Here is a 233,673-nt window from a genome sequence, read left to right on the forward strand (position 1 = left end):
ACCAAAAGCTTTTGTCTCTCCTGTGTCGGTGTTGGTTTGACCTATGCAGTAGTTTTGGTCCAGTTTCAAACTAAATTGTAACTAACATTCGTTTAATACCATCTTAATGTTTCGAAATAGGGAGCTTACAAATGAAAAAATGTAAGTGTCTAACTGTACTTTATGTAACCGTTATGTTGTAGATTTATTAATAATATATTACCTATCTAGTAGTTTTTAATTAGTCTTATTTAATGGATTTAAGATTTATTTTGGTTTAAATTCGGGTATTTCTTACATCTTCAGTATTTTAGATAGATCCAACCATTAAACGTGAAATTTAAAGAAGAGCCCGAGATGTAACAGAAAATATTTAGGAAACAACAATACAATTACGTATAAATAGTACCATTCTGTAACTTTCACGATGGTCGCCATTTTTTTATCTCTTCCGAAAAGCATGGGTGCAATCGTGTTACGCTGTACTACTCTATATCTTGCATATTAAAGTACACATTTAAACATTTTTATTCCTCCTGTAGATGAACATAATTGGCATATCATATTTAAAACCCAAACGTTATTTGTACCTCAAAGAAAAATCCATTACAATGCTCTCTCAATCATTATGTCCATTATGAACTATTTTTCAAAAACCGAAACATATTAAAAACCTAACAGTTAATTTTACTCAAAAGAAAAATTAATTATAACGCTTTCTAAATCAAACTGAACATTCACATAATTATCTCACAAAAAAATAACAATCTTATCTCAAAGAAAAATTCATAATCATAAATTTTAAAATTAGGTTCCATGGTAAAATATACAAAATTTAAAACACTAGTAAAAAGTACTGCTACTTCATAGATTTAAAATATTTGAGTTTATTAAAAACTTAAATTTAACTGGGAGCTTAATAAATTCATTACAACGTTTCTGAATCAGCAAGATTGTATTTAGTTCTACCATAAGTGTGACAAAAATGTAATAAAATATAAAAATCGCAAATTACACTTAGGGATGTTGTATAATCTAGGAGCAACAAACCGAGGGGCAGGTCACTTCCATTTTGGGTGCGTCTTAATCATAGTAAAATGATTAAATCAGGGTAATCGTGATTAAATCAGGGTAATCAAGATTAAAAAATCTAATCACGATTTAAACGAGATTTAATCATTCTAATCATGATCTAATCTTTTTACTCAGGATTTCATCATTTAAACGAGATTTAATCATTCTAATCATGATCTAATCTTTTTAATTAGATTTAATCATTTTAATTAGATTTAATCAATATAATCGGTCGAATCGAGAATTTATTATTAAAATCAAAACTAAAGTACGATTTAATCATACTAATCACGATATAATTTTTTTAATCAGGATTTAATCATTTAATCATGATTAAATAAGATTTAAACATTCTAATCATGATTAAACATGATTTAATCAACTTAATCGTGATTAAATTGAATTTTATCAAAATAATCACGATTTAATCGGATTTAATCTTTTCAGGGGTGCGTCGTTAATCAAGGAAGTGACCTGCCCCTCGCAACAAACGCAATCCGTCAAAAGTTGTGGATTTTCTTGTGTACATTTTTCATTGGCTAGACGCTTTAGCGCCTGCTGCTGTCGGAAGGGGAAAATTCGGAAATTGTCTTCCCCCCCGTCCGTAAAACGTTCAGCGTAAAGGCTTGTGACGCTCGTCCAATGAAATTCGTACACAACCCTTCGTTAGCGTGTTTAAAGGCTAGCTGCGTTCTCCTTGTGTTTGTTGCTCTTAGGTATAATTGACCTTTGATAATAAACCAAATGTAATTATTACTTCATCAGCCACTAAAGGTAGCTGAAGGAGTACTATAAAAAAATATAAAAAGGACCGGCTGACTATACGCGCTTCAATAAAACATCTTCAAGGAAATTGGCAAGAAGTACTATTCCCGAGAGCCAGGACCTACAAGCTACTGTGCATAGTGCTTGTTGAAATAATGTAAACTTTTCACATGTACGGTATTAAACAAACATGTTTCCTTTTCACCATATATTAAAGCTTAGTAAAACCACAACGTTCTCCAGTATTTAGACAAGCATTATATAAACAGTAACTTGAAGCAGTGGCGTAGCCAGAAATTCGCCAGGGGGGGGGGGGTCGAAGTATGTGAATGTTAAGAGGGGTTGAGAATGGGGTGTAAACTTAGTACAGTCAAAGGTAGTGGTCTGGACACAGAACCCCCCCCCCCCTCGTTTACGCCACTGACTTGAAAGTCCTGGCCCTCGGAAATATTACTTCTTGGCGATTTCATTGAAGATGTTTTATTTAAAAGCTTATTCTAAGCTTGTAAAATGACAGCATGCAAAGATTGTGTTATAAATTTATAATGAAGAACTATTTAAATAACTAAGCGAAGTTGCATTTTGGCTTTCTTGAGGTTGGTCGATAGCATAACACGATAAACCGACGTAGATGCTGTTTTTGGTAGATTTAAGTTGTATCTGCCTACTGCATTGGGCAAGTTGGTATTCTTCAAACACTTTCTCAGTCGACCCCAGAGAGTGTTTGTAGGTTATGAAACCGCTTTGAAGTAATTATATTTACTTGTACAAATTTTAACTTTTAACACTTGAATGCTTGGATTTTCCCTCAGGAATAATAATAATCAGCTAGGCTAATACCAAGGCACCACCTTAGGCCTAAGGTATCAATCGACCTTTAAAGCCATTAATTAAGGTGGCCGGGTTACAATGCGTAGGAGGGTAGTGACAAGTCCTTTATGTCATCAGAGCCAACAGCTCCCCACACTTACTCCTTACACCATAAGTAACATACTACCCCTAAGTATGACACTTGAAGCCTTGCTCACGCCTTTTTACTTACTATATCCTTTCTTCACCAAAGATAAATCAGTAAAACGAATAGCAACTCTGTAACCCGGAAGTTTAACACTCTTTGTGATTTGAATTTTTCTATTGGTCATCCAACAGGAGTCAGAGTTCAAATTCAGTTAATGATATAGTACTCCAAAAAATTACGTCTGTTGCGTAACCATAATAGGTGGTTTCTTTTCGCTCGTTCCTGGATTTCGGAGTAGAGTAAGAAGAGTAAGGTTATGACGTCATTTTACTTCGATTCTGTGGTGGCGAATAGTTTGAGTCGGAGTAAAAAGGTTGTCCAAAATGGCTGCCCACGGCCTTTTTAGCAGATTAATTCTGGCTAGCAGACGACAAAATCCGATTTACTCATGTACACCTACTTTTCAGAAGGAGTAAAAAGATCGAGTAGCCAGGGCCGGATTAACACTATTGGGGGCCCAGGCCTGTGCAAAGTAGAAATTGGGGGCCCTAAAAAATTCAGACATTAATTTTTAACTCTATTAACGCCAATGTGGTATTCAATTTATTTTTATTTTTAAAACATTTTTTTTCGGGACTTGGCCATTGCAAACGTGGTTACAATATCATCAAAATCTAGAGTACGAAGAAGATCAGTTTCTATTGACATTACAGAAAGCGAGTTTAAACGCGATTGCGTCATACACGATCTCATTTCCGATTTAATTCTTTTCATCTTTGAAAATGACCATTCACTTTCTCAATTGGAAATAGGCAATGTTAGGTAGATTCTCAAGGCGGTGTGAACATTTGTAAATGTTGATTCCAAACCAAGTGATTCCATCATCTTAAGCTGACCAATAAATGATGTGTCATTGTTCTTTTAATTTTCTTTTGAGAGCGCCACTGGGATATTTCCGCGGCATTATTGAGCGGAAAAATGTATTGGACTGTAATCGGGGATTTCCAAAACATGAAAAATCCGAAACCCATATTCAGTCAATGGTAATGTGGGAAGAAAAAATACTTCGTTCAAATTCTCTTACGTCTGTCTCAACTCTGGAGAATAAAAATGTATTGGAGAAGAATCGTTACTATATGAAATCTATAGTTGAAATAATTCAATTTTTGGCGGTAAATGAGCTCGCGTTTCGAGGCAGCTATTTAATTGATGAAAAAGCTGAAAGGGGTTTGTTCGTTAAACTTTTTGAATTTTCACTAAAAAAAGACAAACAACTTTTAGAGTATTCGGCCAATATTCCAAAAAATGCTACATATTTATCTCCCGAAATACAAAACAACATAATTGAATTAATGGCGGATGTAGTACGAGAAAGTGTAGCTTTAGATTATAAAAATGCTGACGTTCCATATTTTTCTCTTTTAGTTGATGGAACGCGTGATAAAAATAATAGAGAAAATATAGCTATAGCTATAAGATATGTAAAAGATGGCCAAGTAAAAGAATCCTTATTGGACATAACCACAACCAAAAACTTGGATGCTAACACGTTTACGGAGGCCACTTTAAAAACTCTAGATGAAAATGGAATTGATAAATCTAACCTTCTCAGTCAGTGTTATGATGGCGCAAGTGTAATGAGTGACAAGAAAGGCGGTGTATGTGCGTTAGTGCAGAAAAAATTAGGTTCATTGTTACAATCATCGGCTCCATTTGGTTGTGGTTAAAACCATATCAGAAATTGATGTTATAGGGCATTTCTTTGATCAGTGTGTCATGTTACACGAATTTTTTCAGCATGGTAAAGTAGCAGCTTTATATGAAGGAAAATCAATTGTGCGGGTCTTAGAACAACGATGGTCTGGACACTTGCATATAACTCGTGTTGCGTTATCGAACTATTGCGAAATATTAAGAGTGCTTGACGGCATAAAATCTGGTAAATTCAGTGGTGATGACATTGCTAAAAGCATAGGTATAAAGACAGTTATGGTTTCTTTGGAATTTCGTTTTCGTTTGGTTTTGTGTAAGAAGATTCTCGGATTACTAAAACCAGCAGATGAAATATTTCAACAGCGCAGGTCGAGTCTGAAAGATGCGATAGAAGTAATTAGGTCTCTTAATTGCCAAATTACTTCTATGAGAACGGATGAAGAATATGAGTCAGTACTGAAGGAAACTGAAAATCTTTTACCAAAGCACCACGATGACAATAGTTTAGGGCCTAACAAAAGAAAAATCAAAAGAACTTTTCATAAAGATTATATTTTTACTGAGAAGCTGCCCACAGACAACAGAGTCCAAAGTTGAAACCATAGATGTTGTAGTTTCCCAGTTAAATCAACGTTTTGATGAAATTGAAGAGCTTCTGATTGCGATTTCTAGCGTGGAAGAATTCGATATAACGAAACTACGTTGTCTAGGTAAATTAGGTAGATTACGATTTAATTAAATAAAGTAGGTTTTGTAATAATGTTTATATATAAAATATTATTTTTCAGGCATAAAACTCCCTTCAAAGGAAGAATTAGTGGTTGTGAAAGACTTTTTGTCAAAGCGTAAAGACCAAAAGACACTAGATGTGCTTTTTAAATTCAAAGAACCTTTTCGTGAAACTTAAGAACTAATGGCAGCGGTTCACACTTTTGGTTGTAGCACTGCAACATGCGAGTCTACATTTTCAACTCTAACTGCGATTAACCGTCCCCAAAGACTTTCCATGTCGCCTTTGAAAGAAATCGTACTGAAAAAATAGATGTCCCGTACTTATTAAAAAAATTTAACAACCAAAAAGATAGAAAACTACAACTATTTTAAAACAGCAGATGATCGGTTTGCATTTACAATCCTTGAAGACATTAAAAATGATTTGAAAACAATATCTTTTTTGCTTTGTTTTTACTTAGTTTTCTAATATCAACTCAGACTGAGGGTTGGGTCGACGAATAGCTTTGTAAAATGTTTTATTATTAAGTTACATTTACTACAATATACCATGTACCCTCGTGTTAGCACCACTGACGTCAGCGCTAGCGTATTGATTATAGGGGTTAAATATAAATCTATAAAAACGGCACTGAATACTAATCGAATGTTGCCTACGAGCACGCTGCGAAAACGAAATTAGTGCAGCTAAATACGCATTAAGCCTAAAAATGGCGGTATTCAAAATCACGAGCCAAATTCTCGGAAATTCGCGTTATCGGAAATTGGGTTAGATTATTTCATGGCGCCGCTAGAGAGTGACGTTATTTCGAAAAAAAATTAGCTTCACTGTTAAGAAAGTATGTAGTAAAAAAAATTCCCATTGCCATACTTTTGGGTATTATGTTACTTATGCTTACAACAATAATATATTAAATAAAACTATTTAAATTATTAATTCAATTATATTTTAGTTTCATCGTGGTTAGTTGCTATCAGGATTACCAGATATAAATTAACTTGGGTGAAAATTGAGTAGCTTCTCCTTCCTAACGGATCTCTATAATATTTCCAGCCCTATTTCCAAAGCTAGCGCGGGAACCTAGTAAAATTCAAAAGGCGATGTGGCCCTTTAAAAGCCACGGGGGAAAGATAAAGTTCGCCTCCCCCTCCCCATTGATTTATTACCGACATACCATATCAAATCAATATATAAATGGCTAACTTCGCCATCTATAGTTCATTAGTGGATTATTCAATGGGAGTACAGGGAGCAAGTGGCCCCCCAGAAATTTTAAATGAATAAGATGAAATTTTTCTTATTATACTTTATGTAAACTGAATTCCACTTTCGCGCCAAAATCATGGCTACGTCACAGTAGTTCATCCAATAGAGGTGAGAGGGGGTGGGGTGATGCGATAAATACGAAATCTGTTTTAGTCGGAACCTGAGAGTAGGGAGGGTGGAGAATAAACGCCTAGTATGAAAATACCGGGACTCGTGTTGTGCGGGGAAAAGTCGTTGACAATTCTGGAGGAATTTCTATACGGCAATCGGGCGGCGGGGGTGAAGCCTGGGTTCCTCTAATTATGCCATTCCGGTAAGAGGTTAACGGAGCTCCCCTGTCTTTTTAATGATATAATTTGTACTCCGACATTAACGGAAAAGCGACCGAAACCAGTTCTTAAAGTAAGCGCGTATTGCGAGCGAGTTGTTGGTGAAAGTTTTTGCGTCTTGGACCACGTGGAATCTGTTAGCAATGTCCCACGACTGACTATAACCTGCGACTTAAGTATGTGGATACTATATTTGATAAATTATACATCATTTTGGCAATAGTATAGTGGTTTTCTTATGGTGATTCAAAGCGGGGATCAACTTTTATCGGACTTATAATAGATAAGATTTTAGTAATATGCAATATAGACGCTTTTTATCTTAACAACTAGACGATAAAAATTACCTCTAACTGAAATAGTTAAGTAACAACTTATAAAGAATACAATTTATTAACCAGTTCTGCTTCGATGCTATGACTTTCTCTTTAAACTATAGATTTAATTCAACGCGTTTACAGAGTCTATTTTGTCGCAATATTTATGTCGTATGAAAAACGAGCGAGACTAGAAGTTTTAATCTTATCTTTGGCGCTCGCTTTTAGGTCGAGCCCGTCACGCAATGTTTTATTAAATAGAAGGTTTCTTAATTATAAATATTAACTATACTAGGGACTCTCCACCGCGTAACGCCGATCGAACTATAGCAGTCACTGTGATTTAGACAGTTGGAAATTCCCGATATCACTTTCTATGGCTTCGTATCAAAAGAAAAAGGTTCTCTATCAAGATCTTGAAGCGCGCTATCAAAAGTTTGATTCAATTAAAGAAACCTATACTCTATATTGATCTGTCACAAATTATTAGGTTCGTATCGGAGACCGATGTCTGAAGTTGCGGGAAGAGATGTTAGTTTCCTAATTATGAATCGATAGCTACTGATAATTTATTAAAAGCTGGTCTTCCGAGGAAGCCGCGAGGTGCCGAAGCGAAGTAGGAGGTACCACCGTCGAAAACTGACTTCCGTTGCATTGAATTTGCACCAATTATGCTAGCTTCGTCTATAGGCCCTATAGAAGTGGCTAAAAAAGGCACGTCCTTTTCCCTTTGTCGGGAAATTATGTCCAATTCGTCGTAGTTTAATAAAGCTTTCACGTAGACCACGCTTCCTTCCTTTCTGTGGAATGAAATCAATATATTTTCGGCCTCCAAACTTGTAATTTTTGGGAGGACATTGAGCACTTAGAATGGATGCTATTAATGTATCAATTCGTTTCCACCCGAATTCTTCCGTCTAATATTTAGGTTAGTTTCGAATGTTTTGGTTGTACAATCCTTTCGTTTTGTTTTTGTTTAGTCTCGTTTTGTTATCCGAAAAAGGACGTAAAAGCTCTTTGTAGGCATTCAAAGGTTCGTAGAGACACTTTTGCATTTACCCTTTTTATACGAAACCAAACTGGGAAACTGTAATTATTTTAATATTAAAGGGAGTGAAACGGTTTCCCGGATGCACCCTAGCGTACGAAAAAATATATACTTTTTATTTAATTACATTATTTATTTAGTAGGTTTGATAGGCGGGTTGACTGGAGGGCATTCTCTCGCGGGCGAGCGCCAAATCAATAAAATCGTTTTTTTCTCTATAGCTTATATTTTATTTAGATGGTGAAATATGTATTGACTCGTAACATATGATCCCGAAAGACGCTGTTGGTGGTAATGTTAACCACAGCTGAGCCTCAAGTCCAAGGAAAAAGCATTTTTTACGTCAGAAATGAGAACGGAAAAACGCCGGAAACTCCTTTTTACAGTATGGTTCTAGTTTTACTAAAATTGTAGACTGATTCTTCAGGTTTTACATGCACAATTTTTGTATAAATTGTTGAAAGTAAAACCAGAAGTTTCTAATCTTTTACAAGAGAAGTCTCTATGTAGGGCCACAGCATCGTTTAAACTCTTCTAATTTCCCGCGTTAATTTCCGGAAATGGGGGTGGAAAAATTTCAGAATATGATTGATCTTTTCATAAGTAACATAATAGCAAATAAGTATGACACTTCTTAGGGTTTTAATGCTAACCTCCTGACCGAACCTTTTACCGACACTGACATTCTCGCCAAGCTACGACTTGGACTTGCCCTCGAATTGATCAGTATCGTTCTTGGTAGTAGTACATTTCGCCTTGAGCATATTTAGACACTAGGGGGCTCTGTGCTGTCAATTTAACATTGATTGCGTAAAAGCTCTGAAAATCAGTTCGGTGATAATTTTTCCTAATTGACATCCTTATTGTTATTATGTTACTTATGATCTTACATATTACGGATTCTTTGGCCTTTTAAAGTGAAACATGTTACATATACCCTCGCAGGCCCGAGGATCGTTAGCGTAGGTGTAAAAATGTAAAAATTACTCTACGTAGGGATATTTACTTATAAATTATATTTTTCTTCAGTAGTTGTTTTAGAAAATCGCTATGTGATGCACTATTTTTTCTTTTGAAACGTGGTTTGAACCGACAGCCGGAGCCTGCGAAGGTCCATGTTTCCAGCGAATAATAATAGAGTAATAAGAGGAATACTTCCTTCGTAAGATACAGGGTCTTTCAAAAGTGTATGCAAAAATTTGAATTAGTTGAGAAGTATGCCTGTTTTTTCCCCATTTTCCAACGATGAGTTAAAAGAGCGCCAGAGAGCTTCAAAGTGTAGCTTACTAGCCCCTGGAAGTAGGCTGCAACCAGCGCAAAACCAAGTGGCAGGGAAATGAGAACATTAAGGTTTGCGTTCGTGTGATAGGTAAAAAAGGACTTTGTAAACCAATCGAGGTAACCAGCGTAAAAAAGTAAACTTAAACAGTATTTAAAGTCCCTGCTGCTTGGTTTGGCGCTTGTTGCCTACTTCCAGGGGCTAGTAGGCCACACTTTGAAGCTCTCTGGCGCACTTTTAACTCCTCGTAGGAAAATGAAAAAAAAAAACAGGCATACTTCTCAACTTACCCCCTAAAACTCCTTAAAAGATTTGCATAACCTTTTGAAACACCCTGTATAAATTTTATACTTCCGCTATTACACAGGTTAAGCCCGTATTAGAACACGTTTTCGAGGGCTGGCTTAACCAATTTATTATAAACTATTTTACACTCCTGGCAGAAATAAATGATAATTTTTCGTATGCCGAACAAAAGCTTTGGTTTCTTAGTCTACAAAACTATAACAATACCGCGAATAACCCAAAATAATTTTCAATGTTTCTAATGATAGTACTCGAAGCAGCCCAGATAGTAGAGATTTTGAACAAGAAACCGGCGTTCCTCTCAGGTAGGTTAATTTTTCACCTTTCAAAGATGACGAGCATTTTATGCTAATCTTTCCACCCTCATTCAAAATAAAGGAGGCTTGGACAAAAATGGAGCTCCAGTCATTTCGGTTGTTAATCACGAGAGCTGCTCCAAAGAAGACCTACGTGACCTGTTCTCCTACCTGGGATCGGTACCTAAGTAAGAACGCAATCTTTTCCTCCCCCCTCCAAGTACATTGGCCCGAAACAGTCTTTAACTTTAATTAGAGACAAATTAGGAGGGGATTTAATGAATTATTCAATTAAATACGATGAAGGCTAGCTTAGACTGTCATCCTTGCCAGACATCTTCCGTGGGCAAAGCTCAGGCCCTGAGTTCCGTTACACGCCCTTTCTGAAAAATTATAAAGCGAAAGAAAGGCTGAGCTTTCTTGCAGAGTAGGATATGTCGTGACTCGCCCTCATCAGGCTTCGCCAGCGTAGACGATAACTGGGGCTATTTTCAGAACGCGAAACTAGGGTGTGGAGCCCCCAATAAGCCGTTCTTCAACCGGACAGTTCGGCTCTAGGTAAAGAAGACACTTGGGGTTCTAGGCCGAGACGGTGGCCGATTTCCAGTACACCGAATCTAACGAGATAAAATTTTGATATCGGCGGCCTTCATGTACGGTTCTTTTTTTGCGTCCTATTTCGCTTATCGTAGCCTTAGAGGTCTAAAGGTATGTCAAAGAATTTGGACACCGCACCTGCTCCTCCGGGTCGATTGCTGATCTATTTCTTTTTGAGATCCTCTGGATAAATAATGCATGCGTCCCGGAAGGTCCTTCTTTTGGAAGCAATAGACCTGTAGATTTGAGGAAATAATTTGCGGAGAAAATACGGGGTGTTTCCTAGCGGCGTACCAACCTTTGGCTGGTAGAAAACGCCCCGGTGAAATTGTTAGGTACGGTTAACTCTGGGGATTACTTTAATCGAGTCTTTTGATGTTCTTGTACAAATTGACTCGCGTACGGATGAAATTTTTTTAATTTCAGTGAAGAGTTGAGATCCAAAGGCTTAACGTTCGTGGTTGATAAGAAAGCAAATGCGATTGAAGATATCAAGACAGTTTTTGATGCCCTTCAGGTATTTTAAGAGTTTTATTCGTATTTTTTTGTGCTTTTATAAACTTTTTTTTTAATTTCCAGGCTTCAACCGTATCAAAACGCGTTAAGATAGTTCTAATTCTCCGAAAAGACGGATTTAAAGAAAAACATAAAGTGTCCGAACTCAACAAGAACAGCCATTATGAATTTCCGGTAACAATAATTAGCAGAAAAGCCGAAAAGTAACATTAAGGAGACGTTGTTTTGCCTCTTTAGGTTCTTTACGTTACCCAACAGAAGTTATACAAATTCGTTCATCCCTTTCAACTTACTGAAGAATTTGGGGGTACATATCTCTATAGTCACGGACAATGGCTCACAAAGCAACTGGTATAGTGATTTACTATCGATTAACCATCGGTTTCATTGAGGTATTTTTATCGACTAGGCTTTGGAAAGGTATCTCAAAGAATGTTCCTGTATGTCCAAACACATCGAGTCCTGTTACAACATACTTTACCACCGTTCCTCCGAGTTTGAAAAGTCCACCGCTCGCAAGAAGTTGGTGGAAGTGAACGATTTTTACCAAACGAACGTCTCTTTACCGAATCAAGTACTGGAAAAAGGTACTTTAGTTTCTTCTAACATTAGCTCTTGATATTAGGTAATATAAGTTGGATTCCAGGAGAGGAGCTTCTGGTGATGTTAGGTACCGACTTGGACACCGGTTTCCGCAATCTTCCCGAAAAGTCGCATTTGGACGTGAACGGTCAGAGCCAAGACCAAGTGAAACAGACTATGAGTCACTTAAAGAATCAACAGAATCGGTTTCACGAGTTGTGGTTGGAAAAAGAACACAATCTCAAGGAGTTGTCCGAGTTATACGAATTGGAGTTAAAAATAGAACGGGTTATAAAGTGGATCAGAGAAGAAGGAGAACAGAAACTGGTTTTGAGAAATATTGGCAACACCCAGTCCATGGCGTTAGCTTACCTCAAAGAGCACGAAAACATGGAGGTGGACTGCACGGTAACTAAAATTTATCTATTTACCAACTGACCCCGGTTAACCCCTATATATTTTTACTTTGCTAGAACGTGTTTGGTCAATACGCGGAGATATGCCACGCGGTGGACACGATGTTGAAGGCTGATTTTTGTTATTCCTTGCAAGCTCGTCAGTGTAAGAATAAAATTGATTCCTTCTGTCAGCGGTTCGCGCAATGTATTGAGAAAAGACGCAATGTACTGAAGAATAACCTGTACTTGTATTCCAACTCCAATCAGGTGATTGTATTGTTATCTTATTTGCCTTTAGTACCCATTTGCTAACGTAATATATCTATTCTTTCGGGCAGTTATTCGAAAAGATTTCCAATTGCAAAATACAAGTGGAAGAGTTTAAGAGAATGGGCAGTCTACTAGAATGCGAATGCGCTTTAAAAATGTTCTCCCATTGGGTCGAATCTGTTAGTAAGTCTGATTTATGAATATTTACTTTGGTCACTCGGTAGAGTTAACCCTTTTTTATGGCGCAGACATGGCTTGGGACTCGACGCAAAAGTTCGGAAACGCGTTGATGGAACTGCTTCAGAATCCCGTCACCACGTCTTTCGGGGGTTGCGTGATCCAAGACTGCAAACGCCACGAGGCGAACGCCAAAGCCTTAGTCAGTCGTTGCGACACCGAACGGAGACACTTCATGGACATGATGGAGGTCGAGGAACTGAAGGTGCAGCAAGAACTACAGATGTACAAGTGCGAAAAGGACGCCAAGCAAGCGGTGGCGTGGCTGGAAGAAATCTGTCAGATTCTCGCCGTCAAGAATGTGAATATTGGGACCAACGAATCCGAAATTGAAAAAACGCGAGATGATCACCAGAAAACGGAGGAAACTGCGAAAGTACGTCATCGCGATTAAACTTATATTAAAGTAGAAAGAAATACCAACTAGAATTTGACGTAGGGCTGCTACGAATACGGCAAGAAACTCTTAGAAACCGGCCTCTTCTTACGCGACTCCTTCAAGTATAACTCGGCACCCAACGTCCGAATAACTCAACTGCTGGAGAGCGCCTGGAAAAAATTCGAAGGTGGCAGCCAAGAACGAACCATTCGACTTAGTTTAGTTCGAACACTCTATAAAACATACGAAAAGGTAAATACCACGGTAATCTTTATGTCATACCGAGATACGTATTACGTGTATTTCATACAGTTAAAATTACGCTTGGATGAACTGGAACAATCTTTGGAGGCTGATTTGAAAACGTTCGGATTGGTTCGGAGAAAATGGGTTTGCCGTAAACATCGGGGACGCTGGAATAAGATACATCTGGACGCTAGACATTCCAAAAGAGCCGGCGAATCTCTCGCGAATCGCATTTCCAAACCAGTCATCGACGGTTACGTCGGGTAAGTGACGCATTTTTATCTGGCCCAAGAACTTGGGAACTTTAGTTTAAAACTTACATCTTCTTGGGCGATCTGAAGCGTTTAAAGATTCGGAACTTTGGATAAATGCCAATAAACGGTTGTCACTTCTAAATGCGCGCTGGCTTTGGGGGTGTTTACCCGACTGTTTACATAAGCTCGAGTTTAATTTTTAGGGCTTCTAACGGAGGGCAATGTCGTTAGTTGGGTTCGTGGACCTCTTTACATATTTGAAACGTCAAAGGATTAGCTCCTTTTGACATCTCACCGGAAGTGACAATTCAAATTACTTTTCGAAAACGCGTCTTCTATTCTGCGGAAATCGGAATCTTAAGAAGCCATTTGCGAAGCGGTTTTTCATCTAAATTTATTTAGAGCTACGAAGCCTAGCTCGACCGCGCCACTATTTTGGGCGTCCGGGCGAAAAATAGAAATAAAGGACCTCAAGTCTACCATAATGAATCTTTCTCGGTTCTTGCCAAGAAAACTTTTGTCGTCGTTAGTTCTTTTTCTTTGTAGCGCTATCTTTGACGCGAACTTTCGGTTCTTTTGATTTAGGCTTATAATTGCAAGTTTAAATTGATAGATTCGCGAAATTCCCATTTCAAAGTTGCCGAAGTTTATAAGAATATTTATTCAATTTTAATTAAAACAAAATTATAAGCAGAAGTATGTGTCATATCTTTAACGGAGAAGGATTCAAATAGGCTATAAAAAATTAAACTTATACAGCTTTCAATTGAAGTTAGTTTTCCAGAAAAACCTCAAATTTTGCTTTATGGGAAATTTTCAGGATGCATACACTTGGGAGAGATGTTTGCAATTTTAAATTTCAGAAAATTCGTGCAATTTTTCTCGGTTTTGGAAAAAATAATTTTTTTTTTAAACTTTCAATGAACTGGTTTTTTGGCCGTGAAAAGTTGGCCTTTTTTGATCGAACTAACTTTATTTTAAGTTGGTAAGTACGCTCTACAACCTTTTAACAAAAAGTTTTCGTCTACCACCTAGCGGTAAAAAATATATATTTTTCAAAAACCGTGAAAAATTCCACGATTTTTCTGAAATTTACAAATAGGAAAGATCTCTTCCAAATGTATACATCCTGAAAATTTCACATTTACAAAATATATAGTTTTTGAGAAAAATGCCTGGGGTGATCAAATCAAAACTCCCTGTATATTTCTGGCTATATTTTATTTTATAAGACTACCTAGTCGAGTTTCTATAAAATCCATAATGGATATTGCTCAGCGCGGTAGACATAATGAATCAAGCGCTTGAAACTTTGTTTATAATTATTTTGAAACGCGTAAACATCCCAACACGCCATATTGTTCATCCCACTCCTTCATTCTCTCCATCTTTCAAAAACCCTTACAGTCACCTAACACTAAAGACGAGCGCGAAAACGGACCATCCTCGCCTTTAATCGAGCTTTTAGATTACGTAAAGAGATGAACTTTAGCATCTTCCTCGCAAAACCTCGTCTCGCTCCTCCTCGGGATCGGATAAAGGGGGGTCTTCCGTTTAGCCCGCGTCTGTTGACCCTGTCTCGCTGAAAGATTATACCATCAACCAGAAGCTTCCCCTTTACTGTAAACAGACAAACGTTCCGGGAATATATGAAATCTCTAAAAGTTGGCAGGTGTACCACGCGAGGTTTCTTTAACTTTTGGACCACGTGGAAGATGGGGATTTTGTCTTGGAAAAATATCCCAGTCTGTCTTCAGCTGTCTCGAAAACAGCCACGGAGTCTTCCCTATAATATTGTCCACTTTTTTATTTAATTTTATATATTATATACAACGATTTGTACCTTTTTTACCTTTTTACCCAGTTTTTTTTGTACGTTTCATACTTTTGGTACTTTATCGAAAACGAGTATTTTTTATACGATTCGCTGATGTTTCGTCATCTTTGCCGGACTGTTTAAATAGTAAGACGACTTCTATCTTTTCAATTACCTTAGTATTGTAAGAATCCTTAGAATTGTTCTAACCGCATTTTAGATCAAAGATTTATGGCATGCATTTCCAGGGCTTCGGGCCCGGCTTCCACCGCAATCTGAAAAATAACCATGAAAAACGGACTTCACATGAGATCAATTTAAAACAAACTAAAAATATATTTATTTGATCTAAAGTATCCTCCAAATTATTATTTATTTATTGAAACGCTTTGATCATTTGCGAAATGCCCTTCATCAGAATAAATTAATTTAAGCTGATGGTGCTTCATTGAAAAAAATACCGATTTCAGGCTAGTTTGGGAACCTTGAAAAAAATAGTGACTTTTAGCTATACTAAGGACTTGGTGAAAGTTCTGGCAGTTGTTTCAAATTGTTTTTGATTTTTTAAATAAGAAAGTTAAACATTTATTCGCACGCGATGCTCGGAATTCCAATTAGGAAGAAAAACTAAATTTAGTTAATTTTTATTTTATACGAAAATTGGGAGTTTGGCCAATGGTATAATGTTAGTTTTTCCCTACATTCTTCCTCGTGTAAAATTCACTTAATGACAATGAACAATAGTTATCTTTATTTTTTTTAAATTAGGCTTTCGAATCGTAGCCACAAAATCTAAATTTATCCAATGTCTTAGAAAGACAGCTATAGACGTTTTTCAACGAAATAACTCATCTTTATTAGGTTTGCCACAATATTTTAAGATTCAAATTCTCTGACTTTTCCCTGGCCATTTTTAGATATTTTCTCTGACGTTTTTTAAACAAATTTTAATATTAATAAAACAACCATTTTTTGCAACGTTCGAATAATTAAGTTTTAAAATGACCAGAATATTAAAGAAACTTGAAAATAATCTCAAAATGTATCACAGAACTATAGTAAAATTACCTTTATTAAATTTTCAATATAATTTAAAATTCCCTGGCTTAACGTAGACGTTTAACAAACTCTTGGAAATTCCCTACCTTTTTAGGCCTATTTCAAATTATGAATATGGTTGAAGAGGTAAAAAAGACCAACAACGTTTGGGGAAACTAAAATATATTTATTTATGGAATTAAACCGATACGCGGTACTTCGGCCGATAGGCCTTCAAGGCGAAGTTAGTCTATTTTCAAATTCCCCGATTTCCCTGACCTATGGCAGCACTGTAGATGTCAATGCAGATTTTTCTACAAAATAAGTAAACTGATTGCATGCTTAATCAAGGACCCTAATAAGCGGTCCCTAGCATTGCACAGGTCGTCAAAGGTTCAGAAAACGACCTAGTTTTCTGTTAGACAATTACGCAATTAAAGTTATTTTGTTTCTCTATTGTATTGCCATTATAACTAGTGCCCCACTTTCACGCTATCTGATAACCCTTTTTTGTATTTTAAGAAATTGGGTGCAGGAGAAAAAGTGCAGACAATACCGCATTTTTTTGGCCTTCTTAACCCTTTTGATTTCCGCATTCAGTTAATAGTTAGTTCCCCTCTTGTTCATTTCTTATCTCGTACTACTGTGTCCGTAAAGCAAAGGGTTGCCGAGCCAAAGAAAAATCGCAAGTTCATCAAACCCAAAAGTTTACCCGTAACAAGGGACTCCTTTGGCAACATTTATTGAAGAGCGTATCAAAACGGATAACTTTGGGGATAATAGCCTCGTCGCTTCTAAAGTTAGTGTTCCTACACTTTATATTTGTAAAACGCACCGTCTCGCCGATGGTACCGTTGGTACGGCGATTGCCGGGGAAGCATCACTCAGTTCGCACTAATATACAAACCTGTCTACTCATTTGCGTTCCCCCAACTACTCGCTTAGTGCGACGAAACGTTAGTGCGAATCTATCCTAAAAATAGTCAAGTGCGCCAACTCTATAATGAGTGTCTAAAAACAACTTCCCCACGCTTCTGGTGAATTTATAAATAAAATCTCGATCGTAGGAGAGTGGGGAGCGAGAAATATTTGAGGCCTTGGCGAAAAAGGAAAGGAAAAAATAGGCGTGTCAAAATATGTGCCTAGTAGGCGATATTCAACGCCAAAGGAATTATCGAAATTTAGAGAGGACGTTTAACTCTGAAAAACACGTTGGAAAAAGATAAGATCTAGGGGTTCGTTGACAGTTTGCGAAGCGGCCGTTGTTGTTTTGGGATCATATTTAGGGGTCGGAGTTTATTATTTCCATTGTCTAAAAAGGATCTGAGATAAATTTCACATGAACAAGGTCGATCTGAGATAAATTTCACATGAACAAGGTCGATCTGAGATAAATCTATCACGAACCAGGTCGATCTGAGATAAATCTATCACGAACCAGGTCGATCTGAGATAAATCTATCACGAACCAGGTCGATCTGAGATAAATCTATCACGAACCAGGTCGATCTGAGATAAATGTCACATGAACAAGGTGGATCCGAGATAAATTTGACATGAACGAGGTGAAACCGAGATAAATTTCTCATGAACAAGGTGGATCCGAGATAAATTTCACATGAACATTGTCGATCCGAGATAAATTTTACATGAACGAGGTGGATCTGAGATAAGTTTCACATGAACAATGTTCAAAAACGTATCTTAATCCTTAATAAAATTTATAAAAATGATGATCTAAAACAGATCACTATTGATATAAATGATGATCTAAAACAGATCACCATTGATATAGATGATGATCTAAAACAGATCACCATTGATAAAATGATAATTTAAAACAGATCACCATTGATATAGATGATGATCTAAAACAGATCACCATTGATAAAATGATAATTTAAAACAGATCATCATTGATATAGATGATGATCTAAAACAGATCACTATTGATATAAATGATGATCTAAAACAGATCACCATTGATATAGATGATGATCTAAAACAGATCACCATTGATAAAATAATAATTTAAAACAGATCACCATTGATATAGATGATGATCTAAAACAGATCACCATTGATAAAATGATAATTTAAAACAGATCACCATTGATATAGATGATGATCTAAAACAGATCACTATTGATATAAATGATGATCTAAAACAGATCACCATTGATATAGATGATGATCTAAAACAGATCACCATTGATAAAATGATAATTTAAAACAGATCACCATTGATATAGATGATGATCTAAAACAGATCACCATTGATAAAATGATAATTTAAAACAGATCACCATTGATATAGATGATGATCTAAAACAGATCACTATTGATATAAATGATGATCTAAAACAGATCACCATTGATATAGATGATGATCTAAAACAGATCACCATTGATAAAATGATAATTTAAAACAGATCACCATTGATATAGATGATGATCTAAAACAGATCACCATTGATATAAATGATGATTTAAAACAGATCACCATTGACATAAAATTGATCTAAGGATAAAGATTGGATTTTGATTCTTGTGCTTGTGAAATTATCTGAGATGTGATTTAGAACACTGCTAATGGCTATCATAACATGCACTACACCTAAAATTTCATGTCAATGAGGTTTTTGTAGTGTAGGTTAAAGCTAAAGCAAATTTATAGAGTTACCAAGCTTTCCTAGAAAAGAACCAAAAAGCAGATGACAATGCAGGCGACGTTAGCTATACCACGAAAACGCCCTCCTTTAAAAGCGTTTTCCATTTGACTCAGTGGCGTTGGAGGGGGGCACACCATTGAAAAAAAGTTACAAAATAAAATGATTTGTACGTACGGGGTCATGTGATTTGACTTCTCCAGATTCCCCGAATCCATCGCTGTCGTACTCACTCCGATGACAGGGGCGTAGGACGCGCGGGGAGGGGGGAGGGCAATGCCCCTCCAAAATAAACATTGTAGTCGGTTAAAAACTATAAACTGTCTAACTAAAAAGATTTACTGATCGGCAGGGGACTGGCCACAGGGCTTGAGCTGATTTGCCCCTTCCCACTTCTCAAACGTTCCTACGCCACTGCTCGGAGCAGAACCAAGCACGCAAATGGAACATGAACAGCTCAAGTCCGTGGCTCAACTACCAACTAATATAAAATCGGTGACCTGTATTTTTAATAAAATATTCTGTTTTCAACCAAGTCGAAATTCATAATTTAAAAAATATCAAAATAAAGCCAATTTCGTATTTACTAATTTCAGCAGTGGGAGTTAAAAATTACGATTTTTAGTATTGGAACCCCCCAAAAACATTTGAGCGCCTCTGAGTTTTGGAGGCTGGTTACGGGCCAATTTCCAGCACTCTAGATCTGTCAAATGGGCGTTAAGGAAATTGACATCGGGTAAAATCGATATCGATAGTATAATAGTAATAATCAGCTGGGCTAATACCCAAGGCACCACCTTTGGCCCAATTCACCTAGCGACTTTTAATGGCTTAAAATCGGGACAGGCAGAAGAAAACCTAGGCCTTTAAGTGGTAGCAAAAACCATGAATTCCGAAGAAAGTGAAGTTTTCGAGGTTACCAACAAATCGGATAAAAAGATATATATTCTGTCGGGGTATAATGATTTGGAAATTGTTAATTGAGAATGGACATAGGGCCAAGTGTGTGAGGCTATCGACAGAGATATTGTTAAATCGAAAATATCAACGTCAAACTCTCGTAAACTAACTCAGTTCTTCACTCCATAATAAATAAATTAAGCTAAGCTTAAAATCCTTGGTTCGTCGGTGTTGGGCTAAGAAAATCGAAAAATTCGCGAATGAGAGCGAAATTGCACCACGGGGCTACACCAAGGAGAATTAGGTTTCCGCGCGGTATAAAATCCTCCTTGGAAAACCAACTTACAACTTGTAGAAGAAAACATAGTTCCAAATCAAACGTTTCCCCTACATGGCCACTTGCGTTGCCCTTTAATAAATGGGTAGAATTTTTCAAAACGCATTTAAACGTTGTCTGAAATATCTCTTTGCAGAAATGAAGAAACAGCTCCGAAGGATGAGAACACATTAGAAGAGATATCGCGTCTCATCGCTTCCATGGCTGATAGGTTGGAAGCGATGGAGAACCGCTACTATAGCGACGAGGCCCTGTCCTGCAGCTCCGACGCCCAGTCTTTCGTCACGGCGCGGAGCACCCTGTCGACTTCGTCCTCTACGACCTTGACAGGTAAACGATTAACCGCCGCTCGACCCTCTAGTTTGACCTTGAAGAACCAACCCTCCCGACGAACTAACAATTCCGTTTTCGACGTTCTTAAAACGCTCATCATGTTAGACACCAGGAAACCTATCTTCGTCTGAAAACCACCGAAAAAGTGATCAATGTTCCTAGAATCCTATTAGCCGTGTCCGAATTATCAATGTCGCTCCAAAGTCAGCTTTGTAGGGTTCTTAACTCAAAAATAATCTTGTATAGTTCTTCGTTGGCTTCCGAAGAAAATGTAGTAGTCTATTAAAATTCGGACACGAATTATTAATATTTCCGTACATTAAAGGTAAAAATGTACAAGTGATGATCGATTTTCGCGGATGTTTCAACGTGAATTTGAATTGTAATGCACTGCACAAATTGGCACATACTATTATCACTGTATATTTTTACCATTATTGTATTTATGTGTTTATTAGGAAGATATTAAAAAGGTGTTTTTAAGCTATTGTCCGTCTCGTTTTCCGTGTCTATTTCGGTATGTCTGTCAAAAACAGCAATCTAAAAAAAAGAGTCTTGAATGGTAATGGGAATGGTTTAGGTGCTGCGTACAGAACCCCGAGCAGTGGCGGCAGCCTCACCTTCTACCCGGAGGATTTGGCCTCGGCATCGGGAGATGACGACTGGAAGACGGCCAGCGAGTGCGCCGCCGATGAGTGGCAATCCTTCGAGAGCTTTTCCGATGACACAGCTCTATCTTCTACCACGCCAAGGTCAGTAGTTCAATAGCGCAAAACACTTTAATTTATTGTAGTTTTGGGATAACTCGGTTTTATCTTAACGTTCCAGGTATGTGGTTCACAGTGGCGCCTCTTCCTTGGAGAGACAAGTGAAAGAGTTAAGAGTCCAGCACCCGGCCGCTCCAAGTGGTTGGCAGACCACTTCGGAAACGGTGGACGGCGTCAGGACTTGTTACTCGAAAGAAATGACCCAGAAAGCCACCGTCAAGAGGGTGACTTATTCCAGGGTGTTCGATACGCAACCGTTGGAAGCGTATCAACAGCCTCAACCTATTCCTCAGATCCCTGAGCCGCCTTCCTTGTCCTTGGAAGCGGCGCCACGGCCCAGTTTCTGGCCCAACAAACGTTCATCAGCGACCATTACGCCTTTGAGCGAATCCTTTTCCCCGCTGTCCACGGAATTCAGAAGTTCCGTCGAAATGATTCATCACACGCAGATGGAATCGACGTCTAGTAAAGGAGTTGTGGTACCTCTTCAGGAACCAGAAGAAACAGACGAATTGTTAGAAAATATGAAAGCGGTAAGTTTTTAAATTTTTTATCTTTACGCGTTAATAAGCCTATTTCAATAAGCACCAATTCGCCATTAAAAATAACTATAAAAATGGCACTTCGCGCGACCATAGAGGAATACTATTCCTACATGGCGCGACAAATGGTAAGCCTAATCTGACGTCTACATTTTCGCCAAATTGCGCATGCGTCAGACACGGACACTCGCTATTTAAAAAGACTATGAACTTCCACATTTATGGTGGGTCAACTTATTTCAATTTCTGCCACCAGGTTTAACCGAAGCTAAAAGTGATTGGCGCTAGCTACGTTAAAAAACCTGTCTTATATCGTGTTAGCAGACGACTTTTCGATGTAATTCATACTCCCTTTAAAAGACTACACCAGCGTCCAGCGTTTTAAACTTTAGTTTACTAATTTATCGCGCGCGAGATTCGCAAATAGGGCTGGCAAAATCGAAGAATGTGATGGTTCATCAGATCGGCTACCAGGATAGTAGTAACGACTGAAGAGCTACTACTCGATTTTCATCCATATTTTTGAATCGCTGGTGCGACCCTTAAGCAAATGCACCTACACATTCGAAAGAAATATAATAAGAAAAACGAATTCATAAGCACACTTATAAAAAAGAGCTTGAAAATGTTTAATCATAATTTTCAGCATTGACAATTAATTGTAATAAGGTAATTGTTTAGAACTTCGGGGGTGTGTAATGAAGAATCTCCTAGTATTTGAGTTCGGCTTCACAGTATTTTAGCGGCATGTGCTCTTAAAGTCGAGAGGCCTGGCAATGGTATTCCAAGTTCATTTTTTACAAATAAATAGGCCCCTTCACTAAAATTATGCAATGTAAAAGCTTTGGTGAGATCCGCAGCAGACCAGACAACCATTTGTTTTCCCATTAATTGATTCACTTGACTTTTGGTAAAAACCGAGTTTAGTATTTCAGAGCATTTATGGTTTAACGCTTCTTTTTTGTCTTTCTTGGTTTTCAAATGTATAAGTTCTTTTTTTAATTGTTTGTTAGAAACGTCCAGGATACGTTTTTCTGTTTTTAAAGCGTTTATTTCCTTGGTTTTCTTCAAATATTTCTTTTTCATATTAGAATATCTTGTTTTCCATATTTTAATTAATTTCCTTTGTTTTTCGGATGGATCCAAGCTATAACATTTTTGCTTTTTTATTAAACTCTCGTTACTTTCAACTGTAGGCATGTGAACTACATCTTTGATCGGCAATAACGTAGCCCCGTGAACTACAACTTTAATCGGCTGTAACGTAGACCCGTGAATTAAATCTTTGCTGGGCTGTAACTCCGAATTAATAGAGGTTAATTTTGAGTTTAAAATATCTTTCACTAATTTTCGTCTTTCCCTTTTTTGAGCTCGTGATTGCCTTTCGTTTCTTAAAGCAGTAGAGACTGAAGATACAATTCCTAAGTTTTGGGTGGGAACCGCAGTTTTCTTTAATTGCTTGGCATTTTTTTTTGGTTGATAGTTTAACAATTCCGCTTTGAGATTACGCTCGTAATCTTCATCAAGAAAATGAGTAGAGCAAATAACACTCGTATATGGATTGAAATCATCTTTTCTTCTACATTTGATGATCCAAATACGTTGTCTGTCAACATCATCTCTGGGGAATGTATGATAAACTATATGACATTTTAACGGATCTTTCTTCGTGGCAATTAAACTGTTGTTGCAAAAAGCTACCGCACATCTCGTTCCAGGCATTATGTAGTGTTAGAAAAGTTTTAAGAGAACCTATAAAAAAAGGGATTTTGTATTTAAATAACTTCGCAAATAGCAATAGACAATGCAGACAGTCTAGGCTTAAACAAGACATGGGCGAATTAAAGTAGGACATGACTGCTGCAAGCTTGTGCGTATAAACGGGTACGTCTCTTTAAAAACACGGTCAAAGGGGGATGAAATAGTGTGGGGGAATGAGATTTAGAACAAATTCTGACGCATTTTCCGGTTGACTTTAGAGCCATCTGTCGGCAGTCCTTGAAAGTTTGAAACTTTTTTGAATTTTATTTTTGATAACGGCGTTTGAAAAAGACGGTTAGGACATGGGCGAAATAAAGTCCATGGTTAGGATTCAGTAGTTTTCGTTAATGATTCGCCAATGGTTAACGATTCGCCTTTAATATGGTTACCTGTAAACATTGCGCATTTCCAAAATGCAATAGCGATAGTCGATATTTTAACAAACCTCACATGAAAGGCGTTACTTTTGTAGCTTTCCCTAAGTTGAAAACTAAACCTTTGTTATGTAAACAATGGGCGGACTGGTTGGCGGAATTTAAACCAGGTTTTAATGTCAATTGTGTTAAGTACCAAACTTACATTTGCTCCAAACACTTCGATCATCAATTTTTCCAAACCCAAGAATGGTTAAAATCCAAAATTACACCTCCAGGTATGTTTCATAACGCTTTTGATATTAATATAAGTTGTTATTGATCCCTAATGTGTTTCCCGAAAACAGTTCCCATTTTGACAATTGTGAAACCTCAAGTTTCAATTCTAAAGACGTCACTTGCTCCATTGACAACATTATCTACACCCGTGATTTTCAACTCTGCAACCGTGTCAAGCGACTCTGCAACCGTGTCAAGCGACTCTGCAACCGTGTCAAGCGACTCTGCAACCGTGTCAAGCGACTCTGCAACCGTGTCAAGCGACTCTGCAACCGTGTCAAGCGACTCTGCAACCGTGTCAAGCGACTCTGCAACCGTGTCAAGCGACTCTGCAACCGTGACAAACGACTCTGCAACCGTGACAAACGACTCTGGAACTGTGATAACTCTATCTACTTCAATGGTAACTGAATCTACATCTGGCAAATATGAAATTACTACAGAATCTACTCCAATTCCAAAAAAACGTTCTGCGATGATGACATCATTATTTATTCCTATCACACCGGTTTTAAAAGCGCAAAAAACAGGAAATATATCTCTATTTAGAAATTCTGTACAAAGTAACCCAGAGGAGGAATTTGAAATATCAAACTCAATCAATGCCTCCGATCTCAGGGTTGGCAAAATCCTTGTTTTTTTTAAAAAGAACAAAAACAATGTTTTTTATTGTTTTAAACAAGATTCATTGTTTTAAACTGTTTTTAAAGCGAACAATAAAAAACACATAATAAACAATAAAAAACTATGTTTAAAACACGTTTTAAACTAATCATTATTCTTATGAATCACGAGTAAACTCATTTAAAGAAATATTACGTATCATTAAACGTATTATCATAAGTGGCATAATTACCCTAAGTGTGTCAATAAGATGAATTTTTCCATGATACCTTGTTTAACGAAATTGACGTAAATGACGTCATTTTTCCAGTGACGAAATTTACGTAATGTGTTTGCGAAGCGGCGTCTGCGGCGCGAGCATTAAAAATACCATATAGAGTACTTGAACGGAATTCGCGAGTCCTACGGTTCTTTGGTCTGTTTAGAACAAGCTCAAATTGAAGATTTTCTGTGGGAAAGGCTCCTATTGGCACACTTAGGGTAATTATGCCACTTATGGTATTATAAATAAACTCACATTGAGAAGAACCAATGAGTACACGCTTATTTAAACGAGCCAAGAATTTCGCTAAGCGTTATTGACCAACCATTGACGGCCTTAGGGTTTTCGATGCCCCATGCAAATACTACCTAACCCGTAGTAGGGTTTTTAATATAGTTATCATCCTGAAATTTTTGGTCGCATAGAACTAAGAAAAGGGAAAATATCCACACATTGTTTTTAGTTTTGGTTTATTGAAATGTGCACGTTTGCAGTCATAAATCATCACAAATAAAGAATGTTACATAAAATAAGATTTTAGGTACCTCTATAATCTTAAAACTTCCATCACGTCATAAAATTTCTAAAAAATCGAGAAAGGGGACCGAAATCCCTTGATTTTTATCTTGGAGTGCCGCCTAGTCGGTTTTAGCCCGATCTGTCTAGACCGGCAGTGTTTCTTGTTACTTAAAACCCGGCACAACCCGACTAAACAGCAACCCTACTTTTATCTCGTGCATAGGTAGTGTCCCAAATAGATGTATATTGGCAGCTATATAAATTCTATTTAAACAAAAAGACAAAATTCAATGCGCTCGTAGGATTTTTGCACTGGTATGAAATTTATGAAATCATATCGAGCCTTTTCAGTCGCTCTTTTCAGAGAATCTTTAAATCAAACTACCGTTATAAATACAATTTACCTTTCTTAGAGCCTTGGAATGGTTTTTTCTACCTTTTCCCTCATATTGAATAACGAAAATCTTACAAAAAACAATGAAAATTTACCTTATAAAAAACATGTTTAAAACAGATAGTTTAAAACGTTTAAAACAAATTGGTGTTTGTTTAAAATAATTGTTTTAAACGTGTTTTAAACACTTGTTTTAAACCTTTTGTTTAAAACTTGCCAACCCTGTCCGATCTAGAACCTGTCATTGAAGTTAATGTAAATACTGTTGAAACGCCAGTTGGAAAATCTAATCCCACAAAAGCTACAAATTTCCTAAGTTTCCATTCAATTCATAAAAAAATTTTATACTCACACAACCTTCCAAAAGAGTGGGCAATTACTGAATTTGAAAAGGGTTTGAAAATTTGTAAAATTAACTATGAAACCGGAGGAGTGACCATTTCATTTACTATTACGTCAGAGCTAGATTTATCTTTACAAATACTTAATCAAAATGTCACAGAGCACACTTTACTTCCAAATTTTACAAACAAAATATTGTGTCAAGAAGATTTCGACAAATGTTTTGCTAAAGTTTCTTCCCTCCATGTATGTGAAGGTAATCGAGAAGAATTGTACAAAAATATTTTCAAAGAAAAGACTGTTCCAAATGCTAACTTTTGCTGGTTTACCAATGCCATTCGCCACAAGTCATGCTGCCTTCTTTCCCAAATGAAAAGATGCGGAAACTGCTCAAAGTTGAGAAGCTATTTTCGTGGCGAAATATTTAGAAGAAAGAAGAAAAAGCAAAAAACATCTTCTTTCAAAAGCCTTAGTCAGACCGAAATCATCCATGAACTCAGAAGTAGTAAATCTAAGGAAATAAAGCTAAAAAGAAAACTGGTCAGACGGGAGAAAAAAATTAGGAAATTAATAATGAAGATTGGAGAAACAGTCAGTCCGCAAGGGGAAGAATGGCTAAATGACGTTCTTGATAAAGGGTTAAACGAGCAAGTTGATTTCCCAAAACTTTTTCTTGGTACTCAGTTAAAAATGAGCCAACTCAATAGTAAAAAGGAAAGGAGGTGGCACCCTCTTGTGGTACAGTGGTGCCTTTTCATGTACCACAAATCACCAGGTTTATACAAATCTTTGGAATCTTCCGGTATTCTGCATTTACCCAACTATAGAACTTTGTTAAGGCATACGAGTGAAGAAGGTAAAAGACCAAGTTTTCAACCAAATATGTTTAATAAACTGGCGGAAGAAACCAATATTAGTTCTCTCGAAGACCATCAAAAATATTTCTCATTAGTTATTGATGAGATGAAAATCAAGGAAGATTTAATCTATAGTAAAAAAAACGGAGATTTGATTGGATATATCAATGTCCGTGATCCTTTTGATAGATTGTCAGCAATCGAAAAAGATTTATTTGAAAACATAAATTCACCAGTTGCATCTCATGCGCTAGTATTCATGGTACGGGGCTGTACAACCAATATAAAATTTTCCCTAGCCCATTTCCCTACTAACGCCTTGTCAGGTGATGAACTCCATTATTTAGTTTGGAGGTGCATTGCACTTTTAGAGGTAAAAGGCTTCAGAATTTTAACAGTTATTGGCGATGGGGCATCGACTAACAGGAAAGTGTTTACAAAAAATCACGGCGATGAAGAAAATTGCTATCGTTGTAAAAATGTTCACGCATTCGACGAAGAAAGATATATATACTTCCTTTTTGACCCGCCTCACTTGATAAAAACAACACGAAACTGCCTTCTTAACAGTCGCGATGGTTGTCGCTTTAGGTGGATGTTTAAAAATGGTCAATATTTAGTTTGGCAAACTATCATTACATTGTACAACAATGAACGGAGTAGGGCTACCTTAAGGAAAGCCTACAAGTTAACAGATGACCACGTGTTTCCGGCAGTACAAGCTAAAATGAAAGTTAAACTGGCTACTCAGGTCCTCAGCGCAACAGTTGCGAATGCAATCGAAGAAGAACTTGGGGAAGCAGTTTCAGAAACCACTCTATTCCTACGAACTTTCAACAGGTGGTTTGATTGCATGAATGTCAGCAATCTCAAGGAAGGGTACCAGAACCGAAATATATGGATGAACCCATACCAATCATCGAATGACCATAGGTTAAAGGTAAATCTACAAATCGGAATGTGAAATTAATTATAAATGACTGAGTGTTTGAATTTCTTACAGTGGCTAAAAGATGACTTCTTAAAATACTTAAGTGATTGGGAAAATGACGTAAGTCAAAGACTGAAAAGTAATGGTGAACCATACAAGAATGAAGAGCGAAAGAAAATGTTACTCAGTTTTGAAACTCTTTCAGGGCTTAAACAAACGAGTGAGAACTTTTACCTAAAACAGAGTAGAATAATAGAATTGAAGAAATTAAAAAAACCTTTCTTTTTATAGCCAAGGGCATGGTTGAGATAATACCATTCTTACTATCAAAGGGGGCTAAGTTTGTCTTGTCTGCTAACTTTAACCAGGATCCATTAGAGAATGAATTTAGCAGACACCGACAAGCTTGTGGTTCCAGTCAGCATCCAACATACCAACAGGTTTGCAACAATGGTCCAAAATTAACAGCTATCAAGCGAGGCAATATTAAAATTAGGGCAATTGGAAGAAATTGTCAGTAGAATAATGAAATCTATCTATAAATAAAAGGAAAATTCGTTTATTAAAAATTTGTACTTTAAATTGGAATCATCGGTTTATGGGATACAGTTGGATATTTCGCTTAGTTGTTTTCTCAAAGCTTTTTTCGCCTTAGATTTCTTGTTCTTCAAACGTTGCTCTTCTTTCAAAACATCTTTTTCATGTCTCACATGGCCATTTGCTACTGTGTTTATGAATTGGCTTATGACTTTTGCCAACAACCTGTTTCTCTCTTCATTTGCTATGTTACACGAATCGCAAACTTGGGTCCAAAATGTTTGTATATCAGTGTCCTTTTGTATTGCACTTTTGACAGTTTCTTTTCGATCTAATTCCTGTTTTTTTGCTTGACAAAATGAATTGCTAATGATACGGTGAATGTTAGTAAAAAAATGATAAGTAATCTTTTTTGGATATAGGAGGGCTCCACGATCTTGTATCACAGTCCAGTTTTTAATTGCAATTTCTACACATTCATCATCATTCTTATCACAAGTAATTTCTTTTACAATTAAAGCCCCCATGGGTGACTTTTGAAGTGACCTTAATAGGGTCCCTATAACATAAAAAAGGGCACCTTCGTTACCTTTTTCATCATTTGGTAGAAGTTTGTTTGGTGATTCATTGATATATTTTAGACTCATTTCGAAAATATGCAACAGCAAAAAAGTTACAGCTCTAGTCTTTAGGAACTTTGATATTTGAGGTTCCTATTTGTATAAACAAATTGAGGGAAAAAAATAAGTTCTCTATAAACAATAATTTCCATGAATAAAATGAACTTACAGAAATACTTGACATAGTGTCCAAAATAGTGTTGATAAAGCTTTCATTTGCTTTCATTGCTTCTGTGACGGCAACATATTTCTCTTCAGGGGTATTAGTTAAAGCTTCTCTTAAGAGAACTTTCAAAGTAGAGATAGTTCCGCTATTGTTAAGTAGCAATGCCCATTTCAAGACCCTTGCATTTGGCTCCGGCAGTTCCATCTCATTTAAAGTAGTTTCTATTGCACCAATTGCATAATTGAAAACACATGAAAACATTCTTTCATAGTTTTCTTGGCTGACAATGCGATCTCTTCTACCTTTGATTTTCTTCTTTTTCTTCGGTGGGGTATTCTCACTGATAAATTAAAAGAAACATTGACTACACACTCTAAAACTAAAAAAAAAACTAATTACACATACCACTGAAAAGTTAATTCGCTGGCATCTGCAACTTCATCAACATCTGAATCTGAAATTAAAAGTAATTTGGTTGCTTAGAAAGTTAGGGTTAAATGTAACATTTGATTTACCTGATAAAATTACAAGGGGAGGCGGTTCTATTCCTAAAGTCAGATAGGTTTGTAGCTTAAACATTCTAAAAAGAACATAATATTTGTTATTAAATGTTATTACCAATTTTTATTATATTATAATATTATATACTTACATGGACCTACATAATAACCACACCACGACATGTGCTCGGGAATTCAAATAAAAATCCCCCCCCCCTACAAGAGTCACGTGGTTTGATCTAAAACGGTTATACTTCCTGTTTAATTAAAAGTGACCGATAGATCACGCCACTAGAAGGTGTTTTTCTAGCCGTACGCTTTTTTGGGAAAAGTCATGTCCTACTTTAATTCGCCCATGAACAAGACTACTTTACCCTAAACAAGTAATCTGTGACCTTTTTTACACATGAATCTTATCGTATGAAATTTAATATTGTACAAATTGTAGTAAAGTTATTCTCACCATGCAAATTATTATCCACAAAAGGTTGTAAAGACATCCCAAAGTACCAACAAAGTTCACTAAAATCTCTAAAACCTCACGGAGCTCTCTCTTGATCTTGTTTTTAACATTATCGCATAGATGTCGCTAGTGCTCCGTGAGCGAAGATTTGCTCCCTCTCTCAGAGGAAATAACAAAATGGAATAGAAACTACAGAACATAGCGGTGTTTAAAATTTCTCTACTTATTAAAGCTATCACTTTACGTAAACATTTCAGAATTAGTAATATTACAATAAATAAGGCTCACGTTATAACATTTTCCGGATGTCAATAGTCCTAACAAATTTCAAAATGAATTTTCTATTCCTTTTTCAATTTTCTTTGCGATATTATACTCTAAAGGCGGATGCACACATAGCCTTCGCGCGCGAAAATTCGAAGGCGAAATCGCTTGCGAACCGTATGTGTGTTTGGGCCTTTATCTCTCTCTGCAGCAGTGTAATAATTTTTCATTTTTGCTAACTACCACTCTACAGCTGTGATGATTTTACAAAGCAGTGAGGTCATACCAGGGGCGTAGGAACGTTCTAGAAGTTGGAGGGGGCAAATAGAAACCAAAATGGGTCTGAAGAATGGTTTTGAATTTTTAATGGAGTGTAGCTTCTCCGAATGCACGTGTACATTTTACTACTATGTAAATTGGCGGGAAAAGACTGAAATTTAAACACAGTTGAGGTTCTACAAGCTTTATATGCTTTTAAAATTTGAGCCTTTTGAAGATTTCAACTGATCAAAAAGTTGAAGGGGGCAATAACATTAGTTGCCCCTCCCAGCAAAACTCTAGAGAGGGGCATTGCCCCCTTGCCCCCCTGGTGCCTACGCCGCTGGGTCATACCAATAGCTTAAACAGTGGTTTCGTAAAACTGGGAAGTTTTTTCTCAACAGAGAAATGCCATGAGTTATTTAGGAGATATATACTCTACACAATAAAGGCGCCTAAAAAGAGTGTGTAATCATAGACTAAAGTGTATACTTTCTTAGTCTATGGTGTAATATACTTTTTCCAGATCTATTTATCATAAGTAACATAATAGTGAAAAATAATAAAAATTAGCAAATATTATCACGGCACTGATTTTTCAGTGTTATTGCGCAATCAAGGTTTAGTTCAGCACAGGGCCCCTAGCGTCTAAATATCCACTAACAAGGACGATAATACACAACTCTGGGAGAGAGTGTCAGTGTCCAAAAAAGGTTCGGTCAGAAAATTAGCATTAAACATTAGGCAGTGTCATCCTTTTTTATTATGTTACTTATGATTGTACGACATTTTTGTGAACATGGCGGCGCATTATAACGTGCAAAATGAATAGTAAGATCCACCGATACGTGCTCTTTGCCTCGTCATCATAGTGAGAGCGTTATCATTTGTTTTTTAAGTTTCGTATTTTCTCACTAGAGGCCCTTTTCAGCAATTATTTCGACTAACTGACGCAAACTTATGGAACTAATTATACTTTCCAGTGGACTTTCCGTGTCCAAAGCCCCCCCCCCCCCCTGGGTGTATCAATGACTGTACTAAAAGTTAACCTCCTTCTCGACCCCTCTTAGGTATTTTAGTTTTTACATAGTTTGAACCCCTCCCTTAAAGCAAGTGTCGGCTCCTATCTTAAGGTTAGTATCATTGGCGAACGAGAGATGGCACTAACGTAGAGTTTAGTCGAAATTGAAACAAGTTGAGCGAGCAAATTATTCCCTCAAAAGTAGGTGACTCGACGTACCCCTTCCTTTGATTGGCTTTGCGTAATCACGTGCGCAGTCAACTTAGCTTGGATTGGCTTTTCTGCAATCACGTGTTTCAATCACGTAATCGTTGACTTTCAAATAAATGACAATACGTTTTTGAAAGTCGATAATAGATGGAAGCACCTTCCCGGCGATCTAAGCAATCATAACCATCTTCGTTACATAGACCCTATCAAAAATACAGAGGGCAACGATGGAGCCGACACTTGCTTTAAAGGGGCTGGAAAGTGGGGTTTTGAAAAACGTCATCCGTGACGTCATTAACGAAATTTGGCGCGTAGAACTACTTTTTCTTAAGTTCGCGAATACGCAAACAGGCACCGCTGTGTTAAGATTTTTGTATGACGAAATCCAGCGTGGTCTTGGTTAGTGTTATAGCTGAGCTCGTAGGAAGTTTTCAAATTTCATTAATCTTTATTGAGATTTAGTTTAGTGAACAACAAATGTTTAACGAAAAATTCATTTGAGTGATAAGGTCTTTTGGTAGTAGTGTGTTCGTAATTTTTTTAATTATTATTTACGAGTTTCATCGAATTTTGTAAAAAAACGCTAGATGAATCGAAGCCAATTTCTTAGGACCTTGGTTTCACTGGAGCATTTTGATAAACCTTAGTACTACACCACAGTTTTTTGCCTTTTCCCACTTATCTAACTCGCCAACAAGAGATATTTTCGTATCATCACGTTTCCGTTTTTTATTTGAATTAAACTCGTTCATTAACATCATTATAATTAAATAAATATTAAAATACTAGAACCAAAACCACGTCCACGAAGGCCCGAATATCTTAGTTCGCGTATGAATACCTGTCACTATAGTCTCTCGGGTCGCTCCTCACTATTTTCAAAACATCTCCGTCAGAGCCAAATTCCTCAAGCGGGGAAAAAAGGAAATAAAGCAGGGTCCGGATTTTTTTGGAGATACCACGTCACTAGACGATTTCAAAACCCCACTTTCCAGTCCCTTTAAGCCTTACGGAAGTTACAGTAAAAGTGCTTGAATTTTGATCACAAGTATCGCCGCCTAACGGTAGAGTTAGAAACTCAAATATGGTAAAACTGTCTGCTCATTAAAAATTATCTGTTTACAGCAGCGAGGAGGTTTCAGCTTAGAAACAATAAAAATCTTAAAGTCGTCTGCTATTTCCTAATGCACTTAGTTAGCAGGTATAAAAGCAGATGGCGCTATATTTTTCTAAGCTCGAAACTATTATGACAATCAATTGAAAAGAAAATGAAATCTTTTCAAAATATACTTTCTTAAGGACACAGAATGTCGGGGCGTTTCTCAGTTTTTTTCTAGAATTTCCTCGCCTACTACCTTTCTAGTAGAGTTACAAGTTATTGGGAAGGATGATTAACCTTTTGACCTCTTCTTAGAGGGGGGAGCGTTATATTTATGGCGCACGTGGGCTTACATGCATCGAAATTAGAATATTAAGAAATACAGTAATACATTTGGCATATCTTCTGGAAATTTCAGATGTCTAAAGAAATATATAAAACTCTACCTCTCTCTTGTATTTTTGTCGTAAATTCGGGCTTAGATAAGCCGTTTAAAACATTGTCATGCAAATTACAATCTTCTAGGTGGGCGGTTTTTTGGCTTTTATAAAATCGATAAACTGAACATATTTCATCCGTGACCTAAGTCCCATGTAATAGAACAAGCTTAGTAGTTTTTGTTGGCCTTGAAAGCGTAGCTCCTCCTATCGTCTGCTACTCTACAGTGCAGAATTATCCAATTCGCTTGTTCTGGAACAAACAGGTGTACACCTATTACTCTACATGAAACTCTTGTTTTGTTGGAGATAATTACTCTACACCGTTAACTATTTGTCAAGGTCAGCGCGAGGTACAGGTCACTTCCATTTTGGGTGCGTTTTAATCATAGTAAAATGATTAATTCAGGGTAATCGTATTTATATCAGGGTAATCAAGGTTAAAAAATCTAATCACGATTTAATCAATCAAATCAAGATTTAAACGAGATTTAATAATTCTAATCATGATCTAATCTTTTTAAAGATGATTTAATAATTTTAAACAGATTTAATAATTTTAAACAGATTTAATCATTTTAATCAGATTTAATCATTTTAATCACGATTTAATCATTTTAATCACGATTTAATCATTTTAATCACGATTTAATCATTTTAATCACGATTTAATCATTTTAATCACGATTTAATCATTTTAATCACGATTTAATCATTTTAATCGGTCGGATCGAGATTTTATAATTAAAATCAAAACTAAAGTACGATAATTTAATATTAGTTATTAATATTGATAGTTCTATCGCAATTGTGTTTGATTCTCGTTCTAATTTCCACGGCCAACTTTGATCACGCGCTGTTCACGCTACAGCGGCCAACACATTCGTCGAAATTCCGCGAGCAAGGATTTTCCCCCTATAAACTGTACTATAACGTGTAGAGTTCAGCGCCACGCTCGGTTGTTATATTGACTTCAATGTAAAAACTATTCTAAAAATAATAATCCGCTAGGGGTGCTCACGTCATACACATCTTTTGCTCATAAGTTAACACAGAAACGTCAACGAATGAGATGGCCGCTGTAGCACGAGAGATCAAAGTTGGCCGTGTAATTTCTAATCGCGATTTATTCATACTAATCACGATTTAATCGTTTCAATCAGGATTTAATCATTTTAATCAGATTTAATCATTTAATCATGATTAAATCAGATTTAAACATTCTAATCATGATTAAACGTGATTTAATCAACATTATCATGATTAAATTGAATATAATCAAATTAATCACGATTAAATCGGATTTAATCTTTCGAGGGGTGCGTCGTTAATCAAGGAAGTGACCTGCCCCTCGGGTCAGCGTATTGGGGCTACACTTTGTACTCCTCAAAAGCAGAGGTAAACTGATATAATCATTTGTTTATCTAGAATTTTATTAGGTAAAATTAAAAAAATAATAATATATTCTATACAAAAAGAGTCGTTCTGGAAGCGCAGGCTACTACGTTCAATAATTAGATAATTTGTGATACTCGCTCAGCCTCGCCAGGGCCGTGCAGAGGGGGGTGGGGTGCACAATCCCCGGGGCCCGGGTGAAAAGGGCCCACGCATGAGGGGGGCCCGTAGCTGTAGGGCCCATCGAAGAAGCTCAAAGGGGGGGAGGTGCAAATCAAGATATCTTGGGAGAAGTTTTCAGGGCTCAAGGGGGGGGGGGCGAGTATGTTTGTCCCCGGACCCCAGGGACAAACTGCACGGCCCTGAGCCTCGCTGCCATTTTAGCCTGTTCGATCTAAATCATCTAACTTTGGCGCATACCCAGTTCGATGACTGGTTCTTAAAAAAATAGTCGAGTTAAGAATCAATAAGAGCCATATAACTTTTGCTTACCTTAATTTGGCTTCTAATTTCGTTCCTGATCTTCCTTTTATGCGCTAATTGCAGTTTAGCTTCAGATACATTGATACTATTGGGTAAATTTAAAGTAGGAATCCAATCAGGGTCACTGGGTTCCCAGCCTGGAAATCCCGAAACCAAATGTTCGCTGCACACTCGCGAGTTGACACTTGACAGTGGGAGCAAAGTTTTTTCTATTCAATATTCTTGACCATAGTTTAAGTCTGGCGGACCAGGGACGTCATTTGGGTAGGGCAAGGGGGGGCATTGCCCCCCCTGGATTTCTATGATCTTAAAATGTTCATGCATATCTTGGGAAATTTTTGGTTCTCGCTATTATCCTGAAAATCAATAGCAAATATGCAATAACTATTTCGATTAAAAATCCCAAAAATATGAAATTTGATGGGTTTTTGTCCTTTTAAAAAACTGGTTTTCCGGAGCTCTATAGTTCTGCCCCCTCCTGTAAAATCCTGAAATGACGTTCCTGTGGCGGACGGAAATCGATGGAATCTAATATTTGGAATACCAAACCTACTTTTACAACCGACGACACTACACGTAACCATTTCTTAATTTTACTAATTTCAATTTAAAATGACACAATACAAACTACCATAGGAATAACCTTATGAAAAGTCTATCATAGCGCCCGTTTGGAACCAGTTGTACTATCTGCGCAAGCGCGATTCCAACCGGGGCGATCCATATAGTTTCAACTAGGCATGCAACCCAGGTTCTCGGAATCTAACGAAATTTTTGGGTCAATATAAGAATAATTGAATTTTTTAGATAATTTTTGCCGAAACACTCGGATTCTGAAAGTGATATCTCGGAAAACGGTACCCCTGGACATAAGCGCTAATAACTCTTGAACCATTTGCGTTATCAACTTGAAACGTTAAGGGTTTATAGATTTGTAAGTCAGGAATCCAAAATTGGCCTTGAATAAAAATTGCCGTTTTTTGTTTTGTGTGTACATTTGCACAAATTTTAAAATAAATTTGAGGTGGGGTATATTATATATGATATCTGGTCAGGATGTCCAACTTTTAAAATTAAATCAAACCCAATTTCTAATGCCCCGTTAGGTTTCGTTTTCAACTGACGGACTAAAAACTAAAACCTGATTTTTTTAATAATTTTTCTTTTTGTTTTCAACTTATGTTCTGCGTCTTCGCACAAAACTATCATACCGCCGTCCGCTTCAACGTCTACATGTTATCAAGGATTCTTTATTTTTAGAGAATACTTGATTTTATCGACGTAGCGTTCGTGCTTAATTTTTCTTCGGGATGGAAGAGTTTGAAATCACAGATGAAACCGTTTTACCCAAATGTTCTATTGGAGAAAGTGAAAATGAAGATTGTCGTAAAGTAACTCACAAGGAGACTACCCGAGGTGTAACACACCGATTTTGTTCAAACTCGGGGGTTAGTCATGAAAATCCCAAAAGGAAAAGTTTCAACGGGCATTAGTTTTTCCATGGCAACCGAAAATGTTTTTGACAACGCAAAATGGAAAATTCCTTACCGAAAATAACATGGGATTTTGAAAATTTAAAAATTTCCAAAACATTAAAATTTTAAAATGCAAAAAATCAGAAACTATTGATCAAAATTGACGGAAAAAAAATAAAATTGATCAAAATTTTATCTATTTTTTCAATGGGTAACAATGCAAATGATTTGATACAAAATTAATAAACATGGATTTTATTGATAAAATAATTTTAAATGTGATAAAAATTGATAGAATTAGAAAAATTTTACCAAATTTTTAAATAGTCATTAATTTTGATAAAATTTCATAAAATTAATAAAAATATGCATTAACTTTGATAAAATTTCATAAAATTAATAGGCCTAAGTCCTCAAGAGACTTTTAAATTAATAGATTTATAGAACAAACTGAATAAATATACCATTTGACTCAACTATCTAATGTTATTTGCACAATATTTTGCCAATGGAATTATATTTATTATTATATTTATCTTTATTCATTTTAACCCATTTTGATCAAATTGACAAAAATTGATCCAAAAGTGTTCTAATATATGGATTTTATCAAAATTTATCTCATAAATTATTAAATATATAAATTTTTATTAATTTTATGAAATTTTATCAAAATTAATGACTATTTAAAAATTTGGTAAATTTTATCTCATTCTTTCAATTTGATAAACACATTTATGATTTTTATCACATTTAAGATTATTTTATCAATAAAACCCATTTTTATTAATTTTCTATCAAATCATTTGCATTTTTACCCATTGAAAATTTTTAAATTTTCAAAATCCCATGTTATTTTCGGTAAGGAATTTTCCATTTTGTGTTGTCAAAAACCTTTTCGGTTGCCATGGCAAAACTAATGCCCGTTGAAACTTTTCCTTTTGGGAATTTTCATGATTCATTAAGGCCTACTTAACCCACGAGTTTGAACAAAATCGATGTGTTACACCTCGGGTAATTTCCTTGTGAGTTACTTTATGACACTCTTCATTTTCACTTTCTCCATAGAACATTTGGGTAAAACGGTTTCATCTGTGATTTCAAACTCTTCCATCCCGAAGAAAAACAAAACACTAACGCTACGTCGATAAAATCAAGGATTCTCTAAAAATATAGAATCCTTAATAAAATGAACTCAAAAACATAACATGTAGACGATGAAGCGGACGGCGGTATGATAGTTTTGTGCGAAGACGCAGAACATAAGTTGAAAACAAAAAGAAAAATTATTAAAAAATCAGGTTTTAGTTTTTAGTCCGTCAGTTAAAAACGAAACGTATACCACAAACTAAACATATATCATTAGAAAGATGTGCCTTCGGGGCATAATAAATGGGGTTTGATTTAATTTTAAAAGTTGGACATCCTGACCAGATATCGTAAATAATATACCCCACCCCAAATTTATTTTAAAATTTGTGCAAAAGTACACACAAAACTAAAAACGGCAATTGTTTTTCAAGGCCAATTTTGGATTCCTGACCTACAAATCTATAACCCCTCAACGTGTCAAGTAGATAACGCAAATGGTTCAAGAGTTATTAGCGCTTATGTCCAGGGGTACCGTTTTCCGAGATATCACTTTCAGAATCCGAGTGTTTCGGCAAAAATTCTCTAAAAAATTCAATTATTCTTATATTGACCCAAAAATTGACAAACATTCATATATTTGACTTATGAACACGTACACAAAATTTCGTTAGATTCCGAGAACCTTGGTTGCATGCCTAGGTGAAACTATATGGATCGTCCCACCCCCTTTCCACCCCCAGAGTTAGATCGAACAGGCTTTATTTTTATCTACGAACGTTGGCCGTCAGCGTTGCCAGATTTTTCTGAACGAATTATTGTACAAAGGGTACAAAATTATAGTATAACAATAGAAATTAAGGTACCAATATAAAATAGTATTAATTATTTTTAATTTAAAGTGTTTGTGGCAAAACATGCAGAAAACTGTTCTCGTGTGTCGTTTCTTTATGGGGAGTGGATTAATTAGCTAGGCTAATACCCTAGGCACCACCACAGGCCCAAGTCAGCTTTCGACTTTTAATGCCTTATTTACCGGTGGCCGAGTTACAATGCGTAGGAGGGTGGTGGTAAGTCCTTCATGCCACGCGAGCTAGTCGACAGATCCCTACACTGCTATTACCGTTAACATCAGCAAGTTTTCATGGAAAGGGGAAACCGAAGACGTCAGTATCGACCATAGAAATCGGAATAACTAACTAGAAATTTTGCGAATAGAAATTCCGATTTCTATGGTATAGACTATCGAGTGATCTGGCAACACTTGAACGTGGGCTTAATATTTCGTCACCTGAATGCTAAAACTACGTAACTTTAACTATACATTTAATTAGTATAAAGTTACGTAGTTTTTGCTTTCGGGCGACGATTATATGTTTAGTTAATAAGAAATTCTTATTATTTTAGTAGTAGCATATGTAACATAATTACTCATAAGTATGCCACTAGCTCTATTTCTTCACTAACGGTTTGTTTCACAGATATTGCGTCATCCGTACCCTACGTAATATTTGACGTCATCGAATCTCAAATGCCGATAATGCCGTCGCCCAATTAGCTCTACGTCTGATAAACCGACGGCCATTATTTTAGTAAACAAACCGGTTTGAACAACCAAGGCTTAGGAGCTAAAATGAACTACAATATAGTGTCAAGTGCTGTTAATGTAATTAATTTGCAAATTAATGAAGTTCTCGGAGACTCACGTTCTAAAATAAATTTGCATTGTCCAATAAAAGAAGCAGGTTTATTGGAAAAAAATAGTTGAAATTCAGGTTGAGCTTTTCTGGGGCATCTACAACATTCTTTTGAGCCTAGGCCTAACTCTTCTAGGCTTGATATGGGTTTTAATTTTTTTTAATAACGCTGGTGGAATATCCCACTTCGACGACTTGTTCCATTTTCGGAAAGCGATCACTTATTGGTCATTTCCCCCAACCTTTTATTTTTCTAAATTACTCATAATTTAACTTCATCCGCACAAACCGAGCGAGTTTATAAATTTCAATAAAGCTTCATTGGGCTGACGAAAATTCCGACGGAAAAAAACTCCTTTTCAATTTAGAGGTTTTCCATTGGCTTAAATAAATATGTTACTAGCCAATAGTGTGACTCCCAAAATTACTAGGATGAATAAAAAGGTTAAAATCTAACGTAGTCCACCTTTTTACTGGTTCGTGGTGCAATAAACCGTTAGTGAAGATTTTTGAATGGAATAAAGGTACGGTGGCATACTTATATGTAATTATGTTACATATGGTAGTAGAAATAATGCAAATATAAAAATAGTACCATTATAATACAATAGCTTAGGATGATAAAATTAGCGAATAAGTAGATTAGTCTATTAAGAAAAGGGATAAGCTAAACCCTAATGCTTTGCAATGCAGTCCATAGGTGGTTCCTTTTTACTTAGGGATAATTTTGAGTTAAATTAATGGTAATTCATTTTAAAACTTAAGCGACGTTCCCCACAGGGTTTCGAGGGAAGGCTTAACCATTTAATGGTTCAAAATCTTGTAGTGTGACATAAAAATAATTTCACTTAAAAATAGCTATTTCAAAAGTTAATTTATAATTTAAAATATTGAGATTTCATTTAGAATTAGTAAAAAATTTCGGTTTAGTTTTGATTTAGTTCCGAATCTCAAGGTTTGATTTGGAATCAGTTCAATATCTCAAGGTTTATTTTGGAACTAGTTCAAAATATCAATATTAATTTTGGAATTAGTTCAAAATATCAAAATTAATTTTGGAATTAGTTCAAAATATCAATATTAATTTTTGAATTAGTTCAAAATATCAATATTAATTTTTGAATTAGTTCAAAATATCAATATTAATTTTGGAATTAGTTCAAAATATTAATATTAATTTTGGAATTAGTTCAAAATATCAATATTAATTTTGGAATTAGTTCAAAATATGAATATTAATTTTTGAATTAGTTCAAAATATCAATATTAATTTTTGAATTAGTTCAAAATATCAATATTAATTTTGGAAATAGTTCAAAATATTAATATTAATTTTGGAATTATTTCAAAATATCAATATTAATTTTTGAATTAGTTCAAAATATCAATATTAATTTTGGAATTAGTTCAAAACATCAATATTAATTTTCGAATTAGTTCAAAATATCAATATTAATTTGTAATTAGTTCAAACTATCAATATTAATTTGGAATTAGTTCAAAATGTCAATGTTAATTTTGGAATTAGTCCAAAATGTCAATATTATTTTTGGAATTAGTTTAAAATGTCAATATTAATTTTGGAATTAGTTTAAAATATCAATATTAATTTGTAATTAGTTCAAACTATCAATATTAATTTGGAATTAGTTCAAAATGTCAATATTAATTTTGGAATTAGTTTAAAATGTCAATATTAATTTTGGAATTAGTTTAAAATATCAATATTAATTTTGGAGGTTTAATTTAGGAGTAGTCCAATATCTCAAGATTTAATTTAGGAGTAGTTCAATATCTCAAGGTTTAATTTAGGGTTAGTTCAATATCTCAAGGTTTAATTTAGGGTTAGTTCAATATCTCAAAGTTTAATTTAGGGTTAGTTCAATATCTCAAAGTTTAATTTAGAATTATTTCAAAATATCAAGATTTGATTCGGAATTAATTCAATATCTCAAGGTTTAATACAGAATTAATTCAATGTCTCAAGGCTTAATACAGAATTAATTCAATATCTCAAGGTTTAATACAGAATTAATTCAATATCTCAAGGTTTAATCCGGAATTAGTATAAAATCTCGAGGCTTAATTTGAAATCAGTTCAATGTCTCGGGAGAGAGAGTTAACAACGAATAAATACTCCTCGTAGTTAATTGTAAATGCCCTCAACGTCGATATTTTTCGCCACCATGACTGTTCCCGTGAAAGAACAATATATTACGACACACGCGGCAGTTTTGTATTTAGAATAGAACGCTACAGTTTATATTTTTTGTGTTTTGCCGAAGTCACAGCATCGGTAGTTTCGGTACCCACAGACGTGTGAGTAAGTTCCCTTCTCAATTTCACTGGCTCTTGTCTCAGAGCGTCAGTCCACGCTATAAATAGCCGGCTCAGGGAGCCTCTTTTTCTGGTGTTCCTCGTGTGTATGTTATGGCCGCAACAGGCCCCCGTGTCACGTCAAAGATACGGTCCCGGCAAACGCGTATGTCGTCGCATTGGTACACCTTGTATAGCGAACTATATTTGATTTCATGATCCCTGGGTCCTCCTTCTCTTAAGGATAACAGTCGCTTGAAGCGCTCTACAGATGTCTCGGCAGTTACAACTGAAGCTTGTTTACTTTACTTAACCATTGGGTAGTTCATAAAATATACCACTCGCGATTTTAGAACACATCTCTAAGCAAGAATGAATAGAATCGATGTTTCCATAAAATCCCCATTCAAGTCAAATTCAGAGTTTGTGCTATCTAGGAGTAACAAACACAGCACCCCACACAAGGAGAACGCCACCTGTCAAAGGTTGTGCATTTTCTTGTGTACATTTTTCATTGGTTAGATGCTTTAGCGCCTGCTGCCGTCGGAAGGGGAAAATTCGGAAATTGTCTTCCCCCCGCCCGTAAAACGTTCAGCGTAAAGCCTCGTCCAATGAAATTTGTACACTACACTGCGTTAGCGTGTTTAAAGGTTAGCTGCGTTATCCTTCTGTTTGTTGCTCCTAGCTTAATTACAGTCATTATAAAACATGTATTTGTATGGTTTCTTACTCGCGTACGTGAAACTAAAATGTATGTAGTATTAAAACAAATTAGTATGACCAATTACTAGAAATAGAATTACAACGGAGTAGTCCTTATACTGTCAAAGCTGTTGCTAAAGTTTTGGCAGAAATGTTCTAAAGGTGGCCAGAAAGATGCGGAGGATTTTATTACAAGGAGTATATCTGGGTAGCACTCCTGGTCACCTCAAGATTCCCCGAAGAGAAACCACGCCCTTCCGCCTTTTCTAGGGTAATCATTCCACCTTTCCACTGGTAGAGGGAATACTCTTTCGTTCCGTGTAGGCGAAGAATATCTTCTGACAATAATGAAAACAGAGGTTATTCGCGACCGAAACGAGTCTAGGTGGCGTAACGGCGCTAGCTTCTCCGAGGTAGCGCCTATAATCTAACGTCTGCTACAAACCAATTAAAAAGTCATCAGAACGTTTTTTCTTAAATAAATTTATCAAAAATATAAGCAAATGATGCAAAGATTATATTAAAATTCTAGTATAATTATTTATAAAGTTAAATTTACGAATAACGTTGAGGAAAAACTAATAGCGTCTGCTTTAGCCGTTACCTATCTAGCTTTCAGTGGCGAACCAAAGGGGGCGTAGGGATAGTTTTTGGTTGCATAATTCTTGCTCTACCTTAGATTATCACGGCTCAATATTGAAAAAACTACACTTATATTAAAAAATCCCGATGTAAAAGCTTTAGGTAGTTTATGACGTATTTGGAGTTGCTATAATTATTCTTCTGCAACGTATTTTGAAATGATTGTCTAAACTTCATATTTAACTCCTACATAACCAGTTTTCTTTTGGACACTGATCTAGAGCGCTCGAGATTAACGTTTGATCCAATAGTTCTTTTTATAAAATAACCTTGGCTATCTTGTTGAAATGTTGCCTCCCCGCTTCAGCTGTGGATCCGTTTTGTCTCCCACTAAAGAGCTTATGAACTCATTCTTAGGCATTGGCTGAACTATTCCAGGGCAACATTTCAACAAGTTGGGCAAGCGTAAAGACATTTTATAAAATCAACTATTGAGCGCTCTCAAGTACTCCGAGAAATCCACGCATTTCGAGATAGGGCCTAAAAACATTTGCTCCTGATCTAAAGTAGCTGCGAACTATTCGCTTGCCCTAAGTCGAACCGAAATTTAACAGCCTAGGCCCCAATCATTGAGTTGGGAATATTAATCTAGAGATCCAATCAAATCTGCTCCACGCGAAACAAGTTTTTGAAAAATACGAATGTGCCGTCTGCTCTAAAATGGCGATCAAACGTTATCATATGACCCGTGGCGCCATCCATTATTTTGAACAAAAAAAATCTTTTTGCTTGAAAACGCGTCTTATTTGAAGGAACCATTGAGAGCTAGACGGCGCCACGGGTAGAATGATAACGTTTTCTCGTTATTTGGGACGCCGATGGGAGCAGACGACAGTATTCTTATTTTTAAAAACTTGTTTCGCGAAATACTGAAATCCGACGTTTTGATTGGACCTCTAGATTAATATTCCCAACTCAATGGCCCCAATCGTGCGATTATTAAACACGAAGCCACAGACGTGATAATGAAAGAACTACATTTGGGTTAAAGCTGCAAAGAGACTGATATCAACGGGAAATCTGGTAGCCCTGTATAAATATTATATATAAGCCGTCGGCGGCGCGCCGTTCAAAATTATTCGGCGGTGGCGCAAAAACAATATCGGCGACGGCGGCGCACCGGCGCCAACATCGGCGGCGTCGGAGTCTAAAGGAGAGAAACGCTATTGATTGGTCTGAATTTTAGTCTGCTCTATAAATTAGTTGCTGGTTCAAATTTTGTAGGCTAATGCAACAAAAGCACTTTCACGAATTATTCGTCAGAGCATTAGTTTGTACTTTGACGTCATCTTTGCGCTTCAGCAGAAGTTCATTAGAAATGCCCTTCTAAGATCATTATGACGCGACCATAAAATAGTGCGTCCATAAATTCGCCTTTTCCGTTTTTACAATGAGTGGCTGATGATTCGTGATAAACAAATCAACTAGAATATCGAGAATATTTATAAGAATCCCTGTAATTCAGTTACTACTACAGAATAGCAGACGACGTTTTCAAGGTCAACCAAGACTAAATAGGGAGTTAGATATTTACCATACACCAAAAGAGGTTTATTACAAACATCTAAAATCTAGCAATAGAGACTTGGCACTCCGTAGCCTTGGCCATGGCCGCCTTTGTGGTCATATTTTTCTCCCCACGATAAAAACTATTGAAAAAAAACTGTGACGTAGCACTGCCAAGTCCCTATACCAAATGCCTCTTCCACCCCCCCCCCCGGATAAGCGAATAATTTCCGCCACGACCGTCTAGATGGCGCCACGCTCTCCATCCTGAAATTAAAATAGAGTCGCAAGTAGAGCATCTTATTCAGTTAAAAATAATGAATATCCTTATTTCTCCCTAAAATAACGCCTAAGGAAGAAAAACATTATTAAACACTATTGCCTAATTAGGAAATATTTCTGGAATTGAAATCGTCAGAATATCCCAGTAATAAATTAAATTGTGAATACAAAATAGTAAAGTATCATTGTTTTTCAAGTGAAACTAATCCGAGGGCATCTATGGACGGCTGAAGCGTAGGTTTGGGATTAACACCTATAATTGTATCATTAAAAACTCATCAATCACCTACCAACGCTTTTGGAACCAAAATCCCACTTAAGGAATTAGCATCAACGTACATACGGTGTATCAGCACTCAGATAAATAAATAATTAATACAGGACCGAAGTTATTTGCGTAAGATCAACATTTGCAGCAAAACCATATTTAGATATAATTTACCCCGCGGTGAACTGCTAATTACAATTTCATTACAATTAGAAAAAGACCAATTAAGTTTCATTATCGACCAACTAATATATTTGTAGAGTAATTACAAGTACTTAGAAAGATCGAAAATGATGTTATAAACAAGATGTCACGGACATTTAAGTACACACAATCCCCCCGATGTATTAAATATTAAATTTAAATTTGAACAAATTTTCAATTATCTTGTACATTAATAAACCCAAGAATTTTTCGAGTTACCTAGTTTTACAAATAAGGTAGCGAAACCCGAACTCTTTAATTTAAATTACATTTTTTGAGAAAACGGAACGCGTTAATTCAAAATAAGTAAAAAAAATTAATTTTTCGAGTTACCTGGTTTTGGAAATAGGGTAGCGAAACGCGAAAGAGTTAGATGGCGCCTGTATCAATTGGGACGAAATTCAAATATCACAATAGTGCTTTCACGGGTTGTGGCTTGTGGGGTCCCGCGAATTGGCCAGAAATCTCACTTAAAATTAAAATTTTTGAATGCAACCAAAGATAATTTAAACTCGTACCCTAGATTCGAATACTGAGAGCTTTCCCATTGACGGTTTTGTTACGAAGCGTTTACCCTTTTCCGGCACGTGACCTCAGAAAAATCGGGCTCCATCGGTTGCGGTAAGACGCAAACCATGGAGCGAATTATTTCTGAGTTCCGGCGGGAAGTGGGTAAACGCTATCGGCAACGCGCGAGAGTGTGATTTCGAATCTAGGGTACGAGTTTAAAATATCTTTGATGCAACCGAAAACGTAGTTCAGAAAGAATCAGTACTAACTAAAAAATATAATTTTAAACCAAGTCGGTCTTATTTTAAAAGCCTACTATCTCCAAAATTCATAACGGGCTATTTACGATGGAGATATCCCTAGCCCTTCTAAACCTAATTCTTGGAGAGTTATGTGGAATACGGCGGCATTGGCATCGGCTACACTGTACGTGGTCGCAGTACACACAAATCCCTCAGGGAGTGTGTGTAAAAAACGGAAAGGGAGTATGCGCAGTGTTGGTAATTTCTAGATAATTTAAAAATAAAAATAAAACGGAAGGGGAGTATAGGCAGTATTAGTAATTTCTAACTAAATTTTGGATTCACTAGAAAGATTTTTTTAAACCCAAAGTCAAAGACTGAGCTTTCGGCTATAAGTTTTAACGGCAATTTTGTTCACTTCCCAATTAAGTCATCTTTTAATTACACTACATATATAATAATTAGTAGTAATTAAGGAATGAATGAATCTTGAAAATCTCGTTCGGTAAGCGAGGAATCCGGTGAAATCCTTATATAGGGGGCTCTGCTCGCAAATTGTCGTCTCATTAATCAAAGTCACCTCGCCAACTTAACTACCAGATTTTTTATTCCCCAAATTATTATAATTAGAAGTCTCGCGTTTTTGCTACCTATAACACGCATATATAATTAAATATCCCGATAGACCTTGTAGGCTAGATTATGCGATGAAAAAGTGGCTAAACTTGAATGCAGCACCGCTACTCTTAACTACTAATGTAATAGTCATTAAATTCATTCTTTCTTTTATTAAAAGAAAGGGAAATTAGAAATGTGTGGCCACTAAGAGAAACTCTTGAATTATTTGCTTAGATTTAATATGGTCGGATATTTTGGAAATATTTATCAGAAATCAATGAGGTTAAGGTCGTTTTATCGTTAGTTTCTGCTCCGCCTCGAAGTACCGCGTTATTTCAAATTAAAACTCTGTCACTTAAGCCTTGTCCATTTTCTTATTGTATGAAAACATGATACAATAAGTGGAAAAAATCTTGATGGAAATAGCTTGATGAAAATAAGTTAATGGAGATAACTCGATGAAGATAACTCGATGAAGATAACTCGATCAAGATAACTCGATGAAGATATCTCGATGAAGATATCTCGATGAAGATAACTCGATGAAGATATCTCGATGAAGATATCTCGATGAAGATAACTCGATGAAGATAAGTTAATGAAAAAACTTGATGAAAAAAACTTGATGAAGATAACTCGATGAAAATAAGTTAATGAAGATGGAGGAAACCGGTGGAGGTAACTCGGTGGAGGTAACTCGATGGAGGTAACTCGATGGAGGTAACTTGGTGGAGGTAACTCGGTGAAGATAACTCGATGAAGATAACTCAATGGGGATAACTCGATGGGGATAACTCGATGGAGATAACTCGATGGAGGTAACTCGATGGAGGTAGCTCGGTGGAGGTAACTCGGTGGAGGTAACTCGGTGGAGGTAACTCGGTGAAGATAACTTGATGGAGATAACTCGATGGAGATAACTCAATGGGGATAACTCGATGGGGATAACTCGATGGAGATAACTCGATGGAGATAACTCGATGAAGATAACTTGATGGAGATAACTCGATGGAGATAACTCAATGGGGATAACTCAATGGGGATAACTCGATGGGGATAACTCGATGGAGATAACTCGATGGAGGTAACTCGATGGAGATAACTCGATGGAGGTAACTTGATGGAGGTAACTCGGTGGAGGTAACTCGATGGAAATAACTCGATGAAGATAACTTGATAGAAATAACTGTATGGAAATTGCTTGATGAAGATAACATGGTGAAGATAACTTGGTGAAAATAACTTGATGAAGATAACTTGGTGAAGATAACTTGGTGAAGATCACTTGGTGAAGATAACTTGGTGAAGATAACTTGGTGAAGATAACTTGATGAAATTAAATTGATGAAAATTACTTTATCAAATAACTTTATGAAAAAAACGTGATGCAATAACTTTGCAAAAGAGTGTTAAAAAACTAGATGCAAAACTTGGCGCGATATTTCTTTTTCATATTTAAGGCGAAATTATTCGATGCGGAAAGCTTATTGTATTACAAGTTGGACCTCCGTTCAAGCAACTGCCCCCACATTAGTTGTAAAAATCGCCGCCTCCCATTTCGGTAAATTTCTGGTCCTCAAAAACTGGTTTTATTTGTTTCAGCGGGTCTATTTTTTTCCTTAACTCGGTATTTTTTTTAAAGAGGCTCTGTTAAGTATTTTAACAAGAGTTCTTTATGTGTCCTATTACGGAGACGCGTGTCATCGAATACTAGTGTTAAAGATAAATATCTGGGTGAAGTTTACGCCCAAACGCGCGGAAGTTACGTATCAAGTAGCTTTCGAAATCGTCGGCTCGACTTTAGAAACGGTTTCGCTTTCAACACCCTCCGAGAATGCTATTTATAAAGAAATAACATGTATTGTCTTATTTATAAAAGTCCAGTTGGATATTAAAGTTCTACTCCTTTTGAATCTCGTCATTTCGTATTACAACAGTACATATAAATGTAATCTTTAAATTATTTCTTTAACAAAAGAGAACTGCTTTAGGTTAAAACCTGTTTTATAAATCAAACATTTAAGAACACAGATATCGAGACAATGGTTTCGTAGAAATTCTTTTCATTCTCTAAATCGTAAAAAAAAAATATCGAAATATTAAGTTTGAAATAATCTTCTTCATCTCGTAGTTTAACTTTAATAATGCCAGTACTCACTTGTCAGTAGCGAAAACATTTCGTAATAAAACAGACAATTCAGGGCGGTGACTTTTTTTTTAAAAAAATTACAGGTTATTACGGGTCGTGTTCCGACGTAATGAAATTAAGCCACGTGTTCCCGTAGAACGTGGACGTCTAACGTGTTGATTTGCTTACATTTAATATAATCGGATATTTTTAGTTTTTTTGAATTGACATCAAGGGTTTAATTCGGCTTAGTGCGAGGAGTAGGTCACTCCTTTGATTATTAGGACACCCTTGTATGATTAAATCAATATTAAATCATTATTAAATTATAAAATGTAACTTAAATCATGATTAAATTATAAAATGTAATTTAAATCATGATTAAATTATAAAATGTAACATAAAGCATATGATTAAATTATAAAACGTAACTTAAATCATGATTAAATTATAAAACGTAACTTAAATCATGATTAAATTATAAAATGTAACTTAAAGCATATGATTAAATTATAAAATGTAACTTAAATCATGATTAAATTATAAAATGTAACTTAAATCATGATTAAATTATAAAATGTAACTTAAAGCATATGATTAAATTATAAAATGTAACTTAAATCATGATTAAATTGTAAAATGTAACTAAAATCATGATTAAATTATAAAATGTAACTTAAATCACGATTAAATTTTAAAATGTAACTTAAATCATGATTAAATTATAAAATGTAACTTAAATCATGATTAAATTATAAAACGTAACTTAAATCATGATTAAATTATAAAACGTAACTTAAACCATGATTAAATTATAAAATGTAACTTAAATCAAGATTAAATTATAAAACGTAACTTAAAGCATGATTAAATTATAAAATGTAACTATTAAATCATAATTAAATTATAAAATGTAACTTAAATCATGATTAAATTATAAAACGTAACTTAAACCATGATTAAATTATAAAATGTAACTTAAACCATGATTAAATTATAAAATGTAACTTAAATCATGATTAAATTATAAAACGTAACTTAAATCATGATTAAATTATAAAATGTAATTTAAGTCATGATTAAATTATAAAATGTAACTTAAATAATGATTAAATTATAAAATGTAACTAAAATCATGATTAAATTATAAAATGTAACTTAAATCACGATTAAATTTTAAAATGTAACTTAAATCATGATTAAATTATAAAATGTAACTAAAATCATGATTAAATTATAAAATGTAACTTAAATCACGATTAAATTTTAAAATGTAACTTAAATCATGATTAAATTATAAAATGTAACTTAAACCATGATTAAATTATAAAATGTAACTTAAATCATGATTAAATTATAAAACGTAACTTAAACCATGATTAAATTATAAAATGTAACTTAAACCATGATTAAATTATAAAATGTAACTTAAATCATGATTAAATTATAAAACGTAACTTAAATCATGATTAAATTATAAAATGTAACTTAAAGGATATGATTAAATTATAAAATGTAACTTAAATCATGATTAAATTATAAAATGTAATTTAAGTCATGATTAAATTATAAAATGTAACTTAAATAATGATTAAATTATAAAATGTAACTAAAATCATGATTAAATTATAAAATGTAACTTAAAGCATATGATTAAATTATAAAATGTAACTTAAATCATGATTAAATTATAAAATGTAACTAAAATCATGATTAAATTATAAAATGTAACTTAAATCACGATTAAATTTTAAAATGTAACTTAAATCATGATTAAATTATAAAATGTAACTTAAATCATGATTAAATTATAAAACGTAACTTAAACCATGATTAAATTATAAAATGTAACTTAAATCAAGATTAAATTATAAAACGTAACTTAAAGCATGATTAAATTATAAAATGTAACTATTAAATCATGATTAAATTATAAAATGTAACTTAAATCATGATTAAATTATAAAACGTAACTTAAAGCATGATTAAATTATAAAATGTAACTATTAAATCATGATTAAATTATAAAATGTAACTATTAAATCATGATTAAATTATAAAATGTAACTATTAAATCATGATTAAATTATAAAATGTAACTATTAAATCATGATTAAATTATAAAATGTAACTTAAATCATGATTAAATTATAAAACGTAACTTAAATCATGATTAAATTATAAAACGTAACTTAAACCATGATTAAATTATAAAATGTAACTTAAATCAAGATTAAATTATAAAACGTAACTTAAAGCATGATTAAATTATAAAATGTAACTATTAAATCATAATTAAATTATAAAATGTAACTTAAATCATGATTAAATTATAAAACGTAACTTAAACCATGATTAAATTATAAAATGTAACTTAAACCATGATTAAATTATAAAATGTAACTTAAATCATGATTAAATTATAAAACGTAACTTAAATCATGATTAAATTATAAAATGTAATTTAAGTCATGATTAAATTATAAAATGTAACTTAAATAATGATTAAATTATAAAATGTAACTAAAATCATGATTAAATTATAAAATGTAACTTAAATCACGATTAAATTTTAAAATGTAACTTAAATCATGATTAAATTATAAAATGTAACTAAAATCATGATTAAATTATAAAATGTAACTTAAATCACGATTAAATTTTAAAATGTAACTTAAATCATGATTAAATTATAAAATGTAACTTAAACCATGATTAAATTATAAAATGTAACTTAAATCATGATTAAATTATAAAACGTAACTTAAACCATGATTAAATTATAAAATGTAACTTAAACCATGATTAAATTATAAAATGTAACTTAAATCATGATTAAATTATAAAACGTAACTTAAATCATGATTAAATTATAAAATGTAACTTAAAGCATATGATTAAATTGTAAAATGTAACTTAAATCATGATTAAATTATAAAATGTAATTTAAGTCATGATTAAATTATAAAATGTAACTTAAATAATGATTAAATTATAAAATGTAACTAAAATCATGATTAAATTATAAAATGTAACTTAAAGCATATGATTAAATTATAAAATGTAACTTAAATCATGATTAAATTATAAAATGTAACTAAAATCATGATTAAATTATAAAATGTAACTTAAATCACGATTAAATTTTAAAATGTAACTTAAATCATGATTAAATTATAAAATGTAACTTAAATCATGATTAAATTATAAAACGTAACTTAAACCATGATTAAATTATAAAATGTAACTTAAATCAAGATTAAATTATAAAACGTAACTTAAAGCATGATTAAATTATAAAATGTAACTATTAAATCATGATTAAATTATAAAATGTAACTTAAATCATGATTAAATTATAAAACGTAACTTAAAGCATGATTAAATTATAAAATGTAACTATTAAATCATGATTAAATTATAAAATGTAACTATTAAATCATGATTAAATTATAAAATGTAACTATTAAATCATGATTAAATTATAAAATGTAACTATTAAATCATGATTAAATTATAAAATGTAACTTATATCATGATAAATTTTTAATCTTGAATATTAGGACACTGTTCTGACGACTTAAATTAAGCAACGTGTCCCCCACGTAAAACGTGAACGTCAAACGTGTAGATAATTTCAATTACTGATATTTAATTAGTCTGATGTTAAAGGTCGCGTCTTTGCAGTAAAAATCTACCCGTCCCTATAGCGATAATCATAAACATAGCCGCGTCTTCCAAATTACGCGTTATATTCTTATCGCGTTTTATTTTAGATTTAGTACGACTTTTCGGTAAATATTTTCGCCCCTTTCCAAATACTCGCCCTTATTAGTTTGCATTGAAATCGAAGGTGGGGAGGGGTAAAGTCTTCCCGCTAGGAACGGCGGTTTAGCGGAGGACATGGGCGGCGGATAGTAGCGGCAGTCCTCGGGCGCGCGCTTTGGAGTGGGTGTACTAGACAACTTTTCCCCGAGCCGCATCTGAGCCGAAAAGAGAATCTAAAATAGAGTTTAGTCCTTTTCGGGCCATGAGCCAGGGACGTACCCCAACAACGTACGTCGTCTTTTCTTCCAGAGTCGTTTTCCCCAATTCCCCCCGTTTTGCACCTCTCCCTTCGGAGCCGCTGCCACGGAGTTTCTCGCGCCAAGATTTCGTTTCTGCCGGAGACTTCGTTTTTTGTTGGATTACCGAATGACAGCTTGTACACGATGATTTGTCCGCGTTGACCCCCTTCGCCATGTCGTCCAGCGACCGGGAAACGGCGGCCTCGCCGGCCACCCTCAAGGTCGACGGGGTCATGACCCAACGCCTCGAGGACGTGAAATTCGTCACGGGCGGGACACGTAGTTTGAGTGAAGTTCTGGTCAGGGATTCCTCCAGTCAAGGGAGGATGTCCGCCGCGGAGGTCACTGCTCTCAGCAGTGAAGAGAATGACCCTTTGAAACCCTTGACCACCACCATTAGCACCATCGCGGTACAGTCGGGTAGGACGCGCATTGTCATCGCCTTGTTACAGGTATAGTTCTCATTTTGTAGATTTTTTATTTAGTAGATGAGTTTTTGGTATTTTGATCGTGGTACTTTAGTGTGATATAGTCATGGATAATTGCAGGCCCGTGAGTCATTTTGGGGCCAACCACCGTAATTCTTTAGTTTTACCTCGTATTTCAGATAGCATCCTTTTGATGAGAAAAATGTACCATTATTTTAATTTCATAGTCGTGTTGTAAGTCGGAAAATTTTCCGGAAAATTTTGCGTATTTTTCGAAAAAAAATAAAAAAAGTTTTCATTCCATGAATAGTCTAATATATTGTTTGCAATTTTAAATAAAGCGGTATTTTCGCCTCATTTTTTCGTATCTAAAAGTAAAACTAAACCTCTAGAGTAGTTTAAACTGATTAACAATGTAACACTATTAATGTTTTGTAGTATGTTTAGTTGTTTACTGATAAAAACATTAAAAACCCTTAAAAAGTAATTTGTTTCAATTTTTTATTTTTACGATTTCCGGAAAATTTTATGGAAAATTTTCCGCATTTTATTTTTTCCGGAAAATTAACAACACTATTTCATAGTCATTTGGTTTAGTATAGTCTACAATAATATCTCGTTAGTCGCGTGTCCCAATTAATCTAAAAAGTCATTTTCTAAAATGATTCGTCAGAATCGATTATTTTTGTTTCCCTGTAATTGGTTGAAGATGAAGAAAGCGTTCGGCTCTAAATTTGCCCCAAACTAAACTCGGTATTTAAAAATTTAGTCTTTAACAAAAGGGTCTCATGTATGTGAAATTATCCATAAGACTTTTGTTGAAGACTCAATTTTTAAATATTTTTATACACCATGGATTTAAAAAAAATTTAAAATTATTAAACTCGGTATGTCTTGATTTTTCATTGACAGGGAATCACAATTTTTTTATATTAAACTAATTATATATAATTTAAGAAAAATTACGATTTAGTTGGTATAATGGAAAAGTAGCGTACCTAGGTCAAAGAGAACAAATATAATAACAACCTACTGACTAGTTGAGGAGTTTCTAACGTCTTCATTAGTTGGGTGCGGTGTCGTTTGGCTGGCTGCAGGTTGAAAGGTGTCATCTATATAAAAAGACCGAAGCTGTCGTTCAGAATTAATTTAGTCACGGCTTATCTAGTCGCCTTTTTTCTTCTCGTACCCCGAGAATTTTCCCAAAAATTCTTTTCCCAAATTGGCCTCATCTAGTTGTATTTAATGAATGGAAATTGGAATGCCCTCCTTAATCCCCGTCTCTTTGTATTCCGAACTAAGGCCGTTGAATTATTTTACTGCAATTATAAAAACGCTTCTTCCTTATTCGATGTCGGATGTTGATAAGTTCCATTTAGTCATTCATTATACGGAATTATAGCTCGAACTGAGGGAGGGTGGTTAGTTAACGTAGAACTTAAGACGTTATCAACGGAAATTACTAGACTTTCACGGTATCGCGGATGTTTGTGAAAGCTCTGTTCTACATCTTCTAAAGCCACGGTCACCCTAGAGCTTCAATCCCAGTTTAAGGCGGTTTGAATGCCCGTTTTGACCACCGACGGCAGTGGCGTAACTAGACCAATGCACCCAATGCGACGCATCGGGGCCCGTCTAATTTATAGGGGCCCCCAAGCTAAGCCGTCCAACACGAACTGTCACTGGCGTAAATATAGCCGGACCCATTTTGCATTGGGCCCAATTTTTCTAGTTACGCCACTGGTCGACGGTAATTATTAGTTCACACGTGCGAAATCGCTTCACCCCGGTTCGCTTATAGCCAAGGCTTAATGTCACTTTAAATTATGACCAGAATTTTGAAAATACTAAAATGTATCCCAAAAAAATTAGATAATCATGTTTACTATCACTGCCTACCTTAAAATTTTGAGGGGCCCAAAATCATCCTATAAGGGGCCCCAAATTGATCTAGAAAGGGTCTCAAAATTGCCCCAAGAGAAAAAATTATTTATAAATAACAATGAAACAATTGTCGATAATGTATTTAGAAATTTTTGAGGTATCTCCTAGTAAATAAAACCAGTTCTGTTATATTTGGACTCGTTTTACTGTTGTTAGAACTTTTTTGTTCGTCATGTACATCACTACTTTATTTTATTGAAGCATTTCGTTGAGAAAAGGGGGGTCCCGGGTCGGGGGCCCATTTATTTGGTTTGCCTACCCTCGCGAAAATTCCTGGCGCCGCCACTGTTTACTATACATACAGTAATATTATTTGACATTATTTAGAATTTTATTCCCATTATTTTGGAAAATACGAGCAATTTGACTTCCCCGCCTTGACGTGTTGAAAGCGATTCTAAGCGAACCGACTTGGACGAGGTGCTTCCCGAACCCACACGAAGCGATTTCTCACGCTGATTAAGAAAACTAGTTAAACGAAGCGATTGTAGGGGGTAAGTGTGAACCTGGCTTAAGTGTCTTTGCTTAACACCAAACGCGAATACTTCTTACGTGACTATAGGAACTCTAGTTGAAATATCCAATGAAAATTAAATATAGCTTTTTCCTTATTTTATTCAATTTGCATTTCTTCGTTCACGGATTGTAAAAAGTGTTTTTTTCATTGTTTCGTCCTTGACTCCGCCCTAGTATTATCTTAGTTATTTTAGTAACGGTTAATTTATTAAATTATTATTATTATTTAAAGATAGGATAGGTTGAGGTATTTTTTAAGCAATAGAGTAACGGATTTATTAATTACACGGTGGTTCAAAAATTAAAATTTGTTCCTTACATATAACTACTTTTATAAATTACTAATAAATATTATATCATCTTCTTACTTACTTTACCTTTGAATATTTGATTAAATTTGATTCAAATCAAATCTGTATCTTTGACTGCAAGAAGATTAAAAATAATTAAATAATGATTAAATTTTAAATTTGGACTATTAGGACATACTGTAATAGAGTGATATGCCTCTCGTTTAAGCTTCCACAATTTTAAAATAATTGGTATTTATAAGGTTCCAATTACTTAGGTGTATATGAGGTCATCGTAAAACCATTATTCATATTTCGTGTTGGTTTAATTTAGAATAATTCAGTCTCGAGCAACGGTGAAAGTTTAATGGACTAATCGTGAACTTATTCTATTCAGATCCGGAAATTTTAAACCGAAAGTATTTTTTTTCTTTACTTTTACTTAATACCATATAAGGGATTTTCTCATACTTGTACTTTCGTTTTATTTTACGATAAAATCGTGATTTGGTTTATTGCTTTTTGATCTTTAGCCCGCGTTCGTCGCGTTGCTTTCGCCAGGAAATGATCGAGGTTTCACGTCGTCATTAAAAATCCGCTAGTACCGGATAGCGAGATAAAAAAAATCTAAAAGTCCCCCGGGTAATTTGTTTAAAAAAATTAATTATGATAGATAAAGGGCTTTTTTATTAATAATATTCTGGAGATTTATTCTGTACTCCAAGAATGTATTTATTTATATTTAGGGAGAATGGCTATGTTGATAGAATGCACGGGTATGAAGGATGAAATTGGTATGTTCCCATTTGACCCAAACCCATTTCTCCCAATTCCAACTTTACCCAAAAGATAAGAGTTGTACCGTTTGACCCAAAGCCACTTCTCCCAATTCCCACTTCACCCAAAATTCATAAAGTTATTTATTTATGGCATTAAATTAATTTTGAAAACATTTGTGGAATTGGAGAAACGCTAAAAATAATCTCGACATGTTCATTCTCCCTGAATATAAATAAATACATTCTTGGTTTAATCTTTAAAAAACAAGTCAAAATAGATTAAAAATTAAATTAAATTTGAATACATTTCTATCGTATGTTTAATCTTTAAAAAAACAGGTTAAAATAGATTAAAAATTAAATTAAATTTGAATAGATTTGTAGAGGTCGGGGATGGTTAACTTTTATTCAATAGATAAAGCTCTCAAAATTTTCCGAATAATACATGTTTTTTAATCATTTTCCGAAATATTAACCGGTAAATTTCTTTGTTTACATTTTCCCCCCGAAATAAATAAATACATTTGTATAGCATGTTTAATCTTTAAAAAAAAACAAGTTTTATTAAGTTTCATAATTTTAGATGTTCAAGTAGTAGGTTTATCGCAGTTGGTGTTTTGGTTAACATGAAATGGGTTAGAAGTTCGAAGAATCGTATGATGTCGTTTTTATATCTTTTTGGGATAAATAGATTTGGGTGAAATGGACTTGGGAGAAATGGGTTTGGGTCAAATGGGATTGGGTGAAAAGTAGTTTGGGAGAAATGACTTTGGGTGAAATGGGACTAAATCATGAAATTACCTCAGAACGAGAGGGGGGAAGGAAATTCGTCACACGCGTGCTCTTCAAGACGTCAGTTTTAGGAACCAATGAAATACCGGGCTGATATCAGCATAGTTATTCTCCCGAAATCTAAATAAATAAATTCTTGGTACACAATGACATTCAATTTAGTTGTATAGAGGAATTTAATAAAATTACGGAATACACATGACGTCATGAGTATTCCGTAATTTTAGTACGTTCCTCTATACATTTATTATCACTATGACCAAAATTAGCTCCAGTATTCAATTTAGTTGTATCAGAACTTCAGAAGTACATAACCCTTATCATTCTATGCTGCTAATATCATAAATTTATAATAAGTTCCTCACAATTAATTCGGATTAGTTTTGGTTTTAAACGACCCATATGAAATGATCTGATTATATCAGAGTGTAAATGTCAATAATCTGATATCTGATTTATCACAATTATTTTATCGGCTCAGATAATGCAAAGTTCTGGTATCTGGGAATCAGAAACACTTCTTAGCGTAGTTGAGCTTTTTCTTCAAAGTAATTTTGATATTAGAAAATAAGGTTTAAAATTCTATATTTTCAGACTTCTTTTCATTTCATAATTTCAAAAGGGCTACGAATTATTGTTTCTGACTTACCCCTGATCTTTATGAAATCCTAAGAATATAACTTTGAGATGAATTTGGTAATCTTAATTTTAATAAAAATCAGCTAAGCTAATAGCATAAATTGTTTTGGTCTGAGCTAACTTGTTAAAATGTTCCCGGAAATTCGTCATAGCACTGGCAGCTTCTATAACGCACTTACGCGATACGGGGTTGGCCGTGGTCGAAACATAGGGGCTGCTTCACTAACAAGGAGGCGACCCGAGGTGTTATACACCGATTTCGTTCAAACTCGGGGGATTGGTAGACCTTCGTGTAACTTGAAAACTCCTAAAGGGAATTTATTCAATGGGTAACGGTTTTGCCATGGCAACGAAAAATGTTTTTGACAACATAAAATTGAAATTTTTCCTATTTAAGCCATATCGGTTCATTTTCACCCATTTGGTTCAAATTGATCAAAATGTGATCAATTTTGGTATTTTAAAACTTTTCAATTTTTTAAAATCTTTCACATTTTTCGTTGCCATAGTAAAACCGTTGCCCATTGAATAAATTCCCTTTAGGATTTTTCAAGTTACATGAAGGTCTACCAATCCCCCGAGTTTGAACAAAATCGGTGTGTAACACCTCGGGTCGTCTCCTTGTAAGCGTAGATTAAAAACCAGTTCTATTATAAGTCTTTAATTTTTTATCAATTTTCTAGCCAAGGACTTAACATTACTATCACAATAATAATACTTATGCCCGAGTCATCGTTAAATTAAGTTAAACAAATTAATATTTTTTCTATATAAATAGTATAAATATTTAAAAACTTACCACAAAATTTTAAGTATGACTTTCTTTAAAAGTTAAACTTTTAAAGATTTATTTAATGAAACAGGAAGTCTCTGTTCAACGGTAAACTTTAAAGTAATTTTATAACCACGTGACTATTTTTAAAGGCTTCTACCGTTTGATGGCGCTCAAATGTTTCCCGAAAGAAATTTTACCCAGTATACCTTGCAGTTTATGCTATCGTCTATTTAGTTGGATATCAAACGACCTATAGGAAGGGAAACGTCAGGAATATCATACGCTGCCTGGTGGCCTAAATTGCTACTATGATTTAAAATATATTTTCCCGCGAAGACTGCACGCAGAGGCTCATGGTGGAAATATAATAATCGACGGTAATAGTTAGTGTAGGGAGCTGTTGGGCTTGCAGGGCTTGCCACCACCATCCTCCCTAGGAGGATTCAAGTAAACCGAGTTTTCATATTCCTAGCTCCTACGCATTGAAACCCGGCCACCTGAATTAAAAGGCTTTAAAAGTCGCTCGATGACTTAGGCCTAAGGTGTTGCCAAGGGTATTAGCCTAGCTGATTATTGTTATTTTTGATTAAAATCTTTATGCGCATGCCTTAGAAGCGTTAGATGAAATGGATGTGGGAGATATTTAACCAAATTAAACTTATATTTAGAAGAAAATTTAGTTAAAGAAATTCACATAGGGTTTTTATTGATTTCTTGTTAGTATAACTAACTTGAGGTACATTGAAATTTAGAGACATAATAAAAGAAAACTGAACACAGTGACCAAAAAACAGGCTGCCCCTAGCATCCGGTAAAAAAAATATTTTTCCAGCAGTAAACAACTGAAGATGGCACTCACATCGTAACCACGAAAATTTTAAAAATTTAGACTTAGAGGAACCTTATTATAAACTTATGCTATTATTAATATCTTGAAATTTATGTACCTATGAAAGGACAGAAAATAGTGCGCGGCAGGTTACATAAAATACTGATTTCACGTAGCTGTTATATCATTAATCAGTAAATATCCCTATGCAAAAGTAACATAATTACCAAAAGTGTGACAATCCCTGTACTTTCGTATGCTAAAGGTTTAATGAATGCTCGACTCGAGATCGACCACATAAAAGACTATTTATTGTCGCCTTTCTGGATCTTTTTTTAGTCTATGGTATTATATCGTAGGTAGATAGCGATAGCATCTCCACAGAACGACGAAAAATCAAAAAATACACTAACTTTGACCAGTGCTACTTAGTTCCCCCGTTCCTCAATACGAGGCGTTATTTGTTGGTTTTAACTTCCTTCCCTCCCCAAGGCATACTTTCCCTTCTCCCCTCCCAACTTGTATTTCGCTCGTAACATTCATTAAGAAATAGGTCCGATTGACACACTTTTGCTAATTATGTCACTTTTGGTACGAGGAAATGTTAATCCGTGATAATGTGTCATAATTTATTATTTATAGCCCGGTGTACCGGTAAGATTAAAACCACACCACCACTATCATCATAGTGCCCTACGCCAGCGTCCACAGCCCGGACAGGTGACAACGTGAGACGGTGTACACATAAACGATAGAATTACGCCCATATTTAATTTTAATAACCCGGAGTTATAGTTCTCTTCTATGAGATGTGATTTACTTCTGCCCGTATCAATGTGTGAATGTAGTTTTTAGTTTTTTTACCTCTCCGAGGGGACTTTGTACCCTAGGAGGGGTTATACAACCACCGTGTCTGTCTGTCTGTCTGTGGGTGGGTGGGTCTGTCTGTCTGTCTGTGGGTCTGTCTGTCTGTCAGGCCTGCGAACGCGTTCGCATTTTCGGGGCGTACCCAGTTTCTTAGAATCAGGGAAAAGGTTTTTCCAAAAGCGCCCTCTTTTTGTCATTGGGTGTAGTATAATTTTTTAATCGGCCGGGATTCGAACCCGAGCCCTCTTGCCCGACAGGTGAGCGTTCTACCGCAGAACCACGGATACAGTTACGCTTCATTGAAAATTAAAAACTCTTCCGAGGAGAGGTATATTTTGGCTTGCCAACTTGTTATCATAACAATAAGTTCGTATTTGGGGAAAGACCAATGTATATTTGTTTGTGAACGTAGGTGTTTTAAACAAATTACCAGTACCCACAAAATTTGCATAAGATTACAAACGTATAAATTTCACCACAATCGTACAAACAAAACGGCTGGATTTGTCGTATTGTAAAAAATCAACAAGGAAAACCGCGCCCCTCGCGGCTAAAGCGCGCATTATCGGTTACATCAAACCTGACCCTCGATGAACCCTCGGTGTGCTCAGAGAAAATTCACGAGGAAAAGGCTTCCGAAGAAATATATTAACTTTTCTAAGAACTTTAAAATTTGCATTTATATTTACCGCGAAAACATTTCTTGTTGATATTTTGTTAGCTAAGCTAACTGCGAGGGTAACTGTGTGGGCCCAATACCGCGTCCAACGCGTCTGAAGAGGGTGATATTACGCAAAATAGACGAAAGCCGAAGTTTAAGAGAGTGTGTCTGACGGTTCTGACCCCGGAATAAACGCTGTTTTCCCAAAAAAGAAATCGCTCGAGCCTACACACCTTCCAACTCTTTTTAGCTCTAGGATTTCCGACGCCTCTTCGTTGACGCAATTCGACCAAAAAGAAGCTACTCTTCGTACGTTGAGTATTGAATGATAGTAACGCGTGGGAGATTCCTTACGCGGCCGAATTGATTCGCGGTAAAACATTTAACGGGGGTACCTTTTATCGCGCCGCGATTGCGGGGATGTGTCGCAAACAACATTTCGATGCTTTTATTTGACAAACCATCACCGAAATTGTCCGATTTCGACATTTATGGTCATGACACAAATTAAATTAACAAAAATGACAAAGTTATGCATTTTATGAAAAGTGTAGAGCTCTCTACAATGCTTGATCGAAAAGTGCGTGTTTATTAAATAATGTTTTTAATTTTATAAATTAAGGTTTTAATTTTATAAATTAAGGTTTTAATTTTATAAATTAAGGTTTTAATTTTCTAAATTAAGGTTTTAATTTTCTAAATTAAGGTTTTAATTTTCTAAATTAAGGTTTTAATTTTATAAATTAAGGTTTTAATTTTATAAATTTAGGTTTTAATTTTATAAATTAAGGTTTTAATTTTATAAATAATTGTTTTAACTTTATTAGTGTGGTAATTTAATTAATTAGGATGGTATTTTAATTATTTGTTATTATTAAGTTTCATTAATCAAGGTTGTAATTTCATTAATTAAAGTTAATGAAATTTCACTAATCAACGTTTTAATTTCATTAATCAACGTTGTAGTTTCATTATTCCACGTTGTAATTTGAATAATCAACGTTGTAGTTTCATTATTCAACCTTGTAATTTGAATAATCAACGTTGTACTTTCAATAATCAACTTTGTAGTTTCATTAATCAACGTTATAATTACATTATTTAACGTTGTTATTTCATTAATTAAGGTTGTTAATGTTATTATTTTTTTATTAATTATTTTTAATATCACTGTCCAAACGTTCATTTTAAACTGCTATTTTATGTATTGAATTTATCGTACAGAATAAATCGTAGCGACAGTTGGATAGCGTTTGTAACCCATTTTCAAGTTTACATTTAACGGAATTCCGAAACCCTTGCCAAAGTAAACAAAAATTGGAAAGTAGGCTGTAGAGTGCGCGAGCCAAAAGATCCCAACCATTAGTAAACCAAATTGACTTCGGACGGTGCAGACTTCACCCCCGTTTACACTCTCCGATGATCCTCGCGAAGATTACCTAATATTACCAACATTTGGCCCGTCGTTATCCGAGGAATAAAAACGCTCGAGAAATCCGGGGGTCCGGGGAAGTGAGCCTCAGCGATCTTGAAGCTTTATTTCAATTCAATACGACTAAGATTTTATAATTTTATTAACATACTCTAATTGAAAACGACAGACCAGACGACGTTATGACGTAGGGGAAGTGAGTCTTCACAACAGGCTGAGAAATAAGGAATTTTTTTAAACTGGACCTGTGGCCAGTAGAGCCTAGGTAGTTTAATTAAAAAACTGGCCACTGGCCACTTACCATTTTTAACCTTCAAAATCACGCTTTCATAATTTATTTTCAAATTATCTATTCTTGACAATATGTGCTAGGGCATAGGCTTAGAAGTTAGTAGGTTAGTTATTATGGGTATTTCAAAATTTTGGAGTGTTAAATAAACAATTTTAGGGATTAATATAGAATATTTTTTTAATGAACTAAAATCTTGAAGGGAAAAAACTTTGAATTAATTAAGTGGTCACCAGGGCCACTAACACCCCAAGCATTTAATTTTTAAACTGGCCCAGCTAATTTTTAAACTGGCGATTGGCCTGTGATAGTGCCTTATTTATCACACTGCTTCACAAGTTAGAGAACGGTATTTTCACCCAATGAAATACCTATACTATACAATAATACAGTATAAAATATTATCATTTAAATAATAATAATAAATAAATAATAATAATTATCTAGGCTAATACCCTTGGCACCGCCATAGGCCTAAGTCATCAAGCGACTTTTACATTAATTAAGGTCGCTGGGTTACAAAATCAGATTTAATCTTAGATCATCAAATTACGTGAATTATTGCTTCGTCAAACATTTTATATATTGAATGTTGTAAACCTACCAACAATTTGAAGGGTCAATTACGCCTCCCCCCCACCCTCGTAAAATATTTGGCTGTGATATTGCCCCTTCGGTTCTCCTTCTTCGCTATCTATATATCGTTAGTTACATTGGCCAACGCTTGTTTTAACTCGTGACGTCATAGAAATAAACTTTTAAAATTCGCGTGTACAATTTAAAAAAAAACGATTCGATTCGGTCCCTAAATCTTGTTCCATTTCGCGTTCCGCCACATTTAAAATCATCGTTTGAGAACACATATCCATTAATCACCAGCGCGAGTTGTAGAATATTTGGCCGTACGCGAATCTCAGGAAGGGATAAAAAAACTCTCAATCAAAATCCGTTCTCAGTCATTTTTGCGATCCCCCGCTACGCGTCGCGCATAGCCAAGAAAGGCAATGGGTCACACGGTGGCTGGATGACGTCACCGTTACTCCACCCAATCGGCTTTCGCTTCCCACGCGACGCGAAAATCGTGCCTCGTAAAGTTTTGACGACGCGAGAACACGGGTTTTCTCTTTTTCGTTATTCGACTTTATTATCTATTTTGCACGCTGTTCCTCTTTCGGGAAAGGAATTAGGGGCGCTACAATAGCGCAAATTATCGAAAAAAGCGTTTGCCGTAATAGCTCTATTTTGCTATAAATGCTCAAACAGAAAAATAAGTGAGGATGTCCTTTTATTTTCACAGTTGTGTCGAACTCGGTTTGTTTGTACAACTAGGCGAAGTGTGAGTAAGGGCTAGTTTTCACTACCCCCAAAACGTCGCGATTGTGAACGTGAACTTAAAAAACCCCTTTGGCCTAATAATTGTATCTTTGCGTTGAAAAAAAATCACGTTAGGCCTAATAATTATTTTGTGTTGACGTAAAAAAACCCGTTAGGCCTAATAATTATTTTTTGAGTTGAAAAAAAAACATTTGGCCTAATAATGGTTTTTTTTTGCGTTAAAAAACCACGTCAGGCCTAATAATAATTTTTTGCGTTAAAAAAAAAACACGTTAGGCTTAATAATTATTTTGCGTCGACTTAAAAAACCCCGTTAGGCTTAATAATTATTTTTTGCGTTGAAAATAAAACACGTTAGGCCTATTTTTTTGAGTTGACAAAAAAACACGTTAGGTTTAATAATAATTTTGCGTCGACGTAAAAAACCCCGTTAGGCCTAGTAATTGTTTTTTTTTGCGTTGAAAAAAACACACATTAGGCCTAATAATTGTTTTTTGCGTTGAAAAATAAATACGTTAGGCCTAATAATTATTTTTTTTGTTGAAAAAAAAAACCCCGTTAGGCCTAAAAATTTTTTTTACGTTGAAAAAAAAAACAAGTTAAGCCTATATTTACGCGTCGAGACCTACTTCGAATTCTTTTCGTTAATAAAATCGCTCTATAATTGTGAAAATGCAATTTAAATTGAACCCCTAGTGAACCTCTTCCCTGTTTGGCGAAGATCTTTTCCATTACGTCACTGATAAATTCTGCGTTAGTTTTTGTTGATTTTATTTTTATTTGATTCATTAAACCTAACAACTGACGAACTGTTCATTCAAGACCATGAGAGGAAATCGTCACGTTCATTTATATAAAAAAATCAAGCATTTCGTTATTATTTACGCATTGGCAATCCGCACTTCAATTGCAACGACTTTCGATACTTGACCAAAAACATGTTAATTAACGGGGTAATTTTTGTGAATGGTACGTTAAGTGTGGGGTTTAAACAAAAATGTAAATGGTCTGCTTAGGTATTTATCTCTTACGTATTCAAACGTATAAATGGTAATTTTAACATAATTTTCTATACATGAGTGTTTTTTGAGAGATAGAATATTACAAACCAAAGGAATAATAATATTTACTAATTTATAAAATTTTAAACATTGGTATAATTTCTAGGTCAGTTATGGTAATCCCCCCCTTTGTTTTGGTGTTACCCCTGAACCCAATAAAAAGTTACCGTCCTATTCTTATGAAAAATCCAATTAAACCGAACGTGGAAAAAAATTAGCAACGTATCCTTGGCTAGGTTTGAAAAAAAAAAACGCATCTTTAAAGCAACACCCTTCGAATTAATCGTAGCGCAGCTTGGCAATTAACAACCGTAAAGCACCTTAATTAGAGGACCAAATTAAGACCCGTAATTAACCCATTTAACGTCGGCAAAGATGGAAGTTGAAAATTCAATTAGAGTTGTCTTTTAAAATAATACTCGATTGAAAGTGGTATTAAAGCAAGCCCTCGGGTAGCGCACTCGCAGAATTTCTGTAGATTGTTTTATTGCCATTGAGAAAATAGTTTTGCTATATATGGTAATTGCTTTTTCGTACACGACTTTCTTACAACCGTTATTTTATAAGTATTATTACAGAATTATATAGCGTTGTACTATACCATTCAGACTTTAGAACATTATATTTTAGTTCTAAATCTTAGGTGTTGTAGAAGGACTTTTGAAGTATTTGATACGGAGCTAATAGTGAGTCATATTTTAAATTTACGCTCGGCAAAGGCCTCGACAAAGTCCTAATTGAAAATTAATTTGATATTTTGATATTTCTTTAATCGAATGTGTAATTTAACAAATTACACGTCGCCTCTGGCTGCTTATAAAACACGTTTTAAAATTTGTTCGAAGTAGATATTTATTTATTTTTGTTTAGCAGGTAATAAACATTAATAAGCTGTTTTTGCGATAGCCAATTAGAATAAATATTGACTTAGTACCTTTTTACATTTTTATATTAATGATATTTTTAATTGGTTCAGATATTTTAAATCAGGAAACTATACGTACTTATTCACTTGGAATGTCTAAATATGAGGATTATCATTAAAAGTCGCTCGATGACTAGGGCCTAAGGTGGTGCCTTGTGTGTTAGCCTAGCCTAACTGATTATTAAACGGGTGTGGTTTAAAGCCGATATTTTCAATGATTTTGAAAATTACATTTGACGCATTCAAAGCATTGTGCCAAAGAATCCTAAGACAATCCAAGTGTATGTATAATTGTAGGCTTTATTTCGCATTGTAATAATGGACCAGATCGTATTTACCACTTTAATCTTCAAGAATGTATTTATTATATTTCGGTGATTTTTAGCAACGCATCTAACCAGAGCCGTACCTAGCCCAAATGGCGCCCTGGGCAAAAAAACAAAATGGCGCCCCCAGAACCTTAGGTAGAAATTTTTAATTTTTCAATATCCAATTTAAATGAAAATCTTTGATTTTGCGCCCCTAAAACTTTGGCGCCCTGCGCCACTGCCCCGCTCGCCCTACTCAAGGGAGGTTCTGCATCTAACCACCCAAATGTTCTAACCATAAGCTTCCCCCAAAGAAAAATCAAATCAGCCCTAAACCCTAAAGCACACGCCGGTGATGACTACGATCGTTCTAACATAGTATTTTTCCCTAAGTATAAAGAAATAACATTCTTGATGTCTTTTATGTAAAATAGTTGGACAGCTGTCGCGAGAATCGGCCAATCTAGGCTTAGAAAGCGAGAAATTAATGGTGAAAAAATAACACAAGGAACTCTGACAATCGTTCGTTTAGGAATTAAATGGCTCTTGAAAAGTTTTGGCCCCGCACTCGCTACGACTCATCAAACCTATCACCTATAAACACGAGCGTGTTTCGCTGGCCCCAAACTGCAGTATCTGTATAATAAGCGTTTTTTTAGGAGATAGTACTTTTTGGCTGTCTCGACACGCTTAAGTGGAGTGGACGGTGATTAGACAGCTCCGACTAGGGCAGGGATTGAGTACGGGTCTGCGCGTTAATGCGCTTTATTTGAATATCTAGTCGAGTCTGTAGGAAATTTAACGAAGGAAAAAAAATCTCAAACTGGGGCTGTAAAAATAGCACCGAGCGGTTATCTCGCACTTCCGATGAAATGGTTGGGACGCGTATGCGCGGAAAAAATAAAGTTAGAGCTCGCTGACTAGTCAGTCCGAAAGGGGGCGCTTTTTTGCCTTTATTCTTCTTGGCAATGGGCCAAATGACGAAGAAACTGTCTCGGATTTAGTGCCGTTTTGCATCTTAAAGTTAGAGCGGGTCTTTAAACGTTTTGTCCGCGAATTCTACCAAATTTCTCGTTGCTAGAGTAGAGGTGAAATCTCCACTACAGAGTTGGGATGAGAAGCAAACAGCTTGGGACCTTCTGGGAATACGAGCCTCTTTGAGTTTAATTTTAGTAGGCCAGGATGGGTACTCTTAGCTTCGCGAGAACGCTACTCCATAAAACCTAGAACAAATCTGTCAAAAACAAAGTCATTTTAGACGACTTATTAGCCAGAATAAGTTAGGGTTAATAGTATCGTAACCCCGCATTAAAATAATTACAGTCTGACGAACTCTTAAAGGGAATAACAGTTTGGATTTCTGTCACCAGGTCTAACCAAGTCGTAGCGCGTGTTAGAAGACTTGGTTCCTACTCCCTTTATATTCCGAAACTGCACTGCAAATACTAAAATGTCAAGTGCTTCCAATAAACCAAGTACCCGTTGCACGAGGAAGTTATTTTTATACTATATTCTATAATCATAAGTAAAATAATAGACAAAAGTATGACACTTAACGATTTTGGTTTATGATATTCGGTCGTGGGTGGATTGAGTAATCGGAAGATTTAAAACGCATTTAGGTTTAAAAATCGAAAATAACTACCTTCATAAACGAACTGAATGTTTATAATAGCGAATTGTATATCTCGATTCAATCATTTATCTTCATTTGCTAAAGTAAACCATATTATTACCGTTGAAAGCGTTGCGATTTTCAATAAGCTATGGCTGAACCTTGTCCGTTTCCTTACAGTCTCATCGACGAGAGCTCTCGGCATTTAACTACTTTAATTTGATATTTCAGACTATCATTAAAAAAATTAGCGTTAGGAAAATGCGAAGTTCCATACTCATGTTACTTATGATACAATTATAATTTTTTCGAAGAAATTACAATGATACCAAGTTTGTGCGGGTAATCTAAAGTGGAGATTTATGAGGGTATTATTAACCTGTTTTATTCATATAGAAGGATTAAGAAATAGGTCGAAATCGGGGCAAATTTACGCTAAAATCTGGGATGGGCTTGCGGATGCATTGGCGGAGAGAAATCCGCTTGTAATATAGAGGTCATTGAAATTCTAAGGCCAATTACGTGACGCCCACTCTCTTGACCTTCGTTACTTAATAGTTAGTAAGAATGCGCGCGCTGAGAACCAGCCCATTCTCACGCCGAACGCGCCGGTCACTTCAGCTACTATAGACCAAACTACGTCCGCTTGTCCAAAACTAACGAATTACACGACGCAGTCTTTACCCTTCTTCCGTCCTTTGAGCGAGCTATCGGTTGAGATACGACTTAGAGCGTGCAGATAGGGTTTCTCTAACTCTTTGGTGCTGGTATATCGTCCCACACTGTAACTCGTTCGCTCTAAGCCCACGCCGTCGCATACCAACTGATCCGAAGAGGGGCGACATTTTTATTTACCAATCTCTCGAATTCCATTAAGTTTTCCCACCAAAATCTTTACTCTAAATCCCTTTCTTTCTACCCCTCGAGGCTCGTTTCTAAACTTTATTCCGTAATTCTTTAGATTGGCGCCCATAATCAATTTAAATCTGAAAAGAAATAAAATCTGTCTGTAATTATTTCTAACATTAAACGTTATTAGTTCATTATCAAGGCTGAGGATATTATTAAGGAATGACACCGTCGTTTCAATCGCAAATGTACGATTGAAAATATTAAATATTAAACGTTTTATCGGCAATTTTATCTTGTCATTATTTTAGGGGTATATTTTTTCGGTTATTAAAAATTCGATTAGTGTTATTAAGTTTTTTTTTTAATATAGTGGTTGTTGTAAGCCTTTCTATGTATCTTGAGTAAGGGTACCATTTCTATTTGTAGAGCAAAGACTGGTTGCAGTTAAAAATACAAGAAATGCAACCAGCCATGACGGAGATTGGGGCGAACCTCGAGGAGGCTTTGCAACTGCAGCAACAACATCAGGAAGCTCTAGAAAAATTACAGGTATAGAATCGATTGTATACCATTGGACCGAAATCCCATTCGTCCGAATGTACCATTCAACCGAATTCCAATCGACCGAAAACCGCGTTTTGCGCGGTTTTCATTCAATATACCGTTAGTGATACATATTTATATATCGTAGGTTACGTGACGATAGTATATCTAATTTGGACTAAACTATGTCTTAAATATTTATTATTTCGTACCGACGTGTATTTTTAGACCTTTTTCCCTTGAAATTTGATATTTTCCGGGTTTAATTTTGGAAAATAACCTTGATAAGACCCGACGTGAAATAGTTGCCTACCATATCTAACCTAACCTAACCTAACCGAACCTAACCTAACCTAACCTAACCTAACCCAACCCAACCCAACGTGAACTAACCTAACCTAACCTAGCCCAACCTGAACTAACCTAACTTAACCTAACCCAACTCAACCTAACCTAACCTAACCTAACCTAACCCAACCCAACCCAACATGAACTAACCTAACCTAACCCAACCTGAACTAACCTACCCGAAGTGAAAACGAACCAGATTTAAATTTCCCATTCAACTGAATCCCGCCATGTTGGGCTATAAACGAAAATACTTTTCGGTTCAATGGGATTCGGTCAAACGGGATTCGTTCCAATAGTATACAACCATAGAATCACTTCGCGGACACCGTGTTTCATAGAGATTAACCATCTCGGTTTTGATTATCCGCAGACGAAACAAAGTCCAGTTGAGGAGCTCCTGAATCAAGCGGACGAGCTTATTTCAAACCAGAAACCCAGAGCCGAAGTGTATTCGGCCATGGCTGAGAATCTCGGCCTGGCGTGGAAGGACCTCAACGCTCAGCTAGATCAGAGGAGACTTATCCTAGACCAGGCAGTTGTCTTTCACACTAGGGCGAAAGATGTAAGACCTTCTATCACTTTAACTTCTAGAAGATGGAGTTTCGATAACCTTTCTTTTGATGCTCTTAGTTTTCGGAACGAATGGACCAAGCTCATAGAGAGTTTAGTGATACTTATTTACCTGAAAATGCGGACGCGTGTAGATCCCTTTTGGAAAGGATACACGATGTGAAGAAAGGTACTTATTAACCCGACATCTGGGGTGTGTTATTGTCTGGGTTTCCACTTCTATTAACGAGGTTGTTGAACGACTCGTAGGTATTCTGGAGGGTTCTATGAGGACCCTCAGCGAAGGCCAATCATTGCTGGAACGTCTTTGCGAAGTGGCTACTCACAGTATGGGGGATTCCAGGCCAGCCCACATGCGACACGTAGCTCAGCAGACGTGCCAGTTCGTAGAACAATACATGGAAAATTTGCACGACAGACGGAGACATTTGGAAGCTATGTTCTTGCAACGCAAAATTAAATTAGAACAGTGTTTACAAATGTGTCTCATTTACCACGATATTAACGAAGTAAGAATTCAATATTTTAAATCCGACAACTAAGCTACTGGAAGCGAATTTAGATTGCGCCCTTCTTTCCACCTAAAATCTTTAGCTAACTTTTTACACATGTGCTTGGTATTTCGGAGGAAATATTTAGCGATTCTCTCGGTAGGAGCGCTCTAGGTGAAGCAATTTGGAGGAAGGAGTTTTTGCTTATGATTCCGATCCATTAGTTTATTGGTCCAAGGTTTTACTTCACGTAATTTACACCTAATTCCATTGGTACTATAGATAAAACAGTGGCTCCGAACTAAAGGCGCCGATTCCTTAAACAATAAAGCACTGGGAGACTCCGCGGCTACGGCTGAGATTCTTCAACATGAACATGTCAAGTTTCAAGCTGAAGCGAAGGTACTCCGGTAGTTGTACAACGCCCGTTGAAACCCTCCTTAAATCTAAATTTTCGTCTTGTAGGAAGTTCAAGACCGAGCTATTAGGCTGTTAAGTACTTCCGAGCAGTTGTCTGCGGGTGGACACTACGCGGGGGAAGAGATTCGAAACAGGGCATACGAGACTCTGGAAGAATGCTCCGACTTGCTTTCCTCGTTGGAGAACAGACACGATCTATTATCTATGGCTGTTTCCTTCTTCAACGCGGCCCAAACGGTAACTTCAACTCCTACTCACTTTCGTCTAAGACAATTTTTTAAAACCTTCATCTACACAGGCACTAAACAAACTCGATCAAATGGAAGTACAAGTAACGACCGACGCATCTCGAATTTCTACGAATTTGACCCAAACAATCGACGACATAACCGGTCCAGCACTGCAAGAAGGCTACGCTTTACTGGACTCGGCTGGAAGGCACGAACCAGGTTCCCAGGGAGTGGCGAGAAAAGTACTTATTTAGAGAGTTTGTTTCGAAGTCTTTTACTAAATCTAATCGTACCAGGTTGCCGAGCTTGAAAACAGACGTATTAAATTAAGCAACTTATGTACCGTTAACGAATCCGAAAACCAGGAGAGACAGTTAGCCTTCAAGAAATTTATGGATAATTATACTATTGTACGTCATGGATATTTATCAATCTCATTAAATACGATTTAACGAGAGCTTTATTATAGTTAAAAAATTGGCTTGTCAACGTTGGACAAGCTTGTCTTCAAGGTCATCAGGACATGGGAAGTGTCTTAACGATGGCCAAAGATTTCTTAGAAAGGCATGAGAGATTACAGAATGATCTCAGGGTTCGTTTATTTATAGCGCAAACATTCTTCGACGTAAATTTAAATACGCTTTTTTGACTTTCCAGATGAAAGGAATTGAAGTAGACGCGCTATTAACTACGGTCCCAGCTTTGATACGAAACGGCGGCGAAGAATCCGAGACGATTCACCAGAAGGCCGACGAATTGAGACAGGGCTGGGATCAGCTTCGCATGCTATTAGAAACTAGAATATTATTAGCCCAACGGTATCTTGGCTTCCATAAATTAGCCGTCCAGTTGGGCAAAGAAATGGACGGTATCGAAGACGCCATGAAGGGCGAAAAGTCTCAGTTCACTGAGTCGACCTTCAGGCAGCACGAAGAACGTTGGGTATCCGTGCAACAGATGATTTTGCAGTTCAATAACACGGGAAAGAACTTTATCGCGGATGCCAAGAAGGTACAGGACCCTTACTTGGATACGCAAAGGGCTATAGTTTGCGTAGAACATTTGCTGGAACACGTGAAACAACGCAAAGACGCCTTCAACACCCTTTGGGGCCATTGGAAGGTGGAAATGGCCGAGGGTAAGGAGCAAAGAAATCAATGGGAAAAGTTTACGAAGGAAGCTCAAAGGGTAAGATAAGATTATTTTTCGATATGGTTTGGAAATTTACGAATTAACGCTTCCTAGACGTTGGAAGAAGTTCACACTTTTGAACTCCAGCTATTCCCTATAATTCCGTCCGAACTTCACAACGCTGATTCCATAAGAGATCATCTAGAACGAACTGAGAATATTCTTGATTCGAAAATCACAGTACTATTCTTTGTTTAATTTGAAAATCATTGTGATAATACGCTAATTTTATTAATTTCAAAAACAGCACGTTTTCACCGAGCTTGACGTCAAACGGAAAACGGCGGAGTTATTCACCGTCAAAGAGATCCAACCACAAAAGGACCGATTACAAACGGAATTGAGCTCGAAACTACAGAGCCTTCAAATGAAAGTCACCGAATACCATGTCCTATTGTCCATGATGATCGCCTTTTTTAAGAATTTTAAAGAGGTTAGTTTATGACAAAGTCATAGCTGTAGTGGTGATTCGAGTCTTGTTTAATTTCGGGAATTTTCCCTCTCAAGTTGGAAAATATCCTAAGTAAGCAAGAGGTTCAGTACAAGACTGCCATGCTGACTTCCGAATTAGAGAGAGCCGAAGCTACGGTTAGGGAACACGAGGTTAACAAGCACGCGGCTCTTGACTTAATTCGCTTCACCAGAAACGAAGCCGATCAAGTGATCAATAAAATAGAAGCGGTGGTAAGATTTTCATAGCTATGAACGTTTTGGATACATTTTAAATGCTTAACAATTTAAAGGAACCACCGATGGCCGCCGTTAAGGATAAAGACAAAATTAACACCTTGATAGAATCCAGAGAAAAGGGAATGGAAGCCATGTGGGAAGAGCATAAGAAAAGGCTCGAACAGAACCTCCAATATTGCCACTTCACCCGAGATTTACAAGAAGTGAGTTCGGTGTACCAAGAACGAATTCAGGCTCCTAAGAATATGTGGTAGTCTCTAGTACTACACTTGGATAATTCGTAGAGAACGTCCGTCTGCTTTTAATTCATAAAAAGGAACATAGATGACTATAGTCTGTGTGAAAGAGTGTTACGAAAAATCGAAAGCAGACGAACTTTCGCTACAATGAATGTCAGCTAGGAGCAACAGCTCGGGGAAACGTATAAATTAACCGCCAAAATTTTAATTAATCATAAAAAATTCGATTAACTGTTTATTTATGGATATTATTCGCGACTATTATACGATTTGATATGCAACAAATAAGTTTTTATTCGGATAATTTTTGGATATGGATATAAAAGAAATTAACGGAACATTTCTTATCCGAACGCCGAGCACTAAACACACCAGCCTCACACAAGGAGGACGCAGATAGCCTTTAAATACACTAAGGCAGTGTTGTGTACAACTTTCATTGGACGAGCCTTTACGCTGAATGTTTCACGGAAAAGGGGAAGATAATTTCCTAATTTTCCGTTTCCGACCAATGAAAAATGACGGGTTGCGTTCTTCTTGTGTGGGGTGCTGTGTTTGCTGCTCCTAGATGCCAGGATGAAGTTTGGAAGCTCTGCAGTTCCATATTCTTAGGAACACGAGTTAAATTTTCTACTCTATACTTTACGCAAGGGGATAAATAATAAATTTGGCGCTTATAACGCAGATTAACCACCATCTTGACACGCTTCAAGCCCAACTGAACAGCATGAGAGGCAATTATGGCGATTCTCTCCCAGCGGCTAAAGTTACGTCAGTCGCGTTCGTTCAATTTGAAAAGACACTCGAGCTACTTGAAATTAGAATACGCCAGTTTGTCAGTACGGCGGAAAGGATGTTGAAGGACCAACATGTTGAGTCCAGGAGCATCCACAACGAGCTGCAAATGGTACAGACGAAATGGAGTACTTTCCACACCCAAGTGGGCGAGAGCAGGAAGTTTATCGACATAGCCATCGATTACTTCAGTTTGGTCCACGAGGCCGAGGATTGGTTCCGAGAAGGAAGTCAAGTTTTGATTTCCATCGCCAGGAAATCGACCAACTGTCGAACGCCGCAGGAGGCGAATAATCTGCTCAATGAGGTTGAGCAGTTCTTAAAACCGGGTGAACGGAGGCAACAGGAAAGGATTGATAAAATATCAGCTCTGGCTATCCAATTATACGGAGATCCAACACATACAAGTACTATACTAGTATCGGGCAAGAACCGCGATATGCTAGATTCATTCGCGGTCATCAATGATGAGCTATCGACCTTAGCGCTGAACTTGAAAGTAGCCGAGGAAGACCGCGCCAAAGAAATAAAGGAAAAGGTAAGGTTCGCAATTATGGTAGATCGGAAAGGTACAAAAGTTAACTGTTTAATTCGAAGGAGGACGCCGAATACGCCCTGAAAGCTGCTCAAGCGGAGGCGGCGGCGGCAAAAGCAGCCGCAGCCGCCGCCCAAGAAGCTGCTAGAGCTTCTGAACTTATGGCCAAGTCGAAACCTATGGTGCGAGAAGCCTTCCAACAAACTATCATATTCAAACAAGAAGCTATTCCCTTGCCTCCCAAACAAGACCCACCACCCGCGCCTCCACCACTGCCAGAGGTACCCCCTCAGAAAATTCAGCTACCTAGTCCCCCCATCTTTGTAGTGCCTCTTTCGAACGTAACTATTATGGAGGGTACCAAGGTCACCTTCGAATGCAAAGTGGAGGGTTTTCCTACTCCTTACGTAAGTTCTACAGAAAATAAATAAATTTTCTTCAAAAGATGACATTTCGAATTATTTCACTTTATAAAAAGGTTCAATGGTTGAAGGATGGTATCCTAATTCAAAATAATCCCGACTACGTAACGTCGTTCGAAGATGGCGTTTGTAAGTTGTCCATTGAAGAGACATTTGCGGAAGACAGTGCTAAATTTTTTTGCAAGGCAACGAACGCGGCTGGCGTAGCTGAAACTCAAGGGTCTCTTACCGTCAAAGGTAAACAACACGTCAAATAATTCATTTTATACTTCAGTACGCCATAAAACTTTTTTTGTTCAGAATCGCGTCCTCACGAGGAACTAATAGCGCCTCGGTTCGCGAAAGATATGGTGTCGGGTAGCGTAGAAGAAGGAAAAACGCACCAGTTTGACTGTACCGTGACTGGTCACCCTTTGCCATTGGTTTCGTGGTTCAAGAACGACGTTTGTATCGACAATTCGCCAGATTATGTCTCAAGTGCCAATAACGGCGAATGTACGCTCTTGGTTAAGGAGTCCACTCTCGAAGACGATGCTCGATTCACATGCAGAGCGACTAATCCCGTCGGAGAAGCCGTCTGCAGTGCCAAGCTATCCGTGATTCGTAAGTTAAAATCCAACACGTTATATTTTTATAATACGCGTAGGAGTTGAACTTTTTTATATCGAACATTTTAAAAATAAATTATCGCAGCTCTCGCCACCATCTCAGCTCCAGTTGTGTTAACTCCGCTATCGAATGTGATGGCCAGAGCGGGCCAAAAATTGAGACTGGAATGTCGAGTTAAAGGAGAGCCTCTGCCTACCATAACTTGGCTGCATAATAATAAGGTCATTAAGGATAACCGGGACGCCAAAGTAAGTTTTTTTTCCGATTTCAAGTATAACGCGAAAGAAAAAGAGTAGTGAAAGATGTCTTGGATTCGAACCAATTTTTGACGATGCAGTTACAGTACGACGGTGACAGAGCGGTCCTAGTCATTACGGAAGCATTCCCCAAAGACGCGGGCACTTACCAAGTACTCGCGAAGAACGACGCAGGGGACGCCGCCTCGTCTTGTACAGTACTGGTCAAGGGAAGGCTACCATTGGAGACATCGTACGTTGTATCCTACACTAAGAAATGTTTGGTTTTCTTTAATAATGTCTAATTTAACATCTCCCAGGGATTCCGAGTTAGCTTCGGATATGGAACCCATAAAACCTCAAGTTATGAAACACTTGACAGACCAAACGGTAATCGAGGGAAGCCGGACCAGAATGGACTGCGTAATAGTTGGACAACCAGAACCGGAAGTCATATGGTATCATAATGGAAAACCCGTCAAAGAAAGCGACGATTTCCAACTGCTCTTTGAAGGTGACGCTTGTACTTTAATTATCAAAGAAGCCTATTTGGAAGATTCTGGATCCTATAAGTGCGTTGCCATTAACTCGGGAGGCGAGGCGTCCACCCATTGTACATTATCCGTTGACCGTAAGTTCTCTTAAGAAAAATATTGATGGTATTAAATATTAATTACGCAATGTATACCTTAGCACTGAGTGAAATGAGCGATGTGGAACGAAGCCAACGTGATGTCCTTATCTCCGTGGAAAAGGCAATACCACCTAGGTTTACTAAGTTGCTAAATGACGTAGCTATCAGTGAGGGCAACCAAATAGCCTTGGATTGTCAAGTCGCTGGTGATCCCGAACCTTCTGTTACTTGGTTCAAGAATGAACAGTCTTTAGTAGCGTCCAACCGCTGTCAAGTAGGTTTAGATAATCCTATAATTCATCAAATTTGAGCACAATCTAATAAGTGTATACACGACTAGATAAATCAACTTAACGATGGACAATCGTTCTTCACGATACCGGAAGCTAAATTAGACGATAGTGGTTTTTACTCTGTTAAAGCCTCTAATAAATGTGGTCAAGCTAAGTGTTTTTGTACCGTTACCGTCACCCCAAAGAAGATCGCTCCCATTTCGCCGCAGAAACCAACCGGGGAGAAAACTCCGACTTTCACCAAACACATCCAAGACACTCACGTTCTCCAGGGCAGCGAAGCTCAGTTTGAATGCGCCGTTGCGGGAGTACCCAAACCAGACGTCAAATGGTCGTTCAGAGGATGGCCGATTCAAACTGACGCTCAGCATAAAATCGAGGAGCTAGACAACAGCCATAAACTAACGTTGCCACAAGTTAGACTCCAAGACACTGGTCGTTATAGCGTGACGGCCGAAAACAATCTGGGCATTTCGACCTCTTCGGCGATGTTAACCGTCGAAGAGCCTTTCCAAGAACACAAATTCATGGACGGTTTCACGGAGCAGAAGGTGCATTCCTCGGTTATGACTAAGAAGACGTCCATTATGCAGCAAAGTAGAATAAGCAGCGTGACGCAGCAATTTGAGAGTGGCAGTACTGTACAAGTACACCAGTCTTCCTCCATAGAACAGCAGGGTATGAGCATAGTCAGCGGCCAATCACCGCAGTCGTACCATAACCTCGAAAAGTCGGAATATCACCAGGTATTTTATTGTCATTTATCGCTCTTCAAAGCTCGATTCAAATCTTCCGTTTTCCCGCTAAAAACTACAGAACCTTAGCCACGGAATTCCTGAATTTAAACCGCTTTCGCTTCCTGGTGTTCTGTCTGGCTCCATGGAGAGATCCGAGGTTGTCTCACAGCCCACGATTACTATGGAAGTTGCGCAGTTACCCCGAGCGGTGGCGCCACGATTCAGTAGGCCAGTTACGAGTGCGTTAGTCAATGAAGGAGATAAAATAAACCTGGAGGGCCATATTGAAGGTATTTTTGTTTCTCACTAACAGGGACGTCATTTCAAGATTTTTCAGGAGGGGGCAGAACTTGAATGTCCGGGGGTCTGGGAAAACCGGCTTTTTAAAGGGGAAAGGCGCGTCAAATTTAATATTTTTCGGATTTTAAATCGAAATAGTTGTTGCATAATTTAGGATAATAGACAGAACAAAACTTTTTCTCAAGATACATCTGGCAAAATGTTTTGTTACACACAATCCTAGAGGATTTATGTGTATTAGTTTCACAAATGGTGTCCGCCGCCGCCGCCGCCGCCGCCGCCGCCGATGTTCGCACGATTTCTCGCGGCACGTTAGAGGTACAATGACACATGATACGTCAATCAATTGGAAAAATAATTTCTTCACCGGCATTTCTAACATTTGTGAGATGAGGGCCCCGGAAGTGGGGGCATTTGCCCATTTTAGTAATTGTTGGCGATTTAATTTCGGGCGAATTTCGACTTAAAATGTACATAACCTTTTAAATTAGTACTGATTATTTGTGAACTACGTTTTAACAAATTTTAATTTTAAGTGAGATTTCTGGCCAATTCTCGAGACCCAACCGACACTCGTACGCGCTATTGTGATATTTGAATTTCGTACCAATTGATACAGGCGCCATCTAACTCCCAAAAAATTCGTTCGCGTGTCGCTACCTCATTTCCAAAACCCAGTAACTCGAAAAATTCGTTTTCTCTAAAAATTAATCTAAATTAACGTGTTCCTCTTGGCTTTGTTAAGTAAATGTATCAGCTGATTGTAAATTTGTTTTAATTTAAATTTAATATTGAAAATATAGTTAATACATCGAGGGATTGTGTACTTAAATGTTCTTGACATCTTGTTCTGTACGTCTATTTGTGAACTTTCTTACATCATACAAATTCAGGGGGGGGGGTAGTATCCCCCTTGCCCCACCCAAATGACGTCCCTGTTCACTAACCTTTTTCGAAATGCTAGGTCTTAACGTTTGTTTTTAAATTCACCGTAGGTCACCCCGAACCAGTCGTTAAATGGTTTAAAAATGGAATTGAGCTTTTCAGTAAGGCAGGTCTCGACGTAACCTACGCTAATGGTAAGGCAACTTTGACTGTTGCAAAATCTTGCGAAAACGACACTGCTAGGTATTCTTGTACGGCTACAAACGAGGGTGGAAGTGCTACGAGCAGTGCCGATGTTGTCGTTAAACGTATGTTCAATTTTATTGCTTTTGTCCTTCATTTTTGCTTGCTTTAACTAATTATTGCGCTTCGAAAAACTTATTTCAATAAAACTACAACGCTAATATAAACACTAGCTTTAACGAGGCTTTAAATGTATCACTGGGTTCTAAAGCGGGAGGTTTGAGCGGGGTTAATATATATTATATACATGTATAGTGCATAGGCCTAAAGTACCACGAGCCGAATAATATATTTTGTACATTCGCTTTTACAAATATAAAGTATGAACTTTTACACAGCGGCTGCGGAATAGGGGGGTACAGGGGTACATTATACCCCCACAAATTGCAATGTACCCCTCAAATTAATATTAATTATATTTAAAAATATGAAGTATGAACTTTTACAAATATTAAGTTTGAAAATTAAAAATATGAAGTATGAAATTTACAAACATAAAGTATGAACTTTTACAAGTATAAAGTTTGAAATTTACAAATATGTATAGTATGAAATTTACAAATATAAAGTATAAACTTTTACAAATATAAAGTATGAACTTTTACAAATATAAAGTATGAAATTTACAAATATAAAGTATGACGCTCTACGTCTCTCCGTCCAAACTTTATATTAGTAAAGTTCATAATCTATATATTTGTAAAAGTTCATAATCTATATATTTGTAAAATTTCATAATCTATATATTTGTAAAAGTTCATAATCTATATATTTGTAAAAAATCATAATCTATATATTTGTAAAAGTTCATAATCTATATATTGGTAAAAGTTCACAATCTATATATTTGTAAAAAATCATAATCTATATATTGGTAAAAGTTCATAAGCTATATATTTGTAAAAGTTCATATTCTATATATTTGTTTATATTATATTTTATAAGTTCATAATGTATATTTTAAAACGTCATAATCTATATATTTTTTATATTTTATTATATTTTTCATTTACGTAACACAAAAAATACGAATAAGTATAAATTTCTTAACGCCAAATTAAACAGTTATCTCTGGGATATACCGGTGGTCAGTTATCTTTATGATACATGTATTTGAGTGGTCAGTGGCTAGCTAGTTTTGCAGCAAGTTTCTTTACATCAAGTTCGTAACTTTTAAAAATCAAATGTACAGCTCATCGAGTCCCACCTAAGTTCATTCAACGCCTCAGTCCGGCCGTGGTCAAGTCGGGCGACCGAGTGACCTTGGAAGTACAAGTTGACGGCCATCCCGCTCCCGAAGTGACGTGGTACAAGAACGAAGTTCAACTTCGAAACACTCCGGACACCCGAATCAAGAGCGAGGGACAACATCACTCACTGGTCATCCCCGAAGTCTTTCCCGACGACGCCGGCAAGCTGATGGTCAAGGCGGTCAATGCCGCCGGGGAAGCCCAAAGCATAGCCAATTTAATAGTCGAAGAGGACGTGTCTCCCAACGGATACCGAGAATATTCGGTCGTTGAGCAGAAACACGAGGTGAGCTATCCATATATTTGCCGATGGGACTCCAAGTAAGGCTGCCGTTGGACGCCAATGGATGGGGAAGTTTCATGTTTTATATTGTACAAGGCAGGCGACCTGGTATTACGAGAAAGCTTACTATTCAGTCCCACTTAACTTTGGGACTAAAGGTAATGGGAACGGTGATATATACAATGTGGTACAATATGTGTTAGACATTGTGGTATTTATAAAACACCACGGTACTTTACACATTCCGATTTTATTATTATAGTATTATAATACGTGGATTCTTAGGCCTAATGGTTAAAATAGTTGCGGTGATAGTTCTCAAACATTAAAACGAGGGTTTTCTCTCGTTCCGCGTTGAAGAGGACGAGCTGATGAATAACCCTTCTAGGTCTTATAATTTTCAAAATATATTTATTCTAGTTCTAACTCGTTAAAAATAATATATATATTTTAGCTACGTGTAATACATATTTTTTAATGACCAATTCGTGGGTAAGCTTTTCTAAAAGCGAAAGCCTATCTTTACGATTAAAATTTTTCCATTTAAAATGCGGATTTTATAAGTAGTAGACGCTAGGCCCTGTCTTGTACATAAAAACATACGTATATGTAATTGCGCAACTATAAGGTTTTTGCTAGCTAAAGCTTGCTGCTGGGCATTTTTGTGTAAAGAAATATATAGTCTTGGTTTGATTATGACCCACTATATGCACTATGTTCCTTTTAAAATAAAATTGAAAATTGTGTTTAATGTATTAGAAAAAATAAAAATCTAAATAAAATATGCACCGTAGTTTTCGAAAATACACCGTAGCATGGTTTTTCACTTATTGTTGATTGTGTCGATTTACGCGATGATTGAAAATATATGTAAACATTAAAAAACACCTGTCTCTTTCTTAACAACCTGTTTCCAATTTGTTACTACTTTTACTACGACAATCACAAGCACTGTACTAACTAATAATAAAACTCTGTACTAACTGGATTTGCTATTTGGTAGTTGCTAACTTCTAACACGATTTGAACTAATTGGATTTCTTGTATTTGGTGTTGGTACTGTTGAACTTTTCTAAGAGCGCACTAAAAGTCTCTCCCCCAAAATCGCTTGTCTACCATTTCAGTTTCAGTCCAAAATGGCATCCACTAAAACAGAAAACCTGACGCAATTACGTTTCCAAGAAGTGAGGGACGACAGGGTGATGTCACCTAAACCACCTCCGCCCGAACCACCACCGAAACCGGTGGCTCCAGTTGAGTCCAAACTATGGAAACCCTCCAAGGTTGTGGGGTCTGCCAAGATTGGGCCGGTTGTGGAAGATTCTTGCGACGAAGATGAAATTTATACTCTGGCGCCTTTAGAAGTAATTGTGCCGTCACCCGAACCGCCACTAACGTCGTCTTTGGGTTTGTTGAAACAAGCATCCCCCATTCAGCCAATTACCATAAATACCATGGATTATCAAGAGACTGTAACTCGACAAGAAAGCATTAGGACTTCGGTGCAGTCAACGCCCAAATCTTCTCCTAGGCCTATTATAAAGAAGGAGAGCGATTCTGCCCACAGCAGTCCCAGACCCAAGAAGGAAGTGGTCATTGAAGAACAACCGATTATGGGCACCGAAGTACGGGCTCCCATATTCTCTGTGGTTAGTATTTTTGATACGCGTACATTCTGTGTGTTCATAACTGTGAGGGTGTGAAATTTAGGATTTACGCAGGTAGTAAATTCAATAATTATTACATTATTATCAATATTTTCACAAAGTCGTAGATCAACATAATTTCTGTGGGGTGTATAGGAGACTTAACGTAATCTAACTATAGACTTTGCTTCGTTCCACAATGTGGGCGCAGCCATTTTGAATAATCCATGAGCGATTTCTTGCTTGTTTGTTAGTAAGTAGTATATTTCCATTGCACCTACTTCCAGTAAGAAAAGTACCATTTGTCATTTTCTAAATGGCCAGCCAGAAAGTTGATTATTTTATATACACTCTTTTTAGAAACGTGTACTGGGCGCCGCCATTATCGTACAGACAACCAACGAGCAAGCCCTCTACCGCAGAAATTTCATCCCCCCAAAACCGTTTTTTCCATCACCCTACCCGTAGACTGTAAGGTAATGGCGGTCGATTGGGAAGGCGCGTTTAAGAGTCTATAGCTAACGTAACCTTCGTAAGTCTATTCAAGTTAATCAACATTTTTAGCATAGGGCGGATTCGCCAAGGGAATTTTTGGTACTAGATAATATTACGAAGTAGCTAGAAAAGATGTCTGGTACTATTAACTAGGGAAAATAAAGTGGTCAGGAACAAGTGGGAGGAACTTAACATTTATCGGCAATACCACCGGAGACTGGCGGATTAACCACCACCCAAGCCCCTTGAACTCTAGTAAGCCTACTTCTGACCTTTCTCTGGCTTTGTCTCCCCCCACGTTTTGGTAAGCTCCTAGCCCTAGGCTTAAGACTACTCAGCTTGTTGGTTAATTCACCATTTTTGGATTGCCTAAATTCGTTTTTAACGTGAATATCTCCTTTATGATTTAAAAAAGCCGAGAGATCAAACTAAAGTTGCGATCAAGTTACAACATTCTAGACAGATATTTCTTCAGCTTTTAAAGATAAATCTGTCGATAATTTGGCAAATGGGTCACATCTTTAGTTCGCTCTTTGGCTGTTTTGGCGTTGTGAACGTGGTATCCATGCAGAAAGAACCTCTGCTGCAGGTATCAGCAGAGTAGCCAGAAATTCGTCACAGAGTGTTGGGGGAAGACTGTGTTAAATTTCAGAGTCGGTGAATTTTACATTTAAAGCTACGGCAAAGATTGGAGGTGGTAACACGGAAAGCCACCTGTGTCTAAGCCACTCGCAGTCATGCTACAAATAGTGTCGGCCCCTTTACCGAAGTTTATATTAAATATTGATTAAAGTAAATGTGATCATCCATTTTCCTTTGGAACTCGGACCACTTATATCCGACGGGACTCGTAATGTTATTATACGCCATCAAAGAGATTTTATACGCGTAGAAAGACGAATAGTTTTTTTTAATAAGTCGAGTGACGTGACATCTGTTGTCAGTTGCTGTAAGCTTTAAAGGTGTTTCCTAAATTAGTATTTAGCTAAAATATTACATATTTTGCGAATTATTACGAATAAGAGCAGATAAGGACTTATTAAATTAATATACAGTTAATATATTAAATATGTTATGAATTATTATGAATAATTAGATTTAAAGGGTACCTTAAAAGTTAACATTAACGACAAATGATGGGACCTCGAAAGCTAACCCACTATTTATAGTGTGGCGTTACGAGTAGCATTGGATATATAAACTTGTAGAGGTTAACGGTTATAGTAAGTGTAGGGAACTGTAGGCTCGCGTGTCATGAACGGCTTGTCAGCACCTTCCTACGCATTGTAACCCGGCAACCTGTTTAAAGGCATTAGAAGTCGCAAGATGACTTGGACCTAAGGCGGTGCCTGGTTATTATATAAAAAAAGTGGTACGAGTTTGGATATTCCAGGTAGGCAATACCCTACCACTAGCGCCGATACATGGTCAAAAGAAGTTGTTTCGCGTATTATTTAAATTGTATATTGTCTGCAAGGGCAGATTTAGGCATAGTCTTTATGCCTAAAAATCAAAAACAATTTAAATTAAAAATTAAAAAAAAAATCCATTATGCATCTGATACACCCAAACTTGGTTTATTTGGATAGGCCGCAAACAGTTTTAGTCCAAGGACCCAATTTTAGCGGTCCGCCCCTGATCGTCTGGATAGTTATTGAAGGCCTGTTTCTTGAGGGATAATTGTATCCAATCAAAGAGGTGTTTTACGATTCGAATGTGTTTTTTTCGCTATCGGTGGCACCAATCTTATTAAATTGAGGCGATTTTAGGGCGTTAACCGTTTAGCTTTCCCAATTCAGGTTAAATAACTATCGTGTCAAGACCTAACTTACAAGGAGAGTACCCGAGGTGTTTATTTCCGATTTCGTTCAAAGTCGGGCGTAATGTAGGCCTATATGAGATATGAAATTTCTCAAAAGGAGACGTTGCACTACCCATTCGATTTGCCATAGCAACCGAAAATGTTTTTGACCACTTACAACGAAAATAAGATTTTTTCCTTATTTTACCCAAAATTTGTTACAAATTTACCCCAAAAATGTTACAATTTACCCAAACTTTATGAAATTTACCTAAATATGATCCAAATTACACATTTCGTGATTTTCAAAATTTTTATACATTTTCGTAGCTAGGACCCTGTGAAACCGAGAATATCCCATGCTTTTTTAAATGGAGATTTTTTGGTTTTAAGTGATCAAAAACATTTTCGGTTGCCATGGCAAATCGAATGGGTAGTACAACTTCTCCTTTTGGGAAATTTCATATCTCATATAGGTCTACATTACGCCTGACTTTGAACAAAATCGGCAATAAACACCTCGGGTACTCTCCTTGTTAGTACCTACAGACAAAGAGCAAAACCACTGCTTTGAGTCTAAGGTGCTGGATGCGTTCGGCCTCTCACCCCATGTTCGCGCTAGGCCGAAAACCAGCAGAAAAGGTTCACTTTAAACTAAGACCATTTACACCTGGACTACAATGTCAACGTTATAACTCCGATTTCAGAGTGTCCGCTACAAAACACCACCAAGTGGAGAAAATCCGCGAAAGTAATCCACAAACATGCAGCAACCCCCCCTTTTTGATCCCCCTTCTTTAAGAGGCGAACGGTTCGCGCTCTCTTCCGCTGTTTTTCTCGGCCTCGCCCCTTGGGGAGTCGGGGTTCGTCTTCATTTCTAGCGGGGGTCTAAATAAATTTTCGGTGGTCTGCAACTTCTCGGCCGTTAAGTGGTTAAGCCTAGGGCCCTACGCAACAATAATGCCGGCTATTCGGTGCTCTTATGGTGCATGCAAAAACGATAATCGGTATATTCAAGACAATATTAAGTTAATTACGTTTCCCAGTGTAAAACTGGAACGTGCCAAATGTGATAAGTGGGTCAAGGCTTGTTGTAGGTAAGACCTTACAATGAAAGATTTGAAGAGTCGATACTCGAACCACCAGCCTATACTATTTTACGTGTGCTTGTCGCATTAATATTTAATTAAACATACCTTCAACAAGTTCCCAAAACGTTTTAGGTGCAATTTCAATAAACTTTGCCATGTAAATAACGGGCGAAAATTGGTCACGACTCGCGGGGCGACCGAGTAAAATGTCGGGAGAGGAGGGTGACGCTATGAACGAAAGGAGCACGAAGGGAACGCGGTTTTTCAGCCCGAATTCCCTTGTGGACGATAGTTGCCTCTAAATAACGATGGTGGCGTTGGGGTAGCGGCGACACTAGCCTAACAACAACGCCTATCTTCATTGCAGTCCAGGTGTAAATGGTCTTAGCTTTAAAGCAGCGGTTCCAAATTCTTTTTGCTACGGAACCTTAAATTATACACCTTATTCTGCCGGAACCCCAACTGATTTTTTTTACTTATCTTAAAAGACTCTTGGCACAAACAAAGATGGCCGCGCTGCGAATTCTTGGAATCCCTGTCACCCTTCCACGGAACCCCGGGGTTCCGCGGAACACCTTTTGGGAACCGCTGCTTTAAGGAATAGAGTTGAGTGTTTAAGACTAGTTTACAAGATCTTTTGGCGTTATTTTTATCAAACAGCCCTTGAGGGACTTGCTATTACACGCGGGACAGAGCGTGACACTCGAATGCCAAGTGGATGCCCATCCAAGTCCAACGTTTCGTTGGTTTCGCGACAAGCAGCCTATCATGTCCTCTTCCGACCACAACATTGTCAGCTGCGAGAACTCCAGCATGTTGACCATCTCTTCCATACAACCGGAAGACAACGCTACCTTCACCTGCGCCGCCGTCAACGCCGGAGGAAATAAAAGCACCTCCTGCCAGATTACCGTCCAGTCTTTTAGTAAGTACAAGCTTCGTCCTCCTCAAAAATTTGTCTTGTGGTAGAGGCGAGTCTTAGCCACTGTTTCCCGCGTACCACCTCAAGCTGCGTCGCCAATGTTTCATAAACTATTTACGCGTTTAACCCCCAAAACGGGACATAACAGAGTATAATAAATAATTTGGAAATGCCAAGCTAGGGATAATCGAGCTTTTCCGGCACTTTTGACGCACCCTCAATTCCTCTACCGTCTTTCTTCCTTTTATCACTTTCTTCGAACTTTGCTGTGTTACTCATTGATATAATAAAAACAAATCTTTCTCTGTTTATTTTTATTCGTTGCCTTGAACCGTCATGTGTGTCTTTAGTATCCTACACCAGTCTACAATTAATGTTAGAATATCGTACATCTTACATTTTAAACTATATCAGCTAGAGATTACTATGGGCTTTTTCTTTTTTTTTCACCTATTGCAAGAACACGAACACCTTAGGTAAACATAAACGCATTAAACGCCTATTCACCCGAGCTAACATTTTTGGCCAACTTTGGTGGTTAACACAGTTTTCTACTCCAGTTCACAATACACGTTGCGAAAGTGAAATTTTGCGTGTTAACCGGCAAATACCATTACCGATTCTACTGCAAATTTTGTCAATGTACATAAATAAATAAATTAATTAAAAATAAAATTTCAAATAAATATAATTATTTATTTTTGTGCAATCAAAAAGATGTGTACAATTTTTTAATGTTTAAATATTAGGAGCTAGGCCTCGGTAAAAAACCCGGTTGTTCCTTAAAACGAGTCCAACAATCTGCATTTCAGTGGCCAACACGTTGTCGAAATCCATTCCCACGGAACAAATCGGTTTGCGACCCGCGTTGACCAACAATGTTTTGCAAAAATGTTGGTTTATGGAATAGGTCTTGAGACTTAGCCAACACAACCATAACTAAACAGAACATAAAAAGCCACTGATCTAATTATAAAAAATATAAGAACAAGGCCATACTTTTAATACAATACAAGACCATACTTTTAATAGAATACTAGACCATACTTTTAATAGAATACAAGACCATACTTTTAATAGAATACTAGACCATACTTTTAATACAATACAAGACCATACTTTTAATAGAATACTAGACCATACTTTTAATAGAATACAAGACCATACTTTTAATACAATACAAGACCATACTTTTAATACAATACTAGACCATACTTTTAATAGAATACAAGACCATACTTTTAATAGAATACAAGACCATACTTTTAATAGAATACAAGACCATACTTTTAATAGAATACAAGACCATACTTATAATAAAACACAAAACCATACTTTTAATACAATACAAGACCATACTTTTAATAGAATACAAGACCATACTTTTAATAGAATACAAGACCATACTTTTCATAGAATACAAGACCATACTTTTAATAGAATACAAGACCATACTTTTAATAGAATACAAGACCATACTTTTAATAGAATACAAGACCATACTTTTAATAGAATACAAGACCATACTTTTAATACAATACTAGACCATACTTTTAATAGAATACAAGACCATACTTTTAATACAATACAAGACCATACTTTTAATACAATACTAGACCATACTTTTAATAGAATACAAGACCATACTTTTAATACAATACAAGACCATACTTTTAATAGAATACTAGACCATACTTTTAATAGAATACAAGACCATACTTTTAATACAATACAAGACCATACTTTTAATACAATACTAGACCATACTTTTAATAGAATACAAAACCATACTTTTAATACAATACAAGACCATACTTTTAATAGAATACTAGACCATACTTTTAATAGAATACAAGACCATACTTTTAATACAATACAAGACCATACTTTTAATACAATACTAGACCATACTTTTAATAGAATACAAGACCATACTTTTAATAGAATACAAGACCATACTTTTCATAGAATACAAGACCATACTTTTAATAGAATACAAGACCATACTTTTAATAGAATACAAGACCATACTTTTAATAGAATACAAGACCATACTTTTAATAGAATACAAGACCATACTTTTAATAGAATACAAGACCATACTTTTAATAGAATACAAGACCATACTTATAATAAAACACAAAACCATACTTTTAATAGAATACAAGACCATACTTTTAATAGAATACAAGACCATACTTTTAATAGAATACAAGACCATACTTTTAATAGAATACAAATCACAGTACTTGGGGCAAGATATGCACAAATTATCTTATACTGTCATGAAGGCATATCTTACCGAAGAGCTGCACTTTGTGTTCTTTTATAAGTTGGGTCTTAACTAAACAGTCCAGCCTGGATATTATAAGGTTAGGGTTAAAGTTGACAAATGATAAATATTCCCTTAAGCTTGGTAGAGTGGGAGATAGGGCTACGGAGCAGGCGACGTTATGACGTTAGGAAATGGGTCATCATAAGATGGGGTAACAAAATTTTCACCTACTGATATTGGGTATCGACATATTGTAACAATAGCAAATTTCTTTAATCACGGATACACTACAGGATATAAAGAACCTGCATTAAAATACTAGCTTTCTTCACGGTTGACGTTGGGGTAAATGTAACCCGCCGAAAATAATCGAACCCGATCGAGTCCTTCAAAAATTTAATGTCTAATGGAAGTGATGACGTTGGGACGGTAACAAAAAGGTCGCCGATTCCGTTACTGCTCGGGGTGAGCTGATTTTCTCAGCCACTCTGGTAAGGAAGCTTCTGCAGTGTATCCTTGATAAAGTAATTTGCTATTAACACTTTCACGTTTCCAGGCCAAAGATTTCATACGAACAGAGAGGCCCGAGCGAAATTGTAGTTGGAGAAACTTATGTTTAAATCACTATACGCGGGATATGAAGGTGTAGAACTGAAAAAGTCTAATGAAACTCCAAAAATGGCAGACGGAAATTAATATTTTAATTGTCTAGAATGTCTAAACTCAAAACTGAAATACTATGTAATTAATTTCTAAAAATGACAGTTCTAACACAGCAGACGTGTTACTTTATATATAGAACCTTGATTTGAAATGAAAACATTATGTAAACATCTCCCACTGAAATCGTTGATCTATTTTTGGGTCACTTCTGGAACAGCGATTAGTCAGTCGATTCCTGGGGTGTTGCCCACGGGTGGTTAGTCAGAGCATATTTCTTAGCTTCTTCATCATCGTCACCTGTGTCTTAGGGGCTATAATTTGTTAAGCGTCTTCATTTTGGTAGAATCGGCGTTCGGAGCTTGTTCTAGCAATTTAAGACGAATCTTTCGAGGCAAGTAGACTTAGGCTATATAGTCCCTTAACTTCTAATTTCAACATTACCGCTTCAAAGGCTTTTAACTTACCTCCGATAATCCCCCGGGTGTCTTCTGTCTTGTACTATCTGTTTTGCCTGGCCTGTGCGTGTTAAATGAATTTTTGATAGGGTAGAAATTCTTTATTACTCGTTTGATTTCTTGTACGTTACAATTCAATTCAACTGCTCGATCTTTACAATGTTAGTTTCCCTACCATAACCTAAAGTTCTGTTTTGAATACAGTCTTGAAATCAGACGGAATTTTAATTTTTGATGAAAAATTATCAGGTATATTTAAAAGTGAAGTATCCACATTGGAAATAAAATTTAAATCTATATTTATTGAATCGTAATAATGATAACGTGGATTTCAAGAATGTAGTTCTATTATAGATCGCGGAATTCTAAAGATGTCCCAACGTTTTGTATTTTTTCATTCTTTATCCATGAAACCTGTAATAGAAATTGAACTCCAGCACTGTTATGAGTAATTAACTTACGATAATATCCGTTTGCCACTATATAGTCAGTGTTTAATCTTCGCTGACCGTAACAATATGATAATTAGGGCACTAGGTTAATCCGTCAACATGCCACACCTGAAATTATTAACACTCGCAACTAAATTATCATGAAATCAAACTTACGTAACAAAATTTGTTCGTTTCTGACGTGCCTTCTTGTTTGTTTCGCATTAGCTGGGCTCCCGAAATATTTGAGGAAAAAATGAAAAATCCACCCACACCGGAGGAACAAAAAGTCAAAATTAAAACTTTTGTGACTTCGGAGAACCCGCGGGTTATGTGAAAAATGTCTCAATTTTTGAATCCTGCCACCTGATGACGCTGGGGATTATGTCCTCGGCCGCGATTGGTAGAAGAGCGAAGCAGAAACTGAAAGGGGTTCGCAAAGACGGCGGGGTTCCAAAAATGGGCTCTGAAAAGCGATCCCACCAAGCCTACGCCGTGCTCCGAAGGGGTGGGTTTCTAAATTTAGCGTCTCCTTGTCGTCCTCCGGGATGCGGAGATGATGCTGGGAAGAGTCATCTTTTACCGGCTTTTTTCTTCCGTTCCCGCCCCGCGCATGCGTCTTTTCTCCACCAAAAATCAACTCTGTAATTAGTTACCAAATTTTTTTAGACCGGCGACGCTAGCTTAGGAAAGGTTGGCCGGGCCATTTCACTTCGAATTCTCCAGGCCTATGCGAAAAGATACGGTACGCTTGATTTGAATATTTTGGGCGGTAATCGCTGGGGCTATTATTATTATTACTTAATGATTTACTAACGGTAATTGTCCGTCGAGTGTGTTAATTGCGCGTTCGAATTCGACTATTTGATTGATTGATTATTGATAACGAGATGACTGTTCACGCGGCGTGGTATCGGACGGTAGGGGGCTTGAAGGGTTACCCAATACGTTTCCGCGTCATTGGGTGTGATTGAACCGTGCCCAAAAGGTGCTTTGCTTGGATACCGAACTCGCCTTCCGCCGCTTTCTCTGTTAAATTCACTTTATTTCTCAGTAGTTGCTTTTATGTAACAAGTACTTTTCACACTTTTTCTTTCAGATAAGGGAATGGTGATCCAGCCACCCCCCTTGTAAGTACAACCCTTTCTAAAATTTTGTTCAAATAGTCGCGTCTAATTGATAGTTTTTGTGAAGAATTTACGAGATTTTAATAATTTTAGTGTTAAGAAGCCCGCCTTAATTGATACGTTTCGTGTACTTTTTTACGGGAATTTGGTAACTGTACCGCGGAAATTTCTCAAGTAGATTATGATTATTCCGATATGAGTAGTTTTAAAATACCGCGCCGTTTGATAACTGGTGGGTTTCAATTTGATTGTTTCGACGCGAGTGATCGTCTTTGACTGATTTTGATTTGACTTGCAAAGTGGGCAGTGACCCTTTGTGGTTATACAATGTCACGCTAAACTTAACGAAAGTTTTATAAATTCGTGCATTCTCATTATTTCCATTATTAGAATTTTAAAATCCCATTGATCAAAACCAATTACATCTATCAAAATGATAAAATGAATTCGCCATTTTTAAATATATTCGCTTAACTAAAGTAATATTAAATTAAGAAAAACAGCCGTCTATTTGTGATAAACCGATTCACGGGGAAACTATTATTTTGAGGGAAGACATTAGTGGTTCTATTTTAACGCTTTTATTAATACTAGAGGGCGCCAAAGTAAACGTTCTGTTGGTTTATTACAAAAACAATTTATAACTTTTTAAGGAACGTTTAATGTTAAACTAAAGATCAACTTGGGAAAAATAATCCATTAAATTATAATTTTTTGCTGTTTGTAGATAATTTTAAATTTCTACATCTGTTTTTTTTAAATCTAACTCTAATGGTTTTACCCCTGTAAAAGACTCATCCATGATCCATCTTGTCTATTGGATTACTTCAAAGAATGTTTTATCATTAACTTCTAAAACCCGCGAAAGGTATAAAAGTCCTTAATAAAAAGGGGGCAACAAATTTAAAGTAATTACAAAAAGTACGAATTACTCGTAGCAATAGGTCTTTCAGAATTAAGTTCGTTTAACCAACTTAACCTAACGCTTTGACTCACCAAGATAGTTTCGGTCCTTTCTTCGCGAATATCATAAAACCAAAATGAGATGTGGGTTATTTTTAAACTTTTACTTTCAACTAATATTAATAGTTTTAATTTTTTTTAAATCTTCTCTGAAACGAAGTTATTTCCCTTAGTTTATTTATGTTTTCGCGATATAAGCAACGAATTAGCAAAATTTATTTTGTTGACTCGGAGCCAAAATTAAATCGAAGTTTTTCGATGTCTAGTCTAATTTTTTTTTACCTAGCTCAAATTTCCTTAAATTGAAACAGCGACTCAACCCTTCGAAATTTAAGCTACGCCACTAATTTCAATAATTTGACTTAACCAATGTTTCCATCAAGTGTCTCGAACCACCATACATTTGTAACTTGAACTTGGGAAGTTGTTATTCTTTTGGGTGCAACAAGGGCCTCATTGTCGAAAAATAGGTTTGAGGGTTCGCTTAGACGCGGTTTTGGGGTTGACGAAAAACTTCCAACCGACGGAGGCCCCTTGGCCTACCTGGCATTAAACGATTTCTCGAATTCTCAAAAATCAGAGTTCTTTCTCTCTATTGCTACATTGCTGAGACAGATGTATTCGTGGCAGATAAAGTTAGCACCAGAAAAGAGTCGCCAGAGAGAAAAGCGTAAAGGGAAGGCTCAAACATTTCTTGAGCAAAGTTCTATTTTCGTGAATGGGCTGACTCGGATGAGACAAGACAGTAGGCACATGTAATTCGGTAGATCAGCAAAAGTCGAGTATCTCTGGCGGAAATTGCATTGTTCCGCTTAATGGAATCGACGTCAGCGAATATTTCGGGTCACAAATTGTGCCATTTTAATCGGGCGGAAATTTTAGATTATTTTAATGGGTCCTGTCTCTCCTGGATTGATAGCTACCATTTTTCAATCATGCTAAGAACACGCTAGCTTTTTTGAAAAAGTACTGTCCTCCTAGCAGATTGAAGATAGCTTTTCTGCCGCTTGGAAGTGATGGTGCTCCTCCTAACTGATTCAGAAGCCCCAAAATCGTTTAGCTTGGCTTTTGATTTTATGATATGGCCTCAAATATATAGGGCTTTCTTTATTTCCATCTTAAGAGTACTGTTTAAGAAAATTAACGTAGGTCATAGTACTCATTATATGTCAGTCGAAAACATATCTTCATTGTGAAGGTGCTAAAAGTATCTCATTAGTATCTGACAAATAGGTATCTTAGGATTCTCGCCTTCAATCACTCGAAACTCTTACGTTTAAAGCAATAATAATATTTTGATAGGCCCCCTCTGCTGGGGTTTATTTATCGGCACTCTTTAAAACAAATATTCGAGCACCAAATTACTTGGACTATAACGTACGTCTTAGTTCTTCGTTTTTTGTTATTAATCGAGAAGAAAAAGTCTTTGTCACTCGTTGCTTCGCTTCTACCGTTTCATTTTGGGAGAGTTCTATTTTGAGTGAATCTCAGAGTGGCACGAGCGCCACTATAAATAGGTCAAGCCAACATTCCCCGAAACACCCTCTCTTTTTATTATAATCTCCGCGAAAAATAAGCCGCAACGCCAAGGCACATAGCGGAATGTTATTAAAGAGGAGCGTACTTGGCGAATACGACCATTTTTCTTTTGGGCTTCCCATTTGATCTCTAAAATTGTAAATAACACTAAATCTAGTGTGATCCGCTAAGGTAGGCTTATCATTTTAAAGGGATTCTAGGAGCTACATGTAGTTTTGTCATAATGACTTTAGTATAAATCAGGAAATCTTTATGATTCATTCTGAGAATCGAGAACTGCATTAATCTACCTATTCCAAGAAAACACACCGTCCAGACGATAGGTCGTAACTAGTATCTATTTAGGAACTATCGATTATTTATTTTTCTAGACAGTAGAAAGTTCAGAAACCTTGAAAAAACCCAATGACAATTTTTCACGCCTTTTGGTCGGGCACCAACTTATTTTTTCTTCATTTTCGCAAACATTTTTTCTCGCTTTCTTTCGCGTGTTCACCCACAATTCCTTCAAGATGAAGCATTCGCTGGCTTTGTGCCCGATTAGAAAAATAGCTGTATGAATCTTTGTGGCTTGTTTTGTTTATACGTCAATCTTAGGCGCGCAGTCACACACAGCGCGAGTTTGACTTGGCTCCAAATCCGAGATAAAGTTACTGGGCAAAAAGGAAACGTTAAAATATAAATCCGACGACCAATATGTCTCCCTTCTCTGAAATATTCCGGGAGTATTTTTAAAAACGACATACAGGCCTTAAGCCAAAGCATACTGTCAGTCAAAAACATGCTATTCCCACACAACGTTTTCCATATTAGCCATCATTGAAATTTGTTCCCTTCGGTGTTAATAAGAATTCGTAGAACCAGAATCCTCTCTACTCGCGGGCTTACTCAACTTTTGAGACTTAGCCACGAAGTTTACCTTTGGCATTGAACTTCAAACGATTTTAGGGATTCTGGCAAAATAAATTAAAGGGCTTTTGGGAAGAATAAACAATTAAAAGATCCAGTTTTTCTTTAAATATTGAGGGCAGCTGGTTTTTTTTGTTGGCAAACCTTTAGCGTCGAGTACACCATTTACTCTGCAGGGAAAGTAAATGGAAACAGGAAATTAGAAGGGGCTATTTTAGACTTTGAACATTCTGGAAGGTATCCATCTGTGCTCCTTTCTTTGGCCCTGAGCCATTAAATTAGTCTATTTTTCTCGGCGTAGTTTTACTTCGGAATTTTTACATTAAATTAGGCCTAATATTTGAAAAATTAATCGTTGGTAACCCTCCCATTTGTTGGTGACATTGAAATATGAAGTAGGTTTCATTTGGTTGCATTTGCTTTAACTATTTCGTAGGTCGCTTTCGAGCCGCAGGCCTCCAAATGCGTCCCCGCCAGTCTTCGAGAAGCCACCTGTGGGAGGTCGCTTCGTCGAAGGTGGCGATGCGCATTTCGAGTGCAAATTGCGGGGCAATCCACCACCTGAGGTCGTTTGGTCTCGTAGAGGAATGCCAATCAGAAATGATCACAGGTAATTCGAACTGCTCATCGTCGTTTAAGACCTATCATTAACACTATTCGTTATTTCACAGACGTCAAGTATCATACGACCCCCTGACTGGATTTTGTACATTACACATAACAAATTTAACCGCGGAGGACGATGGTGATTATTCGTGTACCGCGGTCAACTGTGCAGGAGAGGCTTCTCTCATTGCCACAATCCAAAGAGGACAAACAGGTACTTGACCAATAGCCTCTGAGTTATTGAAACCTCCGTCCTCACGTACCATTCTTATTCCCGAGCAGATCGAGCGCATACCCAAACTCGCCAAGCCTACAGCACCCACACGACTCAGATGTGGGATTCGAATAATATTAGCCAGCAAAATATGTTCACTCAGCAGCGATTCGAACGCAGGATTGATACGTCTCTTCACCGGACCCAGTCCAACGAATATAACGGGGAACCAGGCAGCCCCTTATATTTCAGCGGCGTGGAAGAAGGTTTCCGGGTGGACACCTTCGAGTACCGCCTTCTGCGAGAGATTGAGTTCCGGGAAGCGGTGACTCGAAGGCAATTAGGAGAGCCCGAGCCCACCCCGGAAAACCCGCTGAATCAGTCCGCGGCACCGAGTGCACCGCAGATTTTGCAGAGGCCACGAAACAGCAAATTGCTGGAAGGCTCTGATGCCACATTCCAAGCTCGTATTAATGGCAATCCTCAACCCAAAGTACGACGTATACTAGTTTAATTTTTTTTTAGAAAATTAACCGACTGTTCCATACTCTTAGATTACATGGTTTAAAAATGGCCAAAAACTCGTAGAATCCCAGAGAATTAAACTGACTTACGCCGAAGGGGTAGCTACCCTTAGCATTCACATGGCTCTACCAGAAGACGCTGGCTATTACACTCTGCTGTCCGAAAATAGTAACGGCCGAGTAGCTTGCTCCGCTCATCTGGTCATCGAAGCCCTGGGTTCAACTAGCGATACTAGATTCACTAGCCTGCACAGACTGGACAGCACAGGATCTCAGAAAATGTAAGACTCGTGGCCTCTTCTATAACTTAAGTCGTTAATTAGAAGTAACGGAATGTTTTTTTATTTCCCCCAGTGATATGTCCGCAGCGACCAAAGTAACACAGGTGGTAGATAACGAAACGGACTCCGCCGCGAGCCGGAGTCTGAAACCGAACTTTGTAAAAGTACCGAGCGACAAAGAAGTAACCGAGGGGAAATGGATTCGCTTCGATTGCCGAGTGACGGGCCGACCGTTCCCGGACGTGATCTGGTACCATGATAACAAACAAGTCGTGGATGACGCCACGCACAAGGTCTTGGTCAACGAGGGCGGAGTGCACTCTTTGATGATCACGGTGGCTAGCCTAGCGGACCACGGTCGATACGTCTGCGTGGCGAAAAACAAGAGCGGCGAAGTCTCCTTCTCCGTTAACCTTACTGTGATAGAAAAGGAACAAGTCGTAGCGCCAAAATTTGTCGAGCGATTTCAAAGCACTCATGCCCGGATCAACGAACCGGTCACGCTGCACTGCCGCGCCGTCGGAACGCCCATTCCCAGAATGACGTGGCAAAAGGACGGAATTCAGATCCATTCAATTCCACCCAACATGATTATTGGTAATTGTCTTTCGATCCTCGAAATCTACCCAGTTTGCTTCGCCATATTTCAATGACCCATTTTTTCTTAATAGAAACGCAAGATGGCGTTTCAACATTGTACTTCAACAATGTTAGCGTTCACGACGCGGCTTGGTATCAGTGTACCGCCCAAAACTCGGCAGGAAGCACAGCTACTAGAGCTAGGCTACATGTAGAAAGTAAGTTTCACTATCGTTGAAACTACAATAATCGAATAATTACATTAATATTCCCTACCAACAGCCGAAAAGAAGCCTTTACCGGAACCCTGGAGGTTATATTTACCAAAACCGCATACAGTTATTGAACCAAAGTAGGTCCATTCTAAATCTTTATCATATGATCCATTTTACGTTAATATAACGCTATTTTTGACAGTAAATCTCCCCCTCGCGAAACAATTTGGTTGCGTCACGTGGAGCGCTCGGCGCCCCATATTCCTCAACAAGAGGAGGCACCTCCAATACAGAAACCAGCTTTCACGACCCATCTTCAGGATTTGCAAGTACACGAAGGAGATAGGGCCCACTTCGATGCCAGGCTGGTCCCCATCGGAGATGCCACCATGACCGTGGAATGGTTCGTTAATGGCAAACCCCTCGTTGCTGGTAAGTTTCATCTTACCGAAATTGGTGATAAAAATAATGATTGCTTAACTGGATTCTTTGTGCACTCAGGATCGAGGGTGATGACCACTTACCGATTTGGCTACGTCGCCTTAACATTATTGCACGTGTACTCCGAGGATTCGGGCGTGTACACCTGTAGAGCCGTTAACGAAGCTGGCGAGGCTGTTACAACGGCCACGTTGAAATGTTCACGTAAGTGATCTAAATCTTCGTAAAATATTATCAACCTTTGTTAATAATAAATTATGTTTTAATAGCACGACCAATTATCGACAAATCACCGCAACACCCTGAAAGTATGCAGGCTATTCAACACCTTGAAGACTGGGAAAAATACAAAAGACAAGAGTCGGTCGACGAAACCGTCTCTCTGACGAAACCGAATTTCATTCGTCCTTTGAATAATCTTGAGAATATGCAAGAAGGCGGGTTCGCACACTTCGAAGCCCAAATTACTCCCGTCAACGACCCAACCATGAAAATTGAATGGTTCTTCAATGGCCAGGTGTTGACCGCCGGCTCCAGAATCAGCACCACCTTCAGCTTCGGCTATCTCGCCTTGAATATTTCGGCCCTGAGATCAGAAGATTCCGGCGTCTACATGTGTAAGGCTACCAACATTAAGGGAGAGGCATTTTCTACAGCCACTCTTAAAGTCAGAGGTAATTTCCAAACTTAGCCTACAACCGCTACCAATTCGAGTTTGCCAACTTTTCATTTATTGCATACAGTAACGAGTCAAATTGTTACCGATTTGGGATTCCCCGAGCAACAACAACACATCGATAAAATTCAACAGTTGGAGGCTTACCAACAGCATCAGAAGCGTGAAGTTGTTGAAACTGAAGTCATTACTACTGAGAAGCCAACCTTCAAAAGCCAACTTCGGGATTTAACTAATTTACAAGAAGGGCGAACTGCCCATTTCGAAGCTAGACTAGAACCTACTGGAGATTCTACCATGAGAATTGAATGGTATAAAGATGGTCGAGTTCTGGAAGCTAGTAAGTACACTTCTATAACTGTGCTATAAAATTCGATTGGATTTATCTAGTGCAGCGATAATAAAAATTATTTTTCATACAGGTTCTAGAATTACAACTTTCTTTAACTTTGGCTACGTTTCTCTGACGATAAGAGGTATTGATGGTCGCGACCAAGGTGTCTATACCGTAGTCGCTGCTAACGCTGTTGGAAAAGCTCAGTCCTCTGCCAAAATGACTATCCAAAGTACGTAATAAATTTATCTGCTAACCATCGAGAGCTAACTTCTTATTATCCATGTAGTTCGTAAAGACGTTGATCTTACTAGCCAGTATGAAAGCTTGGAGAAAATCCAACATTTGGAAGATTCTTCCCGATACCAACGGGAAGTGAGAGAAGAAACTTCAATTCGTCAATTACCTAAATTCACTCAGCCTCTTATTGGCCAAGAAGAGCTCGTGGAAGGTCGCAGCGCTCATTTTGAGACTCGGCTTGAACCAATGGGTGATCCAGATATGCACATCGATTGGTTTCTTAACGGACACCCTCTTACAACTGGCCACAGGTTTAAGACGTACTTTGATTTTGGTTACGTCGCCTTGGATATTCTGTATACCTTCCCACAAGACACGGGAACTTTCACCGTTCGCGCTAAGAATCAACTAGGCGAAGCTACGTTATCTAAGAATATAAGGGTCACTAGTAAAACGAATGTTGACTACTCGTCAATTCACGATATATCTATTGAACAAATGAATAGGCTCGAGCATCATCATATCGAACCTCATTACTTTATCGAGGAAGTCACGAAATGCAAGCCCAATTTCACCGTTCCGTTGAAGGACCCACGCCCGCTCAGAGAAGGCGAGAGCGTCCATCTTGAATGCCGTGTGGAACCCTTAAGTGACCCAACAATGAAGATTGAATGGTTCTTTAATGGAAAGCCGTTGACCACAGGTCATAGATACCGCACTTACTTTGAATTTGGCTATGTCGCCTTGGACTTGCTATCAGCTTATCCCGAGGACTCGGGAGAATATACAGTGAGAGCTACCAATCATCTTGGATCATCTCACACCAGCTCTTGCGTTAAAGTTTTCGGTGAGTATTTTAAATTAGTTTATTATTATTTTGAAAAGGAACTAGAGATTAACTTAAGCCAATTACAGAGAAAAGTGCCATAATCACCGAAACCCTTCATCAAGAAGGTTTGGAGCAAATAAGACACCTCGAAGACCACAGTCGCTACAAGCGAGAGACGTACGAAGAAACTATAATTACCCAAGTACCCAATTTTACGAAAGCCCTTCACAATATCGAGACAATGGAAGGAAGTAACATTCACTTGGAATGCCGTTTAGTACCCGTTGGCGATGACTCGATGACAGTAGAATGGTACCATAATGGGCAACCAATCAGGGTGGGCCATAAATTCAGACCAGCTCACGAGTTCGATTACGTTGCCTTGGATATCTTAAGTATTTATCCCGAAGATAGTGGCGTATATACTTGTAAGGCCAAGAGCAGGAATGGCGAAGCGGTGACGTCTTGTTCTGTGAAATGCTTAGCCAAGAGTCAAATTATTTTGGAATCCCAGCATCCCGAAGGTCTACAGAAAATTCAATACCTGGAGGATAGTAGCAGATACAAGAAAGAAACTTTCATTGACGAATGTGTAAAAATTCGACCACGCTTCTTGAGCAATTTCAAGAAGGTCGTTATAAAAGAAGGACAAACGGCCCATTTCGAAAGCCGCTTGGAACCTATTAATGACGCCACGCTCAAGGTCGAATGGTTCAGAAATGGAATAATATTGCCAGTCGGACATCGTTTCAGACCTTTCCATGATTTTGGTTACGTCGCGTTGAATATCATTTCCGCCGTTCCTGAAGACAATGGTACCTACACTTGCCGCGCCACCAACGTCTTGGGTACTCACGAAACAAGCGCAACATTGGAAGTTCAGGGTAAATCTTCGGTTATCTTTGAGACCCAACATCCAGAAGGGTTGCAAAAGATCCAACGTCTCGAGCAACATAAGTATGCTATTGTTTTCGACTGTTTTAAGTTAATATGAAACTATAACATAACCTGTATGTATTTAATTACGTTTGCAGACAAACAAGAGAATCTTACGAAGAAGAGGTTATAACGCAAGCCCCAGTTTTCACAACTGTCCCCAAAAACGTTGAAGTCCGAGAAGGCGAATCAGTACACTTTGAATGTCGCTTAATACCGGTTGGAGATGCCAAACTCAAAGTTGAATGGTTCCATAACGAGAAACCAATTATAACTGGTAGTCGTTTCATGGAAACCAATTCCTTCGGTTTTGTGGCCCTCGATATTAAACAGTCAATCTTCGAGGACTCAGGAGTATACACTTGCAAGGCTACAAATTCTCTGGGTGAAGCGGTGACCAGATGCACTTTAAAATGCATAAGTATGTTTTATAATAACTTACTAAATGTTTGGACATTTCTCATAATTTTTATATATATTTAGGCAGGAAAGATATTATTATTGAATCTCAACAACCAGACGCCTTGGCCAAAATTCAGCGACTCGAAGACTACAGTCGTCATCAACGCCGTATGTCGCTCGAGGACACTACGACGCAAGCACCAATGTTCACTCAACCAATGAAGAACTTGAACCTTATTGAAAACCAAACCGCTCATTTCGAATGTCGTCTTATACCAGTTGGCGATCCGAAGCTGAAAGTCGAATGGTTCTTTAATGGATTACCGCTTCAAAGCGCGTCCCGAGTGATGACGATGCACGATTTCGGTTTCGTTGCCTTAGACTTGAAGAATATCAAACCGGAAGACAGTGGAACATACACTTGTAAAGCTGTCAATGAACTTGGACAAGCTTTATGCTCCGCCACGTTAAACGTTAGAGGTAGGTTTATTTTTTAATACATCAATTAGCGTGTAAGAAGTTGACTTAATTTATTATTAAATTTAAGGTACTCGCTCTTTGCTGTTGGACGCTCAGAACCAAGAAGCTCTGCAAAAAATTCAGTATTTGGAAGATTCTAGTCGTTACCAGCGTGAAGAGATTCGTGAAACCATTACAACCGAAAAGCCAGTTTTCATTACTTCATTGAGGGGACAAACCAAACTTTCCGAAAGTGACAGCTGCCATATGGAATGCCGTATCGCTCCATACCCCGATTCTACCATGAAAGTCGAATGGTTCCGAAACGGAGTCGAAATTAAAACAGGGCACCGCTTCAAGACAATGTACGACTTTGGCATCGCTGCTTTGGATATTTTGACCATGTATGGGGAAGATTCGGGAGAATACATGTGCAGAGCGACCAACCACCTCGGCACAGCCTCATCCACTCTTGTAGTCAACTGCACTGGAAAGAGTAACCTGATTTTAGAACCTCAACAACCGGACAGTATTCCAAGGATTCGGGAGCTAGAGGACCTCGGTCGTTTCAGAAGACCGGAGGAGCCCGAACCAGTTTACAACCAGAAACCAAACTTTGTTCGGCCGTTGTACAATCTCGAAAATCTCGTTGAAGGACAGAAGGCGCATTTAGAAGCCACTATGACTCCCATCAACGATCCGAATATGAAAGTTGAATGGTTCCTCAACGGAAGAGCCATTGGAGAAGGTAGCCGGTACAAGCTCACAAACGACTTCGGTTACGTTGCTTTAGATATCACCTTCGTCAAAGCTGAAGATTCCGGTACCTACATGTGCAAGGCTATCAATAAGGTGGGCGAAGCAGTTACGACTAGCTCGGTTAGAGTTCAAGGTCGCAGTGGAGTGCAGTACGAAACTCTTCACGAAGAAAGTTTGGAGAAGATCAAGGAATTGGAATCTCACTACGTTCCCGCTTACGAAGAACCCCCTATTCAGGTTACTCGCCCAGTGTTCTTGAAGCCTTTGGTCAGTCAAGAAAACTTGGTTGAAGGCCTTCCTGTTCATTTGGAAACTCGTTTAGAGCCAATAAACGATCCAAAGTTGAGAGTAGAGTGGTACGTCAACGGTATCGAGATCAAAACTGGTCACAGGTTCAGAACTACACACGATTTTGGGTACGTTGCTTTGGACATACTTTACTCTTACCCCGAAGACAGCGGTACTTACATGTGCAAGGCCGTTAACGAACTTGGAGAAGCGGTAACCACTTGCTCCATCAAGATTCAAGGCAAAAAGAGCATTTACTACGACACGCAGCACCCCGAAGGCTTGGAAAAGATTCGGGAGCTGGAAAGTCAGACGAAATTCACTTCCTACGAAATCGAAGAAAAACCAATTTCGAGGCCGGTTTTCATTTCCGAACTTCGTGGAAAACAAGACTTGGACGAAAGTCAGAAAGCTCATTTCGAATGTCGCGTCGAACCTTCGCATGATCCTAATTTGAAAATCGAGTTCTTTCATAATGGCAAGCCCATTTCGGCTGGATCAAGAATTCATATTACGTTCGATTTCGGCTATGTCGCTATAGATGTCGCTCACGTATTACCCGAAGACAGTGGCTTATACATGGCCAAAGCTTCTAACCAATTAGGCGAAGCCACCTCTTCCATTACGCTTCAAGTACACGGAAAGACCAACATCATTTTGGACTCCCACAACCCCGATGCCTTACCTAAAATTGAGGCCTTTGAAGACGACAGTCGTTACAGAAGGGAAGAGTTCATCGAACCCAGAACATTTCAGCGACCAGTCTTCACCGTACCACTCTCTAATATTGACAACTTGGTTGAAGGTCAAAGTGCGCATATGGAATGTCGTCTTATTCCCGTTGGCGATCCAACCCTCAAGGTTGAATGGTACTTCAACGAAAAACATGTACAAGTTGGATCTCGTTTCAAACTCACTCACGATTTTGGTTACGTTGCTATGGACATTCAATACGTTCAACCTGAAGATGCCGGTGTTTACATGTGCCGCGCTTCCAACGAACTTGGAGAGGCAGTAACTACAGCTTCTATTAAAATAAAATGTAAGTAGCCCGCAATTTAATTTGTTAATTTCAGGTATTAGTAAGCAAATCGAGTTAAATTAAATATATCCAATTGCGTTTAACAGCTAAGGCAGCTTTAATACTGGAAAGCCAACATCCGGAAGGACTCGAAAAGATCCGGGTGTTAGAAGACTCCAAAGGCAGAAGGCGCCCTGATGAACCGGAGAAGGTGTTCGAGCGCCCCGTGTTCACTATGCCTCTTACTGGACCGAGAGAACTGGTTGAAAGTCAGGCTGCCCATTTCGAATGCCGGGCTATCCCAGTTGGTGACCCTAACTTGAGGTTCGAATGGTACGTTAATGGAGTCGAGTTGAAGACTGGATCCCGTTTCCGAGTCACGCACGATTTCGGATTCGTAAGCATCGATATCGCATCCACGATTCCCGAAGATTCGGGTCTTTACATGTGCAAAGCCGTAAATTTAGTCGGCGAAGCCGTAACTACTACAGCCTTGAAAGTTCTTAGTCGAAGCGGCGTTCTCTCCGAGAGTCAACATCCCGAGTCGCACTTGAAAACGCAAAAGTTCGAATACGACTCCAGTAGAATTCCCGAATACATTCAGGATGCTCCAGGTCAACCGCCAGTATTCACTCAAAACTTGACAAGCATTGATAATCTAGTCGAAGGCCATCCCATTCATTTGGAAGCTAGAGTTGAGCCGGCTAATGACGAAAAATTAAAAGTTGAATGGTTTAAGAACGGTAAAACTTTAGTCCTCGGTTCCCGTATCAGGACCGCGTTAGACTTTGGCCTGGTAACCTTAGATATCGCCGGCGTTCGTCCAGATGATTCTGGTATGTACACCTGTCGAGCTTTCAATAAGCTAGGTGAAGCTATATCTACCTGCACGCTGAAAGTCCAAGGCGTGGAAAACGTTGCTCTGGGAGCAATCCACCCGGGAGTTCTGCCAAAATTGGCCCAGTTGGAAAGCCAACCACCCCAAGCCGAGATTTACGAGCCTGAATTCCAACCACCAATTTTCATATCTCACTTGAATAACTTGGAACTATACGAAAATGAACCCGCTCGCTTGCAATGTAAAGTGGAACCTGCCAAAGATCCTTCGCTCACTATTGAGTTTTTGCAAAATGGAAAGTCAGTTATCAAGGGAACCAGAATCAGCGTCAACAACGATTTTGGCTTTGTTTACTTGGATATTTCGCACGTCGGACTTCAAGATAGTGGAGTATATTCTTGCATTGCCAGAAATAAATCTGGTGAAGCCGTAACTACCGGTTCTATTAAAGTTTTGGGTAAGTTCTTTTGCACTTTATTTATTTATTTGGAAATATAATAAGCAACTTAGGGGCTTTTTTGTACAGAATTAAAAGAGAAACAGATACCCACTCTCCACCCAAGAGGCTTAAAAGGATTAGAAAGACTTCAGCAAACCGAACAAGCTATCTTGTCAAGAAATTTGGTGAGTAATTTTTTTAAAAAAGTCGTAAAAATAGCGATACTCATTTAAATTATATTGCTTATAGCCTCCTGGAGAAGAGCAAGAACCTGTTTATCCAAAACCATTCTTCATTCGACCATTGCAACCAAAGTTTACCGTTAATGAAGGCTATGGAACACGCTTGGAATGTCAAGTAGAACCAGCCGCTGACCCTAGATTGACCATTGAATGGTTCATCAACGGGAAACCATTATTCCCAGGTATTTTTCAAACTATTGTTTATTTTGAAAATTATAGAGGTAAATAATTTATATTTTTCTTATAGGCACGCGGTACGCGATAACCAACGATTTTGGAAACGTCGTGCTCGAAGTGACCGATCTCTGGCCGAGGGATAACGGCGTGTACACTTGTAGGGCCCACAATGACTACGGAGAAGCATTCACCACAACTACTATTGAAATTATCAGCAAGAGTACGATTTTAGAAGGAACTCTTCATCCAGCTGGCGAAAGGGGTGTGGAAAGTATTCAAGTGCTAGAAGACTCTTTGATAAAACAACCTGGTGAAGGTCCACCAGATTTCCAGGGTCATCCACCCATCTTTACATCTCAATTTGAGAACTTGGCTAACCTGAATCCAGACGACATTGCCCATTTCGAAGCCACATTAACACCAGTCGGTGACCAGACCATGGTCGTAGAATGGTTCTTCAATAATAAACCACTTCCAACTCGTAAGTGTGTATAGGTTTTCATCCAAATCCCTGGTGTTTTATCTTTTTTAATCGTTTTACAGGTCACAACATCAGAACTGTCCATGCCTTCGGTATGGTTGTACTTGAAATCTTGGGCGTATACCCCGCAGATTCTGGTCAATATACTTGTAGAGCGACAAATAAATGGGGTCGAGCTGAAATAACGGTAACCCTTGAGTGCCACGAAAGAGAAGCTGGTCAAAAACCAAAATTCACTACCCATCTGAAGAGTTTAATTGGCTTGAAGGAAGGCCAAAGCGCTCATTTTGAATGTCACTTGATTCCAGTTGGAGACCCCAAAATGAGAGTAGAATGGTTCCATAATGGAGTTCCAATGAGAGACAGCTCCAGGATAAAAACATTGAGTGACTTCGGGTTCGTAGTTATGGATATATCTTTCGTCCACGAAGAAGATTCGGGAGAATACGTTTGCGTCGCTACCAATAACTATGGATCAGACACAACCAGGTGTACTGTCCAATGCACAGGTCACGGAAAGATCTTCCGCGAGACTCTGCAACCTCAAAGTTTGGACAAGATTGCCGAATTGGAAGGCTCCAACGTGGTTTATCGTAGCCAATACACAACCGAATACGTCGCTCAGGCACCTAAATTTGAAACCCAAATTCAATCTCTTACAACTCTGGTTGAAACTCAGAGCGCCCACTTCGAAGCTCGACTCACACCAGTCAACGATCCTACCTTGGTTGTTGAATGGTACTTCAATGGACAACTACTCAAAACCGGTCACAGGTTCCGAACCTTCCACGATTTTGGAATCGTTATCCTCGATATTCTTTACTGCTACGGCGAAGATACTGGTGAATATGTTTGTAAAGCGACTAATCGTTTGGGAACAGACGTAACCAGAGCGAAAATTGTATGCAAATGTAAGTTGAAGCTTAAACCGCAAATTTTCTTTGTGGAATTTTTAGGTATTAACAATCTTACGTTATAAATTTAGCCAAAGCGTCCGTTATATTGGAACCTCAACTTCCGGCGGAAATGGCTGGTGGAAATGAGCGCATTATGCAGCTGGAAGACGCCTTGCATAGATCTCGATCGGACATTTCTTTAGCTCCAAGAAAAGAAGCCCCCCGATTTACCGTGCCTCTGGAGAACCTGCCTAGTTTACGAGAGGGAGAGAACGCTCACTTCGAAGCTAAGTTAACTCCAACCGACGACCCGGAATTGGTTGTGGAATGGTTCAAGAACGGAAAACCGATGAGAGCTGGTACTAGGATTAGAACGATTCACGACTTTGGTTTTGTGGTTTTGGAAATTAGCCCTGTCTACCCCGAGGATAGCGCTGTCTATTCCTGTCGAGCGACAAACCGGGTTGGAGAGGCTGTTACGAGCTGTTCTATGAAATGCGAAAGTAAGCTATACCGGGAGTATTATTTAAGTGGGATTTTAGTTAATTATCACGATTATTATAGGTAAGAGAAGCATTATTCTGGAAACGCAATTGCCAAAGGGAATGGAATCGGGCATCGAAAAGATTGCCAAGTTCGAAGAAATTTCCGATCTCAAGATTTCCGAGGAATGGGTTGATGTTGATACCACTCAACCACCTGTTTTCCTCACTCAACCCAAGGATTTGGCACTCCAAGAAAACGCTTTGGCCCACTGGGAATGCCGTTTGGCCCCGGTTGGTGACCCATCGATGAAGGTTGAATGGTTCCATAACGGAAAACCACTGGTTACCGGCTCAAGAGTTAAGACCATTAGCGATTTTGGATTCGTAATTTTAGAAGTTGCCGGTGTGTATCCTCGTGACAATGGTGTCTACAGCTGCAAAGCAACAAACAAAAATGGAGAGGCGACAGTCTCAACTCGCCTTACAGTTAAAAGTAAATATCGTGTGTTTTTTCAATGCTTTGAGGGTTAACTAACTTAATTTTCATTTAATTTCTTAACAGGCAGACAGTCTGTCGTTCTTGAGCCTCAACTTCCCAAGGAATGGCAAACGGGCACCCAATCTTTGCAAAAATTGGAAGAAACTCTTTACCACGTGGAAGAAGTTATTTTGGACGAAGATAAGAAACAACCGCCAAAGTTTATCACGCAAATAGCCGATCTTCCAAACAAAGTTGAAGGAGACAGCGCTCACTTTGAGTGCAGGCTGACTCCTGTAGGTGACCCTCACATGAAAGTCGAATGGTTCCACAACGGGAAACCATTGATAACCGGCAGCCGTGTCCACACAGTCGATGACTTCGGATTCGTTGTACTGGAAGTCGATTGGTTATTCCCCAGGGACAGTGGCGAGTATTTATGTCGTGCAACAAACAAACACGGTAGCGACACCACCAAAGCTACCCTCAAGATCAAAGGAAAGAAAGACATTATTATGGACAGTCAGTTACCACCAGGAATGTCCTCGGAGAGCTTGAGAAACTTGGAATACGCGCCCGTCCACGAAACCCCGATGGAAGAAGCGCCACCGCAACCACCCAAATTTATTACTCAAATCCAACCATTGGAAAATCTTACCGAAGGTGATAGCGCCCATTTCGAGTGCCGTTTAGAACCAGTTAACGATCCCAATTTACGAGTTGAATGGTACCATAATGGAAAGCCACTTCGATCTGGTACGATTACATTTATTATTAATTAAAATACGAATTACCTCTAATTAACTCTTATTTACGAATATAGGTCACAGATACAAGACAACTCACGATTTTGGCTTTGTGGCTCTGGACATCTTGTACGTTTACCCCGAAGACTCTGGAGAGTATGTCGCCAGAGCTGCTAATAAACTTGGGGAGGATATGACAAAGGCCACCATCAAATGCAAAGGAAAACCATCTTTGGAATACCGAACCCAATTGCCGACTCCATTGAAGGATGGCGTTCGCAAGATTGCCGAGATGGAATCTTCCAGACAAAGGGTGGTGAACGAGGAGGAACCGGAACAAGAGAAATCACCTCCCCAGTTTATTATGAAGCCAGAGCCTCAAGTAGTCACCGAAGGAGAATGGGCCAAATTCTGGGCCAGAGTATCCGGCTATCCCCGACCTCGAATTATGTGGATTCTGAATGGAAACACCGTCATTTCTGTAAGTTGAGATAACCGCTGTTCCATTCTATGCGCGCTCAATTTTAATACAAATGGTTATTTCATCCAAAAAGGGATCGCGTTACAAGTTATCATTCGATGGCATTTATCATCTGGATGTTCCCAAAACTCGTCAATATGATCAAGGAAAAGTGGAACTTTACGCTCGTAACATGTTAGGCGAGGCGTACTGCTGGACGACCTTAGAAGTTAGACCTAAATACGAGGATTACAGAGCTGTGCTCAAGAATTCACCTAAACGTAAGTTAGGATATAACTCGCATCAGCTCAATTGGTATAATTTTTTTTATCTTTTAGCTTGGTACGACACCCAAGTGAAAAGATATCAAACTTATTTACACGAAACCGAGCTGGATCGACGGTTCGACGAGAAATTGACTCCCGGTGGTACCGAAGTCGATATCTGGAAAGCGGTCGACGAACGAGGTCAACACGTCAAGGTCAAGGAACATTTGACAGAGGAAGACACTAAGGCGATGATTCCCGAAGTGAAACGCTACAAGAGCGATACCTACTATGTAAGTTTTTAATAGTAATAAACACGCTGTACGGTAGATTTTAACTTCAGTTTCACGTCTTGAAATAGGTTGACGAAACCACCGGAGAACAAACAGTTGAACAATCATCCCAAGTTAATTGGATGGCCAAAACATACGAAGATCATCTGTAAGCGTCATTAAATAGAACTATTTATACCATCATATAAATCCGGTGGCACTTAAGTCTTATTTACTAACAGGGAAAAGACACAACCCGAGAGTCTGGTTCATGGCCGCGAAGTTATTTCGCAAACCCAAAAACAAACTCAAAAGGAAGTCCAAGGTGACTTGGAGTACACTAGAAATATTGCCGTAAAAGAAACTTTGGAACAGGAACATAAAGCGCACACCAAAGAACGCAAAGTTGCTGGTCCACCAGTAAGTGTTTTTACTATGAAATTATCCTAAAAGAAAGTTTGACATAACTTAAAACCACTGTTGTTTTAAGGTTGAATCGAAACCTCCAGTATTCACCAAGAAGACCCAACCTTGTCGCGTGTACGAAGGTGAGGCCGCTAAATTCGACTGCAAATTCACGGGAAAACCAGCTCCCACCGTCACCTGGTTCAGAGAGAACTTCCCAATCACGAGTTCTCAAGATTTCCAAATCGTGACGACAGAAAGTACTTCAACGCTCACTATTAAGGAAGTTTACTTAGAAGATAGTGGCGTTTTCAGCGTGGTCGCGGAGAACAGAGGTGGTTCAGCGAAGACATCAGCAAACTTGGTTGTCGAAGGTCAGTACTTTAATTAAAAGATAAAATAGTTTTAGATTAAACTTGATAAAATGGTTTTTGTAGAGCGTCGCGAACAGTCAAAGAGTGGAGTAATCCCACCTAGTTTCACGCGCACTGTTCAAGATGCGAGTGCCAAGGTTGGACAATTGGTTCGTCTAGATTCTAAAATCACCGGATCCAAACCATTAGATGTCTACTGGTACAAGGTAAGATATTATTCACACTCACCATAATGGTAATGATCAATACTGACCTTGTGAAAAATGCAATGTTCAGAACGGCAAGAAAATGCAACCCGACATAACTCACAAAATGTTTGAAGAGGATGACCAGAATACTTTGCTAATCCTAGAAGCCACACCTGAAGATAGTGGCACCTACGAATGTGTCGCTATCAACCAAGCCGGTGAAGCGAGGTGCCAAGCGGTCGTTTCTATTAATGGTACGCGTCATTCGATTCACAAACGTTTCCTACGTGAGTTCGATCGTATGCATTTAACATTTATTTCAATAAACAGCTCCAGTTGGTCAAGCCAAAGCGACCACCCCAACCAAAACTGATAAAAGTACAAAGACTCCGACTGTAGTCGAACCACTAAAGGATATTACCGTCAAGGAGGGACAACCGGCTAATTTCAAGTGTAAAATTGCCGGAGTTCCCACTCCCCAGATTAAATGGTTTCGAGGGGATACCGTGGTCAAGCAGTCCAGGTATTTCAGAATGACCGTGGAGAAGGACGTTTATTCGTTGAAAATCTCCGAAGCCTTCCCAGAGGACGAAGGCACTTACAAATGTGTCGCATCCAACCCCGGTGGAACCATCACCACCACTGGGAAATTAAAAGTTTTAGGTAGGCATTTCTCCGAAAATAAATCGTTATTTTTGAAGCGAAACAATTAAATATTTTTTGTCCGTATATTCCAATTTTAGTTCCTGATGTGAACGAAGTTCCTCCAACGCTCAGTCCTTTAGCGGACCTTACTGTACCTCAGGGCTCTCCAGCTCGCTTTGTGACCTCTGTGACCGGAACCCCAACTCCGAAAATTACCTGGTTCAAAGAGGGGAAACAAATCAAGTCTTCTCGAGATTTCCAGGTTTGCTTACAAATTGTTTTTCTCTATTATGAAGTTTTTAAATAAAGCTGAATTGATTAAGTAGCCTACGATTAAAATTAGGGGTACGCCATAAAACATAATCAGAATAATCATATACCATTTGAATTTTTTTTTAACTTGGACGTTTTGATAATAATAAAAAATTATCAAGTTAACGCTTATCTTAAAAGGCCGGATATTAATACTAGCTTAAAAGCGTTGCTCTTTTCGGTACTTTAGTAGTGGAGCTAAGAATCCCCATTCTTGATTTAGATTAACAAGACAACGATAATAGTCAATCTAGAAAAAAATTGATTGCGTTTTCGTAGTTAAAAAAGTGCTTCTTAATTGCCTTTATTAAATTAAGCCTTAATAACGGAACTTTTTGAAGTCCTACACGGTTTTCCAAATGAAAATCTTTCTCAAAATTAAAAGTCAGCGGGGGGAAAATAGTGATTCCCCATCTTACGAAGAGTCATTTCCTCTACGTCATAATGTCGTCTGTTCCGATGTCTTCTGTGGCACTCACCCAAGCCAAGGGAAGACGTCGCTATGACGTGGGGCAAGTGACTCTTGACATTCGCCATCGATATATTACACGAAATGTGGTATACTGCAAATATACGAAGCTTAACAGTAGCCAGAAATTCCTCAAGGGGGGGGGGGTCGAAATATGTGAATGTTAAGAGGGGATCGAGAAGGGGGTGGAAATTTAGTACAGTCAAAGGTAGGCCCAAGGGGGGTCTGGACCCGGAAACCCCCCTTGTCTACGCCACTGAAGCTTAAAACAAACAAATATCTGACGAGACTGTCGTTGCAGATGGCTCAGGATGGTGGTTCAACCTCGTTGGTCATCCGCAAAACATATCCCGAAGACGAGGGCGTGTACACGTGCCGGGCGACCAACAACAGTGGACAAGCAGAGACCTCGGCGCGACTCAAAGTTGAAAGTAAGAAATGATCAAATTAGCTGTCCGAATAGAATCGAATATTCTTAATTTATTAGATTAATATTTAAATTATGTTAAAAAATGAAATCAAAGAAAAATATTTAAAAAAGTTATAAATTATAAATGAAAAACGCTGCGTGTTAAACTGAAAAATCCCAAAATTATTCAAAATGAACTTTGTGCGTTTTTAACATGCCATTTGTGTTCGTCGATATCGAAAAACAACACACTAACATCCATTTTGTTAACCTCCCACCTCACTCTCTTTACCGGGTGTCATTTGTTTCAAACTGTTCCTCTGGGAGAAAAATGTAAACTCCAGATTCCTCTTCCCGTTTAAAAATACGATTCAAAGCATTGTGAACTCGGAAAAAAAAAGTTTTTTCTTTATTAAATTTTCTTACGTATAAATTACGCAAAACTGAACAATGCTTTAAATCGAATTAATTATATTGCGAAAAATCTATCTCTACTCACTAAAAGTGCCTTGGGTAACTAATATTTTTTACACGATTTTAACAGATAACTTAATTAAAAAAATTTAAGTGAATCTAGTCTTTTTAAAATATATCAAAGCTTTATCGAATGTTGTTAAGGAAATACGGCTTGTTTTTTTTATATATTTAAAAAATTAGACTTTATACGTCACCAATGCGCTTTTGGAACGATAGTTCGTAATATAAACGTCAACCTTGTGTTAGTACCGAATTTGGCACGAGTGTAAAAGACGTGTCCGCGGCTTTTTGTGTTTTTACTATGAAACATTTGAAGTATAAAATGTTGCTTTCATACCGCTTTTTAAAAAAATGGAACTTGACAGTGACGAATTCGGTTGAATATAAACCGTTTCTCTCGGCCGACACCAGATGGAGGTAACTAGAAATTATAGGATACGTACAGTCCGGGTAGGGTTGTATCGTCCTATAGTGCTAAAAATAGCTACCGTTTCTGACGGTGTCTTTATATGGCTACCAGCAGCGATTGCGGGAAGTCGCGAGTGATCCCACCACTCCTCTTCCGCTCTCTCGCCTCTTTGGAAGAAGCCTGTTAGATTTTAATCTAGCCAGTTTCGAGTTCTTTAAATACGCCGTAACAAATTTTGTCTAAATCTTCAGAGACATTTCCACTCATGCCCCGAGATAAATTAAAACTTCTGGTTTTTTTTTGAAAAATGAACTGATTCGCACTGTCAATGTTTTCTCTATATAATTCCGAATTACAATTGTATTTGTAAAATCTGACAATAAAAGTGTGTAGCGAGATTTAAAATTTATACTGTTCCTTATGAATTTAGACTTATTTTTATGTTATATCTTAAGCCTATTTGATACGCGTTTGTTTAAAATGGTACTTAGATTCTGATGGCGTAGAAGTCCACGTAACAATCACGATTAATCGATTTGATTTGATTAAATTAAATTAAATTAAATTAGTTCTTTCAGTTGGTTGATAGCTAATTTTGCTTAAGTTGTTATATAACGTAGTAAATATTAACTAAATTTTCTTCATCAAATAAACTAATCTGATACGACCGACCTAAAGATTATCTCCGTTACCGAAACTGAGAAGCGTACGCCTCGTGATCACCACCATATTTAGCGATGGTACACTACTTTGAACACTGGCCAGTTGGTCTTATTTACCGTTCTTGCGTTTGGCACAGGCGTAGGTGGTTGGTTCCATATACCATATACTTACGTTCGTCCTAAATGACCTTGTAATATATACCCAACATTTCAGTATTCAAAGTAACAACTAAAGTTAAAAGTTCTAAATATACTCCTCCGGAGAAGGTGAGACGTCAATCTTAAGTACCATTTTAATTGCCGGTGATAAAAAGAGAAACCAGTACAAGTCTCGCTGATTTTAATACTTTTTATTAACCACGTTAACTCCTTTAAACTGCTTACAATGTCTTTCGGTGGATATTTTATGATAAGAACATTACCGCGTAACGGTGAAGATGGCATTAATCCAACGTGAGATAACTCGCAGAGAAGAAAAAGGTCGCTGGTAGTTACGACAGCGGCGGGTCATCAAATGAAAAGATCCTAAAATTAGCCGTATGTTCCGCAAGGACGCGCGACTCATCTGACGAGCTGCAATAAAACACACGCGAGAAATGAAAGTACTCCCCCTTCCGGCGGACGACGCGAAGAAGGGGTGATTCACAGCGTAAACAATTCCCGAGAAATCACTCGAGACCCTAATTTTAAACACAGATGAATCCCGGCGGCCGCGAGCTCTTTTCAACCTCGCGAATATCATCTCCCAAAAAGTACCTCGGTTCCCGACTTTGCGAGATGCGCCCCCGAATTTCACCGAAACGAAAACCTTCGAATTAAAACGTGATTTTAACAATGACCTAGATCTAACCCCGGAATCTAGAAGTTTAAACGAATTTGAGCCGCTTTAAATGTATTCGACCGGTAGATATATTTTTTCCTTTATCAGGCGTTTTTAATTTTTAATCGCTTAAAATAAAACAGCAAACTAACCTTTTCTCTCTCTGTCTCTTCTCATCCCGTAGGCAAGACTGAAACTCCTCTGGCCAGTCGAGTTGACGATAAAGGCCGAGACATAGGTCCTTCCCCGAAAAAGCCCCCCGAAGGAGGTCCAGTCAAACCTCGGGATCAGAAGAACCTGCCAATGGGCGAAAAATACTTGCCGCCTAAATTCGTGCAAGAGCTCTTACCCGCGACTGCCTTCGATGGCGAAAGCGTTACGCTTACCTGCAAAGTCGAGGGCTATCCGCCGCCCGAACTCACCTGGTATTTCCGCGAGAGACCAATCGAGTCGTCCAGGGACTTCAAAATCACCCAGCAGAAGGATGGCACGGCCACGATGGAAATCACCAGGGTCTACGTGGATGATTCGGGACTCTACTACTGCACCGCCGTGAACCAGGCCGGAGAAGCCACCACCGTCACTAACGTGACGATCAAGGGTGAGTAGAATTTTCCTCGTTTCTCGCCCGACGGTAGTCTCTCGATCTTAACTCCGAGGACGCTCGTCGAAAGCGTGTCTGACACGTTGGAAGATGAGTTTAAAACTTCCCGCACAAATTGGTACAGACTTCCGAATTGAAGCTCTGATGGTGGGGGGAGAGTTTTCTCGACGCAAACCCTAAGGGTGACTAATCGCGCGACCAGAACCATGATCTAATCCGCGGTTGACGTAAAAAATAAGGTTGGGATTCTTCGGAAATGACTATGAAGTTTTTGGCGCGCAAAAAGAAAGGAAAATAAAAATACAGGGTGGCACATCATTCGCTCGTCGCGACCCGAGAGTGAGTGATTCCTTGGCCCTGGTAGTGATGGGACGGAGAAGATCCCCGGAGAGGTTGGAAGGGTTCCCGAAATAGCCCGCTCCCTTCTTTCGCTAGCCAACGTCTAAACATAGATGACTGACTAAAGCCCCCGTTGACTCTTGATTGTTGAAATAGGGCGTCTTTTATAAATTTTTCCCTGTCGAAGAGGTGGTCCTTTGAGAAGACTGAGCCTTCTTTAAGATATTAATGGGACCGCCTACCAATCGTATTCGGAGATGATGGTAACCCAAGCGGGTGTGTTTACTCAAGCTTAGTACTACGAACGAGGCAGCCGAGACGCAGCCTGGATGAAAAATGTGTTCAACGCCACTCGGGCTTCCGACACGCCTAAAGATAAACTCAGAATCTCTTTACACCCAGTTGCAGTTGGTTTCCATCAACCTCGTTTATCTCACTTTCGCGCGTTGGCTACTTTGTGACACTCGTCTTCAAATTAAGTTACGCTTTCTCGCGATCGGATGACACTATCTTCGGAATGAATTAGCCAATTTCTAGAATAACTTTTTTGTTAATCCTTAGGCGTAATTTCGAAATTATTGCTCATTAAAGCAACTGGGAATAAAATTTATAGATAAAATAAATGTTAGCTTAAACAAAAAAAATGAAGGATGTTTGCCAAAGACATTGTTGATGTAGCCTAGATTTCTTAAGTAAAACATTTTCAGAATTAATGGGTGGTGAGAGAAAATATCTTTATTTTTTGAATTTTTTCTCAAACCCCTTCTTTATTTTCAAGCGATGCGATTCTGGAGACTGGGGAATGCCGCGAGTTCTTTGTTGCGAAATCTTTTCTACTTCTAAATATAATTTCCCTCTTTTGTAAATTAATAAATTTCCTGTCGCTGAAATTCGATATATCCCCTTTGCGTTCCTAACTGCTATCTAGGAGCAACAAACACAAGGAGAACGCAGCTAGCCTTTAAACGCGCCAACGAAGGGTTGTGTCCGAATTTCATTGGACGAGCGTCACGAGCCTTTACGCCCAACGTTTTACGGGCGGGGGGAAGACCATTTTCGAATTTTCCCCTTCCTAAGGCAGCAGGCGCTAAAGCGTCTAGCCAATGAAAAATGTACACAAGAAAATCCACGACTTTTGACGCGTTGCGTTCTCCTTGTGTGGGGTGTTGTGTTTGTTGTTCCTAGCTGCTATGATGATAGTTTTATTAAAAGGTTTAAAGATATTTGAAATATTGCCGGTGGTCAACTTGTATTATTTCAATCGACTCCATTATGACATAAGATTATGACACCTCTAAGTGGTCAAATGGCTATGCTGCCTATGGCGGATATGCTTGTCCAAATATACCTATACTTTCTCCACAATGTGTGTCAACGTATAGCCTTAATATAAACCGAACGTTTCTCTAATCCAGTTTGGTGCAAGGCTAGCTTGAACTGTGTCAAAAGAAAGAAATTTCGATATTCCCTCTGAAAATACGTTTCCCCTGCGTAGAAAAATACTTTTTTCTATTGGTTTATTTTTCTCGCGTGACTCAACTAAAAAGTCATGGTTATTGGCTAATGAAAATAGCCGACAGTTTTAACGAGCGAATGAGAGCGATGTTTATATTTGATGTGTTGGAAGTTAAAATAATTATAACTTGATAAATTTAATTATGGCTAATTTGTGTGTAACACAAACTTAGTGCAATCTTGCAGCTCGAGGGGTAAGACACTCTGTGAACTCGGTGTACACTGCCGTACCTTTGACAGTGCTAAATGCACGAACTCGGTGTAGAGATTATCTAAGACTGTCTTACCCCTCGTTGCAGCTGAAAGAGCTATTATATTGAGTGGGAAGCGTTGGGAAAAATTATCCTAAGTCGATTTGAAAGTAAAAACTTTAAAGAAAGGCACTCAAACGGGGTAGGTACATTTGTTCGAATTTCAATCGTCCGAGCGGTGGAACAAATGTTCGAATTTCATTCGTCCGAACCGCCGAAATAACAAATGTTTCAATTGTTCGAATTTTACAACTCGTTTGTTTCATTCGTCCGAATCGGTAGCATCACTTGTCCGAATTCTGTCGCTAAATTAGTATTTCTTATTGTTGATATTTTAGGTTAGGTTAGGTTAGGTTCACGTTTATGTTACTATTTTCTTATATTAACAATATTTAAAAAAAAAACAACCAATTCCTAATGTTCGAAAAAACGGACAAACGATTATTCGAACAAATGAAATTCGCCAGTAAAGTTAACATAAATTGAACGACTAAATCACCAACAAAAGTTGTGATAAATTTTTCGGGCAAATGAAATACGTTTTCGGACATAAGATCCTGTTTTCCGGCATTCGGACAAATGATCATTCGGACATTTGTACCACCGTTCGGACGAATGAAATTCGAACAAATGTATCCAAATCACTCAAACGCTAGCGGTAAAGTTTTTAGAACCAAGGATTGTAACTGGTAAGTAAACTTTCCATAAAGATATATAGAATTAAAAACTTTCTTTAATCCCTCATTAATTAAATGCGGTATTTTATCCATACTTTTGGCTCTCTAATTCCCTTTCAATATAACTTCCTTATTCCATTCTTGCCCGCTAGATGAAGAGAAAAGGCGGTTCTTAAGGTCTATTCACACGAGCCAACTTTTTGATCCAACTAGATGAGTCAACTTTGAGTTGAGTAAACTAGTTGGTTCGTGTGAATAAAATTTCGATGAGTTGATCCACCAAAAAAGTACGCGAGAAAAAAATGGATCACTGATCCATTTTTGCTGACTCAGCATTTTGATTTGAAAAGTTGGCTCGTGTGAAAAGGTCTTAACTCCACGCGAGCAGACGACTCTAACATTATCGTAAAGAACCCTCTCTCCCCTTCCACCCCACTAAGCTCCGCCTAGTCATATTAGCCCCTCCCAATTCTCGACCGCACAATTTTTTTTTTAATTTTTCATTTTCGCGGGAATCGGAAAGATAAGTTTGGATTCCACCCTGAAAGGGCTTATTTGACTACTTACAATGTTAGAGGTATCATAAACTTATGATTATGGTAATAGGCGATAACATAAATGCAAGGTATATTGGCCTGGGTAAAATTACTCGGGGAACATTTGAGCGCCATCAAACGGTAGAAGCCTTTAAAAATAGTCACGTGGTTATAAAATTACTTTAAAGTTTACCGTTAAACAGAGACTTCAAGCTTCATTAAATAAATTTTAAAAAGTTTAACTTTTAAAGAGAGTCCCATACTTAAAATTTTGTGGTAAGTTATGTTTTTAAATATTTATACTTTTTTTATTAGAAAAGAAAGATTAATTTGTTAAACTTAATTTAACGATGACTCGGATATTAGTATTATTATTGTGATAGTGATGTTAAGTCTCTGACTAGAAAATTGTAAAAAAAATGAAAGACTTAGACTAGAACACATTATTAACCCAGGCTTAGTGAAGCAGCCCTATGTTTGGAGGATGTCCAACCCCGATCGCGGAAGCGCGTTATATAAGTTGGCCGTGCTATGACGAATTCCCGGGAACATTTTAATAAGTTAGCTGAGACCAAAACAATTTATGCTATCGCTTATTGACTTTCGTGATCTCTAGGCTAGAATTGGTTATTTTTTAAGCTAGAAACCCTCAACAACGTTTATTTTGAAAATTAACTTTAGTATTAAATGTGCGCATTCAGGAATCATTTTGTGGATTAAAATTATTATAGACAATAAGTTAAGCGAAATTTGAAATTTACTCACGTAGAACCTGGCGAGCCACCAAAATTCACTCAGCGTTTGCAACCCGTCAATGTGAACGACGGAGCTCGAGCCGTCGTGAGATGCCGAGTAAAGGGCGTTCCCACTCCTGACATCAGATGGTTTTTGAACGGTCACGAAGTCAGACCCAGCCACGATTTCCAATCGTACTTGAACCCCGAAACGGGAGACTTGACCTTAACCATTAAAGAGGTATTTCCAGACGACCAAGGGCTTTATTGTTGTCGCGCGACCAATTCGTTGGGCCAAGACGAGACATCGGCTCCGTTGGTCGTTGTTGGAGCGGGTGCGTTCAGATCAAATAAAAATAAAGCGTATTTAAACTCAGGGGTTGTTTTATTAAATGTTATTGAATATGTACAGATGACTTTGAAATTATTGACATGACTGAGTTGGAACCACCGATGATTCCACCCACGTTCTTGAAACCGTTGAAGCCCGTTACCGCTCCGGAGGGTGAACCACTTACCATGACGGTAGAGGCTACTGGCTTACCAGAGCCAGCTTTACACTGGTCGGTTTTCTTCACCCAAAACTATGACGTAAAAGACATTCGTGTTTAAAATAACGATTTCCCAATTCAGGTACCACAATGGAAACGAACTAACGCCATCCAGAGACTTTCAAATTAAAAACGATGGGGTTAAATCGACCTTATTTATTTTGGAATTATTTCCCGAAGATGGCGGTATATACGAAGTCAGGGCTTATAATGACGCCGGGCAGGCCATCAGCAGCGCGAACTTGAGGGTTAAGTGCGAAGAAGATTCGCCGAAGCCCGAGAAAGCGCCACCCAAAATCATCAAACCTTTGATCCCCCAATTGGTACCAGAAGGGGAGGCTACCGTTATGGAGGTTAAAGTGGCCGCTTATCCGGAAGCCACTTTCACTTGGTTCATTAACAATCGTCCAATCAAGTCAACGCGTGACGTTCAGATAACCAGCGCCCAGAATCACTCGACTCTTCTGATCCGAGAAGTCTTTCAAGATGACGGGGGCGAGTATACCGTTAAAGCCGAGAATGAGGTAGGTTCTGTAGAGACTACGGCCGCTATGGTGGTCGAAAGTGAACCCGATGAGGACATGGAGGCGCCTGCCTTCACCTTGCAACTACAGCCCGTCAAAGTTATGGATGGTGGAGAGGTCAAACTATTTACCTATATTCTGGGTCAACCTAGACCAACCATTACTTGGTATCATAACGACCGCGAGGTTCGACCCAACGAGGACGTATGGACCACGTACAGGAACGATGGCTACTGCGAACTCTTCATTTCCGAAGTCTTTCCCGAAGACAGCGGCGAATATATATGTCGCGCGGTCAATAAAGCCGGAGAATCTATCACCAGGACCGAAATTTCCGTTGATTGTACGTTATTTTGTTTTATAGGTTTTGCTTTTTTGATACTTAGTCTTAAGCTCTACTTGATTCCATTAGCTTTTGAGTACATACCAGACTCGGAAATAGCAACGGTGAGCGGTGATAAGTCTACGTCGACGTTGCTCGATACAGATACACTGAAAAGCGAAACGGACGAGTCCACGTTCGAAGACTTGGGAGCGGACACTGACGAAGACATTTTGCCCAAAAAGCCCGGTAAAATGCCCGATGTTGGAAGGGCACCTAAATTTGAAAAGAAATTACCCGAAGAAATAAATATGCCTCCATCTCAGACGGCCAAGTAAGAATTCAGAGTTTATCTATATAGGTAGAGTTAGGACTTAATAGAAGCTTTTCCCTCCAGACTGCAGTGCAAGGTTGTTGGTAATCCACGACCCAAGGTAACTTGGTACCGCCAAGGCCAAGTTGTTAAAAACAGTCTTCAATTCAAAATATGGTACGATACGGATGGTACAACTACCTTGCTTATCAACAAACCCAAGCCCGAAGATTCGGGTCCCTACTTATGTCAAGCGCAGAATAATAACGGTGTTGATACAACCACTACCAAAGTGTTCGTACCCGGTAAGTCATAATATTTATAAATAATTTTAATTATTTATATTTAATACTTTTTTAATAATTTGATTTTCAGAACTTCCCGAACCTCCAACCATAGTCAGCCGACTAACAGACGTTTTTGTGAAAGAACCAAACCAAAAGACAACGATGGAGGTGGTAATTAGGGGCAAGCCGAAACCGAAGGTCACCTGGTTTCATAAATCTAAGGAAGTTACCATCGAGTCCCAGACCCACAAAGTAGTTCATCTTGTCGATAGATCGCTGCTTCATATTTTGAAGGCTAATGATGACACCAAAGGACCTTACACTGCTAAAGTCGAGAATGATTTGGGTGTGGAGACATCAACCGCAGTTCTTCATGTAGGAGGTAGGTTTTAAGTACTTTCAGTCATTCTTTATATCATATTAGTAATATTTAGCCCCTGGCTAACTTGTTTAGCTAATAAATCCATGCGCATCGGCTTCACATAAACATACATTTGCTAAATTTAATAATTTATGTATTGCGTTTAGGCAATAACCGTATATTCAAATCAAAGTAAACAATATTCGTTTTATTTAGTTACCAAAGAGGAACACGAAGCCAAGAAAAAGAAATTAAGACCACGTGACGAAACCGTGAGCCCATTCGACACTGAGGAACCAATTCCGGAATGGGCCGAGCCGTCCGAGTCTCCCTTCGAGCCGTACACGCTTTCTGAGGTTGAGCCTCGAGGCGTAACTCCAGAGTACGGTACGTCTACAGTCCGAAAAGCGCAGATTTCCACGCAAAAAGTTGCCCGATCTTCGAAGACTGTTACGACAATGTCCACCAGTGATTTGCGTCCAGACATCCCAGACTCTCAACAGCCGGGATATTCCACAACAGAATTCACGCAAATGCAGTCCGTATCGGCTTCGCGTACAAAAACGGTTCAACAACCGAAACCGACTAAACCACAGCATATTTCATGGGTGGAACAGCCAGAAGTCATCCCGTTAGAACCGTTCCAGAGCCCTACGTCACCTACATACGATATGGGACCCTTTGGAATGACAATTAGTACCACAATGCAAGAATTCCAACAACAACAGGCATCGACTTCCGTTTTGCGAATCACAAAGCAGCCGTCATCTCAAACTCCCGTCACAACGCAACAGGTAAAGCCAGATAAACCTAAACGTATTATAAAAAAGAAACCGTCTCTGGAAAAACCAGAGGATGTACCCAAACTAGGTCCGACTAGGCCTACATTGCAGCCGGTAACTCCTATTTCCGAAGGTATTAAACCCGAGGACGTTAGTCCTTATAGTCCAGATACGATGGAAGAAGCGAGGCAAACGGTTATTGAGACTTTAAAACCTAAAATGCCCAAACCTATTCTTAAGCACGGTAAGCCTAGTTCGCTAGATACGGACGACACCACGGTAGATCAGTTTTCGTCCCTCGTGATGCCGCTAGTACCGCGAGAGGCTCCCGAACAACCGCAACCGTTCGAAGCCTTCCCGCAACAAACTACCACCAGTTTTAGACAGGTAACTCAAGAACAAGTATCAGTAGTTAGTACAATGCGAAAAACTACTCAAGAAACGCAACACACAGCCGATACATTAAGAATTGACTTCTCTTTGGAGCACCCCGATGTCACGCGTGATATAACGACTGATTCCAGAGCCATACCTCAGCCAGTTTCGGAGACGCAACAAATGAAGGTTAAAGTTTCACCAAAGGACAAAGCCGAAGAACAAAAACCATTCCCTGTTACGCTAAAACCGGTGGAGCGTAAACCTTACGAACCGGAGGAAACTACTCAACTTCCATACAGTCTTAAGCCTTTTGATAAAACTAAACTGGTTCCCGAGGAAACAAAACCAGAGGGTAGTCAACCCACTGTACAGAAAACCACGCCAGTAGCCCCTAAACCTTTCCCAGTGACCCTGAAGCCTACTGAACGTAAGCCTTATCAACCAGACCAAGTGTCACCGCTAGAGTTCACTTTGAAACCAATTGAAAAACCAATACAGCAGTCTCCTGAACAGCCGAAACCAGAAGACTCGCAGTTATCACCCATCGAGTACGGACCAGATTCTGTTACCATTCATTCCACCGTACGAAAAACAGTCGAAGAAGATGTTACTGAGGAAAATGAAGTGACACGTAGAACCATTATTAAGAGACCCAAAAAGCCGGACACAGCAGAGTCTTTGAAAATAGACTTTAGCCTGGAACAACCCGACGTACCTCGTGATATTACCACCGAGTCTATAGCTGTTCCTGGGCCTATTCCAGAAACGCAACAGATTAAGGTGAAAGTATCTCCTAAAGACAAGCCAGAGGAATCTTCACCCTTCCCTGTGACTTTGAAACCAACTGAACGTAAACCATACCAACCAGATCAAGTATCTCCGCTTGAATACACTCTGAAATCGGTGGAAAAACCAACTAAACCATCACCTGATCAGCCAAAACCGGAAGATTCGCAGCTCTCACCCGTTGAGTTCGGACCTGAAACCGTTACAATTCATTCAACAATGCGAAAAACAGTTGAGGAAGATGTTACGGAAGAAAAAGAAGTGTCTCGTAGGACCATTATTAAGAGACCCAAAAAGCCAGAAACTCCAGAGACTTTGAAAATAGACTTTTCCCTGGAACAACCCGACGTGCCTCGTGATATTACCACCGAGTCGACAGCTATCCCTCAACCTGTTCCAGAATCGCAACAAATTCAAGTTAAGGTTCAACCTAAAGAGAAACCAGAGGAATTCAGACCGTTTCCTGTGACTTTGAAACCAACTGAACGTAAACCATACCAACCAGATCAAGTATCACCACTTGAATACACACTGAAACCGGTGGAAAAACCAACTAAACCATCACCAGATCAGCCAAAACCGGACGATTCGCAGCTCTCACCCGTTGAGTTCGGACCTGAATCCGTTACAATTCATTCAACAATGCGAAAAACAGTTGAGGAAGATGTTACGGAAGAAAAAGAAGTGTCTCGTAGGACCATTATTAAGAGACCCAAAAAGCCAGAAACTCCAGAGACTTTGAAAATAGACTTTTCCCTGGAACAACCCGACGTACCTCGTGATATTACCACCGAGTCTACAGCTGTTCCTGGGCCAGTTCCAGAAACGCAACAGATTAAGGTGAAAGTATCTCCTAAAGACAAGCCAGAGGAATCTTCACCATTCCCTGTGACTTTGAAACCAACTGAACGTAAACCATACAAACCAGATCAAGTATCTCCGCTTGAATACACTCTGAAACCGGTGGAAAAACCCACTAAACCATCACCAGATCAGCCAAAACCGGAAGATTCTCAGCTCTCACCCGTTGAGTTCGGACCTGATTCCGTTACAATTCATTCAACAATGCGAAAAACCGTTGAGGAAGATGTTACGGAAGAAAAAGAAGTGTCTCGTAGGACCATTATTAAGAGACCCAAAAAGCCAGAAACTCCAGAGACTTTGAAAATAGACTTTTCCCTGGAACAACCCGACGTACCTCGTGATATTACCACCGAGTCTACAGCTGTTCCTGGGCCAGTTCCAGAAACGCAACAGATTAAGGTGAAAGTATCTCCTAAAGACAAGCCAGAGGAATCTTCACCCTTCCCTGTGACTTTGAAACCAACTGAACGTAAACCATACAAACCAGATCAAGTATCTCCGCTTGAATACACTCTGAAATCGGTGGAAAAACCCACTAAACCATCACCAGATCAGCCAAAACCGGAAGATTCTCAGCTCTCACCCGTTGAGTTCGGACCTGATTCCGTTACAATTCATTCAACAATGCGAAAAACCGTTGAGGAAGATGTTACGGAAGAAAAAGAAGTGTCTCGTAGGACCATTATTAAGAGACCCAAAAAGCCAGAAACTCCAGAGACTTTGAAAATAGACTTTTCCCTGGAACAACCCGACGTGCCTCGTGATATTACCACCGAGTCGACAGCTATCCCTCAACCTGTTCCAGAATCGCAACAAATTCAAGTTAATGTTCAACCTAAAGAGAAACCGGAGGAATTCAGACCGTTTCCTGTGACTTTGAAACCAACTGAACGTAAACCATATCAACCAGATCAAGTCTCTCCTTTGGAATACACTTTAAAACCAGTTGAAAGACCTACAAAACCATTACCGGAACAACCACAACCGAGTACAACTCAACCTAAGCCGAGAGAGTTTGGACCGGACTCGGTTACAATTCTATCCACCATCCGAAAGACTGTAGAAGAAGAGGTAACCGACGAAGAGAAGGAAATTGCACGACGTAATATAATTGAAAAGTTACCGAAACATCAAGAAGCCCCGGAACCGTTAAAGATAGATTTTAGCTTGGTACATCCGGACTTCCCACGCGATGTTACTACCGAATCTAGAGCAATCCCTCAGCCTGTAACAGAAACGCAACAAATGAAGTTTAGAGTACAACCGAAAGACAAGCCAGAACCACAAAAACCATTCCCAGTGACTTTGAAACCAGTAGAACGCTTTCCTTACAAACCGGATGAAGTATCACCTTTGGAGTTCACGTTGAAACCTGTAGAACAGCCTACGCAACAAGCACCAGGTCAACCTAAGCCAATACCTCTACAACCAACAACTCGCGAGTTTGGTCTTGACAAAGTCTCGATTCATACAACGGTTAGAAAAACAATCGAGGATGATATCACTCAAGAGGATAAAGAAAGGGCCAGAAGGACAATTATCGAAACCTTGCGGCCATTAACTCCTGATACTTTACGACTTGATTTCACCATCGAACATCCCGACTTCACTCGCAATATAACTACCGATAGTAGAGCCATTCCACAAACAATTCTAGAAACGCAACAAATGAAAATATTAGTGAAACCTAAACCTCAAAAACCAGATGAGCTAAAACCACAGCAACCGCAACTCAAGCCGACTCAAATTCAGCCGTACAAGCCGGAATCGACTTCTCTCTTTCCCGTGTCGTTGAAACCAGTAGAAAGGACGCAGATGATGTCGGTTCAAGAATTTTCGAGCACTGAACAATCGAGTTTTACGCAAGTCAGTCAAGAAACACACGAAAGGTCTATGACAATTCAAAGTACTCGTCGAATGCAAAAAGCCGACGTAACCACGTTAGAAGACGACAAAACCGAAGCTAGGCAAAATATCATCGATGTCTTAAAACCACACGTTCAAGAACCTCTTAGAATCGATTTCTCGTTAGTTAAACCCGAAGACACAACTGATCGACCAATTACTCTCGAAAGCACCACGATACCAGGCCCTACGCAAGAGACGCAAAGCTTCGAATTACCAGTGAAGCCGAAAACACCATGGGAAAAACCGGCACCTAAGCCCGAAGAAAAACCATTCCAAGTTAAACTAAAACCAGTAGAAAGGAAACCTTTCCAACCAGATCAAATTTCACCTTACGAAATTGATTTAAAACCTGTTGAAAAACCAACTAAACCACTTTCGGAACAACCAGAACAACCAGAACATCCAGATACGACAGTCACAAAAGAATCAAGGCAAACGTACGAGATAACCGTTAAGACAACTAGCAGAGCCAAACCACAGCCAGAAGAGCCTTTACCGGAAGATTTGAAAGAGGAAGCCAGGCGTACCATTATCAAGAGATTACCAAAGCAACCGAGGCAAGAAACTTTGGAGATAGATTTCTCTGTTCTGAAACCGGAAGACACTATAGATATTACCACCAGCAGTACCGCTATACCTCAACCCATACCTGAAACAACAAGTTTAATAATGACTCGTCAACCTCAACCGAAAGAATTGCCTTTCAGTCAACCAATAATTGAGGAAATGTCCGACGAAGAAGTGAAAGAGATAGCTCGAAAGAAAATAAGTACGACATTAGCTCCTCTTGTAGAGGAATTGGGCAGGGTAACACCGATACCACAACCGGAATCGTTTGTCCAAGAACAACCAAGCACCTTCTCTTTCACTCAAATGCAACAAATATCGAAATCCTTCGTTAGCGTTACGCAAAAGAAGCCTGAAGAACAACCTCAACCTACTACTACGTTCGAGCAACAATTTACTCAACATACGTCTCACACGGCCTTTATGCAACAACAAACGACGATTATAAGCAGAGCCAAACAGACCCCAGAAACGGGACCCATCATTACCGAAATCACCGAAGAAAAACCCGAGAAACCCAAACGAACAATTACAAGGAGGACGAAACCGGAAGAAAAATTAACGATAGATTTCACCGTAGAGCATCCTGAAGAAACTCTAGATATCACCGTTGATAGTCGTGCCATACCGCAGGACATCATTGAAAGACAAGAGCTAGTAATTAGCAAACAGACAAAGCCAACGGAAAAGGAGGAAGCTAAACAAATTATAGTCGAAGCTTTGAAACCTGTAATAACCGAGGAGACGACTCAATTCTCGACCGCTGTGCTTCCGTTTGAACAATTGAGACCCCTACGAACGTCCGTAGTTGAGGAACGCACCCAAGAAAGCTTTACGGAAGTAAGGACTCACGAAGAAAGAAAAATATCGGTCGTTACCAAGACCAAAGTGACACCAATGCCAATAGAGGAAGTGGAGGATGTCACGGAGGTTACCGAACAACGTAGAATTATCAGAAAGCCAAAGAAGCCGGAAGAAGAACAATTGGTGGTTGACTTTGAGGTAATTAAGCCAGAGGAGGTGAGAGAAATTACCATCGATAGCAAGGCCATCCCTCAACCAGTTCCAGAGAAACAACAATTGGAGGTTAAAACTAAACCTAAGAAGATACCGGAACAGAAACCTAAACCGGACGAAAAAACTAAAATTGAGTTCAGTTTGAAAAGGGTTGAGCGACCTTTCAAAGGTCCCGAACAACCCGAAGCACCCGTGCAAGAGGAGGTGCCCAAATTTGTACAAGAGGTGCAGGAAAGAAAGATATCAGTGACTACAACGGCTAAGTCAAAACCGAAACCGGAAGAAGTTACCGTACAAGAGGAAGAAACGGTCGAAGAAGTGGAGACCACAAAGAGAAGGATAGTACGAAAACCAAAGCCGAAAGAAGAAGAAAAGTTCGAGATTGATTTCGAAATCATTAAACCTGAAGATGTCATTGATATTTCAGTTGAGAGTAAGGCCATACCGCAAGATATTCCGGAAACGCAAAAGCTAGAAATTAAAGTTAAACCAAAGCCCGAGGAAAAACCAAAACCGGTAGAAGAGAAACCCAAACCAGAATCAGTTTCCAAGTTCGACGTACAATTAAAGAAGGTTGAACGCCCACTAAGACCTGAGGTTCCAAAAGAAGTGGTTGAAGAAACCCCAAAATTCGTGCAAGAGGTTCAAGAACGTAAAATATCGGTCACGACCAAGGTGAAAGAAAAGCCTATAGAAGAAGAAGTCACCGAAGAAATTGTCGAAGAGACCACAACCAGAAAGGTTAGAGAACCCAAACCCAAGGAAGTTGAACAAATCGAGGTTGATTTCGAGATTATTAAGCCGGATGAGGCAAGAGAAATTACTGTCAAAAGTACGGCTATTCCGCAACCAGTACCTGAAACGCAACAGTTGAAGGTCACTTGGAAACCAAAGCCTAAACAAGAACAAACGTCGCCTTTCCCCGTCACCTTAAAAAAGGTAGAGCGACCTTTACGAATGCCGGAAGAAGTAAAACAGGTTATAGAATTGAAACCGATACCCAAGCCCGAAGAAGTACCGAAACCGGTCGAAGAAGAACGTAAAATATCTATCACTACTAAAGGTAGACCCAAAGAGGAGGTCGAGGAGGAAACGATTGAGGAAACGGAAGTTAAAAAGAAACGAATTATTAAGAAACCCAAACCGGAAAAAATGGAAGAGACTACAGAAATGCCTATAACGGTTGAGAGTAAAGCTATACCGCAGCCCATACCAGAAACTCAAACTATAGAGATGAAACCAAAGGAAGAAAAACCAAAACCGGAAGAGAAACCAAAGCCAGAAGAAAAATCTTTGTTCGCAGTTACTTTGAAACGAGTAGAAAGACCCTTCAAGGCTCCAGAGGATAAAAAACCGGAACAGGAAGTCACGACTACAACGGCCATTCAGGAATTCCAGGAAAGGAAAATTTCTGTTATCACGAAGACTAAACCGAAACCTAAGCCAGAGGAACGCGTAGAGGAGACGGAAGAAGTTGTCGAAGAAACTACGCGAAAGATAATTAGGCGACCTAAGATGCCTCAACAGGAAAAGATTGCTATTGACTTTTCTGTGGAGAAACCAGAGGTGGTTGAAGAACGGGAGATTACCATTGAAAGTAGAGCGATACCTCAACCAGTTCCCGAGACTCAGAAATTGGAGGTCAGTTGGAAACCCAAACCCAAGGAAGTCAAACCGGAAAAGTCCGTGTTTGACGTGACTCTTAAAAAGGTTGAAAGACCTTTCAAAGTCGAAAAGCCTCAAGAAACGGAGGTCATTGAACTTAAGCCGGTTGTCAGGGAGACTGAAGAGAGAAAGGTTGAGATAACTACCAAAAAGAGACCCCAAGAAGCAAAACATGTCGAGGAGGTGGTGCAAAAAACGGAGGTTACTCAGAAAGTGGTCCGAAGGAAGATCTTTGGAAGAGAGACGGAAGAGATTGAGGTTGAGTTAGAACTTACCAAACCTGCCGAAGAAAGAACTATAACGGTAGAAAGTAAGGCGCTCCCCCAACCAATGACTGAATCGCAAGAGCTTAAGGTGCAAACTAAACCTAAGGCAGAAGTGAAACCCAAAAAGTTTATAAAGAAAATAAAGAAAAAGCCTACGGAGGAGATCGAGGAATATGAAGAAATTATCGAAATCCTACCTCAAAAGGTACCTCAAGTACAGAAAATGGCCGTGCAAGTGATACACAAACCAAAAATTAAACAACTCGCAGAGATACCTTTATTCGCCACCGTTGTCCTCAAACCCATTCCCAGACCAGAAAGGAAATCGGAAGATAGGTCTAAAATTGATATCGACCTCAAACCCGTTGATTATCCAAAGAAAGAAAGTCCAGAAAAGAAGCCCGAAGACGAGTTGGATAGGATTAAATTAACTGATGTTCGTGAACAAACTATCAGTGTTATTAGCAGAGGTAAGCCGCGTCCCAGAGAAACTGAAGAAATCGAAGAAGAGGAGGAGATTACTACCACCAGAAAGATACGTCGTCCTAAGCCAAAGCCAGAAGAATCTATTGACATCACTGTTGAATCAACTGAAAAACGGGTTATTGAGCTGGAGAGCAAAGAAATTCCTAAGCCAAAGGTCGAACGGGAACAAATTGTCATCACCAAACCGGAAAAGATCGAGGAGGACACTAAAGAGTCCACCTCCAAAATAGTCTTGAAAAAGAAAAAGATTATTGCAAAGCCGGAAGAAGCTAAGAAGGAAGAGGTGAAACTGCGACCCGTCAAGGTTACAACTACTAAGAAAGTCAAATCTGGTTTGGAGATTACGGCAGAGGACCAAATTAATATCGAGTTTCAACCAACTGATGAAAGTCACGTTTCTATGGAGAAGTTCCTCATTCCAGGACAGGAGAAACAGAGCTTTGACGTAAAACCGGATGAAACGGTGGAGGAACTTGCACCATTCACTACCAAACCGGTCAAAGCTAAGAAAGAAATCACTCGTAAGGAACACATTGATGTGTCCATCGTCAGACCGGAGGAACGAGCCAAAGAATTCGCTCCGGGTGAAACGCCTGGACAAGTGGTTGCCAAATCCAAAATATCGTCGAAAGAATCCATCGTCGTATCCGAAGTTACTTCGGAAATGAAAGCTCCGGAGTTTAAAGCCGGTGAAGTACCTGGAACCGTGCAGGCTAAGTTGGGTTACCTGACAAAGGAGTCATTCACCGTAGAAGAAATTGTGACGCAAGGAAAAACTAAAGAACTTGGTGAACTTATTAAACCTAAGGAAAAACGCGCCGATGTAGATCTAACTTCTCAGGAATCTATCAGTATATCCGAGGTTACTGGTGAGGTGCAACCGGGTGAATTTGCTCCTGGTGAAACACCGTTCCAGGACAAGGCAAAGATGACTATTACTCAGAAAGAATCTATCGCGGTCTCAGAGACAAGGACTGAAATGATACCGGAAGAGTTTAGAGCAGGGGAGTTACCGGGACAGATTAGTGCTAAGTTTGGGTACACTACTCGCGAGACGGTTTCGGTTGAGGAGGTGACGGCTCACGAAAAGACCAAGACGTTGGAAAAAGACATTAGACCAGAGGGCAAGAAGGCTCTCGTGGATATCACACCTCAGCAATCTTTGAGCATTTCCGAAGTTACGGGAGAGGACCTGCCGGGAGAATTTGCTAAGGGTGAGTGGGCTTTTATTCTACACATAAATGTTTTATTTAATTTTAATTTTATTATTCCCAAATCAATTTTTACTTAAACTTATTTTGGAGATAATTAAAGTACTTGTTTTAATTTTAGTGTATTCTTTAAGTTTATTAATTTTTAATTTCTTAAATTTGATGTCCGTGAGATGAATATTTAATTTTTCAGGAGAAATTCCATTCCAAGGACAAGCCGCAATTAGCGTCACTTCGAGAGAGACCGTAGCCGTCTCCGAGACTACAACCGAACAGATGGCTCCAGAGTTTAAAGCCGGTGAACTTCCAGGCACAACTAAAGCCAAATCTAGTTATCTTCCCAGAGAGACAATCTCGGTTGAAGAAGTTAACACTGAGGAAAAATTCAAAGAGCTTCGCACCAAACCGAAACCGGAAAAGAAGCAAGCTGGTGTCGACTTCACAACTCAGAAATATATAAGCGTTTCTCAAGTCACCAGCGAAGATAAACCGGGCGAATTTGCTGCCGGTGAAATACCATTTAGTGGAAAAGCTGATGTCACAGTTACGTCGCGTCAATCCGTATCAGTTCAGGAAGTTACCACCGAAATGAGCGCTTACGAATTTAAGGCTGGAGAACTTCCGAACCAAACTCAGGCAAAGTTGGCTTTCACACCCCAGGAGGGTTTCACGATCGAGGAAGTGACCACCGAAGAGGAAATCAAAAAGTTAGAGACCAAACCAAAACCGGAAACGAAGAAAGCCGGCGTCGACGTAACTATCCAACAATCGTTGACCATTTCCGAGGTAACATCAGAGGACAAACCCGGCGAATTCGCTAAGGGTGAAGTTCCATTCCAAGGTCAAGCCGCTATAAGCCTACTTTCGAATGAACCCGTATCTGTTTCCGAGACCATGCCCGAAGAAGGAGCTCCCGATTTGCCAGCTCAGGAGAAACCAAAGAGCAAGAAAGTTAAGTTCGGTTTTCTGCCCCGAGAGACTTTTTCCATTGAAGAGGTAACGGTGGAAGAAAAAACCAAAGAATTGATGAAGGACGTCAAACCAGAAACTAAACGAGTTGCGGTAGAACTTATGCCTCAACAGTCTGTACACGTATCGGAGGTGAGTGGCGAAGACAAGCCTGGCGAATTCTTGCCGGGTGAAACTCCGTTCAAAGTTCGAGCCGATATGGGTATTACGTCACTGGAAACAATCGCCGTATCGGAGGTGACTTCGAACCTCAAAGAAAGCGAGCTGATACCCACAGAGCTTCCCGCTACCATACAAGCCAAGTACGGATATTCGCCTCAGCAAACCTTGTCTGTCGAAGAAATTATGCCTGAAGAGAAGTTGAAAGAACTCGAAGACGTTAAAAAGCCGAAAGAAAAGAAGGCTGGAATCAGTCTTAACCTTCTCGAGCATATCGACGTTGAGGAAGTTATTGAAAGTGACGTTCCAACTGGCTTCCAAACACAGAAGACCACGGGTCACACCACCGCCAAGGTCAAGATGACTTCCATCGAACACATTGCTGTGTCCGAAGTAAACACCATAACGAAAGAAACCGAATTGGTATTGGAGGAAGCGCCCAAGCCATTCGAGGCTAATGTGGGTATAACTCCTCAAGAAGGCTTATCAATCGTTGAAGTTACCTCTCAAGAAAAGAGCGACGATTTACCGGAACAAGAAAAGCCCAAACCTCGAAAGGCAGGATTCGAATTTACTTGGCAAGACTACATCAACGTCGAAGAGGTGAAATCGCAGTTGAAACCGGAAGAACTGATTCCTGGTGACAAACCTTTGGAAAGCAAAGCTAACGTCGGCATCGGCACCGCAGAATCTTACATCGTGTCAGAAATAACGAGCGAAATCAAACCGGACGATTTCGAAACTGAAAAGGCTCCGTCGAAGGTAGCTCGATCCGAGTATCTACCGCGAGAAACAGTCAACGTGGAAGAAACTGTTTCCCACGACAACATCAAGGACTTGGAACACAAAACGAAGCCTGAAACGCAACTGGCCGAACTTGGATTCACACCCCAAGAATCGGTGTCCGTAATGGAAACCATGGGTGAACATAAACCAACGGATTTGACGACCGTCAAGGTGACCGAGGGACAGGCGACTCTTAGCTTCATGTCGAAGGAAACCGTCTCGATATCCGAAGTAACTACAGCTCTAAAAGAAACAGAGTTCTTGCCAGGTGAAACCCCAAGTTCGAAGAAGGCCAAGATAGGATACTTACCAAGAGAAACATTCAGTATCGAAGAGACCGTAACGCAAGAGGCGCCGAAGGATTTGGCGGAGGAGAAGAAACCAAAGACGCACTTGGCCAAATTGGGATTCACCCAACAGGAATCCGTTTCCGTATCGGAAGTTACAAGCGAAGATAAGCCGCACGAGTTCGCACCTGGTGAATCGCCCTTGCAAGATCAGGCTAAATTGTCGGTGACATCCACGCAATCGGTGTCTATATCGGAAGTGACGACTGAATTGAAACCGGAAGAGATGCTTCCTCACGTGACGCCCAAAGAAAGGAAAGTTAACGTATCTGTGATGCCTCAAGAATCGGTGGCTGTATCGGAAGTAACGGCCGAAACGGCGCCATCCGAGTTTAAGAAAGGAGAAGTACCTCAAAGCGTAACCGCCAAATTCGAGGTTCTCACTCAAGAACACGTAGCTGTGTCCGATGTCACAGCCCACGACACACCCGGTGATTTTGTACCCACGAAAGCGCCTGACACAACCAAGGTAAAATTCGACAAATAATTTCGTTATTTCTGTCAAGTTTTAATAACGGTTTCGTCATTTCAGGCCGATTTCACGTTGACGTCTCAAAAGATGCTCAGCGTCTCCGAAATTGTACCGGAAGAGAAACCAGAAACGTTCAAAGCGGACGAGGTACCGGGCTCCAGAAAGGTGACCGTTTCAGTTCCATCCGAGACAGCCATGGAGGTATCAGAAATTATCACAGATTTTGGACTGAAGGAGTTGAAACCAGGAGAAGTTCCTGGAGGGCAAGTGGCAGCTGTAAGCGTGTCTGAAACACTCTCCGTTCAGGTACGTACCTCATTTACGATAAAAAAAAGCTTGAAATTGTACCGTCTGACGCGTGGTTGCCGATTCTAGGTATCACAAGTGGCACCCGAGCATGGACTGGGTGACATGAAAGAGACGAAACCTCTGGAATCCAGGGCGAAAGAAATTCCAGATACTGAACTGCCAAGGGCACACAAATCGGAGGTGGCCGAGGTCTTAGGTACGTTATTTCTAAAACACCCATTACCCTATTACAAACTAGGTTTAGTTCTTGTTAATTATGATAAATTAACGTTAAATATTTAAAAAATAAATTTGATCTGTCACTTCTTCGAGCCTCTAAACAAATTGAACATTTAAGTATATAAATGACATATAACGACAATGAAAATCCCCCTGTATGTTTACGAGACCACTAAATACTCTTTCTTACTTCGAGCAACTGGGACTCTAAAACGGTGTTGTCAGTATCGTGGTAAAGGTAAGGATCGTAGTCGGTACAAATCATAGGCGTGGGCAATGCTAATCGGAAAAGAAAATATGATAATAAAATCGTAAATAAAATCAAAGAAATTACTTGTACTAATTATAATTAATTTCGACACCAAGCGCACGCCTATGACGAAGACCTTAACAAACGTTCTAATTTAAATAACTTCGTGTCATTTTCACGCATAAAATCGTACTTAGATTTGTAAAATAATCTTAATCTTTCTGTAAATGAATCTTTATCTTTCTGTAAATTAATAATATTTTTCTGAACGTCGTAAAGCGTTGCATTTTGAAATGAGATGCATCTGTACCAGTTTTCTGGTTAATGAGACTTCATTGCAATACTTGGGGTAGTGGACACCCCGTCTACTCTGAAATATTCAATATTAGACCGCTTAAATTGATCCAGTTACTTTACTAATTATGAAAACGCATAGACCCTCGAGTAAATATTTGGCTCGTGTAAACGTAGAAATACTAATTCGCATTTTCTAAAGCATGACTATTTTAACTCTTTAGTGTTTTAAAGTCGTAACGTAACTAGATTCTTAAAAATAATTGACGATAAAATACGCTTAGCTAGAATTAGATTAGATGCTTAACTAATGTATTTTTCATATACTAATCAATGACTGGCACTAATTTGCATTTTTGATCGCTTTGGAAATTTCACAGTTGCACCGCAAATAACGAAAAGTGAAGAGGCCTCTGTAGAAGTCAAAGAAACACAAACAATTCTTAAGAAAAAAGGTTTGAAATTAATATGCACGATCGATTTTTGTCATTCCAATATACAACTTTTTATTTTTATTACGTATTTATTTTTATACAATGACGAAAAATTCACTCCGCCCACGCTGAAGATGGCACTACACAGCACTATGAGGCTTTCCAATTTCTATTTAATACGGCGCATGCTCAATGGCTCGTTCCACTTCACACATGCCACCGAGAACGCGCCGCGCGCCGTTATGAAATAGAAGCGTGAGAACCCCCAAGTGTTGTGTAGCGCCATTCTCAGCAGCGTCTGAGTAAAAATCTTTATTGGTTTTACACTAACATTGCTATCATCACGTAAACTCGGATAATTGTTTTTTAATACCTGGTTGGAGAGTGCGTATCCTTACAATAAAGTAACATTGGCTTTCTTGTATTGACGGGTGACGTACCGATGAGGTTTTACTGCGAAAAGACCTGGACATGAAGAGTAAAATCGACGAAGCACCCTGTTTTTAAGCATAAACTGAACTAAACTTCTACGTATTTCGTGACGAATCAGCTATATAAAAAGAAGTTTCGCAAGCGTAGCTTATTTTGTAGAAAAGCCTATTTGGCTAGACTCACTCCCAGTTGAGGCGAAGTCTTAGCCTGTATCTGTTCGTAATCTGTATTAGCATGATTGTGGGCGTTCGTTGTTAATTGTATTTGGTCGAGACTCCATGATGGCTGGACTTTTCTTCGTTCAAGGTAGGTGTATTGAAACATACAGGGGGACTGTCCGGAATCCGAACAAATTTCAGTTGATAGTTGATATTAATTGAGTTTTACATTCGTGTAGAAGCCCCTAAAGGAAAGAAGCCTAAAAAAGTCATTCAGGACGAGACAGGTTTGAATCTTTTTGCTTACAGTCTTTCGCGTTCTAGAAGCTTCAGCTTTATGCAAATTTGCTTAAAAAACAGCTTCGCTTATGCCAATTCCTCTGTTACGTGCTTTACGCGTTCGAATAACACGAAAATCAGTGGTAGATCGAAAATTCGGTTGGATTATAAATTTAGTCTTCTTTTAGCCTAATTTTAACGTACGATCTACCACTGCTGAGCTTAACAATGTAAACACTCAAGCTCTAATTTTATAAAATTTAAAATGATATATATTTACTAAAGATGCTTAAAAATTGACAAAAACCGCGCTAATGTACTGGCTAACACCGCCGCTTAATTTCAATAAATTACGCTTGAAAACGCATAAATAAATTTGCGCGTTACTAAACTTGCTTTACTAATTTATAATTTAAACACGAATCTAAATTAGCGCTGGTTGCCTGACGTCTGGGCTTAACAAAAAGCCTAATATTTTTCTAAATAATGCATTTTCTAAAACGTTCATTTAAATTATTTTAAATCTGATGGGTTTTGTAAAGCGACCCGATTAATACAGACGCTTAACAAAACCACGGTTTAAAGTCTTAAAAACTAAACGGTATCGGTGAAAACTAAACTGTGCTTCGTAAACTGTTTGCTAATTACAGAGAAGATAACCGAAGCCGAAGTGTCTTTGAAAAAATTAAGAAGACCCAGTGTGCGCGACGCTGTGACGTCGACAGATGAGGTTAAAGAGACTGAAACTCGGGGTGTTCAGTGGGATTTGTTAGAGAGGGTAGTTACGATAAGCTCACAGAAAAGGCCTACCAAACATGACCAAGAAACCATTACTGACGAAAGTGTGCCCCTTGTCCTGTTCGAATTGTTGCCCCAAAAACCGGGTGAGATCACTATCACCACCGAATCCGTAGAAACGGGAATTACCGATATTAGCGTTACCCAAGACGTGAAACAGCCTATAGAATTCGATTCTAAAGCTACAAAACCAGATCGCGAAACTTTATTGATCAGTGTTGCCGATAAAAAACCTCAAAAACGCGAAGACAAACCCGAACAACCAGAGAGTGTCGAAGACAAACCCGAACAACCTATAACGTTTGACGAGAAACCCGAACAACCGGAGATTGTCGAAGAGAAACCCGATCAAATCGATGGCGAAAAGCCCAAATCAAAAAAAATACGAATCAAGAAAAAGCCCAAAACAGAACAAGATACCGTTACCAAAGAAGACACTCAAATCACGGATGAGAAAACTAAAACAACGATCGTCTTGAAAAAGAAGGAAGTTATTCGAGACCAGGAGGTTGTTGAGGAGGCTGAGGAGGTTGAACGTAAGACATTTAAAGAAATGGATGTCTCCGTCACATCTACCGAAAGGCCAAAACGCATTGACGTGGAAATTGTTGAAAAACCTAAGACCAAAGACAGGGATATTACCGTCAAATCCACCGTTGTCGAAGAAATTGACTATGACGTCACTCAGAAGATTACCAAACCAGTCACGACCGAATCAAAGGAGATTAAGCCCGAAGACACTAAAACGACGCAAACGATTAAAATTAAAAAGAAGACGAAGCCGGAAAAGAAAGAAGAAACAGATGTCTCCGATGAGATGGCTAAAATTATAATCGATTTGAGAAAGAAAATGAACCGAAAGACAGAGCGAAAGGAGACGGAGGTGGTAGAGGAGTTGGAAGACATTACGATGCCTAGAGAGCAACCAAAAGACTTGAATATTACTGTCAAAACTACCAAGAAGAAAATCGTCGGTGATATTGGTCCCGATGAAAAACCCAAGGTTGAAGACCGCGATATAACGGTTGACTCTACGGTGGTCGAGGAAACTGATTTTGACGTGACGCAAAAGCTTAATCAACCATTTGCGTCCGAATCGATAGTGACCAAACCGGACAAACCAGAAAGAGAACAATTGGTTATTACGGTTCCTGACAAAAAACCCGAAGAGGCGGATAAACCGGAGGATCTTGGTGACAAGACCAAAATTATAAAGACCGTAAAACTTAAAAAGAAAACCAAAACAACGAAGTTGGGAGAACAGCCGAAATCGGAAGTAGCTGAACTTTCAGAGATTCCAGAGAAGCCTGAGTTAAAGGAAGAGGTACCACAGAAGCCCGAGACGAAAACCGAAACGCCGGAGAAACAGGAACTGAAAGAAGTACTTGAAAAACCAGAAACTCCAATAGACGAAACTAAACCAAAGAAGTCTATCAAAATAAAAATTAAAAAGCCAGAGAAACCAGATGAAATACAACCGCAACCAGCATTATCTGAAGTTACAGAAATCAAAGAAGAGGTTCAAGAAACAATAGAAGAAACGAAACCCGAAGAGATAAAGAAGACCAAAGACGCTAAAAAAATAGTGCGTTTGAAAAAGAAACCTAAACAGCTACCGGATACAAAAGATGAAACTTACGAAAAGGATGAATCGGAAGTGACTGTAACTACCATTAAGTTGAAAAAACCAACCAAAGAAAAAAGAACCACGCAAGAGGTCACTGAAGAAGACGAAACCGTAGTTACTAAGATCACAGATATGAGTGTTACCGTCGAATCAAAGAAAAAGCCGAAAGAGGTCAAAGAAATTACTTTAGAAATTCAAGAGCGGCCCGAAGAACAGCGCGATATAACGGTAGAATCAACAGTTGTCGAAGAAGTAGATTACGACGTCAGTGAAAAACAGCCAGTAACTTTAGAGTCAAAGAGTACAAAACCCGATAGAGAAAGACTAATTATTAGCGTCCCTGGTAAAACGCCGGAGCAAGTTGATGACGTTACGGTGACTACGATACAACTAAAAAAGCCCAAGACTGATGAGAAGGTTACCGAAGAGGTTGCTGAAGAGGAAACTACCGTAACCAAATCGAAAGACATGAGCGTAACGGTTGAATCGAAAAAGAAAAAACCTAAAAAGATTGTTCTTAAGGTTTTGGAAAAGCCCAAGGAAGAAAGGGACATCACGGTGGAATCTACCCTAGTGGAGGAAGTTGATTTTGATTTGTCTCAAACGCGCACTCAACCGGTTTCTTTGGAATCTATATCTACTAAACCAGAAAGAGAGCAATTAGTTGTCAGTGTACCTGATAAGCTGCCAAAAGATATTGTAGAAAAATCGCGAGAGGAAATAACTATAAAGACAATAAAGATCAAAAAGAAAACCAAACCAAAGCCGGAAGTAGATGAAGCACCGGAACAGGTACCTACTCCTGAGGTTATAACTGTCAAAATGAAGCCTAAAAAGAAACCAAAGGCTGATGACAAACCCGATGAGACCGTTGAAGTAGATGACTCAGAAATTGGAGTCACGCAAGTAGTAGAAAAACCAGTTACTGTCGAATCCAAAGAAATTGAACCCGAAAAAGAAGAGCTTGTTGTTGAAAAGGCAACCATCGAAATGATTAAGAAAAAAGACACGGTTGTAGATGAAACGAAAGAGATACCTGACGAATCTAAAGAGATTACAGTCAGGTTGAAACCCAAAAAGAAACCAAAATCCAAAGATGGCAAACCGGTTGAAGAGACGGAAATCGAAGTTAGCCAAGTCATTGAAAAACCCGTTACGGTTCAGTCCAAAGTAACCAAACCAGAAAAGGAGGAACTGGTTGTTGAAAAACTTGATGATAAACCACAAGAAGTCCCAGAAGAAGAACAGCCTACTGATAAAGCGACGGAAAAGATGATCAAACTTAGAAAGAAGCCCAAGACTAAAAATGACCAGCCTGAGGATAAACCAGTAGAGGAATTACCGACAGACACCAAACCGGAAGAAATTAGCGTCGTATTAAAACCATTTAAAAAGTCAAAACCAGAAGAAAAGCCTACTGAGGTGGAAACTACAGAAAAACCGAAGTCTGAAGAAAAAGAAATAACTGTTGATTCTAAAGTTATTGAGCAACCTGAATTGGACGTTATTCAGAAAATGTTTAAACCCATCAAAACTGAATCGAAAGAAGTTCAACCCGAGGACACGAAATCCACAGAAACTCTTGAAGTTTCAAAAAAGCTTAAGCCAGTAGTTAAAGACGAAACTGATGTGTCGGACGATATGGCTCAAATTTTGGTCGAAATGATGAAAAAACTAGATAAAAAAGTAAAGCCAAGGAAAACCAAGTTGTATGACGAAGAAATCGAAGAAGAAATTTTTATTCCTAAAATACCAGAAGAGGTTACGTATGAGACTAAGCCCAAAAAGGCCGTTAAAACTAAACCGAAAACGAAACCAACCAAAGCGGAGGCCCCGGATGTAATTGACGTGACTCAAGAGACAGGGGTGATCGATAAGACTAAACCCGAGGCAAAGGAAGAGGTACCAGAGAAGGTCATTGTTGAAGATGAGGTAATAGAAACGCCCGATAGTCCTATAGACGAAACAAAACCTAAAAAGATCGTTGAGCTTAAAAAGAAAACTAAAATCACCAAGGTAGAGGAACAATCCAAACCGGAAGTTGCTGAAATTTTGGACTTAACCAAAGCTAAGGTGGTTCCCGAAAAATCCGAATTGAAAGAAAAACCAGAGTTAAAGGAAACGCAACTTGATAAACCACAGGATGTTCCCGAAGATAAAGAGACTAAAAAGGTTATTAAACTTAAGAAAAAGCCTAAGACCATTGAGGATAAACCTGAAGATAAATCCGTCGAAGAAGTTGAAACTAAACCGGAAGATATTATCATCAAATTAAAAGCAATTGAAAAGCCAAAACCAGAGGAAATGCCTACTGAGGTTGAAACTATTGAAAAACCCAAGTCCGAAGAAAGAGAAATAACTGTTGATTCTAAAGCTATAGAGCACACTGAATTGGACATTATTCAGAAAATATTTAAACCCATCAAAACTGAATCGAAAGAAGTTCAACCAGAGGACACGAAATCTACAGAAACCCTTGAAGTTACAAAGAAGCCTAAGCCGGTAGTTAAAGACGAAACTGATGTTTCGGATGATATGGCTCAAATTTTGATCGAAATGATGAAAAAAGTCGAGAAAAAGGTCAAGCCAAGGAAAACCAAATTGTATGAGGAAGAAATTGAAGAAGAAATATTTGTTCCTGTAATGCCAGAGGAGCTTGAAGAAGGCACCAAACCTAAAAAAGCCGTTAAGACCAAAAAGAAACCCAAAACAACAAAAACGGAGGAACAACCCAAACCGGAGTTTTCTGAAATTTCGGATGTCGCGGAACAATTGGATGAAGTGTTTCCGAAGAAAGCCCAACCAGAAACTCTGGCCACTCTCACGTTGAAAGCTTTAGAAACAACCGAGATTCCTGAAACTGCTGAAATAGAACAACCTAAAAAGACGAAAATTATCAAAAAGATCGTTAAAGTTAAAGGTAAAAGGATACCGGAAGATTCCAGCTTGGTCTTTGAGGGCTATCCCGACGATACCGAGTCCGTCGAGGAGGTAATTACCTCCGAAACAATTACGGAAATTATTGAAGTAGAAGAAACAACTCCCAAGCAAACGAAATTGAAACCTAAAACGAAGCCCGAAATTTACGAAGTACCCGATGACACTAAACCATCAGAGGATACCTCAGCGCCAGTCATCGAAGAAATCCAAGAAGCAAAACCAAAACCCAAGAAAGTGATCAAACTGAAGCCTAAAAAGAAACAGGAAACTGAACAACCTCAAGAAGAAAAGCCTGAAAAACCAACAACGTTGACCATTGAGGAAATTGAGGTACCAAAAGACGATATGGTTGAAGACACGCCCGAAGAAAGTCAACCGATTGTAGAACAACCCGATGAAGTAGACGACGAAAAACCAACTGTCACTAAGAAAACTGTTATCACAAAAATGAAAACCATCACCCCGAAAAAGAAGCCAAAACAACTGTATGAAAAAGAGGAGACAGTCGAACGAGTCTTTGAAGAAATCTCCACCACCGAATTTGTACTTAAGCCCAGAAAGATTGTTGAGCGGAAGATCACTCGAATAACCGAAGACCAGGAAGAAGTCGAAGAGAGCGTCATCACTGAGACCGAGCAGAAAGAAATGGTTGTTCGGGTGTCGTCGGTGTCTAAACCGAAACCGGTTGTTGTTCGAGACGTTGAAATACTTCCCCTACCGGTCAGACAAGAACTTACGATTACTACATCATCGCGAGAAACGGGTGTGATTGATTACGATGTCAGTCAGACTATCCCAAAAGACATTAAATTCGAAACGATAGAAATCCCCAAACCCCAAAAACAAACGATGCAAATTCATGTAAAAGAAAAGCCCAAACCGGTTCAAGAATTGCCCCAAGAAACGTCTCTAGCCGAGGTTACGTTAAAAAAATCCGAATCGATATTAAAACCAATTAAAACAACTACAATTGAGGAAACTGTAGTTGAAGAAACGTTTATTCAACAAGTTAAGCCTAAAGATATTCCGGTTACAATTACCTCTAAGGGTAGACCCGTTGTAGTTCACGAAGTCGCGGATTTTGAGGTGCTACCGTTGCCCAGAAAACAAGATATTACTATCACGGTTGTGTCTAAGCAGTCCGGTATCATAGAGTACGACGTATCGCAAAAGATACCCCAGGAAATCCAATTTGAAACCATCGAAAAGATGCCCGAAAAACCAGAGAAAGAAACTTTGGAAATTAAAGTACAAGAGCGTCCTAAACCAAAACCCCTTGAGGAGATTTCTAATGAAGTAACCACAACAGAGTTGAAACTTAAGAAACCCAAAAAGATCAAGAAAAAGAAGGTAGTTGAGGAGGTGACCGAGGAGGAGGAAGAGATAATACCAGCACCAAAGCCAAAAGAATTACCAGTTACAATTACATCTAAAGGTAGACCAGTTGTGGTTCATGAAGTTGTAGATTTTGAGGTACTGCCTATGCCCAAAAAACATGATATTACAATCACTGTGGTATCTAAACAAACTGGTATCGTAGAGTATGATGTATCGCAAAATATACCTCAGGAAATCAAATTCGAAACCATCGAGAAGAAATCTAAAATACCCGAAAAGGAAACCTTGGAAATTAAGGTACAAGAACGTCAAAAGCCAAAGCCTGTTGAGGAAATCACTGAGGAGGTGACGACAACTACAGAGCTTACACTTAAAAAACCAAAAAAGATCAAGAAAAAGAAAATAGTTGAAGAGGTGACGGAGGAGGAAGAAGAAATTATACCAGCACCTAAGCCCAAAGAAATACCAGTTACGATAACGTCAAAAGGTAGACCGGTTGTGGTTCACGAAGTTGCAGACTTTGAGGTACTACCGATGCCCAAAAAACAAGATATTACTATCACAGTGGTATCTAAACAAACTGGTATCGTAGAGTACGACGTATCGCAAAAGATACCTCAGGAAATCAAATTCGAAACCATCGAGAAGAAACCTAAAATACCCGAGAAGGAAACCTTGGAAATTAAGGTTCAAGAACGTCCTACGCCAAAACCTGTTGAGGAAACAACTGAGGAGGTGACGACCACAACAGAGCTAACTCTTAAAAAACCAAAAAAGATCAAGAAAAAGAAAATTGTTGAAGAGGTGACGGAGGAGGAAGAAGAGATTATACCAGCACCTAAGCCCAAAGAAATACCAGTTACGATTACGTCAAAAGGTAGACCGGTTGTAGTTCATGAAGTTGCAGACTTTGAGATACTACCAATTCCCAAAAAACAAGATATTACTATATCAGTAGTATCTAAACAAACTGGTATCGTAGAGTACGACGTATCGCAAAAGATACCGCAGGAAATCAAATTCGAAACCATCGAGAAGAAACCTAAAATACCCGAGAAGGAAACCTTGGAAATTAAGGTTCAAGAACGTCCTACGCCAAAACCTGTTGAGGAAATCTCTGAGGAGGTGACGACAACTACTGAACTAACACTTAAAAAGCCCAAGAAAATCAAGAAAAAGATAATCGTAACTGAGGAAGTTACGGAAGAAGAAGAGGTCATACCTGAAGTCAAACCTATTGAAGTACCTGTTATAATTACGTCTAAGGGTAGACCCGTTACTGTTAAAGACGTTGAAATACTTCCTTTACCTGAAAAAGACGAAATAACCATTACTACAATTTCTAGAGAAACTGGTGTTGTCGACTTCGATGTTAAACAAGAAATAAAACCCGAAATTGTAGTGGAGTCGAAAGAAAAGAAACCTTCTAAAACTACAAAGATCATTACCAAAAAGAAGCCTAAGCCAGTTGAAGAGACTGAAGTAGCTGAGACAACTGAAATTGAACTTAAGAAAGTTCCTAAAGACACGACTAATGAAACGGAAGAAATTGTCGAAGAAACGACGGAAGAAAGGGATGTAACGAGAAAAGTTACTATAGACTCCAAAGGTAAACCGAAAAAGAAGGGCAAACCTAAGCCTAAAGTTGACGTGGTTGAAGAAGAGGAAATTATCACTATCACCACAAAGTCTACTGAGTTACCGGAAGTGGAAGTTAAACAGGCCATCAAACCCGAAATAACAACGGAGTCGATTGAGAAAAAACCCAAACCAGTTGATGAAAAACTGGAGCAGGAGGATGTGAGCAAAACCGATATAACCTTAAAACCGAAACCTGATGAAAAGGTTAAAATTGAGGAGGTAATCGTTGAAGAAATAGAGACGAAGAAAAAACCAAAACCAAAGACTACCAAGAAAAAGAAAATCACCGAAATTGAAGAAATTGAAGAAGAAGAGAAGGTTGAAAAACCAGAAAAACCTTTGGATATTGTGGTTGAATCGAAAGAAAAACCAGAGATCAAAGTAAAGTCAATTGAGAAAAAACCAGAGGAAACCAAACTGGTTATCACCAAAAAACCAAAGAAAAAACCAGAGGAGAAGGTAAAGGAAGATATCAAAACAGAGACTGAGCTAGAATTGAGAAAACGCCAATTGAAAAAGAAGCCCACGGTCGAAACGAAAGAAATTGTGGAAGAGGAAACGACCCATTTAGTAGGCCTAGATATTGAAAAACAACGGCCGGTTGAACTGGAACTAGAAGAGCAACCCGAGCGATCGGAAATTTCGTTTGAAACCGAAGGCAAAGCCACCGAAGAGATCACTTTGAAGAAGAAGCCTAGAGATAAAAAGAAACCCAAAGAAAAAATCACAACTGAGTCTGAAAAAGAAACCGAAGAAGTTCGAGAGCTACAGGTACAAATGAAGGGTAAAGTCATTAAGAAGCTCATTCTGGAACAAAAAGACGACAAAGACGAAGAATCCAGAATTGAGATCGAATTTAAATCCGTGAAACCGGAATTACAAGAGACGCCGTATTCATCCATACCTCTCTTCATCGAAGATGTGCTCGAAGAACTGATACCGTTAGCTAAACCATCCGAAAGTAAAGCGAAAGAAATTCTAGTACCCCAAGTTCCATTATCCATTGAGCACGCGAAACCAGACGAGAAGCTGGAAGAATTAAAAAAGGTTGAGCACAAAAGCAACAAGATAACTTCGACTTACTTACCTCAGGAAGCCGTTCAAATAACCGAAGCTGACATAAAAGACACGGAGGAAAAGATTGTTGATGGCAAAATGCCTTCTCGCAAGGCCACAATAACTTTACTGCAACAAGAGGCCGCCGTTGTCTCCGAAGTTCTATCTTCGTCTAAAGAATCTGAGCTGGTGACTGAGGACCAACCTCAGCATAAAGCCAAAGCTATATTAGCCCAACAGAGATCTTTGGTAGTTGAGCAAATTGAAGCGCCCGAAACGCTGGAAGAAAGTAAGCCTGATAAGAAACCCGAGAGCAAAGCCGGCGTTGTGTTTATGGAACAATTTCCCACATCCGTATCGGAAGTTACGGTGGAAGGACGCGAAAAGATTTTAATCGAGGAATTGCCTGCTCAAGCTACGGCCGATACGCTAATAACAGGTGAAAAATACTTGGAAGTCACCGAACACGATTTCCAACTTCCACTAGACGAATTAAAAATTAAACCAGTGTCAGAAAAACGAGCCAAAGTAGACGTTCTAAAACAAAAAGCTCTGACGGTTGAGGAAGTCGAAGACAGCTTAAAAGAAGAACACTTTGATACGCTACCGGTTCTGACCAAGGAGGCCATTACCAAAATCGATACTGAGGAAACCTTGATCGTCAGCCACGTTTTCCCCGAATACAAAGAGGAGGGTTTCGAATCCGCACCCACTCCAGACGAAAGAAAAGCTAAAGCGATATTGGCTCCTCAGAGATCTCTGGTAATTGAACAAATAGAAGCGCCCGAATTGTTGGAAGAAAATAAACCCGAAGAGAAACCCGAAAGCAAAGCTGGCGTTGTGTTTATGGAACAATTTCCCACATCCGTATCGGAAGTTACGGCGGAAGGACGCGAAAAGACCTTAGTTGAAGAATTACCTACCCAAGTAACCGCCGATACGCTAATAACAGGCGAGAAATACTTGGAAGTTACGGAACACGATTTCCAACTACCCCTCGACGAATTGAATATTAAACCCGTTACGGAAAGAAGAGCTAAAGTCGATGTTCTGAAACAGAAAGCGCTTACGGTTGAGGAAGTCGAAGACAACCTTAAGGAAGAACATTTTGAAACCTTACCAGCTCCAACTAAAGAGGCCATTACCAAAATTGACACCGAACAAACATTGATCGTCAGCCATGTTTTCCCTGAATACAAGGAAGTTGGTTTCGATTCCGCACCCATTCCGGATGAAAGAAAGGCAGAAGCCATATTAGCCCCTCAGAGATCTCTGGTAATTGAACAAATAGACGCGCCCGAAATGTTGGAAGAAAGTAAACTCGATAAGAAGCCAGAAAGCAAAGCCGGTGTTGTGTTTATGGAACAATATCCCACATCCGTATCGGAAGTTACGGTGGAAGGACGCGAAAAGACCTTAGTTGAAGAATTACCAACCCAAGTAACAGCCGATACGCTAATAACCGGCGAAAAATACTTGGAAGTTACGGAACATGATTTCCAACTTCCACTGGACGAATTAAAAATTACACCCGTATCTGAAAAACGAGCTAAAGTAGACGTTCTGAAACAGAAGGCTCTGACGATTGAGGAAGTTGAAGACAGTTTAAAAGAAGAACATTTTGATACACTGCCAGCTCCGACCAAGGAAGCCATTACCAAAATTGACACCGAACAAACTTTGATCGTCAGCCACGTATTTCCCGAATACAAGGAAGAGGGTTTCGAATCCTCTCCCATTCCAGCCGAAAGAAAGGCCACCGAAATACTTGGCGAAGGATACCCGATGGAAGTTAGTGAAGCCACTGTTTATGGTAAAGCTCAGGAAATAACCGACGAGGCTGCCCCAGAAGTTTATGGTGAAATGGATGTGATTAAACAATACCCAGTTGAGATATTGGTAGTAACTGATCACGAACGAGAATATGAAAGTAAGGTCGAAGAGCACCCCGTTGAAAGACACCTCAGCGTCGAATACACTCCCGAACAGGCTTTAACCCGTTTTGAAGTTGAAACTACCGACAAGGAAGACGTTTTTGAAAAACCCTTACAGCCTCTCACCCACAAAGCTAAGCCGAACTTCGTGGAAATACAGTCGGTGAACGTAACATTAACTCAATCCGTCGATTCCGAGAGAGAAATGACGGCGGGCGACAAACCCGATTCCAAAAAGGCAACGGCCGTCATATCGGAAAGCGAGGCTATTATGGTCACCGAGCAAAGCCCTATAAAGAGTGAGGAAGAATTGGAAGTGACGGCCCTGCCAACTTTGGTAACAGCCCTCACCACGCATCCGACAAATATAGCGGTTGAGGTTATGACAACTGAAATGAATACCAAAGAAGGGACTTTACCCGAAGATATATTACCCACAACCTCCGTTTCACCCGTCTTCATACCGGAAGAAGCTCTGATAGTTGAATCGTCGGAGATTATCGACTCTGAGAAAAAATACCAACCTAAGCCGATCCCGGAAGGCGAAATCGCCACGACTAGCCTCCTACCGGAACAAGCGTTAGTCGTGAAATTGGAAGAAGGCAATATTAAGGAAGGTGAGTTAGAGATTCCCAAGGCTCCAACTCAAACTCTCGCCGCCAAGTTTGAACTCGCGACGGATGTCGTCGTTGTGAGCGAACAAAGACCGGAGAGCCAAGAAAAGGAATTGCCTCAAACTGTAATACCCGAATCCCATTCTGTGTCGGCAGATTTTGTGCCCCAAGTTGCCGTCGAAGTCATAGAAACGCAATCTAATCTTCGCGAAGGAACTCACGATTCGGAACAAGTTATATTAGCTTCGAGCAAAGTAATTTTGCCCGAGTTACGCGACTCTAAACAAATTTTGGAAATTGCCGCCATCGATACCGAAGGTCTTTTGGAAGCCGATATTTTCCCCGAAAGCAAGAAAGCGGCCACTCTATTAGACGAGGAGAAGGCTGTCAGCGTGATGGACTCTCATCCAGGTGTCGTTGAAGGCGAACTACTTCCCGATGAAAAACCCAAACTCAAAACTGCCGAGTTGGGTATCAAAACATCGAGGGCCATTGAAGTTGAGGAAGCCACTATCGGTCTTAATGAAACGGATTTAAGAACCGCGCCTATACCAGTTGGTAGGAAACTAACGACCATTCTACCACAAGAAGAGGCGTGTCAAGTATTTGAGAACGTACCCGCCGTAAAAGAAGGCGATTTTATAACCGAAGCTACACCTGACATGACAACCGTCGTTAGTGACACTCAGAAAAGGCCCGACATAGCTCTACAAATTACCGAAATGGAGACGGGTATCAAGGAAGATGTCTTGGAAGATTTCTTACAAGCCCCGGCTAAGAAAGCCGATGTAGGTTTTTCTGAAAATTTGGCTTTGGAAGTGGAACAAGTGACTGAAAATCAAAAAGAAAGTTCACTCGCCAAACCCAAAGCTCCAAACGAATTGACTTTAGCTTCTAGCGTTGAAACCTCCGACGCTTTGGTCGTTTCCAAAGCCGAAGCCACCGAGCAAGAAATCGCGATGGAAGACTTCGAAAGTGTCACCGCGTTGGCCCTGCCCAACGTTGTACCTCAACAGGCACTACTGGTTTCGGAAACGCAGTCCACCGAGATAGAGTCAAACTTGACAGCCGACAAGAAACCCGAAACTAAAAACGTGGACGTCGAATTCGTATTGGAAGAAGCGCTCAGCGTTGGACAGAATGAAGCCCTTCCGAGCGAAGCCGAATTTGAATCCACCAAAACGCCCAGTATTAATATTCAATCTAAATTTACAACGCAGTCTGCCTTGGAAGTAACTGAAATTAAACCGGACGATACCAGTATATCTTTAGACGTTCAAGCCACTCCTAAACCTCATACTGCTGAGGCGACTTTACCGGAACAAGAAGGCATAACGGTACAAGAAATTAACGTCGGAGAATCTGGTAAAGAAGGCGTAGAACTTCTCAAGATGGTAACTGAAGAAGCCGAAGCGTCGTATCTCGAGCTTAAGCCAGTAACTGTGGAAGAAATCGTGCCTCATTCCAAAGAAAAAGAACTAACCGAGTTTGTGAAACCCGAAATGCGTTCCGCCGACGATTCACTAGTTAGCTCTAGCGCTCTCGAGGTTTTGTCAGTAACGTCACAGGATAAGGAGACTCCGTTGAAAGACTTTAGCGCCCCTGGCAGTCAAAACCTCAGTCCTGACTTAATACCTGAAGAGGCGATTTCGGTTATAGAAACTACACCTCACAGTAGTTTCTCGGAATTAAAACCGGACGCGAAACCAAACACTGATAAATCCGATATATCATTTGTCTTAAGCGAATCGTTGACCGTTACAGAAACGAGCCCGGTTGGGAAAGAAAACGTCCTTGAGGTAGATAAACTTAAGCCCTCATCAACCGCATCCGAAACGCTACTTTTGGAGCAATCATTAGAAGTTTACAACGCCGTAATCCACGACAAAGAGAACGAGCTAAAAACCGACCAGCCAAGACTGGAAGGCGCGCGCTTAGACCTTCCTATAGACGATCACTTAGAAATTACCGAAGTTAATATCGCGGATACCCTTAAAGACACTAAAAAACCAGTAGCTCCGCAAACAGATGAGGCAAATATATTATTCGTCAAACAACATTCTAGATTCACGACGGAAATAGAAAGTGGGGAAAAGGAGGGGGATTTAACCGAGGATATTAAGCCTAGTGAAAGGGTAGCTGATAAAACTTTCGACTTAGTCGAAACGGTACAGGTATCTGAACAAGTACCTCAAATTAAAGAGGGTGAGTTTCAGTCTCAAGAGCAACCAAAGTCGCACACGGCGTCCAAGACGATTCCTGAAGACCAGCCCTTGACAGTCGCATTCGCTACAGTACTTTCCGATACTACCGAACTTCCGGACCAGCCGGAAGTGAAAACGCACGAAGCGGAAGTATTTTTGTTATGCCACGAGCCCATTGAAGTTTCTGAAGTATCACCGAGCGAGTCCGAAACTAAAACTGAAGCACTTGTTGCTCCAGTAGAACGAGAGGCGTTCACAACGATTCTCACCACTCAGTCCGTAGAAGTCGTTCAGGTACAGACAGAAGACAGAGAAAGCGATATTCCCGATACTACCAAACCGGCCTCCAAAACAGCCGTATGTACCATACCGGAATCCGAAGCATTACAGTTAGAGGAACAAGTTGCTGGATCTTCGTATAAAGAACTCGAAACAATTCCGGCGGACAGCAAGATAGCAAAACCAGACATATCACCTTTGGAGAGCGTTAACGTGTCGACTGTTGAGACCGATGATAAGGAGGAAGAGCTTCAACCAGACGATTTTCCTGCAGGAAAGGTGGCCCAGTTCGAACTCACCACTCAAGACGTTGCTCAAGTATCCGAGGTACTCGCGGCCGATACTGAAAAAGAACTAATGCCCGACATTAAACCGGAATCTAAATCCGCCAGAGTGTTAATATCTTCGGAAAAATCGGTCCAAGTACAAGTAATAACCCTCGGTTCTAAAGAGGAGGAATTGGCAAAAGACGAGCCCGTTTTCCCGCGAAAAGGCGCGTTAGCTTTTATACCGCAACAACCTATCGCTTCGAATACTCTAGTCGAAATTAACGAGACAGAAGGCGGTTACGTTCCTGGTCAACTACCAGATTCCAGAAAGCTTCAACCTGTTCTCTCCGATGAAAGACCCATTACTGTTTCAGAAACGGTGCCCATAGAGAGCGAAGGTAGTTTAGAGTTGACCCAAATGCCCGAAACGCGTAAACCGTTCGAGGACGTTACCGTGACCGAAGCGTTACGTGTCGAAGAAGTGACAGCCGAAAGCGCACCAACCTTTTTGGAAGTGGCCGATTCGAAGCCGCTGGAAAAGTCCTTGGCGACGTCACTCGTGCCTAACGAGTCAGTGTCTGTTTCAGAAACGGCAGCCGAATTGAAAGAACAAGAATTGCACTTGACAGGAAAGCCTGACGAAAAACAAGCCAAAGTCCTTCTTATGGAGGTTCAGTCCGTAGTCGTGGAAGATTTGACAGTCGGCGGTAGCTCTGCCGATCTGAAGAAAGACATTTTACCGGAAACGCAGCGAGCGACTACCGATCTCGTAGCCCAACAGTCAATTGTGGTGGCCGAAGCCGAAACCAATATCAGAGAAGAAGAACTCGCTGAAGACAAAATAATTTCTCAGACGATTAAGCCGACTATGCCTTTGGAACAAGCTTTGTCCATTACTGAAGTTGCGCCATCCCAGAAAGAAGGAGAGCTCAAGCCAGACGCCCAACCGGAAGATCATAAACTCGATTTCACCGTTTCCGGCGATACTGCTCTAGTGGTGAGCGAAATCAGAACCGAAGACAAACCCGACGATCTTGAAGTCAAAACAATGCCCGCCGGCAGTGAGGCTGTCATCTCCTTCACTACCAAAGAAACAGTTGAAATCACTGAACTGAAAACGGGTGAAAAAGAAGAAGAATTTAAGGCGAAAGAAGTACCATTCCAGAGAAAGGCTACGACGATATTACCACACGAAAAGTCACTGCAAGTATCAGAAGTGACTACGTCTCTTAGTCACGAAGAACTTGTGCCGGAAGAAATACCGTCTGGCAAAAATATAGAAGCAGAAATAACGCCGCAAGAAGGCTTAATCGTCTCGGAAGTTACATCCGGTTCCACTGAAAGCGAATTCGTACCAGCTCTGGGACCCAAAGAACAACACGTTACGCCAGTACTTTCCGATATGGAAGCCATTAGCGTTAGTCAAACCGTCACCGAACAAAAGGAAGAAGTACTTCCCGATGAAAAAGCTCCCAAGGAAGCGTCCGCCACGGTATCGATACCAGCCGAAGATCACGTTGTCGTGTTTGAAACGCAAGCGGTGCAAAAAGAAGGCGAATTTGTAGCCGAAAAAGTGGTGGAATTTCAAGCTCCATTCTCAGTTCCAACAGCGGAACATATCATAGTAACATCCGCCGAAGCTTCGCTTAACGAGACGGAACTAGCGCCGGATAAGAAACCGAGCACATCCGAAGCCAGCGTTTCAATACCAACCGAGGAACACGTACTTGTGTCGGAAACCGTGACTCAACAGAAGGAGGGTGATTTGGCCCAGATGAAACTACCAGCTGACGCTTCCGCCCATGTGATCTTCGACACCTCTAAACATCTGACTGTGGCCGAAACCGCTTCTATGCAAATGGAAGACGAGTTAATGCCCGAAAAAGCACCCAGGGAATTATTAGCCGACCTGAGTGTGCCTACCGAAGAACACATGGTGGTGACAGAAATTTTGACGACCCAGAAAGAGGAGGAATTTGTGCCTGAAAAACTTAAAGAATCCGAAGCCCAAATGGGTGTAAACGTAGCGGAGCATCTGATCGTCTCGGAAATGGAAACAGCGACGAAGGAGAGCGAATTCATACCGGAAAAGAAACCCAAAGAACAAGCGCTTCCATTTTCAATTCCAACCGAAGAGCATTTGCTTGTTTCGGAAGTGGTGTCCGATACCAAAGAGGACGTACTAGAACAACCAAAGGCCCCGGAAATGATTAATTTGGACTTCAGCGTTCCAACAGAGACTCATTTGGTTGTCTCTGAAATTGACAAACACGAAATGGAGGATGAATTCACGCCTTCCAGTAAACCGAGAGAGCTTAAAGCTGACGTTACCATACCGTTCTTAGAGCACATTATCGTTGGCGAAAACGAATCGTTGCAGGAAGAAGGTATTTTACCCGAGGAAGCCAAACCCAAAGAGTTGGAACTCGATTTTACTATTCCTACTGAGGAACATTTGGTGGTTACCGAGGTAAAGGAAGGAACGTACGAAAGCGAATTACTTCCCGATAAGATTCCGGAAGGTTTCAAAACGGGGGTCAGCATTCAAACAACAGAAGGACTCGAAATCACGGAAATTGAAACGACCCAGAAGGAAGAGGTCTTACCAGCTGATAGGAAACCAGTTGAAACAACTCTTGGATTCAGTATTGACACTGAAAGACATATCAGCGTGTCTCAAGTGGTAACAGACGCCAAGGAAGAAGAATTGGGTCCTGATAAAGTGCCAATTACGATGAATATCGACTTTAACGTTCCCTCTCAAGAGCATATTGCAGTTTACGAAGTCGTCACCGAAACCAAAGAAGGAGAATTTCAGCCTGATAAAGCACCATCAACATTTACCGCTGACGTATCTGTTCCCGGAGAACAACCGATACAGGTAATTGAAATTGAAACCAGTCAGAAAGAGGGACCCCTGGAATTGGAGAGAGCTCCGAAGGAAGCCGAAGCCGAAATGTTCTTGCTTCTCGAAGAGCACATCACCGTGGATCAACTCGAATCGGCCCTTAAAGAGGGTAGTTTCGTGCCAAAAGACCTTCCTTCGACAATAACCGCCGGTTTTTCAGTTCCTAGCGAGGAGCACATTATCGTTTCTGAAGTTGAATTGGGTCAATCCGAAGATGTTCTACCCGAAGATAAGGCGCCTGTTACAGCTCAAGCTGGAATGGACGTAACAACCCGAGAACATCTCCTGACTACCGAGTTACAAATTCAAAATATGGAATCCGAACTCGTCTTGGAAAAGACGCCGGCTACTTTGAAAGCCGACGTTGCCATTCCTTCGGAAGAGCATTTGGTAATTATGTCAACCGTAACGGAAGTGAGGGAGGACGAGCTCCAACCGGATAAGAAACCCAAAGAGGCCACGGCGCACGTCGAAATACCCGCCGAAAAATTTATTTTGGTCGAAGAAGCGTCCGTTCATACTATGGAGGAAAAACTGAAGCTCGACAAAATACCGCCCGCTATTAAAGCAGGCCAATCTATTAATGCTAAAGAACATATAATCGTTTCTACTACCGAGGCTGAAGGCAAGGAGGGGCCTTACGTACCAGGACAACTACCACCAACCAGTTCCGCCGAAGTGACTGTCAAATCGGAAGAACACGTCGTGGTATCAGAAGTGGTATCTAACGTTATGGAAGAGCAACTTCAACCTGATAAGAAACCAGTAGAAGCTTCACTCGGTTTCACCATACCAACGGAAGAACATTTAGTAATATCAGAAGTGGCAACTTCCACGCAAGAAGAGGATTTGGAAGTTGCAATGTTACCCAAAACCACGTCTGCGAGCGTTACAATTTCAGCTATCGATCATTTGATAGTAACGGAAGCGGAACTGAACCTAAAGGAGGAAGACCTGAAACCCGATAAGGTCATGCCAACAACAAACGCTAACTTATCCGTGTTAACGGAGGAACACGTTACTGTAACTGAAGTATCTTCCAACCAGAAGGAGGACGAGTTTACCACCCCGACTTTGCCAAGTACGGTTCAAGCTGGATTCAGCGTACCTACTCTGGAACACGTTGTTATTGACCAAATCGAAACCGAACAGAAAGAGGGTGATCTCAAACCCGATAAACTTCCAGCCACAATCAACTTGGACTTCACCGTTCCCACAGAAAGACATCTTGTGATTTCCGAAGCGGAATATAATCTGAAAGAAGACGAGTTCATTCAACCCGTGAAAATACAGGAAAGCAGCGCCGAGGTATCCATATCAACGACGGAACATATCGTTGTGACTCAAACGGAGAGTGGTACCCGGGAAACTGAAATTACAGTTGAGAAAATTCCCCAGAGCAAGACAGCCGAAGTTGATATTTCTACCACCGAACATATAACGGTTATTGAAACCGAAACCAGCGTCATGGAAGAATCGATGGCACCCCTGGTCATTCCACCCCAGGTAGCCCCTAAATTTTCCATTCCTTACGACGAGCACGTTGTTATTACCGAAGTTGAGGTTGACAGTAAGGAAGGCGACTACGTCCCGGGTATGTTACCCAACACCTGGACTGCCGATGTGTCGGTTCCAACTGAACAACACGTCACCGTAACGGAAGTAACGTCGGAAGTGAAAGAAGATGTACTTCCGGAAGAAAAGACGCCTCAAACAACTACCGCCAAATTCTCGGTGCCGGCTGAGGATCATTTAATGGTAACTGAAGCCGAGGTTCATACCAAGGAAGGCGAATTTCAGGCCGGACAATTGCCCAATGAGTCCCAAGCCACCGTTTCCATTCCATCTGAAGAGCACGTTGTGGTTTATCAAACGGAGACGGAACAGAAAGAAGGTGACCTGGCACCCCTCAAAACCCCGGTTACTATTTCCATTGATTTTACCGTACCAACCGAAGAACACGTAGTCGTAGCTGAAGTAACAACGGAGGACCAGGAAGGGGAATTTGTTCCGGGTCAATTGCCCAAAACTACAACAGCCAGTTTCACAGTTCCGGCTGAAGAATACTTAGTCGTTTCCGAAACTGATGTACACAACAAGGAAGAAGAACTAGCTCCCATAAAACTTCCGCCGGAAGTAACGGCTGGCTCCAGCTTATTAACGACGGAACACATAGTGGTATCGGAAGTTGAAACGGCCTCCCAAGAGTCCGAACTGGTGGTTGACCAATTTCCATCCAGTGTCGAACCTAACGTATCCGTGCGACTCGAGGAACATATAGTCGTGCTGTCAACGGAGAGTGAACAAAGAGAAGGTGAGCTGCCGGAGGATAAAGCGCCTGTTACGACAAAAGCGGGCTTTACCATTCCCGTTGAACAACACATCGAAGTTACGGAAATTCTGCCCGACTCCAAAGAAGGGGAATTTTTACCAGGTAAATTACCAGGCGAAGTTCAACCGGAATCGTCTATACCGTTGGAAGAACATATTGTAGTTTCTGAAACGGAAACTGCCCAAAAAGAAGAAGAGCTTTCGGAGCTCAAAATACCACCAACGGCCACCGCTGGTATGAGCGTATCCACCAAAGAGCACATCATTGTCGAAGAGGTCGAAATCGACTCCAAGGAAGGTGAATTTGCGCCCGGTAAACTTCCAAACGAAGTTCAACCTAGCGTTTCTATCCCTCTTGAAGAACACATTGTGGTATCGTCGACCGAAACTGGTATCAAGGAGGACGTGTACCAGCCGGACAAACTACCAGCGACGATTTCTCTCGATTTCACCGTACCATTCGAACAACACGTTTTTGTCTCGGAGGTTGACAGTCACACCAAAGAAGGCGAATTTTTACCTGGAAGATTACCTGGTGAACAATATTCCGAAATTACGATGTCAACCCAAAAACACATTGTGGTATCGAGCACCGAAACGGTGCAAACGGAAGAACATTTAACTGTGGAATCCATTCCGCGTCAAGTTACCGCTGACTTTTCCGTACCGGCTGAGGAACATATCGTAATACAAGAAGTTGAAACCAGTACCAAAGAAGGAGAGTTTTTACCGGGTAAATTGCCAGGAGAGGTCCAACCTCAATTTACGGTTCCTATCGAAGAGCATATCGTGGTTGAGTCGACTGAAATTGAACTCAAGGAAGGCGAGCTCATTCCTGACAAGAAGCCTTTAACGGTTACGTTAGATTTCACCGTTCCTACGGAGGAACATGTCGTAGTTAGTGAGATTGAAACAGCGACTAAAGAAACGGAATTTGAGGCTGGTAAATTGCCCAATGAGGTTCAACCTGGTGTTTCGTTCTCGTTGGAAGAACACGTTAGCGTCATCGAAACTGAAACGTCGCTGAAGGAGGGCGAATTCGTACCCGAAAAAACACCAGCCTCGACGCAAGCTGGATTTACCGTTCCGACTGAAGAGCACGTGGTTATAAGCGAAGTTGAAACTGCTTCCAGGGAAGGAGAATTCTTGCCCGGTAAATTACCCAATGAGGTGTATCCTAAAGTATCCATTCCATTCGAAGAGCCTCTTATGGTTTCCGAAACTGAGACCGAAATGAAACCCACCGACATCGAAACTGAGGCCATTCCAGCCGGTTCCCAAATAGATTTCACCGTACCGACAGAAACACACCTCGAAGTAACGGTAATGGAAACCGCAGCTAAAGAGGGTGAATTTGTACCCGGCAAAATACCTCAAGCCATAACTGCCCCTTTCACCGTAAACACGGAAGATCACGTCACGGTGGGAGAGGTTCAACCAGAAGTCAAAGAAGGCGAGTTCAAACCCGAAAAACTCCCAGAAATGGTGTCCGCTACGTTTGACGTTCCAACGGAACGTCACGTAACGGTATCCGAGGTTGGCCTACAAGACACGGAAGAAGAATTAGTAACGCCAAAAGCCCCTTCTAGCCAGCAAGTTGGTGTGACGATTCCAGCGGAGGAACACGTTGTGATATCGGAAATAGAAGACTATACCAAAGAAGGTGAATTTAAGGCTGGTAAACTACCGGGCGAAATTACGGCACCATTCACGGTTCCAACCGAGGAGCACATCGTCGTCTCTGGCGTTGAGATCAACGTGAAAGAAGAAGAATTAGCGCCGGATGAAAAGCCATTTACAGCCACAGCCGGTGTTTCGGTCGACAGCGAGCAGCACTTAATAATTTCCTCCGTAGATACCGAACAAAAAGAGGGAGAATTGACCACCGAAAAGATGCCAAAGACAGCCTCAGCGGAAACTTCCATCAGGATGGAAGAACACGTCGTAGTATTAGAAACCGAAACCACGATTAAAGAAGGTACTTTTGTCCCCGGTCAGTTACCGGGAGAAGTGACTGCTAAATTAACAGTACCAACTACGGATCATGTCGTGATCAGTGAAGTTGAGACGGCGGTTAAAGAAGACACTTTCGCGCCCGATAAACCGGTTGCCACGGTAACGGCTCAATTCACAGTTCCCAGTGAAGAGTCCATCGAAGTAATTCAAGTCGTTTCCCAAGACCGGGAAACGACTTTCGAGGCGGGTAAGGCCCCCGGTGAAGTTCAAGCTACGGTTAGCATCCCCACCGACAAACATATTTCGGTTATCGAAACTACTACCCAACAAGAAGGGGCCGAATTTACTTTGCAAATGCCAAAAGAAGAGGGCGCGACCTTTAGCCTACCATCCGCGGAACATGTCCTGGTAAGCGAAACCGTAATTCAAGTCAAAGAGGAAGAATTCGTCTCTGGTAAGTTGCCCGCCGAGGTTACGGCGGACTTTAGTGTTGGTTCCATAGAGCATGTAATAGTATCAGAGGTGGAAACTAGTCAAAAAGAAACTGAATTTAAAACTAAACCTAAACCGGCCGAGATCACTGCTCCCTTTTCCCTTCCTACCGAAAAGCACATTACCGTTAGTGAGCTCGTAATCGACCAAAAGGAAGATTATTTCGAAGAGGTGCTTCCCAAAGAATCGAAAGCTAAGCCCCAAGTGAGTCCCGAAGAGCATTTGGTAATTACCGAAGTCCAAACAGGTGACACGCCCGAGGAGTTCAAACCCGAATCAGTCGTTACTACTCAAGCCAAGCCGTCTTTGGCACCCGAGCAACCGTTGGTCGTCGAGGAAGCCGTCACTGAAATCAACGTGGAAGAACTCATTACGAAGAAGCCCAAAGAATCAGTCGCTCGTCCCAACACACCCGTCCAAGAATCAATTCTGGTATCTTCAATCGAAGCGGAGACATCGGTTGAGGACATGAAACCCAAGAAAGTTCACTTCAAAGAAACGGCCACCGTATCCTTCTTCGAAAAAGAAAGTTTCTCTTTCGACGAAACGTTCAAAGACGAATTTGCCGAAGAGTTCTTCGATCAGACTAAAACGGCTAGTGCTAAGATTACCGAAGTCATCGAGCAGTTACTGAAACCAATCGAGACTGAGACCACATTTGACGTAAAACAAAAACGAAAGGAGAGCGTCAAGGAAACGTCCGAGTTCATTGTCACGGAGCCGGAAGAAGAAACCGAAATACCCAAGGCGACGGAGGAAGTCGAGAAAACTCACACGGCTAAAACTATTCGTTTCGCCAGAGAAGGTGATAAAATCGTCGAATACACTGAAATCTCCGAAGTCTATACTACGGGTGAAGTCAAACCCAGCCGTCCCACAATCGAAGACGTTACAGACCAAGAAGTCGAGAGTACGACCGTGGGCTTAACAAGACCGATTATCGAAGAACAAGACGAGGCTCCTGAAGTTAAATTAGAAGAAAAGATTAAACACATCAAGCGAGATTCGCTGCAGCTTCAAGAGATGCCCATCATCACCGAGAGTATTGTGCAAGAAGACACTGTAACTGAAACCGTCGGTCTTAAACTTAAGAAGAAGCCGGATGATCAAGAGATAGTCGAGATAACTGTCGAAGAAGAAGAGCTACAACCAGAATTCCAAGCCAAGTCTATCAAAATAACTTCCAAGAAAAAGCCGCGAGAGTTTAAAGCGGAAGGTGTCATGATATTTGAGGATGAGGAACAACCCGAATTCAGCGAAGAGATCCAAATAACCCGACCAGAGGACGAGGTCACCGAAATTTCAGTGGGGCTTAAGAGGCCCAAAAAGGTTACTGAAGAAGAGGAAGAAGTAATTGAAGAAATTACCGAGAAAGCTGATGTGACCCTGAAAAAGAAAAAGCCGAAAGAGAAACCCAAACGCAAAGAGTCTAAAGAGAAGATCGAGGAGATTGAAGAAGTGGACATTACTATCAAGTCGAAAAAGAAGCCTAAAGAAGTGAGCGAGGTTGAAATTACCAAGAAAGACATTTCAAAAATCAATATACCATTCGAAAACGTCGACTATATCGACTGGGAAATGGTGGACGAATTCGAGTTCCATATTATCAATGAAGAAACATTCGCGTCGGAGATCACTGAAGAGAAAACGATTGTTCGGGTGTCGAGTTTGGACTCTTTCGAAGGCGAACAGCCCGAGACCTCCGAAGATACTTCCACGATCATTCAACTCAAGAAGAAGGAAAAACCGAAGAAGAAGACCATCGAAAAAGTAACCGTTACGGAGGAAGTAGAAGAGAAGCCGGTTGAGTTGAAGGTCACGATGAAACCGAAAAAGAAGGATGATGTTACGGTTGAGGAAACGGAGACGACTGAAACAACGATCACCCGAGAAGGTTTGACGGTAACTAAGAAGACAAAGACTAGAAAAACGCGGACGGAAGAGACAGTGGACGAGTCGGTGCCGGAAGAATTTGTTGAAGCGCTAGAAATGCTGAAAATCACGGAAGAAAAACCAACCGAAACAAGCACGGATAAGTTATTGACAATCGCAAAGATCACTCAGGCGCCTGGTGAGGTAACGGAAATGGTAACAGTCAAAACGACGCGCAGACCTTCGACCGAGCAGGTTACTGAAGTGGAGACTACGACCTTCAAAATGTCGAAAGTGAGCGAAAGCGTCGTCACAACCCAAGAGGACGAAGTTATAGAGGAAATTAAAGGTAATATAGTGACATTCGAAAAGGGCGGGGATAAACCCTTAGAATTAACATTTACGGTGCCGGAGAAACCCCAATTAGCCGAAACGATCGAGGAAACATCCGAAACGGTAGAATTTAAGTCCCTCAAGAAACTTGAACCCAAACCCGCGGACGAAGAGCAACCCGAAATTATTCAGGAACAGGAAACCAAAATCACCATCAAAAAGAAGAAAAAGTCCAAAACGGAAGAAGAACTAAAACCGGACACTGAGGTTGTTAAGCTTAAAAAGAAGAAGCCGAAACCGGAAATTGTCGAAGAAAGTATGGTTATTGAGGAAATAATCCAGGACGAAGAAACGGTCGATGAGGTGACTACTAGCGAGATAGTTACGGTAAAAACGGAGCGAATCACGAAACACCTCGAAGTAACCACTCCGGTACAGCCGCAAAGAGCCGATCTCGAGGAAGAAACAACCGAAACGATTACGTTTAAGCCCAAAGATAAACCTGTCGAACAGGAAGTTGTTGAGGATAAACCGGAAGAAGACAAGGAAAGCGAAGTGAAAATTACCATGAAAAAGAAAAAGAAGTCTATTACCGAGATCGAAACGGCTCCTGAACAGGAAACAGTAATCCTGAAAAAGAAAAAGAAACCTAAGAAGGAGGAGATCAGCGAGGAGAAAATAGAATTAACCGTACCGGATGAGGTAATCGATGAGGCGACCGGCGCTCCGATTAAGGAATTGGAGCAAGATGAAAAGACTCACGAAATTAAAGTTTCGCTTCCCGAGAAACCTCAGTCGGCCGAAATAACCGAAGAAACAGCCGAGACTATTACTCTTAAGACGAAGAAAGATAAACCGGTTGAACAGGAAGTACTAGAGGAGAGACCGTCTGAAGACAGGGAAGTTGAAACTAAAGTTACCATCAAAAAGAAAAAGAAGAAATCCCTCACTGACGACTCCACTCCTGAATCCGTCACTCTTAAAAAGAAAAAGAAGCCCAAACCAGAAGTCGCTGAAGAGAAAATGGAGATCACTCAACCGGAGGAAGTACTTGAGGCCGTGTCTGCCGTACCTACCAAAGAAATCGAACAAGATGAAAAATCACGCGATATAAAAGTAACTCTTCCCGAGAAACCTCAAGCCGCCGAGTTGTCTGAAGAGACAGCTGAGACTTTAACTCTTAAACCCAAGCCTGAAGAAAAACCAGAGGTGATTGTAGAAGAAAAACCAGAGGAGAAAGAACTTGAAACGAAAGTAACCATTAAAAAGAAAAAGAAGTCAATTTCGGAGGAAAAACCAACTCCGGAAACGACTGAGGAAACGGTCACTCTTAAAAAGAAAAAGAAGCCCAAAACAGAGGTCAAGGACAGTGAGGCCGAAGAATCAATTGAAGAAGTGACCGCCACGTCTACAGAGCCGGTTACTCAGGACGAGAAACCGCAAGATCTCAAGGTATCCCTCCCTGAAAAACCGCAAGCGGCTGAGCTTACGGAAGAATCGGTGGAAACCGTCACTTTAAAACCAAAGGGCGAAATTCAGCCCGACGCTGTTGACGAGAAAGAAGAAGGCGAAGTGATTGAAGTTGAGACCAAAGTTACCATTAAAAAGAAAAAGAAGTCAATACCCGAAGACAAATCCGAAGAAACTGTGACTCTTAAGAAAAAGAAAAAGAAACCAGAAGACGTAAGCGAGGCGAAGCTCGAAATCACCGAACTGGTTGAAAAGGACGAGGTTGTTGATGAGGCGATACCGTCTGAGGTAGTTACTCTGAAAGAGGACCAAGTTCCCTCAGAGATAATGGTTACCGTTCAAGAAAAACCCCAACAAGCTGAAATTACGGAAGAAACCCAAGACGTTATTACGTTGACTAAACCGGACGTGAAAGAACAACCGGAAGTCATCGAAAAGCCGGAAGTCCCTGATGTAACTGAAACCAAAGTCACCATCAAAAAGAAAAAGAAGAAATCTATCTCGGAGGATACGCCAACTCCGGAAACCACGGAGGGAACGGTTACTTTGAAAAAGAAAAAGAAACCAAAGACGATCGAGATTAAGACCGCCGAGGTGGTCAGTGAGGAAGTACCTACGGACTCGGTTACTTTAACGGTTAAAGAGGAAGCACCCGAAGAACGGGTTACCGAAATTAAATCCGAAGAGTTACTTAAAGTTCCGGGTGTTAGTGAATTAACGGAAGAGTTCCCCGAAGAGCTCAAACCTGATAAGATCGATTCTAAATCTGCCCAAGAAATATCTACGGAACAATTATTAAAAATACCTAAAGTGTCTAGCGTCACTGAGGAAACTACCGAAACGTTCGCCGAAGAAACGATTGAAAGTAAATCGGTTACTACCATTAAAATGGACGCGCTGCTAAAAATATCTAAAGAGACACAGCTAACGGAATCCCCTGAAACAACTGAAACCATTAAACTTGACGAAAAACAACCGGAAGTTGCTAAAGAGGTAAAGAGCGAAGAGTTATTAAAGATATCTAAAGAAACACAGTTAATAGAAACTCCCGAGATAACCGAAACGATTAAACCCGAACAAGTCCAAGCCGAAGTGGCCGACGAGGTTAAAAGCCAACAGCTATTAAACATATCTAAAGAAAGTCAAATTGTTGAAACTCCCGAAATAACGGAAACCATTAAACCGGATAAAAAGAAACCGGAAGTGGCTAAAAAGGTTAAGGGTGAAGACCTCTTAAAAATATCTAAAGAAAGTCAGTTAGTAGAAACTCCCGAGGTGACGGAAACGATCACGCCGGAAGATAAAAAACCGGAAGTGGCTAAAGAAGTCAAAAGCGAAGACCTCTTAAAAATATCTAAACAAACGCAATTAGTCGAAACTCCCGAGGTAACGGAAACAATCGCGCCGGAAGAAAAGAAACCCGAGGTAGCCAAAAAGGTGAAGAGTGAAGATCTATTGAAAATATCGAAAGAAACGCAGCTAGCCGAGACTCCCGAGACGACGGAAAGTATCACGCCGGTAGAACAAAAACCGGAAGTAGCTAAGGAAAGTAAAACCGACCAGCTCCTGAAAATATCCAAAGAGACTCAACTTACGGAAACCCCCGAAGTGACGGAAACCATCTTACCCGATGAAGAAGTGCAGGAAACTGCCAAAGAAATCAAGAGCGAGGCTCTTCTAAGAATTCCAAAGGTGTCAGAGTCTACGGAAGAAACTGCTGAGACGTTGTCCATCGATAGAGTGAAACCAGACGAGGCCGTCACTAAAAAAGAAGACGAACTTCTTAGGGTACCGAAAGAAAGCGTAACTGAGTTGTCTGAAGAAACTACCGAATCCTTTACGATAAGAAAGACCGAAACGGATGAAGCCAAACCTCTGAAAGAAGACGAACTTCTTAAGGTCCCAAAAGTATCCGAAGTGTCCGAAGAAATGACAGTTGAGCTGAAACCCAAAAAGGCAAAAGACAAAGAAAAGGCAGAAGAGATAAAAACCGAAGCTTTACTGAAACTCGGAAAAGTGTCGGTCACCTCGGACCAAACCGATGAAATGACCGAGCTCGAGGTCGTTCAAACAACCGAGGACAAGGCTAAAGAGATAAAAGGCGAATCGCTCATTAAAGTTCCTGGCGTCTCCGAGGTTACGGAGGAGGTGACCCTTGAGTTGAAACCTAAGAAGCCAGAGGACACGGAGAAGGCCACCGAGGAGCAAACCGACGCCTTGTTAAAACTTGGCAAAGTTACCATGGCTCCCGATAAAGAGTACGAGACTACGGAACTTGAAATCTTAGAGACAACAAAAGATAAAGCGAAAGAGATTAGAGGTGAGGCTCTTCTCAAAGTTCCAGGTGTATCAGAGGTCGTTCTCGAAACCACCGATAAAATTGAAATGGTACCCCAAGATACAGAACAAGCGGATGTCACCAAAGACGAGGAACTAGTCCAACCAACTACGGACGTCGAGAAGGTGGAAGACTCGATCCAAACAGTTAAATTAAAGAAACCAGAGAAAGTCGATGAAACTCCCGAAGCTCCTCAAGAGGTTTCAGAAACAATTCAACTTAAAAAGCCTAAAAAGAAAGAGCAGAAGACCGAGGATGTTACAGAGGAATTGGAAGTACCAAAGCCTTCTGAGGAAGAAACGGAGGAAATTTCTGTAAAAATAACCAAAAAACCGTCCCTGGAAAAACCGGAAGATGTTGCCGAGGTACAAATATCCCTGCCAGAAAAGGCACCTGAACAGCAAGTGGTTGAAAAACCGGAAGAAGTAACGGAAGTTATTGAACTTAAGAAACCTAAAAAGAAGGTTAAGAAACCTGATGACGTTGCCGAAGAGTTGGAGGTACCTAAGCCAGTCGAAGAAAAGGCTGAAGAGGTCTCGGTAAAACTTGCAAAGAGACCTTCTTTGAAAAAACCAGATGAAGCTACCCAAGCTGAAATATCTTTGCCTGAGAAGGCTTCGGAGGATGTACAGGAAGAAGTGACCGAAGTAATTGAGCTTAAAAAACCTAAAAAGAAGGTCAAGAAACCCGAAGAAGTTTCTGAAGAAATTGAGGTACCCAAGCCCGTTGACGAAAAGGTTGAAGAAATTTCAGTTAAAATTACTAGAAAACCTTCTTTGAAAAAGCCTGAAGAGATAGAGGAAGTGAAAGTAACACTTCCGGATGAGGTGCCCGAAGAAAAACCCGATGAGGTCACGGAAACCATCAAACTTAAAAAGCCCAAAAAGCCTAAAGACGAGACTACGGAAATCAAAGTTAAGAAAGTTAAAAAGCCTAAGGTCATCAAAGACGAAGTTGCCGAAGCCGAAGTGGTCATTCCAAAGCCCCAAGAAGTGAAAGAAGAAGAAACGGAAGTTAAATTAACCCTAAAGCCTAAAGTCGAGGCTCCGGAAGAGACACCGGAGGCGACAGTTAAACTGCTTACCGAAAATAAACCCGATGAAAGTAAACCGGAAGACGTGGCTGAAACGATTCAGTTAAAGAGACCTAAGAAACCTAAGACGGAAGAAGTGGCTGAAACATCGGAAATAATCACGCCTAAAACTGAACCGGTTAGAGAAGATGCTAAAACTGAAATAATTCTTAAACCCGACGTTAAACCCGAGGAAATTATAACAGAAGAGAGTAAGCCCGAAGAATTAGGTAAGAACACTCCATTTTGTCTAAATCTAAACCATGGCTTTAAACGCTTTAACAAATCGCTTTTTGAAAACAATGCTTTAAAAATTAGTCTAAATAAATTAAACCGCTTCCTATATAGTTAAACTAAAAACAATGCTTAAAAATCTAAATAATTTAAACTTAAAAACCAATAAATAAATTAAACAAAATGCGAGGGTAAGTATAATGCTTTTAAAAACGAGCATGGCTTATTAAGTCATTCTATTTCAAATTAACCAGCTTTAATCAGCTTTTTACAGGGTTTCGTTTACCGGTACGATTTAACTAATATAAGTGCCCTGTATTTGTAACCGCACAGTTGAAGAAAAGAAACCGAAGGAGAAAAAGCCTGAAGAAAAGCTCGAAGAAATGCCGAAACTGGTTCCAGTGAAAAAGAAGACCCCCAAGCAGCTTCCACTCGAAGAAAAGCCCAAAGAAGAACAAATTCTGGGTGCCGCCATGAAAAAATTAAAACTTACCAAACTTCCCGAACCAAAGAAGGTTCAAGTCGTGGAGGAGGTAGTTGAAGTTGAGGAAGAGTACCAGGAATGTATTCCCATTGAGCCTAAACCAGTACCCGAAAGCAAACCAGTTGAAGAAAGCTTCAGTATTCAACTTAAGAAACCAGAACCGAAAGAGCCAACCGAGCCAGAAGACACGGAAGAAACTTTCGCCGTCATGATACCCAAGAAAAAGAAAAAATCGATTCACGAAATGGAGGCCGATTTGAAGATATCGTCCGATGTCGTTGAGTTGGAGGAGGTGGAAGAGTACACATTCCACGAGGCACTAGAAGAACAACCTCAAACCGCCGACGAGAAAGTGGTCGAAGAAGGTGAATACGCGCCCGAACGGGTCATCGCCGTAAAGCCGGAAGAACAACAAGCGATAGTCGTCGAAGAACCTTTGGACGAAGCTGTCTCCGATAAACCGGATGTTCAAGAAGCGCCGGAAGAAGTTGAGACTAAATTTACCCTCAAACCAAAGCCCGTCGTCGAAGAGGTCGTGGAAGAAGAAATAAAATTAGTAAAACCAAAAGAAGAAATTGTTGAGATTGTAGAAGAAAAGATTGTTATTAAAAAGAAGCCTAAGAAACCTGTTGAAGATGAAGTAGTTGAAACCGAAATTAAGCTCGAAAAACCAAAGGAGGAGAAGGTAGAAGAAGTGGAAGAAAAGATCACCCTCAAAAAGAAGCCGAAGATTAAGCCGGTCGTTGAGGAAGACGTTGAGGCGGAATTTAAGCTGGAAAAGCCGAAGGAGGAGGATAAGCCTGATGAAGAAGTAGAGGAAAAATTCACCCTCAAAAAGAAAGCCAAAAAGCCTATCGTAGAAGAAGTAGCCGAAGCGGAATTCAAGCTCCAAACACCTCAAGAAGAGGAAGTTAAGCCTGTTGAGGACGTAGAAGAGAAAATCACTCTCAAAAAGAAGCCGAAGATTAAGCCGGTCGTTGAGGAAGACGTTGAGGCGGAATTTAAGCTGGAAAAGCCGAAGGAGGAGGATAAGCCTGTTGAAGAAGTAGAGGAAAAATTCACCCTCAAGAAGAAAGCCAAAAAGCCTATCGTAGAAGAAGTAGCCGAAGCGGAATTCAAGCTCCAAACACCTCAAGAAGAGGAAGTTAAGCCTGTTGAGGACGTAGAAGAGAAAATCACTCTCAAAAAGAAGCCGAAAATTAAACCAGTCGTAGAAGAAGAAGCCGAGGCGGAATTTAAGCTTGGAAAACCAAAGGAAGAACAAGTTGAAGAAGTTGAAGAAAAATTCACGTTGAAGAAAAAACCTAAAAAGAAAGACAAACCGCAAGACGTGGAAGCGGAGATTACGCTGGGTAAAAAGCCGGAAAAACCGAAAGAAATTACGGAAATAGAAGAATCTTATAAGGTGACTTTGCCTGATAAACCGAAAGAGGAAAAACCGGTAGAGACTGTCGAAGAAAGTATCGACATAAAGATCGTCGAAGAGAAGCGGGAATACAAAATAACAGAAGAGGAAGCCGAAGTCACCGTCAAGAAAGAGATTATCATTGAGGAAGTAGAGCAACCCGAAGAGCTCAAACCTACAATTACTAAAGCAAAGAAAAAGAAAGCTTCTATTACCGAAGACACGGAGGAGAAAGTTAGCCTCAAAATTAAAAAAGATGAGACTGTCGAATCTGAGGTCACGTTGAAAAAGCCCGATGAGGAAAAACCGGTTGAAGAAAGCTTTAAAGTACCGTTGAAACTTAAGAAGCCAAAGCCAACCGAATCTGTCGACGAGGAAGCCACATTCGAAATACCTACCAAACCTAAAGAGCCAGTGAAAGAAGAGTCTGCTGTCGAAGAGACATTCGTCGTGAAACCCAAGCCGAAGCCGGTACTCGAAGACGAATCAACGACCGAAGAAACTACGGATACTACCATTATCCTCAAATCGGAGAGAGAAGAGTACAAGGTCGTCGAAGAAGCGTCGGAAGTGACAATTAAGAAAGAGGTCATCATCGAAGAACAATCCGAAGAAGAGTCGGAGGAGGTGGTGAAATTATCTCGCAAGAAGAAGATCGTGGAAGAAGACGAAGTGTCTACTGAATTCAAACTCAAACCAAAGAAGCCTGATGAGACGCCTGAAGGACCCGAGGCCGAGTTTACGCTACCAACTAAGAAAAAGAAGAAGCCGAAGGACGAGCCGGTTGAAGAAACGTTCGAGGTGAAAATGAAGCCGAAAGAAAAGCCACAAAAGCCTTTGGACACGGAGGAGTCCTTCGCCCTTACCCTTCCCTCAAAGCCGAAACCAAAACCAGTTGTGGAAGAGGTAGAGGAGGCTGACTTAACCATCGTTAAAGAAGAAGAGAAGAAACCTTACGTTACCACCGAAGAAGCGGCCGAGGTTACGATAAAGAAGGAAGTTATCATTGAGAAAGACGTGTTCATTGAAGAAGATGACGAACGTCGGGACGAAATTGAAGAAATCGAAAAGACAGTTTCGTTCAAACGACGAACAACCGTCGAGGACATCTCGGAACAGGTTACCATCCGCAAAAGGCAATCAATCGTCGAGGAAACGTCGGAAGTGTCAGTTTCATTCCCCAAAGATAAACCGGAAGACGGAGGGCCGGTTGAAGAGACATTTAATCTTAAGCCCAAAACGAAAAAGAAGCCCAAAGACAAACCGGAAGACGTTGACGAAGAGTTTACGATTAAACCGGAAAAGAAAAAGAAGCCCAAAGATACCGATGAATCCTTCGACGTTACGTTAAAAGAAAAACCCAAAGAAGAAAAGCCAACGGAAACGGTTGAGGAGACAGCTAAAATCGTCGTTAAAGAAAAGGTAAAGAAAGTAAAGTTTGAGACCACTGAAGACTCCGCGGAACTTTCTATTAAGAAAGAGGTTGAGGTTATTAAAGACGTGGATGTGTACGAAGACGAGGAGACCTACGACGAGACAACCACGGTGCAAGAAGGCGAAGAAGACGAGACGACAGAGTTCGTGTCCATCAGGAGGGTACGTAAAAAGGAACAACATATCTCCGAAGACTTCAAAGCCACTCTCAAAACGACCGAGGAGACTACGGAGCGCGTAGAAAGTCGAGAGGATACTGAATTCGCGGTTAAACTTCCGAGAAAGAAAAAACCAAAAGAAACTGGACCAGTCGAGGAGTCCTTCGCGGTGAAATTAAAACCAGAAGAGCAGCCTGAACCGGAGAAACCGGAAGACGTCGAGGAAACATTCCAAATTCCGCAGAAAAAGAAAATCAAACCTAAAGTCAAACCTCAACCAGAAGACGCTGAAGAGTCTTTGAGTGTGGAACTTCCATCCGAGAAACCCGAACCAAAATATGAAGAAGCTGCGGATGAAACTAAGATTATTATACAACAAAAAGAAGTTACAGAAGGTAAAGCTTATTTTATTAGCGTGAAAATGTACATTTGTATTTTGATATTAATATTTTTTATTGCTTATTATAGAAGATTTGGAAAGCCTCATGGTAGGTATCAAACATTTTAGTCTCATTTTATTTTCATTACATTAATATATTTATATCGATATTTAGGACGTCGAACAGTTTGTGGCTGTCACTTCATACACGGCAGTAAGACACGATTCCATTTCCATAGTGGAAGGCGAAAGGGTTTACGTCATTGAAAGAACGAGAGGAGACTACTGGTTCGTCAAGAAGTACTTGACTCAGGAGACAGGCTGGGTACCTTCGGATCTTCTGCAGGACGTCGTTACCTACACCCATTACATGAAAGAAAAGATTGACGAAAAGATTAAAAAGCTACCCGTGTTTGACGGTAAGGTTATTTTTAATAGTTAAAGCGCGAGGACGAAGATTCAATTTATCATTCTTTATTTCGCAGTTCCAAAGCCGGGAGAGAAAATGGCCGCCCCCAAATTCGTCAAGAAATTGAAACCTGTGAAAGTGCAAGACGGTCAAACGGCTCAATTAGAATGTCAAGTTTCCGGTAATCCACGGCCTACTGTCATCTGGTTCAAACAGACCGCTATTATTAAGCCATCTCAAGAGTTCCAGGTAAGATATTTTGGGAAATTATATCTACTGCAGTACGTTTATAATCGTGATTATCTTATACTAGATTTTCTACGATGAAGACAACGTCACCACTTTAATTATAAGAGAGGTTTTCCCCGAAGACGCGGGAACTTACACGGTGGTGGCTAAAAACACGGCTGGTTTCACTTCCTGTTCGGCCGAGTTCATCGTCGAAGCCCCGTTATCAGACCATGGCAGTGATATGTCAACTCCGTTGTCCAGGAGAAGTTTGTCCCGGGAATCCTCGCTGGCTGATATTCTAGAAGGCATTCCACCAGTCTTCGCTCAACAACCTAAACATAGAACAGTGCCGGAAGGGTCTACTGTCGAAATGGAGTGCAAAGTTGCTGGAGTTCCAGAACCTGTGGTCAGTAAACGTATTTATCATAAAATAAGATTGCACACCTTAACCCTGTACTACGTTTTTTAAAACTCGTTTAATGCCTTTCAGGTTACGTGGTACCATGAAGGGCAACCACTTGAGGAAACTACCAGAATTACCATCAAAACTGTCTGGGATATCCATATGAATATCGTGGTAGTAACCATAAAGGACGCCAAGCCAGAAGACGCTGGCATCTACGATATTGTTGCTGAAAACACTGAAGGCAAAGCAGTTACCTCAATGAAACTAGCTGTAAAAGGTAAATCTTTGCTAAATGGTTTCCTTAATATTCTTTTATTAATTTAATTAAACAATTTAAATGTAAATTATAGAAAAAACACCCGAAAAACCAAAAGAAGTGCCACCGACATTCACTCAAACATTCGGAGATTTGGTACGTTGCATTGTGATTTTAACCCTAAAATAAATAGGTAAAATTGGAACTACAACCGTTACTACTAATATATTTTTATACATAGATCGTTATGGAAAAAGAAACTATAGTTCTAACAACAAAGGTCACTGGCCTACCAACTCCAGAAGTTACTTGGTTAAAGTACGTACCACAATGATTGAAAAATATATTATCATATACTTCGATGATTTATGTACGCCTAATTTAACAACAACCCTTTCTGTAAAATTAATTAGGAACGATAAACCAATCAAAGAAACCAAAACCATCAAAATTACTCGGGAGAAGGAAGTACACACTATCACTGTAAAGGAAGCGAAACCTGACAAGGATACCGCTACTTATAAATGCGTCGCTAAAAATCCTCTTGGTACAGTAGAACACACGGCTAAGGTTACAGTTCAAAGTAAGTTAGCATTCAATTTCCAAACCAAGATTACTCTAAAGACCAATCGGTATATTGAAAATGTAACGTTTTTACTCAGAGTCTGATGTGGAGTTTGTCGAAAAGATGCAAGATGTTGAAGTCAAAGAACGCGAATCCGCCACTTTCGTGGCCTGCGTGTCATCAGAAGACGCCGAAGTTACCTGGCACAAGGATGGTGAACCAATCAAACCTGGAGAAAAATTCGATATCGAGAAGGAAGGAAAGTTCAGGAAATTGATCATTCGCAAGTCCACATTGACGGACGAAGGGGAATATACTTGCGCCTTGGGCGACAAGGAATGTACGGCTGACCTGGTTGTAGTCGGTAAGTGTCATAAACTTATACTTCACCATGTAATTGCGACTAAAATGTGAAATTTGCAGAGTTACCACCCGAAATCGTCGGTAAAATGAACGACCAGACAGTTATAAAGAACGATACAGCTACGTTCAACATTGAACTAACAAAAGGTGACGCGTTGGTTAAATGGTACAAAGATGGTAAAGAAATTCAGTTCAGCGAACACGTGCAACTCAAGATCGACGGTAAGAAGCAGACGCTGATCATTTACAACGCAACCTTCGACGACATGGGTACATACACCTGCAAGGTCGGAGACAAGAAGTCTTCGGCTAATCTCAAAGTTGAAGGTATGTTTAGATGGATCTTTTAAAAGTACTTTATATAAAAGCTTTTAACACCATTTTTAATTTTATAGCTCCGACGGTTGAGTTTACAGGCAAGCTTCCAGAAAAGACCACCGTTCCAGAAGACACGGACGCCGTTTTCACTGTCGCTTTATCGGAACCCGAAGCCGAGGTCACCTGGCTGAGGGATGGCAAACCAGTTCCCGACGAAGAAATCGGAGAACGTTTCGTATTCGTAAAAGAAAATGTTGTCAGAAAGCTTCTTATTCGAGGTGTTAGTGTTGATGATACAGCAGAGTACACGTGCGTCGCTGGAAATGTAAAAACGTCAACTAAACTACTTGTTGAAGGTCAGTATCTCTCGTATTCGTTAAGGCTAATGGGACTACAGCTATAGAGTAATACCCTTGTTTATATTTAGAAGCGTCAGCTGAATTTACACTCAAGCTGCGCGATGTAATAGTGCGCGAAAGTGACGCAGTTACCCTTCTTGTCGAACTGACTCGTGAAACGCTAGAGGTGAAGTGGTTGAAGGACGGCGAAGAACTGTTCCCGACTCACAGAATGGTTCTCGAGAAGGAAGGGCGACAACGCAAACTTATCATTCGCGAAGCTACTTTGGAAGACAAGGGTGTATATACCTGTACCTTGTTGGACAAAATTTGTTCCTCAGCTCTCAACGTCGAAGGTATGCTATTAATTATCTTAGTGATTGAAAGATACTCCAATACCTACATGTATCTTATTGTTATTTTTGGTTATTTAATAGCTCCCCCAAGGCTGGAGAACGACCAACGAGTTTTTAAGGTGAAACGTGGCGATACAGCTACGATAGACATTCCGTTCGTGGCATTGCCGCAACCCAAAGTGGAATGGTTGTTCAATGGTAAACCCATTTCTCCATCCAAGAGGGTTATCACTGATTCCAGCAAAACGAGAACAACGTTAACCGTTCGCAAAGTTGACGATCCGGATACTAAAGCTAACTTCACGTTGAAGCTTAAAAACAAATACGGCGAAGTTAATACCGATTTCACGATATCCATTATTGGTAAGTTCGAGCTTAAAATTATCTCGAAAGTTAAATTTAAACGCCTAATTTGATATATTATATGACAACAGATAAGCCCAAGCCTCCGGGTACTCCAGACGCTTCCGAAGTGGGCAATGATTCCTTGACGTTGAGCTGGAAGGCTCCTGAATACGATGGTGGATCTCCAATTATTAATTACATCATCGAGTACCACGACAGAAACACCTTGAGGTGGTCAACCGTCAATGAAAACTTCAGTATTGTCGAGAGACATCACAGGGGTATGTTTCTGGTTAACTAATTAATATTTGCGCGTGGAATTTAATTTTATGAATTTTAATTTTCCGCCCTTGAAGTGACGAGTTTAAAACAAGGCATGGAATACATGTTCCGTGTCATCGCTGTCAACGAAGTTGGTAAAAGCGATCCTTCCCCTGGGACCAAATACATTCCTGTACAAGAAACAATCGGTAAGAACACACTTTAACCATGTATTGGCTAAGTTCGGTTACTTAAACATCTCGAATCGTCACTAGGAGGAGAGCCACCGGTTATTATCGAACACCTACAAGACGTGGCTACTGGACTCAAATGTCCGGTAACGTTGCAATGCCGAATTTCCGGTCAACCAGTTCCTACTGTTAAATGGCTGAAGAACGGAAAAGATATGATGGTTCTACGAAGCGTCACAACGACCTTCGAGAACCAAGTAGCCAAGCTGACCATCAGTGAAACTGGCGTCAAATCGGCGGCCCCGTACACGTGTAGAGCCGTCAATAAACTTGGAACGGCTGAATCGACGTGTAACCTCAAAGTCCAAGGTACCAGTTTCATTATGTTATTTTTAACTCCATTATCTTAATGTACCATTTCAATTGCAGAATTACCGTTGGCCGAGTTCGATCCCACCACAAAGAACGTACGACTTCATCATAGTTCCGAATACATTGTCAACGCCAAAGTGTCCGGATTCCCTCAACCGAATATTAAGTGGCTGAGAGGAGGAGTTCCGTTGGAATCTACGAAACATACCTTAGTTCAAATTAACGAAACGGACACTACGGTGACAATTCGAACGGTCGTTGGCGAAGACAGCGGGACGTACACTTTGAGACTTGCCAACGAGGCTGGCATCAAGGACTATGACTTTAAGTTGAAAGTTTTAGATAAACCCGGACCTCCAGAACCACCTTTAACATTCCCAAAATGCGACAAGGATAACATCACTGTAGCTTGGCAACCGCCGTTGGACGATGGCGGTACCAATATCTTGAACTACGTCGTTGAGAAATGCGACGCCAAGCGAAAGGTCTGGGTTGAAGTTACGGAGGTCAAAGGCGATACTTTGACCTACAACGTTCAAGATCTAACTGAAGGATACGAATACATGTTCCGCGTTAGCGCCGTAAACGAGTACGGTCGGGGTCCGCCCAGCGCTTCGGAGCCTGTCATGGCCAGGAGCATGTTTGGTAATATCAAATAACTTTCGTTGAACCATTGAGGAGTCAAAGCTAATATCTCGGTTATATTTCAGACAAACCTTCAGCACCTCAGGGACCACTGCTAACGTCTAATATGACGGACACTTCATTCACTTTAAGCTGGCAACCGCCGGAGAACAATGGTGGATGTCCCATATTAGAGTACATCGTTGAGAAGAGGGATGTCGGAAAGAAGGCTTGGCAACCCGTTGGTTCCACCGACGGAAAGAACTTGACGATGGAAGTGACGAATATGAAGAAGAACACGTCGTACAATTTCCGAATCACCTGCAGAAACGACGTCGGTAATAGCCCTCCTTTCGCCCCCGACCAACCTATCGTCGCTGGAGTGGCCATAAGTACGTCATTTCCGTCTCAGTCCAATACATCCGATATACTAATAACTCGTTAAAACGATTACAGCACCACCTTCCGCTCCAGTAGGACCTTTGAGCGTCGTGTCTACGACCAATAAGACCATAACGCTTTCTTGGAAACCACCTTTGAGCGACGGTGGAGCGGAACTAACTGCGTACGTCATCGAGAAGCGAGACAGTCATTCCGAAAAATGGGTTCGAGTCCGGACTATAGATCCGCACGAGACCATTTTTACGGTGGAAAAACTAAGTTCCAAGTACGATTACGTATTCCGAGTACTGGCAGAGAACCACGCCGGTTTGAGCCCACCCTTGGAATCTGAGGAACCTGTTAGGCTAGCCGCTTCAGCTCGTACGTATCAATTGCTTACGTTTTTACCGTTTTTGTCATTCTTAACGTCGCATGATTGGTAAATTTTGTTCACTGCAGAACGTCCAACACCACCAACCGATCCACTCGAAATGAGATCCACCGGCCCCAGCTCGATAGTCATTGAATGGGGTAGACCCGAATCAGACGGTGGATCGCCCTTAACCGGGTACACGATAGCTTTGAGAGACACCAGAAGGATTATGTGGATGGAGGTACCTTTACCGAACCTCTTTTGTTTTCAACTATTTAACGATTAATTACACCATATATTACTATTCAAAGGTTGGACAAGTGGACGCCGAAACCCAACGCTTACAGATCAGGGACCTCCAGGAAGGACACGAATACATGGTCCGTATTATGGCCCACAACGAAGTTGGATTGAGCGATCCATTGGAATCGGAAGAACCAATCAAAGTTGTCCGACCAGACGGTAAGAGTCCCCCAAAGTTAAAATCTTTCGTCCATACCACGATGTGGCTATTTCTTTGAGCGCTCACTCGTGGTTTGGAATCTTGCTGTTGTAACTCGCATGGCAATATACGTTGCTACTTGCATCGGATAGGCAAACCAATAGCATTAATCAACAAATATTCAACGATATTTATCGTATCCGAAAGGGTACGATAAAAATAACATCGGTTTCGGCTGCGATGAAATCAAATAAAAGGTGAAATGGTTTACCGAAGTCTCGCGATAGACAAATCTGAAAACAACCTGTGTGTTTTAATAGCCGCTAAATTTAGCCGTAATCACTTAACTCTTTCGCTTTACTACTTTTCTTTTAAACGCTTTAATTATTTATAAAATATTTCGGTCTATGGTAGCGCGGTATTATGAATTTCGCGATTTTTATTTGCTGGATATTCAGAAGAAAACACAGAGTTGTTTTCAGCCAATAAACTCAGAATAAAAAAAGGTAAACATAACGTTACGTCTTTTCGTGTGTTAGAAAATATACCTCAGTTTCAAAACTCGACCGTTTCTTTTGGTTAAACAACTCACGTACTTAATTCTGTCAAATAATAATTAAATCGCAATAAACTTTGAAGTCGAATGTCGTAATTAAACCCAGCAATCGAAACGCGTCTGGCGTTTTGAAACTGACGTGTAGTTTTAATATTTAACGATTCATATTGGAATTAAACATTAACGTTACTGCATGAATGAATGTAAGCCAGTTTAGTCAACGATTTATTCATACAGCGTACAATTAACTCCATATCATATCAAAAAAATACTATCGGTTCCTAGATCGTGGAATTAATCAAATTAATGTCAGTTAAACAAATCCTAACAACACAGGCTCAAAGAAGCGCTCCCAATTGGCTAATGCATGAGATTTATATTAAAACAATTAGCGAGATTGCTCTGCCCCAAAGAAACCCAAAAGGAGATGACCATCGTTCTAAAAGTCGAACTTGGTTATCTTAGATTTCGACGAGGAGGAAGATTACCTTCAGGAGTTGGACGAGCACACTGCGTCCATGAGTTTCAGTACGGAGACCTCGTCTTCGTGGATCAGAGAGGCCAACGTCGAACCTCTCTTGAGAAGCTACACCAAACACGTTCTGATTGGCCGCAACGAATATTTCTTTCGCATTTGGCATTACGCCGAAACTCTCTTCAAATAAGAACTGCCAAAATACCTCTTCCGTCCACGACATCGCGCGCGTCAATTTCTGAAAATGTGATGATTTTTTTTTTACTTATCGGAAGCGTTAAACAGTTGCTAACGAAACAAATTGGATTACTACGTACGATGTTATCATTATTATTCAACGCTTTTCTCGTTTCAAAGGCCTGGGGAATGAGAAAGTGCGAACTTTTAAGTTGAGTTTGTGGCGTTTCTAGTAGCTGTTTACGTCCTCCGTTTCCTATTTCAAAGAAAATGGCGCGTTTCGCCGGTATCGATGGATATGTAAAATACTCCCAATTGTAAAATATACGTCCCCACCGTGAGGACTTGGATATAAATATACAATGATGATACTCGTTAATTTATTACGTAAAAACCAAAGAAATACTCCGTTAAAATGTTTACCATATAAAAAAGGAGATGAATTTAAATATATACAATTTGTGATTTTTTTTGTTCTACCCTTTCTTATCGAACCTTTGAAACTATATTTGAAATAGACGAACTTGGCGAGATTCGACAAAGACTTTGACGTCTGTAGTTTTTGGACACTCTTTCCAATTTCGCCTAACGAGAAATTTAAATTTATCTTATATGATATAAATATGCCCTGTGTTTTTCGGTTTTGAGTTCCTGACAGATTAATTGAGAAATTATACGACGAAATATCCTACGCGAACGCTTCTGCAGTGTTTTTGTCTTTGTATTTTAATGTTGATACAATAAATATACTGTGCTATATTACTGACTGTCGAATCTCATTATCTAATTTAAGCGAGCTTTACCTCAATGTCGACTTGCGGAGTGTTTTTCACATTTTTCTGGGCTTTTTAGGTGTCGTGGTACCACCAAGCAGACCCGTAGGACCCCTCATACTGTCAAAGGTTACCAAAAGTTCAGTGACGCTGACGTGGAATCCACCCGAGGATCTTGGGGGTGGAACTATCGCTAGTTACGTTATAGAAGCTAAGGACGTATTGGATATCGAGGTAATACGCGTTTAATTAATGTAGGACATTTTCAATTTGTTGACCTATCGACCCCTTGTAATATAGGTTCGTAAACTCTATACTCGAGTCGCTGGTGACCTAACTACGTTCAGATTTACTGGACTTCAAACTCGTCATATCTATCAATTTCGAGTGTACGCTGAGAATGAAGGTGGTCGGGGAGAGGCTCTCGTTAACAAGAAGCCAGTTCGAGCTCAAGATGTATCGACGAAACCTTCGCCACCTGGTAAACCCCAAATAGCTGTTGACGAAGACGCCTTCGGTGAAGTGATTGCGACTTGGCAAGAACCCGAGAGTAACGGCGGAAGATCCATTACCACTTACGTCATTGAGAGATACGATCTCATTTCTGATGAGTGGACCAAAGTAAATAGTAAACCAGTATTGAATACTAAGTACAGGGTTTCCGGTTTGATGGTCAGTTTGGAGTACACCTTCCGAGTCAGTGCCGAGAACGATGTCGGATGTAGTGAGCCGAGTGTCCATTCGGAGCCCGTAGTGCTGTCGATAAAGAAACGTAAAATTAAAAGATATATTCTTATTTAATTTAAATTAGCAGAAATTCGTTAACTTTCCTATTCTTACAGCGAGGGGTCAAATTCCGGTTTTTACGAAAGAAATTTCGGACTGCGCCGTGTTAGTTAATACCACTGCTGTTTTCTCTTGCGAATTTACTGGAAAACCAACGCCGGAAATCAACTGGTATGCTTAAATTTGTCTTGGGGTTTCAAAAATCATTTTCGGTGTGAATATGCCCGCAAGACCCAAACATAACAGGTAGTACAAAAAAACGTTTTTCTGAAATTGATGTGATAGGTACAAAAATGGCTTTGAACTGTACGATGGGAAAAAGGTGAAAATAACAACCCTAAGTACGGACAGTAGTTTGTACATCTCGGAACTAAAGATTGAAGATGCCGGAACCGTGAGATGTCAAGCTACTAATAAAGTAGCTAGTGCGACGTCAACAGCCTGTCTCGTGGTCAAAGGTAACCAAAATATATTTCATCGAGAATCTCACCAATTTTACATTGAAATTTTATCACAGCTCCTCCAGAAATAAAAGTACCACCTCGATATTACGAAGGGCTAACTTACGACAGTGGCGAGACTATCAAAATAAAAATAAGCGTATTAGGTCGCCCGGTGCCGGAAGTAACTTGGTTAAAGAACAAGAAACCTCTTAAGGTAGACGATAAGATGACAATCGTTTGGGACGACGATACAGCCCATCTGAAAATACTGAATGCGGACAGCTCCGATTCTGGGGAGTACGCAATTGTCGCCAAAAATGAGCTCGGAGAAGAATCAATTATCATAAACGTCACCGTGGCGGGTAAATAGTACATTTTTAAATTTGATTGATTAAAAAATAACTTTTATTTTTTTTATTTTATAGATATCCCAGGTCCACCCGTTGGTAAGCCGATGGTGGTCGGAGTCGATTGGAAGTCATGTCAATTGTCTTGGGAAGCCCCTGTAGACGACGGAGGTAGTCCCATTTCCAGTTACGTCGTAGAAAAATTACGTGTACGTAAAGAAGTTGGTTATTAAGATGTCCTACTGTACGTTAATTTAAATTTCCTACGTTAGGCGGATCTCGGATTGTGGTGCAAAGCTACTACGACTCATACGAGATCGACTACGGTCTACGAATTGTGCGACGGTAACAATTATAGGTTTAGGGTTCGAGCTGTGAATATTTACGGACCCAGTGATCCCAGCGAAGAAACCGACACCGTTTGGATACCAGAAATCAAAAGTGAATTGTCCAATTTGGAAAAATCACCAGTCGTCCCAGGGGCGAAGGAAGACGACGCCAGTCTCAGCGACGTACCCGGCATTTCGGAGGACGTAGCGGAACGGGAACTGGACTCGCTGTCCGAAGAACCATTACTCATGGAAGACTATACGGAAAGTCAAATCAATGAGAAATCGCTGGAGGAAGTGCTGGCTGTAATCGAAGCTGTTGTACCGGAAGCTGAGGATCTAAACGAGTTTAATCTCAAAGAGATCTTGTCTTTGATATCGAGTCAGATAACGGAAGATACCTCGAGCGATTTACCAGCTATTCCATCGGACCATTCTCTACCTAAACGTTTCTACGGCCATCGGCATTCGTTGGGCTCAACTGCGGAAGACAACACCATGGACCACTTTAGTTCTTGCTATAGCTCCTTCGACGAGTTTTTTGACGTCGAGTTACCACGGCGTTTATCGGAGGAACTATCCCTTGGTACTGAGTTACAGTGTCCATTTTTCGAAGAAATGAGCCCCCAGACGGAAATGGCCAGTTTAGAATGTCAAGGTCGAGTCAGTTATTTCGTGGTACATCCAATTATTACTACAAACGACTATGAAGACGAAACAAATGGTGTAGAAATTCAACGTGTAACTCCAGTTTCCGCATCAGCTTCGATATCGTTCGAAACGAGGATTAGGAACGCCTTGATAAGTATCTTGAACACGGCCATTTACGTTTGTTCTACTTTAGCGGATGATGAGACAGTGAATCCTGAAACGGTTTCGGTTTCCATACAATCTCTTTGTAACGAACCTTTGAACGTATACGAAAGCCTTCCCCTACTGAAAACTAAATCCCTCGAGACTGAGTCGATTCCAAATGTGGAACGCGCGACTATGGTGTTACTAGAAAACTATGGTTTGACGGTTATTTTTAGGGCCACTATTTTTCAGTCACAACTGACGCATTCGAGTGCAATCTTTCAGGAATTCGCGGATAGTCCTAGTTTATTATTAGGCGTTGGAGAGATAGAAGGGTACGAGCCTCACTTAGAATCAGGCCAAAACTGTTGGTCAGAGCCTCATATAAGTCTTACGTGTTGCGTCGTATCTATTTGCGAGCTGTATGAAGATTTCAAAACGTCTTCATCAGAGACACAAAAAGTACCGTTCAATTACATTCCGGTTGAATGTCTGGAAGCGTTAAATACTCTTTGCTTAGACTCCTATGAAGATATAACTATAAACGTACCACTAGAACAGAAACCGACTCAGATTTGGTTACCAATTGATGGATGTTTGTACGAAACGTCTGAAATCCATGGTGCGATATTTACGCAATATTCCCAGGAACGTGCAACGTCGACAATTTTGTTAGACCATTTGAATTTAGCTATCGCAGAATCTCCCGTGATTTGGACGGAAGAATCGGTACGGTTATCACCCATACAGGCACTGTATGAGGATTCCGAAGACGACGAAGATTTCGATCCGGTGGACTACTTGCTAACTAATTTAATTTCCGAGGAAGAACAAAGTGAAATTGTCGAGGAAAATCTGTCGGAAGAAGACGTGAAAGAAGAGAGGGAAGTGGAAGAAAAGAGAAGCGTCGAAAGTCTGCTGAGTCTGGCCGAAGAACTCGAAAAGAAGTTCGAGTGTAAAACCACCGAGATACAGAGATTGGAAACGAGTTTATCGCGTGAAATGCATTCGTTGGAAAAAGACTTGGAATTGTTGCATTCAATCCACCAACTTATTAAGGACGAGGACCGCGGAAACGAGGCTTCTGCCGTAGAGGAATCGGCCGAGACCGATAAGTTAAGAGTAGAAAAGATGATATCCGAAAGTAACGCCTTGTCTAAATCTTTGTTGTTGACACGCTACAAGGACGACAGGAAACCGTATCGATCAACGAGTCCCCAGTGTGAACCCGGTCCATCGGGGGCTTTGGCTCGAAGACAGTGGTTCAGAATACCTCGTCTGTCTGACGAAATGTCGTCTTCGTCTGACGAGTCCACTCACGAAACCGAAGATGTTCTAGCACTTGGTAAACCTACCACGAACGTCAAGTACTTGTGGTCTCCTCCTCGGGTAGTTATGAAGTTGGAAGATAGAATAATTCCGTCGGGATATCGCGTTAAATTGGCTTGCTGTATCATCGGCGAACCAGAACCGCAAATAAAATGGATTAAAAACGGAAAACCACTCGAGGATAAGTTGAGAAACATCTGCCTCAGTATGGTAAGATAAATTAAAAATTCAAATTAGCGTATTATTTTTATTTTTAAAAATTATGTATTTCTTTGTCAGTTCGACTTTGGGCTATGCAGCGTGGAGATATTTAACTGCAAACCGTCTGATACTGGGGAGTACTTATGCGTAGCTACCAATTTACACGGATCCGCGAGCACAAGGGCTTACCTGCGGGTGACAGGGAGCAAGGAAGATAGTCCTCAAGCTCCGGCATTTGAACGCTGCCCTGCGGACATTACGTCGGTTGTAGACAGTCGAATTAACCTCGAATGGAGCGTTAGTGGTGCCCCCTCGCCAACTGTCAACTGGCTGAAAGACACCTCTCCAATCACGTCAAATCTGAGAATGGACCTGTACAGTGATCACAGGGGACTATGTCGCTTGACAATTAACGAATGTAGGACGTCGGATAGTGGTATATATTCCTGCGTCATTGAAAACGACAGTGGTCGATGCGCTTCGACAGTGATGGTTGTCGTTCTCGGAGACGAGATTAACGGTGGTCACCCGACGTCTCCCTTACCCGACCTTCTAATGGACATAGATCCCAATTTATGCTTGATGAAGGACAGTCAAGGTCAATTTTATTTCAATAGAATTAACAAATATTTTTAAGAAATTCTTACGTTTGATTACGATACTTTTCAGATCAACAAGTTCAAATGTCAACGTTACATCAACCACGGTATTTTCCATTAGAAATACCATCTTATTCTCGGTAGGCTTAATTTTGTTTTCAAATCAAATAAATAAATAAAACATTATTATTTTATTATTCCAGTACTTTGAGGTACAGTTCGGCGTCTCCAGAAACTTCAAGATTATGTAAGTGCACCAAATCCTGTTTTCAATAAGTACCATTAATCGTTATTATTGTTATAGACAAAGGTCCAACACCCAGTTCTCCATTGGACTTAACGGTAACCAACTCCGGAAAAACTTGGGTGACTCTGGCCTGGTCACGCCCGGATACGGACGGTGGAAGCCCAATCCTCGTTTACCGAGTAGAGTCCAGAGAGCTGCACAGTTCTTTGTGGCAAGAGGTGGGCTTGACTAGAATAGCCATTTACGACATTTATGGATTACGTTCAAATAAGTAAGAAATACTAATTATTTTTTTTAATTTAAAAGCTAAAGTAATTAACGAAAACACTGTCTTTCTTTTCACTTAGTACATTCGTTTTTCGCGTGAGTGCGAAGAATAGGTTTGGATGGGGGCCAGCCCGTACAATGTCTTCTCCTGTTTTATTATCGTAGTATTTTATAAATTTTTTATTTAATAATTTATTCTAGCATTTTAATTTATAATGTTAAAGTTTTGGAGTTTTTCTAACGAATATTTGTGTGAATATACTGTAAAACAGTTTGTAAGAGGAAATAAATGATTCTAAACGAAATAAAATTAATTCAATTTAAAATTTCCATCCCACGTCTATATTATACTAAATTTTACAGAAAGACATTATCACCCTTCTAACACTATCTCGACTATACATATTTTTTTATTTTGATGGGGGCAATTTTAGTTTAATCTTTGTAAACCCTTTGGTACCAATAATTTTATTTAACAAATAAATGTCGAATTGACATCTCGACCGTGAAAAGGGCTCTGCGAAAAAATATGTTTGGGAACCACTTTAAGCAAGCAAATTTAACTAACAAGTAAGAAGAGACATTACGAATTATATTTTTCAAATTTCAGTTAAATTTTATACTTTAAATATGTCTAAATGAAACGAAATCTTGTTTTAATGTCTTTTAAATACTTGAATTCAACTGCAAATATATTTCTTTTAAAATACACAATTATGTCCTTTTTTATTTAACTCATCCTGTTGAAGTTTATTTAAAATAAAGTCACATTACGATGAAACTTACGAGAAATTATGAAGCGTTGACGAGTGTTATGCGGTTCTCCCTACTTAAATGTTTCTGGTAGACTTAAGACTAATTCATTAACTATGCCTTGTCGCTATAGGATAATAGGGAGAGCCTTCGGATTTAAAGGGGAACGGTCAAGCTTTAACCAGTTAGATAGCCCTATAGCCCATTAAAAACTAAAATTTATGGCGAAAACCGCATCAAAAAATATTGAGTGGTTAATTTTAAATAAAATAAAGAAATTTCGGGAAATCGAAAAGCGCGCGTCCGCCGCGACACCTTGTGAGAAGTCGGTGAGACAGAAAAACAACGTAAAAGCGCGCGCTGCTGAAGACGCAAAAAATATGTTTGGCGCGCGCGGCGCGTTCCAGTTACAAGAGACCTAAAAGTTAGGATAGTTCGCAAATCGCTCATACGGGGTTAGGGGCGCTGACGGCAGCCCCTAAGATGGTGGCGAAAATTCAAACCCAACACCTGGCGTTATTTTTCGTTTCAACTTTTTGGGCCAAAAGCTATTTTTCAAGACAAAAAAAGGTACGTGTTAGTATTTTGAACGTCTTGTTAATCTTTTGATACGGAAATAAGGCCATATTTGGAAAAGCTTGGCCGTTCCCCTTTAAGGGGATTTTAAAGGGAATATGACCGGCAATAACTTGTAAGATATGTGAAATGAAAATATACAGGGTGTTTCAAAAGGTTATGCAAAAATTTGAAGGAGTTGTAGGGGGTGAGTTGAGAAGTATGCCTGTACTTTCCCATTTTCCTACGATGACTTCAAAGAGCGCCAGAGAGCTTCAAAGTGTGGCCTACTAGCCCCTGCAAGTAGGCTGCAACAAGCGAAAAACCAAGCAGCAGGGACTTTAAATACTGTTTAAGTTTCCTTTTTTACGCCGCGCTGGTTACCTCGATTTGTTTACAAAGGCCTTTTTTACCTATCACACGAACCCAAACCCTTATGTTTTGCGCTTGTTGCAGCCTACTTCCAGGGGCTAGTAGCTCTCTGGCGCTCTTTGAAGTTATCGTAGGAAGATGGGCAAAAAACAGGCAAACTTCTCAACTCACCCCCTACAACTACATTAAATTTTTGCGTAACCTTTTAAAACACCCTGTATATTTACTTTTATACCTAATTGAGAAATACTTTTCACAATCTACCATTAAAAAGGACTGGTCAAAATTCACCATTTTAGTATTTGGGTGCTTGCTCGTAGTGTCATAGGCATCCGTCGTAGCTAAGCCCCGCCTTGAATCGGCCGCCATGACATTCATTGGATGTCACAGATCACGAGGCAAAACGCCACACCCTATATTAGAGATTTGTAATACTAAATTAAACTTTACAATGTTTAAACTAAATACCGCGTCGTTAATAAGTTATCAGAATTTAAGTTATCATCCGTAACATTGTAGTCATTTTGCCAACAAAGAGAGTAAAGCTACTAGCTTGTCCTCAGTAGTTGAAGTACAGTGTTTCGTCCATGTAGAGCATTTAAGAAATAGCCGAGGGGCAGGTCACTTCCTTGATTAACGACGCACCCCTACAAAGATTAAATCCAATTTAACCGTGATTATTTTGCTTAAATTCGATTTAATCACGATTATGTTGATTACATCACTTTAAATCATGTTTAGAATGTTTAAATCTGATTTAATCATGTTTAAATGATTAAATCGGATTTAAATGATTAAATCATGATTAAAAAGATTAAACCATGATTAAAAAGATTAGATCATGATTAAAAAGATTAGATCATGATTAGAATGCTTAAATCACGTTTAATCATGGTTCGAATGTTTACATCTGATTTAATCATGATTGTAAGATTAAATATGATTGAAATAATAAAATCTGATTAAAATGATTAAATCCTGAATAAAAAGATTAGATCATGATTAGAATAATGAAATCACGTTTAAATTGTGATTAGATTGGTTAAATCGTGATTAGATTTTATAATTTCGATTAATTTTTTTAATCTTGATCACCCTGATTTAATCACGATTATCCTGATTAAATCATTTTACTATGATTAAGACGCACCCAAAATGGAAGTGACCTGCCCCTCGGAAATAGCGCTTTGAATTCTTTGATAATTAACAATAGGAGAATGGAACCCATCTTGAAGTCGCAATCAACAGGTACCATTTACTTGAAAATCAATGTTATTCTCGGACGTAGGAAGACACTCGACTGTTATCTCGGCCAAGAGGTTTCGTTTAAAGTCTGTTTACACGCGAAGAGTCAAAGAGAAAAGCCAAAAAAATGCATCTGAGAGGGAAGGTGAGAAAGGACGCGTTATTTGTCGAGATCAGACACGTATCGCTTCAAGCTAGATTTATTTCGAAAGGGTGAAAAGACATAAATCTTTCATTTACAACCGACCAAAACCCATTAGCAAAAATGAGCTGGATTAAATTTATAGTTATTGTACAAATGGGCTGGGATTTTTTTCGTTAACGTTTACTTTTGAATTCTTACGAATAAATAACAGCATAACGTTTTCAAGACATACTTCGGGAAACAAATGTTCGCACTTCGCAACCCAATGAGCTCAAGTAGTTTGTTAGCATTTATACTTTTCATCTGACAATGTGAAGAATTATGAGGTTTTGGGATCAGTTTTCCGGAAGTTTTGTTTTGGGTAGAAAAGATCAAGTTATAGAAGTAGTATTATCAAACTTCAACGATTACCAGTAATATAGCAAGAGGAGCCGGGTTCGATCCCTGCTTGTGGCACTGGGTGAAAACTCGGAACAACTCCTTCTGCGTTGAGTTTGCAAGTTCTCTCCCCACTGGATTAAGGGGTTTTCCCCCGAGTTCTTCGGTTTCCCCTTACATAAAAACTTGTTGAGGTTAACGATGATAGTGAGTGTAGGGAGCGGTTGGCTCGCGTGGCATGTAGGGCTTGCCACCACCCTCCTACGCATTTTAACCCGGCCACCTGAACTAATGGCTTTAAAAGTCGCTCGATGACTTAGGCCTAAGGTGGTGCCTTGGGTATTAGCCTAGCTGATTATTAAAAACACTATGAACATTTTTAACCGTGTCACATGTTTCGGCATATTGGCGTGTACGCCGCCGTTTTCAAACGCAACAAAAAGTCTAATACTTTGTTTATTTATTAACTTATAATACGCTAGTCTAGAGTATGGTTTTCGTCGTAAATTTGTTCGTAGCGAATTTTTGATTAACCTATTATTTATTGTTTTATTAAATCTTAAACTTGGCGGACCAACCGTACATTTTTCATAATTTTTAAATCAATTTGTTTATGACATTGGCTTAAGATCAAAGGATAGGGTTTGTTTTATTTTGTTCAACAGATCTAATCTGCTCAGAGCACATTCCAATTACGACTTTAAATTTTATTACTAAATATTTAAAACTACGAAATATGAAAAAGCAGCGGTTCAAATTCCACGGTGTATATTTTAAATTCATCAGTTACGTATATGATAGGTCGATTCCGAAAGTTAGTGGGTTAAAATTTTAAAACACAAATTATCCAATGATTAGAGTAGACTTTTTTCTTGAAACAAAAAGGAACATCTTATTATCATACCAAGAATGTATTTATTTATACTCAGGGAGAATGAATATGTCGAGACTAACGACGGACACGTTGAGGCCCTAACCCCCTCACGCTAAGGGGGGGGGAGGAAAAAAGGAGGCGGTCTTATTTTTTTGTGTCCTCGCAGCGGCGTTAATCGCGTCGAAAAACGTAATTTTTAAGAACCAATTAGATTGCAGTATTATTTGATTTTATTAAAGCGGAGGAGCATACCGGGGGCCCCAACGGGTGGAATTGGAGAAACGCTAAAAATAAAGTCGACATATTCATTCTCCCTGAGTATAAATAAATACATTCTTGATCATACTATTAATTTTTATTCAGAAATTGATCAGTGTAAAAAGAAAATATCTGTTGTGATTGTTGGTTATCCGCTTTAATAATTAGCCCTAATAATTGATGTACCGTCGCAGCCTTAGGTTTTATTCCTCCAAACAAAATACGAGTTATTTTGGAAAAAGGCGCAAGGAATTTAGAAATGTTTCAAAACAAACCAGACGACGCGAAAACAATGTATAAAACGATAATAGTTGCAAAATTCCGAATGCAGTTGGCGCTAGTCGCGTTTGAGCCCCTCCGTCTCGCGCGAGTTCACGGTCACTGACGAAACCGATTTCGCAGCTCTCCGCAACTCCTGTATACTTGTTAATTCTCCGAGGGGACTTTGTACCCTAGGAGGGGTTATACAACCACCGTGTCTGTCTGTCTGTGGGTCTGTCAGTCAGGCCTGCGAACGCGTTCGCATTTTCGGGGCAAAGGGTAACCGCTGCGTACGCAGTTTCTTAGAATTAGGGAAAAGGTTTTTCGAAAAGGGCCCGTTTTTTGTTGTCATTGGGTGTAGTATAAATATTTTTAATTTGCGGGATTCGAACCCGACCCCTCCTGCACGTCAGGTGAGCATTCTACCGCAGAACCACGGATACAGTTACGCTTCACTGAAAATTAAAATATTTTGGCAAGCTTGCCAACTTGTTTTATTCCTCCAAGCTCGAATAAAGTAAAGATAAAGGGAAAGATATATTGTAGTTCAAATCCGCCTACGTTAAAATCGATTTTTTGGTCTCAGTCTTTAACTTATGCCATAAACCAAACACCAGGAAACACTAAAAAAATTATAACCTTATAAACAGTGGTGTAGTCCTAAGAAAAAATGAACCGGGGCGCTACATTGGTACGGCGAACTTCGATTTCGCGCGTGGTCGAAGTTGGCTGTACCGGCCACTATAAATGTACGTCCAACTTCGGGGCTGTTCACAAATTACGTAACGTGGTAGGGGGGAGGGGGAGGGGTTGGCAAGCGTTTCGAATTGTTACGTGGGGGGGGGGGGGTTCACTAAAATGTTACGTAACACATCTTATTTTTAATATCGTAGAATAAAATTTTCATCACTTTCAGAAACAGTCGCAATTATTAAAAACATAAGCATTTTCATTGGTTTACATAAAAATACAGTTGTAATTTCAAATGTAAATTACAAACAACAAAATTTAGTACCTGATCTTATAGTACTTTATTACCAGCATATTAGTTGTTACGTACTATAATAATTTAAGGGGGGGGGGTTCGATATTTGTTACGTAATTTAAGAAGAGGCGTCTTTCCATTTGTTACTCTTTGTTACGAGGGGGAGGGGGTAGTCCAAAAAGTGGTTTTTCTGCGTTACGTAATTTGTGAACAGCCCCTTCGATGTTTATCGTGATTGAAGTTGGCATGGTACTTTCCTACGGGCAAAATTAATAATAAATGCACACACCCTTTATTCGAGGCTGCGAGGCTAGGCTAATCATGGACAGTAAATTAAGAGGACAGGTTTTCGATACCCTTCCACAGTGCATTTTATTTCTCCCCGCGTATCAATCAGCTCGAGAGACTCCGAGGGAGTCTTGCAAGGTCGTTTGTACCACGTGATCTTAAAATTTCAAAATGGCAATCTAACGCGGTTGATATTGTTACGTAATTTTTGCGCTTTATATTTTAGTAATTTTTAATTTTGGTTTTTTAATTCAATGAAAACTATCAACTGATATTTAGTATATCATATTTAATCTATAAAAACGTGAAAAAATCCCTTTTGGCGTAAAAATGTACTTCGTGTTTATCTTTTTTCTTTTTTGGAACAGTATCGTCCACTCTTAGCGATACTTTTTTTTCATATAACCTTGGACGACTCCCTTAGTGTGATTGGTTTACGGGGGATAAAACCAGGCTTTTTACGAATCCTCTAAAATCTACTATCCATGGGCTAATAGTAATACTCAGCATTCCTATGCCCCCGAATTCTACGTATAATTTTTGAAATAAAAAATTAAATTTTCTAACAATCATTAAATGTAAATTGTGGACTAGACTAAGATAACCAAAACCAATAATCGTGGTTTCTAAATATGACATAATTCGCTAATATTATTAAAAAAATTAAATTGGTAAAAAAACTCACCGAGTTGACTAGAATCATTCTAGAAACAGCTGTTACTGTTACGATAACCGGACGCTTAAAACACGGCCAACTTTGATCTCACGCTATAGCGGTCAACACATTCTCCGAAATTCCGTGAGCTAGTATTTTCTCGCTAAAACGAGCGTGGCGCTGAACTCCTACAGTTTTTTTTATCGGCTTCAATTCAAAAACTATTCTAAAAATAATATTCCGCTAGGAGCGCTCAACTCATACAGATATCTTTTGCTCATCTAGGTTAACACAGAAACTTCAACGAATCTAGGAATATGAAGACTAGCCGTACCCTGTTTCATCCTCCTAGAACGAATGGGTTGGCCGCTATATCGCGAGATCAAAGTTGTCCATGAAGATTGATTAGTAAATGAATTAAAGGTACTAAAAATCAATATTGTTAATAAACAAAGCAATGCCCATGATTTACGAAAAAGAGGCAGGGCGCGCCCTGGCAAAATGGAAAAACCAAGGCGGGGCGGCGCCCTAGCCCGAATACACCACTTCTTATAAAACTCCAATCAATTCCTTCGATATGTTGTTCAAAATGCAAAATGCAAAATTGAGTTAGAAAAGGTATTTCTCATTTAACATTATGCATTTTGGGTTTTTGGAAACTATTTTGCATTTTACATTTTGCATTTTGTGAGTTTGATATGTGGAAAATCATTTTAAAAATGCCTTTTTTAAATATTTTTACTCTGGTACCATCATTGTAGCTCATGTAGAGAAAGTTCGCCTGCTATTTATTCCCAAGTAATCATAGATGGCGATACTCACAAGGAGAGTACCCGAGGTGTTTATTGCCGTTTTTGTTCCCAAATGGAGACGTTGCACTACCCATTCGATTTGCCATTTGACCACTTAAAACAAAAAATCTCCATTTAAAAAAGCATGGGAATTTCTCGGTTACGAAATTTATTTAAAATTTTAAAACTCAAAATGGGTAATTTGGACTACATTTAAGTAAATTTCACCAAGTTCATTGGAACATTTTTGAGGTAAAACTGTAACAATTTTTGAGTAAAATAAGGAAAAAATCTTATTTTTGTCTTAAGTGGTCAAAAACTCTGCGTATTTATTATTAATTACTAATTAATAATAATAATTAATTATGAATTAATAAATTAATTAACAGTGCATTTGTAAAAACATCTTGTATTTTTATTTTGAGTTGCAAAAACCATTTTACATTTTACAATTTGCATTTAGAAAAACCAATTTTCAAAATGAATTTAGTTTTTTGCATTTTGAGTTATGGAGAAAGTATTTTGCATTTTACATTTTGCATTTTGAAGAAAAAAAAGCATTTTGAACAACCCTGCTTTTCAAAATATTTATCATTATTAACATAAGTCGATAATATTGTTATATTATTATACACTTATTTTATTAATAAAGACTTAAAGTTTGTTAAGAGAGAGTTTCAGCAAACTAATTTCTGCTGTGTGCGAAGTGGGGACTGGTCGCCCGATTGCTACACCTTCTGCTGGGTGGAGTGGCGTGCGTCGACGGTGCAACCATCAGTAGTAGGGTACTACTACCCATGCTGGATTTGTCACCTGTCCGGGCTGTGGACGCTGGCGTAGGGCACTATGATGATAAACCTCCGGTGGTATGGCCCCTGTTACTAGGTACACCGGGTTATAAATTCTGACACACTGTGGTTACAAATTTACAATAATTTTCAATACTATTACATTCAGATGTAATAGCAGTTCCAATTATACCACTGAAGATATTCGTAACAAAAGTCGTTTAATTTCACTTCAGCCTCCACCGAGAAACTCACCAGTTGAAGGTCTTAAAAATCCAGTTACTTATATCGCTGTCGCTAGAAGACCCGATAATATAGAAAATTAAATTAAATTTTTAAAAACAAATACATTAACAGTATGAGAAGTACAAGTCAACACGTTGAGTGAAATTGTAGTGCATGTTTTTCCAATCTTAGATATCCAGAGATCAAGGTGGCGATATCAGCGTCAATTATAGGTGTTTTATTGTTTTTATTTAATGTTTAGAAATTTAAGCGGTAACATGAGCTGTAACTTTATTGGTAAGCTTTTATACATCTTTAAAAGACTTACGTTGTCAAGTGGATTTAATTGCAACTCTTTATAAAATAACTCACGAAGTTGGATTACTGGTTTAACCTAAGTTAAATTAAAGCTGAAAAATAAATTGTTTTTTTAATAACCTGTACAAATTTTTCTAAATGTATAACTATTTATTAAACCCAGCCACGCACAAGCAACCACTGCTTATGTGGCATTGGGTATGATGTATTACAAACTTAAGCTGTATGTGGCATTATCGAAAAAGCATCAATAAATTAATATTAATAATAATAATAATAATAATAATAATAATAATAATAATAAATTAATAATCTTACATTTTTAATTACCCATGTTTTAAGTACCACTCAGACTATGCAATTTATTTGGTGCCAAATTACTTGTTCATATATACTTTTCCAAATAACAAATGCATTACATTTTTGTGGGTCGCAATAACACGACAATTGTTCATAATTAAGAGGGCTAACGATTTGGCTTCCTACAATGGGATTATTCGTAATGTTTCCTGTATTCATTTTGAAATTAGCTTTCGGCTGTCAAAATTATTTATGTTTTCTATTTCGATAATAGCAATAAAATATAGTAAGCAGACGACGGGTCAAATGTTTCAAAGTAACTGAATAGCTTATTTTCATGAGTTAAATTTCAAACCAATTGTACACCCAAAAATCGGTCACCTAACCGAAAAGAGTTACGTGTTGGTCCACCAAAGAGTGAACCTACGTTTGCTGTTCACATTGCTTAATTCACTGCCAATTAGTTGGACAAGTTTGGTGGCCAAACTAATTTGCCTTCAAAAGTGGAATAGTTTGAACGTCTATTTACTGACAAGGAGACGACCTGAGGTGTAACACACGGATTTTGTTCAAACTCGGGGGTTTGGTAGACCTTCATGTTACTTGAAAAATCCTAAAGGGAAATGTCTCCATAGGCAACGATTTGGCCATGGCAACCAAAAATGTTTTTGACCACACAAAATGGAAATTTTCCCATTGAAAATAACATGGGAATCTAGTGTAAGAAGGGACTTCGAAAAAGACACTATAGACCCTATAGACCAAAGAAGCCAACTACATTTCCGGTGTGACGTAGCGTTGCTGAACCGTTGCTGAAACATTTGAACCTGCTCTTCCAGCCGGTTTCTTCGTTGTTAAACGGAATCGTGACGTCACAGCACGCGGGAAGGCTAGCTGTGGACGACACAGCGGACGATATTTTATAAAAATTACAACAATCGTAAAAAAGCGTTCAACAAGATAGGATAACAAGACGTACGACGGTCAGAATACACACAATCCTTCTAATGTGTTAAGTTGGTTTGAGCTATTCACGCGCAACCTGCAACGCCGGTATCACAACCAATATATATCCACGGCCACACATAATTGTATTTACACTTATTTGTTACTTTTAGTCATACTTTGAAAGCATCGAAGATTCCTTCGATCAGTGTCTTTCTTATTTTTTACTTCTGATCACACTTATTTGTTACTTCTGGTCATACGTTGTAAGCATCGCGTACTGCTCCGATAAGTGTCACACTTATTTGTTACTTCAGGTCATACGTTGCAAGCATCGCGTATTACTCCGATAAGTGTCACACTTCTTTATTACTTCAGGTCATACGTTGTAAGCATAGCGCATTACTCCGATAAGTGTCACACTTATTTGTTACTTCAGGTCATACGTTGTAAGCATAGCGCATTACTCCGATAAGTGTCACACTTATTTGTTACTTCAGGTCATACGTTGTAAGCATAGCGCATTACTCCGATAAGTGTCACACTTATTTGTTACATCAGGTCATACGTCGTAAGCATAGCGCATTACTCCGATAATTGTCACACTTATTTGTTACTTCAGATCATACGTTGTAAGCATCACGTATTACTCCGATAAGTTTCACACTTCTTTATTACTTCAGGTCATACGTTGTAAGCATAGCGCATTACTCCGATAAGTGTCACACTTATTTGTTACTTCAGGTCATACGTTGTAAGCATAGCGCATTACTCCGATAAGTGTCACACTTATTTGTTACTTCAGGTCATACGTTGTAAGCATAGCGCATTACTCCGATAAGTGTCACACTTATTTGTTACTTCAGGTCATACGTTGTAAGCATAGCGCATTACTCCGATAAGTGTCACAATTATTTGTTACTTCAGGTCATACGTTGTAAGCATAGCGCATTACTCCGATCAGTGCCTCGGTAGTCCAATGGTAGTGGCGTGGGGACGGTAACCCAAAGGTCGTAGGTTCGATTCCTGCCCGAGGTGATATGATTTTTCTCAGTCACTCTGGTATGGAACAATACGCAGAAGTATTCCTTGATTTAAATGAAACTTCGAATTAAATTAAGGAACGTTATGTAGATTTTTAGGCGAAAATATAAACACACAAAAATTGGGGTCCCGTAAATTACCCTGAAAACTATACTTAAATTTAATATTTACTGATATAACCGAAGTTGTAGGTCCGCTGAATCCTTACCTATCCAATAATATTTTTTTGAACGTTATCGGACTTAATTTTAAATAAAATATCTACCACATAAAGCGAAACCACCGAAAATAGTAAATTGGGCAAATGCCCAACATCGAGGGCTCCGATTTGAAATTTTTATGAAAGGCTATATCATTGACTCTTCTAGCCCTAACCGTTGAAGAAATATGCGCGACACGGCGGCATCAGCATCGGCATCGGCTACACTGTACGTGAGAGTAATACACACAAATCCTTAAGATTGTGTGTAAAAAGTCACAACGGAATCAACGCAAACGTAAAATGGTATAAGACCGTTTAGCTTCACTGAACGTAGCCATGAAATAGCATAGATGCCTTACGCTGCATACGGTCCCGAGGGGAGAACACGGAAGAGACAGCTAGCAGAAGACCCAAATTTTCTGAATTCGCTACGTAATAGTGCCATCTATCGGTGACCAAAATTAGTATTTGGAAAATATTTTCTGGATGCGCTACGTAATAGTGCCATCTATCGGTGTTCAAAATTAGTATTTGAAAAAAAGAACGCGGTAGATTAGGCCTAATAATGTTGATAGCCCTAGAGTAACGTGGAGTTGAAGTCACGTATAATTTTTGATTTTTCTTTTGGTGGAATGATGGCGCTATAACGTAGCGCCTCCAGAAAATACACGCTGTCTGCTAGCTGTCACTTACGTATCAGTCCCTCGTAGAATTGTGGATCTATGCTCACCTTGCCCTTTTACAATGACCATATAAATAGTAGCTCGCACGTCCAGACTCTATGTATTAATACTTTCTATACATTCGCTGAATGGGTTTTTATTGAATCGCATAGTGCTACAACCAAGCTGGGCGACTAGATATAGCTCTAGAAATAGCTAATCGCATAAATTATGAATCAAATATATGAATCAATATGTTATCGATATATAACGCGTGCAAGGATCGCTATAATAATTAAGGTCCATGCATTGGTGTAGTATTACTGCCTTTAGACTGTTAAGTTTGTACCTTAAAACCTTGTGAGTGTTTTATAATCCGACTCGAAAATGTTCCAGCGCAGTATCCAATCATCTGCCCTTGGAAATTTGCAAGCTTCTAGCCCGTGGGCGTAGTACACCAACATATGTTTCTATTAGTAGTGAATCTACCATTGGCCAATTTTATCTTTCTGCCCACGGGCCCTATTTATCGAAACACAAGGCCTTAGCAAATACCCGGCTGCATAGCGACGGGCCAAGTTTATTCTGCTGATGGGTTTCAGAAGGGACGCTCATCTCTAATGGTTAGAGACTATTTAGCTGAGCTTTACTTTCTTGAATAGAGCGCGATGCTGAGAGAGTCCTTACCCCATCTGGTGGCAGAAAACGTTACTAAACAATTAACAGTTTCCCTTTAAGGCCTTTTTACACGAGTCAACATTTTTGCCGAATTATGTTGGTGTGGGTAGTTTTTGACTCGAGCTCGCGAGACACCTAGAATTTTCGTTCACATCCGTCATTTACATTAGTAAAGGTTGTCCAATTCGATAAGTGTGAGACATCTGATCTAGTCACCTTCTGTCGCACTTTTTACTGTGAATTCAGATTCGTTTCGGGTTTCACTATTTGGTTTGATAACACTTGAACGTAATTTCAGATAATCGGATTTATCAAAATTATTTTATCAGGTAAGATAACGTATAAGTATTATCCGAGAATCGGTTGGTACCACTAACAAAGTCGGACGTAATGTAGACCTATATGAGATATGAAATTTCCCAAAAGAAGACGTTGATTTGCCATGGCAACCGAAAATGTGTTTGCCAACTTAAAACAAAAAAATCTCCATTTAAAAAAGCGTGGGATTTTCTCAGTTTCCAATTTACCCAAACTTGATGAAATTTAAATAAATGTGGTCCCAATTACTCATTTTGTGATTTACAAAATAAATCAAATTTGAAATTTACAAAAAATTATCATAAGTAATTTCCCTGTGAAACCGAAAAAATCCCATGCTTTTTTTATATCTCATATAGGTCTACATTACGCCCGACTTCGAACAAAATCGGCAATAAACACCTCGGGTACTCCCCTTGTAAGCGGGATACTATCAAAATCAATTTTGAAATCGTTGGATTAAAAATACATCTAACGTATTTTGGCGGAAAGATTTCGAGATTTGCGATGGTGGGCGATTGAATTTGAATATGTAGGTTTTTCCTTTTGATTTGGGTCCAGAAGTTTATTTTTCAACTTTAGTCGAAGTAACATCTTGTGTGACGTAGAATTGACGTCATACTAAAAAAAATTTATAAGCCTCTAGTTATAAAAATGATGACGGGCCGGTGCTACACCTCGACACGTCTTCCGGCAAGTGCTCACTCTCACGTCGAGGCAAAGATTTCGTTTTACCATAAGTCTTTAATATTGTTCCATAAGTTTGTCCCTTTTTCGGAATATTTTACTGAGAGCTAGTTGTTATATTCTTTTACTTTGTGGTTCAGGACTAACTGTAACTTAAATATTATTAGGTGAATTGAATGAGATGCAAGCATCGAGTACGAGATATGAACTACTAACTTTATTTATAGGCGAGTGCTCTCTAGCGGTAAAAGTTAATTACCTGGAGAGTGGCGCCATCTATGAAATATATCCAATATGATTTTACAATATATCCAATATGATTTTACAATATATCCAATATGATTTTACAATATATCCAATATGATTTTACAATATATCCAATATGATTTTACAATATATCCAATATCATTTTACAATATATCCAATATGATTTTACAATATATCCAATATGATTTTACAATATATCCAATATGATTTTACAATATATCCAATATGATTTTACAATATATCCAATATGATTTTACAATATATCCAATATGATTTTACAATATATCCAATATAAGTTTACAATATATCCAATATGTTTTTACAATACATCACACTAGTAATGGAGTGACGTCATCACAAGAATAAAATCTCCCCCAGGTAGCGAGGCGCTGTCAAAGGCTACGTGTGACGCGTTAGCGAGCGAACGCAAAACTGCGATGAAGTCCAGTCTATCTTGTGAATAGCTCTCAGTAAAATTTTGCAAGTGAAGAATAGGAAGTGTCACACTTATGTAAGAATATTATACACTTATGTTATTACGCCGAATGATTTAGTATGCAGGGCCCCGAAAATGTGTGGTCATTCTAGAAACGGCCGTCAGTAAAGGTTTAACTGACAGGAAACTGATACAAAGCATTTTCCATTTGACTGCTTTTAAAGGCTCGATCAACGTTCACGTTCTATTTGCTCGCTCGTATCTTTACCGATCAATTTCCACAGTTCTATTTACCGCCCTCGAGCAATTTTTTTGCGTGTTCCAACGCGTTCGGTCCGTTCGGAGCAATTTCACAGGCGTATTCGGTGCGAATCTCGGGGAGTCAAATGGAAGACGCCAACTCTAGCAGGCTGCGCGCATAAAGCTCGCGAGCAAATTTTGAGCGCGGACGCATGCGTCATTTTAAAAACCCAGTGCTGGAATAAAGCCTAGACCTAGGCACTGGGCTATGGGCCCCCCACCAACAGAAAGCCCCCGCCACTGATGAAATCAATGGATTTGTCGGTTTAAGAGAAAAACATATCAGGCTTGTTGCTTTATTATTTGTAAAATCATAATTCTCTTGAAATAAGCTCAGCCACCCAAACCTTCCTAGTCAGAAAATCTAGCGTTGTAAAGCCTGGTTTTCACTGGGCTAATAATCGGCGGAAACTGTTTTACGAAAATATATTTCCGGCGGATTTTCCAAGACTATTCCGCAACAGGTTTTCACTGGGGATTTTTTCAAGCGGTTTGTAATTTGGCGGTTTCGATAGCGCATGCGCCGAAGATTGTATCTTTACCGACTCACCGAATTAAAATGGACGCCATAGATAGCTCCCATAGCAGTTCACCGATTTTCATCTATTTGCTTTGTCATATAAAAAAGGATAAGCTATGAATAACTCCTGTTGACTACCATTCATTCTTTTTTGATTAGAAGTCATCGTGACAAACTGACTAAATTACAATAACAATGTTTATAAACTAAACGCGTCGCTTTTTAAGCCTAACAAAATTCGGAAAAAATAGAACTTCCATACCGCGCTTGTTCGCGGAATATCGCAAGCTTTCCGTAAAATTTTGCGAAAAATATTTTCCGCAATCGGCGCGGAAACCCAAGTCCGCTGTTTTTTTAGCCCAGTGAAAACCAGGCTTTAGTCGGAAACTTTTCCGGAAAATGACCGAGGCCTTTTTTACGGAAATATTTCCGTATTTTTCCGAAAAAAATAAAAAATGTTTTAATTCCAAGATTAGTCTAAAATATTGTTTGCAAATTTATATTAAGCGGAATTTTCGCCTCATTTTTTCGAATCTTAAAGTAAAACTAAACCTCTAGACTAGCTTTAAACTTATTAACAATGTAAGAGTATTTATGTTTTGTAGCATGTTTACTGTTATTAGACATTTTATATCGATAAAAAGTTAAAAACATTAAAAACCCTTAAAAAGTAATTTATATTTCAATTTTTAATTATTTTAATTGGCGGAAATTTTTCCGCATTTTATTTTTCCGCAAAATTAACAACTCTAACAAGGAGACATCCCGAGGTGTTTCTCCCTGATTCTTTTCAAACTCTGGGGTTGAGTACCTTGAAAGCTCCTAAAGGGAAAAATTACAATGGCATTTGTTTTGCCTTGGTAACCAAAAATGTTTTTCACAACTCAAATTTAAACTTCCTCCATGTAAAATAGCATGCTAACATTTAGAACGGTATTTAATTGATTTAACAAATTTTATCGATTTTTTTCCAATTTTATCGATTTTACCCAATAGTTGATTTTATAAAATAAAAAGTGGTCTTGCCCAACTTGTTAAAATGTTGCTCTTACGTCACTAGAAACAGCTTTATTAGTATATTTTGCGCACGAGCGATTTGCACGCGCGCTAAAAAAACCTATATTCCTCGCGACTGTAGCGCGCGCTAGTAGGCTTGTGAAAGTAAGAGACTGTGACGTAAGAGCAACATTTAAACAAGAAGGCCACGTTAGTTTATAAAAAAAACTATTGTTTTGTGAAAATTTTAATTTTTAAATTTTTTTAAAATGGCAAGGGGGGGGGGGGGACCCTTACAATCCGTGATTTTCTCATGCTATTTTACATAGATAGAGTTTAAATTTGAGTAGTGAAAAATATTTTGGGTTGCCATGGCAGAACGAATGACCATTGAAGCTTTTCCCTTTAGGAGCTTTCAGGGTACACGAAGGTCTAATTAACCCCCGAGTTTGAAACAAATCGGTGATAAAGACCTCGAGATGTCCCCTTGTTAGTAAATCCGGTACTGGCGAAGCGTGCGCGAAAGTAGGATATTTTCTAATTGCACGTCGCGTCTCATGCGTGTAGCCCAGGGGCGTAGGAACGTTCTAGAATAAAAAGTTGGAGGGGGCAATAAAATTAGTTACCCTTCACGGAAAAATTCTAGGGAGGGGCATTGCCCCCCTTGCCCCCCTGGTTCCTACGCCCCTGGTGCAGCCGACTCAACGCGTAACGTAGTTATAAACGCGGGTTTTTCCCACCAAAGTAGCCCTTCTACACTAACTTGTATTAGCAACTTGTTCGTCATTGGAATAACTCTTCAATCATACGGCTAGACTGCCATTACGTTGCCGCTATAAAAGAATTCCCGGGTGCACCTAATACGTTCAGTCTCGCTTTTCATTTACTCAGATTTCATCCCTCGGGGTCTCCTTCATCCTCTCGGCGGGGTAAGGGGATGCGGAAAAGAAACGCGGACAAAGAAATCTGGCCGCGAATAAAAAAGGACGAAATGAAAGATGTCACCGAAACCCGTCCGGAGGATTGTCACCGCAGCGCCGAGAAATGAAATTGACTCGTGTGCCTCGCGTCAAATTTCTGGTCGACTTATTAATATCGCCAGCAATCCATCTTCCATACGCGAATAGAAAATGAAATGACGGCCAAGATCCGAAAAGAGAAATGAAGAAATGAAGCTTCATGGTTTGCATATTTTGTATGAGATTTAAAAGCGCCTTTTCTACCCTTGTATAATATGACAGATTGGCGGTTTTTCACGGCGGTTATAGTTTGACCCATTTTTTTTTGCGTCCCCGCTTTTTGCCAGGTGACGGTTTCTTTGAACGTGATTCGAATGACGGAAATGAAATTCTGATATTCATTTAAAAATCAAACTGATATTTTTTAGGTTCAATTTTAGGGTTTAATTACGATTTTTTTGGGGGCAAAGGAAATAAATACATAAATAAATAATTTTCAATATCGAGTACATAGAGTGGAAGGCTATCAGCGAAACTTGTTAACACTTTTCGTACCCAACCATGGATAGTAGATTTTAGAGGATCGGTAAAAAGCCTGGTTTTTATCCCCCGTAAACCAATCACACTAAGGGAGTCGTCCAAGGTGGTTTGAAAAAAAAACAAGTATCGCTAAGAGTGGACGATACTGTTCCAAAAAAGAAAAAAGATAAACACGAAGTACATTTTTACGACATAAGGTATTTTTTCACGTTTTTATAGATTAAATATGATACACTAAATATCAGTTGATAGTTTTTATTGAATTAAAAAACCAAAATTAAAAATTACTAAAATATAAAGTGCAAAAAATTACGTAACAATATCAACCGCATTAGATTGCCATTTTGAAATTTTAAGATCACGTGGTACAAACGACCTTGCAAGACTCCCTCGGAGTCTCTCGAGCTGATTGATACGCGGGGAGAAATAAAATGCTCTGTGGAAGGGTATCGAAAACCTGTCCTCTTAATTTACTGTCCATGAGTTAATGTACAATATCTGAATAAAAAAGTCAGTTCATACTCTAAAAATATAAAAACAACACCATCGCTCTTCGGACTACACAGGGTGTTTCAAAGTGTGGCCTACTAGCCCCTGGAAGTAGGCTGCAACCAGCGCAAAACCAAGCAGCAGGGACTTTAAATACTGTTTAAATTTACTTTTTTACGCTGGTTACCCCGATTTGTTTACAAAGTCCTTTTTTAACTATCACCCGAACCCAAACCTTAATGTTCTCATTTCCCTCATTAATATGTGAGGAGAGAGCTAGCAAACTCAACGCTGAAGGAAAAGCTCTGTGTTTTCACCCAGTGTTACAAGCTAGGATCGAACCACTCTGCCAACCCACATAAAATGGCACTGAATTTGCAAATATTAGACAACTATTCGACCTACAACTAATTAAAAAGTAAATATATCGCTCAACCCCAGCCAAACAATATAGTATGTCCATTTTCTCTGAGTACGCCCTACTGTTAGCGCCAGAGATGGATAGCGGAAGACTATAGAATTAAAATACGCAACTAGAGTTGTAGATAATGACCAAATGTCATGGACATTTAAGTACACACAATCCATCCGATGTATGAAACTTATTTTGAATATTAAATTTAAATTTCAATCATCTTGTACCTTAACTTAATAACCCAAGATAAATTTGGTCGAAATTAATCATTTTCTCAACCAGCCTTTATATTAAAAACAATAGCTCTGTCGTTTAACATAACTAACCCACTAATCATTAACAACCAAAGAGTAATTTTAGCTAAAAAAATAATGACAACAATAGTTCATTCACTTTGTACATTAACTTGATAAGCACACTATAACAGTCTAACAGGAATTTTTACCAAAAGCAGCACTTTCTCAAGAAACTAGTGCATTTACAAACGATCCTAATCACCTTGTCTTCATTATTTTAATAAAAACACACTGCATAAGAAAATTGGCCAATATATCATAACCAAACCCTGTATAGCAATACCCAAAATATCATAACATAATATAGCCAACACTTTATCTAACAATAGTCAAAATCCCAACTTGGTGGTTTCTTATCGCCTGTTCTCGGACTAAAAGTGTACTCTTTTTACCCTAAAACGTTTTAATCGCCTGTTCCGGAGATGAGAATTACTCTGCCCCATAAACTATTCACTTATTCCGGAGTATTAGGGCTACTCTTTTTACTCCTTCTGAAAAGGAGGTGTAAAGGAGTAAAACGGATTTTGTCTTCTGCTAGCCAGAATGTATCTGCTAAAAAGGCCATTTTGGAAAAACGTTTTTACTCCGACTCAAACTATTCGCCACCACAGAATCGGAGTAAAATGACGTCATAGCCTTACTCTTCTTACCCTGCTCCGAAATCCCGGAACACGCGAAAAGAAACACCCACTGAGTGAAAACTTGGAACCACTCCATCTGCGTTGAGTTAACGGTAATAGTGAGTGTAAGGAGCTGTTGGCTCGCGTGGAATGAAGGGCTCGCCACTACCCTCGACGCATTGTAACCAGGTATAACATAACGTAGCATAGCAAAAACCCTGTATAATAAAAGTAGAGGTTTCCATGGTCGAATATCAAATATTTTGAGACAGATGACGCTTGTATTCTGAATGTTACATTTTTACGAAATTCAAATATCACAATAGTTCGTACCGTCGTACGCGGGTTGTGGGGTCTGACGAATTAGCCAGAAATTAAAATTTCTGAATACAACCGTAAACGTAGCATTAGCATGATCAGCACTAGCTAAAAATATAATTTTCAACCAAGTCGATCTTAATTTAAAAAAAGGTAAGTAGATTTAAAACAAGTCTTTGCTCTTTCAGAAAAAAAATACACTCCTAACATGCGCTTCCATCTATTGGTATAAATAGAAAGTAATTAAAAGCTGGTATAGCGCAATACTAAATGAGGGACCCGATTTCAAGACCCATTGTGGCTTGACTAACTGGTTTCAATTTTATTTATGGCGACATCTATTGAGCGACATTCGAAACGAGTCGGAGCCAAAACTTACATTAGAGTCGAATATCGCCAACTTCTAAGGCTTCGATTTCAAAATTAGGAAAAATGGCAGCGAAAGTTTGATATTTTCTGTCGATTAATTTACCATTTACCATTTTACTACAAACGGTTGAAGACATATGCTCCGAACACCGGCGGTGGTTGCTACGTACCAGGTGAAAATAGTACACGCAAATATTTTAGGGATTGCGTGTAAGCACGCGATCTAGCTCGTGTTTGGAGAGATGAGGTTTTGGCGTGTTACGCCACTCGCGATAGGTGGCGCGGCTGAGAAACTCAAATTTTGAAAAATTTAATTATAAATTAAATAACTATTACTTTTAAATACTAATGAAGATGGTCCTTTAAATATAGTTTAATTTCTGAAATATTTCTTAGAAACGCTTTTAATATTGAATTAGTGTATCTAATAATTTAGTATTAACATAAGTAAATGAACCGAAGTTAGCAGACCGCTATATTGGCCATGTTGGAGACGTTTTCCTTATGGAACCTAGGAGCAACAAACACAAGGAGAACGCAGCTAGCCTTTAAACATGCTAACGCAGTGTTGTGTACAAATTTAATTGGACGAACCTTTACGCTGAACGTTTTACGGAAAGGGGGAAGACAATTTCCGAATTTTCCCCTTCCGACGGCAGCAGGCGCTAAAGCGTCTAACCAATGAAAATCCACGACTTTTGACGAATTGCGTTCTGCTTGTGTGGGTGGCTGTGTTTGTTGCTCCTAGATGGAACGATAGATCAAAGCATCTTTTAAAATTTCACGCGCTCAGTGGCTATCGAGCCTAAGTTTGACTATCGCCACCTACCGTCTCTCGGAGGAAACAGCTAAGCACCGTATTGTTGTTACCCATTGTTAGGCTTAAGTTACGTTTCAATGGATAAAATAACACGTGATATTGAAATGATGCCTGTCTTTATATAATTTCAATACGCGCGCTCACGATTTTTCACGTAATTTTTAGAGCACGCGCTTAAATCACAGAATGATATACAGCGTTTACATAGGAAATATAGTACCCACAATTCTTTAGTGCAATTTATCGTGGGGGTAGATGGAGCTGTACATCAGCTTCGATTTAACTAGATTTCTATAATGAAAATGCCTCCCAGTTTTCAGATCAATTCCAATGACTCCGGTTCATTTACTTCTGGTATTAACCAATAATTAATTTATTTATACTTAGGGATAATGACTATTTTACTGAATTTCTTACCAACTTCTTACGCTTTTAGTATTAAATTAGTCTACCCAATAATTACATATTAATTAACATTAATTTTGGCCAATGTAGAAATATTTTCGCATTACCATTGAATATATTGATGATTAAGATACGCGATGGGATTTATTACGCAAATTATCCTAAATAGGCTTACGTTTCGCCCACCTACCGAATTTATCTGGCATTTGGCCCGTCTCTAAACAGGTGACGCGTTGGGGTGCTCAACGGGAAAGAGGCTTTTCACACGCTCCCTAAAATCAACATCATTTACCGTAAATTTATTCGCGTTTCGAACAAACTGATGTTATTAGCGTAAGTATGGCAGATATTAAACACGTGAACGTCGCGGCAAGCGCTTCGCGATAATCCTTTTCACAATTTTCCTAAGAGCGAAAGGGTGCAATGCCCCGTCTCCGTGGATTCCCTAAAAACAAAAGAGGTGGCATAAATAAGGCGAGCGGAGTGTTTTAAGAGATAAAATAAAATAATACGACCAAGTGGCTCCGTTCGCATTTTTATCTTTATATACATCTTTAAAGGTTAAACACTACTAAAAGGTGGTTTCGAATATGTTGTCATCCATTTTTAAGCCTAGTTCCCACTTGACGAAATATTTCGACGAATTAATTTTTCGTGTAGCGAAAAAAAGCGCGATGTTTTTAATCGCTAGGGGGTAGGGTCTCATTTGGCGCTAATATTTAAAAACTCTAAGCCTAATATCGCTTCAAAATTAGCCAAATTGATAATTTCAATAAAATAAATTTAATTTTACTTGGTTTATACAATATATGACCTTTTTGATTAGATATATATCAGGGTTAATTCAATAACCTTATCCAAGAATTAAATGAGGAATTGAGACCGAGAAAGGGTTTTCCAATCACAATTTTTGTAGTTTTTTTTCCACCAGCCATTTGATCTAATTAGAATATTTGATTACAATTATTTTACAAGTTTCAATGGAAAATTAAATGATAAACAAAACATTATCTTTGAAGGAAACCAAGGCCTAAAAGAGTAGCGGGTGAAGCCTGAGCTCTGGAGCTCGAGTGAGTGGAAGCGGCTCTTACGTTTCGTCATAGACCTTCTCTGATTGGCTGAAATATTATTTCGCTGAGACGCCAGCGAAAAAAAAAAAAAATAGAACGTTCGCTTTTTTAGAATTCGAAAATGTTTGCAAATTATATTCGTACGCGTCATTTTACAGTGCGAAAACTCCTTTTTTTCGCCAAGTGGGAACTAGGCTTTATAGGGTTTCAATTCGGAAAAATTGCTACCGGCCTGAATTTTTGAAGGCACTTTCATTTAGTCATAATACATAAAATGTCAAAAGTCCCCGGCCATCATTTGGTTGTGAGCTCAATTTTTATGGCGGGAAATTGGCACCGATACAATTTGTGCTGTATGAAAGTTACTTAAAATAAGAGAAGGAAAGGTATCCTTCGAACAGTATTTAGCTGGACAACAACCTAATTTAGGAAGAAAAAAGTACCGTGATCTTAGTCAAAGAATTGCTTTAATTGTTGGAGATTACGAAAATCGCGGCATACTCGACTATCTTAGAGGCATTGCTCATAACTTCAAATTCTAATTGTAATTTTTCTTTTTAATGAAATAAACGATTTTTTTAGTATACGAACTATTGACCAGGCGAACTATTTTCCAAACGAACTATTTGTTGGCGAGCTATTTGTTAATGCGAACTAATGGCCCGCGAACTATTGATGTGCTACCCCTTCTTTAGCACTAACTGGTGCAGGTGGGTCTTTCTGTACGTGCATACAGAAATAATTTTTAATCAGAGCTCGTACTCTGTGTCACTGATTTCGCAAAACGGCTTAACTTTTTTTTTGAAGTAATTAGTTTCCAAAAGAAGAGACAACGGTTCACATACCAAGTACTGGCTTACATAGGAGGTACAGAAAAGGGCTGTGTAAAACATATCTCTTGGGTTGAATGGCTAATGGGTCTGAATTGGTATAAGGTGGAGAAAGTAAATCTGCAAATTGAGGAAGTCAGTCTCATAAATTTCTCTATATTTTGTTTCCGACCTTACGTGCGTGCGGGTAATTATTTCTCTTGGTCATTTAAAGAGAAGGCTATTATAGTACGTCGCACGCGTTTTACGTTTTAGCTTTTCTCTCTAACAAAGCACGATTTGAGCGAACCTACTACATTTTCTGATAGTGAGATGTTGTCCCTTATATTCTTAACCGCCTGGTGGGGTTCTTGTCCCAGAACACGAAAGTGCGACGTGTGGAACACTTTTACAGGGGCCATATCTATTTTTGATCTATTGGAATTATGTTATTTCTTCGAACGGGATGATATTTAGGTTTTGATTTAGTCCGGTATATATTGTAACCACCAGGGCCGCGTCAAAATTCTGAGAAGGAATTCTTCTCTTGAGAAGAGTTCTTCGCTGTAAAACCAGTAAAGAAATAACATCTATTCTCTATAATGGCATAAAATTGTTTAATACTGCTATACATACAATCGATATTAATACTAATGAGGCCATATTTAAGCGGAAATTAAAATTATATGTTATGAATCAGGGATCGACTTGATATTAATTCTTTTGTGTTTTGTTAATTAAAATTTGACAATTTAATTTATGTCTTTTATATCTACCTTTTACTTTTTATCACAGTTGTGCATTCAATTTTACAAGAGTCAATTTGTTCATTATTTTTTTTCTTTATTCATGTTATATAGACTAGCAATTTTTTATTGTAAACAACCGGGCTTACAAGTCTTTTGTGACTTAGCACACACTCCCTTGTACAACCCCAATACTCGCTAAAATGCGTCAAATGTCAAAAGACTCTTCTGAAGATGGCGGCTTACGATAATCCCATGAACGTAGTAAACTAAGCCTTTGACAATAAATATTATTCTTACACGATTTCACGACAATATATGAAGGAAGGAAATATTTTATTTATAATTTAAAAGGAAAGGTTTCATAGGAAATTAACTACCATTCTATATTCCCTGAAATTAATTTTCGTCCACAAAAGTATCATAATGTTTATTTTCTGCAGCATCAAGTAAACTGATTAGAATATTAGCTGCCATTTTTATTTGTAATTTGACCGAGAACTCGTGAGAAGAGATGACGTCACTTCCTGTGAGAAGGACCGTCAAAATTTTGAGAAGTGAGAATTCTCACTATCAAGGGAAGCATTCTTGGAATTTTGACGTGCCCCTGGTGGTCCCTGAACACCGAAATGCGGCGGGAAATATCTATTTTTAATATAATTGTATTTAGTTATTTCTACGGTGAAATTTCCATTTAATGTAGTATTTTATATTAGGGAGCTGCAATAAAACGTATTTTTACCATTTAACATGGCAACTGTGGAAGTACAGCGGGGATAAAATTAATACCTTTTTCGGTTAGGTAAAGTGTCGTTTATGGGCGGAGATGAGATCCTGCGAAATAAGCACGTGACAACCCTAGGCGTCTTAAGCCGCGATCACACTAGACACTTTGGAAACGTTTTAAAACGGTTTCGAAAGATCAAATTAAACATTTTCGATGTCAACTGTATTAATAGGCATACGATAAATACATTCGACATCAAAATTTTACAATTCCATCTTTCGAAACCGTTTTAAAACGTTTCCAAAGTGTCTAGTGTGAACGGGGCTTTAAGGTCACGGCAGAACTAAATGCGATACCATGGCCACGAACACAGGTCACATCCTCGAGCCAGCTACGAATAGAAGGGTTTCTCCGTAATACGAAATCTTAGCCTATTACTTTGCGTCATTATAATGAAGTTTCTACGCGTATAAACTGAAATGCATGATAAAGTCGTGTGTAGACGTGATTTGGTATGTCGGCGATCTTGTTTCCGTGTTGGATCTTTTCCGCGTGACCCTGTATGTCGGCGGAGTCAATGTACTCTCGAGGTCGGCCTTTTGGAAGGACACGGATTGGATGCGGTACAACACGCGGGGAGGTATAATTATTCCTGTTCCCCTTCGAATCTCTTTGCACTTTTTGTTATGACCGGGTCAGTGGTGCCGGATTGAAAGGACAACTGAATTTCTCTAAAACCCGCCAAAGTTTTACTCTTAAAATAGCCCAAAACCATTTTCAAATTTAAAGTAATTTCTCGATATAAGCTATTAATAATATTTAAATCCTTAACTTAAATATAATTTATTTTAATAGTTATAAATAAACATAATTGTCGCGATTGGTCAAGTTAAAGGAGATTTATCGCGAAAAAGTAGTCGTTTTCGTTGGAGGTCAAATGAAAATGGTGGTTTTGCGCGGGGAAATAGGTCGGTCGGGCAACCCTGAATTGACCGCTCAGGTATAAAAACAGCACGTATCCGAAAATCGATTGGTCAAAACGAGATTCGGTAGTCAGGGATTTCTTTAGTTCTCGCGGTTTCAGCTGTCGCGCGATTGACGAGTTTTCTCACGTGACTCGGTCGCTGTAGGTCAGTAAGCCTACGATCACGGACCCCGGAAGCGAGAGCCAGAGTTCAACCTATTCCCGCGATGTCACTTTTCGCCCCACCCACTCTCCGTCGCTCACCGAGGATCATTTTAGTTTTTTTGACAATGGAGACAAATGATCGCGGCTCCATTTTGACTCCCCCTCAACTATCGCTTACTGACCGGTTATCCTGCGTTTTATGTATCTCTGCAGTCAAGAGTTGGCACGCTATTAGGCCATTTACTCTTCCTACGTTGGCCCTGTGTTGTATTTGTTGTTAATAAAGGCGTTACGCTGTTCCACTTACAGTTTTGAGATTACTTACAATACTGTCGCAATTTCTTTTAAATGGAATATCACGTGTTTAACTAACGCCAAATTAATATACGGTAAGGCTGTGCGAGTACTGGAACATCATCGAGTACTCGGCCTTTTTTGAGGTCGAGTACTCGAACTCGACCTCGAATAAGAAATTGGAGAATACTCGTCGATTACCGGGTACCAAAAATAATTGCATATTCGGGTACCCGATTACTCGAATAAGCTGCTCTCTAAACTCGTCGAGTATTGGTTTTTTCTATCCTCGTTGCTTCAAAGTTCAAAGAGGGGTTTTTACAACTTTTTGGGGGGCAAAACGTACCTACAAAGTTGTGGAAGCTGTGGTTCATTTAAATGAAAGGAATATTTTTCAGCATTGAAAGTTACTTTATACTCCATTTAAATTTAATTTCATAATTACTTGAATAAAACCAGCTCCTAATCAAGTACTCGATAACCCGACTCGTTAAAAATATTACTCGAGGTTTTTTTAGTTACTCGACTCGAATAAGAGAAAGTTTCCCCTTAATCAAGTACTCGATTACTCGACTCGATTTCAATATTACTCGACTCGAATACTCGATGAAAAAATATTTGATACTCGATAACCGACTCGATTGCCTAAATCCACTACTCGCACAGCCCTAATATACGGACATAAAAGATGGTTTGCAGTGTATCATTAAAATCCCATTTACCGCATTATATCAAAGAGAGAAAATGACTTAAAAATGAAAGGTGCATTGTTAAATATATTTCTCATTTACTACGAAACATGTACAGTTTCCATTTGGTGTAATGATTTTTATTAGTAGAAATTATGTTTAATTCAGAGAAAACGGCATGGTATTAGAAGATAAAACTTATTTTATACAAGACGTTTCGAGCCGAGGCTCTTCTTCAGTCGTTCGTTAGTTTTAATTTGATTCTAATACCATGCCGTTTTCTCTGAATTAAACATAATTTCTACTAATATTCACCATGGTAAATAATAAGTTTAATATATAATGATTTATAGTTAAACTAAGGATGTAAAACGAAGAAATTTATTTATAAATGACATTTTCCTCGTTGCGGTCGTTTCAGAAAGTCACTAAATAATATCAAAATGTATTTTATTGGAACTCCAACTAGTGTATACGTTAGTTGTATTTCAAAATAGAAACAACGTTTCGGATTTAAGACTTTTTAAATATTTAAAAAGGTTGCCGTTCTTAAACGCGTAAACAAAACTAATGATCAAGAAATGTTACTCTCCGCCAGTTGAAACTATGAGGGGAGACAAGACTTAAAAGACACGCGTGACCAAAAGGATCACTGTGGAGTCTACGAGATCACGTGCAGTTGCAATACGTGCTACGTAGGTCAAACTAATCTAATCAAGTTGGAAAGCCAAAATATAACTGTCCTCGTAAGAGTTGGCTGTGATATTTTTTATTTCATGAGAGTCAATGGATCAACGATTAACAATCCGACTGCTATAAATATGATCTGGGTCGATTTAAATAATTAAAAATTTAATTTTAATTTATAAGAATTAAAAATATTACAGAATAAATTGACGTTAATGCGTTTATAAAAAAACACGCTTTTCCGCAGCCACACAGACACACAGACACTGTGATTATAAAACCTCTCCTAGGGAACACAAGTTCCTCTGAGAGGTAAATATATTGACGAAAAGCCATTTTCAAATCAGCACTGGCACTACATTTAAGACATAATCCGTCTCATTTGTTTAATTGGAATAATGTTGAATTATTTTGTAAATCAGCCGAACCGATAGTCTTCGTTGAGTTTTACCTACGTACGGTAATGTTATTCTGCGTGAACACATTCTTCTGAGATACGAGTGTGGTGGTATTACTTATTGCTACTTTATTTTTTAGTTTTTCCGAAACAAATTGACAAATCTGATATGTTTAATTGAAAAAATGTTCAATTCATTTTTAAATCAGAAATAGACGTATATTTAAATATAGTTGAATCCTACAATATTATAAAAAACCAAAAATATTTATCTAAACAGAGATTTAAGCCCCAGACCAGACCTAATTAAATATTTTGAGTTTTTTTTATTGAAAGAGCTAGATAAATAATACTGTACAACGTAATAACAGAAGTAAATGAACCGAAGTTTATCGAAATAACGCTCCGAATCGGAGGGCGTTTTTCTTATGAAAATGATGAGAAAATCGAGTCAAATAAAAGCTAATTTCCATCCCCGTCTTTTGACGCGATAAATTGCACTTGGGAATTGTGGGTACAGCTATTTATATGTATAAAATATGGTTTCATAAAAACATACACGTTGTTTTTTCGGCCTAGAAGCATAGAGTAACCCACTCGCATAGAGTGAAAGGACCTCCCTTACAAAAAAAGTCTTAAGAATTCTTAAGAAATTTCAAGGGGGTTTGAAGGAGCTTTTGTTAGTTTGAACGTTGGTAAAAAATTTCCCAAGAGTTCTTAAGAAAATTAAACGGAAGTTTTGGGAATATCCGTATTGGGAAAATTAAGTATTTTTGGAATGAAGAATTCTTAAGGAAATTAAAGGGAAGTTATGAAAATATTCGCCTTGGGAAAAATTGGTAATTTTGGTATTAATAATTCTTAAGGAAATTCGAGGATAAGTTTTGTGAATTACCGTCTTGGGGGGGAATAAGTAATTTTGGTATTAATAATTATTAAGTTATAGGAATATCCAAGCACCTTGGAAAAAGTAAGCATTTTGTGTTACAAATAATAATTCCTGCGAAATTACCCGCTTTTATAAAATTGGGTTGCAAAGATTGTGTTTTACATAGCTGGTATGGATATTAAAATAGAAAGAATAAAAAGCTGCTTAAGTTTTAATTTTTTATTTTTAAACATTCGTTTTACGACAAGGAAATGACTTTTAGCTTAATCGAATAAATTAAAATTTTTGTTAAATAAGAAGTTAATTTTAACAAATTGGCAAGCTTGCCAAAATCTACCTCTCCTCGGAAGAATTTGTCCCAGGGTGTATTAACTACTGAACACGGTACTCAATGATATTCCGCCATCAAAAGGGTCCTCCAAAAAATATCCCGGTGCTATCCCAACCAGCAAATTATTTTTTATTTTAATTATACATATTACAAATGTTATTGTATTAAACATATTTCCAATATCAATAGAACAAAAAACTAACTTTAGACCCAAAACTTTTTTAAATTGCCAAAGCAACAAAATGAGAAATAGAAAATACAAATTTAAAATTATTACGTGCAAGAAACTATTTCACAAAGAAAACCAGCCCATTATATTATAGGTCTTAAACAATCAAATTTATATGGAAAAAACCAAAGTTAAAGCGAAAACCACAACTATAAGAGAAAGCACTATTAAAAACTGCGAGGACAACCAAAGCCGATAAAAATTAATGCAATTAAAAAATCTTAGACATGAATTATCCCCCACATTATCAACAAACAAGAAAAATAACCAATAGAAAAATATATAATAATTACCCCACCAAGTAACAAGTTAATTAAAATACTTAGGAATCAAGAAAAATCAAATATAAATACCCACAGTAATAAACATTGTATTCACAGAAATATGTAATAAAAATTATAATAATCACCCAATCAAACAACAAGGTAATTCAAATACTTAGAAATCCAGAAAATGTCAATCCTTATACCCACGGTAAAGAAAATTGTAATAGAAAAAACCAAACACACCTTACCGTTAACAATTCCCGGCTTATAACGCACACAAAAAAACCTTAACTGAATAGTGAAGGCTAAACAACAGCACATATCTCAAAATATAAAACCAACGTAACCACATTAATGAAAATGTATCACACATTTAAAGCCGATAAGAAAACACGTAAAATAAATTAAGAAGTTACGAGTAAAGTAAGCTAAACGAAAAAAGCACGTTGTATACCACTTGAAATTGTATTTATAAATGACCCTTAACGGTTCAAAAGTATATCAATAAACGTCAAAAGAACGCCACCGCATATATATCTAAATCGATATGAAAACCCGTAAATAAATTACAAAAAACTATCTAAGTAGACCACCCCCGGGTCTACCCTTTAACCATCTTATCTCTGCTGACTGCGCTAAAACAAGATTTGACCTTTAAAATTTCATACGTAAAAAAAGTAGTTTTAAAAAACAATAAATATAATCTTCCGCTTCAGCTGAGTTTATAATTTTCATCGAACCGTAACATGTATCGGTGGTTCTGTGGTAGAACGTCTGCCTGTCATGCAAGAGGACTCGGGTTCGAATCCCGCTCGATGCAATCGCAATTTGATACTAAGACGAGTATCGTGAACAGTTGGTGGAACCCAGCCAGTTGGACGTTGATACCGTAACCATCAGCATTCGGCCCATCCCAAAAGTCAATAAGAAGAAATTTAAGTGAAAATACCCAAACGGACACACAAGAAGCTCATCACTCAAAACGAAATTTCCCCTGACCAAGAAATTACTCCAGACAACGAAGAATCAAATCAACGAAGCATCATATTTTAAACATTTATTTTTAGAATAAATAAACATTTTTGGAATATTTGGTTTTGGAAACCAGTAAGGGAAAATTCTTGGGAAGCGAAGGTAAAATCCTTGGGATGCGAAGGGATACCCTTGGGAGGGCAAGGGACAATTCTTAAGAAGCGAAGGTAAAATCCATTGGAAGCGAAGGTAAAATCGATTGGAAGCGAAGGTAAAATCGATTGGAAGCGAAGGGAAAGTCCATGGGAGGCGAAGGGAATTTCTTTGGGAAATTTCAATGTTAAATGTTACGAATTCCTCTTCAAACAATCTTAAGAAATTCTTAAGAGCGATCATGGGAAAAAGGTGCCAAACTTCCCAATGTTTCCCAAGGGGAACTCGTAAGAAATTCCCAAACATTTTCTTTACAAATGTTCTTAAGATTTCTTAAGATATTTTTCGTAAGGGCTATGGATACGCATGAAACATTAATCCTAACGGTCCAACTTGTTTTCGAGGCGTGAATAAATATAGTCCGAGGAGCGATGGTGTTGCTTTACATTTTTTACAGTATAAACTTACTTTTTGATCCAGATATTGTACATTTACTTTAGGCCAACTTGTTTATTTCACGTTGCGTACGAAAAGTGTTCACAAGTTTCGCTGATAGCCTTCCACTCTGTCTGAGTGGTTTACTCTATACCTAGGAGTGCGCAAAATTTCAAATACGAGGTCAAAATGAAACTTCATAAGGAAAATGCCTCCAACATGGAGAGTATAGCCAAAGAGTATAAAAACTACGTAACCTAGAGATATAATGACGGTCGAAAGCAGTAAAGGAAGTGGTAGCAACCGGGGGGGAAGGCACTCAGTGAATTTGCACTTCAAATTTCGGTACCGCAGCGCCACTACGGCAGTTTTAAGTGGCAATCATTTTGATTTAGTTCAACATTCTTGAAAATTCCTTAAGGACTTGGCTACCTTTAAGACTTGGCAAGGTTAGAAAACAAACGCCTTATTCTTCAATTTTTGAAAATAAACACCGAAACAACGAATCCACAAATTCTAACTAAAAAAAATCACGAAACAGTAACCAGTTACTGTTACTTTTTTGAATTGACAGATATTAGACAATTAAATATCCAAAATGCCAAATTTAGCACCTCCGCAACACCGTAACTGACATTTTTCTCCGGTATTATTATTTATTGTACTAAAAACTGCCGTAGTGGCGCTGCGGTACCGAAATTTGAAGTGCAAATTCACTGAGTGCCTTCCCCCCCGGTTGCTACAACTTCCTTTACTGCTTTCGACCGTCATTATATCTCTAGGTTACGTAGTTTTTATACTCTTTGGTATAGCAGTCTGATTACTTCGGTTCATTTACTTCTGGTAATAAACATTTATGGCAACCTTTTTTTTTAAATAATTAAAAAGTCTTATAATGTACATCCAAAACGTGGTTTTTATTTTTAAATACCAATATCAAAATGTATTTAGAAAATAACGAAAAGCATTATTAGTGAGAGCGCATGGTTACAAAATATACCCGAATTGTTCGAAATTGGTATACAGCTCTGAAAATTGATATACACGTGCTTTGAACTATACTCTCGACTACCTAAATTTTATTTTTCAAAAAACCGACTGGAAAAACTTTAAGAAGCCAAAAACGCCTTTGTTGCCGAGGACGCGCGCATCTTAGTTTAGTTGTGTTTTTAAAATACTCTGTTCTACGTTGCACCGCATCTCCACAACTTTAGGAATAAAAAATGGTAAATCGCGTGTAGCTCGCGTGGTAAAGGTGGTAAAGTTATGAATTTTTTTATGGTAATACGTATCACAGTGCTACTTAAAACCTGATATGGAACCACATCGATGTATTTTTTTTACTGGACGTTTTTTACCATTTTTCATTTTTCTCCATAGGAAAAAATGGTAAATCGCGTGTATCTCGGGTGGTAAAGGTGGAAAAGTTATGAAATTTTTTATGGTGATACGTGTCACAGTACTTCTTAAAACCTGATATGGAACTACATCTAGATATTTTTTTACTTGACGTTTTTAACGATTTTTCGTTTTTCTCCATAGGGAAAAATGGCATATCAGGTTTTAAGTAGTACTATGACACGTATTACCATAAAACATTTCATAACTTTTCCACCTTTACCACCCGAAATACACGCGATTTACCATTTTTCCCTATGGAGAAAAATGAAAAATGGTACAAAATGTCAAGTAAAAAAAATACCTCGATGTGGTTCCATATCAGGTTTTAAGTAGCTCTGTGACACGTATTACCACAAAAAGTTTCATAACTTTACCACCTTTACCACGCGAGCTACACGCGATTTACCATTTTTTATTCCTAAAGTTGCGGAGATGACGTGCAACTTAGAACAGTTATTTTAAAACACTTTTAAACTAAGATGCGCGCGCCCTCGACAACAAGGGCGTTTTTGGCTTCTAAAAGTTTTTCAGTTGGTTTTTTGAAAAATAAAATTTAGGTAGTCGAGAGTATAGTTCAAGGCACGTGTATATTAATTTTCAGAGCTGTATACCAATTCCGAACAATTTATCACCATGCGCTCTCACTATATAGGGATATAAATTATAACGTATAACATTTCGTAATTACTATTCTCCACCACTCTCCCCCTATTCGAATTTCCGTTGCTACGCAACTCGTTTTGAAATTTTTAATGTTTAGGCTTAGTTTCCCTTTTTGGTTTAATAGTCGAATGCCAGATATCCCGCACGGTACGGATGAGTTCCAACTAGGACAAAACCGGTCTACCGTTGGAAATTCTGGCTATTTTATTTATTTTTAATTTAGTTTTTCACTCGAAGATCTATTGGTCCAAGTTTCGCGTGTTTTGTTTGCTCAAAGACCTAAAGGTACGAGCTATGTAAGTTTTTTTTAATTTTCTTCAAATTTTTTTAGGGTTTAGCTTTTTTATCCCTTTTTATAATGGACTAATCTACTAATTCGTTAATTTTATCATCCTTCATATAAATTATAAATTATCTTTAAAATGATATTCATAAGCATAAAGGATTTTTATTGAATTTTAATGAATATAACAGTAGAGGAAAACCGAGGCCAAATATCTAAATTTAACCGCAAGATTTCTCTTTCCCAATTAAGATATAAATCCGAGCTTCAGACTTCCAAACTGTAAATTATCACGTAAACCTCTCTTTTTCACTAAAAGCTTTAACCATTATCGAACTTCCGCCGCCAAGCTGGTTATTAATTTCTTTTAGGACATAAGCGGTGCTACCCGAGGGCTGTCCTTATGACCCTATATTACGCTTGACGAGATCCAGCTAAACGTTAGAGATTTTTTTTTTGGGAATAATTTCGGAGCCGAGGGATCAGCGACAGACAAATGATTGCGAAATAACGACAAATCTTTCCTTGTCCCCCCTCGTTTTTGTCTTCGCCGCGAAAGGGAGTTAAATTTAGATAGGTCACGTTCGGTAATGGTTCCTTTTTCTCGAGAACATTAGAGCGAACTTATAAAGAGAAAAAAACCTACCAAAATACACCTACGCCTTTTGCTTTCCGCGAGTAGGTTTCTCGTATAGGTTTAACAAACTGCTTTCTCAAAGGCGGAGTCGTCCTCGGAATCTCTCGTTCGCCTTTGTAGAAGCCATCGACGGAGTTGGTAACGCGTCTCCCGAAGGAGCCCAGCAACTAGAGCCAGGTCTGAAACCGGAAAGGACGCTAGTTGGCTACACGACATAACCGGGCGAGCTCCGTTCGATCCATCCTTCTTTTCAAGGCGCTTTTGTCTCCCTTTCGCGTCCTTAAAGCCTCCCACCTGTCCTACGTAGTTCGATATTCGGGACAGTCGCTAACAAGCGGTAATTGGACCTCTTTCTTCGTTTAAACAATTATATCGATCTATTGTTCGCAGTTAGTTGACAGGAAGAGTACGCGTCTCGTTGATGGATTTAACAAGACGGATTGTTTGGGCTGCTCACCGAATTAGCTCATTTGGTTGGCTATCTCAGAGGCGTATATAGATGGTTAGAAATATATCGGAAAGATTTTTAGAGCCACAGGTTGTTGGACCCACAATTATCGGTATCTTCCCATTGCGCCGAATCCCATTCGACCGAATTCCCATTAGACCGAATTCCGCCAATGTTTTTGATGAAATTAGCACAAAGGCGGGTTTTGTATTTTTCTAATCGACCGATGCAATATTCACAATTGAGGTTAGGTTAGGTTAGGTAACACTGCATGCTGTTCTGGCAGATGCTGAAATGGATAAAACCGAATCCTAAACCCGGAGAAGTGCGGGTTTTTCGGTCGAATCTGATTGGGTTCGGTCGAATGGGATTCGGCGCAATGGAACAGATTCCAATTATCGCAGGTAATAGCTACGATTGATTTCTCATAATTCTTTGGTCCTTTCGCTAGCTGCCACGAATGGATTTAGGTTACTGAGAACGTACGAGTATACACTTCAGAAGCGAGAAAAACTAACAAGGTTGACTGACAAATCTCAATTTTAATTGAATCAGTAACGCCATCGGTCAGGAATCTGTCTTCTAATATTATATTTCTTGATATAATAATTGACAAAAATATATGTCCCTTAAGTAACGAGTTTATAATTATCTTTCAACCTTAATTAACTTTAGATATAGCTGAATTTATTAAGCTCAATTCGATTTATGAACCATTCCAAAACAACGCCACCAAAATGTATACAAGAATGTATTAAGGGTAACAGAGAATGTGTAACCGCAGCTTAGAGTGAGAGAAATCCTGCGATCGTACTGGAATATCTTCCCCTTCTTACCGACAGCAGCGACAAATAAAAGAATATCCAGGACGGCAATCCCGTGCCTTCCCCCGTACTAATATTGTCGTTTCCACAACGCAACCCTCCACTGGGGGAGGGAGGGGGGCGAAGGGGATGAACCGGAATTGGGTACAATATCCGGCTGGTTTTTCCGGTCGGTATTCGTCGGTTTAAAAATTATCTAAAAAGTTTGTGACGTAAGTTGTACCCAAAGTGTCGTAATTCTACGCTTTCACCATTTATTTTCAAAAGGTGGCGCTATTAGTCGAGGGTTACGTCGAGTAGACACGTTTTGAAAAGGATAGCGGTCCTGGAGAATCTTTTATTTGTCTATGCCGACAGAAAGGGGGTAAGATTGGTCGTGGAATGGAGGAGGGGCGTGGTTTGGTTTTCCTTCCGGGAATCACGAGACGAACAGTGTGTTGCCCACGTGTTCTCTGTTCACCCGAATACTTTCTTGGTATAATCACAGACCACCTACTCCAAGAGGGACATGCATCGCTGCTAGTAATTTAATTTTTTTTATGTCTCGAATGTGATGCGGCTTTTTTAAGTCGGCGCCATCTCACGGCAAGAAAAGGCAGTTTTAAAGGTACAAAGATGATCACGCGCGATAATAAAAATATATTGTAGAAGCTAACTCGCTCACGACTTTTTATTTCGTTGCCTTTCCTTAGGGGGAACGAAATATTGTAATGGGGATATTTGTCGTCGTCGTTGTTTGTGTCGTCTGAGTCGTCTGCGTCGTCTGGAGCAGCGAGTAGGAGAGCAGCGTCGAGTAGAGGCAAATTTTTTGTGACGGGGGAGGGGGAAATTTTGGACCAGGGGTCTATGCGAGGGGTGCGCCTTTTCGGTTTGAAGAGGGGGTGGTTTCTTACTGGCTAGAGGTTACGCGAGAGAGAGAGAGTTTGAGTTTTTAAAACCAACTTTAATTTATCTCAGTACAAAATGAAAAGAAAGGAGAATAGCATGTCTTTAGATTACAAAATTTTACAATTATTTTATTGAAAGTTATAAGATTTTAGAGATTCTATTAAGGATAATATATAAATTTTAATTATGGAAAAATGCCGGTAATACCAAGTTCGTGTAAAAAAGATGACGGATTTGAGGCGCGTTCGCGATAAACGTTAACGCGGCAAAATTTTTGTACTTTCAGTGGTGGGGGCAAACTTTACAAAATTTGGATAGGGAGTAATTATATTCAAGTAATATTTGCTTAATTAATATGAAGATTAATAACTTAAATCATTAGGTTATGATCACGATTTTGGACGAGAAACCAATAGTCACTGTTAGTCAGAGGCGGAATTCTTGTGACCACACAGTAGAGGTGATACCTGGAATCTCTAGCGTCATCTATTTCCATTTAGAAGTTAGTTGCTCGTCGGCTGTAACGTTATAGTTTTTGACAAGCATAGAATGGATTTATAAATTTTTTGTTTAAATTTACGTTTTGGTGTTTAGTTTCTCTTACTGCACAGTAACCGACGTGATGTGTGGTAGCGTCAAATACAAAACCAAATTTTCATGGTGATTTTCGGATTTAAAAGTAATTCTTATGTTTTCATAATGGTTCGCGTGATTTTATAGTCACTCTCCTGATTTTAAGCGATTTCAAGGTGATTTCCGGGTGATTTCAAGTTATTCCATAGTAAATTTTGGATTTTCAGAGTGATTTTCCTGATTTCAAGCTAATTCGAAGTGATTTCAGTGCTTTTACTACTGATTTCATGTGATTTCAAGAATTTTAAGTGATTTCACTACTGATTTTATGTTATTTCAGGATGATTTCAGTGAATTCACTTCTGATTTCAGGGTGATTTCACTATACTGATTACATGTGATTTCAAGTGATTTCAGTGATTTCACTGCTGATTTCATGGGATTTCATTCTGTCTGTACACCTGATTTCAAGAGTGACTTACCCCTCGTAGCAACGGAAAGCCGAAATGGGGAGAATGGTGGATACTATGTACGAAATTTTAAGTTAACAAGAGTGATAAAATACGCGAATAAGTAGAAAAAGTCCATAATGAAAAAGGATAAAAAAGTTAAACCCTAATCAAATTTGAAGAAATTTAAAAACTTACATATAGCTCGTACCAAACATAACTACGTGAATCTCGGACCAAATAGGTCTTCGAGTGGAAAACTAATAAAAATAAAATAAATTGCCAGACATTCCAACGGTAGACCGGTTTCGTCCTATTTGGGACTCGTCAGTACCGTGCGGGAAAGCTGGCTTGCGACAGTTACACCGATTTGGAAATTACGTTTTTACGCGTGGCAGTACCTTTACATAGCAGGTATAGCAGGCATATTTAACTGCTTTTTATATATTAATTTTAACATCCACCAATAGACGCTAGCATAAACTCTATTTATGCCTTATTCAACTTGTTAAAAAGTTCCACGCGCGTCTTGATATTTTAGCGTAAACGGGCTCGAGCGATTTCGCGCGTGCTCCCTCAAATAAAAAAAAAATGCGCGAGCCTTTTACGCTAAAATATTAAAGAGCGCGTGGATCATTTTAACACGTTGAACCAGACATGAATAATTTATGCTAGCGCCTATCTAGGAGGATGGAAATACTGGAGGGGAAATATGGGATTCATAGGCCAGGCAATGTGGGGTATTCGGACATAAGATACTAGAGACACCTAGCGGACACCCTAGTCAAAATTTCGTCCGCGGTGTTCGTTGGGACTTGGTTAGAAATGCGTGCCGGTTTTAAAATCGTGTTAAAGATTTATTTATTTTGTCTTCAAATTAAATAAACATTTCCGAAATTAATTTCGTAGAATCCAGGTAGAATATTCGTGTTTTAACTTGTACAAAAAATCCTTGTGAATTGAATGAAAAGTATGCATAATTTATAGAGACAAAAAAATTCCGCCTATTTTTACGATGGCGCTACGCTCGTATGTCCGAAATTGTATAGCTCTCGCGTTGCCGAAGCTAAAACTGCGAGTCCGTGATGGAATAATACAAATTTCTGTTGCAGGTACGCAGTATTATATTACTAGCGCCTATTACACCGAAAAGAAAAACTAAGCCTAAACATTAAAAATTTCAAAACGCGTTGCGGAAAGCCGACTGCAGTCCATAGGTGGTTCCTTTGAACTTATTTTAACTCATTATTTTATTATGCCCACTACTACAAGTTTGCATAGGGATTAGAAAATTTGTCGCATTCCATTCAATAATTAAATGTCTCTAAAACAAGTACCTGATAGAGATATTTTGTTGGGGGGGGGGGGAGAAAAAAGAGAGAGAGAGAGAGAGAGGAGGGAGGAATTGACTATTGACTTTGAAGGCGATCACTGAGGTGCCAGTTGGGAGATTTTGCCGGCTGATTCGGCTCTTTTTCAAAAAAAAAATGCGGCAAATATAAAAGGAATAACAAATTACAATTTTATATTATTTTATCTTCGAAATAGTGTTGCATTACCCCTGTCGGCTATACCCCTCGAAATATTTTTATGATTTTTTAATATTTGCGCGTGATCTGCCGGATTAAACATAAATTATATCTTTTATAAAACCATATTACGCATAAACTCAACAAAATATAAAAATTCATTTGTTTATTTTGCGCCTAAAGAAACGGTGGTTTAAAAAATAAGTAAAAAATTATTTTCATCTCAAGTGTTAAATATTCCCATTAATGTTATTTTAAGTGTGTATGTACGTTGAAATTAGGTGTTGGTTTTCTTCCTTGTTATATCATGGTTTTTATATCCGTTGTGTTACCATAAGGGTATAATATTGCTACAGAAGTGTGACACTACCTATTCTTCACTTGCAGAAGTTTTACTGAGAGCTACTCACAAGACAGACTCCATTACGGGTTACGTCACGGTTTTGCGTCCGCTCGCTCCCACGTCACACAGCGCCTCGCTAGGGGGAGATTCTCTTCTGGTGATGACGTCACTCCGTTACTAGCTCTCAGTAAAAAATTCCTCAAAGTGACAAACTTATGGAACAATATTATAAACTTATGGTGTTACGTATCGTTAACATTTAAGATTGACTGCCCTTTAGTTGGAAAAGGTAAAATGTCGTATAAATTTAACGATCGTTCAATTAGGTCTAACATGTATTAATGTTAAATAATACCTGAACCTTTTCTGATTTTCTGACCCTATTGATATTTGATACCCCTAAAATCCCTTAAAAACCAGTGGTAATGGTAAAGTGAAAGCTATTAAGTACAGGACTTCTCATTAAAAATTCGACTTAAGTATTAATCAGACCTTTTTCATTATTTTTCCTTTTCACACCTCCAGTGGCGGAGCTTGGGTTAGTAGCGCCCCCACGCCACGTAAGATTTTGCGCCCCTTTCTATATATATATATATATATATAGATATTAGGGATGCAACGGTTCCATGTTTTCGGACTATCTCGGTTCCGGTTCTGGTTCCTAGCATTTTTCATTGTTCAACAAAAATGATATAGGGTACGTGACGGTACTTAGACAAAACTACATCGAATATCCAGTGGCGGCGCCAGGGGTATAGGCTACGCAGGCTACAGCCTACTTTTATTTCGCTTGTAGGGGCCCCAAATCTAGATGAAGGGGCCCCGAACAGCCCACTAAAATGATTTGCGAAACTAGAAATATCAAAATCCGAATTAAAAGCCTGCTGTTTTTAAGTTGCGAACACTGAACAGTGATTTCTAATATTTTTTCGAACGCAGCCTTGATTCGTTGTAGTTGCTAAACTAGCTACTTCCAAAAGTGTTGCATCGTTAGATAGATGATAAATTGCGCGGTTTTCCGACTCTACGAGTCCCAATTTCCAAAATAAAGATAAAATACAGCGTGGCAACTGGCAAGTGTTTTTGCCACAATTAGCCTTTTCAGTTTACATAGAGCGAGAAGCTCATGAACTGCTGGATTTTCGTCTGCTAAGCAGTGGCGGCGCTAGGGGCTAGGCCAGGTAGGCCACTGCCTACCTTAACTTTTGAGGGGCCCCAAAATCACCCTACAAGGGGCCCCAAATTGATCTAGAAAGGGTCTCAAAATTGTCCCAATGTCGATAATGTATTTAGAAATATTTTAGGTATCTCCTAGTAAATAAAACCAGTTCTGTTATATTTGGACTCGTTTTACTGTTGTTAGAACTTTTTTGTTCGTCATGTACATCACTACTTTATTTTATTGAAGCATTTCGTTGAGAAAAGGGGGGTCCCGGGTCGGGGGCCCATTTATTTGGTTTGCCTACCGTCGCGAAAATTCCTGGCGCCGCCACTGCTGCTAAGCAGACGATTTTTCAATAAAGTGTCTGCTTAGCAAACGAAAATACAGCAGTTTATGAGCTTCTTGCATTTGCCACTACGTGGCTCTATGTAAACTGAAAAGCCTAATTGTGAGTGAAAATGGAGAATGCTGTTGGAGGATGTTGTCCATATGTGCATTGGTATGCTCATCGACTAAAAAATAACTTCCGAGTACATTTAAACAGTCATGTTCATTTCTTTTGGAAATTATTAATAATAAACCGGTTTTGTCACAGTATTGTTTAGTTAGTGTATGTAAAGGGGGGGGGGGGGGCAAATTAAAGAATTATGTATCCTGGCGCCGCGACTGCGAATATCACATTATATGTTACTTTTAAATTTAAACAACCCGTCTCCTTACTAAGCTCTCCAACATAGAAATGTAACATAGAGTAAAAACGTGTCCATCGTGTATCCTGCTTTATGAGCAAATTCTAAGCAGTAAAACTTAAAGTAAAGTAGAGTAAATCTCGTAACGCGACTAGATAATCTAAAAAGTCTCCTACCCTGCGTTATGAACTAATTCTTCGAAGAGTAAGTTAAAATGATGTAGCGTAAAACTCGTAACGCATTTAAATAAACTACTCGTGTTTAAAGACTGAACTACATCAAATTTAAACCAGTCTTTACCTACTTTTGGCGCCAACTATAAAACTTACTCACTTTATAGTCCTCGAAAAAATGCGCCCCCAAACCTCTTGCGCCCCCACGCAGTTGCGTACCCTGCGTACCCTATATCGCCGCCCCTGCACACCTCCCCTGAAACTCGCCAAACGATGGCGCCAGCGAAATAAAGAGAAAGTCGAAGAAAGCAACTTGAAGGTCGATTCCACCGCAGAAATCCACCCCAGCGTGCCTAGTAACCTGGTCACGAAAGGAAGAAGCCCAAACCATCACCCTCTTGGTGGAAACTTTACCTTCTCTGCAGCCTTCCCTTTTACATACCCAGAAAACCTTCCAAAGACCAGAGTGGAAAGACAGACCACTAGGCACATTAGAGAGTCTTTGCCGACCCAAACGGACTGTGATCATCCCCAGCGAATCAGAAACATGGTTAAACTTTCACGTCATCCCAGACCAAAACCACAGGTAACTTCGTTTCCGGCACCTAACATTTCCATCCTCCACAAATAGAAGGGTAACAAAACTACGAGACAAAGGGAAAATTCTGGAAAAGAACCTAATGTCAGCTTTAGTTTCTGGCTGAAGGAAAGTGACAGAGATACATTGTAAGCGAAGAGAAGCGAGAGACAAAACCGAGAGAGTCTTCTTCAAAAACAAGTAATCAGAAGAAAACCTAGTTAATGATTTTCCCTAAAAGTTGCAAAAGATGCAAAGTGCACAAATAAATATCACTAAAAGATGCATTTTGCACATCGTGTCGCCGTGTGATCCCGAAAATCTTCAGATAAAGAACGTGTCTGTGTTGTGAAGAACTTTCATCAAGAATCCAAAGAACGCCAGAAATCAAACCTTTCCCTAAAAGCTCCCTCGCCTGGATTAAAACTAGCCGTAGCCAAAATATACGATGCTCATATTGAGTGTCTCCCCTATTAGAAGAGATGTTTAAACGGTATATTTCATATTTTGCGTTGCCTATCTTGATATCAAAATAAGTGTTGCCAGTTTATTATATATTCTAGTGTTTTATATATTTGTGTCAATAAAGAGTTGGTACATCCAATTTCCATTGTGAATCATATTCATTGTCAATATACTTTCTCCCTTATTGCCAACCCTGAGGTCATCGAGTGGTAATCATATTTTGCTAAGGGGATTTTAAAAAACAAAAATTTATTCAGAAAACAAAACTTTACTGAGATTTTCATGTTGATTTCTGGTTTTATAGACAAATTTCGAGATTTGGGAACTCTTTTTCACCCAGATGTAGCGGTTTTCAAGTTATTTTTCATATTACTAAAATAGTTCTTCTAGAGTGTACGGGATTTTTTAAAATGCCACACCCCTCGGTTCGAATTAAAGTTTTTGAAGCGCTTTTGACTAAAGTGTATTTGGTAGTTAATCATCTTCAGGTTTCTTTTATCCAACGCAAAACTTAATAATAGCTCATAACACAAAGAAAACTTCAAAATCTCTTACAGGTAGTAACGTATTTAGGTACTGAGAACCTAGGAGTCTACTATCTAGGGTCGCTCTAGAACAATATCCTGGTAAATGAAGGCTTATGATTATATTGCCCTGTTTAAATGGTACACGGGCAACGAAATAATATTATCGCTTTCTTGGCGAACTTGTTTATTTTAATTTTGTAAGATAAAGACTTTTCACGCGCTATTTTCTGTTTACTGCAGCCGCATCACTTTTGATACACTTTTTTTGGGGGTTTATGCCAGTCCTTCTGTGGTATAATTTATGAAATATACTTCACAGACTCCCAAAGGAAGAAGTTCCGCTCTAAAGGAGAGTACCCGAGGTGTTTATTGCCGATTTTTTCGAAGTCGGGCGTAATGAGATGTGGAATTTTCCAAAAGGATACGTTGCACTACCCATTCGATTTGTAGCCCCAAAATCTCCATTTACGTATTTTACTCAAAAATTGTTACAGTTTTACACCAACATTATGAAATTTATCTAAATGTAGTCCAAATAACCTATTTCGTGATTTGGAAAAAAATCTAAAATTTTCACCGAGAAAATCCCATTATTAAATGGAGATTTTTTGGTTTGAAGTGGTCAAAAACATTTTCGGTTGCCGTGGCCAATCGAATGGGTAGTGCAACGTCTCCTTTTGGGAAATTCTATATCTCATATAGGTCTACATTACGCCCGACTTTGAACAAAATCGGCAATAAACACCTCGAGTACTTCCCTTGTCAGTGTAGAAAAATCCATCGCAATATTCATTGGGCGGATTTGAGCAGTAGCGCTAACCTTTCGATCAATTTAATTCCCGTTATACGCTCTCTTGACGCGTTAGTGAAAATATATTAGCGCGAGAGAACGGAGAGATAGAGAGGCGAATCCATCTACGTACACCAGAGCCAGGTATTGTATCGCGTGTGTTTCCCTTCTTTATCGCGCCTTGGTAACCGTATCGATCAGCTGTTACCTTTCGCCTGGGCCCGAAAAGCGCGGAATGATCTGCCTTTCTATGGATGGGGGCGACGGGCCCGTTCAATACGGTAAAGATAGAAAAGCTTTGCAGCAATATACGTATAAGGGCCTTCTTCTTTTATCGCTTTTTGTCGGCCTCTCGCGGGAGACGCTCACCGAAGGTGGCCTTTCTTCTTCGAATATACGCCACCTTTCTTTCGTTTCTTTCGCCCTTCGCTAGAGGTCGCTGTTTTCCTTCAGAGACGTAAACCCGGCTCTTCGGCCAAACGTCAAAGTCTATTAAAGCTAAACCTGTTGCGGCTGAGGCGAAATCGAAGCCTTTGCCGGAATGCTGAAATGGTCTCACTCGCTTGTAAGATCAATAATCCGTGTCAAAAGTTACGAAGCCTATACGTACCAGCTAGTAGGTTTAACCGTAAGTCTATAATATTGTTCCATAAGTTTTTCACTTTGGGGAATATTTTACTGAAAGCTAGTAACGGATCGACGTCAACACGAGAAGAAAATCTCAAAGACTACGCGTGACTCGTTAGTCAGGGGACGCAAAACGGCAACGAAGCCCGTAATGCAGTCTGTCTCAGTAAAACCTTTGCGTGTGAAGAATAGGAAGTGTCACACTTATGGAACAATATTATACACTTATGGCTTAACGTAACGGTTCTGGCGTCTTAATTTCGAACCAATCTAAGGCGTACCGTTGTAAAGACCTGAGAGCTAATTAGAGCGGACTTGGATAAGATTGGCCCCGTCGGTGGCTCTAATATCGCGGTCTGCAATTTAACAAGCGCTATATACAACAAGTTAGTCGGTGGAATTCTACCTAGCCAAATCTCCTTTAGCACCGTCCTTTGACCAGTCTATTAGTTCTTAATGGACTTCCAAGGTCAGATTTAAATTGGCTTGGCTTAACTAGCCGTCGTCACTCCCGCGGGGTTTCATTGCCTCCGCAATCTTCTCGCGATTAGACCCCTAAAGAGAATCCGACAAGCGAGGCCGGCCATTGTATCGCGGAAACGAAGGTTGACGCGCTCGACTGTTTACTCTTTTCCAGTTATAAGGCCCCGGAGAATCGAGACTTTCTCTCGACCTTACGCGAGAAAAGAAGTAGGAGACCTCAGGATCTTAGTTCAATTAAATTTTATAGTGGAATTACCGCGTTAAGACACTCTTTGGTTCGGTGGAGAACCTCCGATTGTAAAAGTCCAGCTGAAGCTCCATTTGTAATAAGTACCCAAATTATTTTTGGAAGGTCAAAAGGTCAAATAACCTATTCGTTCTAGTTTTAAAGGTCACTCTTTCCCAATTTATGGAACAATGTCTAACACCCACTTAGTTCTAATCCGCGTACATCGGATCTTAGTCTGTCTTACTGGGATATTTAAATGCAAATCTCTCCTGATAGGATTAAATCTTGTCTCTGGCGTTAAACTAAATTTTAACGTAAGGCCATCGAACTTCAGTCAGTGAACTTGGTCTACACGATCCTCTTATTAGGGTATGAGACAATTGGTTGGTAAAGGTAACTACAATTTGATTTAGGTTATTTGGCCGGCGACATTTTGGGGGACACGTCAAGTGGTTGAACGATTATTTGGAGACTGAACCATTCGGGTAGACGATCACTCTTGTCATCGATCACGACAGTAGGAGTTATTTCACATCTGTTCAAAGTGGTTCAGAAACTAGTCTAGATATGGCGATAGTGTAAGCAAATAGTTGGTTTGCTATGAGAGGACTGGACAGGAGTCTTTAGCAAGTTTTCACCAACGTAGGGTGTGATCAGGGTCAGTCTTATAGGTAGGGACAAATACAATAAGGTAGCGTGCGTACTTTGAAGAATTGAAACTGATGGTTTAAGTGTTACCGTATTAGATTAACCCTTGAGGGGGGGGGGGGTCGACTTAGTACAGGCAAAGATCCAAGATCTAACTTGGTAAAATGTAAGACAGTTGGTCCCGTCTTTCGTACCAGATGAGAATGATACATTTTATATTTTGCTAGATACGATAAGTGAATGGTATATTATGTGTAGAGACAAATGCTTCGAACTTGAGACCGCCTGAAGACACTGTTCTGAGTGAAGTTATTCTATTGCTTTAGATGACCTACTTAAGTGTCCAGGAGAAACGGTACAGTAAAACCACTACTCGCACAGCCCTAGTAACCGATGTTATATGATATTAGTTGGTATTACTTTTTAATATAATTTAAGGATTCACTTTTTTCATTGAATTTGAAACAACTAATCTTTTAGACGGTTAGCTAATAGTTTTCTTTAATATAGTCCTATGATAATATCTTTTTAGTTTGGTTAATTTTCCGGAAAAATAAAATGCGGAAAATTTTCCGGAAAAATAAAATGCGGAAAATTTTCCAGAAAAGTTTCCGGAAAATTTTCCGCAAATCGGAAAAATAAAAATTTGAAACATAAATTACCTTTTAAGGGTTTTTAATGTTTTTAGCTTTTTATCGGTTTTAAATGTCTAATATCAGTAAACATACTACAAAACATTAATAGCGTTACATTGTTAATCAGTGTAAACTAGTCTAGAGGTTTAGTTTTACTAAAGATTCGAAAAAATGAGGCGAAAATACCGCTTTATTTCAATAAATTTGCAAACAATATATTAGACTAATCACGGAATGAAAACTTTTTTTCATTTTTTTTTGAAAAAATACGGAAAATTTTCCGGAAAAAAGGCCTCGGTCATTTTCCGGAAAATTTTCCGACTTACAACACTATATCTTTTGATAGTTGAGCAATTGATTTTTTTTTGGGTCATGTCGGGTTGGGGATGCTCAAGAATTCATTTAGGGGCGCTGAGCATCCCTTGGCGTCCCCCCCCACTATACCGCCCTGGAAAAGAGGGCAAAATATAAAGCTTTCATCAGGATTTTCTTCGCGTTTCGAAAGTCTTTTTGTTCGTTTATAAAGTGGTAACGTTCTTAGTGAAGTCTCTCCTAGCGAAGGTCTGTTGTACACCTAGCACGATCGACTTAGCGCTTCTTAGCCTTGTTTGATTCAGGAAGCCGAAACGCAAAGCCAATTTAGTGCGCTTTAAAAAACGAAGCTTTCCTTCCAAATTGATTTTTAGCTTTAAATTAACTTAGCGTTCTTCGAAGGAGACCAACCTTTTTGGGGTGCTGCTCTGATCCGCGGCAGGTTGGGATTACTTGACGCAAACATCGATCTTCAATTTATTGAACATGTTGGTTCAAGTACCGGCGTTTTAAATCTCACACAACCATACACGTACAAATATGTTCTACAGAAGTATACTAAATCGTACACTCTTAAAAAAAGGGTGTATTTTCCAACCTTTAAGGGTTTTTTCTTGTCCCATATTTAACACCTTAACAGGTTTATAAAGGATGTTATTCTATACACCTTAAAAAGCAGTTTTCCTGCTAGGGTGTTTATTTACACTGTTTGGGGTGCTTATTTCCTCCGTTTTGGTTCCTTTGTTTGTGGTATAATTATAAAACTATTCCCTTCAGGGTTATTATCTACTCCCTCTTGGGTACAAGACCACTCCTTTTAGGGTACCAAACGACTCCCTTCAGGGTGTTACACTACCCCCTTCAGGGTTCTACAATACTCCCTTAAGGGTTCTATAATACTCCCTTTAAAGTTTTTAACTACTCCCTTTAAGGTTCTAAACTACTGCCGTAAGGGTGCTACAATAATCCCTTTAAAGTGTTAAAATACTCCTTTTAGGGTACTAAACTACTGCCTTAAGGGAGCTACACCCTTACGAGGTGTTAAATCACTCAATTTACGGGGCAATATAACACCCTTTATACACCTTTTCAAGTTTTTAATTTGGGACAATAAAAATCCCTTTAGGGCGTTTAAATTAACATTAAAGAGTGTTTTTTTTTACAGATATTACACCCTTAATATAGCATTAAAACACCCTTTTTTAACAGTGCATAGAACTCAATGAGTTCGCAGAGAGTGTTCTATTGAAAATTCTACAGAGATCGCTCCGTATTTATTAAGTGCGTCTTTTGCGTTGTCTGTTCTAAAGACGTTTCTTTAGATATTTATCAAAGATTCTGTGAAATCTCTATGTGAAATTTTCATTGCTTTTCATATGTAGCAGGAATCCATACCTCTACTTGGAATGCTTATCGCGCCAGATTATCGTCACGATGTGGCTGGCGGTTTTTTTGACGTCACTATGTTAACTTAACAAACAACCACGTGAGAGGGGAGCGCGCAAAGGGGATTTTTTCTCTCGTAGGTGGGGCCAAAGCCGTCAGAGTTATCTTACCGTACGCGATACGGCAGTATAAGTATTCCAAGTAGAGGTATGGATTCCTGTATGTAGTAAAATTCCATTATTATACAGAACATACAAATATAATAAATTATTATCCGGGAATTGCCCCTATTCGGAAAATTCGAATACCAAATCGAATATCGAATCGAATTTGAAAGAAACCTAAATCGAATAACAAACGAATCTTTGCCAATAAAACCAAGCAAATAGCGAAAAGGCAATGAAACCCCACATGTATTTATATGTTTAGGAAATAATTTTGGTTTTATATCTTTGAATATGGTTTTGTTTAACAGAGTTACCACACAAAAATTAAAGAGTCTCCACACATCTTTGATAGAGCTTCCCCAAAAACTTTAATAAAGTTTCTACAAAAAATGAGTCAAGAAACACCTAAGACAACCACAACTTTCTACTAAACCTGAGTGGTGCAATTTTG

General features: G+C 38.9%; 6 protein-coding genes across 7 annotated transcripts; 5 read left to right on the plus strand and 1 right to left on the minus strand.

Moving 5' to 3' along the window:
* Window positions 1-3,822: 3,822 nt before the first annotated feature.
* Window positions 3,823-5,396, plus strand: LOC149923566 (uncharacterized). Its single transcript, XM_090161633.1, has 4 exons — window positions 3,823-4,434; window positions 4,574-4,938; window positions 5,057-5,199; window positions 5,278-5,396. The coding sequence occupies exons 1-4, from the start codon at window positions 3,823-3,825 to the stop codon at window positions 5,394-5,396; spliced, it is 1,239 nt and encodes a 412-aa protein (XP_090017759.1).
* Window positions 5,397-8,419: 3,023 nt separating this feature from the next.
* Window positions 8,420-88,036, plus strand: LOC149923567 (uncharacterized). The gene is made up of 44 exons (XM_090159821.1): window positions 8,420-8,567; window positions 10,016-10,072; window positions 10,146-10,251; window positions 11,087-11,177; window positions 11,240-11,350; window positions 11,414-11,527; window positions 11,586-11,763; window positions 11,823-12,166; window positions 12,232-12,423; window positions 12,495-12,609; window positions 12,675-13,039; window positions 13,103-13,294; window positions 13,355-13,551; window positions 20,439-20,632; window positions 21,216-21,387; window positions 21,464-21,935; window positions 70,250-70,372; window positions 71,088-71,279; window positions 71,348-71,456; window positions 71,537-71,796; window positions 72,061-72,180; window positions 72,244-72,435; window positions 72,497-72,670; window positions 72,725-72,838; window positions 72,898-73,020; window positions 73,086-73,616; window positions 73,674-73,799; window positions 73,867-74,052; window positions 74,127-74,303; window positions 74,363-74,512; window positions 75,234-75,881; window positions 75,941-76,285; window positions 76,357-76,537; window positions 76,601-76,903; window positions 76,994-77,157; window positions 77,247-77,398; window positions 77,466-77,776; window positions 77,839-78,053; window positions 78,120-78,818; window positions 78,889-79,099; window positions 80,105-80,302; window positions 81,430-81,773; window positions 82,895-83,419; window positions 87,464-88,036. Exons 1-44 carry the CDS (start codon window positions 8,477-8,479, stop codon window positions 87,770-87,772), a joined length of 10,173 nt encoding a protein of 3,390 aa, XP_090015947.1. The 5' UTR covers window positions 8,420-8,476; the 3' UTR covers window positions 87,773-88,036.
* On the minus strand, window positions 22,556-30,663 carry LOC149923568 (uncharacterized). 2 transcript variants are annotated; one of them, XM_090160775.1, is made up of 2 exons: window positions 30,574-30,663; window positions 22,556-23,696 (listed from the first exon to the last, which is right to left on the minus strand). In XM_090160775.1, exon 2 carries the CDS (start codon window positions 23,664-23,666, stop codon window positions 22,674-22,676), a length of 993 nt encoding a protein of 330 aa, XP_090016901.1. In that variant the 5' UTR covers window positions 23,667-23,696; window positions 30,574-30,663; the 3' UTR covers window positions 22,556-22,673. The 2 variants fall into 2 exon arrangements, with proteins under 2 accessions (XP_090016901.1, XP_090016902.1); XM_090160776.1 differs by having other exon boundaries at window positions 30,485-30,597.
* LOC149923569 (uncharacterized) lies at window positions 23,782-25,675 on the plus strand. The gene is made up of 3 exons (XM_090160786.1): window positions 23,782-24,357; window positions 24,427-24,761; window positions 25,670-25,675. Exons 1-3 carry the CDS (start codon window positions 24,087-24,089, stop codon window positions 25,673-25,675), a joined length of 612 nt encoding a protein of 203 aa, XP_090016912.1. The 5' UTR covers window positions 23,782-24,086.
* A 2,924-nt stretch (window positions 88,037-90,960) lies between the features above and the next one.
* Window positions 90,961-185,344, plus strand: LOC149923570 (uncharacterized). Its single transcript, XM_090159820.1, has 84 exons — window positions 90,961-91,054; window positions 92,649-92,679; window positions 96,524-96,697; window positions 96,759-96,907; window positions 96,976-97,400; window positions 97,462-97,712; window positions 97,786-98,309; window positions 98,384-98,509; window positions 98,574-98,643; window positions 98,709-98,938; window positions 99,008-99,151; window positions 99,217-99,621; window positions 99,691-99,963; window positions 100,046-100,189; window positions 100,247-101,044; window positions 101,113-101,983; window positions 102,061-102,383; window positions 102,446-102,844; window positions 102,912-104,912; window positions 104,999-106,186; window positions 106,256-106,353; window positions 106,418-106,592; window positions 106,658-107,068; window positions 107,131-107,979; window positions 108,054-108,467; window positions 108,529-108,942; window positions 109,012-109,683; window positions 109,751-110,154; window positions 110,228-110,414; window positions 110,472-110,692; window positions 110,761-110,840; window positions 110,914-111,091; window positions 111,162-111,450; window positions 111,514-111,656; window positions 111,727-111,892; window positions 111,969-112,301; window positions 112,382-112,545; window positions 113,366-113,495; window positions 116,026-116,442; window positions 120,533-120,832; window positions 120,910-121,060; window positions 121,131-121,915; window positions 121,985-122,228; window positions 122,292-122,512; window positions 122,583-122,876; window positions 123,072-132,788; window positions 132,979-135,515; window positions 135,579-135,824; window positions 135,894-136,023; window positions 153,181-167,595; window positions 167,933-171,475; window positions 171,549-171,568; window positions 171,635-171,878; window positions 171,945-172,117; window positions 172,182-172,505; window positions 172,590-172,782; window positions 172,856-172,917; window positions 173,003-173,079; window positions 173,175-173,344; window positions 173,424-173,690; window positions 173,750-174,016; window positions 174,085-174,363; window positions 174,435-174,701; window positions 174,783-175,064; window positions 175,136-175,327; window positions 175,403-175,516; window positions 175,583-175,867; window positions 175,928-176,515; window positions 176,581-176,886; window positions 176,951-177,256; window positions 177,335-177,489; window positions 177,560-177,710; window positions 179,751-179,905; window positions 179,972-180,443; window positions 180,514-180,628; window positions 180,743-180,915; window positions 180,975-181,262; window positions 181,326-181,456; window positions 181,520-183,910; window positions 183,980-184,499; window positions 184,571-184,640; window positions 184,704-184,747; window positions 184,805-185,018; window positions 185,095-185,344. The coding sequence occupies exons 2-84, from the start codon at window positions 92,657-92,659 to the stop codon at window positions 185,177-185,179; spliced, it is 56,226 nt and encodes an 18,741-aa protein (XP_090015946.1). The 5' UTR covers window positions 90,961-91,054; window positions 92,649-92,656; the 3' UTR covers window positions 185,180-185,344.
* Window positions 137,738-153,176, plus strand: LOC149923571 (uncharacterized; the record flags this gene model as incomplete). The annotated part of the gene is made up of 4 exons (XM_090160788.1): window positions 137,738-137,762; window positions 137,854-137,901; window positions 137,975-138,052; window positions 138,544-153,176. Coding segments are annotated over exons 1-4 (14,784 nt in total), but the record flags the coding sequence as incomplete, so codon positions are not given.
* Window positions 185,345-233,673: the final 48,329 nt, after the last annotated feature.

This window comes from Leiobunum rupestre, chromosome 10, assembly GCF_980474605.1.
Source record: "Leiobunum rupestre chromosome 10, qqLeiRupe1.1.hap1, whole genome shotgun sequence".
Classification (NCBI taxonomy): Eukaryota; Metazoa; Arthropoda; class Arachnida; order Opiliones; family Sclerosomatidae; genus Leiobunum; species Leiobunum rupestre.

Coding starts and splice junctions, on each gene's coding strand:
- LOC149923567 (XM_090159821.1), top strand. CDS start 8,477: ATGTTAACCACAGCTGAGCCTCAAGTCCAAGGAAAAAGCATTTTTTAC. Junction 10,252..11,086: donor TACCTGGGATCGGTACCTAA/GTAAGAACGCAA, acceptor TTTTAATTTCAG/TGAAGAGTTGAGATCCAAAG. Junction 74,304..74,362: donor TCAATAAAATAGAAGCGGTG/GTAAGATTTTCA, acceptor AACAATTTAAAG/GAACCACCGATGGCCGCCGT.
- LOC149923566 (XM_090161633.1), top strand. CDS start 3,823: ATGTGGGAAGAAAAAATACTTCGTTCAAATTCTCTTACGTCTGTCTCA. Junction 4,939..5,056: donor AGAACGGATGAAGAATATGA/GTCAGTACTGAA, acceptor TTTACTGAGAAG/CTGCCCACAGACAACAGAGT. Junction 5,200..5,277: donor AACGAAACTACGTTGTCTAG/GTAAATTAGGTA, acceptor ATTATTTTTCAG/GCATAAAACTCCCTTCAAAG.
- LOC149923568 (XM_090160775.1), bottom strand. CDS start 23,666: ATGCCTGGAACGAGATGTGCGGTAGCTTTTTGCAACAACAGTTTAATT.
- LOC149923569 (XM_090160786.1), top strand. CDS start 24,087: ATGGTTACCTGTAAACATTGCGCATTTCCAAAATGCAATAGCGATAGT. Junction 24,358..24,426: donor ATCCAAAATTACACCTCCAG/GTATGTTTCATA, acceptor TCCCGAAAACAG/TTCCCATTTTGACAATTGTG.
- LOC149923570 (XM_090159820.1), top strand. CDS start 92,657: ATGGTGATCCAGCCACCCCCCTT. Junction 98,310..98,383: donor TCCACCCAACATGATTATTG/GTAATTGTCTTT, acceptor TTTTCTTAATAG/AAACGCAAGATGGCGTTTCA. Junction 111,893..111,968: donor AGCGGTCGTTTCTATTAATG/GTACGCGTCATT, acceptor TTCAATAAACAG/CTCCAGTTGGTCAAGCCAAA.